This window comes from Mustela putorius, unplaced genomic scaffold, assembly GCF_011764305.1.
Source record: "Mustela putorius furo isolate JIRA1106 unplaced genomic scaffold, ASM1176430v1.1 tig00003957_pilon_pilon_pilon, whole genome shotgun sequence".
In the NCBI taxonomy this organism is placed as follows: domain Eukaryota; kingdom Metazoa; phylum Chordata; class Mammalia; order Carnivora; family Mustelidae; genus Mustela; species Mustela putorius.
The window spans coordinates 308,528-596,885 of NW_025422101.1; positions in this window are offsets into that span (position 1 = coordinate 308,528).

Sequence of the window (288,358 nt, forward strand, 5' to 3'; positions counted from 1 at the left end):
TCCAACGTTCAGTGTAGGGGAAACCAGCATTCACCCTGAGGCCACATGCATTCTTGAGTGCGACGAGGGCATAAACACGCATTGTGACCCTCAGCGTGAGTCCTGTCCTCTAGTACGTCCTCTCAGTGGATAGACCATTAGATGCCATAATGGCTTGACATGTCCCTAGGCCCCAAATTTAAACCAGATTTCTGGTTGTCCAATCGCCCCTCCCCAGGGCTCTACTCTGGAATCCCTCATTTGGTGGGACAACAGAGTTTGAAAAACAAAACAAAAAAAAAAAAAAAAGGACTTCTTCTATCCCACAGAATGACCCCAAACTCTTTGGACGGAGCCAAACCCCCAGAGAGTAAGACTCGTCCATTTCCCATGAAGTCACCCGGATATTTCATGACCATGATTGGCACGATATCCAGAGATAAAAACTTGAGCAAGAGCCTCACACTCGCCCTTTTTCATATCACAAAGAGTTCTCCTCATGGTCTGTAGATCAGTCCTGCCATACCTATGACCCGAAACATAATCCGAGTTTGTGTTTTCAGAGAAATGTCCAAACAGTTCAGGCCTACACACCCAACAGGCTCAGGCTCCTGGAGTCAACCAGAGGACTGTACTTGCCCTCTCCAAGGGAATTCTGTGTGCCCATTCCAATGGCCACAACCCTACTAATAGGATAAACCTCCAAAGTCCCTGAGGCCATCCCAATAGTGGTGGCTGTCCAGGACAAACAGGATCAATCTGAGCCCATCAGAGAACCTACCTGCACTCAGACTCGTAGACTGATATCCCCAGAGGTAAAAAGTAACGAACAGGCCCCTAGGCCCTAATCGGATCCATTGCTTTGGTTTCCATGTATCTTCCTCAGAGGCCTGGATTTCAGTACCAGCATATGGCTCTTTCTTGACTCACCCATCAGAACAAAACTCATCTACACATGGGAAACATGCACGTGGGAGGTGTGTCAAAGCCTCTTTTTAGGAGAACCGTTCAGGGCCCCAGTGCCACTGCTTCATTCCAAGATCTCCATAGACACAAAATCATATTAGGACACATGAACGGGAGAGTCCAATTCAACTCAGCATATTCGGTTGCTCCGTGAAATCCAACAGATCTAACTTGTCTTGTTGCTAGGAGACAATTGGAATGAGAGAGGGTCTACCCCGCCATCCATCCTTAGAACCCTGCTCAGAATCATTGGCCTGGAGCCAACCAACAGGTCTCAATTTTCCTGCAGAAGAATCTTTGCAGTTCGGAGCTTCTCACAACTCCCATCGTGAGAAACCCCCACGTGCACCAAGTCTGAGTGCAGGTAGGTTCTCAGATGGGCTCAGATTGCTCCTGTTTGTCCTGGGAAGCCACCACTATTGGGATGGCCTCAGGGACTTTGGAGATTTATCCTATTAGTAGCGTTGTGGCCATTGGAATGGACACACAGAATTCCCTTGGAGATGGCAAGTACAGTCCTCAGCTTGACTCCAGGGGCCTAAGCCTGTAGACTGTGTAGGCCAGGGCTGTTTGGACATTTGTCTGAAAACACAAACACGGCTTATGTTTCGGGTCATAGGTATGGCAGGACTGATCTACAGACCGTGAGGAGAACCCTCGGGATATGAAAAAAGGGCGAGTGTGAGGCTCTTGCTCAAGTATTTATCTCTGGATATCATGCCATTCATGGTCATGAAATTTCCGGGTGACTTCATGGGAAATGGACGAGTCTTTCTCCCTGGGAGTTTGGCACAATCCAAAGAGTTTGGGGTCATTCTGTGGGACAGAAGAAGTCCGTTTTTTGTTGTTGTTGTTTTGTTTTGTTTTGTTTTTCAAACTCTGTTGTCCCACCAAATGAGGGATTCCAGAGTAGAGCCCTGGGGAGGGGGATTTGACAACCAGAAATCTGGATAAAATTGGGTCCTAGGGGCAGCTAGACTTGGGTTTCAGGGCGAGGGCACGGCATGTACCCCCTGAAGATCTGAAGCAATATCTCATGCATCTGAAGTCACAGCGAGGATCAGACGTTGGCTCAGCTTGGATTTTCTGTTCATGACGGCCCCTTCATAAAGGGAGCCGAATCTCGAGGCCGTGGAGGTTTTCCTACGTTGGGAGTGGTGGGATGCCCCGTCCAAGGATTCCTTCTGCGGGATAATTGAGACCTGTTGGACAGCTCCAGGACAACTCATATGGATGAGTCCAGACAAACGTTCGAGGATGGATGCCTGGGAAGCCCGCCTCGCATTCCAATTGTCTCCTAGCGACAAGACTGTTTAGATCTGATGGCTCTGCGGGAGCAACCGGGGTGGCTGAGTTGAAATGGACTTTCCTGAGGATGGGTCTAATGTGTGTTTGTGTCCATGAGGGCCTTGGAATGGGGCGGTGGCACCGGGACCCTGAAGTATTCTCCTCAGCTTTTGACATAGCTCCCATGCACAAGTTTCCTTGTGGAGACGAGGTTTGTTCTGATGGGTGCCTCAGGAAAACCCCAATGCTGGTATTGGAAACCAGGGTTTTGAGGAGACATGCCTGTAAACCAAAGCAATGGATCCGATTTTGGCCTAGTGTCCTGTCTGGTTCAATCTTCTTCTCTGGGGACATCCTTCTATGGTATGAGTGGAGTTAGATGCTCAGCTGGTGTCAGACTGCCCTTTTTTGTCCCGGGGGACCTATACTATTGGGATGGCCTCAGGGACTTTGGAGGGTTCTCCTAATTTGTACGATTTTGGACAATGGAATGGGCAGAATTCCCATGGATTGGGTAGGCACAGTCCTAATGTGTGGCTCCAGGGTCCCCAGCCTGGAGGTTATGTGGCCCAGGACTTTGAGGACAGAAGTCTGAAAACACAAACTCAGCTTATGTTTGGGGATGTAGGTATGGCAGGCCCGATCTACAAACCATGAGAAGACATCTTCAGGATATGAAGAAAGTGCGAGTCTGAGGCGCTTGCTTAGGCTTGTCTCTGGATTTTGTATCAGCGATGGCCATGGAATGTCGAGGAGGCCTCATGGGCCATGGACGAATCTTGCTCTCTGTTGATTTGGCCCGATCCCAATTGTTTTTCGTCAATCTGTTGGATGGAGGACTCCTTTCAGGGTTGTTACATCAGGTGTCCCACCAAAAGAGGAATTCCAAAGCAGAGCCCTGGGGAAGAGTGAAGGGACAACACGAACTATGGTTTAAATTTGGGGACAAGGGGCATGGCAAGCCCAATATGCTGTCTCTTCATCCAGCCACTGAGAGGCCTTACCTGAGGACTGGGCTAAGGCTGAGGGTCACAATGTGTGTTTGCTACCTATCTGGACTGCGAGCAATGGCGGGTCCTCAAGGGACACACTGGTTTCCATACACTGAACGTTGGACAAGCCAACCACAAGTTTTCCTGCCATCGGGAAGGAGTTCTGATTTCTGCATCATTTTCAACCTGGGCAGTGATTGGAGATAAGGTCTAGGTTCTGAAGCCTGAAAACTAAAGTTGGGAAGGGATAACGACCTAAGGCCATGGGGGGTCTGAAGTTCTCAGTTTGTAGCCAGCTGTCTGGGTGGGCCCAGAAGGTCCAGGCTCAGGCTGTGTCAGAAAGGGCATTATTGCCCAGGTCATCCTATATATTTTGGGTATAGCCAAGTGTCGTGCAGGTTGATCTTCATTTGGGGTTTCTAGGTAGCCCCAGAGGGCAATGTATTTCTTCTGCAGCGAAGGTAGAGTGCTGCACTGTAGTTCTGGATTGCCAAACTGGAGGGCTTGTGAGCCAGTAGTCTGTGGACAGAAGTCTGAGGACACAAGCAAGGCTTAGGTTTCTGGGTGAGGACATGGCAGGCACAATCTACAGACCTGAACCGAGATCTCGTGCATCTGAAGTCAGGGTGAGGATCAGACGATCGCTCACTTGGATCTTATGTCCCTGATGGCCCCTTTATGAAGGGGGGGGGATCATGTGGCCATGGGGGTTCTCTAACGATGGGAGTTTTGAGAAGCTCCCAACTGCAAAGATTCTTCTGCAGGACAATTGAGACCTGTTGATTGGCTCCAGGCCAACGATTCAGAGCAGGGTTTTAAGGATGGATGGCGGGGTAGGCCACCTCACATTCCAATTGTCTCCTAGCAACAAGACAAGTTAGATCTGCTGGATCTCTCGGAGCAACCGAATATGCTCAGTTGAAATGGACTCTCCTGTGGATGGGTCCTAATGTGTTTTTGTGTCTATGGAGACCCTGTAATGGGGCAGTGGCACACAGGCCCTGAAGGCTTCTCCTAACTGGAGGTTTTGAGACATCTTCAAAGGATAATTTTCCCATGTGGAGAAGAGATTTGTTCTGATTGCTGCCTCATGAAATCCCCATATGCTAATATTGGAAAGCAGGCCTCTGAGGAGAGATACCTGTAACCGAAAGCAATGAATCTGATTCAGGCCTAGGGGCCTGTCTGATTCAATCTTCTTCTCTGGGGACATCCATCTACGCTGAGTAGAGGTAGATGCTCAGCTGGTTTCAGATGACCCTTGTTTGTCCTGGGCGGCCTACATTATTGGGATGTCCTTGGGGACTCTGGAGGTTTTTCCTAATATGTACGATTGTGGACATATTACCTCAGGTGTCCCACCAAAAGAGGAATTCCAAAGCAGAGCCCTGGGGAAGAGTGAAGGGACAACCCGAACTATGGTTAAAAATTGGGGCCTAGGGGCATGGCAAGCCCAATATGCTGTCTCTCCATCCAGCCACTGAGAGGCCTTACCTGAGGACTGGGCTCAGGCTGAGGGTCACAATGTGTGTTTGTGACAAATGTGGCCCGAAAGCATGGGCGGGGCCTCATATCCACACTGCTTTCAAGTTCACTGAACCTTGGACAACATGCCAACCACAAGGTTTCTTGCCATGGGGAAAGAGTTCTGATTTCTGCATCATTTTCAAACCTGGACCGTGATTGGAGATAAGGTCAAGGTTCTGAAGCCTGAAAACCGAGATTGAGAAGAGATGACGACCTAAGGCCATGGCGGGTCCGATGTGCTCAGTGTGCGGCCAGCTTTCTGGGTGGGGCCATTTGGTCCAGACTCAGGCTGTGTCAGAAAGGGCATTAGTGCCCAGGTCAGCCTGTATATTTGGGGTACAGCTGAATGGTGTGCAGGTTGATCCTCATTTGGGGTTTCTGGGTAGCCCCAGAGGGCAATGTTTTTCTTCTGGAGAACAGGCAGAGTGCTGCATTGTAGTTCTGGATTGCGAAACTGGAGGGCTTGTGGGCCAGTAGTCTGAGGACGGAGGTCTGAGAACCCAAGCTAGGCCTCGGTATCTGGGTGAGGATATGACAGGCACAATCTACAGACCTGATTCGAGATTTCGTGCATCTGAAGTCAGGGCGAGGATCAGACGATCGCTCAGGTTAGATATTCTGTCCCTGATGGCTCCTTCTTGAAAGGGGGGTGGATCACGAGGCCATGGGGGTTTTCCCACGATGGGAGTTGGGAGAAGCTCCCGACTGCAAAGATTCATCTGCAGGACAATTGAGACCTGTTGGAGGGCTCCAGGACAACGATTATGAGCAGGGTTCTAAGGATGGATGGCTGGGTAGCCCAGCTCGCATTCCAATTGTCTCCAAGCAACAAGACAGGTTAGATCTGCTGGATCTGGGGGAGCAACCGAGGAGGCTGAGTTGAAATGGACTCTCCCGTGGATGTGTGCTAATATGATTATGTGTCTATGGAGACCTTGGAATGAAGCGGTGGCACTGGGGCCCTGAAGGGTTCTCCTAAAGAGAGGCTTTCACACACCTCCATCGTGCAAGTTTCCCATGTGTAGATGAGATTTGTTCTGATGGGTGAGTCATGAAACAGCCATATGCTCTTATTGAAATCCAGGCCTCTGAGGAGAGATGCCTGGAAACCAAAGCAATGGATCCGATAGGTGCCTAGGGGCCTGTTCATTCCTTTTTACCTCTGGGGACATCAGTCTACGGGACTGGGTGCCGGCAGGTGCTCAGATGGGCCCAGATTGCCCCATTTGTCCTGAGAAGCCACAAATATTGGGAAGGCCTCAGGAACTTTGGAGGTTTATACTCTTAGGAGGGTTGTGGCCATTGGAATGGGCAGATACAATTCCCTTAGAGAGGGTAATTACAGTCGACCAGTTTGGCTCCAGGGGCCTGAGCTTGTAGGGTATGTAGGCCAGGGCTGTTTGGACAGATGTCTGAAAACTCAAACTCGGCTTATGTTTCGGGTCATAGTTATGGCAGGACTGATCTACAGACCATGAGGAGAACTCTTCGGGATATGAAAAAAGGGCGAGTGTGAGGCTCTTGCTCAAGTTTTTGTCTCTGGATATCGTGTCACTCATGGTCGTGAAATTTCTGGGTGACTTCATGGGAAATGGAGGAGTCTTACTCTCTGGGGGTTGGCCCCGTCCAAAGAGTTTGGGGTCGTTCTGTGGGATGGAAGTTGTCCATTTTTCTGTTGCTGTTCATTTGTTTTATTTTGTTTTTCAACCTCAGGTGTCCCACCGAATTAGGGATTCCAGAGTAGAGCCCTGGGGAGGGGCGATTGGACAACCAGAAATCTGGTTAAAATTTGGGGCCTAGGGACATGTCAAGCCCATTATGACATCTAATGGTCCAGCCACTGAGAGGACGTACTAGAGGACAGGACTCACGCTGAGGGTCACAATGCGTGTTTATGCCCTCGTCGCACTCAAGAATGGGCGGGGCCTCAGGCTGAATGCTGGTTTCTCCTACACTGAACGTTGGACAACATGCCAACCAAAAGGTTTCTTTCCATGGGTAAGGAAGAGTTCTGATTTCTGCATCACAGTCACCCCTGGGCAGTGATTGGAGATAAGGTCTAGGTTCTGAAGCCTGAAAACTGAGGTAGGGAAGAGATGATGACCTAAGGCCATGGCCGGTCTGTTGAGCTCAGTGTGCAGTCAGCTGTCTGGGTGTTGTTCACGAGGTTTGGGCTCAGGTTGTCAGACAGTGCATTAGTGCCCAGGTTAGACTATATATTTTGGGTGCTTTCGAGTGCCGTGTATGTTCTTATCTGAAGAACTCTTCAGGATATGAAGAATGAGAGAGTCTGAGGCGCGTGCTCAGGCTTTTCTCTCTGGATTTTGTATCAGTAATGGCCGTGGAATGTTGGGGATGCCTCATGGGCCATGGACGAATCTTGCTCTCTGTGACTTGGCCCAATCCCAATTGTTTTTCGTCAATCTGTGGGGTGGGAGGACTCCTTTCAGGTTTGTTACCTCAGGTGTCCCACCAAAAGAGGAATTCCAAAGCAGAGCCCTGGGGAAGATTGAAGGGACACCCCGAACTATGGTTATAAATTGGGGCCTAGGGGCATGGCAAGCCCAATATGCTGTCTATCCATCCAGCCACTGAGAGGCCTTACCTGAGGACTGGGCTCAGGCAGAGGGTCACAATGTGTGTTTGTGTCCAATGTGGTCCCCAATCATTGGCGGGGCCTCATGGGCCACACAGGTTTCAACTACACTGAATCTTGGACAACATGCCAACCACAAGTTGTCTTGCCATGGGGAAAGAGTTCTGATTTCTGCATCGTTTTCAAACCCGGGCCGTGATTGGAGATAAGGTCTAGGTTCTGAAGCCTGAAAACGGAGGTTGAGAAGAGATGACGACCTAAGGCCATGGCGGGTCCGATGTGCTCAGTGTGCAGCCAGCTGTCTGGGTGGGGCCAGGAGGTCCATGATCAGGCTGTGTCAGAAAGGGCTTTAGTGCCCAGGTCAGCCTATATATTTGGTGTACAGCCGAATTTTGTGCCCCGTTGATCCTCATTTGGGATTTCTGGGTAGCCCTAGAGGGCAATGTTTTTCTTCTGGAGGGCAGGCAGAGTGCTGCATTGTAGTTGTGGATTGTCAAACTGGAGGGCTTGTGGGCCAGTAGTCTGAGGACGGAAGTCTGAGAAACCAAGTTAGGCCTAGGTTTCTGGGTGAGGATATGGCAGGCACAATCTACAGACCTGAATCGAGATCTCGTGCATCTGAAGACAGGGCGAGGATTAGACGATCGCTCAGGTTGGAAAGTCTGTTCCTGATGGCGCCTTCTTGAAGGGGGGGTGGATCACGAGGCCATAGGCGTTTTCCCGCGATGGGAGTTGTGGGAAGCTCCCAACTGCAAAGATTCTTCTGCAGGACAATTGAGACCTGTTGGTTGGCTCCAGGACAACGATTCCAAGCAGGGTTCTAAGGATGGGTGGCTGGGTAGCCCACTCGCATTCCAATTGTCTCCAAGCAACAAGACAGGTTAGATCTGCTGGATCTGGTGGAGGAACCGAGGAGGCTGAGTTGAAATGGACTTTCACGTGGATGTGTCCTAATATGATTTTGTGTCTATGGAGACCTTGGAATGAAGCGGTGGCACTGGGGCCCTGAGGGGTTCTCCTAAAGAGAGGCTTTCACGCAGCTCCATCATGCAATTTTCCCATGTGTAGATGAGATTTGTTCTGATGGGTGAGTTAAGAAACAGCCATATGCTCTTATTGAAATCCAGGCCTCTGAGGAGAGATGCCTGGAAACCAAAGCAATGGATCCGATAGGTGCCTAGGGGCCTGTTCGTTCCTTTGTACATCTGGGGACATCAGTCTACGTGTCTGAGTGCAGGTAGGTGCTCAGCTGGGCCCAGATTGCCCAGTTTATCCTGGGAAGGCACAAATATGGGATGGCCACGGGAACTTGGAGATTTATCCTCTTAGTTGGGTTGTGGCCATTGTAATGGGCACATACAATTCCCTTGGTGAGGGCAAGCACAGTGGTCAGGTTTGGCTCTAGGGGACTGAGTCTGTAGGGTGTGTAGGCCTGGGCTGTTTGGACAGTTGTCTGAAAACACAAACTCAGCTTATGTTTTGGGTCATTGGCATGGCAGGACTGATCTACAGTCCATGAGGAGAACTCTTCTGGATATGAAAAAAAGGCGAGTGTGAGGCTCTTGCTCAAGATTTTGTCTCTGGATATCGTGTCACTCATGGTCGTGAAATTTCCGGGTGACTTCATGGGAAATGGACGAGTCTTACTCTCGGGGGTTTGGCCCCATCCAAAGAGTTTGGGGTCATTCTGTGGGATGGAAGAAGTCCATTGTTCTGTTGTTGTTGATTTGTTTTGTTTTGTTTTTCAACCTCAGGTGTCCCACCAAATAAGGGATTCCAGAGAAGAGCCCTGGGGAGGGGCGACTGGACAACCAGAAATCAGGTTAAAAATTGGGGCTAGGGACATGTCAAGCCCATTATGACATCTAATGTTCCAGCCACTGAGAGGACGTACTAGAGGACAGGACTCACGCTGAGGGTCACAATGCGTGTTTATGCCCTCTTCGCACCCAAGAATGGGCGGAGCCTCAGAGTGAATTCTGGTTTCTCCTACACTGAACGTTGGACAACATGCCAACCATAAGGTTTCTTGCCATGGGCAAGGAACAGTTCTGGTTTCTGCATCACAGTCACCCCTGGACAGTGATTGGAGATAAGGTCTAGGTTCTGAAGCCTGAAAACTTAGGTAGGGAATAGATGATGACAAAAGGCCTTGGCGGGTCTAATGTGCTCAGTGTGCGGTCAGCTGTCTGGGTGTTGGTCACGAGGTCCGGGCTCAGGTTGTCAGACAGTGCATTAGTCCCAGGTTAGACTATATATTTTGGGTGCATTCGAGTGCTGTGTAAGTTCTTATTGAAAAACTCTTCAGGATATGAAGAATGAGCGAGTCTGACGCGTGCTCAGGATTTTATCTCTGGAATTTTTCAGCGATGGCCGTGGAATGTTGGGGATGCCTCATGGGCCATGGACGAATCTTGCTCTCTGTGACTTGGCCCAATACCAATTGTTTTTCGTCAATCTGTGGGGTGGGAGGACTCCTTTCAGGTTTGTTACCTCAGGTGTCCCACCAAAAGAGGAATTCCAAAGCAGAGCCCTGGGGAAGATTGAAGGGACACCCCGAACTATGGTTATAAATTGGGGCCTAGGGGCATGGCAAGCCCAATATGCTGTCTATCCATCCAGCCACTGAGAGGCCTTACCTGAGGACTGGGCTCAGGCAGAGGGTCACAATGTGTGTTTGTGTCCAATGTGGTCCCCAATCATTGGCGGGGCCTCATGGGCCACACAGGTTTCAACTACACTGAATCTTGGACAACATGCCAACCACAAGTTGTCTTGCCATGGGGAAAGAGTTCTGATTTCTGCATCGTTTTCAAACCCGGGCCGTGATTGGAGATAAGGTCTAGGTTCTGAAGCCTGAAAACGGAGGTTGAGAAGAGATGACGACCTAAGGCCATGGCGGGTCCGATGTGCTCAGTGTGCAGCCAGCTGTCTGGGTGGGGCCAGGAGGTCCATGATCAGGCTGTGTCAGAAAGGGCTTTAGTGCCCAGGTCAGCCTATATATTTGGTGTACAGCCGAATTTTGTGCCCCGTTGATCCTCATTTGGGATTTCTGGGTAGCCCTAGAGGGCAATTTTTCTTCTGGAGGGCAGGCAGAGTGCTGCATTGTAGTTGTGGATTGTCAAACTGGAGGGCTTGTGGGCCAGTAGTCTGAGGACGGAAGTCTGAGAAACCAAGCTAGGCCTAGGTTTCTGGGTGAGGATATGGCAGGCACAATCTACAGACCTGAATCGAGATCTCGTGCATCTGAAGACAGGGCGAGGATTAGACGATCGCTCAGGTTGGAAAGTCTGTTCCTGATGGCGCCTTCTTGAAGGGGGGGTGGATCACGAGGCCATAGGCGTTTTCCCGCGATGGGAGTTGTGGGAAGCTCCCAACTGCAAAGATTCTTCTGCAGGACAATTGAGACCTGTTGGTTGGCTCCAGGACAACGATTCCAAGCAGGGTTCTAAGGATGGGTGGCTGGGTAGCCCACTCGCATTCCAATTGTCTCCAAGCAACAAGACAGGTTAGATCTGCTGGATCTGGTGGAGCAACCGAGGAGGCTGAGTTGAAATGGACTTTCACGTGGATGTGTCCTAATATGATTTTGTGTCTATGGAGACCTTGGAATGAAGCGGTGGCACTGGGGCCCTGAGGGGTTCTCCTAAAGAGAGGCTTTCACGCAGCTCCATCATGCAATTTTCCCATGTGTAGATGAGATTTGTTCTGATGGGTGAGTTAAGAAACAGCCATATGCTCTTATTGAAATCCAGGCCTCTGAGGAGAGATGCCTGGAAACCAAAGCAATGGATCCGATAGGTGCCTAGGGGCCTGTTCGTTCCTTTGTACATCTGGGGACATCGGCCTACGTGTCTGAGTGCAGGTAGGTGCTCAGCTGGGCCCAGATTGCCCAGTTTATCCTGGGAAGGCACAAATATGGGATGGCCACGGGAACTTGGAGATTTATCCTCTTAGTTGGGTTGTGGCCATTGTAATGGGCACATACAATTCCCTTGGTGAGGGCAAGCACAGTGGTCAGGTTTGGCTCTAGGGGACTGAGTCTGTAGGGTGTGTAGGCCTGGGCTGTTTGAACAGTTGTCTGAAAACACAAACTCAGCTTATGCTTTGGGTCATTGGCATGGCAGGACTGATCTACAGTCCATGAGGAGAACTCTTCTGGATATGAAAAAAAGGCGAGTGTGAGGCTCTTGCTCAAGATTTTGTCTCTGGATATCGTGTCACTCATGGTCGTGAAATTTCCGGGTGACTTCATGGGAAATGGACGAGTCTTACTCTCTGGGGGTTTGGCCCCATCCAAAGAGTTTGAGGTCATTCTGTGGGATGGAAGAAGTCCATTGTTCTGTTGTTGTTGATTTGTTTTGTTTTGTTTTTCAACCTCAGGTGTCCCACCAAATAAGGGATTCCAGAGAAGAGCCCTGGGGAGGGGCGACTGGACAACCAGAAATCAGGTTAAAAATTGGGGCTAGGGACATGTCAAGCCCATTATGACATCTAATGTTCCAGCCACTGAGAGGACGTACTAGAGGACAGGACTCACGCTGAGGGTCACAATGCGTGTTTATGCCCTCTTCGCACCCAAGAATGGGCGGAGCCTCAGAGTGAATTCTGGTTTCTCCTACACTGAACGTTGGACAACATGCCAACCATAAGGTTTCTTGCCATGGGCAAGGAACAGTTCTGGTTTCTGCATCACAGTCACCCCTGGACAGTGATTGGAGATAAGGTCTAGGTTCTGAAGCCTGAAAACTTAGGTAGGGAATAGATGATGACAAAAGGCCTTGGCGGGTCTAATGTGCTCAGTGTGCGGTCAGCTGTCTGGGTGTTGGTCACGAGGTCCGGGCTCAGGTTGTCAGACAGTGCATTAGTCCCAGGTTAGACTATATATTTTGGGTGCATTCGAGTGCTGTGTAAGTTCTTATTGAAAAACTCTTCAGGATATGAAGAATGAGCGAGTCTGACGCGTGCTCAGGATTTTATCTCTGGAATTTTTCAGCGATGGCCGTGGAATTTTGGGGAGTCCTAATGGGCCATGGACGAATCTTGCTCTCTGTGGACTTGGCCCGATCCCAATTGTTTTTCGTCAATCTGTTGGATGGGAGGACTCCTTTCAGGATTGTTACCTCAGGTGTCCCACCAAAAGTGGAATTCGAAAGCAGAGCTTTGGGGAAGAGTGAAGGGACCACCCGAACTATGGTTAAAATTGGGTCCTAGGGGCATGGCAAGCCCAATATGCTGTCTATCCATCCAGCCACTGAGAGGCCTTACCTGAGGACTGGGCTCAGGCTGAGGGTCACAATGTGTGTTTGTGACCAAAGTGGGCCGCAAGCATGGGCGGGGCCTAAAGGGTAACACTGGTTTCAACTACACTGAACCTAGGACAACATGCCAACCACAAGGTATCTTGCCATGGGGAAAGACTTCTGATTTCTGCATCATTTTCAAACCCGGGCCATGATTGGAGATAAGGTCTAGGTTCTGAAGCATGAAAACCGAGGTTGAGAAGAGATGACGACCAAAGGCCATGAGGGGTCCGATGTGCTCAGTGTGCGGCCAGCTGTCTGGGTGGGGCCAGGAGGTCCAGGATCAGGCTGTGTCAGAAAGGGCATTAGTGCAGAGGTCAGCCTATATATTTGGGGTACAGCCGAATGGCGTGCCCCGTTGCTCCTCATTTGGGGTTTCTGGGAAGCCCCAGAGGGCAATGTTTTTCTTCTGGAGGGCAGGCAGAGTGCTGCATTGTAGTTGTGGATTGCCAAACTGGAGGGCTTTTTGGCCAGTAGTCTGAGGACGGAAGTCTGAGAACCCAAGCTAGGCCTAGGTTTCTGGGTGAGGTAATGGCAGGCATAATCTACAGACCTGAATCGAGATTTTGTGCATCTGATGTCAGGGCGAGGATCAGACGATCGCTCAGGTTGGACATTCTGTCCCTGATGGCCCCTTCTTGAAGGGGGCGTGGATCACGAGGCCATGGGGGTTTTCCCACGATGGGATCTGTGAGAAGCTCCCAACTGCAAAGATTCTTCTGCAGGACAATTAAGACCTTTTGGTTGGCTCCAGGACAACGATTCCGAGCAGGGTTCTAAGGATGGATGGCTGGGTAGCCCACCTCGCATTCCAATTGTCTGCAAGCAACAAGAGAGGTTAGATCTGCTGGATCTGGGGGAGCAACCGAGGAGGCTGAGTTGAAATGGACTCTCCCGTGGAAGTGTCTTAATATGATTTTGTGTCTATGGAGACCTTGGAATGAAGCGTTGGCACTGGGGCCGTGAAGGGTTCTCCTAAAGAGAGGCTTTCACACAGCTCCATCATGCAAGTTTCCCATGTGTAGATGAGATTTGTTCTGATGGGTGAGTCAAGAAACAACCATATGCTGTTATTGAAATCCAGGCCTTTGAGGAGAGATTCCTGGAAACCAAAGCAATGGAACCGATAGGTGCCTAGGGGCCTGTTCGTTCCTTTTTACCTCTGGGGACATCAGTCTACGGGTCTGAGTGCAGGTAGGTGCTCAGATGGGCCCAGATTGCCCCTGATTGTCCTGGGAAGCCTCAAATATTGGGATGGCCTCAGGGACTTTGGAGGTTTATCCTCTTAGTAGTGTTGTGGCCATTGGATTGGGCAGATACAATTCCCTTGGAGAGGGCAAGCACAGTCCTCAGGTTTAGCTCCAGGGGCCTGAGTCTGTAGGGTGTGTAGGCCAGGGCTGTTTGGACAGTTGTCTGAAAACACAAACTCGGCTTATGTTTCGGGTCATAGGTATGGCAGGACTGATCTACAGACCATGAGGAGAAACCTTCGGGATATGAAAAAAGGGCGAGTGTGAGGCTCTTGCTCAATTTTTGTCTCCGGATATCGTGTCACACATGGTCGTGAAATTTCTGGGTGACTTCATGGGAAATGGACGAGTCTTACTCTCTGGGGTTTGGCACCGTCCAAAGAGATGGGGGTCATTCTGTGGGATGGAAGAAGTCCTTTGTTCTGTTTTTGTTGATTTGTTTGGTTTTGTTTTTAACCTCAGGTGTCTCACCAAATGAGGGATTCCAGAGTAGAGCCCTGGGGAGGGGCGATTGGACAACCAGAAATCTGGTTAAAAATGGGGCCAAGGGATATGTCAAGCCCATTATGACATCTAATTGTCCAGCCACTGAGAGGACGTACTAGAGGATAGGACTCACGGTCAGGGTCACGATGCGTGTTTATGCCCTCGTCGCACTCAAGAATCTGCGTGGCCTCAGGGTGAATGTTGTTTTCTCCTACACTGAATCTTGGACAACATGCCAACCACAAGTTTTCTTGCCATGGGGAAAGAGTTCTGATTTCTGCATCATTTTCAAAACCGGGCAGTGATTGGAGTTAAGGTCTAGGTTCTGAAGCCTGAAAACCGAGGTTGAGAAGAGATGACGACCTAAGGCCATGGCAGGTCCGATGTGCTCAGTGTGCGGCCAGCTGTCTGGGTGGGGCCAGGAGGTCCAGGATCAGGCTGTGTCAGAAAGGGCATTAGTACCTAGGTCAGCCTATATATTTGGGGTACAGCCGAATGATGTGCCCCGTTGATCCTCATTTGGGATTTCTGGGTAGCCCCAGAGGGCAATGTTTTTATTCTGGAGGGCACGCAGAGTGCTGCATTGTAGTTCTCGATTGCCAAACTGGAGGGCTTGTGGGCCAGTAGTCTGAGGACGGAAGTCTGAGAACCCAAGCTAGGCCTAGGTTTCTGGGTGAGGATATGGCAGGCACAATCTACAGACCTGAATCGAGATCTCGTGCATCTGAATTCAGGGCGAGGATTAGATGATCGCTCAGGTTGGACAGTCTGTCCCTGATGGCCGCTTCTTGAAAGGGGGGGGATCACGATGCCATTTGGGTTTTCCCACGATGGGAGTTGTGAGAAGCTCCCAACTGCAAAGATTCTTCTGCAGGACAATTGAGACCTCTTGGTTGGCTCCAGGACAACGATTCTGAGCAGGGTTCTAAGGATGGATGGCTGGGTAGCCCACCTCGCATTCCAAATTGTCTCCAAGCAACAAGACAGGTTAGATCTGCTGGATCTGGGGGAGCAACGGAGGAGGCTGAGTTGAAATGGACTGTCCCGTGGATGTGTCCTAATATGATTTTGTGTCTAGGGAGACCTTGGAATGAAGCGGTGGCACTGGGGCCCTGTATGGTTCTCCTAAAGAGAGGCTTTCACATAGCTCCATCGAGCAAGTTTCCCATGTGTAGATGAGATTTGTTCTGATGGGTGAGTCAAGGAACAGCCATATGCTGTTATTGAAATCCAGGCCTCCGAGGAGACATGACTGGAAACCAAAGCAATGGATCCGATCAGTGCTTAGGGGCCTGTTCATTCCTTTTTACCTCTGGGGACATCAGTCTACGGGTCTGAGTGCCGGTAGGTGCTCAGATGTGACCAGATTGCCCCATTTGTCCTGGGAAGCCACAAATATTGGGATGGCCTCAGGGACTTTGGAGTTTTATACTCTTAGTAGGGTTGTGGCCATTGGAATGGGCAGATACAATTCCCTTGGAGAGGGCAATCACAGTCGTCAGGTGTGGCTCCAGGGGCCTGAGCCTGTAGGGTGTGTAGGCTAGGGCTGTTTGGACAGTTGTCTGAAAACACAAACTCGGCTTATGTTTTGGGTCATAGGTATGGCAGGACTGATCTACAGACCATGAGGCGAACTCTTCGGGATATTAAAAAAGGGGGAGTGTGAGGCTCTGCTCAAGTTTTTGTCTCTGGATATCGTGTCACTCATGGTCGCGAAATTTCCGGGTGTCTTCAGGGGAAATGGACGAGTCTTACTCTCTGGGGGTTGGCCCCATCCAAAGAGTTTGGAGTCATTCAGTGAGAAGGAAGAAGTCCATTGTTCTGTTGCTGTTGATTTCTTTTGTTTTGTTTTTCAACCTCAGGTGTCCCACCAAATGAGGGATTCCAGAGTAGAGCCCTGGTGAGGGGCGACTGGACAACCAGAAATCTGGTTAAAAATTGGGGCCTAGGGACATGTCAAGCCCATTATGACATCTAATGGTCCAGCCACTGAGAGGCCTTACCTGAGGACTGGGCTCACGCTGAGGGTCACAATGCGTGTTTATGCCCTCCTCTCACTCAAGAATGGGAGGGGCCTCAGGGTGAATGCTGGTTTCTCCTACACTGAACGTTGGACAACATGCCAACCACAAGGTTTCTTGCCATGGGTACAGAAGAGTTCTGATTTCTACATCACAGTCACCCCTGAGCAGTGATTGGAGATAAGGTCTAGGTTCTGAAGCCTGAAAACTGATGTAGGAAGAGATGATGACCTAAGGCCATGGCGGGTCTGTAGTGCTCAGTGTGTGGTCAGCTGTCTGGGTGTTGTTCACGAGGTCCGGACTCACGTTGTCAGACAGTGCATTAATGTCCAGGTTAGACTATATATTTTGGGTGCATTCGAGTGCCGTGTATGTTCTTATATGAAAACTCTTCAGGATATGTAGAATGAGCGAGTCTGAGGTGCATGCTCAGGCTTTTGTCTCTGGATTTAGTATCAGCGATGGCCGTGGAATATTGGGGAGGCCTCATGGGCCATGGACGATTCTGCTCTCTGTGGAATTGGCCGGATTCCAATTGTTTTTCGTCAAACTGTCGGATGGGAGTTCTCCTTTCAGGTTTGTTACCTCAGGTGTCACACCAAAAGAGGATTTCCAAAGCAGAGGCCTGGGGAAGAGTGAAGGGAAAACCCGAACTATGTTTAAAAATTGGGACCTAGTGGCGTTAACGTTGGACAACAGGCCAACCACAAGTTTTCTTGCCATGGGTAAGGAAGAGTTCTGATTTCTGCATCACAGTCACCCCTGGGTAGTGATTGGAGATAAGGTCTAGGTTCTGAAGCCTGAAAACTGAGGTAGGGAAGAGATGATGACCTAAGGCCATGGCGGTTCTGATGTGCTCAGTGTGTGGTCAGCTGTCTGGGTGTCGGTCACGAGGTCCGGTCTCACGTTGTCAGACAGTGCATTAGTGCCCAGGTTAGACTATATATTTTGGGTGCATTCGAGTGCCCTGTAGGTTCTTATCTGAAGAACTCTTCAGGTAATGAAGAATGAGCGAGTCTGAGGCACGTGCACAGGCTTTTGTCTCTGGATTTTGTATCAACGATGGCCGTGGAATGTTGGGGAGGCCTCATGGGCCATGGATGAATCTTGCTCTCTGTGGATTTGGCCCGATTCCACTTGTTTTTCTTCAATCTGTGGGATGGGAGGACTCCTTTCAGGTTTGTTACCTCAGGTGTCCCACCAAAAGAGGAATTCCAAAGCAGAACCCTGGGGAAGAGTGAAGGGACAACCCAAATTATGCTTAAAAATTGGTGCCTAGGGGCATGGCAAGCCCAATATGCTTACTCTCCATCCAGCCACTGAGAGGCCTTACCTGAGGACTGGGCTCAGGCTGAGGGTCACAATGTGTGTTTCTGACCAATGTGGCCCGCAAGCATGGGCGGGGCCTCATGGGCCACACTGGTTTCAACTACACTGAATCTTGGACAACATGCCAACCACAATGTTTCTTGCCATAGGGAAAGAGTTCTGATTTCTGCATTATTTTCAATCCAGGGCCGTGATTGGAGATAAGGTCTAGGTTCTGAAGCCTGAAAACCGAGGTTGAGAAGAGATGACGACCTAAGGCCATGGTGTGTCCGATATGCTCAGTGTGCGGCCAGCTGTCTGGGTGGGGCCAGGAGGTCCAGGATCAGGCTGTGTCAGAAAAGGCATTAGTGCCCAGGTCAGCCTATATATTTGGAGTACAGCCGAATGATGTGCCCCGTTGATCCTCATTTGGGATTTCTGGGTAGCCCCATAGGGCAATGTTTTTCTTCTGGAGGGCACGCAGAGTGCTGCATTGTAGTTCTCGATTGCCAAACTGTTGGGCTTGTGGGCCAGTAGTCTGAGGACGGAAGTCTGAGAATCCAAGCTAGGCCTAGGTTTCTGGGTGAGGATATGGCAGGCACAATCTACAAACCTGAATCGAGATCTCGTGCATCTGAATTCAGGGCGAGGATCAGACGATCGCTAAGGTTGGACATTCTGTCCCTGATGGCCCCTTCTTGAAGGGGGGGGGATCACGATGCCATGGGGGTTTTCCCACGATGGGAGTTGTGAGAAGCTCCCAACTGCAAAGATTCTTCTGCAGGAAAATTGAGACCTGTTGGTTGGCTCCAGGACAACGATTCTGAGCAGGGTTCTAAGGATGGATGGCTGGGTAGGCCACCTCGCATTCCAATTGTCTCCAAGCAACAAGACAGGTTAGATCTGCTGGATCTGGGGGAGCAACCGAGGATGCTGAGTTGAAATGGACTGTCCCGTGGATGTGTCCTAATATGATTTTGTGTCTATGGAGACCTTGGAATGAAGCGGTGGCACTGGGGCCTTGAAGGGTTCTCCTAAAGAGAGGCTTGCACATAGCTCCATCGAGCAAGTTTCCCATGTGTAGATGAGATTTGTTCTGATGGGTGAGTCAAGAAACAGCCATATGCTGTTATTGAAATCCAGGCCTCTGAGGAGAGATGACTGGAAACCAAAGCAATGGATCCGATCAGTGCCTAGGGGCCTGTTCATTCCTTTTTACCTCTGGGGACCTCAGTCTACGGGTCTGAGTGCCGGTAGGTGCTCAGATGGGCCCAGATTGCCCCATTTGTCCTGGGAAGCCACAAATATTGGGATGGCCTCAGGGACTTTGGAGGTTTATACTCTTAGGAGGGTTGTGGCCATTGGAATGGGCAGATACAATTCCCTTGGAGAGGGCAATCACAGTCGTCAGTTTTGGCTCCAGGGGCCTGAGCCTGTAGGGTGTGTAGGCCAGGGCTGTTTGGACAGTTGTCTGAAAACACAAACTTGGCTTATGTTTCGGGTCATAGGTATGGCAGGACTGATCTACAGATCATGAGGAGAACTCTTCGGGATATGAAAAAAGGGCGATTGTGAGGCTCTGCTCAAGTTTTTGTCTCTGGATATCGTGTCACTCATGGTCGTGAAATTTCCGGGTGACTTCATGGGAAATGAACGAGTCTTACTCTCTGGGGGTGGCCCCGTCCAAAGAGTTTGGAGTCATTCTGTGAGAAGGAAGAAGTCCATTGTTCTGTTGCTGTTGATTTGTTTTGTTTTTCAACCTCAGGTGTCCCACCAAATGAGGGATTCCAGAGTAGAGCCCTGGGGAGGGGCGACTGGACAACCAGAAATCTGGTTAAAAATTGGGGCCTAGGGACATGTCAAGCCCATTATGACATCTAATGGTCCAGCCCCTGAGAGGACGTACTAGAGGACAGGACTCATGCTGAGGGTCACAATGCGTGTTTATGCCCTCGTCGCACTCAAGAATGGGCGGGGCCTCAGGGTGAATGCTGGTTTCTGCTACAGTGAATGTTGGACAGCATGCCAACCACAAGGTTTCTTGCCATGGGTATGGAAGAGTTCTGATTTCTACATCACAGTCACCCCTGGGCAGTGATTGGAGATAAGGTCTAGGTTCTGAAGCCTGAAAACTGAGGTAGGGAAGAGATGATGACCTAAGGCCATGGCGGGTCGGTTGTGCTCAGTGTATGGTCAGCTGTCTGGGTGTTGTTCACGAGGTCTGGGCTCACGTTGTCAGACAGCGCATTAGTGCCCAGCTTAGACTATATATTTTGGGTGCATTCAAGTGCCGTGTATGTTCTCATCTGAAAACTCTTCAGGATATGAAGAATGAGCGAGTCTGAGGCGCATGCTCAGGCTTTTGTCTCTGGATTTTGTATCAGCGATGGCCGTGTAATGTTGGGGAGGCCTCATGGGCCATGGACGATTGTTGCTCTCTGTGGAATTGGCCGGACCCCAATTGTTTTTCGTCAAACTGTCGTATGGGAGGACTCCTTTCAGGTTTGTTACCTCAGGTGTCCCACCAAAAGAGGAATTCCAAAGCAGAGCCCTGGGGAAGAGTGAAGGGAGAACCCGAACTATGTTTAAAAATTGGGACCTAGGGGCGTGAACGTTGGACAACAGGCCAACCACAAGTTTTCTTGCCATCGTTAAGGAAGAGTTCTGATTTCTGCATCACAGTCACCCCTGGGCAGTGAGTGGAGATAAGGTCTAGGTTCTGAAGCCTGAAAACTGAGGTAGGGAAGCGATTATGACCTAAGGCCATGGCGGTTCTGATGTGCTCAGTGTGCAGTCAGCTGTCTGGGTGTTGGTCACGAGGTCCGGGCTCAGGTTGACAGACAGTGCATTAGTGCCCAGGTTAGACTATATATTTTGGGTGCATTCGAGTTCCGTGTAGGTTCTTATCTGTGGAACTCTTCAGGTAATGAAGAATGAGCGAGTCTGAGGCTCGTGCTCAGGCTTTTGTCTCTGGATTTTGTATCAGCGATGGCCGTGGAATATTGGGGAGGCCTCATGGACCATGGACGAATCTTGCTCTCTGTGGATTTGGCCCAATCCCAATAGTTTTTCGTCAATCTGTGGGATGGGAGGACTCCTTTCAGGTTTGTTACCTCAGGTGTCCCACCTAAAGAGGAATTCCAAAGCAGAGCCCTGTGGAAGAGTGAATGGACAACCCGACTATGGTTAAAAATTGGGGCCTATGGATAAGTCAGCTGCCAATCTAATATTTTTACCATTGTATGTTACAGACTTCTTTTCCCGGGCTGCTTTCAGGATTTTCTCTTTGTCACTGAGACTTGTAAATTTTACTATTAGGTGACGGGGTGTGGGCCTATTCTTATTGATTTTGTGAGGCGTTCTCTGAACCTCCTGAATTTTGGTGGTCGTTCCCTTTGTCATATTGGGGAAATTCTCCCCAATAATTCTCTCTAGTATACCTTCTGCTCCCCTCTCTCTTTCTTCTTCTTCTGGAATCCCAATTATTCTAATGTTGTTTTGTCTTATGGTGTCACTTATCTCTCGAATTCTCCCCTCGTGGTCCAGTAGCTGTTTGTCCCTCTTTTGCTCAGCTTCTTTATTCTCTGTCATTTGGTCTTCTATATCACTAATTCTTTCTTCTGCCTCATTTATCCTAGCAATGAGAGCCTCCATTTTTGATTGCACCTCATTAATAGCTTTTTTGATTTCAACTTGGTTAGATTTTAGTTCTTTTATTTCTCCAGAAAGGGCTTTTATATCTCTCGAGAGCGTTTCTCTAATATCTTCCATGCCTTCTTCGAGCCCGGCTAGAACCTTGAGAATTGTCATTCTGAACTCTAGATCTGACATATCACCAATGTGTGTATTGATTGGGTACCTAGCCTTCGGTACTGCCTCTTTTTCCTTTTTTTTTGAGTTGAATTTTTCCGTCTTGTCATTTTGTCCTGAGAAGAGTATATGAAGGAGCAAGTAAAATACTAAAAGGGTGGCAACAACCCCAGGAAAATATGCTTTAACCAAATTAGAAGAGATCCCAAATCGTGAGGGGGGAGAAAGGGGATAAAAAGAGGTTCAAAAAGGAAGAAAGAAAAGAAAAAAAAAAGAAAAAAGAAAAAAAAAGAAAAGAATTTAAAAGAAAAGAAAATACCTAAGAAAAATATAAAAAAGAAAAGATGTATATATTAGAGAAACTAGTAAAAAATCGTTAAAAAAGAAAAAGGTAACAGTTAAAAAAAATTTACCCAAAGGCGAGAAATAAAACCAAAAAATCAAAAAGAAAAAAATTAAATTAACCGCAAGACTAAAAAAAAAATCACAGGGAAAAAGCCATGAGTTCCGTGCTTTGCTTTCTCTTCCTCTAGAATTCTGCTGCTCTCCTTGGTATTGAAACTGCACTCTTTGGTAGGTGAACTTGGTCTCGGCTGGATTTCTTGTTGATCTTCTGGGGGAAGGGCTTGTTGTAGTGATTCTCAAGTGTCTTTGTCCCAGGCGGAAATGCACCGCCCTTACCCGGGGCCGGGGTGTGTAATCCGCTTGGGTTTGCTTTCAGGAGCTTTTGTTCCCTGAGCGCTTTCCGTAGAGCTCTGGAGGACGGGAATACAAATGGCGGCCTCCTGGTCTCCGGCCCTGGAGGAGCCGAGAGCCCAAGGCCGCACTCCTCAGTGCGCGCTCAGAGAACCGCGCCCAGTTACTCCCGTCTGCCTGACCTCCGGCCGCGCTCCGAGCTCACCGAGCCTGCGACCGGTTCAAGGTCACCCTGAGCTGCGAGCTTACTGTCGGCTCTGTCTCTGTAGCCGGCTTTCCTGTTCCAATACCCGCAAGCTCTGCGACACTCAGACACCCCCGATCCTTCTGTGACCCTGCGGGATCTGATCCACAGAGACCTGGCAGTCCAGAAAGAGCTGGCATGATATTTTCAGAGCACTAAATTAGAAAAACATGCAGCCCAGAATACTATATCCAGCTAGGCTATCATTGAAAATAGAAGGAGAGATTAAAATCTTCCAGGACAAACAACAACTGAAAGAATTTGCAAACACCAAACCAGCTCTACAGGAAATCTTGAAAGGGGTCCTCTAAGCAAAGAGAGAGCCTACAAGTGGTAGATCAGAAAGGAAAAGAGACCATATACAGTAACAGTCACCTTACAGGCAAAACAATGGCACTAAATTCATATCTCTCAATAGTTACCTTGAATGTTAATGGGCTAAATGCCCCTGTCAAAAGACACAGGGTATCAGAATGGATAAAAAAACAAAATCCATCTATATGTTGCCTCCAAGAAACTCATTTTAAGCCCGAAGACACCTCCAGATTTAAAGTGAGGGGGTGGAAAAGAATTTACCATGCTAATGGACATCAGAAGAAAGCAGGAGTGGCAATCCTTATATCAGATCAATTAGATTTTAAGCCAAAGACTATAATAAGAGATGAGGAAGGACACTATATCATACTCAAAGGGTCTGTCCAACAAGAAGATTTAACAATTTTAAATATCTATGCCCCCAACGTGGGAGCAGCCAACTATATAAACCAATTAATAACAAAATCAAAGAAACACATCAACAATAATACAATAATAGTAGGGGACTTTAACACTCCCCTCACTGAAATGGACAGATCATCCAAGCAAAAGATCAGCAAGGAAATAAAGGCCTTAAACGACACAGTGGACCAGATGGACATCACAGACATATTCAGAACATTTCATCCCAAAGCAACAGAATACACATTCTTCTCTAGTGCACATGGAACATTCTCCAGAATAGATCACATCCTCGGTCCTAAATCAGGACTCAACCGGTATCAAAAGATTGGGATCATTCCTTGCATATTTTCAGACCACAATGCTCTAAAGCTAGAACTCAACCACAAAAAGAAGTTTGAAAAGAACCAAAATACATGGAGACTAAACAGCATCCTTCTAAAGAATGAATGGGTCAACCGGGAAATTAAAGAAGAATTGAAAAAAATCATGGAAACAAATGATAATGAAAATACAACGGTTCAAAATCTGTGGGACACAACAAAGGCAGTCCTGAGAGGAAAATATATAGCGGTACAAGCCTTTCTCAAGAAACAAGAAAGGTCTCAGGTACGCAACCTAACCCTACACCTAAAGGAGCTGGAGAAAGAACAAGAAAGAAACCCTAAGCCTAGCAGGAGAAGAGAAATCAAAAAGATCAGAGCAGAAATCAATGAAATAGAAACCAAAAAAACAATAGAACAAATCAACGAAACTAGGAGCTGGTTCTTTGAAAGAATTAATAAAATTGATAAACCCCTTGCCCGACTTATCAAAAAGAAAAGAGAAAGGACCCAAATAAATAAAATCATGAATGAAAGAGGAGAGATCACAACTAACACCAAAGAAATACAAAGTATTATAAGAACATACTATGAGCAACTCTACGGCAATAAATTTGACAATCTGGAAGAAATGGATGCATTCCTAGAAACATATAAACTACCACAACTGAACCACGAAGAAATAGAAAGCCTGAACAGACCCATAACCAGTAAGGAGATTGAAACAGTCATTAAAAATCTCCAAACAAACAAAAGCCCAGGGCCAGACGGCTTCCCGGGGGAATTCTACCAAACATTTAAAGAAGAACTAATTCCTATTCTCCTAAAACTGTTCCAAAAAATAGAAATGGAAGGAAAACTTCCAAACTCATTTTATGAGGCCAGCATCACCTTGATCCCAAAACCAGACAAGGATCCCACCAAAAAAGAGCGCTATAGACCAATATCCTTGATGAACACAGATGCGAAAATACTCAACAAAATACTAGCCAATAGGATTCAACAGTACATTAAAAAGATTATTCACCACGACCAAGTGGGATTTATTCCAGGGCTGCAAGGTTGGTTCAACATCCGCAAATCAGTCAATGTGATACAACACATCAATAAAAGTAAGAACAGGGACGCCTGGGTGGCTCAGTTGGTTAAGCAGCTGCCTTCGGCTCAGGTCATGATCCCAGCGTCCTGGGATCGAGTCCCATATCAGGCTCCTTGCTCAGCAGGGAGCCTGCTTCTCCCTCTGCCTCTGTCTGCCTCTCTGTCTGCCTGTGCTCGCTCTCTCCCTCTCTCTCTGATAAATAAATAAAATCTTTAAAAAAAAAATAAAAAAAATAAAAGTAAGAACAAGAACCATATGATACTCTCAATAGATGCTGAAAAAGCATTTGACAAAGTACAACATCCCTTCCTGATCAAGACTCTTCAAAGTGTAGGGATAGAGGGCACATACCTCAATATCATCAAAGCCATCTATCAAAAACCCACCGCAAATATCATTCTCAATGGAGAAAAACTGAAAGCTTTTCCGCTAAGGTCAGGAACACGGCAGGGATGTCCATTATCACCACTGCTATTCAACATAGTACTAGAAGTCCTAGCCTCAGCAATCAGACAACAAAAGGAAATTAAAGGCATCCAAATCGGCAAAGAAGAAGTCAAATTATCACTCTTCGCTGATGATATGATACTATATGTGGAAAACCCAAAAGACTCCACTCCAAAACTGCTAGAACTTATACAGGAATTCAGTAAAGTGTCAGGATATAAAATGAATGCACAGAAATCAGTTGCATTTCTCTACACCAACAGCAAGACAGAAGAAAGGGAAATTAAGGAGTCAATCCCATTTACAATTGCACCCAAAACCATAAGATACCTAGGAATAAACCTAACCAAAGAGACACAGAATCTATACTCAGAAAACTATAAAGTACTCATGAAAGAAATTGAGGAAGACACAAAGAAATGGAAAAATGTTCCATGCTCCTGGATTGGAAGAATAAATATTGTGAAAATGTCTATGCTACCTAAAGCAATCTACACATTTAATGCAATTCCTATCAAAGTACCATCCATCTTTTTCAAAGAAATGGAACAAATAATTCGAAAATTTATATGGAACCAGAAAAGACCTCGAATAGCTAAAGGGATATTGAAAAAGAAAGCCAACGTTGGTGGCATCACAATCCCGGACTTCAAGCTCTATTACAAAGCTGTCATCATCAAGACAGCATGGTACTGGCACAAAAACAGACCCATAGATCAATGGAACAGAATAGAGAGCCCAGAAATAGACTCTCAACTCTATGGTCAACTAATCTTCGACAAAGCAGGAAAGAATGTCCAATGGAAAAAAGACAGCCTCTTCAACAAATGGTGCTGGGAAAATTGGACAGCCACATGCAGAAAAATGAAATTGGACCATTTCCTTACACCACACACGAAAATAGACTCAAAATGGATGAAGGACCTCAATGTGTGAAAGGAATCCATCAAAATCCTTGAGGAGAACACAGGCAGCAACCTCTTCGACCTCAGCCGCAGCAACATCTTCCTAGGAACAACGCCAAAGGCAAGGGAAGAAAGGGCAAAAATGAACTATTGGGATCTCATCAAGATCAAAAGCTTTTGCACAGCAAAGGAAACAGTGAACAAAATCAAAAGACAACTGACAGAATGGGAGAAGATATTTGCAAACGACATATCAGATAAAGGACTAGTGTCCAGAATCTATAAAGAACTTAGCAAACTCAACACCCAAAGAACAAATAACCCAATCAAGAAATGGGCAGAGGACATGAACAGATATTTCTGCAAAGAAGACATCCAGATGGGCAACAGACACATGAAAAAGTGCTCCATATCACTCGGCATCAGGGAAATACAAATCAAAACCACAATGCGATATCACCTCACACCAGTCAGAATGGCTAAAATCAACAAGTCAGGAAATGACAGATGCTGGCGAGGAAGCGGAGAAAGAGGAACCCTCCTACACTGTTGGTGGGAATGCAAGCTGGTGCAACCTCTCTGGAAAACAGCATGGAGGTTCCTCAAAATGTTGAAAATAGAACTGCCCTATGACCCAGCAATTGCACTATTGGGTATTTACCCTAAAGATACAAACGTAGTGATCCAAAGGGGCACGTGTACTCGAATGTTTATAGCAGCAATGTCCACAATAGCCAAACTATGGAAAGAACCTAGATGTCCATCAACAGATGTATGGATCAAGAAGATGTGGTATATATACACAATGGAATACTATGCACCCATCAAAAGAAATGAAATCTTGCCATTTGCGACAACATGATGGAACTAGAGCGTATCATGCTTAGCGAAATAAGTCAGGCGGAGAAAGACAACTATCATATGATATCCCTGATATGAGGAAGTGGTGTTGCAACATGGGGGCTTAAGTGGGTACGAGAAGAATAAATGAAGGAAGATGGCATTGGGAGGGAGACAAACCATAAGTGACTCTAAATCTCACAAAACAAACTGAGGGTAGCTGGGGGGAGGGGGTTTGGGAGAAGGGGTGGTATTATGGACATTGGGGAGGGTATGTGCTTTGGTGAGTGCTGTGAAGTGTGTAAACCTGGTGATTGACAGACGTTTACCACTGGGGATAAAAATACATGTTGATAAAAAATAAAAAATTATATTAAAAAAGAAATGGGGCCTAGGGGCATGGAAAGCTCAATATGCTGTCTCTCCATACAGCCACTGAGAGGCCTTACCTGAGGACTGGGCTCAGGCTGAGGGTCACAATGTGTGTTTGTGACCAATGTGGCCCGCAAGCATGGGCGGGGCCTCACGGGCCACAGTGGTTTCAACTACACTGAACCTTGGACAACATGCCAACCACAAGGTTCCTTGCCATGGAAAAAGAGTTCTGATTCCTGCATCATTTTCAAACACGGGCAGTTTTTGGAGATAAGGTCTAGGTTCTGAAGCCTGAAAACCGAGGTTGAGAAGAGATGACCTCAGGCCATGGCGGGTCCGATGTGCTCAGTGTGCGGCCAGCTGTCAGGGTGGGGACTGGAGGTCCAGGCTCAGGCAGTGTCAGAAAGGGCATTAGTGCCCAGGTCAGCCTATATATTTGGGGTACAGCCGAATGCCGTGCAGGTTGATTCTCATTTGGGGTTTCTGGGTAGCCCCAGAGGGCAATGTTTTTCTTCTGGAGGGCAGGCACAGTGCTGCATTGTAGTTCTGGATAGCCAAACTGGAGAGCTTGTGGGCCAGTAGTCTGAGGACAGAAGTCTGAGAACCCAAGCTAGGCCTAGTTTCTGGGTGAGGATATGGCAGGCACCATCTACAGACCTGAATCTGAAGTCAGAGCGAGGATCAGACGATCGCTCAGGTTGGACATTCTGTCCCTGAGGGCCCCTTCATGAAGGGGGGTTCATCACGAGGCCATGGGGGTTTTCTCGCGATGGGAGTTGTGAGAAGTTCCCAACTGCAAATATTCTTCTGCGGGACAATTGAGACCTGATGGTTGGCTCCAGGACAACGATTCTGAGCAGGGTTCTAAGGATGGATGGCTGGGTAGCCCACCTCGCATTCAATTGTCTCCAAGCAACAAGACAGGTCAGATCTGCTGGATCTGGGGGAGCAACCGAGGAGGCTGAGTTGAAATGGACTCTCCCGTGGATGTATCCTAATATGATATTGTGTCTATGGAGACCTTGGAATGAAGCGGTGACACTGGGGCCTTGAAGGGTTCTCCTAAAGAGAGGCTTTCACATAGCTCCATCGTGCAAGATTCCCATGTTTAGATGAGATTTGTTCTGATGGGTGAGTCAAGAAACAGCCATATGCTGTTATTGAAATCCAGGCCTCTGAGGAGAGATGCCTGGAAACCAAAGCAATGAATCCGATATGTGCCTAAGGGCATGTTCGTTCCTTTTAACTTCTGGGGACAATAGTCTACGGGTCTGAGTGCCGGTAGGTGTTCAGATGGGCCCAGATTGCCCCGTTTGTCCTGGGAAGCCACAAATATTGGGATGGCCTCAGGGACTTTGGAGGTTTATCCTCTTAGTAGGGTTGTGGCCATTGAAATGGGCACATACAATTCCCTTGGAGAGGGCAAGCACAGTCGTCATGTTTGGCTCCAGGGGCCTGAGCCTGTAGGGTGTGTAGGCCAGGGCTGTTTGGACAGTTGTCTGAAAACACAAACTCGGCTTATGTTTCGGGTCATAGGTATGCAGGACTGATCTACAGACCATGAGGAGAACTCTTCGGGATATGAAAAAAGGGCGAGTGTGAGGCTCTTGCTCAAGTTTTTGTCCCTGGTTATCGCGTCACTCATGGTCGTGAAATTTCCGGGTGACTTCATGGGAAATGGACGAGTCTTACTCTCTGGGGGCTTGGCAACGTCCAAAGAGTTTGGGGTCATTCTGTGGGATGGAAGAAGTCCGTTGTTCTGTTGTTGTTGATTTGTTTTTATTTTTGTTTTTCAAACTCGGGTGTCCCACCAAATGAGGGATTCCAGAGTAGAGCCCTGGGGAAGGGCGACTGGACAACCAGAAATCTGGTTAAAAATTGGGGCCTAGGGACATGTCAAGCCCATTATGACATCTAATGTCCCAGCCACTGAGAGGACGTACTAGAGGACAGGACTCACGCTGAGGGTCACAATGCGTGTTTATGCCCTCGTGGCACTCAAGAATGGGCGGGGCCACAGGGTGAATGCTGGTTTCTCCTACACTGAACGTTGGACAACATGGCAACCACAAGGTTTCTTGCCATGGGTAAGGAAGATTTCTGTTTTCTACATCACAGTGACCCGTGGGAAGTGATTGGAGATAAGATCTAGGTTCTGAAGCCTGAAAACTCAGGTAGAGAAGAGATGATGACCTAAGACCATTGCGGATCTGATGGGCTCAGTGTGCGGTCAGCTGTCTGGGTGTTGGTCACGAGGTCCGGGCTCAGGTTGTCAGACAGTGCATTAGTGCCCAGGTTAGACTATATATTTTGGGTGCATTTGAGTGCCGTGTAGGTTCTTATCTGAAGAACTCTTCAGGATATGAAAAATGAGCGTGTCTTAGGCGCGTGCTCAGGCTTTTGTCTCTGGATTTTGTATCAGCGATGGCCGTGGAATGCTGGGGAGGCCTCATGGGCGAATCTTGCTCTCTGTGGACTTTGCCCGATCCCAATTGTTTTTCGTCAATCTGTGAGATGGGAGGACTCCTTTCAGGTTTGTTACCTCAGGTGTCCCACCAAAAGAGGAATTCCAAAGCAGAGACCTGGGGAAGAGTGAAGGGACAACCCGAAATATGGTTAAAAAATGGGGCCTAGGGGCAAGGGAAGCCCAATATGCTGTCTCTCCATCCAACCACTGAGAGGCCTTACCTGAGGACTGGGCTCAGGCTGAAGGTCACAATGTGTGTTTGTGACCACTGAGGCCCGCAAGCATGGGCGGGTCCTCATGGGCCACACTGGTTTCAAGTACACTGAACCTTGGACAACATGCCAACCACAAGTTTTCTTGCCATGGGGAAAGAGTTCTGATTTCTGCATCATTTTCAAAACCGGGCAGTGATTGGAGTTAAGGTCTAGGTTCTGAAGCCTGAATACCGAGGTCGAGAAGAGATTACAACCTAAGGCCATGGCGGGTCGGATGTGCTCAGTGTGCGGCCAGCTGTCTGGGTGGGGCCAGGAGGTCCAGGATCAGGCTGTGTCAGAAAGGGCATTAGTGCCCAGGTTAGCCTATATATTTGGGATATAGCCGAATGGCGTGCAGGTTGATCCTCATTTGGGGTTTCTGGGTAGCCCCAGAGGGCTATGTTTTTCTTCTGGAGGGCAGGCACAGTGCTGCATTGTACTTCTGGATTGCCAAACTGGAGGGCTTGTGGGCCAGTAGTCTGAGGACGGAAGTCTGAGAACCCATGCTAGGCCTAGGTTTCTGGGTGAGGATATGGCAGGCACAATCTACAGACCTGAATCGAGATCTTGGGCATCTGAAGTCTGGGCGAGGATCAGACGATCGCTCAGTTAGGACATTCTGTCCCTGATGGCCCCTTCTTGAAGGGGGGGTGGATCACGAGGCCATGGTGGTTTTCCCACGATGGGAGTTGTGAGAAGCTCCCAACTGCAAAGATTCTTCTGCAGGACAATTGGGACCTGTTGGTTGGCTCTAGGACAATGATTCTGAGCACGGTTCTAAGGATGGATGGCTGGGTAGCCCACCTCACATTCCAATTGTCTCCAAGCAACAAGACAGGTTAGTTCTGCTGGATCTGGGGTAGCGACCGAGGAGGCTGAGTTGAAATGGACTCTCCCGTGGATGTGTCCTAATATGATTTTGTGTCTATGGAGACCTTGGAATGAAGCGGTGGCACTGGGGCCCTGAAGGGTTCTCCTAAAGAGGCTTTCACATAGCTCCATCGTGCAAGTTTCCCATGTGTAGATGAGATTTGTTCTGATGGGTGAGTCAAGAAACAGCCATATGCTGTTATTGAAATCCAGGCCTCTGAGGAGAGATGCCTGGAAACCAAAGCAATGGATCCGATCAGTGCCTAGGGGCCTGTTCGTTCCTTTTTACCTCTGGGGACATTAGTCTACGGGTCTGAGTGCCGGTAGGTGCTCAGATGGGCCCAGATTGCCCCTTTTGTCCTGGGAAGCCACAAATATTGGAATGGCCTCAGGGACTTTGGAGGTTTATCCTTTTAGTAGAGTTGTGGCCATTGGAGTGGGCACATACAATTCCCTTGGAGAGGGCAAGCACAATCATCAGGTATGTCTTCAGGGGCCGGAGCCTGTAGGGTGTGTAGGCCAGGGCTGTTTGGACAGTTGTCTGAAAACACAAACTCGGTTTATGTTTCGGGTCATAGGTATGGCAGGACTGATCTACAGACCATGATGAGAACTCTTCGGGATATGAAAAAAGGGCGAGTGTGAGGCTCTTGCTCAAGTTTTTGTCTCTGGATATCGCGTCACTCATGGTCATGAACTTTCCGGGTGACTTCATGGGAAATGGACGAGTCTTACTCTCTGGGGGTTGCCCCGTCCAAAGAGTTTGGGGTCATTCTGTGGGATGGAAGAAGTCCATTGTTCTGTTGCTGTTGATTTGTTTTGTTTTGTTTTTCAACCTCAGGTGTCCCACCAAATGAGGGATTCCAGAGTAGAGCCCTGGGGATGGGCGACTGGACAACCAGAAATCTGGTTAAAAATTGGGGCCTAGGGACATGTCAAGTCCATTATGACATCTAACGGTCCAACCACTGAGAGGACGTACTAGAGGACAGGACTCACGCTGAGGGTCACAATGCGTGTTTATGCCCTCTTCGCACTCAAGAATGGGCGGGGCCTCAGTGTGAATGCTGGTTTCTCCTACACTGAACGTTGGACAACATGCCATAAACAAGGTGTCTTGCCATGGGTAATGAAGTGTTCTGATTTCTGCATCACAGTCACCCCTGGACAGTGATTGGAGATAAGGTCTAGGTTCTGAAGCCTGAAAACTGAGGTAGGGAAGAGATGAAGACCTAAGGCCATGGTGCGTCTGATGTGTCAGCTGTCGGGGTGTTGTTCACGAGGTCCGGGCTCAGGTTGTCTGACAGTGCATTAGTGCCCAGGTGAGACTATATATTTTGGGTACATTCAAATGCCGTGTAGGTTCATATCTGAAGAACTCTTCAGGATATGAAGAATGAGCGAGTCTGATGCGGGTGCTCAGGCTTTTGTCTCTGATTTTGGTATCAGCGATGGCCGTGGAATGTTTGGGAGGCCTCATGGGCCATGGACGAATCTTCCTCTCTGTGGATTTGGCCCGATCCCAATTGTTTTTCGTCAATCTGTGGGATGGGAGGACTCCTTTCAGGTTTGTTACCTCAGGTGTCCCACCAAATGAGGAATTCCAAAGCAGAGCCCTGGGGAAGAGTGAAGGGACAACCCAAACTATGGTTAAAAATTGGGGCCTAGTGGCATGGCAAGCCCAATATGCTGTCTCTCCATCCAGCCACTGAGAGGCCTTACCTGAGGACTGGGCTCAGGCTGAGGGTCACAATATGTGTGTGACCAATGTGGCCCGCAAGCATGGGCGGGGCCTCATGGGCAACACTGGTTTCAACTACACTGAACCTTGGAAAACATGCCAACCACAAGGTTTCTTGCCATGGGGAAAGAGTTCTGATTTCTGCATCATTTTCAAACCCGGGCAGTGATTGGAGATAAGGTCTAGGTTCTGAAGCCTGAAAACCGATGCTCCCAAGAATGGGGATGACCTCATTTTGGGCACGCCGGTTTCTCTCATTCCGAGGGTTGTCCAAAGTGCCGGGAGGCGAAATTTGCCCCTGCGTGGTTGGGAGATGCGTGGGTGCGGGACTCAGGGTTCCCGATATGGAGGCCATGAGGAACAGGACCCCGGAATCAGAAGGCTGGGGCAGCGAGCGAGGGTCGAGCCTGAGCTTCGTGATGGGCCCTGACACATGGTATAGCACCAGGGACGGGATCCCCGCAGGCCAGGGATCCGTGGGCGTTGTCCTCACCGCAGTCCGTCCACGGAGTGCCTCTTGGCAGGGTGCAGGAGCAGGCACTCACAATGCCCAGCCACGCCCCGGGGGGCGGCCCAGCAGACGTGCGGCGACCGAGGTGAATTCGCCAGGCGTTTTCCGGCCAATTCTCACGAGCGTCTGCCCAAACCAGGATCGGTTTGAGCAGAACTCTCGTGAGAATTGGCCGGCCTTGGGCAGCCCTGCGGACCGCTGTACTCTCCATGGCCCACTGCCCTTTCTCGCCCAGGTCATGTTGCGTTGCGGCCTGCCCGGAAATCGCACGGGAAGAGGTGGCCCACCAGGGGGCGCCGGCGCAGTGAGCGTACCTGGAGCAGAGTTGAAGGACGGATGGCGATGGTGCCTGTGTCTCCATCTTTCGGGAATGGAGCGCCCAAGGATGGGGATGACCTCATTTTGGGCACGCAGATTTCTCTCACTCCGAGGGTTGTCAGAAGAGCCGGGAGGCGCCGTTGGCGCCTGCGTGGTTGGGAGATGCGTGGCTGTGGGACTCAGGGTTCCTGATATGGAGGCCACAAGGAACAGGACCCCAGAAGCAGAAGGCTGGGGAAGCAACGAACGTTCGAGCCCGGGCTTCGTGATGGGCCCGGGTTCATTGTATAGCGCCAGGAATGGGACCCCCGCAGCCCAAGGATCCGCAGGCGTTGTCCTCGCCGCAGTCCGTCTCACGGAGTGCCTCTTGGTGGGTTGCGGGAGCAGGCACTCACAATGCCAGCCAGGCCTCGGGCGGGGGGGGCGGTGGCCCTTCAGATGTGCCGCACCCGAGGTGAATTCGCTGGGCGTTTTCCGGCCAATTCTCACGAGCTTTCAGCCCAAACCGGGATCCATTTGGGCAGAACGCTCGTGAGAATTGGCCTGTGTTGGGCATTCCTGCGGACCGCCATTCTCTCCATGGCCCAGGGCATGTTGCCTCCGCCCGGAAATCGCACGGGGTAGACGCTGCCTAACCGGGGGTGCCGGCGCAGAGGAGCGTTCCGGGAGCAGAGTTGAAGGATGGATGTCGGCCGGGCGTGCGCCTCCCTCTTTCAGGAAATGGGGCGCCCAAGGATGGGTATGAACTCATTTTGGGCACGCAGCTTTCTCTCATTCTGAGGTTCGTCAGAAGCGCCGGGAGGCGCAGTTGGCGCCTGCGTGGTTGGGAGATGCGTGGCTTCGGGACTCAGGGTTTCCGATATGGAGGCCATGAGGAACAGGACCCCGGAATCAGAAGGCTGGGGCAGCGAGCGAGGGTTCGAGCCCGAGCTTCGTGATGGGCCCTGACACATGGAATAGCACCAGGGATGGGTCCCCCGCAGGCCAAGTATCCGCAGGCGTTGTCCTCGCCGCAGTCCGTCTCACGGAGTGCCTCCTGGCAGGGTGCGGGAGCGGGTACTCACAATGCCCGGCCAGGCCCGGGGGGGGGGGGTGGTCCTGCAGACGTGCGGCGCCCGAGGAGATTCACCCGGCGTTTTCCGTCCAATTCTCACGAGCGTTCTGCCCAAAACAGGATCGGATTGGGCAGAACGCTCGTGAGATTTGGCCGGCGTTGGGCAGCCCTTCGAACCGCCCTGCTCTCCATGGCCCAGGACCCTTTCTCGCCCAGGGCATGTTGCGGCCGCCCGGAAATCGCACGCAAAAGACGTGGACCACCCGGGGGCGCCGGCGCACAGGAGCGTCCCGGGAGCAGAGTTGAAGGACGGGTGGCGGCCGGGCGTGCGCCTCCAGCTTTAGGGATCATGAGGCGCCCAAGAATGGGGATGATCTCATTTTGGGCACGCAGGTTTATCTCACTCCGAGGGTTGTCCGAAGCGCCGGTAGGCCCCGTTGGCACCTGCGTGGTTGGGAGACGCGTGGCTGCAGGACCCAGGGTTCCCGATATGGAGGCCAGGAGGGACATGACCCCGGAAGCAGAAGGCTGTTGAAGCGTGCGAGCATTCGAGCCCTGGTTTCGTGATGGGCCCGGCCCCATGGTATAGCGCCAGGGATGGGACCCCTGCAGGCCGAGCATCCGCAGGCGTTGGCTTCGCCGTGTTCCGTCTCGCGGAGTGCCTCTTGGCAGGGTTCGGGTGCGGGCACGCACAATGCCCGGCGAAGTCCCCGGGTGGGCGGCCCTGCCGACATGCGGCGCCCGAAGAGACATCGCTGGGCGTTTTCCGGCCAATTCTCACGAGCGTTCTGCCCAAACCGGGATCGGTTTGGGCAGAACGCTCGTGAGAATTGGCTGGCGTTGAGCAGCCCTGCGGACCGCCCTGCTCTCCATGGCCCAGGGCCCTTTCTCGCCCAGGGCATGTTGTGGCCACCCGGAAATTCCACGGAAAAGACGCGGCCAACCCGGGGGCGCCGGCGCAGTGGAGCGTCCGGGAGCAGAGTTGAAAAACGGTTTGGCGGCTGGGCGTGCGCATCCGTCTTTCGGGAAGGTGGGGCTCCCAAGAATGGGGATGACCTCATTTTGGGCACGCAGGTTTCTCTCACTCCGAGGTTTGTCCGAAGCGCCAGAAGGCACCGTTTGCGCCTGCGTGGTTGGGAGATGCATGGCTGCGGGACTCAGGGTTCCTGATATGGAGGCCACGAGATAAAGAACCCCGGAAGCCGAAGGCTGGGGAAGCAAGCGAGCGTTCGAGCCCGGGCTTCGTGATGGGCCCGACCCTTTGGTATAGCGCCAGGAATGGGACCACCCCTGGCCGACGATCCGCAGGCGTTGGCCTCAGGGGTGTTCGGTCTCCCGACGTGCCTCTTGGCGTGGTTCGGGTGAGGGCACTCACAATGCCCGGCCAGGCCCCAGGGTGGGCGTCCCTGCAGTTGTGTGGTGCCCGAAGAGACTTCACCGTTTTTTTTTTTCCGGCCAATTCTCACGAGCGTTCTGCCCAAATGTGGGAAATTCTCCATAGCCTCTTGACACCACCCCTCCATTTGTCGGACATAATAGACACAAACTCCAGTGTGATCAAATATCTGAAATCCCCCCTTACTCAGGAGCTGGCTATCTTTTTATTTATTTTTTTAAAGATTTTATTTATTTATTTGACAGAGCGAGATCACAAGTAGGCAGAGAGGCAGGCTCGTGAGAATTGGCCGGAAAACGCCCAGCGAAGGCTCTTCGTGTGCCGCATATCTGCAGGGCCGCCCGCCCGGGGACTGGCCGGGCTTTGTGAGTGCCCGCACCCAACCCCTCCAAGAGGCACTCCGCGAGCCGGGCTGAGGTGAGGGCAACGCCTGCATTCCTCAGCCTGCGGGGGTCCCTTCCCTGGCGATATACCATGGGGGCGTGCCTGTCACGAAGCCTAGGCTCGAATGCTCGCTTGCTTCCCCAGCCTTCTGCTTCTGGAGTCCTGTCCCTCGTGGCCTCCATAGCGGGAGCCCTGTTCCCGCAGCCACTCATCTCCCAACCAAGCAGGCGCCAACGGCACCCCCCGGTGCTTCAGACAACCCTCAGAGTGAGATAAACCTGCCTGCCCAAAATGAGATCATCCCCATCCTTGGGCACCCCATCTTCCTGAAAGACAGAGGCACACGCCCGGCCGCCACCTGTCCTTCAAATCTGCTCCCGGAACGCTCCACTGCGCTGGCGGCCCCGGTTGGGCCGCATATTTTCCGTGCAATTTCCTGGCGGCCGCAACATGCCCTGGGCGAGAAAGGGCCCTGGGCCATGGAGAGCAGGGCGGTCCGCAGGGCTGCCCAATGCCGGCCAATTCTCACGAGCGTTCTGCCCAAACCGATCCCGGTTTGGGCAGAACGCTCGTGAGAATTGGCAGGAAACCATCCAGTGAAATCGCTTTGAGCGTCCCAGGTCTGCAGGGTCGCCCCCTGTGCCTGGCACAGCAACAGGAGCAGTTGCCTCCGAACCTCGCCAGAAAGCCATCCATGGGCACGCTCCAGCAAGGCCTAAGCCTCCTGCTCCTCAGCCTCTGAAGGTCCCTGCCCTTGCGCTGTCAAGGCTGCCCCGAGGCCCGGGCACAAACCCTCGCCTGCTTCCTTAGCCTTTCGTTTCCACGGTCCTTTCCCATGGGGCCACCAACTGGGGAATATTGAGTGTACGAGACGCCTCCCCCTCCGCCATGCCCGCTTCATCACAATCGGTGCCTTTTGGCGCTTGTGCCAATTTCAGAGGGAGAGAAACCTCCTGCCCACACTGAGATCAGCCCCATCCTTGGGCATCCCTTTCCTGGATGAAAAGTCATAGGCAGACGCCCGGCCACAACCCATCCCTCAACACGTCTCCTGGAACCCTCCCCTGCGCAAGGGTCCCCGGGTGGGCTGCATCGTATTGGCACATTTTTTCGGGCGGTTGTGTCATGCCCTGAGCGAGAAAGGGCCCTCAGCCACTGGGAGTAGGGTGGTCCGCAGAGCAGCCCCATGCTGGCCAATTCTCAGGAGCATTCTGCCCAAGCTGGGATCAGTTTAGGCAGAGTGCTCCTGAGAATGGGCTGGAACATGCCGGCGAACTGGCTTCAGGTGCAGCACGTCTGCAGGGCCGCCCCCTGGTCCTGGCCTGGCATGGCAAGCTGTCCTGTCTGAAACATGCCAGAAAGCGATCCAGTAGTCAGTCTGTGGTGAAGCTATCGCCTCCTGCTCCTCATCCTCCGAGCATCCCATCCCTGATACTGTCCATTGGGGCTCGGCCTGAGCAGGCCTGGACAAGAACCCTGGCCTGCTTCCTCAGTCTTCCATTTCCAGGGACCTGTCCTTTGGTGCCTCCAACTGGGGAACCCTGAGTCTCCTGCCACGCCTCCCTATCCCACCCCGGTGCACACGGTGCCTTTCTGCTCTTCGGACAAGACTCAGAGCAAGAGAACGCTTGTGAGAACTGGCTGGAAAACACCTGGCAAAATCACTTTGGGCGCCACAAGTCGGCAGGGCAGCCCCCGGGTCTTGCCGGGCACCACGAGCAGTCATGTCAGAACCCCGCCAGAAAACCCTCCAGATGGCAGGCTCTAGTGACGCTAATGCCTCCTGCTCCTCAGCTTCTGGGGGTACCCTCCCTGGAGCTGTCGATGGGGCTAGTCCCGCCACTAGGCCCAGGCATGAAACCTCACCTGCTTTCCCTGCATTTGGTTTCCAGGGGCCTGTCCCTCCGGGCCTCCACCTGGGGAACAAGGAGTCCTGTGCCACGCCTCCGCAACCCTCAACTCTACTCCAGGAACGCTCCCATGGGCCAGTGCCCCTGGATGGGACACATCGTCTCGGCAAGTTTTCTGGGTCACTGTGACATGCCCTGAGCAAGAAAGGGCCCTCGGCCATGTGGAGTAGAGTGGTCCGCAGGGCTGCCCAATGCCAGCCAATTCTCACAATCATTCTGTCCAAACCCATCCAGGTTTGGGCAGAACGCTCGTGAGAATTGGCCCGAAAACGCCAGGCCAACTCACTTTGGGCACCGCGCATCTGCACGGCAGCTCCCTGGGCATGGCCCGGCATCATGAGCCCAGCCACCACCCGTCCCTCAACTCTGCTTCAGGAACGCTCCCCTACACCAAGGCCCCCAGGTGGGCCTTGTCTCAGCGCATTTTCCTGGTGGCCGTGACATGCCCCCCAGCGAGAAAGGGCCCTCAGCCATGGGGAGAAGGGTGGTCCAGAGGGCAATCCAACACCAGCCAATCCTCATGAGCGTTCTGCCCAACCGGGGTTGGTTTAGGCAGAACGCTCGTGAGTATTGGCTGGAAAAGGCCCGCCTAAATCGCTTTGGGCGCCGAAAGTCTGCCGGGCAGCCCTGTAGGTATCGGCCGTCATCCCCAGTCGTCACGTCAAACTCTGCTTGAACGTCTTCTGAGTCTGGCACAGGCCAAGCAGATGCCTCCTGCTGCTCAGCCTCCAGGGGTCCCCTCCCTGGACCTGGCCCATGGGTCTGGGACAGCCCTGATGCCCAAGCACAAGCCCTCGCCTGCTTGCTCAACCTTCAGTTTCCTGGGTCCTGTTCCTCGGTGCCCCAACTGGGAAAGCCTGAGTCCTGTGCCACGAGCATCCTAAGATCCTATGTCAAGGTGCCTTTTGGAGCTGCAGACAAGCCTCTGAGTGAGAGATACATTCCTGCCTCCACTGAGGCCAGACCCATCCTTGGGCTCCCAAGTCACCCAAAGAGTCGGGTGCAGACGCCCCGCCACAAACCCTCCCTCAACTTTACTCCTGGAACACCCCCCTCCGCCAGGGCCCCCGGGTGGGTCGCTGTGTCTCGGCGTGTTTTCTGGGGGGGGGGCCGCGACATGCCCTGAGCGAGAAAGGGCCCCTCAGCCATGGGGAATGGGGCAATGTGCAGGGTTGCCTATCGCCGGCCAATTCTCACGAATGTTCTGCCCAAATCGATCCCAATTAGAGCAGAATGCTCGAGAGAACTGGCCGGAAAATGCCCGGCAAACAAGCTTTGGGCACCACACGTCTGCAGGGCTGCCCCCTGGGCCTGGCCTGGGATCCCGAATGTTACGTCTGAACCCGGCCAGAAAGCCCTCCGTGAGTCCGGTTCAGTTGAGTCTGACACCTCCTGCTCCTTAACCTCTGGGGGTTCCCTCCATTGCACTGTCCAATTCGACTGGTACAGCCCCGTGGCCCAGGAATTAACCCTTGCCTTCTTTCTTGGCCTTCTGTTTCCAGGATCCTCTCCCTCGGGCCCTCCAATTGGAAAACCCTGAGTCCCATGCCACATATCCACCTGCCACCCAGGTGGAAATAGTGCCTTTTAGAACTTTGGAAATGCCTTGGGGGCAGAGAAATCTTCATGCCCCCACTGAGGCCACTCCCAAGCATCGGTGCCCCAGTGGCTGGAAAAGTCAGAGGTGGATGCCACACCCTCTTCCTCATTCTGCTCCGGGAAATTTCCCCTGCACTAGGGCCCCTGGGTGGCCCTCATCGTCTCAGTGCCTTTACTGGATGACTGCGACATGGCCCGCCTGAGGAAGGGCCCACGGTCATGGGGACAGGGAGGTCCTCAGGGCTGCCCAACCCCGGCCAATTCTGATGAGTGTTCTGCCCCAATTGATCCAGATTTGAGCAAAACGTTCTTGAGATTTGGCCGGAAAACACCCTGCGTTCTCGATTCGGGTGACACATGTCTGCAGGGCCGCCTGTTGGGCCTGGCCCAGGATCCCATGTTGTCATGACTCGGACCCTGCCAAAAAGCCCTCCATGAATCAGTTGGAGATGAGGCCAGTGCCTCCTGCTCCTTGGCAACCATGGGTTCCCTCCCTGGAGCTGGGAGATGGGGTCTGCCATGCCCCTACTCCTTGGTCCTAACCCTCACCTAGTTTTCAGTCTTACCTTCGCAGGGTCCTGTCTCTCGAACCCTCAACTGCAGGAAATCTGAAACCCACCCCATTAGTCCTCTTGCCACCAATTTGCAAACCGTGGTTTTGGAGCCTGAGTCAACCATTGTATGTGGAGACCCATGCCTGCCCTGCCCCCAACAAGGCCTTTCCACACCATCAGCAGCATAATCTCTGCATGTTTTCCTGATGGCTATGCAAGCACTGTGCAAGAAACAACTATAGTCCACCAGAGACGGGTGGTCCAAATAACCCATTAATGCCAGCCTATTCTTACCATATGGGTTTAGGTAGAATGCTCATGAGAATTGGCAGGAAATTCCCTGGAGACCTCACTTTGTGCAGCTCATGTCTGCCTGAACACGGCCTTTTCTAGAGTCCTGTCCTCAGTGAGCTTGGCAAGAACTCAGGGAAAGCCCTCCACAAGCCAGCGGATGCAAGGCCAATGACTCTCCCTACTGAGCCCTGGGTGACTGCCTCGGTCCCAGAAGATCTGACATACCATGCCCCTAGGCTCTAAATAAACTGTAGTTTCATTATTCATGCTTCCATTCTAAGGCTCCTGGCCCCAAATCCCCTCGGATAAAGGAGGTCTGAGTGACACCCCACCACTCCACCTGCCACGTGGTAGGGATTCCTGCTGATTGGAGTTGTGTCAAGCCCTCCAAGGGGGTGAAACCTGCTTGCACCCATAAAGCTTCCCTGACCATCACCCCCCCCCCCTCGGCCATAAAGCCATATACTTGTGATGGAAGAGGTGTGTCCCCAATTCATCCCTGTGGGCAGGCCCCCTCAGATTCAGTATATATGGCCTGCAATGTTCCAAGGCCCTAACTCTAACCTTTCTTTGGGTTTTCGGGCTTCCATTCCAAGGGGCCTAACCCCCAGGCCCCCTGAATTAAGGACCCCTGAGCAACACCTCAGGAATCCGCTCTCCACATGGATGGAACCCATGCCACTTGGAGCTGCGCTAAACCTTCAGAGGGGCAGAAACCTGCATGTCCCCCTAAAGCCACTCCTACCATCAGTGGCCCCCCAGAGACAAATCCTGATTCTTCAGGTGGCCAGATGAATGTCCTAAACTCTGCCTCGATGGGAGCCAATTTCAGCATTGCCAATTTGGGCCTGCCATGTCCCTAGGTTCTAACCCGAACACTAGGTGGGGTATACAAGCTTCCATACCCTGAGGCCTGGCACCCACACCCCCCAGATTGGGGATGCCTGAGACTCACTCTGGCACTCCCCTGGTTCCTAGGGTGCAGTAGTGACATTGGGAGGTGCACACATTCCTCAGAGCTATGAAACCTGCAAGACCCCGCAAGGCCACACACAGCATTGTTCAACCCCTGGACTCAAACCCGGAATCCAACCCCCTGCCTGGTGCCTGTTCTCAACTCAGCACACCAGGGACCCTACCTCAGCAAGAAAAGTTCAGACCTGCCATGACCCTATGCCCTTACCATAAACCTAATTTGGGTTTTTAGGTTTCTATCCAAAGATACCTGGCTCCCACATCCCCATGATTAAGGACAGCAGAGTAACACCATGTGACTCCACTGACCACGTGGGCAGACTTCTTGTGGTTTGGGGCTGCACCAAACCCTCAGACAGGGAGAAACCTGCAAGCCCCCCTAAAGCCTCCCTCAACATGAGAGGCCTTATGGCCATAAATCCGGATTCTGCTGTGCCTCCAGATGTATGGCCTGGACTCAGCCCTGTGGAGAGCCCGCATCAGCACCAGTACATTGGGCCTGCCATGCCCAAAGGCCCTAACACTAACCCTATGTGGGTGTACAGGCTTCCATGTCCAGAGGCCTTTTCCCTAAGCCTGATGATGGGCACCTGTGGGACTCACAGTGGCATAAAGCATGCCTCAGTGACACCCCAGGGCTGCGCCCCACACACATGAGGAAACTGTGCCCTTTGGAGCTCAGCAGAACCCTCAGACTGGGAGAGAAACTTGCATGCCACTCTGAGGATGCTCCCAGTTTCTATAGCCTCCCTAGACACAAACTTGGAATCTGATATGCCTGATGCCCAGCCTGACGTCAGCCCACTGGAAAGCCTGCCTCAGCACCAGCAGATCAAGCCTGCCTTGCCCTGAGGCCCTGCCATAACTTTAGTTTCTGTTTTCAGGCTTTCAATTCAAGAGGCCTGGCCCCCAAAAACTCCCCAGATTAAGGACCCCTCTGTGAAAACCCAAGAATCCGACTGCCATGCGGGGGGAGACTGTGCCATTTAGAGCTCTGCAGTGCCCTCAGAGAGGAAGAAACATGCACACCCTTCTAAAACACTCTCAACATCAGTAGCCCCCCTGGCCAGAAACCCCGATTCTGCCACACTGCACGATGAGCTCCCTCAACTCAACCCTGAGGGGAATCTGAATCACCGCTGGTGGATCAGAGCTGCAATTCCCCAAGGCCATTACCCCAACCCTAAGTTGTGTTTTCATGCTTCCTTCTACAGGGGTCTGTCCAGCAAGCCCTCTGGGTTGGGAACCCTAGAGTCAAACCATAGGAGTCCACCTGCCACCTAGAAGGAAACCAGTCTGTTTGGACTGGCAAGGAACTGTCAGAAAGAGAGAAACCTGTGTGTCCACATGAGTACTCCCCTATGTTCTTCAGCCCCCCCTAGCCTCGTATGCCACCTGAACCCCATTTTCAACGCAGCTCCTCAGAGATCCCGCCTCTAGACCAGCAGTTTGGATCTGTCACACCCACAGCTCAGCTCTCCTCAGTGAACCCTGTTAGCTCTAGGAAGACCTGGAACTACCCTGCCTGCTGCAAAGCTGGGATCTCCTCTCCATCTTCTCAACTTAAACAGGCCCAGGGCTTTCTTGAGAAAGTGGGAAGGATGGGGAGCCTGGGTGACTCAGTGGGTTAAAGCCTCTGACTTAAGCTCAGGTCATGATCCCAACGTCCTGGGATCGAGTCCTGCATCGGGTTCTCTGATCAGTCTAGAGTCTCTTTCCCCCCCCCCCCCCCGCCTATTTGTGATCTCTGCCAAATATATAAAAATAAAATCTTTTAAAAAAGAAAGAAACAGGGGAAGGCTACCTCCCGAATGTTCAGCCCCTCCTTTCCTCTTTTGCCCTATTTCTCTCCACTTACCATTGTACATGCAAACTGGAAGGAACATATCAATGGAACATGGACATGTTCTGAGGTCTAAACTTTCCCTGGCAGCTTTCTGAGGGCTCCTTATGCAATCAGAAACTAGTGTATCCCACCACAGTGTTATTGAAATTGATCATTGACAGAAAAGGAGAAGGAAAAAAATCACTCCATTTTTACCTCGCTCTTCATGAAGTAGAACGTGGCCTTCTTCTTTCCTTCCTTTATTTCAGTTCCAATATGTTTCCATGCAGTGTTCATTCCTTTGCTTCAGTGGTAGGATTTTGTGATTCCTCACCTGCACAGAACACCCAGAGCTCATCACAGTGTGTACCCTCCCTTATAGGGAGATACCTAGGAGGGCAACTGCTGGATTCTAGGGATGTTCAGTTCTTAGCTTTCAAAGGAACCACGATGCTCTTTTCTAGAGTGGCTGCAACAACCCACATGCCCACTGACAGTGCAGGAGGGTTTTGCTGGAAGCAGATCATTCCCTGCCAGCAATTTCCTAAGGAGGAAACAAAAAACTTGGGGATAACATGACTCACCCAGCGTCCATCAAGCAACCCCAGAAATTCAACCCAGGGTTCCTGATGCCATGCCCTGTGAGGCCATCAGAATGCCTCTATCCAGGGGAATTACCAAAGACTCTCCTGACTTCACCACCCATGAAACTGCAGAGAAAGGATGCCATGTCCAACTCTCTAAATGGTCGACCGAGTGAAACTAGACAGCCAAGCTTCTGTTTTCAATCATCCAAGGCTCCTTGGAATCCTTTTGAATTTTCCCTCTGCCCTCCTTGGAACTCTTTGGATAAAAAACATGAATCCCTTAGGATACATCATGATGGACAAAGGAGAAGCCATCATCCAAGCTTCTCTCTGACCACACACATCCACCTAACTCTAGATGCTGGCCATTCCACCCACAGCCTAGGACCCATGGAATCAACACTGTTAGATGAAGGAATGAGGTCTATGTTTCAAACACACACCAAGTTCATCTCATCTTCCCCCTTTGAATCCAGGGGATTTGATTAGAAAGAGATGTTCCAAATACCGTGTAAGCCAGAAGCCAACAGAGAAAATGAGATCCCCTGCCAGGTGCTCCCTGCAAGGAAACTCAGGAACCCTAGCACCCACTCTCCATTTCTGACAGCTGCGCTCATGTGACTTTTTGGCTCCATTGGAGAGGAGAGAAAACCCAGGATGTTTGGGGTGAAAGAGAAATTTTACCTCCCATGCTGGCATGGATGTGCCACTGTGCCCCACCGGCCTGCCCTTTTCTCTGAATGCTGATGTCCTGGGACAAGCTGCATGACGGATTCAGACGCTGATTTCCAAACTTCACGTCTCATGGAACAAGAGAGAAGAAGGGTCGTCAGGTGCGGATAAGTAGGCACCTCCCACCTAAAGCCTACACACCTGCTCCGATTCCTGGGAGAAGGAAGGAGAGACACATGCTTGATTCTTAAGTGTTCTTTCACTTCCTTCTCAAGCCGGCCAATGCCCTTGTCCTTTTTAGAGAAGCAAATAGACTCTTCTAAGTAGACACTCAAGTCTTCGGTTCCAAAGGCACCATGAAACGGGTTTGGCTCTCCCTGGCTCTCCTGGATAGTTCCAGGAGGACCCTCGGGAACTATCCTGACAGCACATTACCAGCAAACCTGGGGCAATGTTTCACAATGCTGAGTGGGGGCCCAGCTCCAGCAGTTGTTACCACCACTCTTGAGACTGGGGAAACAGAGAGTCTTCAGCTCAGCACTACGTCCTGTAAAAATAAGCTGCAGTGCCTCACGTTTCAGGGTTTCTCACCCAGCACCTCACCACTGCCCTCAGAGCCAGCAAGCTGCACAGACTCCTCTTCTGGTGTGTTTCCCACAGCAGCTCGGCACTGCCTCCAGTGCCTCCAGGGGTGGCAAGCTGCATTGCCACCTTTACTACGCTCTCTCGCACCACAGCTCACCTCTCCCTCCAGTGGCGTTAATCGGCACTGCTGAGCCTTCCACGAACTCCTAATGCAGCTCCCAAACCCTCCACAGGTCTAAAGCCACATTGGCACTGCCCCTCCAGTTTAGGACCTCTAGATCACACCCCACGAGTCTGTCTGCAATCCAGAAGAAAAGCGTGCCATTCTAAGCTATGCAGAACCCTAGGAACAACCCACATGGAGCAACCTGCATGCCTCCCTGAGGACATCCCCAACCTCAGCACCAACCCCCAATCACAAACTCACAGCCTGACGTGTTTCCTGATTCCTGGGGCTTGACTCAAACCCCAGGGTTCTCACCTCAGGGCTGGAAGATGGGGCTTGGATACTCCTAAGTCCTAACCCAACCCCCAGTTTGTGTTTTCAGGCTTCCGTGCCCAGAGACCTTGCCAACAAGCACTCCAGATTAGGAACCATGGCCACACCTAAGGACTCTGTCTGGCATCGAAGGGAAACCCTTTCATTTGGAGCCTTCCTGAACCCTCAGACTGTGAGAGACCCACATGGATTCCTGAGGCCACCCTCACCGCAGATGGCCCACACACACAAAAAAAATCCAGAGTCTGACATGCCGCTTGACCCCCATCCTCAACTCAGCCTGTCAGGGAACCTGCCTCAGCACCAGCAGATTGGATCAGCCATGCCCCATTCCCTAACCCTATGTTGACTTTTCAGAATTCTGTCCCCACGGAACTGGCCCCCAAGCCCTTCAGATTGGGGACACCCGAGCCACACCCCAGGACTCTGGCTGCTACCCAGGAGGAAACAGTTCCCATAGGAGATGTGCATAACTCTCAGAGCAGGAGAAATCTGCATGTCCCACAACCATCAGCAGTCCCCAGCCATAAAGCCGGATTCCGCCACAGGGCTGGAGAAATGGCCTCAACTCAGCCCTGAGAGGAGCCAGACTCAGTGCTGGCAGATTGGGCCTGTAATGCCGCAGGCCCTAATCCTTACCCTAGGCGTGTTGTACAGAGGGTAAGCACCAAAGTCCTGCATATTGCAGATGCCTGAGACTCATGCAGGCACTCCGCTGGCCACCTAGGGAGAAATGGTGCCATTTAGAGCTGTACAGAAACCTCAGAGCGGGAGAAACATGCATACCCCCAGAGGGCAAAACCAGCATCTAAGGCCCATGGACCCAAAACCTCAAGACTCTGATCTACCGCCTGATGCCCGCCCTCAACTCAGCCCTTCAGGGAGCCCTCCTCAGTTCTGAGAGATCAGTCATGCCATGTCTCTAGGCCCCAACCCTAACCTAGGTTGGGTTTTCAGGCTTCCATCCCAAGATGCCCGGCCTCCAAGCCCTCCAGACTGGGGACTCTGGAGCCACATCACAGCACTCAGCAATGCCTTTCATAAGTTAACCATGCCCTATGGATCTGCACAAAACTCCCAGTTTTGGAGAAACCTCCATGGTCCCCAAGGCCAACCCCACTTATGGAGGTCATCCCTGGATAGTGATTCACATTCGGACACAGAGTTTGAGCCTCGTCCTCCAGTCAGCCACCCAAGTAGCTGGTCCCAGAGCCAGAAGATTAGACCTTTCATGCCACTAGTCCTATCCTTACCCTAGCTTCTGTTTTCAGGCCTAATCCTGGTTGTCAACTCATCCCTCTGAGGAGCTCGCCTGAAAGCCAACATATCTGGCCTGCCAATGCCCTAGGCCCTAAGCCAGCAATAGGCTGGGTTTTCCGGCATCCATACCTGGAATCCTGCACTCGAATCCATCAACATGGTGTACCCCTGATCCTGAAAACACGGCTCCTCCTGTCCCCCAGAAGGAAATCTTGCTATTTGGAGCTGTGCAAACTCCCTGGAGCAGGAGAAACATCCATGGCCACATGAGGCCAGCCCCAGTATTTGGTGTCCCTCATGGACATCAACTCCCGCCTGAGTGACCACCTGACATTCTCCTTAAGTTGAAATCCGGGGAGCTCTTCTCAGCTTCTGCATTTCAGGCCTGCCATGCCCTAGTCCCTAACCCTAAACCTAGGTTGGGTATTCAGACTTTTATCCCAAGAGTTTTGCCCAAAAGCTCTCCAGATTGGGGACCCTGGAGAAACACCACAGGACTCTGCCTGCCCTGCAGAAGGATACCATGTCCTATGGAGCTGCACAGAAACTCCTGTTTAGGAGAAAGCTGCAAGGCTCTCAATTCCAACCTCGAATTTAAGCCAACCTGGGCACTAACGTGCAGTCTGGCACAGCCTGTGCTCCTCAAATTATCCTCTTGGGTATCTCACCTCAGAGCCAGCAGATCAGGTCTGCCATTCCTCTAGGCTGCAATTCTAACTCCAGGGTTTTCAGCCGTCCATAGGGTTTTTAGGCATCCATACCCAGTGCTCATCTCTCTAATACTTCCATACAGGGGACCGCTGAGACATAAAACACTACTCCTTCTTTCCTCCAGAATGAAACCGTGCTATTTGGAACTACACAAAACCCACAGAAACGGGAGAAATTTCCATGGCCCCATTTGGCCAGTTCCATATGGACATAAACTCAAGCCTGAGTGACCACCTGACATGTGACCTAATTTCAGATCCCAGGGAGCTAAACTCAGCATCTACATATCAGGCCTGCCATCCCTAAGCCTTAACCCTATCCCTCGCTTGGATTTTCAGACTTCTTCCCCAGAGTCCTGATCCATAAGCCCTCCAGACTGAGGACTCTGAGCCACACCACAAGACTTTAACTCCCCTCCAGATGGAAACCCTGCCATATGAAGATGCACTGCCCCCAGTTTAGGAGAAACATGCACTACCTCCTCCAATTCCACCCCACATTTGTAGGCCACCATTGTCACTAATACAGTCTGGCACAGCCTGGGATGCGCCCATCAAATCAACCCTTTCTGTAGCTCACCCTAGAACCAGTAGATCAAGGCTGCCATGACCATAGGCCTTACTTAACCCTAAGTTAGGAATTCAGTTATCCATACCCTGAGCCCTGTTCTCAGCATATCCACATGGGGGATAATTGAGCCAGAATTCAGGACATATCCTGTCTCCCAGAATGAAACTTTGCTATTTGGAGCTACAAACAAAAAAAAAAAAAAAAGCAAAACAAAACAAAAAAAAAAAAACCCAGAGTGGAAGAAATCTCCAAGACCCCATTAACACAACCCCACATTTAGTGCCTTTCATGAACACAAACTATAGCCTGAGCAAACACCTGACATTCTCCCTAACTTCACATCCCAGGGGGCTCACCTCAGCATCTGAAGATCACGCCTGCCATGCCCAATGCCCAAACCCTAACCCTAGCAAGTGTTTTCGGGCATCTGTCCCTAGAGGCCTAGTCTCAAATCCCTCCATATGGGAATGCCTGAGCCACAAAACAGAGCTCGCCCTGCCCCCCCCCCCCCCAGAAGGAAACCTTACCATTTAGAGCTGTGTAAAACCCTCAGCGTAGGAGAAACCAACATGTCCCCTGAGGGCACCCCCACATTCAGAGGCTGCCCTGGGCACAAATCCACATTGTGACTCTCAACCTAAGCCCAGTATTCAACTCATTCCCATGGGTAGCTCACCCCAGAGCAAGCAGATCAGGCCTGCCATGCCTCTAGGCCCTAAATCTAAACCTCGGTTGGGTTTTCAGGCATCCATACCTAGCGCCATGCTCTCAAATCCCTGAATTGTGGGACCCCTGAGCTATAAAACAGGACTCCTCTGTCCCCCAGGAGGAAACCTTGCTATTTGGAGCTGCACAGAACCCCCAGAGTGGGAGAAACATCCATGGCTTCATGAGGCCACCCTCACTTTCGGCGTCCCTCCCTCATGGACCAAAACAGCAGCCTAAGTGACTGCCGTCCATGCATCCTAACTGCACATCCTGTGCAGTTTGCCTCAGCTTCTGCAGACCGAGCCTTCCATGCCCTAGTACCTGACCTTCACCCTGGCTTTGGTTTTCAGACTTCTGTCCCCAGAGTCCTGGCCCACATGGCCTCCAGACCGGGGAGTCTGGATCCACAAAACAGGACTCTGCCTGCCATCCAGAAGGAAACCATGCCCTATGGAGCTGCACAAACCCCCCATATTAAAAGAAAACCGCACGGCTCCCGAGGCCGCCCCCATTTACAGAGACCATCTCTGGACAGTGATACGCATTCTGACACTCAGCTTGAGCACTGACCTCCACTCAGTGTCCCTGGTAGCTGGCCCCATAACCAGCCAATCAGATCTGCCATGCTCCTAAGCCCTAAAGCTATTGGGTTTTCAAGCATTCATATTCAGAGGGCTGGTCTTGAATCCATCAATATGGAGGACCACTGAGTCACAAAACAAAACTCCTCCTGCCATCCAGAAAGAAACCTTGCTATTTGGAGCTGTGTAAAACCCTCAGAGGAAAAGAAACCTGCATGGCTCCTGAGGGCACCCCCACTTTTGGAGACCATCCTGGACACAAAACCACACTGTGACCCTCATCTGAGCTGCTTTCCTTGGTAGCTCTCACCAGAGCCAGCAGATTGGGCCTTACATGTCCCTAGACCCTAAAGCTAACCCTCAGTTGGATTTTCAGGCTGTTCTCGAATCCCTCCAAATGGTATATCCCTTGAGCCATAAAACAGGACTGCTCCTGTCCCCCAGAAGGAAACCTCGGTATTTGGAGCTGCACAAAATGCCCAGAGGGGGAGAAACCTTCATGGGTCCATGAGGCCAGCCCCACATTCGGTGGCCCTCATGTTCACAAACGCTACCCTGAGCAACCACCTGACACTTGCCCCAACTCCAGGTCCTGGGGAGCTCATGTCAGCATGTACAGATCAGGCCCTGCCATGCCCTAGGCCGTAACTCTCACCCTACCTTGGGTTTTCAGTCTTCCATCACCAGAGTACTGGCTGACAAACCCTCGACATTGGGGATTGTGTAGCAACACCACAGAACTTCTGCCTTCCCTCTTGAGGGAAACAAAGCCCTAAGGAGCTGCAAAAGCCCACAGATTTAAAAAAAAAAACTGCACAAACTCTGAGAACACCCTCATCTATGGAGGCCATCCCTGGATAGTAATGCACATTCCTACACTCAGCTTGAGACCTGACCTCTAGTCAGCCACCCAGGTAGCTGGCCCCAGAGCCAGCAGATCCTACCTGCCATGCCCCTTCGGCCTAATCCTAACCCTACCTTTGGTTATCAGGCATCTATCCATAGAGGCCTGGTCTCAATTCCCTCCATACAGGCGGCCCATGGGCCACAAAACAGAACTCCTCCTGCCCCCACAGAAGGAAACCTTGCTATTAAAGCCATGTAAATCCCTCAGAATAGAGGAATCCTGCATGACCCTGAGGCGACCTTCACATTCAGAGGCCGTACTGGACACATACCCGCATTGTGACCCTCAGCCTGAGCCCCATTCTCAACTCAGGGCCCCAAACCCTGGTTAGCTTGCTACAGAACCAACAGATCAGGCCTGCCATGTCCCTATGCCTTAATCCTAACCCTAGGTTGGATTTTCCAGCATCTATATCCAGAGCCCTGCTCTCAAATCCCTCCATAGGGGGAACCCCTGAGCCATAAAAGAGGACTTTGCCTGTACCCCAGAAGGAGTGCTTCCTCTTTGCAGCTGCACAAAACCCTCTAGAGTAGGAGAAACCTCAATGGCCCTATGAGACCACCCTCACATTTTTCAGCTCTCATAGAAATAAATTTCAGCCTGAGCAACTGCTTGACACTTGCCCTATTTGAAATTCTGGGACCTCGCCTCAGCTTTTGCAGATTCGGCCTGCAATGTCCTAGGCCCTAATTATAAACTTAGCTTGGGTTTCAAACTTCCGTCCCCAGAGTCCTGAACCACAATCACTCTAGTTTGGGATCTCTGGAGCCACACCACAGGACTCTGCCTGCCCTCCAGAAGGAAACCATGCCATATGGAACTGCACAGAATCCCAGTTTAGGAGAAACCTGAATGCTCCTGATTCTAACCCCATTTAAGGAGGCCATCCCTCGACAGTAAAACACATTCTGACATTTACCTTGAGCCCTGACCTCCAGTCAGTCACCCAGGTAGCTGGTCCCAGAGCCAGCAGATAGGACCTGCAATGCCCCTAGACCTTAATCCTAAACCTAGATTGGGGATTCAGGCATCCATACCCAGAGCCCTCCTCATATCCCTCCATATGGCACACACCTGAACCATAAAACAGGACTCCTGTACACCAGAAGGAACCTTGCTTTTTGCAAGTGAACATAAAACCCAGAGCAGGAGAAAACTCTATGGCCCCATGAGGCCACCCCCAACATTCAGCAGACCTCATAGACACAAACGCCAACCTCACACTTGCCCCTACATCAGATCCCCGGGAGTTTGCCTCAGAATCTGCAGATCAGAGAGTCATGCCCTAGGCTGTAACTCAAACCCTAGTTTGGGTTTTCAGACTTCTGTCTCAAAACTCTTGGCCCACAAGGCCTTAAGAATGGGGACTCTGGAGCCGCACCACAAGATTCTGTCTGCCATCCAAAAGGAAACTATGTCCTATGGAGCTGCAAAAAAAGCCCAGATTAGGAGAAACATGCATGGCCCCTGAGGTTGTCCCCTAGTTCAGAGGCCACATTGGACACAAATCCATATTGTGACCCTGAGCCTGGGCACCATTTTCAATTCAGCCCCCTGGGTAGCTTGCAACAGAGCCAGCAGATTGGACCTGGCATGCCGCTAGGCCCTAATCGTAGGTCTAAATTGGCTTTCAGGCATCCATACTCATAGGCCTAGTCTCCAATCCTTCCATACGGAGAACCCCTGAGCCATAAAATGGGACTCCTACTGTTCTCTAGAAGGATACCTTGCTCTTTGTCCCAGCTTAAAAAACCGCCAGAGCGGGAGAAACATCTATGGCTCCATGAGGCAAGCCCCACATTTTGAAACCCTCATGGATACAAATTCCAGCCTGATCGACCGCCTGACTAGTCCTCTATATTCAGATCCCAAGGAGCTCGCCTCAGAGTTTGAAGATCAGGTCTGCCATGCCTTAGGCCCCAACCCAAACCCTAGCTTGCATTTTCCAACTTCCATCCCCAGAGTCATGCCCCACAAGCCCTCCAGAATTGGGGACTCCAGAGCCAAACCAAGGGACTCTGCCTGCCCTCCAGAGAAAACTGTGTTCTATAGAGCTGCACAAGTGCACAGATTAGGAGAAACCTGCATGGCTGCCGAGGCCACCCCCATTTGTGGAAGCCAGCATTGGACCTAATACATTCTGGTACAGCCCCAACCAATAGTCATCCACACAGGTAGCTGGCCCCAGAGCCAGCAGTTTGGATTTGGCATGTGCCTCGGCCCTAATCCTAATCCTAGCTTGGGTTTTCAGACATCTGTCCCCGGAGACCTGGTCTAGAATCCCTCCATGTGGAGGACCTCTGAGCCACAAAACACAACTCGTCCTGACCCATGCCCCCCAGGAGGAAATCTTGTAATTTGGAGCTGTGTAAAACCCTCAGAGTAGGAGAAACCTTTATGGTCCCTGAGGCCACACACACTTCGGAGTCTGACCTGGACATAAACCCATATTGTGACCCTCAGCCTGAGCCCCCTTTTCAATTCAGTCCCCTGGGGAGCTCACTGCAGAGCTTGCAGATCAGGTTTGCATGTACCTAGGCCCTAATCTTAACCCAAGATTTGGTTTTCAGGCATCCATACCCAGACCCCTGCTCTTGAATGCCTCCATATGGAGGGGGCCCATGAGCCATAAACTAGGAGTCCTCCTGACTCCCAGAATGAAACCTTGGTATTTTGACATGTGCAAAAACCCTACAGTGGAAAAAAAAAAAAAAACCATGGACCCATGAGGCTACCCCCACATTCAGCGGCCCCCGTGGATATAAACTACAGCTTGAGTGACCACATGAAACTCCCCCCTAACTTCAGGTACTTCAAGCTCTATAGGTTGGTCATGCCATGCCCTAGCCCTAACCCTAACCCTAACCCTAGCTTGGGTTTTCAGACTTTCATCCCCAGTATCCTTTCCCACAAGTATCCTCTCTGGTAGCTACAGCGTACAAAGAGAATACAATACAGAAGCATACTTTTTGTCTCCCAGAATGGCCATGCCATGTGGTTCCATAATGATCCTGGAAGGAAGCCACCTTCACAGAACAAACTTCATCTGGGAGGACTCCCAAATCCCTTGTCCTGGACACTAGATCCCTCTGAGCTAGGGGTCACACAGAGGGACAGAGTTTCCCCCTGCCCGTCCGGATTTAAGGGACACCTGCTGTTCCAGGACAAAAGATTCTGAAATAATTAATGGGCCTGCCATCCAGCCAGGCACCTGGGAGAGAAATCTACTACTCCAAGCATGAAGGACAGACCGAGAGACAAAAACCGAAAGCCTTGTGTGACATGTACCATGACATGGGACACTCAGGAGGACTGTGGGTGTGCTGGGTTGGCCACAATGGAGGTCAGGAGGACCGGGAGTTCTCCGGGAGGGTGTGGCAGCTGTGCCCTTGGGCTGCTACATGTGGCAGTGTGACTGGGCATTTGCCATACCAGAAAAAACAGTGCAGGCGAGGGGCAGTGTCCCTAATCTCTCCCTAAACTGCAAGGCAAAAGTTCGGGAATCATCTTTCAGTACGATTTCATGTCACATGTGTTTGGGAGACCCTAAAGCTGATTGTGTAGAACATGAAGTATGTAGTTGACTGTGGCTTTCAAGCCTGAGGGGTGGGGGTCAGAGCACACTGGATATTTCATTCTCTACTTTCAGAGTATGATGACTTTTCCCGCCTTCATCTCCAACACAAGCACAGGAAACAAAGGAAACTCAGATCTACACTTCTACATGTCAACAGAAATCTGAAAACCCAAGTTCTCCCAGGAGCTAAATCTTCATGACCAACATGATGGACAGGGGAGGCAGACACCAAGGAAACAAAAGAATACACATCTTGAGCATGTGAACTGGCCCACTTCTCTACCTGTCGGAAGCAAGCCATGCCTGCCTGGAGGGAATCCCACCTGCATCTGGTCCATCTGTCTGCTGCCCTTGAGCAGAGCAGAGGATGGGCTGAGCTTTTGTGGGTGTCATGGGGTGATGGCCAGTGGGCAACAGATGCCACCTCCTGAGGACCTATATAGCACCAGCTCCTGGTCCTCAGCTAAGATGAAACAATATTTATGTTTAGTGAACTATTTCTGGGGACAGGGAATGTGCTCAGTGCTTTGGTGACTATATTTTATTAAAAGCCCCTTAGTCATCTAAGGACAATCAACAGCCTCCAGAAGCAGAGAAAGAGCCACACCCAGGAACCAAGAAGACAGACCAGAAAGGCTCTGCACAGGCCAGTTTGCATTTCTGTAGTTCTTCTGGAGCTAGACTGCCCCCAGTGCCCCTGGGGATCGTGGGTCAGGCCCGCGCGCACACCCTGAGGCTGCACTGTTGGAACCCATGACAAGCCTCCTGGTCCCTTCCTCTGCGAGACACCCCCTATCCCTGGACGACCCCAGCCTGCTTCTTGGAACTCCCATGCCCCTTTTTGACTCCATCGTTCACTTTTCCCATCACGGCCATAATACAGAGTACAGTTGAACTACTTTCTGTTCTGTCATTTAAATCTAATTTTATCATAGTTGCTCTAAAACTAAACCTTGCATCATTTATCCTGATGTAGAATCACTTGTTGCTTTGCATGACTGAACTGTGGATTCTGAGTGCCCTCACAGTGTCATGGGGCTAGTGTCCAGGGCTAGGTCCTCACTAAGCCAACCCAGATGGCACAGTGAAGGCCTGACGCAGGCACTGCTGTTTTTGTGCAAGTAAGGCAGCACAGCCAAAACCTGGGTTTTGGATCACAATGGCTCATGGCCTCTCAACCACTTCGGATGGTATGGGGACACACCCTGAAGACACTTGCTAGTCCAGTGTCACCCTGGGAAATTTACAAGGAGTAGCCATTGTGTCAAAAGGGGGAAATTAATAGGAGTGGGGACGATGGGAGTCAGAACTCCTGAGAGAGAATCCACCTTGAGGACTGCCCAGAACTTCCTAGGAGTTCATCCAATTGTCTTGCATGAATCAATTCATCTAAATTCATTTCCTCATTTTAGAAATGATGAGTCTAGGGATGCCTAGGTGGTTCAGTTGTTTAAGTCGCTGCCTTCCCAGCATCAGGGATCGAGTCCCACATTGGGCTACTTGTTCGACAAGGAGCCTGATTCTCCCTCTGCCTCTGCCTGCCATTCTATCTGCCTGTGATCACTCTGTTTCAATCTCTAACTAATTAGTAAAAAAATCTAAAAAAAAAAAAAAAGAAATGATGATCCTCAAACTCCGATAAAATGACTCTCCTAGGTCATAAGGGAAATCAGTGAAAGAGCCAGACTGAGCCTGGAGATGGCCTCCAGCAGGTTCCCCCAGAGCGGTTTCAGCTAGAGATGCAATCACCTATATATCTTTGCTGGACTCATCACCCCATGACACCCACACCATGATTCTCTTGGGACTCTTCATGGGACCTATTCTGGGAACAAGGGTCATGTCAGTGCCACAGAAACCTCTGACACAGGTTCTAATGAGACTCTGTGATGTCATTGGAGTCCCAAGCCATAGACCATCTCAGAGTTTGTCTGCAAAGATACAGTTGGTGGGAAAGCAACATGCTGACAGAAGGTGGAGGAAAATGTAAAAGCTGGGGAAAGAAAGTTTGCTCATGTCCCATCTGGCCCTTCATGATATGTGGTGTTCAGCAGTGTAAGCCCTCCAAACACCTCCCAGTGGTTTCACTGAAATCACCCCTAAGGTTTGAAGTTGAGCTTCATACATGCGTCATGAGCATTCTGGTCAGCTCATGGAAGCATGACACAGAACATAATGAAGCCACAGCCTTGACCGATGTATAGTCATGGAGCAATAGCTTTCTCCAAATATATTCTGAAATGGTTAAAAAAATCATTGATAAAACATGGATATTTTTGATTAAAAAGAAAACCATACTTGTTGAATTAGTAAGTATGTATGCAGTATCTACTTAGTGCAAATGTATAGCTCTAGTCCCACCTGGGAGCTTCCAATGAGTGTAGGATATAATCAATAAACCAACAATAGGAAGGAATGCAGGCTAAGAGCTAAGAGAACCATTCCATTCAGAGACGCCCATTAAGGAAGCCCAATGAGAAGATGCTTTTGGCCAAGACCGGAAAGACAGCGCCAGCAAATTCATCTGTGAGAAGAGTCACAGAGCAATTCAATTTTAATTATTTTGATGATAAAACATAAATGTCAGGAAATATTGTCTTAAGTGTTGCTTTGGAACATTCCGTTCTTCTCCATAACTATTTGGGTTACATGCTAAATTTACTCAATGTAAAATACTCTCAGAAATGTCTTATTTAAGCATGGGCATCTTGTGTTAAAGTCAAACATATTAACCCTAAAAACCCCTGAACCCTAACCCTAACCCATGACCCTAAATCCTGAACCCAACCCTGACCCTCGGGTGGTCTACCAGGGGTATTTCCTCAGAGACCTGGCTGGCGCCACAGTCCCAGGGACTGGGGAAAACTGAAAAATTTCAGAGGAATCCGCCTGCCTCCCAGAAGGAAACCATGGCAATTGGAACCCCGAAAATGATTCAGAGCAGGAGAAATCTTCATGGCCACCTGAGGCCACCCCCACATTCCATGGCCTGTTGGACACAAACCACACCCTCAACTCAGCCCTCTGGGAGTCTTGTCACACAGCTGGAAGGTTAAACCTGCCATGATCCTAGGCCCCAATCCTAACCCTAGGTTTGGTTCCTAAAGGACCATACCCAGAGGCCTGACTCCAAATCCCAGGGAATGGGGACACCTGAGCGAAGCACAGTCTCATCCTACAACAAAGTCAGAAATCATGCCCTTTGGAACTGCAGAAAGGACTTAGAGCAGGAGAAATCTGAATGACATATTGAACCACTCCCTGCTTATTTATATTTTCATACCAGACTGAACACAGAGCCTGGGCCTGATACTCTCCTTAACTCTGGCCTTCAATTCAGATGTCTCTGAAGGTCTCCATACCTAAGCAGATCAAACCTTCCATGATCCTGGGACTACCCCTAATCTAGCTGAAGACATAGGAAAAAAACACAAACATACCTTTTTACTAAGAGGCCATACAAGTGACCAAGAGACACACACAAAAAAAAGTGTTCTACAGCAATAGCCATCAGGAAAATACAAATCAAAACCACAGTGAGATACCACCTCACATCAGCTGGCATGTCTAAAATGATCAAGGCATGGAAAACAAATGCTAGCGAGGACATGGTTAGAGGGGAACACTCTTACACTGCTGGTGGCAATGCACCCTCGTACAACCACTCTGCCACATGTTATCGAGTTTCTTCCCAAACTTAAAAATAGACAACACAGCAATTGCACTGCTTGGTATTTAACCCAAAGATACAGATTTTGGGGCATCTGGGTGGCTCAGTGGGTCAAGCCTCCAGGATCTCAGGGTCCTGGGATCAAGATCCACATCAGGCTGTCTGCTCAGAAGGGAGCCTGCTTCCCCCCTCCCTCTGCCTGCCTCTCTGCCTGCTTGTGATCTCTCTCTATCTCCGTCAAGTCAATAAATAAAATCGAAAGAAAATACAGATTGAGTGAAAAATAGTGGCATCCCCCCCCCCAGTGTTCATTATAGCATTATCCACTCTAGCCAAACTATGGACAGAGCGCTGATGTCCATGGACAGATGAATGGATAAAGAAGATGTGGTTCATATCTACAACAGAATACTATTCATCCATCATAGAGGATGAAGACTAACCATCGCATCCACCTGGAAGGAACTGGTGGGTATTACGCTGAGTGAAATAAGGCTATCAGAGAAAAGCAAGCGTCACATGGGTTCACCTATGTAAAATAGAAGAAACAACACAGAGCATCAGAGGGGAAGGGGGGAACTGAATGTGAAGTCGTCAGAGAGGGAGAAAAACCATGAGAGACACTTCATTACAGAAACGAACTCAGGATTCCTGGAGGGCAGTGGCGTGGGGGATGGGGCAACTGGGTGGTAGGCCTTAAAGAGGACCCATGATGCAATGATCACTGGGAAGTATACACATTTGATCTATTATTGAACACTACAGGTGTCCTATAAGTTGGTGTCCTATAAGTTGTCCTATAAGTGTTATAGTGTCCTATAACACTAATGGTGTCCTATAAGTTGGCTCATTGAATTAAGTTAAACAAAAAGAAGTCAAGCAAACACTCCTAAAAATTTGTATGGAACCACCAAAGATACTGAACAGACAATGCAATGTTGAGAAGAAAAACAATGCTGGAGGAATCACAATTCCAGATTTCAAGTCATACTACATAGCTGTGGTCATCCAAACTATGGCACTGGCACAAAAATACACACAGTGACCTAGGGAACAGGATAGAAGCTCAGATATAAACCCGCAACTCTGTGGCCTATTAGTCTTCCACAGAGCAGGCAAGAATATAGAAAGGAAAAGAACAGTCTCTATAGTGTTGGGAAAACTGGACAGCTATGCACAGAAGAATGCAATTACTCTGCTTCCTTATGCCAAACAGACATAGAAGTTCAAAACAGTTTCAAGGCCTCAGTGGGAGACTGGAAACCATAAAAATCAAAGAGGGCACAGACCGTAACTTCCTGACATGGACCAAAGCAAACATTTTCTAGACTGTCTCCTGAGGCAAGGAAATAAAGGCAAAAATAAACAACTGGGACTGTAACACAATAAAGTTTTCCACACAGCAGAAGAGCAAGGAAGAAGTAATAAGGGTGTGGGAGGTTGGGGTACCAGGTGGTAGGTACTGTAGAGGGCACGGACTGCATGGAGCACTGGTGTGGTAAAAAAAAAAAAATAATGAATACTGTTATGCTGAAAAATAAATATATTTAATTAAAAAAAAAAGACAACATACTGAAAGGGAGAAAATATTTATTAAAAAAAAAAAAAAACCCTACGCAGTATGGGGATAGTGTCCAAAATATGTGGAATGGCTACAATTTAACACCCCGAAATACAAATAATCCAGTTAAAAAATGGTTTGAAAAATTATCTTCTCCCATTCCATCGTTTACCATTGTTTTCATGAATGTTTTTCCTTTGCTGTGCAGAAGCTTTTGATTTTGATGAATTTCCAAAGTTCATTTTCGCTTTGTTTCCTTTGCCTTTGGAGACATATCTTTTTTTTTTAATTAAATTAATTTATTTTCTCAGAAAAAAAGTATTCCATTATTTTTTCACCACGCCCAGTGCTTCATGCAATCCATGCCCTCTATAATACTATGATACTATCAGACTATGGACTCTGAAAAAGAATATGAGAGCTTTGAAAGAGCGGGGAGTGAGAGGTTGGCAGAAGCTATTGGTATGTATAAGAGAGAGGGCAGGGATTACATAGATCACTAACCGTGGTGGAAAAAACAAAGAATAATTTTACACTTAAAAGAAAATTAAAAAAAAAAAAAAAAAAAAAACCAGTTGTATGCTAATATGCTAAGCAACCTAGGTGAAATGGCTGCATTCCTAGGAAAGTATAAAATTCCAAAATTGAACCAGTAAGCAATGTAGAACCTGAATAGACCATTATCCAGTAACGAGATTGAAGTAGTGATCAAAAACCTCCCAAAAAACAAGAGCTCAGGAACAGACAGCTTCCCTGGGGGCATCTCTACCAAACTTTCAGAGTAGAAATAACACCTATTCACCTGAAGATCTTTCCAAAAATGGAAGCAGAAGAAAACTTCCAGACTCTTCTTATGTAGCCAGCATTACCCTGATCCCCAAACCAGGAAAAGACCTCACCAAAAAGGAGAATTTCAGACAAATATCACTGATGAATATGGATACTAAGATTCTCAACAATATGCAAGCTCATAGGATCCAACAGTATATTCAAAAGATGATCCACCATGACCAGGTGGGATCTATCCCTGGGTTGCAAGGATGGTTCAACATTCCCAAATCAATCAATGTCATAAACAAATTAATAAGCGAAGACAGAAAAACCACATGGTCATCTCAATTGGTGAAAAGAACACATTTGAGAAAATCCGGCTTTTGTTCCTGAATAAAACACTTCAAAGTAGGGATAGAGGGAACCTTCATCAGCTTCCTTAAGGGTATCTATGAAAACACCACAGTGAATACCATCCTCAATGGGTAAAAGCTGACAGCCTTCCCTTAGAGATCAGAATCATGACAGGGATGCCCACTCTCTCCACTCTTATTCAACATAGTATTTGAAGTCCTAGCAACAGCAATCAGACAACAAGGAGAAATAAAATGTATCCAAATTGGCAATGAAGAAGTCAAACTCTCTCTTCATAGATGACATACTTTATATGGAAAACCCAAAAGACTCCACCCCAAAACTACTAGAACTCATACAGCACTTCAATAATGCGGGAGGATACAAAATCTTTGTACAAAAATCAGTGGTTTTCTTATCCTTTAACAATAAAAATACAGAAAGGGAGAATCAATTCCATTTACTACAGCTCCAAAACCATAAGATACCTGGGAATAAACCAAACCAAAGGGATAAGCAATCTATATTCAGGGAACTACAGAACACTCATGAAATAAATGGAAGAAAACCATAAAGATGGAAGACCATTCCATGCTCATGGATCAGAAGAATAAACAGTCTTAAAAAGTCTATACAGCCTAGAGAAATCTATCCTTTTAATGCCATTCTGATCAAAATTCCTCCGGTATTTTTCAAAGAGCTGGAGCAAACACAAGCCTAAAATTGGTGTGGAATCAGAGGAGATCCCGTATTGCTAAGAAAAAAATGCCAAAAAGAAAAGAACAAAACTGGGTGCACCCTGTTGCCTGGTTTCAAGGGTTACTACAAAGCTGTGATCACCAAGACAGCAGGGGACTGGCATAAAAAACAGGCCATTAGACCAGTGTAACAGAGTAGAGAGCTCAGATATGGACCATCAATCTATAGTCAAATAATTTTCAAGAAAGCAGGAAAAAATATACAAGGAAAAAAAAAAAGTCTTTTCAATAAATGCCGCTGAGAAAATTGGGACAGCTTTGTGTAGATGAATGAAACTCGACCATTCTCTGACACCATACACAAAGAGAAACTCGGAATGGATAAAAGACCTCAACCTGAGGCAGGAATCCATCAGAATCTTGGAGGAGAACATAGGCAGAAACCTCTTCAACATTGGCCATAGCAACTTCTTTCAAAATATGTCTCCAAAGGCAAAGGAAAAAAAAAAAGTGAAGATGAACGTTTGGGACTTCATAAAGATCAAAAGCTTCTACACAGCAAAGGAAACAGTCAACAAAACAATGAGGTATGGAGTGCATGGAACACTGGGTGTTGTGCTAAAAAACATAGAATACGGTTACACTGAAAATAATTAAAAAAATTAAACAGTTGTATGCCAATATGCTAAGCAACCTTTGTGAAATGGATGCATTTTTAGAAAAGTATAATCCCAAAATTGAACCGGGAAGGAATTCACAACATGAATAGACTTTTTACCCAGTAACCAGATTGAAGCAGTGATCAAAAACCTCCCAATAAACAAGAGCCCAGGACTTGATGGATTCACAGGAGAAATCTACCAGACTTTCATAGAAGAAATAACATGTCTTCTCCTGAAGCTCGTTCCAAAAATTAAGCAGAAAGAAAACTTCCAGACCCTTTTTATGAAGGAAGCATTACCCTGCTCCACAAACCAGGCAAAGACCTCACCAAAAGGGAGAATTTCAGACCAATATCACTGATGAATATGGATACTAAGATTCTCAACAAGATCCTAGCTCACAGGATCCAACAGTACATTCAAAAGATGATCCACCATGACCAGGTGGGATCTATCCCTGGGTTGCAAGGATGGTTCAGCATTCACAAATCAATCAATGTCATAGAACAAATTATGAAGTGTAGAGAGGAGAACCACATGGTCCTCTCCATTGATGAAGAAAAAGCATTAGACAAAATCCAGCATCCGGTCCTGAATAAAATGTTTCAAAGTATAGGGATAGAGGGAACATTAGTCAACTTCATAAAATGTTTCTATGAAAAACCCACAGTGAATATCATCCTCGATGGGTAAAAGCTGACAGGCTTCCCTTTGAGATCAGGAACATGACAAGGATGCCCACTCTCACCACTCTTGTTCTACAAACTATTTGAAATCCTAGCAACAGCAATCAGACAACAAAGAGAAATAAAAGGTATCCAAATTGGTAATGAAGAAGTCAAACACTCTCTCCTCACAGATGACATACTTTATATGGAAAACCCAAAACACCCCACCTCCAAACTACCAGAACTCATACAGCAACTAAATAATGTGGCAGGATACAAAATCATTTTACAGGGGTGCCTGGGTGGCTCAGTGGGTTAAAGCCTCTTCCTTCGGCTCAGGTCATGATCCCAGGGTCCTGGGATCGAGTCCTGCATCGGGCTGTCCGCTCCGCGGAGAGCCTGCTTCCTCCTCTCTCTCTTTATACCTGCCTCTCTGCCTACTTGTGATCTCTGTCTGTCAAATAAATAAAGTTTAAAAAAAAATCATTGTACAGAAATCAGTGGCTTTCTTCTACATTATCAATGAAAATACAGAAAGGGACATTAGAGAATCAATTCCATTTACTACAGCACTGAAACCATAAGATACCTGGGAATAAACCATCCCAAAGAAGTAAAGGATTTTTCTCGAGGAACTACAGAACACTCATGAAAAAAATTGAAGAAAAAAAAAAAGACAGAAGACCATTCCATGCTCATGGATCAGAAGAATAAACATTGTTAAAATGGATAAAAGACCTCAACGTAAGACAGGAATCCATCAGAACCCTAGAGGAGAACATAGGCAGTAATCTCTTCTATATCAGCCACAGCAACTTCTTTCAAGATATGTCTCCAAAGGCAAAGGAAACAAAAGCCAAAATAAACTTTTGGGACTTCATCAAAATCAAAAGCTTCTGCACAGCAAAGGAAAGAGTCAAAAAAACAAAGATGCAACCCACGGAATGTGATAAGATATTTGCAAATGACAGTACAGACAAAAGGTTGACATCCAGGATCTATAATGAACTCCTCAAACTCAACACATAGGAAATAGGCAAGCATATCAAAAAAATGGGCAGAAGATATGAACAGACAATTCTCCAATGAAGACATACAAATGGCAATCAGACACATGAAAAAATGTACATCATCACTAGCCCTCAGGGTGATTCAAATTAAAACCACATTGAGATATCACCTTACACCAGTTAGAATGGCCAAAATTAACAAAACAAGAAACAACATGTCTTGGAGAGGATGTGGAGAAAGGGGAACCATTTTACACTGTTGGTGGGAATGCAAGTTGGTGCAGCCTCTTTGGAGAACAGTGTGGAGATTCCTCAAGAAATTAAAAATAGAACTTCCCTATGACCCTGCAATTGCACTCCTGGGTATTTACCCCAAAGATACAGATGTCGTGAAAAGAAGGGCCATCTGTACCCTAATGTTTATAGCAGCAAAGGCCACGGTCGCCAAACTATGAAAGAACGAATTTGTCCTTCAACGGACGAATGGATAAGGAAGATGTGGTCCATATACACTATGGAGTATTATGCCTCCATTAGAAAGGATGAATACCCAACTTTTGTAGCAGCATGGACGGGACTGGAAGAGATTATGCTGAATGAAGAAAGGCAGAGAGAGTCAATTATCATATGGTTTCACTTATTTGTGCAGCATAACAAATATCATGGAGGACAAGGGGTCTTAGAGAGGAGAAGGGAGTTGGGGGGAATTGGAAGGGGAGGTGAATCATGAGACTATGGACTCTAAAAAACAACTGAGCGGTTTGAAGTGGAGGGGGGGTGGGAGCTTGGGGTACCAGGTGGTGGGTATTATAGAGGGCACAGATTGCATGGAGCACTGGGTTGGTGAAAAAAATAATGAATACTGTTTTTCTGAAAATAAAGAAATTAATTTATTAAAAAAAAAAAAACATTGTTAAAATGTTTATACTGGAGACAAGATGGCGGAGAAGTAGGAGGCGGCTCCCTTTCAACCTGGACCCTAAAGTGAGCTGATTACTTCTGTTGAACTCCACTCACCGACAAAATCAGCCTGAGACCCGAATTATACACGTCTGGATCTCTACCGGAGCAGAAGACGCCAGTGGGCAGGTAAAGCGGAGTGGGAAAGTCGGACTGATATTGGAAGATAAACAAAAGGGGGAGGGTGCTACCAGAGGTGACCCACTGGAAAGTAATATCCCAATAAGAGAGTGCCCTGCGTCTGGGGACCAGCATTATCTCAGAAGTATGGTAGAAAGCACTCAAGAAGAGCAAAGGATCACTGGGGAGAAATTGCAGGAATCAGGGTGTTAGGGTCAGGGCCTTAAGTCCCCAGACCCAGGACAGCCACCCCTGGTGCAGAGCCAGAAAGAGTGCGGCAGAGAAACCAGGTCTTGGTCCCTGAACCACCAGCAAGCTCGCCTGAGAGTGTGTGGTGCCCAGCTCCCATGAGGGGCTGGGAGCCTCGCCAGCCAACAGAAGCACAGCCTTTTTGCAGTCCCCATGCAAGTGCCCTGCCATGCCATCAGAGTCCGAGTCATGCCCTGTGCCCTCCCCAGACAGAGATGGCACAGGCACCAGCCTGGTGCTCTTGGACCTGGAAAGACCAGGCACTCCCAGCTTGTGCCAGTGGGAAAATCTCAGTGTGCGATTGCTGCTTGGAACTTCTCTGGCAGTCTGGAGCTGCCCAGACAGCCGCCACTGCTGTGGTTTTGGGTACAAGCAAAAAATCTTGAGTCCCCAGGGACCGCGACTGGGAACCTGCTCTGCCAGTGTTGAAGGGGGGATTTATTTGGGCTCTGCAGCCAGATTGAGGCTTCTCTCTGAGACGGAGGTCAGGGTACAGTTTGCTTTCCTCTAAACCTACAAAAACCATCAAAATCCCTCAAGAAAAGAGAGAAAAACAAAAGTGAACAAATATAAAAACCTCCAGAGAACAAAAGCCTGAAAAAACAGTTTCCTAAGAGCCCACCCCCTTGAGGGGAGTGGGAGGACTTAACTCAGAACATCATTGACTGAAAACCCACGTGGCAGGCCCCTCCCCCAGGAAACCAACTGGGAAAGGAAAAAAAAAAGACAACAAGAGAACAACCACCACTACTTCATAGGACAATTTTTATTATTAATTTGTTCCCACTATCCTGGCTCATTTTTTTAAAGATAATTTTTTATTATTATATAGAAAATTTTTTAACCTATTTACCATCACAGTGAGATGTCCAGTACATCAAATTCCATAATAACCTTCTAACCTGAACTTTTTGATACATACACCTGTGTTTTCCTTTTGCATTTCTGTTTTTTAAATTTATTTTTTTTAATTTTAGTTTAGTTTAGTCTAGTTTATTCCTTTTTTTAATTTTAATTTTCTAATATTCATATAGAATTAAACTTCAAGGCAATCCCCTTTCCCCAATCAATGCCACCCCTATAGGTAAAACAATTCCTAATCCCCCTTTATCTTAGGAAAGTGGAGTCTTTAACAAATCTATCAAGATACATCCGGAAAAAAACAACACCAAAAAAAAAAAATAATAAATAAAACCTTCCTCACCCACACTGAAAATTTACAGCACTCTACAATCTTTTTCTTCCACCAGTATTTCGTGTTTTTTTTTTATTTATATATTTGACAGAGAGATATCACAAGTAGGCAGAGAGGCAGCAGAGAGAGAGAGAGAGGAGGAAGCAGGCTCCCTGCTGAGCAGAGAGCCCTATGCGGGACTCGATCCCAGGACCCTGAGATCATGACCTGAGCCGAAGGCAGCGGCTTAACTCACTGAGCCACCCAGGCGCCCCTACTTCTGTGTTTTTGTGTTTCTCCTGATAGTATATAAATCTTACACTCGGGGTTCATTCTGATGAGGTTATTCCTTTATTTGCATATATATATGCAAATATATATATATATATTTTTTTTTTCTCTTCTCATATACTTTTATCAGTCTTTTTGTTTGTCTGTTTTTGTTTGTAAACTTCATAAATCTTACCTTGGAACCCATTTGGGCTGAACCTTCTCTTTTATCTCACCTTTCATTCTTGTCTCTCTCCCTCTCTCTTTTTTTCTTTTCCTTTTCTTTTTCCTCTCATTTGGGTGGGTAACTCTGATTGATCAGAAGCATTCCAGGGTGCACCTTGACTGCACCACTGTCGATACATCCAGCTACACCCATTCAGCCATCTCTCACCAAAATGACTAGGAGGAGGAATGCCCAACTGAAGAAAAATACAAAAAATGGACCTTCTGCAACAGAGCTAATGGCTATAAACATAGACAATGTGTCAGAAAGAGAATTCAGGCTAACAATTATCCAAGCAATAGCTAGGTTGGAGAAAGCCATGAGTGACCAAAAGGAATTGATTAGAGCCGAAGTTTAAAACGACCAGGGATCACGTTTTCGATATTAGGGAAGAGCTGAAAACTACCAGGGATGAGCTTCACAATGCTCTCAATGAGTTCCACTCTAATCTAAATTCTCTCAAAGCTAGAGTAACTGAGACAGAGGATAGAATTAGTGATCTGGAGAATGAACAGATAGAGAAAAAGTATCAGGAGGAAGCCTTAAACAAACAGCTTAGAGCCATGAAAAAACAGAATCACGGAAATAAATGATGCCATGAAATGTTCCAACGTCAGAATTATTAGAATCCCTGAAGGAGAGGAGAAAAGAAAGAACTTTAGAAGATATAGTGGACAAGTTTTCATGAAAATTTTCCAAATCTCGTGAATGGAACCAGCATTCCTGTACTAGAGGCCGAACGGTTTCCCCCCAAGATTACAGATTCTCAAAAGTCCTAGAGACACCTAGTAGTAAGAATGAAGAAATATAATTGTAGGCAGAACCTCTTGAAAGTAGCTAGGACAAAGAAGATCCTTACGTACAGAGGAAAGCCCATCAGAATAATGTCAGACCTCTAAACAGACACCTGGCAAGCCAGAGAGGGCTGGCAAGATATATTCAGGGCATTGAATGAGAAGAACATGCAGCCAAGAATACTTTACCCAGCAAGACTGACATTCAAAATGGATGGAGAGATAAAGAGTTTCCAAGATCCGCAAGACTTAAAAGACTATGCAACCACCAAGCCGACACTGCAGGAAATATTAAGGGGGTTCTATAAAAGAGGAGGAAAAAACCCCAGAGTAGTATGAACAGAAATATAGAGACCATCTACAGAAAGAAAGACTTCGAATGTAACACGATGTCAATAAAAACGTATCTATCAATAATCATCCTAAATGTGAATGGCCTAAATGTGCACATAAAATGGCACAGGGTTGCAGACTGGATTAAATGACAGGACCCATCCATATGTTGTCTACAAGAGACCCATTTTGAACCTAAAGATACACCCAGACTGAAAGTGAAGGGACGGAGAAGCATCTTTCATGCCAATGGGCCTCAAAAGAAGGCGGAAGGGGGGGGGTAGCGATTCTCATATCAGATAAGTTAGATTTTAAACTAAAGGCTGTAGTCAGAGATACAGAAGGACACTACATAATCCTTAAAGGGACTATCCATCAAGATGATCAAACAATTGTAAATATCTATGCTCCCAATATGGGAGCAGCCAATTACATAAGAAAACTGTTAATCAAGATAAAGAGTCATATTGATATGAATACACTAATCATAGGAGATCTTAACATGCCTCTCTCAGAAATAGACAGATCATTGAAGCAGAAAATCAATAAAGAAACAAGAGCATTGAATGACACATTGGACCAGATGGACCTTATATATAGATATATACAGAACATTTCCACCCTAAAACAACAAAATACTCATTCTTCTCAAGTCCACATGGAGCTTTCTCAAGAATAGACCACATACTGAGTCACAAAACGGGACTCAACCGATACCAAAAGACTGAGATTATTCCCTGCACATCCTCAGATCATAATGCTTTGAAACTGGAGCTCAATCACAAGGAAAAGTTCAGAAGGAACTCAAACACCTGGAAGCTAAAGACCACCTTGCTTAAGAATGCTTGGATCAACCAGGAGATCAAAGAAGAACTAAAACAAATGGAAACCAATGAGAATGAAGACACTTCGATCCAAAACCTGTGGAATACAGCAAAGGCGGTCCTAAGGGGGTAATACATAGCCATCCAAGCATCCCTCAAACAAACAAACAAACAAAAAACAAAACTGAAAAATCCAGAACACAGCAGCTGTCTTTACACCTTAAAGAACTGGAGAATCAACAACAAAACAAACCAACTCCACACACAAGAAGGGAAATAATCAAGATTAGAGCTGAGATCAATGAGGTAGAAACCAGAGATACAGTAGAACATATCAGTGAAACTAGAAGCTGGTTTTTTGAAAGAATCAATAAGATCGATAAACCACTGGCCACACTAATCCAAAACAAAAGAGAGAAAGCTCAAATTCATAAAATTATGAATGAAAAGGGAGAGATCACAATGAACACCAAGGAAATAGAAACAACTATCAGAAGTTATCAATAGTTATATGCCAATAAGCTAAGCAACCTAGATGAAATGGATGCATTCCTGGAAAACTATAAACTCCCAAAATTGAACCAGGAAGAAACTGACAATCTGAAGACCAATATCTACTAATGAGGTTGAAGCGGTGATCAAAAACCTCCCAAAAAACAAGAACCCAGGCCCTGATGGATTCATTTGGGAATTCTATGAAACATTCAAAGAAGAAATAACACCTATTCTCCTGAAACTGTTTCAAAAAATTGAAGCAGAGAGAGGTCGACAAGATGGTGGGGAAGTAGGAGGAGATGGCTTTTCAACCTGTACCCCAAAGTGAGCTGATTACCTACCAAAGAACTCCAATCACCCATGAAATTGCCTGATCATCAGTATTATACACGTCTGGATCTCTACAGGGGCAGAAGACACCAGTGGGCAGGTAACGCGGAGTGGGAATGGGGGACTGATATCAGAAGATAAACAAAAGGGGGAGGGAGCCACCAGAGGCGACCAGTTGGAAAGTAATACCCCAATAGGAGCGAGATTGCCCTGCATCTGGGGACCAGCATTAACTTGGAGACTGGTGGAAAGCACTCCAAAAGAGCTAAGAATCTCCGGGGGGGGGGGGGGAATTGTGGGAATCGGGATGGCTAGCGACAGGGGCTTAAGTCCCTGGTCCCAGGACAGCCTCCCCTGGTGCTGAGCCAGAGAGAGTGCAGCCAAGAAACCAGGTGTTGGTCCCTAAGCCACCAGCGCACCTGAGAATGCATGGGTTCTGGCTCCCTTGAGGGGATGGGAGCCACGCTGGATGGCAGAATGTGTGAGCCCTGCTATAGAGCCTGACATACTCCCCTGAGAGAGGTATAAAGGCCCAGCCAGTGCCCTTTCATATGCGCCATTGTTTCAGAGCCTGCACCAAACTCTCCCCTGAGAGAGGTGCTTGAAGGCCCAAACTGGTGCTCTTGGATCTGCACCTTGTTCTCAGAGCCTGAGACCTGCGCGTGAACCTCAGCCTCCCCTGAAATTGGTGCATGCAAGCCCGGTGCTCTTAGACCCAGAAAGACCAGGCACTCCCAGCCCGGGCCAGCAGGAATATCTCAGTGTGTGATTGCTGCTTGGAACCTCTCTGGCGGTCTGGAGCTGCCCAGACAGCCGCCACTTCCTTGGCTTTGGGTACCCTAGGGACAGCGACTTGAAACCTGCTCTGCCAGTGGCCCATGGGGGAACTTATTTAGACTCTGCAGCCAGACTGAGGCTTCTCTCTGAGAGGGAGATCAGGGTGTGGTTTATTTTCCTCTAAAACTACAAAAAAAAACCATCAAAAGCAGTCAAAGTGAGAAAAAAAAGTGAATAAACATAAAAAACCTCCAGAGAACAAAAGTCTGAAAAAAAAAAAAAAAAAAACTGTTTCCTCAGAGACCACCACCTTGAGGGGGGCGGGAGAACTTAACTCAGGGAACATCACTGACTGTCAACCCACGTGGCAGGCCCCTCCCCCAGAAAAACAAACCAAGAAAGAAAAAAAAAAAAAAAGAGAGAAAAAAAAAATAAAAAAGGACTACAAGAGTACAACCACTACTTCATAGGAAAAGTTTTTTTTTTTCATTCATTCATTCCCACTACTATATATATATATATATATATATATATATATATATATATATATATGTAATTTTATTAACCTATTTACCATCACAGCGAGCTGTTCAGTACATCAAATTACATAATAACTTTCTAACCTGAACTTTTTGATACATACACCTATGTTTTCATTTTGCATTTCTATTTTTTATTCCTACTTTTTTTTATATTTTAGTTTAGTTTAGTTTTTTCCTTTATTTTTATCTTCTATTTTTCATATAGAGTTAAACTTCAAAGTAGTCCCCTTTCCCCAATCAATACTACCCCTATAGGTAATTAATTTTTAATACCCCTTTATCTTAGGAAAGTTGAGTCCTTTAACAAAGATATCAAGATACATCCAGGAAGAATTAAAACAACCTTCCTCGCACTCACTGAGAATTTATAACCACTCTCCAATCTTTATCTTCCACCAGTGTTTCTGTGTTTTTGTGTTTGTCCTGATAGTATATAAATCTTACACGTGGGGTTCTTTTTGACTAGGTTCTTTTTTTTTTTTTATATATATATATATATATATATATATATATATATATATATATTCTTTTCTCTTGTCATATACTTTTATCAGACTTTTTTGTTTGTCTACTTCATAAATCTTACCTTGGGGCCCATTTGGGCTGAACTTTCTCTTTCATCTTCCCTCTCTTTCCTGTCTCTCTCTCTATCTCTTTTTTTGTTTTTCTTTTCCTTTTTCTTTTCTTTTGTCTCTCATTTGGGTGGGGAATCCTGATTGTTCAGACGTGTTCCAGGGTGCACCTTGACTGCACCATGGTTGATACATCCAGCTACATCTGTTCAGTCATCTCTCACCAAAATGACTAGGAGGAGGAATGCCCAACAGAAGAAAAATACAGGGGATGGACCTTCTGCACTAGAGCTAATGGCTATCAACATAGACAATATGTTGGAAAGAGAATTCAGGTTAACAATTATCCAGGCAATAGCTAGTTTGGAGAAAGGCATGGATGACCAAACATAATTGATTAGGGCCAAGCTGAAAGCGATGAGACATGATGTTCACAATGTTAGGGCGGAGCTTAAAGCTACCAGGGAGGAGGTCCACAATGCTCTCAATGAGTTCCAATCTAATCTAAACTCTCTCAAAGCCAGGGTAACTGCGACAGAAGATAGAATTAGTGATCTGGAGGACAAACAGATAGAGAGAAAGGATCAGGAGGAAGCCTGGAACAAACAGCTTAGAAATCACGAAAACAGAATCAGGGAAAATAAATGATGCCATGAAACGTTCCAACCTCAGAATTACTGGAATCCCTGAAGGGGAGAAGAAAGAAAGATCTAGAAGATATAGTGGAACAAGTCCTTCAAGAAAATTTCCCCAATCTCGCGAATGGAACCAGAATTCATGTACTAGAGGCTAAATGGTCTCCACCCAAGATTATACATTCCAAAAAAAAAAAAAAAAAAACACGACACCTGATAGTCAAATTGAGGAATTATAATTGTAGGTATAATCTCCTGAAAGCTGCTAGGGCAAAGAGGCTCCTTACTTACATAGGAAAGCCCATCAATATAACATCAGACCTGTCCACAGAAGCCTGGCAAGCCAGAGAGGGCTGGCAAGATATATTCAGGGCACTAAATGAGAAGAACATGCAGCCAAGAATACTTTATCCATCAAGACTGACATTCAGAATGGATGGAGATATAAAGAGTTTACAAGACCGGCAAGACTTAAAAGACTATGCTACCTCCAAGCCGACACTGCAGTAAATAATAAGGGGGGTTCTATAAAAGAGTAAAAATCCTAAGAATAGCATGGAAGAGAAATATAGAGACAATCTACAGAAAGAAAGACTTCAAAGGTAACTCGAAGTCAATAAAAACGTATCTATCAATAATCAATCTCAATGCGAATGGCCTAAATGCACCCATAAAACAGCACAGGGTTGCAGATTGGATAAAACGACAGAACCCATCCATATGTTCTCTACAAGAGACCCATTTTGAACCTAAAGATACACCCAGACTGAAAGTGAAGGGACGGGAGAAGCATCTTTCATGCCAATGGGCCTCAAAAAGAAGGGGGGGGGGGGGGGGTAGCGATTCTCATATCAGATAAATTAGATTTTAAACTAAAGGCTCTAGTCAGAGATACAGAAGGACACTACAGAATTCTTAAAGGGACAATCCACCAAGATGATCTAACAATTGTAAATATCTATGCCTCCAATATGGGAGCATCCGATTACAGAGAGAAAACTGTTAATCAAGATAAAGAGTCATATTGATATGAATACACTAATCATAGGAGATCTTAACATGCCTCTCTCAGAAATAGACAGATCATTGAAGCAGAAAATCAATAAAGAAACAAGAGCATTGAATGACACATTGGAACAGATGGATCTCATAGATATATTCAGAACATTCCACCCTAAAACAAAAGAATACTCATTCTTCTCAAGAGCACAGGAAACCTTCTCAAGAATAGACCACATGCTGGGTCATAAATCAGGACTAAACTGATATCAAAAGACTGAGATTTTCCCCTGCATATTCTCAGATCATAATGCTTTGAAACTGGAGCTTAATCACAAGGAAAAGTACAGAAGAAACTCAAACACCTGGAAGCTAAAGACCATCTTGCTTAAGAATGCTTGGATCAACCAGGAGATCAAAGAAGAACTGAAACAAATGGAAACCAATGAGAATAAAGACACTTCGATCCAAACCCTATGGGATACAGCAAAGGCGGTTCTAAGAGGGAAATACATAGACATCCAAGCCTCCCTCAAAATTCTGAAAAATCCAGAATACACCAGATGTCTCTCTACACCTTAAAGAACTGGAGAATCAACAAAAAAATCAAACTAACTCCACACATAAGAAGAGAAATCATCAAGATTAGAGCTGAGATCAATGAGGTAGAAACCAAAGATACAGTAGAATGTATCAATGAAACTAGAAGTTGGTTTTTTTGAAAGAATAAATAAGATCAATAAGGCACTGGCCACACTAATCCAAAAGAAAAGAGAGAAAGCCCAAATTCACAAAATTATAAATGAAAACGGAGAGATCACAACTAACAATGAGGAAGTAGAAACAATCATCAGAAGTTATTATCAATAGTTATATGCCAATAAGCTTAGCAACCTTGATGAAATGGATGCATTCTTGGAAAACTATAAACTTCCAAAATTGAACCAGGAAGAGATCGACAACCTGAATCGACTGATATCTAGTAACGAGATATAAGCAGTGATCAAAAACCTCCCAAGAAACAAGAGCCCAAGACCTGATGGATTGCTTGGGGAATTCTACCAAACTTTCAAAGAAGAAATAACATCTATTCTCCTGAAGCTGTTTTCAAAAAATTGAAGCAGAAGGAAAACTTCCACACTCTTTCTATGAAGCCAGAATTACCCTGTTCCCCAAACCAGGCAAAGACCCTACCAAAATGGATAATTTCAGACCAATATCACTGATGAATATGGATGCTAAGATTCTCAACAAGATCCTTGCAAACAGGGTCAAACAGCACATTAAAAAGATTATCTACCATGACCAGGTGGGATTCATCCCTGGGCTACAAGGATGGTTCAACATTCATAAATCAATCAATGTCATTGAAAAAATTAATATGAGAAGAGGGAAGAACCACATGGTCCTCTCAATTGATGCAGAAAAATCATTTGAAAAAATCCAGCATCCATTCGTGATTAAAACGCTGCAAAGTATAGGGATAGAGGGAACATTCCTGAACTTCATCATATCTATCTATGAAATACCCACAGCAAATATCATCCTCGATGGGAAAAAGCTTGCAGCCTTCCCGTTGAGATCAGGATCACGACAAGGATGCCCACTCTCACCAGTCTTGTTCAACATAGTATTAGAAGTCCTAGCAACAGCAATCAGACAACAAAGAAAAATAAAAGGTATCCAAATTGGCACTGAAGAAGTCAAACTCTCTCTCTTTGCAGATGACGTGATTCTTTATATGGAAAACCCAAAAGACTCCACCCCCAAACTACTAGAACTCATACAGCAATTCAGCAACGTGGCAGGATACAAAGTCAATGTATCCTGTATCCACAGAAATCAGTGGCTTTTTTATGCACTAATAATGAAAATACAGAAAGGGAAATCAGAGAATCATTCCATTTACTATAGCACTAAGAACCATAAGATACCTGGGAATAATCCTAAACAAAGAGATAAATGTTCTGTACTCAAGGAACTACAGAATTCTCATGAAAGAAATTGAAGAAGACCCTAAAAGATGATAGACCATTCCATGCTCTTGGATCGGAAGAATAAACATTGCTACAATGTCGATAATGCCTGGAGCAATCTCTACTTTTAATGCTATTCCAATCAAAATTCTACCAGTATTTTTCAAAGAGCTGGAGCAAATAATCCAAAAATTTGTATGGAATCAGAAGAGATCCCGAATCACTAAGGAAATTTTGAAAAAAAACAAAAATAAAATGGGGGTATGACAATACCTGATTTCAAGTTTACTACAAAGCTGTGATCACCAAGACAGCATGGAACTCGCATGAAAACAGACACAGACCAGTGGAACAGAGTAGAGAGCCCAGATATGGACCCTCAACTATATGGTCAAATAATCTTCGAAAAAACAGGAAAAAAAATAGACAGTGGGAAAAAGTCAGTCTCTTCAATAAATGGTGCTGGGAACAATAGGCAGCTATATGTAGAAAAATGAAACTCGACCATTCTCTTACACCGTACACAAAGATAAACTCAAAATGGATAAAAGACCTCAATGTGAGGCAGGAATCCATCAGAATCCTAGAGAAGAACATAGGCAGAAATCTCTTTGATATCAGCCACAGCAACTTCTTTCAAGATATGTCCCCAAAGGCAAGGGAAACAAAAGTGAAAATGAACTTTTGGGGCTTCATCAAAATCAAAAGCTTCTGCACAGCAAAGGAAACAGTCAAGAAAACAAAGAGGTAACCCACGGAATGGGAGAAGATATTTGCACATGACAGTACAGACAAAAGGTTGATATCCAGGATCTATAAAGAACTCCTCAAACTCAACACACACAAAACAGACAATCATATTAAAAAATGGGCAGAAGATATGACAAGACACTTCTCCATTGAAGACGTACAAATGGCTATCAGACACATGAAAAATGTTCATCATCACTAGCAAATTAATACCACATTGAGATATCATCTTACACCAGTTAGAATAGCCAAAATTAGCAAGACAGGAAACAATATGTGTTGGAGGGGATGTGGGGGAATGTGAACCCTCTTCCACTGTTGGTTGGAATGCAAGTTGGTGCAGCCTCTTTGGAGAACAGTGTGGAGATTTCTCAAGAAATAAAAAAATAGAACTTCTCTATGACCCTGCAATTGCACTCCTGGGTATTTACCCCAAAGATACAGATGTCATGAAAAGAAGGGCCATCTGTACCCCAATGATTATAGCAGCAATGGCCACGGTCACCAAACTGTGGATAGAACCAAGATGCCCTTCAATGGACGAATGGATAAGGAAGATGTGGTCCATATACACTATGGAGTATTATGCTTCCATCAGAAAAGACGAATACCCAACTTTGGTAGCAACATGGATGGGACTGGAAGAGATAATGCTGAGTGAAATAAGTGAAGCAGAGAGAGTCATTTATCATATGGTTTCACTTAGTTGTGGAGCATTACAAATAGCATGGAGGACATGGGGAGATAGAAAAAGGGAGTTGAGGGAAATTGGAAGGGGAGGTGAACCATGAGAGACTATGGACTCTGAAAAAAAATCTGAGGGGTTTGAAGTGGCAGGGGGTGGGACGTTGGAGTACCAGGTGGTGGGTATTATAGAGGGCACGGATTGCATGGAGCACTGGGTGTGGTGCAAAAAGTAATAAATACTGTTATGCTGAAAATAAATAAATTAATTAAAAAACTGAGGGTTTTGAAGGGGCGGGGGTTGGGAGGTTGGGGTACCAGGTGGAGGGTATAATAAAGGGCATGGATTGCATGGAGTGCTGGGTGTGGTACAAAAACAATGAATACTGTTATGCTGAAAATAAATTAATAAATTAAAAAAAAAACATCTTGTGGGAAAAAAAATATCTATACTGCCTAGTGCAATTGATCCTTTTAATGCCATTTGGATGAAAATTCCACCGGTATCATTCAAAGACCTGGAGCAAAACACATGCCTAAAATTTGTGTGGAATCAGAAAAGACCCCGTATTGCTAAGAAATGCCGAAAGAAAAATAAAACTGGGAGCATAATGTTGCCTGATTTCAAGGGTTACTATGATGATGTGATCACCAAGGCAGCATGGGACTGGCATAAAAAACAATCACATAGACCACTAGAACGGTGTAGAGAGTTCAGATAGGGATCATCAGCACTATGGTCAAATAGTCTTCAAATAATCAGGAAAAAAAAAATATACAGTGGAAAAATGAGAGTCTCTTCAATAAATGGTGGTTGGAAAACTGGGCAGCTATAGGTAAAAGAATGAAAATCGACCATCCTTTTACACCATACACAAAGGTAAACTCATAATGGATAAAAGACTTCAATGTGAGACAGGAATCCATCAGAATCCTAGAGGAGAACATAGACATTAACCTCTTCAACACTGGCCATAACAACTTCTTTCAGGTATGTCTCACAGACAAAGAATGAAGCGGTGGCACTGGGGCCCTGAAGGGTTCTCCTAAAGAGAAGCTTTGACCAAGCTCCAATGTGCAAGTTTCCCATGTGTAGAGGAGATTTGTTCTGATGGGTGAGTCAAGAAACAGCCATATTCGGGAATTGAAATCCAGGCCTCTGAGGAGAGATGCCTGGAAACCAAAGCAATGGATCCGATAGTGCCTAGGGGTCTGTCCGTTCCTTTTCCCTCTGGGGACATCAGTCTACGGGTCTTAGTGCAGGTAGGTGCTCAGATGGGCTCAGATTGCCCCTGTTTCTCCTGGGAAGCCACCACTATTGAGATGGCCTCAGGGACTTTGCAGGTTGATCCTATTAGTAGGGTTGTGGCCATTGCAATGGGCACACAGAAATCCCTTGGAGAGGGCAAGTACAGTCCTCAGGTTTGGCTCCAGGGGCCTGAGCCTGTAGGGTGTGTAAGCCAGGGCTGTTTAGACCGTTGTCTGAAAACAAACTCGGCTTCTGTTTCAGGTCATAGGTATGGCAGGACTGATCTACAGACCATGAGGAGAACTCTTCGGGATATAAAAAAAGGGCGAGTGTGAGGCTCTTGCTCAAGTTTTTGTCTCTGGATATCGTGTCACCCATGTTCATGAAATTTCCGGGTGACTTCATGGGAAATGGACGAGTCTTACTCTCTGGAGGTGTGGCCCCGTCCAAAGAGTTTGGGGTCATTCTGTGGGATGGAATAAGTCCGTTTTTTTGTTGTTTTTGTTTTGTTTTGTTTTGTTTTGTTTTTTAACCTCAGGTGTCCCACCAAATGAGGGATTCCAGAGTAGAGCCCTGGGGAGGGGCGACTGGACAACCAGAAATCTGGTTAAATATTGGGGCCTAGGGACATGTCAAGCCCATTATGACATCTAATGGTCCAGTCACTAAGAGGACATACTAGAGGGCAGGACTCACGCTGAGGGTCACAATGCATGTTTATGCCCTCATCACACTCAAGAATGGGCGGGACCTCAGGGTGAATGCTGGTTTCTCCTACACTGAACGTTGGACAACATGTCAACCAAAAGGTTTCTTGCCATGGGTAAGGAGGAGCTCTGATTTCTGGGCAGGGATTGGAGATAAGGTTTAGGTTCTGAAGCCTGAAAACTGAGGTACGGAAGAGATGATGACCTAAGGCCATGGCAGGTCTGATGTGCTCAGTGTGCGGTCAGCTGTCTGGGTGTTGGTCAGTAGGTCCGGGCTCAGGTTGTGTCAGAAAGTGCATTAGTGCCCAGGTTAGACTATATAATTTGGGTACATTCGAGTGCCGTGTAGGTTGCAGCTCATTAGGCAATATTTTTTTTTTTCTAGAGGGCAGGCAGAGTGCTGCATTGTGGGTCCGGAATTGCCAAACTTGAGTACTTCGAGGCCAGGAGTGTGAGGACGGAGGGCTGAGAACACAAGCTAGACTTGGGTTTCAGGGCGAGGGCACGGCAGGTACCCCCTACACATCGGAACCAAGATCTCATGCATCTGAAGTCAGAGCGAGGATCAGACGTTGGCTCAGGTTGGAGTTTCTGTGCATGACGGTCCCTTCATGAAGGGAGCGGAATCTCGAGGCCATGGAGGTTTTCCCACGTTGGGAGTTGTGGCATGCCCCCTTCAAGGATTCCTTCTGCGGGACAATTGAGACCTGTTGGACAGCTCCAGGACATCCCATATGGAATGACTCCAGGGCACCATTCGAGGATGGATGCCTGGGACAAGCGCCTCGCATTGCAATTGTCTCCTAGCAACAAGGCAGTTTAGATCTGATGGCTCTGCGGGAGCAACCTGGGTGGCTGAGTTGAAATGGACTTTCCTGAGGATGGGTCCTAAAGTGTGTTTTTATCCATGAGGGCCTTGGAATGAGGCTGTGGCACCGGGACCCTGAAGTATTCTCCTAAGCTTTTGACATAGCTCCCATGCACAAGTTTCCTTGTGGAGACGAGATTTGTTCTGATGGGTGCCTCAGGAAAACCCCTATGCTAGTATTGGAATCCAGGCTTTTGAGGAGACATGCCTGTAAACCAAAGCAATGGATCTGATTATGGCCTAGGGTCCTGTCTGGTTCAATCTTCTTCTCTGGGGACATCCATCTATGGAATGAGTGGAGATAGATGCTCAGCTGATGTCAGACAGCCCTTGTTTGTGCAGGGCGACCTACACTATTGGGATGGCCTCATGGACTTTGGAGGGTTCTCCTAATTTGTATGGTTTGGGACAATGGAATGGGCAGAATTCCCATGGATTGGGTAGGCGCAGTCCTAATGTGTGATTCCAGGGGCCCAGTCTGGAGTGTGTGTTGCCCAGGACATTGAGGACAGAAGTCTAAAAACACAAACTCAGCTAAGGTGTGCGGATGTAGGTATGGCGGACCTGATCCACAAACCATGAGAAGAACTCTTCAGGATATGAAGAAACAGCGAGACTGAGGTGCTTGCTCATTCTTTTTTCTCTGGATTTTGTATCAGCGTTGGCCGTGGAATGTTGCGGAGGCCGCATGGGCCATGGACGAATCTTCCTCTCTGTGGATTTGGCCCGATCCCAATTGTTTTTCGTCATTCTGTGGGATGGGAGGACTCCTTTCAGGTTTGTTACCTCAGGTGTCCCAACAAAAGAGGAATTCCAAAGCAGAGCCCTAGGGAAGAGTGAAGGGACAAAGCGAAATATTGTTAAATATTGGGGCCAGGGGCATGGCAGGCCCCATATGCGGGCTCAGGGTCCAAACTGAGAGGCCTTACTTGAGGACTGGGCTCAGGCTGAGGGTCACAATGTGTGTTTGTGACCAATGTGGCCCGCGAGCATGGGCGGGGCCTCATGGGCCACACTGGTTTCAACAAAACTGAACGTTGGACAGCATGGCAACCACAAGGTTTAATGCCATGGGGATGGAGTTCTGATTTCTGCATTATTTGCCACAGTGGGCAGTGTTTTGAGATAAGTTATAGTTTCTGAAGCCTGAAAATCGAGGTTGAGAAGAGATGACAACATAAGGCCTTGGCGGGTCCGATGTGCTCAGAGTGCGGCCAGCTGTCTGGGTGTGGCCTGGAGGTCCAGGCTCAGGTTGTGTCTGAAAGGGCATCAGTGCACAGGTCAGCCTATATATTTGGGGTACAGCCAAGTGGCGTGCAGGTTGATCCTCATTTGGGGTTTCTGGGTAGGCCCAGAGGGCAATGTTTTTCTTCTGGACAGCAGGCAGAGTGTTGCATTGTAGTTTTGGATTGCCAAACTGGAGGGCTTGTGGGCCCGAGGTCTGAGGACAGAAGTCTGAGAACACAAGCTAGGCTTAGGTTTCTGGGTGAGGACATGGAAGGCACAATCTACCGACCTGACTCGAGATCTCATGGATCTGAAGTCAGGGAGAGGATCAGAGGATCGCTCAGGTTGGAGGTTCTGTCCCTGATGGACCCTTCATGAAGGGGGGGTGGATCACGAGGCAATGGGGGTTTCCCAAGATGGGAGTTGTGAGAAGCTCCAAACTGCAAAGATTCTTCTGCAGGACAATTGAGACCTGTTGGTTGGCTCCAGGACAACGATTCCGAGCAGGGTACAAAGGATGGATGGATGGGTAGCCCACCTCGCATTCCAATTGTCTCCTAGCAACAAGACATGTTGGATCTGCTGGATCTGGGGGAGCAACCGAGGAGGCTGAGTTGAAATGGACTCTCCTGTGGATGGGTCCTAATGTGTTTTTGTGTCTATGGATACCTTGGAATGACGCGGTGGCACTGGGGCCATGAATGGTTCTCCTAAACAGAGGCTTTGACATCACTCCCACGTGCAAGTTTCCCATGTGTAGATGAGATTTGTTCTGATGGGTGAGACAAGAAACAGCCATATGCTGTTATTGAAATCCAGGCCTCTGAGGAGAGATTCCTCGAAACCAAAGCAATGGATCCGATTAGTGCCTAGGGGTCTGTTCGTTCCTTTTTCCCTCTGGGGACATCAGTCTACGGGTCTGAGTGCAGGTAGGTGCTCAGATGGGCTCAGATTGCCCCTGTTTGTCCTGGGAAGCCACCACTATTGAGATGGCCTCAGGGACTTTGGAGGTTGATCCTATTAGTAGGGTTGTGGCCATTGCAATGGGCACACAGACATCCCTTGGAGAGGCCAAGTACAGTCCTCAGGTATGGATCCAGTGGCCTGAGCCTGTAGGGTGTGTAAGCCAGGGCTGTTTAGACCGTTGTCTGAAAACACAAACTCGGCTTCTGTTTCTGGTCATAGGTATGGCTGGACTGATCTACAGACCATGAGGAGAACTCTTCGGGATATGAAAAAAAGGGCGAGTGTGAGGCTCTTGCTCAAGTTTTTGTTTCTGGATATCGTGTCACCCATGTTCATGAAATTTCCGGGTGACTTCATGAGAAATGGACGAGTCTTACTCTCGGAGGTGTGGCCCCGTCCAAAGACTTTGGGGTCATTCTGTGGGATGGAATAAGTCCGTTTTTTGTTGTTGTTGTTTTGTTTTGTTTTGTTTTGTTTTTTAACCTCAGGTGTCCCACCAAATGAGGGATTCCAGAGTAGAGCCCTGGGGAGGGGCGACTGGACAACCAGAAATCGGGTTAAATATTGGGGCCTAGGGACATGTCAAGCCCATTATGACATCTAATGGTCCAGTCACTAAGAGGACATACTAGAGGGCAGGACTCACGCTGAGGGTCACAATGCATTTTTATGCCCTCGTCACACTCAAGAATGGGCGGGACCTCAGGGAGAATGCTGGTTTCCCCTACACTGATCGTTGGACAACATGCCAACCACAAGATTTCTTTCCTGGGTAAGGAAGAGTTCTGATTTCTGCATCACACTCACCCTGGGCAGGGATTGGAGGTAAAGTCTAGGTTCTGAAGCCTGAAAACTGAGGTAGGGATGAGATGATGACCTAAGGCCATGGCGGGTCTGATTTACTCAGTGTGCGGTCAGCTGTCTGGGTGTTGGTCTGGAGGTCCGGGCTCAGGTTGTGTCAGAAAGTGCATTAGTGCCCAGGTTAGACTCTATAATTTGGGTACATTCGAGTGCCGTGTAGGTTGACCCTCATTTAAGCTGCCTGGGCAGCTCATTAGGCAATATTTTTTTTTTTCTAGAAGGCAGGCAGAGTGCTGCATTGTGGGTCCGGAATTGCCAAACTTGAGTGCTTCGGGCCAGGAGTGTGAGGACGGAATTCTGAGAACACAAGCTAGACTTGGGTTTCACGGAGAGGGGACGGCAGGTACCCCCTACACATCGGAACCAAGATCTCATGCATCTGAAGTCAGGGCGAGGATCAGACGTTGGCTCAGGTTGGAGTTTCTGTGCATGACGGCCCCTTCATGAAGGGAGCGGAATCTCGAGGCCATGGAGGTTTTCCCACGTTGGGAGTTGTGGCATGCCCCCTTCAAGGATTCCTTCTGCGGGACAACTGAGACCTGTTGGACAGGTCCAGGACATCCCATATGGAAGGACTCCAGGGCACCGTTCGAGGATGGATGCCGGGGACGAGCGCCTCGCATTGTAATTTTCTCCTAGCAACAAGGCTGTTTAGATCTGATGGCTCTGCGGGAGCAACCTGGGTGGCTGAGTTGAAATGGACTTTCCTGAGGATGGGTCCTAAAGTGTGTTTGTATCCATGATGGCCTTGGAATGAGGCTGTGGCACCGGGACCCTGAAGTATTCTCCTAAGCTTTTGACATAGCTCCCATGCACAAGTTTCCTTGTAGAGACGAGATTTGTTCTGATGGGTGCCTCAGGAAAACCCCTATGCTAGTATTGGAATCCAGGCTTTTGAGGAGACATGCCTGTAAACCAAAGCAATGGATCCGATTATGGCCTAGGGTCCTGTCTGGTTCCATCTTCTTCTCTGGGGACATCCATCTATGGAATGAGTGGAGATAGATGCTCAGCTGGTGTCAGACCGCCCTTGTTTGTGGCGGGTGACCTACACTATTGGGATGGCCTCAGGGACTTTGGAGGGTTCTCCTCATTTGTACGGTATGGGACAATGGAATGGGCAGAATTCCCATGGATTGGGTAGGCGCCGTCCTAATGTGTGACTCCAGGGGCCCCAGCGAAGAGGGTGTGTGGCCTAGGAGTTTGAAGAGAGAAGTCTGAAAACACAAACTCAGCTTAGGTTTGGGGACGTAGGTATGGAACGCCCGATCTACAAACCATGAGAAAAACTCTTCAGGATATGAAGAAACAGCGAGTCTGAGGCGCTTGCTCATTCTTTTGTCTCTAGATTTTGTATCAGCGTTGGCCGTGGAATGTCGGGGAGGCCTCATGTGCCATGGACGAATCTTCCTCTATGTGGATTTGGCCTGAACCCAATTGTTTTTCGACAATCTGTGGGATGGGAGGACTCCTTTCAGGTTTGTTACCTCAGGTGTCCCAACAAAAGAGGAATTCCAAAGCAGAGCCCTAGGGAAGAGTGAAGGGACAAAGCGAACTATGGTTAAAAATTGGGGCCAGGTGCATGGCAGGCCCCATATGCGGGCTCAGGGTCCAGCCACTGAGAGGCCTTACTTGTGGACTGGGCTCAGGCTGAGGGTCACAATGTGTGTTTGTCACCAATGTGGCCCGCGAGCATGGGCGGGGCCTCATGGGCCACACTGGTTTCAACAATACTGAACGTTGGACAGCAGGCAACCACAAGGTTTCTTGCCATGGGGATGGAGTTCTGATTTCTACATCATATTCAACCGTGGCCAGTGTTTTGAGATAAGTTATAGTTTCTGAAGCCTGAAAATCGAGGTTGAGAAGAGATGACGACCTAAGGCCATGGCGGGTCCGATATGCTCAGAGTGCAGCCAGCTGTCTGGGTGGAGCCAGGAGGTCCAGGCTCAGGTTGTGTCTGAAAGGGCATCAGTGCCCAGGTCAGCCTATATATTTGGGGTACAGCCAAGTGGCATACAGGTTGATCCTCATTTGGGGTTTCTGGGTAGCCTCAGAGGGCAATGTTTTTCTTCTGGAGGGCAGGCAGAGTGTTGCATTGTAGTTCTGGATTGCCAAACTGGAGGGCTTTTGGGCCGGTAGTCTGATAACGGAAGTCTGAGAACACAAGCTAGGCTTAGGTTTCAGGGTGAGGACATGGCAGGCACAATCTACAGACCTGACTCGAGATCCTGTGAATCTGAAGTCAGGGCGAGGATCAGACGATCTCTCAGGTTGGAGGTTCTGTCCCTGATGGACCCTTCATGAAGGGGGGGTAGATCACGAGGCCAAGGGTGTTTCCCAAGATGGGAGTTGTGAGAAGCTCCAAACTGCAAATATTCTTCTGCAGGACAATTGAGACCTGTCTGTTGGCTCCAGGCCAACGATTCCGAGCAGGGTACTAAGGATGGATGGATGGGTAGCCCATCTCGCATTCCAATTGTCTCCTAGCAACAAGACATGTTAGATCTGCTGGATCTGGGGGAGCAACCAAGGAGGCTGAGTTGAAATGGACTCTCTCCTGGATGTGTCCTAATATGATTTTGTGTCTATGGAGACCTTGGAATGAAGCGGTGGCACTGGGGCCCTGAAGGGTTCTCCTAAAGAGAAGCTTTGACCAAGCTCCAAGGTGCAAGTTTCCCATGTGTAGAGGAGATTTGTTCTGATGGTGAGTCAAGAAACAGCCATATGCTGTTATTGAAATCCAGGATCTGAGGAGAGATGCCTAGAAACCAAAGCAATGGATCCGATTAGTGCCTAGGGGTCTGTTCGTTTCTTTTTCCCTCTGGGGACATCAGTCTAGGGGTCTGAGTGCAGGTAGGTGCTCAGATGGGCTCAGATTGCCCCTGTTTGTCCTGGGAAGCCACCACTATTGAGATGGCCTCAGGGACTTTGCAGGTTGATCCTATTAGTAGGGTTGTGGCCATTGCAACGGGGACACAGAAATCCCTTGGAGAGGGCAAGTACAGTCCTCAGGTTTGGCTCCAGGGGCCTGAGCCTGTAGGGTGTGTAGGCCAGGGCTGTTTAGACTGTTGTCTGAAAACACAAACTCGCCTTTGTTTCGGGTCATAGGTATGGCAGGACTGATCTACAGACCATGAGGAGAACTCTTCGGGATATGAAAAAAGGGCGAGTGTGAGGCTCTTGCTCAAGTTTTTGTCTCTGGATATCGTGTCACCCATGTTCATGAAATTTCCGGGTGACTTCATGGGAAATGGACGAGTCTTACTCTCTGGAGGGGCGGCCCCATCCAAAGAGATTGGGATCATTCTGTGGGATGGAATAAGTCCGTTATTTTTTTTGTGTTGTTTTTGTTCTTGTTTTGTTTTGTGTTGTTTTTTAACCTCAGATGTCCCACCAAATGAGGGATTCCAGACTAGAGCCCTGGGGAGGGGCGCCTGGACAACCAGAAATCTGGTTAAAAATTGGGGCCTAGGGACATGTCAAGCCCATTATGACATCTAATGGTCCAGTCACTAAGAGGACATACTAGAGGGCAGGACTCACGCTGAGGGTCACAATGCATTTTTATGCCCTCGTCACACTCTAGAATGGGCGGGACCTCAGAGTGAATGCTGGTTTCTCCTACACTGAACGTTACACAACATGCCAACCACAAGGTTTCTTGCCCTGGGTAAGGAGAAGTTATGATTTCTACATCACACTCACCCCTGGGCAGGGATTGGAGATAAGGTCTAGGTTCTGAAGCCTGAAAACTGAGGTAGGGAAGAGATGATGACCTAAGGCCATGGCGGTTCTGATGTGCTCAGTGTGCGGTCAGCTGTCTGGGTGTTGGTCAGGAGGTCCGGGCTCAGGTTGTGTCAGAAAGTGCATTAGTGCCCAGGTTAGACTATATAATTTGGGGACATTCGAATGCCTTGTAGGTTGATCCTCATTTAAGCTGCCTGGGCAGCTCATTAGGCAATATTTTTTTTTTTTTTTCTAGAAGGAAGACAGAGTGCTGCATTGTGGGTCCGGAATTGCCAAACTTGAGTGCTTCGGGGCCAGGAGTGTGAGGGGGGAAGTCTGAGAACACAAGCTAGACTTGGTTTTCAGGGCGAGGGCACGGCAGGTACCCCCTACACATCGGAACCAAGATCTCATGCATCTGAAGTCAGGGCGAGGTTCAGACGTTGGCTCAGGCTGGAGTATCTGTGCATTACGGCTCCTTCATGAAGGGAGCGGAATCTCGAGGCCATGGAGGTTTTCCCACGTTGGGAGTTGTGGCATGCCCCCTTCAAGGATTCCTTCTGCGGGACAATTGAGACCTGTTGGACAGGTCCAGGACAACCCATATGGAATGACTCCAGGGCACCGTTCGAGGATGGATGCCGGGGACGAGCACCACGCATTGCAATTGTCTCCTAGCAACAAGGCAGTTTAGATCTGATGGCTCTGGGGGAGCAACCTAGGTGGCTGAGTTGAAATGGACTTTCCTGAGGATGGGTCCTAAAGTGTGTTTGTATCCATGAGGGCCTTGGAATGAGGCTGTGGCACCGGGACCCTGAAGTATTCTCCTAAGCTTTTGACATAGATCCCATGCACAAGTTTCCTTGTGGAGACGAGATTTGTTCTGATGGGTGCCTCAGGAAAACCCCTATGCTAGTATTGGAATCCAGGCTTTTGAGGAGACATGCCTGTAAACCAAAGCAATGGATCCGATTATGGCCTAGGGTCCTGTCTGGTTCCATCTTCTTCTCTGGGGACATCCATCTATGGAATAAGTGGAGATAGATGCACAGCTGGTGTCAGACCGCCCTTGTTTGTGGCGGGTGACCTACACTATTGGGATGGCCTCAGAGACATTGGAGGGTTCTCCTAATTTGTACGGTTTGGGACAATGGAATGGGCAGAATTCCCATGGATTGGGTAGGCGCAGTCCTAATGTGTGATTCCAGGGGCCCAGTCTGGAGTGTGTGTTGCCCAGGACATTGAGGACAGAAGTCTAAAAGCACAAACTCTGCTAAGGTTTGCGCATGTAAGTATGGCGGACCCGATCGACAAACCATGAGAAGAACTCTTCAGGATATGAAGAAACAGCGAGTCTGAGGCGCTTGCTCATTCTTTTGTCTCTAGATTTTGTATCAGCGTTGGCCGTGGAAAGTCGGGGAGGCCTCATGTGCCATGGACGAATCTTCCTCTCTGTGGATTTGGCCCGATCCCAATTGTTTTCCGTCAATCTGTGGGATGGGAGGACTCCTTTCAGGTTTGTTACTTCAGGTGTCCCACCAAAAGAGGAAGTCCAAAGCAGAGCCCTAGGGAATAGTGAAGGGACAAAGCGAACTATGGTTAAAAATTGGTGTCAGGGGCATGGCAGGCCCCATATGCGGGCTCAGGGTCCAGCCACTGAGAGGCCTTACTTGAGGACTGTGCTCAGGCTGAGGGTCACAATGTGTGTTTGTGACCAATGTGGCCCGGGAGCTTGGGCGGGGACTCATGGGCCACACTGGTTTCAACTACACTAACGTTGGACAATATGGCAACCACAAGGTTTCTTGCCATGGGGATGGAGTTCTGATTTCTGCATCATTATCAACCGTGGGCAGTGTTTTGAGATAAGTTATAGTTTCTGAAGCCTGAAAATCGAGGTTGAGTAGAGATGACGACTTAGGCCTTGGCGGGACCGTTGTGCTCAGAGTGCGGGCAGCTATCTGGGTGGGGCCAGGAGTTCCAGGCTCAGGTTGTGTCTGAAAGGGCATAAGTGCCCAGGTCAGCCTATATATTTGGGGTACAACCAAGTGGCGTGCACGTTGATCCTCATTTGGGGTTTCTGGGTAGCCCCAGATGGCAATGTTTTTCCTCTGGAGGGCTGGCAGAGAGTTGCATTGTAGTTCTGGATTGCCAAACTGTAGGGCTTGTGGGCCCGAGGTCTGAGGACGGAAGTCTGAGAACACAAGCTAGGCTTAGGTTTCTGGGTGAGGACATGGCATGCACAATCACCAGACCTGACTCGAGATCTCCTGGATCTGAAGTCAGGGTGAGGATCAGAGGATCGCTCAGGTTGGAGGTTTTGTCCCTGATGGACCCTTCATGAAGGGCTTTGGATCACGAGGCCATGGGATTTTCCCAAGATGGGTGTTGTGAGAAGCTCCAAACTGCAAAGATTCTTCTGCAGGACAATTGAGACCTGTTGGTTGGCACCAGGCCAACGATTTCGAGCAGGGTACTAAAGATGGATGGATGGGTAGCCCACCTCGCATTCCAAATGTCTCCAAGCAACAAGACATGTTAGATCTGCTGGATCTGGGGGAGCAACCGAGGAAGCTGAGTTGAAATGGACGCTCCTGTGGATGGGTCCTAATGTGTTTTTGTGTCTATGAAGACCTTGGAATTAACTGGTGGCACTGGGGCCCTGAAGGGTTCTCCTAAAGAGAAGCTTTGACCAAGCTCCAATGTGCAAGTTTCCCATGTGTAGAGGAGATTTGTTCTGATGGGTGAGTCAAGAAACAGCCATATTCGGGTATTGAAATCCAGGCCTCTGAGGAGAGATGCCTGGAAACCAAAGCAATGGATCCGATTAGTGCCTAGGGGTCCGTTCGTTCCTTTTTCCCTCTGGGGACATCAGTCTAGGGGTCTCAGTGCAGGTTGGTGCTCAGATGGGCTCAGATTGCCCCTGTTTGTCCTGGGAAGCCACCACTATTGAGATGGCCTCAGGGACTTTGAAGGTTGATCCTATTAGTAGGGTTGTGGTCATTGCAATGGGCACCCAGAAATCCCTTGGAGAGGGCGAGTACAGTCCTCAGGTTTGGCTCCAGGGGCCTGAGCCTGTAGGGTGTGTAGGCCAGGGCTGTTTAGACCGTTGTCTGAAAACACTAACTCGGCTTCTGTTTCGGGTCATAGGTATGGCAGGACTGATCTACAGACCATGAGGAGAACTCTTCGGGATATAAAAAAAGGGCGAGTGTGAGGCTCTTGCTCAAGTTTTTGTCTCTGGATATCGTGTCACCCATGTTCATGAAATTTCCGGGTGACTTCATGGGAAATGGACGAGTCTTACTCTCTGGAGGTGTGGCCCCGTCCAAAGAGTTTGGGATGGAAGAAGTCCGTTTTATTTGTTGTTGTTGTTTTGTTTTGTTTTGTTTTTCAACCTCAGGTGTCCCACCAAATGAGGGATTCCAGTGTAGAGCCCTGGAGAGGGGCGACTGGACAACCAGAAATCTGGTTAAAAATTGGGGCCTAGGGACATGTCAAGCCCATTATGACATCTAATGGTCCAGTCACTAAGAGGACATACTAGAGGGCAGGACTCAGGCTGAGGGTCACAATGCATGTTTGTGCCCTCATCACAGTCACGAATGGGCGGGACCTCAGGGTGAATGCTGGCTTCTCCAACACTGAACGTTGGACAACATGCCAACCACAAGGTTTCTTGCCATGGGTAAGGAGGAGTTCTGATTTCTGCATCACACTCACCCCTGGGCAGGGATTGGAGATAAGGTCTAGGTTCTGAAGCCTGAAAACTGATGTAGGGAAGAGATGATGTCCTAAGGCCATGGCGGGTCTGATGGGTTCAGTGTGCAGTCAGCTGTCTGGGTGTTGGTCAGGAGGTCCGGGCTCAGGTTGTGTCAGAAAGAGCATTAGTGCCCAGGTTAGACTATATAATTTGGGTACATGCGAGTGCCGTGTAGGTTGATCCTAATTTAAGCTGCCTGGGCAGCTCATTAGGCAATATTTTTTTTTTCTAGAGGGCAGGCAGAGTGCTGATTTGTGGGTCCAGAATTGCCAAACTTTAGGGCTTCGGGGCCAGGAGTGTGAGGACGGAAGTCTGAGAACACAAGCTATACTTGGGTTTTAGGGCGAGGGCACGGCAGGTACCCCCTACACATCGGAACCAAGATCGCATGCATCTGAAGTCAGGGCGAGGATCAGACGTTGGCTCAGGTTGGAGTTTCTGTGCATGACGGCTCCTTCATGAAGGGAGCGGAATCTCGAGGCCATGGAGGTTTTCCCACGTTGGGAGTTGTGGCATGCCCCCTTCAAGGATTCCTTCTGCGGGACAACTGAGACCTGTTGGACAGGTCCAGGACATCCCATAAGGAATGACTCCAGGGCACCGTTCGAGGATGGATGCCTGGGACGAGCGCCTCGCATTGCAATTGTCTCCTAGCAACAAGGCAGTTTAGATCTGATGGCTCTGCGGGAGCCACCTGGGTGGCTGAGTTGAAATGGACTTTCCTGAGGATGGGTCCTAATGTGTGTTTGTGTCCATGAGGGCCTTGGAATGAGGCTGTGGCACCGGGACCCTGAAGTATTCTCCTAAGCTTTTGACATAGCTCCCATGCACAAGTTTCCTGGTGGAGACGAGATTTGTTCTGATGGGTGCCTCAGGAAAACCCCTATGCTAGTATTGGAATCCAGGCTTTTGAGGAGACATGCCTGTAAACCAAAGCAATGGATCCGATTATCGCCTGGGTCCTGTCAGGTTCAATCTTCTTCTCCGGGGACATCCATCTATGGAATGAGTGGAGATTGATGCCCAGCTGGTGTCAGACCGCCCTTGTTTGTGGCGGGCGACCTACACTATTGGGATGGCCTCAGGGACTTTGGAGGGTTCTCCTCATTTGTACAGTTTGGGACAATGGAATGGGCAGAATTCCCATGGATTGGGTAGGTGCAGTCCTAATGTGTGTCTCCAGGGGCCCCAGCTTGGAGGGTGTGGGGCCCAGGAGTTTGAAGACAGAAGTCTGAAAACACAAACTCAGCTTAGGTTTGGGGACATAGGTATGGCACGCCCAATCTACAAACCATGAGAAGAACTCTTCAGGATATGAAGAATGAGCGAGTCTGAGGGGCTTGCTCAGGTTTTGTCTCTTGAATTTGTATCAGCGTTGGCCGTGGAATGTCAGGGAGGCCTCATGGGCCATGGACGAATCTTCCTCTCTGTGGATTGGCCCGATCCCAATTGTTTTTCGTCAATGTGTGGGATGGGAGGACTCCTTTCAGGTGTGTTACCTCAGGTGTCCCACCAAAAGAGGAATTCCAAAGCAGAGCCCTAGGGCAGAGTGAAGGGACAAAGCGAACTATGGTTAAAAATTGGTGTCAGGGGCATGGCAGGCCCCATATGCGGGCTCAGGGTCCAGCCACTGAGAGGCCTTACTTGAGGACCGGGCTCAGGCTGAGGGTCACAATGTGTGTTTGTGACAAATGTGGCCCGCGAGCATGGGCGGGGCCTCAGGGGCCACACTGGTTTCAACTACACTGAACGTTGGACAACATGGCAACCACAAGGTTTCTTGCCATGGGGATGGAGTTCTGATTTCTGCATCATTTTCAACCGTGGGCAGTGTTTTGAGATAAGTTATAGATTCTGAAGCCTGAAAATCGAGGTTGAGAAGAGATGACGACCTTAGGCCATGGCGGGTCCGATGAGCTCAGAGTGCAGCCAGCTGTCAGCGTGGTGCCAGGAGGTCCAGGCTCAGGCTGTGTCAGAAAGGGCATTAGTGCCCAGGTCAGCCTATATATTTGGGGTACAGCCGAATGGCGTGTAGGTTGATCCTCATTTGGGGTTTCTCGATAGCCCCAGAGCGCAATGTTTTTCCTCTAGAGGGCAGGCAGAGAGCTGCATTGTAGTTCTGGATTGCCAAACTGGAGGGCTTTTGGGCCAGTAGTCTGAGGACGGAAGTCTGAGAACACAAGCTAGGCCTAGGTTTCTGGGTGACGATATGGCAGGCACAATCTACAGACCTGAATTGAGATCTCATGCATCTGAAGTCAGAGCGAGGATCAGACGATCGCTCAGGTTTGACGTTCTGTCCCTGATGGCCCCTTCTTGAAGGGGTGAGTGGATCACGAGGCCATGGGGGTTTTCCCATGATGGGAGTTGTGAGAAGCTCCCAACTGCATGATTCTTCTGCAGGACAATTGAGACCTGTTGGTTTGCTCCAGGCCAACGATTCTGAGCAGGGTTCTAAGGATGGATGGCTGGGTAGCCGACCTCGCATTCCAATTGTCTCCAAGCAACAAGACAGGTTAGATGCTGGATCTGGGGGAGCAACCGAGGAGGCTGAGTTGAAATGGACTCTCCCGTGGATGAGTCCTAATATGTCTTTGTGTGTATGGAGACCTTGGAAAGAAGCGGTGGCACTGGAGCCCTGAATGGTTCTCCTAAACAGAGGCTTTGACACAGCTCCAACGTGCAAGTTTCCCATGAGTACATGAGACTTGTTCTGATGGGTGAGTCAAGAAACAGCCATATGCTGGTATTGAAATCCAGGCCTCTGAGGAGAAATGCCTGGAAAACAAATCAAAGAATATGATTAGTGCTAGGGGCCTGTTCGTTCCTTTTTACTTCGGGGGAAATCAGTCTACAGGTCTGAGTGCAGGTAGGTGCTCAGATGGGCTCAGATTGCCCCTGTTTGTCCTGCTAAGCCACAATTATTGGGATGGCCTCAGGGACTTTGTAGGTTTATCCTATTAGTAGGGTTGTGGCCATTTGAATGGGCACATACAATTCCCTTGGAGAGGGCAAGCACAGTCCTCAGGTTTGGCTCCCAGGGCTTGAGACTGTAGGGTGTGTAGGCCAGAGTTGTTTGGACAGTTGTCTGAAAACACAAACTCGGCTTATGTTTCGGGTCATAGGTATGGCCCGACAGATATAAGGAAAATGAGGAGAACTCTTTGGGATATGAAAAAATGGCGAGTGTGAGGCTCTTGCTCAAGTTTTTGTCTCTGGATATCGTTTCACCCATGGTCGTGAAATTTCCGGGTGACTTCATAGGAATTGGACGAGTCTTACTCTCTGGGGGTTTGGCCCCGTCCAAAGAGTTTGGGGTCATTCTGTGGGATGGAAGAAGTCCATTTTGTTGTTGTTGTTGATTGGTTTTGTTTTGTTTTTCAACCTCAGGTGTCCCACCAAATGAGGGATTCCAGAGTAGAGCCCTGGGGAGGGGCGACTGGACAACCAGAAATCTTGTCAAAATTGGGGCCTAGGGACATGTCAGGCCCATGATGACATCTAAATGTCCAGCCACTGATAGGACTTACTAGAGGACAGGACTCACGCTGAGGGTCACAATGCGTGTTTATGCCCCCGTCGCACTCAAGAATGGGCGGGACCTCAGGGTGAATGCTGGTTTCTCCTACACTGAACGTTGGACAACATGCCAACCACAGGGATTCTTGGCATGGGTAAGGAAGAGTTCTGATTTCTGCATCACAGTCACCCCTGGGCTGTGATTGGAGATAAGGTCTAGGTTCTGAAGCCTGAAAACTGAGGTAGGGAAGATATGATGACCTAAGGCCATGGCGGGTCTGATGTGCTCAGTGTGCGGTCAGCTGTCTGGGTGTTGGTCAGGAGGTCCGGGCTCAGGTAGTGTCAGACAGTGCATTAGTGCCCAGGTTAGACTATATAATTTGGGTACATTCGAGTGCCTTGTAGGTTTTTCCTCCTTTAAGCTGCCTGGGCAGCTCATTAGGCAATATATTTTTTCTAGAGGGCAGGCAGAGTGCTTCATTATCGGTCCAGAATTGTCAAACTTGAGGGCTTCGGGGCCAAGAGTGTGAGGACGGAAGTCTGAGAACACAAGCTAGACTTTGGTTTCAGGGTGAGGCACGGCAGGTACCCCCTGCAGATCTGAAACAATATCTCATGCATCTGATGTCAGGGCTAGGATCAGACGTTGGCTCAGGTTGGAGTTTCTGTGCCTGACGGCCCCTTCATGAAGGGAGCAGAATCTCGAGGCCCTGGAGGTTTTCCCACGTTGGGAGTTGTGGGAAGCCCCCTTCAAGGATTCCTTCTGTGGGAAAATTGAGACCTGTTGGACAGCTCCAGGACATCCCATATGGAATGACTCCAGAGCACCGTTCGAGGATGGATGACTGGGAAGCCCGCAACGCATTCCTATTGTCTCCTAGCAACAAGACAGTTTAGATCTGATGGATCTGCGGGAGCAACCGGGGTGGCTGAGTTGAAATGGACTTTCCTGAGGATGGGTCCTAATGTGTGATTGTGTCCATGAGGGCCTTGGAATGGGGCAGTGGCACCGGGACCCTGAAGTATTCTCCTAAGCGTTTGGCATAGCTCCCATGCACACGTTTCCTTGTGGAGACGAGATTTGTTTTATGGTGCCTCAAGAAAACCCCTATGCTGGTATTGGAATCCAGGTTTTGAGGAGACATGCCTGTAAACCAAAGCAAAGGATCCGATAATGGCCTAGTGTCATGTCTGGTTCAATCTTCTTCTCTGGGAAATCCATCGATGGTATGAGTGGAGGTAGATGCTCAGCTGGTGTCAGACCGCCCTTTTTTTCCCGGGTGACCTACACCATTGGGATGGCCTCCTGAGCTTTGGAGGGTTCTCCTAATTTGTACGATTTTGGACAATGGAATGGGCAGAATTCCCATGGATTGGGTAGGCGCAGTCCTAATGTGTGGCTCCAGGTGCCCAGCCTGGAGGGTGTGTGGCCCAGGAGTTTGAGGACAGAAGTCTGAAAACACAAACTCAGCTTAGGTTTGGGGACGTAGGTATGGCACGCCCGATCTACAAACCATGGGAACAACTCTTCAGGATATGAAGAATGAGCGAGGCTGAGGCGCTTGCTCAGTCTTTTGTCTCTAGATATTGTATCAGCGATGGCCCTGGAATGTTGGGTAGGCCTCAAGGGCCATGGACGAATCTTCCTCTCGGTGGATTTGTCCCGATCCCAATTGTTTTTCGTCAATTTGTGGGATGGGAGGACTCCTTTCAGGTTTGTAGGCTTAGGTTTCACGGTGAGGATATGGCAGGCACAATACACAGACCTGAATTGAGATCTCATGCTTCTGAAGTCAGGGCGAGAATCAGACGATCGCTCAGGTTGGGCATTCTGTCCCTGATGGCCCGTTCTTGAAAGGGGGGGTGGATCGCGAGGCCATGGGGATTTTCCCACGATGGGAGTTGTGAGAAGCTCCCAACTGAAAAGATTCTTCTGAAGGACAATTGGGACCTGTTGGTTGGCTCCGGGACAACGATTCCTAGCAGGGTTCTAAGGATGGATGGCTGGGTAGCCCACCTCGCATTCCAATTGTCTCCAAGCAACAAGACATGTTAGATCTGCTGGATCTGGGGGAGCAACCGAGGAGGCTGAGTTGAAATGGACTCTCCCGTGGATGTATCCTAATACGATTTTGTGTCTATGGAGACCTTGGAATGAAGCGGTGGCACTGGGGCCCTGAAGGGTTCTCCTAAAGAGAGGCTTTCACACAGCTCCATCGGTCAAGTTTCCCATGTGTAGATGAGATATGTTCTGATGGTGAGTCAAGAAACAGCCATATGCTGTTATTGAAATCCAGGCCTCTGAGGAGAGATGCCTCGAAACCAAAGCAATGGATCCGATAGGTGCCTAGTGGCCTGTTCGTTCCTTATTACCTCTGGGGATATCAGTCTACGGGTCTGAGTGCAGGTAGGTGCTCAGATGGGCTCAGATTGCCCCTGTTTGTCCTGGGAAGCCACAACTATTGGGATGGCCTCAGGAATTTTGGAGGTTTATCCTCTTAGTAGGGTTGTGGCCATTGGAATGGGCACATACAATTCCCTTGGAGAGGGCAAGCACAGTCGTCAGGTTTGGCTCCAGGGGCCTGAGCCTGTAGGGTGTGTAGGCCAGGGCTGTTTGGACAGTTGTCTGAAAACACAAATTCAGCTTATGTTTCGGGTCATAGGTATGGCAGGACTGACCTACAGAACATGAGGAGAACTTCTGGATATGAAAAAAGGGCGAGTGTGAGGCTCTTGCTCAAGTTTTTGTCTCTTGATACCGTGTCACTCATGGTCGTATTATTTCCGGGTGATTTCTTGGGAAATGGACGAGTCTTAATCTGGGGGTTTGGCCCCGTCCAAAGAGTTTGTGGTCACTCTGTGGGATGGAAGAAGTCCGTTGTTCTGTTGTTGTTGGTTTGTTTTGTTCTGTTTTTCAACCTCAGGTGTCCCACAAAATGAGGGATTCCAGAGTAGAGCCCTGGGGAGGGGCGACTGGAAAACCAGAAATCTGGTTAAAAATTGGGGCCTAGGGACATGTCAAGCCCATTATGACATCTAATGGTCCAGCAACAAAGAGGACGTACTAGAGGACAGGACTCACGCTGAGGGTCGAAATGCGTGTTTATACCCTCGTCGCACTCAAGAATGGGCGGGGCATCAGGGTGAATGCTGGTTTCTCCTACATTGAGCGTTGGACAACATGCCAACCACAAGGTTTCTTGCCATGGGTAAGGAAGAGTTCTGATTTCTGCATCACAGTCACCCCTGGACATGATTGGAGATAAGGTCTAGGTTCTGAAGCCTGAAAACTGAGGTAGGGAAGAGATGATGACCTAAGGCCATGGCAGGTCTGATGTGCTCAGTGTGCGGTCAGCTGTCCGGGTGTTGGTCACGAGGTCCGGGCTCAGGTTGTCAGACAGTGCATTAGTGCCCAGGTTAGACTATATATTTTGGGTGCATTCGAGTGCCGTGTAGGTTCTTATCTGAGGAACTCTTCAGGATATGAAGAATGAGTGAGTCTGAGGCGCGTGCTCAGGCTTTTGTCTCTGGATTTTGTATCAGCGATGGCCGTCGAATATTCGGGAGGCCTCATGGGCCATGGAAGAATCTTGCTATCTGTGGACTTGGCCTGATCCCAATTGTTCTCGTCAATCTGTGGGATGGGAGGACTCCTTTCAGGTTTGTTACCTCAGGTGTCCCACCAAAAGAGGAATTCCAAAGCAGAGCCCTGGGGAAGAGTGAAGGGACAACCCGAACTATGGTGAAAAATTGGGGCCTAGGGGCATGGCAAGCCCAATATGCTGTCTATCCATCCAGCCACTGAGAGGCCGTACCTGAGGACTGGGCTCAGGCTGAGGGTCACAATGTGTGTTTGTGACCAATGTGGCCCACAAGCATGGGCGGGCCTAATGGGCCACACTGGTTTCACCTACACTGAACCTGGACAACATGCCAACAACAAGGTTTCTTGCCATGGAAAAAGAGTTCTGATTTCTGCATCATTTTCAAACCCGGGCGGTGATTGGAGATAAGGTCTAGGTTCTGAAGCCTGAAAACCGAGGTTGAGAAGAGATGACGACCTAAGGCCATGGCGGGTCCGATGTCTCAGAGTGCGGCCAGCTGTCTGGGTGGGGCCAGGAGGTCCAGGCTCAGGCTGTGTCAGAAAGGGCATTAGTGCCCAGGTCAGCCTGTATATTTGGGGTACAGCCGAATGCCGTGCAGGTTGATCCTCTTTGGGGGTTTCTGGGTAGCCCCAGAGGGCAAGGTTTTTCTTCTGGAGGGCAGGCAGAGTGCTGCATTGCAGTTTTGGATCGCCTAACTGGAGGGCTTGTGGGCCAGTAGTCTGAGGACGGAAGTCTGAGAACCCAAGCTAGGCCTAGGTTTCTGGGTGAGACCTGCATCGAGATCTCATGCATCTGAAGTCAGTGCGAGGATCAGAGGATTGCTCAGGTTGAACATTCTTTCCCTGATGGCCCCTTCTTGAAGGGGCGGTGGATCACGAGGCCATGGGGGTTTTCCCAAGATGGGAGTTGTGAGAAGCTCCCAACTGCAAAGATTCTTCTGCAGGACAATTGAGACCTGTTGGTTGGCTCCAGGACAACGAATCCGAGCAGGGTTCTAAAGATGGATGGCTGGGTAGCCCACCTCGCATTCCAATTGTCTCCAAGCAACAAGACAGGTCAGATCTGCTGGATCTGGGGGAGCAACCGAGGAGGCTGAGTTGAAATGGACTCTCCCGTGGATGTGTCCTAATATGATTTTGTGTCTATGGAGACCTTGGAATGAAGCGGTGGCACTGGGGCCCTGAAGGGTTCTCCTAAAGAGAGGCTTTCACACAGCTCCATCGGTCAAGTTTCCCATGTGTAGATGAGATTTTTTCTGATGGGTGAGTCAAGAAACAGCCATATGCTGTTATTGAAATCCAGGCCTCTGAGGAGAGATGCCTCGAAACCAAAGCAATGGATCCGATAGGTGCCTAGTGGCCTGTTCGTTCCTTATTACCTCTGGGGATATCAGTCTACGGGTCTGAGTGCAGGTAGGTGCTCAGATGGGCTCAGATTGCCCCTGTTTGTCCTGGGAAGCCACAACTATTGGGATGGCCTCAGGAATTTTGGAGGTTTATCCTCTTAGTAGGGTTGTGGCCATTGGAATGGGCACATACAATTCCCTTGGAGAGGGCAAGCACTGTCATCAGGTTTGGCTCCAGGGGCCTGAGCCTGTAGGGTGTGTAGGCCAGGGCTGTTTGGACAGTTGTCTGAAAACACAAATTCGGCTTATGTTTCGGGTCATAGGTATGGCAGGACTGACCTACAGAACATGAGGAGAACTTCTGGATATGAAAAAAGGGCGAGTGTGAGGCTCTTGCTCAAGTTTTTGTCTCTTGATACCGTGTCACTCATGGTCGTGATATTCCGGGTGATTTCTTGGGAAATGGACGAGTCTTAATCTGGGGGTTTGGCCCTGTCCAAAGAGTTTGTGGTCACTCTGTGGGATGGAAGAAGTCCGTTGTTCTTTTGTTGTTGGTTTGTTTTGTTCTTTTTTTCAACTTCAGGTGTCCCACCAAATGAGGGATTTCAGAGTAGAGCCCTGGGGAGGGGCGACTGGACAACCAGAAATCTGCTTAAAAATTGGGGCCTAGGGACATGTCAAGCCCATTATGACATCTAATGGTCCAGCCACTGAGAGGACGTACTAGAGGACAGGACTCACGCTGAGGGCCGAAATGCGTGTTTATACCCTCGTCGCACTCCAGAATGGGCGGGGCCTCAGGGTGAATGCCGGTTTCTCCTACACTGAACGTTGGACAACATGCCAACCACAAGGTTTCTTGCCATGGGTAAGGAAGAGTTCTGATTTCTGCATCACAGTCACCCCTGGACATGATTGGAGATAAAGTCTAGGTTCTGAAGCCTGAAAACTGAGGTAGGGAAGAGATGATGACCTAAGGCCATGGCGGGTCTGATGTGCTCAGTGTGCGGTCAGCGGTCCGGGTGTTGGTCACGAGGTCAGGGCTCAAGTTGTCAGACAGTGCATTAGTGCCCAGGTTAGACTATATATTTTGGGTGCATTCGAGTGCCGTGAGGTTCTTATCTGAAGAACTCTTCAGGATATGAAGAGTGAGCGAGTCTGAGGCGCGTGCTCAGGCTTTTGTCCCTGGATTGTGTATCAGGGATGGCCGTGGAATGTTGGGGAGGCCTCATGGGCCATGGACGAATCTTGCTCTCTGTGGATTTGGCCCGACCCCAATTGTTTTTCGTCAATGTGTGGGATGGGAGGACTCCTTTCAGGTTTGTTACCTCAGGTGTCGCACGAAAAGAGGAATTCCAAAGCAGAGCCCTGGGGAAGAGTGAAGGGACAACACGAACTATGGTGAAAAATTGGGGCCTAGGGGCATGGCAAGCCCAATATGCTCTCTCTCCATTCAGCCACTGAGAGGCCGTACCTGAGGACTGGGCTCAGGCTGAGGGTCACAATGTGTGTTTGTGACCCATGTGGCCCGCAAGCATGGGCGGGGTCTCATGGGCCACACTGGTTTCAACTAAACTGAACCTTGGACAACATGCCAACCACAAGGTTTCTTGCCATGGGGAAAGAGTTCTGATTCCTGCATCATTTTCAAACCCGGGCGGTGATTGGAGATAAGGTCTAGGTTCGGAAGCCTGAAACCGAGGTTGAGAAGAGATGACGACCTAAGGCCACGACGGGTCCGATATGCTCAGTGTGCATCCAGCTGTCTGGGTGGGGCCAGGATGTCCAGGCTCAGACTGTGTCAGAAAGGGCATTAGTGCCCAGGTCAGCCTATATATTTGGGGTACAGCCGAATGGCGTGCAGGTTGTTCCTCATTTGGGGTTTCTGGGTAGCCCCGGAGGGCAATGTTTTTCTTCTGGTGGGCAGGCAGATTGCTGCATTATAGTTCTGGATTGCCAAACTGGAGGGCTTGTGGGCCAGTAGTCTGTGAACGGAAGTCTGAGAACCCAAGCTAGGCCTAGGTTTCTGGGTGAGGATATGGCAGGCACAATACACAGACCTGAATCGAGATCTCGTGCTTCTGAAGTCAGGGCGAGAATCAGACGATCGCTCAAGTTGGAAATTCTGTCCCTGATGGCCCCTTCTTGAAGGGGGGTGTGGATCGTGAAGCCATGGGGATTTTCCCACGATGGGAGTTGTGAGAAGCTCCCAACTGAAAAGATTCTTCTGTAGGAAAATTGAGACCTGTTGGTTGGCTCCAGGACAACGATTCCGAGCAGGGTTCTAAGAATGGATGGCGGGGTAGAGCACCTCGCATTGCAATTGTCTCCAAGCAACAAGACAGGTCAGATCTGCTGGATCTGGGGGAGCAACCGAGGAGGCTGAGTTGAAATGGACTCTCCCGTGGATGTGTCCTAATATGATTTTGTGTCTATGGAGACCTTGGAATGAAGCGGTGGCACTGGGGCCCTGAAGGGTTCTCCTAAAGAGAGGCTTTCACACAGCTCCATCGTGCAAGTTTCCCATGTGTAGATGAGAATTGTTCTGATGGGTGAGTCAAGAAACAGCCATATACTGTTACTGATCTCCAGGCCTCTGAGGAGAGATGCCTGGAAACCAAAGCAATGGATCCGATAGGTGCCTAGGGGCCTGTTCGTTTTTTTTACCTCTGGGGACATCAGTCTACGGGTCTGAGTGCAGGTAGGTGCTCAGATGTGCCCAGATTGCCCCTGTTGTCATGGGAAGCCACAAATATTGGGATGGCCTCAGGGACTTTGGAGGTTTATCCTCTTAGTAGGGATGTGGCCATTGGAATGGGCACATAAAATTCCCTTGGAGAGGGCAAGCACAGTCGTCAGGTTTGGCTCCAGGGGCCTGAGCCTGTAGGGTGTGTAGGCTAGGGCTGTTTGGACAGTTGTCTGAAAAGACAAACTCGTCTTATGTTTCGGGTCATAGGTATGGCAGGACTGATCTACAGACCATGAGGAGAACTCTTCGGGATATGAAAAAACGGCGAGTGTGAGGCTCTTGCTCAAGTTTTTGTCTCTGTATATCGTGTCTCTCATTGTCTTGAAATTTCCGTGTGACTTCATGGGAAATGGACGAGTCTTACTCTCTGGGGGTTTGGCCCCGTCCAAAGAGTTTGGGGTCATTCTGTGGGATGGAATAAGTCCGTTGTTCTGTTGTCGTTGATTTGTTTTGTTTTGTTTTTCAACCTCAGGTGTCCTACCAAATGAGGGATTCCAGAGTAGAGCCCTGGGGAGGGGCATCTGGACAACCAGAAATCTGGTTAAAAATTGGGGCCTAGGGACATGTCAAGCCCATTATGACATCTAATGGTCCAGCCACTGAGAGGACGTACTAGAGGACAGGACTCACGCTGAGGGTCACAATGCCTGTTTATTCCCTCGTCGCACTCAAGAATGGGCGGGGCCTCAGGGTGAATGCTGGTTTCTCCTACACTGAGCATTGGACAACATGCCAACCATAAGTTTTCTTGCCATGGGTAAGGAAGAGTTCTGATTTCTGCATCACAGTCACCCATGGGCAGTGATTGGAGATAAGGTCTAGGTTCTGAAGCCTTAAAACTGAGGTAGGGAAGAGATGATGACCTAGGCCATGGCGGGTCTGATGTGCTCAGTGTGCGGTCAGCTGTCTGGGTGTTGGTCACGAGGTCCGGGCTCATGTTGTCAGACAGTGCATTAGTGCCTTAGACTATATATTTTGGTAGCATTCGAGTGCCGTGTAGGTTCTTATCTGAGGAACTCTTCAGGATATGAAGAATGAGCGAGTCTGAGGCGCATGCTCAGGCTTTTGTCTCTGGATTTTGTATCAGCGATGGCCGTGGAATGTTGGGGAGGCCTCATGGGCCATGGACGAATCTTGCTATCTGTGCACTTGGCCTGATCCCAATTGTTTTTCGTCAATCTGTGGGATGGGAGTACTCCTTTCAGGTTTGTTACCTCAGGTGTCCCACCAAAAGAGGAATTCCAAAGCAGAGCCCTGGGGAAGAGTGAAGGGACAACCCGAACTATGGTGAAAAATTGGGGCCTAGGGTCATAGCAAGCCCAATATGCTGTCTCTCCATCCAGCCACTGAGAGGCCTTACCTGAGGACTGGGCTCAGGCTGAGGGTCACAATGTGTGTTTGTGACCAATGTGGCCCGCAAGCATATGCGGGGCCTAATGGGCCACACTGGTTTCAACTACACTGAAACTTGGACAACATGCCAACCACAAGGTTTCTTGCTATGGGGAAAGAGTTCTGATTTCTGCATCATTTTCAAACCCGGGCCGTGATTGGAGATAAGGTCTAGGTTCTGAAGCCTGAAAACCGAGGTTGAGAAGAGATGACGACCTAAGGCCATGGCGGGTCCGATGTGCTCAGAGTGCCGCCAGCAGTGTGGGTGGGGCCAGAAGGTCCAGGCTCAGTCTGTGTCAGAAAGGGCATTAGTGCCCAGGTCAGCCTGTATATTTGGGGTACAGCCGAATGGCGTGCAGGTTGATCCTCCTTGGTGGTTTCTGGGTAGCCCCAGAGGGCAATGTTTTTCTTCTGGAGGGAAGGCAGAGTGCTGCATTGTAGTTCTGGATCGCCTAACTGGAGGGCTTGTGGGCCAGTAGTCTGAGGATGGAAGTCTGAGAACCCAAGCTAGGCCTAGGTTTCTGGGTTAGACCTGAATCGAGATCTCGTGCATCTGAAGTCAGTGCGAGATTCAGACGATCGCTCAGGTTGGACATTCTGTCCCTGATGGCCCCTTCTTGAAGGGGCGGTGGATCACGAGGCCATGGGGGTTTTCCCAAGATGGGAGTTGTGAGAAGCTCCCAACTGCAAAGATTCTTCTGCAGGACAATTGAGACCTGTTGGTTGGCTCCAGGACAACGATTCCGAGCAAAGTTCAAAGGATGGATGGCTGTGTAGCCCACCTCGCATTCCAATTGTCTCCAAGCAACAAGACAGGTTAGATCTGCTGGATCTGGGGGAGCATCCGAGGAGACTGAGTTGAAATGGACTCTCCCGTGGATGTGTCCTAATATGATTTTGTGTCTATTGAGACCTGGAATGAAGCGGTGGCACTGGGGCCCTGAAGGGTTCTCCTAAAGAGAGTCTTGCACACAGCTCCATCGTGGAAGTTTCCCATGTTTAGATGAGATTTGTTCTGATGGCTGAGTCAAGAAACAGGCATATGCTGTTATTGAAATGCAGGCCTCTGAGGAGAGATGACTGGAAGCCAAACCAATGGTTCCGATTGGTGCCTTGGGACTGTTCGTTCCTTATTACCTCTGGGGACATCAGTCTCTGGGTCTGAGTGCCGGTAGTTGCTCAGATGGGCCCAGATTGCCCCTGTTTGTCCTGGGAAGCCACAAATATTGGGATGGTTCAGGGACTTTTAGGTTTGTCCTATTAGTAGGGTTGTGGCCATTGGAGTGGGCACATACAATTCCCTTGGAGACGGCAAGCACAGTCGTCAGGTTTGGCTCCCGGGGCCTGAGCCTGTAGGGTGTGTAGGCCAGGGCTGTTTGGACAGCTGTCTGAAAACACAAACTCGGCTTATGTTTCGAGTCATAGGTATGGCAGGACTGATCTACAGACCATTTGGAGAACTCTTCAGCATATGAAAAAAGGGCGAATGTGAGGCTCTTGTTCAAGTTTTTGACTCTGGATATCGTGTCACTCATGGTCGTGAAATTTCCGTGTGACTTCATGGGAAATGGATGAGTCTTACTCTCTGGGGTTTTGGCCCCATCCAAAAAGTTTGGGGTCATTCTGTGGGATGGAAGAAGTCCGTTGTTCTGTTGTTGATGATGTGTTTTGTTTTGTTTTTCAACCTCAGGTGTCCCACCAAATGAGGGATTCCAGAGTAGAGCCCTGGGGAGGGGCGACTGGACAACCAGAAATCTGGTTAAAAATTGGTGCCTAGGGACATGTCAAGCCCATTATGACATCTAATGGTCCAGCCTCTGAGAGGACGTACTAGAGGACAGCACTCACGCTGAGGGTCACAATGCGTGTTTATTCCCTCGTCGCACTCAAGAATGGGCGGGGCCTCAGGGTGAATGCTGGTTTCTCCTACACTGAGCGTTGGACAACATGCCAACCACAAGGTTTCTTGCCATGGGTAAGGAAGAGTTCTGATTTCTGCATCACAGTCACCCCTGGGCAGTGATTGGAGATAAGGTCTAGGTTCTGAAGCCTGAAAACTGAGGTAGGGAAGAGATGATGACCTAAGGCCATGGCGGGTCTGATGTGCTCAGTGTGCGGTCAGCTGTCTGGGTGTTGGTCACGAGGTCCGGGCTCAGGTTGTCAGACAGTGCATTAGTGCCCAGGTTAGACTATATATTTTGGGTGCATTCGAGTGCTGTGTAGGTTCTTATCTGAGGAACTCTTCAGGATATGAAGAATGAGCGAGTCTGAGGCGGGTACTCAGGCTTTTGTCTCTGGATTTTGTATCAGCGATGGCCGTGGAATGTTGGGGAGGCCTCATGGGCCATGGACGAATCTTGCTATCTGTGCACTTGGCCTGATCCCAATTGTTTTTCGTCAATCTGTGGGATGTGAGTACTCCTTTCAGGTTTGTTACCTCAGGTGTCCCACCAAAAGAGGAATTCCAAAGCAGAGCCCTGGGGAAGAGTGAAGGGACAACCCGAACTATGGTGAAAAATTGGTGCCTAGGGGCATGGCAAGCCCAATATGCTGTCTCTCCATCCAGCCACTGAGAGGCCTTACCTGAGGACTGGGCTCAGGCTGAGGGTCACAATGTGTGTTTGTGACCAATGTGGCCCGCAAGCATATGCGGGGCCTAATGGGCCACACTGGTTTCAACTACACTGAACCTTGGACAACATGCCAACCGCAAGGTTTCTTGCCATGGGGAAAGAGTTCTGATTTCTGCATCATTTTCAAACCCGGGCCGTGATTCGAGATAAGGTCTAGGTTCTGAAGCCTGAAAATCGAGGTTGAGAAGAGATGACGACCTCAGGCCATGGCGGATCCGATGTGCTCAGTGTGCGGCCAGCTGTCTGGGTGGGCCCGGTGGTCGAGGCTCAGGCTGTGTCAGAAAGGGCATTAGTGCCCAGGTCAGCCTATATATTTGGGGTACAGCCAAATGGCATGCAGGTTGAGACTCATTTGGGGTTTCTGGTTAGTCCAGAGGTCAATGTTTTTCTTCTGGAGGGCAGGCAGAGTGCTGCATTGTAGTTCTGGATCGCCTAACTTGAGGGCTTGTGGGCCAGTAGTCTGAGGATGGAAGTCTGAGAACCCAAGCTAGGCCTAGGTTTATGGGTGAGACCTGAATCGAGATCTCGTGCATCTGAAGTCAGTGCGAGATTCAGACGATCGCTCAGGTTGGACATTCTGTCCCTGATGGCCCCTTCTTGAAGGGGCGGTGGATCACGAGGCCATGGGGGTTTTCCCAAGATGGGAGTTGTGAGAAGCTCCCAACTGCAAAGATTCTTCTGCAGGACAATTGAGACCTGTTGGTTGGCTCCAGGTTAACGATTCCGAGCAAGGTTCAAAGGATGGATGGCTGTGTAGGCCACCTCGCATTCCAATTGTCTCCAAGCAACAAGACAGGTTAGATCTGCTGGATCTGGGGGAGCATCCGAGTAGACTGAGTTGAAATGGACTCTCCCGTGGATGTGTCCTAATATGATTTTGTGTCTATGGAGACCTGGAATGAAGCGGTGGCACTGGGGCCCTGAAGGGTTCTCCTAAAGAGAGTCTTGCACACAGCTCCATCGTGGAAGTTTCCCATGTTTAGATGAGATTTGTTCTGATGGCTGAGTCAAGAAACAGGCATATGCTGTTATTGAAATGCAGGCCTCTGAGGAGAGATGACTGGAAGCCAAACCAATGGTTCCGATTGGTGCCTAGGGGCCTGTTCGTTCCTTTTTACCTCTGGGGACATCAGTTTCTGGGTCTGAGTGCCGGTAGTTACTCAGATGTGCCCAGATTGCCCCCGTTTGTCCTGGGAAGCCACAAATATTGGGATGGCCTCAGGGACTTTTAGGTTTATCCTATTAGTAGGGTTGTGGGCATTGGAGTGGGCACATACAATTCCCTTGGAGAGGGCAAGCACAGTCATCAGGTTTGGCTCCCGGGGCCTGAGCCTGTAGGGTGTGTAGGCCAGGTCTGTTTGGACAGCTGTCTGAAAACACAAACTCGGCTTATGTTTCGAATCATAGGTATGGCAGGACTGATCTACAGACCATGAGGAGAACTCTTCAGGAAATGAAAAAAGGGCGAATGTGAGGCTCTTGCTCAAGTTTTGTCTCTGAATATCGTGTCACTCATGGTCGTGAAATTTCTGGGTGACTTCATGGGAAATGGACGAGTCTTACTCTCTGGTGTTTTGGCCCCATCCAAAGAGTTTGGTGTCATTCTGTGGGATGGAAGAAGTCCGTTGTTCTGTTGTTGATGATGTGTTTCGTTTTGTTTTTCAACCTCAGGTGTCCCACCAAATGAGGGATTCCAGATAAGAGCCCTGGGGAGGGGCGACTGGACAACCAGAAATCTGGTTAAAAATTGGGGCCTAGGTACATGTCAAGCCCATTATGACATCTAATGGTCCAGCCTCTGAGAGGACGTACTAGAGGACAGCACTCACGCTGAGGGTCACAATGCGTGTTTATTCCCTCGTCGCACTCAAGAATGGGCGGGGCCTCAGGGTGAATGCTGGTTTCTCCTACACTGAGCGTTGGACAACATGCCAACCACAAGGTTTCTTGCCATGGGTAAGGAAGAGTTCTGATTTCTGCATCACAGTCACCCCTGGACATGATTGGAGATAAGGTCTAGGTTCTGAAGCCTGAAAACTGAGGTAGGGAAGAGATGATGACCTAAGGCCATGGCGGGTCTGATGTGCTCAGTGTGCGGTCAGCTGTCTGGGTGTTGGTCACGAGGTCCGGGCTCAGGTTGTCAGACAGTGCATTAGTGCCCAGGTTAGACTATATATTTTGGGTGCATTCGAGTGCCGTGTAGGTTCTTATCTGAGGAACTCTTCAGGATATGAAGAATGAGCGAGTCTGAGGCGGGTACTCAGGCTTTTGTCTCTGGATTTTGTATCAGCGATGGCCGTGGAATGTTGGGGAGGCCTCATGGGCCATGGACGAATCTTGCTATCTGTGCACTTGGCCTGATCCCAATTGTTTTTCGTCAATCTGTGGGATGGGAGTACTCCTTTCAGGTTTGTTACCTCAGGTGTCCCACCAAAAGAGGAATTCCAAAGCAGAGCCCTGGGGAAGAGTGAAGGGACAACCCGAACTATGGTGAAAAATTGGTGCCTAGGGGCATGGCAAGCCCAATATGCTGTCTCTCCATCCAGCCACTGAGAGGCCTTACCTGAGGACTGGGCTCAGGCTGAGGGTCACAATGTGTGTTTGTGACCAATGTGGCCCGCAAGCATGGGCGGGGCCTAATGGGCCACACTGGTTACAACTACATTGAACCTTGGACAACATGCCAACCGCAAGGTTGTTTGCCATGGGGAAAGAGTTCTGATTTCTGCATCATTTTCAAACCCGGGCCGTGATTGGAGATAAGGTCTAGGTTCTGAAGCCTGAAAACCGAGGTTGAGAAGAGATGACGACGTCAGGCCATGGCGGATCCGATGTGCTCAGTGAGCGGCCAGCTGTCTGGGTGGGGCCCGGTGGTCCAGGCTCAGGCTGTGTCAGAAAGGGCATTAGTGCCCAGGTCAGCCTATATATTTGGGGTACAGCCAAATGGCGTGCAGGTTGAGACTCATTTGGGGTTTCTGGGTAACCCCAGAGGTCAATGTTTTTCTTCTGGAGGGCAGGCAGAGTGCTGCATTGTAGTTCTGGATTCCCAAACTGGAGAGCTTGTGGGCCAGTAGTTTGAGGACGGAAGTCTGAGAACCCAAGCTAGGCCTCGGTTTCTGGGTGAGGATATGGCAGGCACAATCTACAGACGTGAATCGAGCTCTCGTGCATCTGATTTCAGGGCAAGGATCGGACGATCGCTCAGGTTGGACATTCTGTCCCGGATGGCCCCTTCTTCATGAGGGATGGATCACGAGGCCATGGGGGTTTTCCCACGATGGGAGTTGTGAGAAGCTCCCAACTGCAAGGATTCTTCTGCAGGACAATTAAGACCTGTTGTTTGGCTCGAGGACAAGTTTCCGAGCAGGGTTCTAAGGATGGATGGCAGTGTAGCCCACCTCGCATTCCAATTGTCTCCAAGCAACAAGACAGTTTAGATCTGCTGGATCTGGGGGAGCATCCGAGGAGACTGAGTTGAAATCGACTCTCCCGTGGATGTGTCCTAATATATTTTGTGTCTATGGAGACCTGGAATCAAGTGGTGGCACTGGGGCCCTGAAGGGTTCTCCTAAAGAGAGGCTTTCACACAGCTCCATCGTGCAAGTTTCCCATGTGTAGATGAGATTTGTACTGATGGTTGAGTCAAGAAACAGCCATATGGTGTTATTGAAATCCAGGCCTCTGAAGAGAGATGCCCGGAAGCCAAACCAATGGTTCTGATAGGGGCCTAGGGGCCTGTTGGGTCCTTTTTACCTCTAGGGACATCAGTCTACGGGTCTGAGAGCCGGTAGGTGCTCAGATGGGCCCAGATTGCCCCTGTTTGTGCTGGGAAGCCACAAATATTGGGATGGCCTCAGGGACTTTTAAGTTTATCCTATTAGTAGGGTTGTGGCCATTGGAGTGGGCACATACAATTCCCTTGGAGAGGGCAAGCACAGTCGTCAGGTATGGCTCCAGGGGCTTGAGCCTGTAGGGTGTGTAGGCCAGGGCTGTTTGGACAGCTGTCTGAAAACACAAACTCGGCTTATGTTTCGAGTCATAGGTATGGCAGGACTGATCTACAGACCATGAGGAGAACTGTTCAGGATATGAAAAAAGGGCAAATGTGAGGCTTTTGCTCAAGTTTTTGTCTCTGGATATCGTGTCACTCATGGTCGTGAAATTTCCGTGGTGACTTCATGGGAAATGGACGAGTATTACTCTCTGGGGCTTTGGCCCCTTCCAAAGAGTTTGGGGTCATTCTGTGGGATGGAAGAAGTCCGTTGTTCTGTTGTTGTTGATGTGTTTTGTTTTGTTTTTTAACCTCAGGTGTCCCACCAAATGAGGGATTCCAGAGTAGAGCACTGGGGAGGGGCGACTGGACAACCAGAAATCTGGTTAAAAATTGGGGCCTAGGGACATGAAAAGCCCATTATGACATCTAATGGTCCAGCCACTGAGAGGACGTACTAGAGGACAGGACTCACGCTGAGGGTCACAATGCGTGTTTATTCCCTCGTCGCACTCAAGAATGGGCGGGGCCTCAGGGTGAATGCTGGTTTCTCCTACACTGAACGATGGACAACATGCCAACCACAAGGTTTCTTGCCATGGGTAAGGAAGAGTTCTGATTTCTGCATCACAGTCACCCCTGGTCAGTGATTGGAGATAAGGTCTAGGTTCTTAAGCCTGAAAACTGAGGTAGGGAAGAGATGATGACCTAAGGCCATGGCGTGTCTGATGTGCTCAGTTTGCGGTCAGCTGTCTGGGTGTTGGTCACGAGGTCCGGGCACAGGTTGTCAGACAGTGCATTAGTGCCCAGGTTAGACAATATATTTTGGGTGCATTCGAGTGCCGTGTAGGTTCTTATCTGAAGAACTCTACAGGATATAAAGAATGAGCGAGTCTGAGGCACATGCTCAGGCTTTTGTCTCTGGATTTTGTATCAGCGATGGCCGTGGAATGTTGGGGAGGCCTCATGGGCCATGGACGAATCTTGCTCTCTGTGGACAGGGCCCGATCCCAATTGTTTTTCTTCAATCTTTGGGATGGGAAGACTCCTTTCAGGTTTGTTACCTCAGTTGTCCCACCAAAAGAGGAATTCCAAAGCAGAGGCCTGGGGAAGAGTGAAGGGACAACCCGAACTATGGTGAAAAATTGGGGCCTAGGGGCATGGCAAGCCCAATATGCTGTCTCTCCATCCAGCCACTGAGAGGCCTTACCTGAGGACTGGGCTCAGGCTGAGGGTCACAATGTGTGTTTGTGACCAATGTGTCCCGCAAGCATGGGCGGGGACTCATGGGCCACACTGGTTTCAACTACACTGAACCTTGGACAACATGCCAACCACAAGTTTTCTTGCCACGGGGAAAGAGTTCTGATTTCTGCATCATTTTCAAACCCGGGCCGTGATTCGAGATAAGGTCTAGGTTCTGAAGCCTGAAAACCGAGGTTGAGAAGAGATGACGACCTAAGGCCATGGCGGGTCCGATGTGCTCAGTGTGCGGCCAGCTGTCTGGGTGGGGCCCAGAGGTCCAGGCTCAGGTTGCGTCAGCAAGGGCATTTGGCCCAGGTCAGCCTATATATTTGGGGTACAGCCGAATGGCGTGTAGGTTTTTCCTCATTTGGGGTTTCTGGGTACCCCCGACGGCAATGTTTTTCTTCTGCACGGCAGGTAGAGTGCTGCATTGTAGTTCTGGATTGCCAAACTGGAGGTCTTGTGAGCCTGTAGTCTGTGGACAGAAGTCTGAGAACACAAGTTAGGCTTAGGTTTCTGGGTGAGGACATGGCAGGCACAATCTACAGACCTGAACCGAGATCTCGTGCATCTGAAGTCAGGGTGAGGATCAGACGATTACTCAGGTTGGACATTCTGTTCCTGATGGCCCATTTATGAAGGGGGGGGGATCATGTGGCCATGGGGTTTCTCTCACGATGGGAGTTCTGAGAAGCTCCCAACTTCAAAGATTCTTCTGCAGGACATTTGAGACCTGTTGGTTGGCTCCAGGCCAACGATTCCCAGCAGCTTTTTAAGGATGGATGGTGGGGTGGGCCACCTAACATTCCAATCGTCTCCTAGCAACAAGACAAGTGAGATCTGCTGGATCTCGCGGAGCAACCAAATACGCTCAGTTGAAATGGACTCTCCTGTGGATGGGTCCTAATGTGTTTTTGTGTCTATGGAGACCTTGTAATGGGGCAGTGGCACACAGGCCCTGAAGGATTCTCCTAACTGGAGTTTTTGAGATATCTTCAAAGGATTATTTTCCCATGTGGAGAAGAGTTTTGTTCTGATTGCTGCCTCATGAAATCCCCATATGCTAATATTGGAAACCAGGCCTCTGAGGAGAGATACCTGTAACCGAAAGCAATGAATCTGATTCAGGCCTAGGGGCCTGTCTGAATCAATCTTCTTCTCTGGGGACATCCATCTACGCTGAGTAGAGGTAAATGATCAGCTGGTTTCAGATGACCCTTGTTTGTCCTGGGCGGCCTACATTATTGGGATGTCCTTGGGGACTCTGGAGGTTTTTCCTAATTTGTACAATTGTGGACAATGGAATGGGCAGAATACCCGTGGAATGGACAGGCACAGTCCTGATGTGTGGCTCCAGGGGCCCCAGCCTGAAGGGTCTGTGGGCCAGGAATGTGGGGACAGAAGTCTGAAAACACAAACTCGGCTTAGGTTTGGGAAGTAGGTATGGCAGGCCCGATCTACAGACCGTGAGGAGAATGCTTCGGGATACGACAAAAGAGCGAGTGTGAGGCGCTTGCTCAGACTTTTGTCTCTGGATTTGTTGTCAACGATGGCTGTGGAATCTCGGGGAGGGCTCATGGTCCATGGACGAGACTTCCTCTCTGTGAATTTGGTCCAATCCCAATTGTTTTGGGTCAATCTGAAGGATGGGAGGAGTCCTTTTAGTTTTGTTACCTCAGGTGTCCCATAAAAAAGGGATTCCGAAGCAGAGCTCTGGGGAGGGATGAATGGACATCCCGAACAATCCAATTGGGGTGAGGTCGAGAACCGAGCAGGTTGATCCTCATTTGGGGTTTATGGAGATCCCCATAGAGCAACGTTTTTCTTCTGGAGGGCCAGCATAGGGCTGCATTTTGGTTCCAGATTTCCAAGTCTTGAGGACACGTTTGCCAGGAGTGTGAGGAAGGAAGTCTGAAAACACAAGGGAGCACGAGGTTTGGGCCCACTGTGCAGAGGCTGAATCGAGATCTCCTGCATCTGAGGTCAGGGCGAGTATCAGATGTTGCCTCAAGCTGAAGTTTGTGTCCATGACGGCCCCTCCCTGAAGGGGGTGGGGGCATCATGAGGCCAGGGAGGTTTCCCTACGCTGGGAGTTGTGAGCTGCTCCAAACTTCAAAGTTTCCTTCTTCAGGACAGTCGAGTACTATTGGATGGTTCCAGGATGCCCCATACAGAAAGACTCGAGAGCAGGGGCCTAAGCATGGATGCCGAGAAACGCCAACTCACCTTCCCATTGCCTGGTCGAGACAAGGCACGCTCAATCTGCGGGCTCTTGGGTGAGCTACCCAGAAGGCAGAGTTTAAATGGACTTTCCTGAGGATGAGTCATAATGTGGGTTGGTGGCCATGGAGACCTTGGTATGTGGCAGTAGTAAGGGCCTCTGCAGGATTCTCCAACCCGAGGGGTTTGACACAACTCCAACAAGGAAGCTTTCCATGCGGAGATGAGAGGTGTTCTGTCTGGTGCCTCAGGATAGCCCCATATGCTGGTCTTTGAACCCAGGCCTCTGAGGAGTGATACCTGGGCACCAAAGCCAGAGTTCATAATAGGGCCTAGGGGCCTGTCTGGTTCAATCTTCTGTCTCTGCGGATATCAGTCTGTGTGTCTGCATGGAGGTAGTAGTTGCTCAGCTAGTGTCATAATGCCCCTGTTTGTCCAGTGTGGCTTGCGGTAGTGGGATGTCCTTGGGGACCTTGAGGTTTCTACTATTTTGTAGAGTTGTGGCCAATGGAACGGGCAGTTTCAGTTTCTTAAGAGAGAGCAGGCACAGTTCTGTGGTGTGGCTCCAGAGACCCCAGCCTGAAGGCGGTGTGGGCCATGGCTGTGCAGCCAGACATCCAAAAACCCAAACTCAGCTCAGGTTTGGGGCCGAGGTTATGGCAGGCCTGATCTACACTCCGTGAGGGGAGCTCCTCTGGATATGAAAGAAGGGTGAGAGGGAGGCAGTCGCTCACTCTTTTGTCTCTGGATATTTTGTCCACAATGGCCGTTTAATGTAGGAGTTGCCTCATGGGTCGTAGAAGTCTCCCTCTCTGGTAGTTTGTCCAGCCCCCAAGAGTTTGGGGTCATTCTGTGGGAAGGGAAGAGTCCTGTTTTCTGCTTCATGTGTCCCCCCAGTAGAGGGATTCTGGAGCATAGCAGTGGGTACTGACAACTGGAATACTCACTCTCTGGTTAAGCCTGGGGGCCTATGGATATGACAAGCCCCATATGCAGGATCTTGGTCCAGCCACTGAGAGGCGTTACTTTAATACGGGACTCACGCTACAGGTCACAATGCATGTCTGTGCCCTAGGCGGCCCTCAAGCACTGGCGTGGCCTTTCCGACAATGCAGGTTTTCCCACATTGAACGTTGGACAACATGCCAACCACAAGGTTTCTGGCCATGGGGAAGGAGGAATTCTAATTTCTGCATCACGTTCACCCCTGGGCAGTGATTGGAGATAAGGTCTAGGTTCTGAAGCCTGAAAACCGAGGTTGGGAAGAGATGACGAACTACAGCCATAGCGGGTCCCTTGTGTCCAGGTTGGAGCCAGCTGTCTAGGTGTCGTTTGGGATGTCTTGTCTCAGGCTGTGCCAGACAGGGCATTAGTATTCAGGGTAGGCTGTATAATTGCTTTACAGTCGAGTGGCATGCATTAGATAATCATTTGGGGTTTCTTATTAGCAGCATAGGGCAAAGTTTTTCTTCTGGAGGGCAGGCAGAGTGCTGCATTGTGGCTCCGGAATTCCCAAACTGGAGGGCTTGTGGGCCAGGAGAGTGAGGACGGAAGTCTGAGAACACAAGCTAGGCTTTTGTTTCGGGGAATGGACATGGCAGGCACACTCTGCAGAGCTGAATTGAGATCTCATGAGTCTGAAGTCAGGTCGAGGATCAGACTTTGGCTCAGGTTGGAGTTTCTGTCCATGTTGGCCCCTTCATGAAGGGGGGGGGGCATTATGAGGCCATGGGGGTTTTCCCACTATTAGAGTTGTGAGATGCTCCAAACCGCAAGTATTCCTTCTGTGGGACAATTAAGATTTGTTGGATGGCACCAGGACGTCTCATAAGGTATTTTTCCAGAACAGGGTTCTAAGTATGGATGCCTGGGCAGGCAGCCTCAATTCCGATTGTCTCCTAGCAACAAGAAACGTTTGATCTGCTGGCTTGGGGTAGCATCAGAGGGGGCTGAGTTGGAATGGACTTTCCTGAGGATGGTCTTAAATGAGTTGAAATGGACTTCCTGAGGATGGTCTTAATGTTGGTTTGAGTCCATTGAGACCTTGGTATGGGGCAGTGGCACCAGGGCCCTGAAGGATTCTCCTAACCAGAGGTTATAACAAAGCTCCAATGAGCAAGTTTTCCATGGGGAGACGAGATTTGTTCTTATTGGTGCCTCAGGAAACCACCATATGCTGGTATTGGAAATGAGGCCTCTGAGGAGAGATGCCTGGAAACCAAAGCAATGGATCTGATTAGGGCCTAGGGGCCTGTCCGGTTCAATATTCTTCTCTGGGTACATCTTTTGTCTGAGTGGAGGTAGTTGCTCAGCTGGTTTGAGATCACACTTGTTTGTCCTGGGCGGCCTACACTATTGGGATGGCCTCGGTAACTTTGGAGGTTTTTCCTAATTTGCAAGGTTGTGGCCAATGGAATGGGAAGAATTCTCTTGAAAGGGAAGCACAGTCCTGAGGTGTGGCTCCAGGGACCCAAGTGTGGAGCGTGTGTGGTCCAGGGATATTTGGACAAAAGTCTGAAAACACAAATCCACTTAAGTTTGGGTCTGTAGGTATGGCCGCCCCGATATATAGACCGTGAGGAGAACTCTTCGGGATATGAACAAAGGGCGAAAGTGAGGTGCTTGCTCATGCTTATTTTTTTCTGGATATGTGTCACCGATTGCCATGGAATGTCTGGGTGTCCTCATGGGCCATCGATGAGGCTCCCTTTCTGGGGATTTGACCCAATCCCAAGAGTTTGGGGTCATTCTGTGGGAAGGGAGGAGGCCTTTCTGTTTTTTTTTTTTTTTTTTTTTTTTTTTTTACCTCAGGTGGACCACCAAAAGAGGGATTCCACAGCAGAGTCCTGGGGAGGGGCGACTGGACAACCAGAACTCTGGTTAACATTGGGACCTAAGAACATGGCAAGCCGCATATGTGGGCTCTTGGTCCAGACACTGAGAGGCCTTCCTTGCGCATAGGGCTCACATTGAGTTTCACAATGTGTTTTTGTGCCCAAGGAGCCCCTCAAGTCAGGGCTTGGCCTAATGTACCATGCTGGTTTCTCCTACACTAAACGTTGCACAATATGGCAACCACAAGTTTTCTGGCCATGGGGAAGAAGGAGTTCTAATTTCTGCAACACTTTCACTCCTGGACTGTGATTGGATTTAAGGTCTAGGTTCTGAAGCCTGAAAACTGAGGTTGGGAAGAGATGAAGACCTAAGGCCATGGTGTGTCTGATGTGCTCAGTGTTCGGCCAGCTGTTGAGTGTGGGTTGGGAGGTGCAGGCTCAGGCTATGGCAGATAGGGAAATAGTGCCCAGGCTAGAATGTATCATTGGGGTGCAGTCGAGTTTCATGCAGGTTGGTACTCATTTGTGGTTACTGGGTAGCCCCAGAGGGCAATGTTTTTCTTCTGGAAGGAAGACACAGTGCCACATAGTGGCTCCAGAATTCCCAAACTGGAAGGCTTGTGGGCCAGGAGTGTGAGGAAAAAATTCTGAGAACACAAGCCAGACTTAGATTTCGGGGTGAGGGGACGGCAGGAACCCTCTGCAGAGATGATTCGAGATCCCGTGTACCTGAAGACAGAGCTAGGATCAGACGTTCGCTCAGGTTGAAGTTTCTGTCCATGACGGCCCCTTTATGAAGGGGAGGGTGTCACGAGGCCATGGAGGTTTTCCCACGATGGGAATTGTGAGATGCTCCAAACCGCAATGATTCCTTCCGTGGGACAGTCGAGACCTGCTGGATGGCTCCAGGACATCCCACAAGGAAGTTATCCAGAGCAGGGTTCTAAGGATGGATGCCTGGGCAGCCTGCCTCCCATTCCAGGTTTCTCATAGCGCCAAGGCAAGTTCGATCTGCTGGATCTAGGGGAGTAACCGAAGCGGGTGTGTTGAAATGGGTGAGTTGAGGATGGATCATAATGTGCATTTGTGTCCATGGAGACCTTGGAATGGGGTGCTTGATCCGGGGCCTTGAGGGATGTTCAAAATCGGAGGTTTTGATGGAGCTCTAAAGAGTACGTTTCCTATGTAGAGAAGAGAATTGTTTTGATGAGTGCCTAAGGAATCTCCCATATGCTGGTATTGGATACCAGGCCTCTGAGGAGAGATGCCTGGAAACAAAAGCAATGGATATGATTAGGGCCTAGGTGCCTGTCCGGTTCAATCTCTTTCCTGGGGATACGTGTCTATGGATCTGAGGGGAGGTAGTTGCTCGGCTTGTGTCAGATCACCCCTGTTTGTCCTGGGCAGCCTATAATATTGGGAATGGCCTCAGGACTTTGGAGTTTCTCCTAATCTATAGGGTTATGGCCAATGGAATGGGCAGAAAAACCCCTGGAGAGGGCAGGCACAGTTCTGAGTTTGGCTCTTGGGGCCCAGCCTTGAGGGTTCTGTGGGCCAGGCCTGTGGGGACAGAAGTCTGAAAACACAAATTCCGCTTAGGATTGGGGACATAGGTATGGCACGCCCAATCTACAGACCGTGATTAACACTTCGGGATATGAAAAAGGGTGAGTTTGAGGTGCTTGCTCAGGTTTTTGTCTCTGGATTTGTGTCAAAAATGTGGGTCGAATGCTGGCGTGGCCTCATGGGTTGTGGACGGCTTTCCTTCTCTGAGGATTCGACCCAATCCCAAGAGTTTGGGTACATTATTTGGGATGGGAGGAGTCCTTTCTGTTTTTTATTTTATTTTATGTACCTCATGTGTGCCAATAAAAGAGGGATTCCAGAGCAGAGTCCTTGGTAGGGACAACTGGATAACCCCACCTCTGTTTAAGTTTGGGGGCCTAGGGGTCATGGCAAGTCCAATATGTGGGCTCTTGATTCAGACACTGAGAGGTCTTCCTTGAGGACAGGGCTCATGCTGAGGGTCACAATGCCTATTTGTGCCCAAAAAGGCCCTCAAGCATGGGAAGGGCCTCATGGGCCACGCTGGATTCTCCTACACTCTACGTTGGAGAATGTGCCAACCACAAGGTTTCCGGCCATGGCAAAGGAAGAGTTGTGATTTCTGCATCACGTTCACCCCTGGACAGTGATTGCAGTTTACGTCTAGGTTCTGAAACCCGAAAAACGAGGTTGGGAAGAGATGAAAACCTAAGGACCTAATGGGTACAATGAGCTCAGTGTGTGGCTAGCTGTTGAACGTAGGTCTGGAGGTGTGGGCTCATGCTGTGTCAGACAGGGCATTAGACAGGGTAGACTGTATATTTGGGGTGCAGTCGAGTGGTGTTCAGTTGATCCTCATTCGGGTTTCTACGTAGCTCCATAAGGCAACGTTTTTCTTCTGGAGGGCAGGCAGAGTGCTGCATTGTGGCCCCAGTATTGCCAAACTGTAGGGCTTTTGGGCCAGGGGTGTGAGGACGGTAGTCTGAGAACACAAGCTAGGCTTAGTATTTGGGGTGAAGGCACAGAAGGCACACTCTGCAGACATGAATCAAGATCTCATGCACCTGAAGCCAGGGCGAATATCAGACGTTTGCTCAGGTTGGAGTTTCTGTCCATGATGGCCCCTTTATAAAGTGGAGCGTCTCAAGATGCCATGAAGATTTTCCCACAGTGGGAGTTGTGAATGCACCAGACTGCAAAGATTCCTTCTGTGGGACACTTGAGACCTGTTGGATGCCTCTAGGATGTCCCATATGGAACGACTCCAGAGTAGGGTTCTAAGGATGGATGCCTGGGCAGCCCGCCTCCCATTCTAGTTGTCTCCTAGCAACAAGGCAGGTTTGATATGCAGGCCCTGGGGGAGACACCAAGGGTGATGAGTTGACATGGACTCTACCGTGGATAGATCATAATGTGGGTTTAAGTCCATGGAGACCTTGGAATGGGGCGCTTGATCCGGGGCCCTGAAAGATTCTCCTAAACAGAGGTTTTTATAGAGCTCCAAAGAGTACATTTCCTATGTGGAGACGAGATTTTTCTATGAGTGCCTCAGTAATCCCCCATATGCTGGTATTGGTAACCAGGCCTCTGAGGAGAGATGCCTGGAACAAAAGCAATGGATCTGATTAGGGCCTAAGTGCCTGTCCAGTTCAATCTTATTCTATGGAGATATCTGTCTCTGGGTCTGAGTGGAGGTAGTTTCCTAACTTGTGAAAGATCATCCCTGTTTGTCCTGGGCAGCCCACACTATTGGGATGGCCTCGGGGAGTTTGGAGGTTTCTCCTAAGCTATAGGGTTGTGGCCAATGGAAATGGCAGAATTCCACTGGAGATGGAAGCCACAGTCCTCAGGTGTGGCTCCAGGGACCCCAGCTTGGATGGTGTGTGGGCCAGGACTGTGGGGACAGAAGTCTGAAAACACAAACTCAGCTTAGGTTTGGGGATGTATGTATGAAGGCTCGATCTACAGACCGTGAGAATTTTCCGGGCTATAAACAAATGGTGAGTATGTGGTGTTTGCTCAGGCTTTTGTCTCTGGATTTTGTGCCTACGGTGGCCGTGGAATGTCGGGGTGTCCTCAAGGGCCATGGACAAGTCTTTCTCTGGTGATTTGGCCTGATCCCAAGTGGTTGGGATCATTCTGTGGATGGGAAGAGTCCTTTGAGCGAGTCTGAGGCGCGTTCTCAGGCTTTTGTCTCTGGATTGTGTACCAGGGATGGCCGTGGAATGTTGGGGAGGCCTCATGGGCCATGGACGAATTCTCATTTGGGGAGAAATTCTGGGCTGGCATTCTACACTGCCATCCATCCTTAGAAACCTGCTCGGAAACTTGTCCTCGAGCCAACCAACAGGTCATAATTGTCCTGCAGAAGAATCCTTGCAGTTGGGAGCTTCTCACAACTCCCATCGTGGGAAAACCCCCATGGCCTCGTGATCCATCCCCCATGAAGAAGGGGCCATCAGGGACAGAATGTCCAACCTGAGCGATCGTCCGATCCTCGCCCTGAATTCAGATGCACGAGTTCTCGATTCAGGTCTGTAGATTGTGCCTGCCATATCCTCACCCAAAAACCGAGGCCTAGCTTGGGTTCTCAGACTTCCGTCCTCAGACTACTGGCCCACAAGCTCTCCAGTTTGGCAATCCAGAACTACAATGCAGCACTCTGCCTGCCCTCCAGAAGAAAAACATTGCCCTCTGGGGCTACCCAGAAAACCCCCAATGAGGATCAACCTCCACGGCATTTGGATCTACCCCAAATATATAGGCTGACCTGGGAACTAATGCCCTTTCTGACACAGCCTGAGCTTGGACCACCTGGCCCCACCCAGACAGCTGGCCGCACACTGAGCACATCGGACCCGCCATGGCCTTAGGTCGTCATCTCTTCACAACCTCGGGTTTCAGGCTTCAGAACCTAGACCTTATCTCCAATCACGGCCCGGGTTTGAAAATGATGGAGAAATCAGAACTCTTTCCCCATGGCAAGAAACCTTGTGGTTTGGCATGTTGTCCAAGGTTCAGTGTCGTTGTAACCAGTGTGGCCCATGAGGACCCAGGGCAACATTCAGACACTGAGAGGTCTTCCTTGAGGACAGGGCTCACGCTGAGGGTCGCAATGCCTATTTGTGCCCAACAAGGCCCATAGGAGATTCCCTAGGACTGCCCCTATCTGCCCCTACCTAGAAAGCCCAAATGAAGATCAACCTGCACGACACTTGGCTATACCCAAAATATATAGGATAACCTGGGCAATAATGCCCTTTCTGACACAGCCTTAGCCTGAACCTCCTAGGCCCACCCAGACAGCTGGCTACAAACTGAGAACTTCAGACCCCCCATGGCCGTAGATCGTTATCCCTTCCCAACCTCAGTTTTCAGGCTTCAGAACCTAGACCTTATCTCCAATCACTGCCCAGGTTTGAAAATGATGCAGAAATCAGAACTCCTTCCCGATGGTAGGAAAACTTGTGGTTGGCTTGTTGTCCAACGTTAAGTGTAGTGGAAACCAGTGTGTCCCTTGAGGCCCCGCCATTGGTCGCGGTCCAGATAGGTAGCAAACACCTATTGTGATCCTCAGCCTTAGCCCAGTCGTAAAATAAGGCCTCTCAGTGTCTAGATGAAGAGACAGCATATTGGGCTTGCCATGCCCATAGGCCCCAATTTTTAACCATAGTTCGTGTTGTACCTTCACTCTTCCCCAGGGCTCTGCTTTGGAATTCCTCTTTTGGTGGGACACCTGATGTAACAACCCTGAAAGGAGTTCTCCATCCAACAGATTGACGAAAAACAATTGGGATCGGGCCAAATCCACAGAGATTCGTCCATGGCCCATGAGGCCTCCTCGACATTCCACGGCCATCGCTGAAACAAAATCCAGAGACAAAAGTCTGAGCAAGCGCCTCAGACTCGCACTTTCTTCATATCCTGAAGATGTCTTCTCATGGTTTGTAGATCGGGCCTGCCATACCTACGTCCCCAAACATAAGCTGAGTTTGTGTTTTCAGACTTCTGTCCTCAAAGTCCTGGGCCACACACCATCCAGGCTGGGGACCCTGGAGCCACACATCAGGACTGTGCCTACCCAATCCATGGGAATTCTGCCCATTACTTTATCCAAAATCGTACAAATTAGGAGAACCCTCAAAGTCCCTGAGGCCATCCCAATAGTATAAGTCGCCCGGGACAAAAAAGGTCAGTCTGTCACCAGCTGAGCATCTACCTCCACTCATACCCTAGATGGATGTCCCCAGAGAAGAAGATTGAACCAGACAGGACCCTAGGCCAAAATCGGATCCATTGCTTTGGTTTACAGGCATGTCTCCTCAAAACCCTGGATTCCAATACCAGCATTGGGGTTTCCCTGAGGCACCCATCAGAACAAACCTGGTCTCCACAAGGAAACTTGTGCATGGGAGCTATGTCAAAAGCTTAGGAGAATACTTCAGGGTCCCGGTGCCACCGCCCCATTCCAAGGCCCTCATGGACACTAACACACATTCGACCCATCCTCTTGAAAGTTCATTTCAACTCAGCCACCCCCGTTGCTCCCGCAGAGCCATCAGATCTAAACTGTCTTGTCGCTAGGAGACAATTGGAATGCGAGGCGGGCATCCCAGGCATCCATCCTCGAACGTTGGTCTGGACTCATCCATATGGGATGTCCTGGAGCTGTCCAACAGGTCTCAAATGTCCCGCAGAAGGAATCCTTGGAGGGGGCATCCCACCACTCCCAACGTGGGAAAAGCTCCACGGCCTCGAGATTCGGCTCCCTTTATGAAGGGGCCATCATGAACAGAAAATCCAAGCTGAGCCAACGTCTGATCCTTGCTCTGACTTCAGATGCATGAGATATTGCTTCAGATCTTCAGGGGGTACATTCCGTGCCCTCGCCCTGAAACCCAAGTTTAGCTGTCCCTCGGACACAATTTTAACCAGATTTCTGGTTGTCCAATCGCCCCTCCCCAGGGCTCTATTCTGGAATCCCTCATTTGGAGGGACCCCTGAGTTTGAAAAACAAAACAAAACAAAACAACAACAACAAAAAACGGACTTCTTCCGTCCCACAGAATGACCCCAAACTCTTTGGATTGGGCCAAACCCCCAGGGAGTAAGACTCGTCCATTTCCCATGAAGTAACCCGGAAATTTCATGACCATGAATGGCATGATATCCAGAGATAAATACTTGAGCAAGAGCCTCACTCTCGCCCTTTTTTCATATCTCGAAGAGTTCTCCTCATGGTATATAGATCAGTCCTGCCATACCTATGACCCGAAACATAAGCCGAGTTTGTGTTTTCAGACAACTGTCCAAACAGCCCTGGCCTACACAGCCTACAGGCTTAGGCCCCTGGAGCCAAGCTGAGGACTGTATATGCCCTCTCCAAGGGAATTCTGTGTGCCCATTCCAATGGCCACAACGCTACTAATAGGATAAACCTCCAAAGTCCCTGAGGCCATCCCAATAGTGGTGGCTTCCCAGGACAAACAGGAGCAATCTGAGCCCATCTGAGAATCTACCTGCAGTCATACTTGTAGACTGATATCCCCAGAGGTAAAAAGGTACGAACAGGCCCCTAGGCCCTGATCAGATCCATTGCTTTGGTTTCCAGGCATCTCTCCTCAGAGGCCTGGATTTCAATACCAGCATATGGCTGTTTCTTGACTCACCCATCAGAACAAATCTCATCTACACATGGGAAACTTGCATGTGGGAGTGATGTCAAAGCCTCTGTTTAGGAGAACACTTCATGGCCCCAGTGCCACCGTGTCATTCCAAGGTATCCATAGACACAAAAACACCTTAATACCCATCCACAGGAGAGTCCAATTCAACTCAGCGTATTCGGTTGCTCCGCGAGATCCAGCACATCTAACTTGTCTTGTTGCTAGGAGAAAATTGGAATGCGAGGTGTGCTACCCAGCCATCCATCCTTTGAACCCTGCTCGGAATCGTTAGCCTGGAGCCAACCAACAGGTCTCAACTGTCCTGCAGAAGAATCTTTGCAGTTGGGAGCTTCTCACAACTCCCATCGTGAGAAAACACCCATGGCCTCGTGATCCCCCCCCCTTCATGAAGTGGCCCTCAGGGACATAAGGTCCAACCTGAGCGATCGTCTGATCCTCACCCTGACTTCAGAAGCACGAGATCTCGGTTGAGATCTGTAGATTGTGCCTGCAATGTCCTCACTCAGAAACCTAAGCCTAGCTTGTGTCCTCAGACTTCCAACCTCAGACAAATGGCCCACAAGCCCTCCAGTTTGGCAATCCAGAATTACAATGCAGCACTCTGATTGCCCTCCAGAAGAAAAACATTGCCCTCTGGGGCTACCCAGAAACCCCAAATGAAAATCAATCTGCACGCCACTTGGCTATACCCAAAATATATAGGCTGACCTGGGCAATAATGCCCTTTCTGACAGAGCCTGAGCCTGGACCTCCTGGCCCCACCCATACAGCTTGCCGCTCACTGAGCACATAGGACCAGCCATTGCCTTAGGTCGTTATCTCTTCCCAACCTCGGGTTTCAGGATTCAGATCCTAGACCTTATCTCCAATCACTACCCTGGTTTGAAAATGATGCAGAAATCAGAACTCCTTCCCAATGGCAATAACCTTGTGTTAGGCTTGTTGTCCAACGTTCAAGGTAGTGGAAACCTGTTTGTCCGATGAGGCCCCGCCATTGCTCGTGGGCCACATAGGTGGCAAACTCACATTGTGACCCACAGCCTTAGCCCAGTCCTCAGGTAAGGCCTCTCAGTGGCTGGATGAAGAGACAGCATATTGGGCTTGCCATGCCCCTAGGCCCCAATTTTTAACCATAGTTCGGGTTGTCCCTTCACTCTTCCCCAGGGCTCTGCTTTGAAATTCCTCTTTTGGTGGGACACCTGATGTAACAACCCTGAAAGGAGTCCTCCATTCAACAGATTGAAGAAAAACAATTGGGATCGGACCAAATCCACAGAGAGCAAGATTCGTTCATGGCCCATGAGGCCTCCTCGACATTCCACGGCCATCGCTGAAACAAAATCCAGAGACAAAAGTCTGAGCAAGCGCCTCAGACACGCACTTTCTTCATACCCTGAAGATGCCTTCTCATGGTTTGTAGATCGGGCCTGCCATACCTACGTCCCCAAACATAAGCTGAGTTTGTGTTTTCAGACTTCTGTCCTCAAAGTCCTGGGCCACACACCATCCAGGCTGGGGACCCTAGAGCCACACATTAGGACTGAGCCAACCCAATCTATGGGAATTCTGCCCATTCCATTGTCCAAAATCGTACAAATTAGGAGAACCCTCCAAAGTCCCTGAGGCCATTCCAATAGTATAGATAGCCCGGGACAAAAAAGGTCAGTCTGACACCAGCTGAGCATCTACCTCCACTCATACCCTAGATGGATGTCCCCAGGGAAGAAGATTGAACCAGACAGGACCCTAGGCCATATTCGGATCCATTGTTTTGGTTTACAGGCATGTCTCCTCAAAACCCTGGTTTCCAATACCAGCATTGGGGTTTTCCTGAGGCACCCATCAAAATAAAACTCGTCTCCACAAGGAAACTTGTGCATGGGAGCTATGTCAAAAGCTGAGGAGAATACTTCAGGGTCCCGGTGCCACCGCCCCATTCCAAGGCCCTCATGGACACAAACACACATTAGACCCATCCTCAGGAAAGTCCATTTCAACTCAGCCACCCCGGTTGCTCCCGCAGAGCCATCAGATCTAAACTGTCTTGTCGCTAGGAGACAATTGGAATGCGAGGCGGGCTTCCCAGGCATCCATCCTTGAACGTTGGTCTGGACTCATACATATGGGATTTCGTGGAGCTGTCCAACAGATCTCAATTGTCCCAAAGAAGGAATCCTTGGAGGGGGCATCCCACCACTCCCAACGTGGGAAAACCTCCACACTGTCGAGAATCCGCTCCCTTCATGAAGGGGCGGTCATGAACAGAAAATCCAAGCTGATCCATCGTCTCATCCTCGCTCTGACTTCAGAAGCATGAGATATTGCTTCAGATCTTCAGGAGGTACATGCCGTGCCCTCGCCCTGAATCCCAAGTCTAGCTTGTGTTCTCAGACTTCCATCCTCACACTCCTGGCCCCAAAGCCCACAAGTTTGGCAATTCCGGACCATCATTGCAGCACTCTGCCTGCCCTGTAGAAAAAATATATTGCCTAATGAGCTGTCCGGGCACATTAAATGAGAATAATCCTACACGGCACTCGAATGTACCCAAATAATATAGTCTAACCTGGGCAGTAATGCACTGTTTGACACAACCTGAGCCGGGGCCTCCTGAGCAACACCCAGACAGCTGACCGCACACTGAGCACATCACACACGCCATGGCCTTAGGTCATCATCTCTTCCCTACCTCAGTTTTCAGGCTTCAGAACCTAGACATTATCTCCAATCACTGCCCAGGTGTGACTGTGATGCAGAAATCAGAACTCCTGCTTACACATGGCAAGAAACCTTGTGGTTGCCATGTTGTCCTACGTTCAGTGTAGGAGAAACCAGCATTCACCCTGAGGTCACGCCCATTCTTGAGTGCGACGAGGGCATAAACACTCATTGTGACCCTCAGCGAGATTCCTGACCTCTAGTAAATCCTCAGTGGCTGGACCATTGGATGTCATAATGCTTTGGTTTCGAGGCATCTCTCCTCAGAGGCCTGGATTTCAATAACAGCATATGGCTGTTTCTTGACTCACCCATCAGAACAAATCTCATCTACACATGGGAAACTTGCACGATGGAGCTGTGAGAAAGCCTCTCTTTAGGAGAACCCTTCAGGGCCCCAGTGCCACCGCTTCATTTCAAGGTCTCTAGAGACACAAAATCATATTAGGTCACATCCACGGGAGAGTCCATTTCAACTCAGCCTCCTCGGGTGCTCCCCTAGATCCTACAGATCTGACCTGTCTTGTTGCTTGGAAACAATTGGAATGCGAGGTGGGCTACCCAGCCATCCATCCTTAGAACCCTGCTCGGAATCGTTGTTCTGGAGCCAACCAAAAGGTCTCAATTGTCCTGCAGAAGAATCTTTGCAGTTGGGAGCTTCTCACAACTCCCATCGTGGAAAAACCCCCATGGCCTCGTGATACCCCCCACCCTTCAAGAAGGGGCCCTCACGGACAAAATGTCCAACCTGAGAGATCGTCTGATCCTCGCCCTGACTTCAGATGCACGAGATCTCGATTCAATTCTGGATATTGTGCCTGGCATATCCTCACCCAGAAACCTAGGCCTAGGTTGGGTTCTCAGACTTCCGTCCTCAGACTACTGGCCCACAAGCCCTCCAGTTTGGCAATCCAGAACTACAATGCAGCACTCTGCCTGCCCTCCAGAAGAAAATCATTGCCCTCTGGGGCTACCCAGAAACCCCAAATGAGGATCAACCTGCACGCATTTCGGCTGTACCCCAAATATATAGGCTGACCTGGGCACTCATGCCCTTTTTGACACAGCCTGAGCCTGGACCTCCTGGCCCCACCCAGACAGCTGGCCGCACACTGAGCACATCGGACCCGCCATGGCCTTAGTTCATCATCTCTTCTCAACCTCGGTTTACAGGCTTCAGAACCTAGGCCTTATCTCCAATCACGGCCCGGGTTTGAAAATGATGCAGAAATCAGAACTCTTTCCCCATGCCAAGAAACCTTGTGGTTGGCATGTTGTCCAAGGTTCAGTGTAGTTGAAACCAGTGTGGCCCATGAGGCCCCGCCCATGCTTGCGGGCCACATTGGTCACAAACACACATTGTGATCCACAGCCTGAGCCCAGTCCTCAGGTAAGGCCTCTCAGTGGCTGGATGGAGAGACAGAATATTGGGCTTGCTATGCCCCAGTCCCCAATTTTTAACCGTAGTTCGGGTTGTCCCTTCACTCTTCCCCAGGGCTCTACTTTGGAATTTCTCTTTTGGTGGCACCCCTGAGGTAACAAACCTGAAAGGAGTCCTCCCATCCCACAGATTGACGAAAAACAATTGGGATCGGGCCAAATCCACAGAGAGCAAGATTCGTCCATGGCCCATGAGGCCTCCGCAGCATTCCAGGACCATTGCTGATACAAAATCCAGAGACAAAAGCCTGAGCACGCACCTCAGACTCGCTCATTTTTCATATCCGGAAGAGTTATTCAGATAAGAACCTACACGGCACTCGAATGCACCCAAAATATATAGTCTAACCTGGGCACTAATGCCCTGTCTGACAACCTGAGCCCGGACTTCGTGAACAACACCCAGACAGATGACTGCACACTGAGCCCATCAGACCCGCCATGGCCTTAGGTCATCATCTCTTCCCTACCTCAGTTTTAGGCTTCAGAACCGAGACCTTATCTCCAATCCCTGCCCAGGGGTGACTGTGATGCAGAAATCAGAACTCTTCCTTACCCATGGCAAGAAACCTTGTGGTTGGCATGTTGTCCAAAGTTCAGTGTAGGAGAAACCAGCATTCACCCTAGGCCCCGCCCATTCTTGAGTGCGACGAGGGCATAAACACGCATTGTGAACCTCAGCATGAGTCCTGTCCTCTAGTACGTCCTCTAAGTGGCTGGACCATGAGATGTCATAATGGGCTTGACATGTCCCTAGGCCCCAATTTTTAACCAGATTTCTGGTTGTCCATTCGCCAGTCCTCAGGGCTCTACTCTGGAATTTCTCATTTGTTGGGACACCTGAGGTTGAAAAACAAAACAAAACAAAACAAATCAACAACAACAGAACAACGGACTTCTTTCATCCCACAGAATGACCCCGAACTCTTTGGACGGAGCCAAACCCCCAGAGACTAAGACTGGTCCATTTCCCATGAAGTCACCCGGAAATTTCACGACCATGATTGACACGATATCCAGAGACAAAAACTTGAGCAAGATCCTCACACTCGCCCTTTTTTCATATTCCGAAGAGTTCTCCTCATGGTCTGTAGATCAGTCCTGCCATACCTATGACCCGAAACATAAGCCGAGTTTGTGTTTTCAGACAACTGTCCTAACAGCCCTGGCCTACATATCCTACAGGCTCAGGCCCCTGGAGCCAAACCTGACTACTGTGCTTGCCCTCTCCAAGGGAATTGTATGTGCCCATTCCAATGGCCACACCCCTACTAAGAGGATAAACCTCCAATGTCCCTGAGGCCATCCCAATATTTGTGGCTTCCCAGGACAAATATGGGTAATCTGGGCCCATTTGAGCACCTACCCTCAGTCAGACCCGTAAACTGATGTCCCCAGAGGTAAAAAGGAACAAACAGGCCCCTAGGCACCTAACGGATCTATTGCTTTGGTTTCCAGGCATCTCTCCTCAGAGGCCTGGATTTCAATATCAGCATATGGCTGTTTCTTGACCCACCCATTAGAACAAATCTCATCTACACATGGGAAACTTTCACGATGGAGCTGTGTGGAAGCCTCTCTTTAGGAGAACCCTTCAGGGCCCCAGTGCCACCGCTTCATTCCAAGGTCTCCATAGACACAAAATCATATTAGGACACATCCACGGAAGAGTCCATTTCAACTCAGCCTCCTCGGTTGATCCCCCCAGATCCAGCAGATCTAACCTGTCTTGTTGCTTGCAGACAATTGGAATGCGAGGTGGGCTACCCAGCCATCCAGCTTAGAATCATTGGCCTGGAGCCAACCAACAGGTCTCAATTGTCCTGCAGAAGAAACTTTGCAGTTGCGAGCTTCTCACTACTCCCATCGTGGGGAAACCCCCATGGCCTCGTGATCCACCCCACCTTCAAGAAGGGGCCATCAGGGACAGAAAGTCCAACCTGAGCAATCGTCTGATCCTCGCCCTGACTTCAGATGCACGAGATCTCGATTCAGGTCTGTAGATTGTGCCTGCAATATCCTCACCCAGAAACCTAGGCCTAGCTTGGGGTCTTAGACTTCCTTCCTCAGACTACTGTCCCACAAGCCCTCCAGTTTTGCAATCAGAACTACAATGCAGCACTCTGCCTGCCCTCCAGAAGAAAAACATTGCCCTCTGGGGCTCCCCAGAAACCCCAAATGAGGATCAACCTACACGCCATTCGGCTGTACCCCAAATATATAGGCTGACCTGGGCACTAATGCCCTTTCTGACAGAGCCTGAGCCTGGACCTCCTGGCCCCACCCAGACAGCTTTCCATACACTGAGCACATCGGACCCGCCATGGCCTTAGGTGTCATCTCTTCCCAACCTTGGTTTTCAGGCTTTAGAACCTAGACCTTATCTCCAATCACTGCCCAGGTTTGAAAATAATTGGGCTTGCTATGCCCCTACGCCCCAATTTTTAACCATATTTCGGGTTGTCCCTTCACTCTTCCCCAGGGTCTGCTTTGGAATTCCTCTTTTGGTGGGACACTTGAGGTAACAAACCTGATAGGAGTCCTCCCATCCCACAGATTGACGAAAAACAATTTGTATCGGACCAAATCTACAGAGAGGAGGATTCCTCCATGGCCTAATAGGCCCTCCCGACATTCCACGGCCTTTGCTGCTACAAAATCCAGAAACAAAAGCCTGAGCAAATAATCTAATGGCACTGGTGGAGAAACAATATGGCATGTCTCAGAGCTGTCCAATAGGTCTCAATTGTCCCGCAGAAGGAATCCTTGAAGGGGGCATCTCACAACTCCCAACGTGAGAATACCTACATGGACTCGAGACTCCGCTCCCTTTATAAAGGGGCCGTCATGCACAGAAACTCCAACCTAATCCAACGTCTGATCCTCGCCCTGACGTCAGATGCATGAGATACTGGTTCAGATCTGCAGGGGGTAACTGCCATCCTCTCGCTCAGAAGCCCAAGTCTAGCTTGTGTTCTCAGACTTCCGTCCTCACTCTCCTGGCCCCGAAGCCCTCATGTTTGGCAATTCGGACCCCCAATGCAGCACTCTGTCTGCCCTCTAGAAAAAATATATTGCCTAATGAGCTGCCCAGACAGGTTAAATGAGGATAAACCTACACGGCACTCAACTGTACCCTAATTATATAGTCTAACCTGGGCACTAATGCACTCTCTGACATAACCTGAGCCCGGACCTCCTGACCAACACCCAGAGAGCTGAGCGCACACAGAGCACATCAGACCCATCATGGCCATAGGTCATTATCAATTCCCGACCTCAGTTTTCAGGCTTCAGAACCTAGACCTTATCTCCAATCACTGCCCAGGTGTGACTGTGATGCATAAATCAGAACTCCTCCTTACCCATGGCAAGAAACCTTCTGTTTGGCATGTTGTACAATGTTCAGTTTAGGAGAAACAAGCATTTACCCTGAGGCCCCGCCCATTCTTGAGTGCGACGTGGGCATAAACACGCATTGTGACCCTTAGCGTGAGTCCTGTCCTCTAGTAAGTCCTCTCAGTGGCTGGACCATTAGATGTCATAATGTGCTTGACATGTCTATATTCCCTAATATAACCAGATTTCTGGTTGTCCAGTCGCTCCACTCTGGAATCACTCATTTGGTAGGACACCTGAGGTTAAAAAACAAATCAACAACAACAAAAAAACGGACTTCTTCCATCCCACAGAATGACCCCAAACTCCTTGGACGGGGCCAAACCCCCAGAGAGTAGGACTCGTCCATTTCCCATGATGTCACCCGGAAATTTCACGACCATGAGTGACACGATATCCAGAGACAAAAATATGAGTAAGAGCCTCACACTCGCCCTTTTTTCATATCCCGAAGGGTTCTCCTCATGGTCTGTAGATCATTCCTGCCATTCCTATGATCCGAAACATAAGCCGACTTTGTGTATTCAGACATCTGTCCAAACAGTTCTGGCCTACACACCCTACATGCTCAGGCCCCTGGTGCCAAACCTGAGGCCTGTACTTGCCCTCTCCAAGGGAATTGTGTGTGCCCATTCCAATAGCTACAAACCTACTAATAGGATAAACCTCCAAAGTCCCTGAGGCCATCCCAATATTGGTGGCTTCCCATGACAAATAGGGGCAATCTGAGCTCATCTGAGCACCTACCTGCACTCAGACCCGTAGACTGATGTCCCCAGAGGTAAAAAGGAATGAACAGACCCCTAGGCACCTATCGGATCCATTGCTTTGCTTTCCAGGCATCTCTCCTCAGCGTCCTGGATTTCAACACCAGCATATGGCTGTTTCTTCATTCACCCATGAAAACAAATCTCATCTACACATGGGAAACTTGCACGTTGGAGCTGTGTCAAAGCCTCTTTAGGAAATCCATTCAGGCCCCCAGTGCCACCGCTTCATTCCAAGGTCTCCTTAGACACAAAAACACATTAGGACCCATCCACAGGAGAGTCCATTTCAACTCAGCCTCCTCGGTTGCTCCCCCAGATCCAACAGATCTAACCTGTCTTGTTGCTAGGAATCAATCGGAATGCGAGGTGGGCTACCCAGCCATCCATCCTTAGAACTCTGCTCGGAATCGTTGGCCTGGCTCCAACCAACAGGTCTCAATTGTCCTGCAGAAGAATCTTTGCAGTTTGGAGCTTCTCACAACTCCCATCTTGGGAAATCCCCCAATGGCCTCGTGACCCCCCCCCCCTTTATGAAGAGGGCATCAGGGACAGAAAGTCCAACCTGAACGTTCGTCTGATCTTCGCCCTGACTTCAGATGCACGAGATCTCGATTCAGTTCTGTCCATTGTGCCTGCCATGTCCTCACCCAGAATCCTAAGCCTAGCTTGTGTTCTCAGACTTCCGTTCTTAGGTTCAATGGGCACAAGGGTCTGACTGACACAGACTGAGCCACGACCTCCAGTCAACCACCCAGAGATGGGCCCCATTTCCTGAAGGTGTGACTTCCTGTGTCCTGAAACCAACATCTCTACTCAACCTGTATATTCAGTCCTCTGTCCCACACCGTAGCTCAAACCCATGCCTATGGGGGAACCTCACACACAAGAGTACTCCTCATTCCCAACTCTCTGTGTGGCAACCAGCTGCATGGCCCATGAGACCACGGTCACACATGGAAGACTCCCTGGATACAAACAGGCAGCGTGAGCTTGCTTTCAAACAAAACCCCGCAGTAGCTGGATCAGGAGCCCACAGAGTGGGACTTCCAGGACCCTAAGGGAAAATCCTCACCCTTGTTAATGTTTTCAAGTCACCCATACCCAGAACCTGTCTCTGGAATCCCTAATTGGGTGTCCTCTGAGACGTGAAACAACAGTCTTCCCTTCCCACAGAGACACCAAACTCTTGGGAGCTGAGCAGAATCCCCAGAGATGAAGAATTTCTCATGGACTCATGAAGCCACCCCTACCTTTCGCGACCATCCCGGGCACACACCCGACAGAAGAACCTGCGCTATGACACCTTAATTTCAGTACACTATGAGCTGCCCTCTGGGCCTGAACATCGGACCTGTGATCACCTCGGCCCTCACTCTAACCCTAGTTTGCTTTTGCAGATATCTCTCCCCAAAGCGCTGGCCCACATGCCCCCCCAGGATGGGGCCTATGGTGCCACACCAGATGACTGTCCTTACACTCCCAAAGGAAACTCTGACCTTCACGGTTGCCCAAACACTGAAGATTAGGAGCAAAGTAAAACCCCCTGAGCCCACCTCAATTTCTAAGAAGGCTCTGGACTCAAATGCACATTCTGACACACAATATGCCACTGCCTCCAGGCAGACATCCAAATCCAAGGGCCTGAGTCAGAAGTTTGAACCTGCCATGACTATAGGACTTCACTGATACCCAAGTTTAGATTTTTAGGCACTGTTTCCAGAGGCCTGTTCTCCAATACTGACTTATATTCCAACATGTAGTCCCTGAGCCACACAACAGAACAACTCTTGTCCCCAGAAGGAAACCGTGCTCTTGGACATGTGTCAAACTCTCAGGGTAGAAGAATCCTGCAAGTACCCTTTGCCAACAGTGCATTGTAAGATCTCCCTGGTAACAAACCAGCATTGTGACCCATGTGCAAGATATTCCATGTCAACTCAAGGCCTTGGTACTTCGCCCCAGTGTCATCAGAACGAAACTGCCATATTCCTCAGCTCCAATGGTCAATGGAGGTGTGCTTTCCAGGCATCCATGCCAAAGAGCTCTGCTACCCAAACATGGGGTACTGTGGAGCAAACAAACCAGACTCCACCTGTCCAGTAGAAGGAAACCTTGCTGTTTGGAGCATCTCACAAGTCTCAGCGTGGGAAATCATCCATGGGCTCTTGATGCCACCCCTCCATTTATTGGTCATTGTAGACACAAACTCTAGTGTGAGCATACATCTGACATCCGTCCTTACTCAGGTGCTGGATATATCAAAAAAGACGCTTCACACTGGAACTGCATTCCGCTTGGCACTGAATTGTACAGTAGCTTGTGTCTACAATTCCATCCTCACCCTACTGCTCCCCAAGGCCTCTTGATATTGAATTCTGGAGCCGCAATGCAGCATTCTGTCTCCCTCATAGGAAGAAGTGCCTGGTTAGTCTGCCCAGAATCCCCACATTAGGATCAGTCTGCTTGGCCCTGGAGGGAACCCCGATTTATAGACTTCCCTGGCCACTAGTGTTGTGTCTTACAGAGCCTGTGTCCCGACCTAGAGTCAGTCACAGGGAGTGCAGGTCCCATATCTAGCATGTGGGACTGGCCATGGCCCAAGTCTGTCATCTCTACCCATACTTGGTATTCTCGCACCTTTCCCCAGATTTTGCTGAAATCCTTCCAAAGGGGGAACCTGAAACACTATAGAGTTCTACTCCTTTTCCATGGAAGGACACCTGGGTGTTGAAATGGGTATCCAGCTCTCAAAGTGGGAGCAAGGTACATGGCCAATGTGACCAGGCCAACTCCTGATGGCTCCCCAGGGCACAAACAGGCATTGTGACCCTCACCCAAGTATGCTTTCAAACAAACACTCTCAGTTCCACCACAAGGTTCCTGCATTGCAGGTGCCCCAAATTCTAACACTTGGTGGGATTTTCCAGGCCAACTCCTGATGGCTCCCCAGGGCACAAACAGGCATTATGACCCTCGCCCAAGTATGCTTTCAAACAAACTCTCTCAGTTCCACCACAAGGTTTCTGCATTGCAGGTGCCCCAAATTCTAACCCTTGGTGGGATTTTCCAGGCGCCCAGACTTAGAACCCATATCTAAAATCCCTGTTTTGGGGCACCTCTAAGATGGAAAACAGCACTCTTATTTTCCCCGAAAAAGCCACCAAGCTAAGGGGAGCCGCCAGGATCCTTAGAGACAAAAAGTCTCCCATGGATGCATGAGACATCACCTACATTCTGAGGTCATTCTGGACACACAATCCAGATGGAAAAGTCTGTGCTACTGTCTTCTAGTCATCCTAATTACAGTTGCTGATGAGCTGACCCCCAGGTCTATGCATTTGGCCTGTGATCACCTCGCGACTAATCCGAACCTGAATTTGAGTTTGCAGACTTCTTTCCCAAAACCATGGCTCACATGCCCTCCTGGATGGGGTCACTCGAGGTGCACCAAAAGACTGTGGCTGACTTCCCCAAGGAAACTGTGCCTATCACAGTTGCCCAAACCTTCCAGATTAAGAGAAACCTGCAAGGCCCCTGAGCCCACTCCAATTTTGGCGGCTGTCTGGATGCAAATGCATAGTATGAAACACCCTGATTAGCTACATTCAGATGGACAGCCAAGTCAATGGTCCTGAGTCAGAAGATTGAACCTCACAAGCCATTGGACCTCATTGGAACACCTGATTAGGTTTTCAGGCATCTGTCCTCAGGGTTCTGTTCTGGAATACCATCTTATGATACGACCTGTCCCTGAGCCCAGAAAACGCCCAGCAAACTCTCTTCGGGCGCCACACGTCTGAAGGGCAGCCCCACCGCGCATGGCCGGCATCGCGAGCGCTCGAGCATGCACCTCATCGGGAAGCCCTCCTTGAGGCAGGCTACAGTGAGGCCGACACCTCCTGCTAATCCTCGGCCTGCGGGGGTTCCCTCCCTGGTGCTGTCCCATGAGGCCGGGCCCACCAGGAAGACCGGGCTCCAAATATCATCTGCTTCCCAGCCTTCTGCTTCCGGGGTCCTGTCCCTTGGTGCCTCCATCTGGGGAACCCTCGGTCCCACAGCCACGCCTCCCCCTCCCACCCCAGCGCCAACGGTGCCTTTGGGTGCTTCAGACAAGACTCGGAGCGAGAGAAACCTGTCCAAACAGCTCTGGCCTACACACCCTAGAGGTTCAGGCCCCTGGAGCCAAACCTAACGACTGTGTTTGCCCTCTCCAAGGGAATTGTATGTGCCCATTCAAATGGCCAAAACCCAACTAATAGGATAAACCTCCAAAGTCCCTGAGGCCATCCCAATAGTTGTGGCTTCCCAGGACAAACAGGGGCAATCTGAGACCATCTGAGCACCTACCAGCACTCAGACCCGTAGACTGATGTCCCCAGAAGTAAAAAGGAACGAACAGGCCCCTAGGCACTAATCGGATCCATTGCTTTGTTTTCCAGGCATTTCTCCTCAGAGGCCTGGATTTCAATACCAGCATATGGGTGTTTCTTGACTCACCCATCAGAACAAATCTCATGTACACATGGGAAACTTGCACGTTGGAGCTGTGTCAAAGCCTGTTTAGGAGAACCCTACAGGGCCCCAGTGACACCGCTTCTTTCCAAGGACTCCATAGACACAAAGACATATTAGGACACATCCACGGGAGAGTCCATTTCAGCTCAGCCACCTCGGTTGCTCCCGCAGATCCAGCAGATCTAAACTGTCTTGTTGCTTGGAGACAATTGGAATGCGAGGTGGGCTACCCAGCCATCCATCCTTAGAACCCTGCTTGGAATCGTTGGCCTGGAGCCAACCAACAGGTCTCAATTGTCCTGCAGAAGAATCTTTGCAGTTGGGAGCTTCTCACAACTCCCATCGTGGCAAAACCCCCATGGGCTCGTGATCCACCCCCCCTTCAAGAACTGGCCATCAGGGACAGAAAGTCGAACCTGAGTGATCGTCTGATCCTCGCCCTGACTTCAGAGCACGAGATCTCGATTCAGGTCTGTAGATTGTGCCTGCCATATCGTCACCCAGAAACCTAGTTCTAGCTTGGGGTCTCAGACTTCCGTCCTCAGACTACTGGCCCACAAGCCCTCCAGTTTGACAATCCGGACTACAATGCAGCACTCTGCCTGCCCTCCAGAAGAAAAATATTGCCCTCTGGGGCTACCCAGAAACCCCCAATGAGTATCAACCTGCACGCCATTTGGCTGTACCCCAAATATATAGGCTGACCTGGGCACTAATGCCCTTTCTGACACAGCCTGAGCCTGGACTTCCTGGCCCCACTCAGACAGCTGGCCGCACACTGATCACATCGGACCCGCCATGGCCTTAGGACGTCATCTCTTCTCAACCTCGGTTTTCAGGCTTCAGAACCAAGACCTTATCTCCAATCACGGCCCGGGTTTGAAAATGATGCAGAAATCAGAACTCTTTCCCCATGGCAAGAAACCTTGTGGTTGGCATGTTGTCCAAGGTTCAGTGTAGTTGAAAACAGTGTGGCCCATGAGGCCCCGCCCATGCTTGCGGGCCACATTGGTCACAAACACACATTGTGACCCTCAGCCTGAGCCCAGTCCTCAGGTAAGGCCTCTCAGTGGCTGGATGGAGAGACAGCATATTGGGCTTGCCATGCCCCTAGGCCCCAATTTTTAACCGTAGTTCGTGTTGTCCCTTCAGTCTTCCCCAGGGCTCTGCTTTGGAATTCCTCTTTTGGTGGGACACCTGAGGTAACAAACCTGAAAGGAGACCTCCCATCCCACAGATTGACGAAAAACAATTGGGATCGTGCCAAATCCACAGAGAGCAAGATTCGTCCATGGCCCATGAGGCCTCCCCAACATTCCACGGCCATCGCTGATACAAAATCCAGAGACAAAAGCCTGAGCATGCACCTCAGACTCGCTCATTCTTCATATCCTGAAGAGTTCTTCAGATAAGAACCTACACGGCACTCGAATGCACCCAAAATATATAGTCTAACCTGGGCACTAATGCACTGTCTGACAACCTGAGCCCGGACCTCGTGACCAACACCCAGACAGCTGACCGCACACTGAGCACATCAGACCCACCATGGCCTTAGGTATCATCTCTTCCCTACCTCAGTTTTCAGACTTCAGAACCTAGACCTTACCCTAAGTTTTCAGGCTTCAGAACCATGAACCTAACCATAACCCTGACCCCTACCCTAAGCCTTACGCTAACCCTGACCTCAACGATGTCTAACCCTAAGCCTGACCCTAACTCTTTCTTGACCCTAACCCTAACACTAACCTTGTCTAAACCCAGCTCTGTTCCCTCCAGCAGGGACCACCCCTGCACCCAGGCCTCCCAGGTTCTGGGAGGAGGCTATATGGGGGTCACTGGATGGGCACTGCATTGAGTGGAGTGTGAGCCTTGAGCAGCATGGGGACTGGCAGCTCAGGGAGCTCTGGTGCAGCAGGAAGTTCGGTAAGGAGCCCCCAGGCCATCGTGACCTCACTTCCCTGACGACAGAGCCCAAAGGAATTGGAACCCACGTATCCAGGCACCTCTTTACAGAGAAAGCCCCCTGCCCAGCTCATTTCTAGGCACATCCTAAAGGAAGCGACATGTTCTTCTGCTGTACTGAAGCCGAGAGGATTCAGGGAGAAGAGAGCTCGCCGGCCAGACAAGTCCCCTCCCTGGCAGGTCATATCAGGTTTCCCCAACGCCTCAGGCCTTTGGCTAATTAAATCAAAAGGAGACATGAGGGGGCTCAGAGTCAGAGAGTCCCACACCTTCTATTCGACCGGTGTAGCCCTAGGTCTCCTCCCCGTCTCTGTGTGTTTGTGTGTGTGTGTGTGTGTGTGTGCCACTGGGTTTCTGTGTCTCTGTGTAAAGAGGACCTGGCCATGCCATCGTGGATGGAGATGCCCCAAGCAGGATGAGGCTGATATGGGGTTAGATGTCTGGTGGGTAAGTCATGTTCACCCCCCAGTTTAAGGCTGCTTAAGTGGGATCAGTTTTAGGGTCTACACCCTTCTGCCCAGGGTTTATCCTGAGACCCTGAATGGATGGGTCCATGACTCAGGAGCAGGGCTAACCCTAACAGTAACCACTAACCCTGACCCTGACACTGACTGTGAGCCCTCCCCCATCCCTAACCCAAGCCCTGACCCTGACTCTGACCCTGACCCTGACTGTGATCCTTACCTGAACGCAAAACAAAACCTAAGCCTGGCAAGGACCCTGATGTGGACCCTGAACCTAAACCTAACTCTGACATTACCGTAAATATGACTAATACCTAACCATGACCCAGACCCTGACGCTAATCCTAACCCTGATGCTGATCTAAACCTGACCCTAACACTAACCCTAACACTGAATGTGAGCCTGAACCTAACTCTAACCCTAAACGTAACCCTGACCCTGACACTAACACGGGCCCTGACCCGAAACCTAACGCTGAGCCTAACCCTAAAACTAACCCCTAACATTATCCCTGACACTGACCCTAACCCGGTCTAACCCCAACCCTCAAACTACCTCTAATCCTAACTCTAACCCCACTTTAACAATAATCCTGACCCTCTCCCTGACCCTGATCATAACCCTAACTCTGAACTTTGCCTATGTCAGACCTTAACCTTAAACCTGACCCTGTCCTTGACCTTAACACTGACCCTAACCCTGACTGTAAACCTAACTCTGACCCAATCCGTGATCCTGAACAGAATCGTAACCCTAAAGCTAACACTGATCATGAACGTACTCATAAAACAGAACATAAACATAAAGCTGACCTTACCATAACCGTAAACCTAATCCTGACCCTGACCCTAACCCTGACACTAAACCTGTCCCAAACCTAACCCTGACCCTGACATGAACCTTGCCCCCACACCAAAACTTGAACCTGACCCTAAATCTGACCATGACCCTGAACCTGACCCTAAACCTAACCTTCATCCTAACACTGATCCTGTCCCTGACTGTGACCGTAACACTAATCGTGACCCTACTGTGAGCCTGACCCTAAACCTAACCATGAACCTAACCCTAACCCTGACCCCTACACTAAGCCTTACGCTAACCCTGACCTCAACGACGTCTAACCCTAACCCTGACCCTAAGTCTTTCTTAACCCTAACCCTAACACTAACCTAGTCTAAGCCCAGCCTTACTCCCTCCAGCGGGGACAACAGCTGCACCCAGGCTTCCCAGGGGCTAGGGGGAGGCTGTATGGGGGTCACTGGATGGGCACTGCATTGAGTGGAGTGTGAGCCTTGAGCAGCTTGGGGACCGGTAGCTCAGGGAGCTCTGGTCGAGCAGGAAGTTCGGTAAGGGGCCCCCAGGCAGTGGTGACCTCACTTCCCTGACGACAGAGCCCAACGGAATTGGAACCCACGTATCCAGGCACCCCATTACAGAGAAAACACCCTTGCCCAGCTCATTTCTAGGCACATCCTAAAGGAAGCGACACGTTCTTCTTCTGTACTGAAGATGAGAGGATGCAGGGAGAAGAGAGCTCGCCCACCAGACATGTCCCCTCCCTGTCAGGTCATATCAGGTTTCCCCAACGCCTCAGGCCCTTTGGCTAATAAAATCAAAACGTGACACCAGGGGGCTCAGAGTCAGAGAGTCCCACACCTTCTATTCGACTGGTGTAGCCCTAGGTCTCCTCCCTGTCTCTCTCTCTGTGTGCGTGTGTGAGTGTTTTGCCACTGGGTTTCTGTTTCTGTATGTAAAGAGGACCTGGCCATGCCATCGTGGATGGAGATGCCACAAGCAGGATCAGGCTGATGATGGGTTAGATGCCTGGTGGGCAAGTCATGAGTCCATGACCCAGGAGCGGGGCGAACCCTAACAGTAACCACTAACCGTGACCCTGACACTGACTCTGAGCCTGCCCCAAACCCTAACCCGAACCCTGACCCTGACCCTGACGCTAAAACTGACCGTGATCCCGACCTAAACCCTTAATCTGAACCTGAGCCTGAAACTGACCTTGTCCGGATCCTGGACCTAAAACTAACTCTGGAATAACCTAGCTATGACTCATCCCTAACCGTGACCCTGACCCTGACCCTAAACCTAATACTGACCTTGAACTAACCCTGACCCTAACTGAACCCTGTCCGTGACTGTGTGCCTGACCCTAAAACTAACCCTAAGGTAACCCTAACCCTGGCCCTTATACGGACCCTGAACCTAAACCGAACACTGACCCTGACCCTAACACTAACCCCTACCATAAAGCAAACCCTCACCCTACCTTACGCAGTCTAACCCTAGCCCTCACGTTAACACTACTTCTAACTCTAACCCTAACCCCATCCCAAATTTTCCCATAAACCTAACTCTGAACCTGAACCGAACATAAAACAAAGCCTGAACCTAAATCTGACCCTGGCCCTGACCTTCACCTGACCCTTCCCTGACCCTAATCCTAACCATGACCTTAACACTGACCACTACATAACCCTGTCCCTGACCCAAATGCGGACTTTAACCAATACCTGATCCTGACGCTAAACCTGACACTGGCCCAAACTTCACCCTGACCCTGACCCAGGCCATGACCATCAACCTAACCCTGACCCTAACAGTGACCCTGATCCAAACGTAACACTAACCCTGAGACTGCATGTGAGCCTGACCCTAACTCTACCCCTAAACGTAACCCTAACCCTGACAGTACCACGGGTCCTCTGCCGATCATATCGCTGAAACTAACCCTAACACTATACTCTAACCCTACCGCGGATCCTGACCCTAACCAATCTAACCCTAACCCTCAAACTAACTCTAACCCTAACACTAAACCTAAACTTTAACAATAACCCTTACCTTATACCTGACTATGATCATAACCCTAACCCTGAACTTTGCCTCTACCAGACCCTTACCCTAAACCTGACCCTGGCCCTGACCCTAAACCTAACCATGACACTAACACTGACCACTACATAACCTTGTCCCTAACCCAAATGTGGACTTTGAACCAATACCTGATCCTGACCCTAAACCTGACACTGGCTCTAAACTTCACCCTGACCCTGACCCAGGCCATGATCATAAACCTAACCCTGAGCCTAATAGTGATCCCGACCCTGACCTGAACACTAAACCTGAGCCTGGCTGTTAGCCTACCCTACTCTAACCGTAAATGTAACCCTGACCCTGACACTAACGCGGGCCCTACCCCGAATCCTATTGCTGAAACTAACCCTAACACTAACCCCTAACCTACCACGGACCCTGACCCTAACAAGTTCTAACCCTAACCATCAACCTAACGCTAACCCTAACACTAACGCTGAACTTTAACAATAACCCTGACCCTATAGCTGACTATGATCATAACCCTAACCCTGAACTTTGCCTATACCAGACACTGACCCTAAACCTAACCCTGAAAATTGCTATTAGGGACCCTGATCCTAAACCTGACCCTGGCCCTGACCCTAAACCTAACCATGACCCTAACAATGACCACTACATAACCCTGTCCCTGACCCGAATGTGGACTTAAAACCAATACCTGATCCTGACCGTAAACCTGACACTGACCCTGACCCTGACTCTGACAGTAATGGTAACCCTGACCCTATTGTGAGCCTGACCCTAAACCTAACCATGAACCTAACCCTAACCCTGACCCCTACCCTAACCCTAACACTAACCCTGACCCCAACGATGTCTCACCCTAACCCTAAGCCTAAGTCTCTCGCTAACACTAACCCTAACCCTAACCCTAACCCTAACCCTAACCCTAACCCTAACCTTAACTCGGTCTGAACCCATCTCTGTTCCCAGAAGCGGGGACAATAGTTGCATCCAGGACTCCCAGGGGCTGGGATTGGCTGTGTGGGGGTCACTGGATGAACAGGGCATGGAGTGGTGGGTGAGCCTTGAGCAGCTAGGGGATGGGCACGCTCAGGGTGCTCTGGTGGGAGCAGAAAGTTTGGTAAGGAGCCCCCATTCAATGGTGACCTCACTTCCCTGACGACAGAGCCCAACGGAATTAGAATCCACGTATCCAGGCACCCCATTACAGAGAAAACCCCCCCTGCCCAGCTCATTTTCTAGGCACATCCTAAAGGAAGCGACATGTTCTTCTGCTGTACTGAAGCCCTGAGGATGCAGGGAGAAGAGAGCTCACCCACCATACACGTCCCCCTCACTGGCAGGTCATATCAGGCTTCCCCAACGCCTCAGGCCCTTTGGCAAATAAAATCAAAAGGTGATACCAGGGGGCTCAGAGTCAGAGAGTCCCACACCTTTTAATTGAGCGGTATAGCTCTAAGTCTCCTCCCCGTGTGTGTGTGTGTGTGTGTGTGTGTGTGTGTGTGTGTGCCTCTGGGTGTCTGTGGCTCTGTGTGTAAAGAGGACCTGGCCATGCCATCGTGGGTGAAGATGTCCCAAGCAGGAGCAGGCTGATGAGGGGTTAGATGCCTGGTGGGCAGGTCATGATTACATCCCAGTGTAATGCTGGCTAAGTGGGATCGGGTGTGGGGTCTACAGCCTTCTGCCCAGGGTTTTTCCTGAGAACCTAAAGGGAGGGGACAATGAACCAGGAGCGGGGAGAACCCTAACAGTAACCATTGACCGTGACCCTGACACTGTGAGCCTGCCCCAAACCCTAACCCGAGCCCTGACCCTGACCCTGACCCTAACCCTGACTGTGATCCTGACCTGAACCCTAAACCTAAACCTAAGCCTGATGCTGACCCTGATCCGGACCCTGAACCTAAACCTAAGTCTGAGATAACCTAACTATGACTCATCCCTAAACATGACCCTGACCTGACCCTAATCCTAATCCTGACGCTGACCTAACCCTGACCCTAACCCTAAACCTGACCCTGACTGTGTGCCTGACCCTAAACCTAAACCTAAAGGTAACCCTAACACTGACCCTAATATGGACCCTGAACCCAAACCGAACACTGACCCTGACCCTAACACTAACCCCTACCCTAAACCAAACCCTCACCCTGACCTTACCCTGTCTAACGCTAACCCACACGAGAACACTACTTCTAACTCTAACCCTAACCCCATCCCAAACTTTTCCCCAAAACCTAACTGTGAACCTGAACCGAACATAAAGCAAAGACTGAACCTAAACCTGACCCTGGCCCTGACCTTCACCTGACCCTAATCCTAACCATGACCTTAACACTGACCACTACATAACCCTGTCCCTGACCCAAATGCGGACTTTAACCAATACCTGATCCTGACGCTAAACCTGACACTGGCCCAAACTTCACCCAGACCCTGACCCAGGCCATGACCATAACCTAACCCTGACCCTAACACTGACCCTAACCCTGACCCTAACACTAACCCTGACACTGAATGTGAGCCTGACCCTAACTCTACCCCTAAACGTAACCCTGACCCTGACACTAACACGTGCCCTCCGTGAATCCTATCGCTGAAACTAACCCTAACACTAAACCCTAACCCTACCACGGACCCTGACCCTAACGAGGGCTAACCCTAACCCTCAACCTAACTCTAACCCTAAACCTAACCCTAAACATAAACAATAACCGGGACCCTATGCCTGATTATGATCATTACCCTTACCCGGAACATTGCACAAAGCAGTCCCTGACCCTAAATCTGACCCTGGCCCAGACTCTAAACAGAACCATGACCCGAACAATGACCACTAAATAATCCAGACCCTGACCCGAATGTGGACTTTAAACCAATACCTGAACCTGACCGTAAACCTGACACTGGCCCTAGACTTCACCATGACCCTGACCCAGGCAAAGACTATAAACCTAACCCTGACTCTAACAGTGATGCTGACCCTGACCCTAACACTAACCCTGACATTGAATGGGAGCCTGACCCTAACTCTAACCCTAAACGTAACCCTGACCCTGACACTAACACGGGCCCTGACCCGAAACCTAACGCTGAACCTAACCCTAAACCTAACCCCTAACATTATCTCTGACACTGACCCTAACCCGGTCTAACCCTAACACGCAACCTACCTCTAACCCTAAACCTAACCACACTTTAACAATAATCCTGACCCTCTCCCTGAACCTGATCATAACCCTAACTCTGTACTTTGCCTATGTCAGACCTTAACCTTAAACCAGACCCTGGCCTTGACCTTAATACTGACCCTAAACCTGACTGTAAACCTAACTCTGACTCAATCCGTGATCCTGAACAGATTAGTAACCCTAAAGCTAACCCTGATCCTCAACCTACTCATGAAACAGAACCTAAACATAAAGCTGACCTTACCAAAACCATGAATCTAAACCTGACCGTGACCCTAACCCTGACACTAAACCTGTCCCAAACCTAACCCTGACCTGACATGACCTTGCCCCCAAACCAAAACTTGAACCTGACCCTAAAACTGACCATGACCCTGAACCTGACCCTAAACCCAACTGTGAGCCTAACACTGACCCTGAGCCTGACTGCCTGTAAGGCTAACCCTGAACCTACTGTGATCCTGACCCTAAACCTGACCATGAACCTAACCCTAAACCTGACCACTACCCTAAGCCTTACGCTAACCCTGACCCCAAAGACGTCTAACCCTAACCCTGACCCTAAGTCATTCTTAACCCTAACCCTAACACTAACCTGGTCTAAAACCAGCTGTGTTCCCTCCAGCGGGGAAAACAGCTGCACGCAGGCCTCCCAGCGGCTGTGGGGAGGCTGTATGAGGGTCACAGGATGGGCACTGCATTGAGTGGAGTGTGAGCCTTGAGCAGCTTGGGGACCGGCAGCTCAGGGAGCTCTGGTGGAGCAAGAAGTTCGGTAAGGAGTCCCGAGGCAGTGGTGACCTCACTTCCTTGATAACCGAGCCCAAGGGAAATTGGAATCCACATATCCAGGCACCCCATTACAGAGAAAACCGCCATGCCCAGCTCATTTCTAGGCACAAACTAAAGGAAGCGACATGTTCTCTGTTGTACTAAAGCCGAGAGGATGCAGGGAGAAGAGAGCTGGCCCGTCTGGCACGTCCCCTACCTGGCAGGTCATATCAGGTTTCCCCATCACCTCAGGCCCTTTGGCTAATAAATTTAAAAGATGACACCAGGGGACTCAGAGTCAGAGAGTCCCACACCTCTTATCCACTTTTGTAGCCCTAGGTCTCCTCCCTGTCTCTCTGTGTGTGTGTGTGTGTGTGTGTGTGTGTGTGTGTGTGTGCCTCTGGGTGTCTGTGTGTCTGTGTGTAAAGAGGACCTGGCCATGCCATCCTGGGTGGAGATGCCCCAAGCAGGATGAGGCTGATGAGGGAGGTAGATGACTTGTGGGCAAGTCATGTTCACACCCCAGTTTAAGGCAGGTTAAGTGGGATCAGGTGTAGGGTCTATACCATTCTGCCCAGGGTTTATCCTGAGACCCTGAAGGGACGGGTCCATGACACAGGAGCGGGGCTAACCCTAACAGTAACCACTAACCCTGACCCTGACACTGATATGAGCCTGCCCCAAACCCTAACCCAAGCCCTGAACCTGACCCTGACCCTGACCCTGACTGTGATCCTGACCTGAACCCTAAAACTAACCTAAGCCTGACACTGACCCTGATGTGGACCCTGAACCTAAACCTAACTCTGACATTACCATAACCATGATTGAAACCTAACCAGGACCCTGACCCTGACCCTAATCCTAACCCTGATGCTGACCTAACCCGGACCCTAACCCTACCCCTGAACGTGACAGTGTGCTTGACCCTAACCCTAAACCTAATGGTAACTCTAACCGTGACCCTAAAAAGGACCCTGAACCTACACATCATGCTGACCCTGACCTTAACACTAACCCCTAACCTAAACCAAACCATAACCCTGACCTTCCGCTGTCTATCCCTAACCCTAACCATAACCTTACTTCTAACCCTAACCCTAACCCCAATCCCAAACCCTACTGCCAAAACCTAACTGTGACACTGATCCAAACATTGACCCTATACCAAAGCCTGACCCTCAACCTGACCCTGGCCCTGACCTTTACCTGACCCTGACTCTGACCCTAATCCTAACCTTGACACTAACTCTGACCACTACATAACCCTGTCCCTGACCCGAATGTGGACTTTAAACCAATACCTGAACCTGATCCTAAGCAGGACACTGGTGCTAAACTTTACCCTGACCCTGACCCAGACCATGACGATAACCTAACCTTGACCCTTACAGTGACCCCGACAATCAACTGAACACTAAACCTGACCCTGACTGTGAGACTGAACCCTAGTCAAACCCTAAATGTAACCCTGACCCTGACACTAACATGGGCCCTCCCTCGAATCCTATATCTGAACCTAACCCTAACACTAACCTATAACCCTACCACGGACCCTGACCCTAACAAGATCTAACCCTAACCGTCAACCTAACGCTAAACATAAAACTAACCCTAAACTTTAACAATAACCCTGACCCTATACCTGACTAAGATCATAACCCTAACCCTGAACTTTGCCTATACCAGACCCTGACCCTAAACCGGACACTGGCCCTGACCCTTAACCTAACCATGAACCTAACAATGACCACTACCTAACCCTGTCCCTGACCCGAATGTGTACTTTAAACCAATACCTGATCCTGACCGTAAACCTGACACTGGTCCTAGACTTCACCCTGTCCCCGACCCAGGCAAAGACCAGAAACCTAAGTCTGACCCTAACAGTGACACTGACCCTCACCCTAACACTAAACCTGACACTGAATGTGAGCCTGAACCTATCTCTAACCTTAAACGTAACCGTGACCCTGACACTAACACGGGCCCTGACCCGAAACCTAACGCTGAACCTAACCCTAAAAAAACCCCTAACATTATCCCTGACACTGACCCTAACAAAGTCTAACCTAACCCTCAACCTATCTCTAAGCCTTACTCTAACCCCACTTTAACAATTATCCTGACCCTCTCCCTGAACCTGATCATAACCCTAACTCTGAACATTGCCTATGTCAGAACTTAACCTTAAAACTGACCCTGGCCTTGACCTTAACACTGACCCTAAACCTGACTGTAAACCTAACTCTGACCCAATCCGTGAGCCTGAACAGATTAGTAACCCTAAAGCTAACCCTGATCCTCAACCTACTCATGAAACAGAACCTAAACATAAAGCTGACCTTACCATAACCATGAACCTAACCCTGACCCTGACCCTAACCCTGACACTAAACCTGTCCCAAACCTAACCCTGACCTGACATGACCTTGCCCCCAAACCAAAACTTGAACCTGACCCTAAAACTGACCATGACCCTGAATCTTACCCTAAACGTAACCGTGAGCCTAACACTGACCCTGAGCCTGACTCTGACCGTAACGCTAATCCTGAACCTACTGTGAGCCAGACCTTAAACCTAACCATGAACCTAACCCTAACCCTGACCCCTACCCTAAGCCTTATGCTAACCCTGACCCCAAAGACGTCTAACCCTAACCCTGACCCTAAGTCATTCTTAACCCTAACCCTAACACTAACCTGGTCTAAAACCAACTCTTTTCCATCCAGTGGGGAAAACAGCTGCACGCAGGCCTCCCAGGGGCTGTGGGGAGGCTGTATGGGGGTCACAGGATGGGCACTGCATTGAGTGGAGTGTGAGCCTTGAGCAGCGTGGGGACCGGCGGTTCAGGGAGCTCTGGTGGAGCAGGAAGTTTGGTAAGGAACCCCCAGGCAGTGGTGACCTCACTTCCTTGACGAAGGGCCCAACGGAATTGGAAACCCACGTATCCAGGCATCCATTACAGAGAAAAACGCCCTCCCCAGCTCTATCTAGGCACATCCTAAAGGAAGCGACATGTTCTTCTGCTGTACTGAAGCCGAGAGGATGCAGGGAGAAGAGAGCTGGCCCGTCTGACACGTCCCCTCCCTGGCAGGTCATATCAGGTTTCCCCAATGCCTCAGGCCCTTTGGCTAAAAAATCAAAAAGTGACACCAGGGGGCTCAGATCAGAGAGTCCCACACCTTCTGATCCACTCTTATAGGCTTAGGTCTCCTCCCCTCTGTGTGTGGGTGTGTGTGTGTGGGGGGGTGCCTCTGTGTGTCTGTGTGTCTGTGTGTAAAGAGGTCCTGGCTATGCCATCGAGGGTGGAGATTCCCCAAGCAGGATCAGGCTGATGAGGGCTTAGATATCTGGTGGTCAAGTCATGTTCACACCCCAGTTTAAGGCTGGTTAAGAGGGATCGGGTGTAGGGTCTACACCCTTCTGCCCAGGGTTTATCCTGAGACCCTGAAGGGACGGGTCCATGACCCAGGAGCGGGGCTAACCCTAACAGTAACCACTAACCCTGACCCTGACCCTGACTGACTGTGAGACTGCCCCAAAACCTAACCCAAGCCCTGACCCTGACCCTGACCCTGACTGTGATCCTGACCTGAACCCTAAGCATAAACCTAAGCCTGACACTGACCCCTATGTGGACCCTCAATCTTAGCCTAACTCTGACATTACCGTGACCATGACTCAAACCTAACCAGGACCCTGACCCTGACTCTAATCCTAACCCTGACGCTGACCTAAACCGGACCCTAAACCTAATCCTGACCGTGACTTGTGCTTGACCTTAACCCTAAACCTAATGGTAACTCTAACCATGACCCTAACAAGGACCCTGAACCTAAACATCATGCTGACCCTGACCTTAACACTAACCCCTAACCTAAACAAAACCCTAACCCTGACATTACGATATCTATCCCTAATCCTAAACATAACCCTACTTCTAACTCTAACCCTAACCCCAATCCCAAACCCTACCGCCAAATCCTAACTGTTCAGTCAACCGAACATTGACCCTATACGAAAGCCTGACCCTCAACCTGACCCTGGCCCTGACATTTACCGGACCCTGACTCTGACCCTAATCCTAACCTTGACACTAACTCTGACAACTACATAAACCTATCCTAGACCCGAATGTGGACTTTAAACCAATACCTGAACCTGACCCTAAACAGGACACTGGTGCTAATCTTCACCCTGACCCTGACCCAGACCATGATGATAACCTAACCCTGACCCTTACAGTGACCGCGAAATCAACAGAACACTAAACCTGACACTGACTGTGAGACTGAAACTAACTCTGACCCTAAATGTAACCCTGACCCTGACACTAACATGGGCCCTCCCCCGAAACGTATCTCTGAACCTAACCCTAAGACAAACCCCTAACCCTACCACGGACCCTGACCCCAACAAGTTCTAACCCTAACCGTCAACCTAACGCTAAATGTAGAACTAACCCTAAACATTAACAATAACCCTGACCCTATACCTGACTCTGATCATAACCGTAACCCTGAACTTTGCCTATACCAGACCCTGACCCTAAACCGGACACTGGACCTGACCCTTAACCTAACCATGAACCTAACAATGACCACTACATAACCCTGTCCCTGACACGAATGTGGACTTTAAACCAATACCTGATCCTGACCGTAAACCTGACACTGGCCCTAGAGTTCACCCTGATCCCGACCCAGGCAAAGACAAGAAACCTAAGCCTGACCCTAACAGTGACCCTGACCCTCACCCTAACAATAAACCTGACACTGAATGTAAGCCTGAACCTATCTCTAACCCTAAACGTAACCCTGACCCTGACACTAACACGGGCCCTGACCCGAAACCTAACGCTGAACCTAACCCTAAACCTAAGCCAAACATTATCCCTGACACTGACCCTAACCCGGTCTAACCCTAACACGCAACCTACCTCTAACCCTAAACCTAACCACACTTTAACAATAATCCTGACCCTCTCCCTGAACCTGATCATAACCCTAACTCTGTACTTTGCCTACGTCAGACCTTAACCTTAAACCAGACCCTGGCCTTGACCTTAATACTGACCCTAAACCTGACTGTAAACCTAACTCTGACTCAATCCGTGATCCTGAACAGATTAGTAACCCTAAAGCTAACCCTGATCCTCAACGTACTCATGAAACAGAACCTAACATAAAGCTGACCTTACCAAAACCATGAACCTAATCCTGACCCTGACCCTAACCCTGACACTAAACCTGTCCCAAACCTAACCCTGACCTGACATGACCTTGCCCCCAAACCAAAACTTGGACCGGACCGTAAATCTGATCATGATCCTGCCTGGACATAAAACTAACACTCAAACTAACACTGACCCTGACCCTGACTCTGACCGTAACGCTAACCCTCAACCTACTTTGATCATGACACTAAACCTAACCAGGAACCGAAGCCTAAACCTGACCCCTACACTAAGCCTTACACTAACCCTGACTCCAAAGACATTTAACCCTAACTCTGACCCTACGTCATCCCTTCCCAATTCGGTTTTCAGGCTTCAGAACCTAGACGTTTTCTCCAATCACTGCCCAGGGTTGAACATGAGGCAGAAATCTGAAATCCTTCCCCATGGCAAGAAATCTTGTGGTTGGCGTGTTGCCCAACGTTCAGTGTAGTTGATAGCAGTGTGGCCCTTTGACCCCGCCATGCTTGAGGGCCGCGTTGGTCACAAATACGCATTGTGACCCTCAGCGTGAGCCCAGTCTCCAAGTAAGGTCTCTCAGTGGCTGGACCAAGAGACGGCATATTGGGCTTGCCATGCCCCTAGGCCCCAATTTTTAACCATAGTTCGTGTTGTCCATTCGCCCCTCCCCAGTGCTCTGCTTTAGAATGAGGTAACCAAACTGAAAGGACTCCTCCCATCCCACAGATTGACCCCCAAATTGGGATCGGGCCAAATCCACAGGGAGGAAGACTCATCCATGGCCCATGAGGCCTCCCCGACATTCCACGCCCATCGTTGACACAAAATCCAGAGACAAAAGCCTGAATAAGCGCCTCACACTCGCTCTTTCTTCCTATCCCAAAGAGTTCCCCTCACGGTCTGTAGATCGGAACTGCCATACATACGTCACCAAAACAAGCCGAGTGTGTGTTTTCAGACTTCTATCCCCACATTCCTGGCTTCCACTCCCTCCAGCCTGGTGACCCTGGAGCCACACATCAGGTCTGTGCCTCTCAACTCCACAGGAATTCTGCCCCTTCCATTGACCACAATCATACAAACTCGGAGAAACCTCCAAAGTCCCCAAGGCCATCCCCATAGTATAGAAAGCCCAGGACAAACAAGGGCTGCCTGGAACCAGCTGAGCATCCATCTCCACTCATACTGTAGATGGATGTCCCCAGAGAAGGAGATTGAACGGGACAGGGCCCTAGGCCCTAATGGGGTCCATTGTTTTGGTTTCCTGCTATCTCTCATCAGAGGCCTGGTTTCCAATATCAGCATGTGGGGCTTTCCTGAGGCACCAATAAGATCAAATCTAGTCTCCACATGGGAAACTTGTCTTTTGGAGATGATGCAAAACCTCTGGTTAGGAGAAGCATTCCGGATCCGTGTGCCAACGCCCCGTGCCAAGGTCTCCATGAACACAAACCCACAATAGGACCCATCCGCAGGAGAGTCCATTTCAACTCAGGCCCCTCCGTTGCTCCCCTAGTGCTAGCATATCAAAAATGTCTATTAACTAGGAGACAGTTAGAATCGAGGCAGTCTGCCCAGGGTTCCATCCTTCGATCCCTGCTTTGCTGTCGTTCCTTATGAAACATCCTGGTGCGATCCAACAGATCTCAATTGTTGATCAGAGAAAATTCTTGTGGCTTGGAGCATATCCCAACTCCACTCCTGGGTAAACCTCCATGGCCTCGAGATGCTGCCCCCTTGAAGAAAGGACTATAATGGACAGAAACTCCAACCTGAGCCTAGGTCTGAACCCTCCCTGACTTCAGATGCACGAAGTCCCGATTCAGATGTGTAGATAGTGCCTGCCGTGCCCTCACCCCGAAACCTATGCCTAACTTGTGTTCTTATTCTTCCGTCCTCACACTCCTTGCCCAAAGGGCATCCAGTTTGGGAATTCCGGAGCCACAAAGCAGCACTCTACCTGCCCTCCAGAAGAAAAACGTTGCCCTTGGGGCTACCCAGAAACGCTAAATGAGGATCAAGCTGCACGGCACTCGACTCTCCCCCAATTATACAATATACCCTGAAAACTAATGCCTGGTCTGACGCAGCCTAGGCCTGAACCTCCCGACCAACACTCAGCGACCTGACTCCACACTCAGCACGGTGAACCTGTCATGGACTTAAGTCGTCATCTCTTCCCAAGCTCGGTTTTCAGACTACACAACCTAGACCTTAACTCCAATCACGACCCAGCGGTGAAAGAGATGAAAAAAATCAGAACTACTACTTCCCCATGGCAAGAATAGATGTGGTTGGCATGGACCCCCAACTGTTCAGTGTAGGAGCAACAGTGTGGACCATGATTCCCGCCATGCTTGAGCGCCTAGAAAGCATAAACCCATATTGTGACCCTCAGCGTGAGTTCTGTCCTCAAGGAAGGTCTCTCAGTGGCTGGAACTAACCATAGTTCGGTTTGTCCATTCGCCCCTCCCCAGGGCTCTGCTTTGAAATCCCTCTTTTGGTGGGACGCCTGAGGTAACCAAACTGATAGGACTCCTCCCATCCCCATGATGGACCCAAAACAATTGGGTACGTGCCAAATCCACAGAGAGGAAGACTTGTCCGTGGCCCATGAGGCCTCCTCGACATTCCACGGCCATTGTTGACACAAAATCCAGAGACAAAAGCCTGAATAAATGCCTCACACTCACTCTTTCTTCATATCCCGAAGAGTTCTCCTCAGGGCCTGTAGATCGGGCCTGCCATACTTATGTCCCCAAACGTAAGCCGCGTTAGTGTTTTCAGTCTTCTATCCCCACGCTCCTGGCCCACACACCCTCCAGGCTGGGGCCCCTGGAGCCACACATCAGGTCTGTGCCTGCCCACTCCACTGGAATTCTGCCCATTCACTTGACCACACGCCTCCAAATTAGGAGAAACCTCCACAGTCCCTGAGGCCATCCCAATTGTGTAGGCCGCCCGGGACAAACAAGGGCGTCTGACAACAGCTGAGCATCTACCTCCACTCATACCGTAGTTGGATGTCACCAGGGTAGTAGATTGAACCTCACAGGTCCCTAGGCCGTAATCGGATCCATTGCTTTGGTTTTCCAGGCATCTCTCCTCAGAGGCATGTTTTCAAATACCAGTATGCGGGGGTTTCCGGAGGCAAATCTTGTCTCGACATGGGAAAATAGCAGGCTGGAACTGTGTCAAAACTTCCGGTTAGGAGAAGCCTTCAGGGACCGGTGCCACCACCCCTTTCCAAGGTCTCCATGGACACAAACCCACATTAGGATTCATCCGCAGGAGAGTCCATTTCAACTCTGGCTTCTCGGTTGCTCCGCCAGAGCCAGCAGATAGAACCTGTCTTGTCGCTAGGAGACGATTGAGATGCGAGGCGGCTTGCCCAGGGCTCCGCCCTTAGAACCCTGCTCTGGCGTCGTTCCATATGGAACGTCCTGGACCCATCCAAAAGGTCTCAAATGTCCTGCAGAAGGAATCCTTGCGTTTTGGAGCATCTCACAACTCCCAACGTGGGAAAACCGTGATGGCTTTCTGAAGCCCCCACGCCCTTTCTGAAGGGGAAATCATGGACAGGAACTCCAACCTGAGCCAACGTCTGATCCTCGCCCTGAATTCAGATGCACGACATCTCGATGCAGCTCTGCAGAGAGTGTGCCGGCCTTGCCCTCGCCCTTAAACCTATGTGAAACTTCTGTTCTCCAATGTCCGTCCTCACACTCCTGGCCCCCAAGACCTCACGTTTGGCAATTCTGGACCCACAAGGCAGCACTCTGCCTGCCCTCCAGATAAAAAGCAAAATGTTGCCCTATGGAGCTTCCCAGACACCCGAAATGAGGATAGACCTACACGGCACCCTTCTGTACACAAATTATATCGACAAATCTGGGCACTAATACACTGTCTGACACAGCCTGAGCCCGGACTTCCTGACCAACACCCAGACAGCTGACCGCACACGGAGCACAACAGACCCGCCATGGCCGTAGCTCGTCATCTATTGCCAACCTAGCTTCTCAGGCTTCAGGACATAGACCTTAACTCCACACCCCGCCAAGGGGTGAATGTGATGCAGAAATCAGAACTCCTCCTTCCCTATGGCAAGAAACCTTGTGGTTGGCATGTTGTCCCACGTTCAGTGTAGGAGAAACCAGCGTTCACCATGAGGCCCCGCCCATGCTTGAGTATGAAGAGGGCACAAACACGCATTGTGACCCTCAGCGTGAGTCCTGTCCTCTAGTAAGTCCTCTCAGTGGCTGGACCAAGAGACGGCATATTGGGCTTGCCATGCCCCTAGGCCCCAATTTTTAACCATAGTTCGTGTTGTCCATTCGCCCCTCCCCAGTGCTCTGCTTTAGAATGAGGTAACCAAACTGAAAGGACTCCTCCCATCCCACAGATTGACCCCCAAATTGGGATCGGGCCAAATCCACAGGGAGGAAGACTCATCCATGGCCCATGAGGCCTCCCCGACATTCCACGCCCATCGTTGACACAAAATCCAGAGACAAAAGCCTGAATAAGCGCCTCACACTCGCTCTTTCTTCCTATCCCAAAGAGTTCCCCTCACGGTCTGTAGATCGGGACTGCCATACCTACGTCCCCAAAACAAGCCGAGTGTGTGTTTTCAGACTTCTATCCCCACATTCCTGGCTTCCACACCCTCCAGCCTGGGGACCCTGGAGCCACACATCCGGTCTGTGCCTCTCAACTCCACGGGAATTCTGCCCCTTCCATTGACCACAATCATACAAACTCGGAGAAACCTCCAAAGTCCCCAAGGCCATCCCCATAGTATAGAACGCCCAGGACAAACAAGGGCTGCCTGGAACCAGCTGAGCATCCATCCATATCCACTCATACTGTAGATGGATGTCCCCAGAGAAGGAGATTGAACGGGACAGGGCCCTAGGCCCTAATGGGGTCCATTGTTTTGGTTTCCTGCTATCTCTCATCAGAGGCCTGGTTTCCAATATCAGCATGTGGGGCTTTCCTGAGGCACCAATCAGATCAAATCTAGTCTCCACATGGGAAACTTGTCTTTTGGAGATGATGCAAAACCTCTGGTTAGGAGAAGAATTCAGGGTCCGTGTGCCACTGCCCTGTGCCAGGGTCTCCATGCACACAAACCCACAATAGGACCCATCCGCGGGAGAGTCCATTTCAACTCAGGCCCCTCCGTTGCTCCCCTAGAGCTAGCATATCAAAACTGTCTGTTAACTAGGAGACAGTTAGAATCGAGGCAGTCTGCCCAGGGTTCCATCCTTCGATCCCTGCTTTGCTGTCGTTCCTTATGAAACAACCAGGAGTGATCCAACAGATCTCAATTGTTGATCAGAAAAAATCCTTGTGGCTTGGAGCATATCCCAACTCCCCTCCTCGTAAACCTCCATGGCTTCGAGATGCTTCCCCCTTCAAGAAAGGGCCATAATGGACAGAAACTCCAACCTGAGCCTAGGTCTGAACCTCTCCCTGACTTCAGATGTACGAAGTCCCGATTCAGATGTGCAGAGAGTGCCTGCCGTGCCCTCGTCCCGAAAACTATGACTAACTTGTGTTCTCATTCTTCCGTCCTCACACTCCTTGCCCAAAGGGCATCCATTTTGGGAATTCCGGAGCCACAAAGCAGCACTCTGCCTGCCCTCCAGAAGAAAAACGTTGCCCTTGGGGCTACCCAGAAACGCTAAATGAGGATCAAGCTGCACGGCACTCGACTCTCCCCCAATTATACAATATACCCTGAAAACTAATGCCTGGTCTGACGCAGCCTAGGCCCGAACCTCCCGACCAACACTCAGCGACCTGGCTCCACACTCAGCACGGTGAACCTGTCATGGACTTAAGTCGTCATCTCTCCCAAGCTCGGTTTTCAGACTACACAACCTAGACCTTAACTCCAATCACGACCCAGCGGTGAAAGAGATGAAAAAAAAAATCAGAACTACTACTTCCCCATGGCAAGAATAGATGTGGTTGGCATGGACCCCAACTGTTCAGTGTAGGAGCAACAGTGTGGACCATGATTCCCGCCCATGCTTGAGCGCCTAGAAAGCAAAAACCCATATTGTGACCCTCAGCGTGAGTTCTGTCCTCAAGGAAGGCCTCTCAGTGGCTGGAACTAACCATAGTTCGGTTTGTCCATTCGCCCCTCCCCAGGGCTCTGCTTTGAAATCCCTCTTTTGGTGGGACGCCTGAGGTAACCAAACTGATAGGACTCCTCCCATCCCCATGATGGACCCAAAACAATTGGGTACGTGCCAAATCCACAGAGAGGAAGACTTGTCCGTGGCCCATGAGGCCTCCTCGACATTCCACGGCCATTGTTGACACAAAATCCAGAGACAAAAGCCTGAATAAATGCCTCACACTCACTCTTTCTTCATATCCCGAAGAGTTCTCCTCAGGGCCTGTAGATCGGGCCTGCCATACTTATGTCCCCAAACGTAAGCCGCGTTAGTGTTTTTCAGTCTTCTATCCCCACGCTCCTGGCCCACACACCCTCCAGGCTGGGGCCCCTGGAGCCACACATCAGGTCTGTGCCTGCCCACTCCACTGGAATTCTGCCCATTCACTTGACCACACGCCTCCAAATTAGGAGAAACCTCCACAGTCCCTGAGGCCATCCCAATTGTGTAGGCCGCCCGGGACAAACAAGGGCGTCTGACAACAGCTGAGCATCTACCTCCACTCATACCGTAGTTGGATGTCACCAGGGTAGTAGATTGAACCTCACAGGTCCCTAGGCCGTAATCGGATCCATTGCTTTGGTTTCCAGGCATCTCTCCTCAGAGGCATGTTTTCAAATACCAGCATGCGGGGGTTTCCGGAGGCAAATCTTGTCTCGACATGGGAAAATAGCAGGCTGGAACTGTGTCAAAACTTCCGGTTAGGAGAAAGCCTTCAGGGACCGGGTGCCACCACCCCTTTCCAAGGTCTCCATGGACACAAAAACCCACATTAGGATTCATCCGCAGGAGAGTCCATTTCAACTCTGGCTTCTCGGTTGCTCCGCCAGAGCCAGCAGATAGAACCTGTCTTGTCGCTAGGAGACGATTGAGATGCGAGGCGGCTTGCCCAGGGCTCCGCCCTTAGAACCCTGCTCTGGCGTCGTTCCATATGGAACGTCCTGGACCCATCCAAAAGGTCTCAAATGTCCTGCAGAAGGAATCCTTGCGTTTTGGAGCATCTCACAACTCCCAACGTGGGAAAACCGTGATGGCTTTCTGAAGCCCCCACCCCCTTTCTGAAGGGGAAATCATGGACAGGAACTCCAACCTGAGCCAACGTCTGATCCTCGCCCTGAATTCAGATGCACGACATCTCGATGCAGCTCTGCAGAGTGTGCCGGCCTTGCCCTCGCCCTTAAACCTATGTGAAACTTCTGTTCTCCAATGTCCGTCCTCACACTCCTGGCCCCCAAGACCTCACGTTTGGCAATTCTGGACCCACAAGGCAGCACTCTGCCTGCCCTCCAGATAAAAAGCAAAATGTTGCCCTATGGAGGCTCCCAGACACCCGAAATGAGGATAGACCTACACGGCACCCTTCTGTACACAAATTATATCGACAAATCTGGGCACAAATACACTGTCTGACACAGCCTGAGCCCGGACTTCCTGACCAACACCCAGACAGCTGACCGCACACGGAGCACAACAGACCCGCCATGGCCGTAGCTCGTCATCTATTCCCAACCTAGCTTCTCAGGCTTCAGGACATAGACCTTAACTCCACACCCCGCCAAGGGGTGAATGTGATGCAGAAATCAGAACTCCTCCTTCCCTATGGCAAGAAACCTTGTGGTTGGCATGTTGTCCCACGTTCAGTGTAGGAGAAACCAGCGTTCACCATGAGGCCCCGCCCATGCTTGAGTACGAAGAGGGCACAAACACGCATTGTGACCCTCAGCATGAGTCCTGTCCTCTAGTAAGTCCTCTCAGTGGCTGGACCATTAGACGTCATAATGGGCTTGCCATGCCCCTAGGCCCCAAGTTTTAACCAGCTTTCTGGTTGTCCAGTCGCCCCTCCCCAGGGCTCCGCTCTGGAAACTCTCTTTTGGTGGGGACACCTGAGGTGAAAACAAAAAACAAAACGGACTCCTCCCATCTCAAAGAATAACCCCGAACTCTTGGGATCGGGCCAAATGCCCAGAGAGGAAGACTCGTCCATGGCCCATGAGGCCACCCGGACATTCCACGGCCATCAGTGACACAATATCCAGAGACAACATCTTGAGCAAGCGTCTCACACTCGCCCCCTTGTTCATATCCTGAAGAGTTCTCCTCACGGTCTGTAGATCAGTCCTGCAATACCTACGACCTGAAACGTAAGCCGGGTTTGTGTTTTCAGACAAGTGTCCCCACGGCCATGGCCCACAAAACTTACAGGCACAGGTTCTTGGAGCCAAACCTGAGGACTGTACCTGGGATTTCTGCCCATTCCATTGTCCACAAACCTAGAAACAGGATGATAAACCTCCAAAGAGCCCGGGGCCATCCCAATAGTGTTGACTGCCCAGGAAAAACAAGGGCGGTCTGACACCAGCTGAGCATCTACCTGCACTTAGACCCGTGGACAGATGTCCCCAGAGGTAAATTGGAATGAGCAGGCCCCTAGATCCTAATCGGATCCATTGCTTTGTTGTCCAGGCATCTCTCCTCAGAGGCCTGGATTCCAATAGCAGCATATGGCTGTTTCTTGAGGCACCCATCAGAACAAATCTCGTCTCCACGTGGGAATCATGCACGTTGGAGCTGTGTCAAAGCCTCTGGTTAGGAGAACCCTTCAGGGACCCTGTGCCACTGCCTCATTCCAAGTTCTCCATGGACACAAACCCACATTAGGACCCATCCACCAAGAGAGTCCATTTCAACTCAACCCTCTCAGTTTCTCCCCCAGATCCAGCAGATCTAACCTGTCTTGTCACTAGGACACAAGAGGAATGAGAGTCGGGCTTCCCAGCCATCCATCCTTAGAACCCTACTCGGAATCGATCCGTATGGGAAGTCCTGGAGCCAACCAACAGGTCTCAATCGCCCTGCAGAAGAATCTTTAAGGTTTGGAGCATCTCACAACTCCCATCGTGGGAAAAATTCCATGGCCTCGTGATCCACCACCTCTTCATGAAGAGGGCCATAAGGGACAGAAACTCCAACCTGAGCGTTCGTCAGATCCTCACCTGATTTCAGATGCACGAGATCTCGTTTCAGCTCTGCAGAGCGTACCTGCCATGCCCTCGCCCAGAAACCTAAGGTTGCTTGTGTTCTCAGACTTCTGTCCTCAACTCTTGGCCCACAAGCCCTCCAGTTTGGCAATTCCAGAACTACAATGCAGCCCTCTGCCTGCCGTCCAGAAGAAAAAACATTACCCTCTGGGGCTAACCAGAAGCCCCAAAGGAGGATCAACCTTTTCTCCACGTGACTGTACCCCAATTCTACAGGATGCCCTGGGCACTCTTGCCCTTTCTGTCACAGCCTGAGCCTGGACCTCCCGACCCACACCCAGCCAGCTGGACTCACACTGAACACATCGGACCTGCCAAAGCCTTAGGTCGTCATCTCTTCCCAACTTCGGTTTTCAGGCTTCAGAACCTAGACGTTTTCTCCAATCACTGCCCAGGGTTGAACATGAGGCAGAAATCAGAAATCCTTCCCCATGGCAAGAAATCTTGTGGTTGGCGTGTTGCCCAACGTTCAGTGTAGTTGATAGCAGTGTGGCCCTTTGACCCCGCCATGCTTGAGGGCCGCGTTGGTCACAAATACGCATTGTGACCCTCAGCGTGAGCCCAGTCCCCAAGTAAGGTCTCTCAGTGGCTGGACCAAGAGACGGCATATTGGGCTTGCCATGCCCCTAGGCCCCAATTTTTAACCATAGTTCGTGTTGTCCATTCGCCCCTCCCCAGTGCTCTGCTCTAGAATGAGGTAACCAAACTGAAAGGACTCCTCCCATCCCACAGATTGACCCCCAAATTGGGATCGGGCCAAATCCACAGAGAGGAAGACTCATCCATGGCCCATGAGGCCTCCCCGACATTCCACGCCCATCGTTGACACAAAATCCAGAGACAAAAGCCTGAATAAGCGCCTCACACTCGCTCTTTCTTCCTATCCCAAAGAGTTCCCCTCACGGTCTGTAGATCGGGACTGCCATACCTACGTCCCCAAAACAAGCCGAGTGTGTGTTTTCAGACTTCTATCCCCACATTCCTGGCTTCCACACCCTCCAGCCTGGGGACCCTGGAGCCACACATCCGGTCTGTGCCTCTCAACTCCACGGGAATTCTGCCCCTTCCATTGACCACAATCATACAAACTCGGAGAAACCTCCAAAGTCCCCAAGGCCATCCCCATAGTATAGAACGCCCAGGACAAACAAGGGCTGCCTGGAACCAGCTGAGCATCCATATCCACTCATACTGTAGATGGATGTCCCCAGAGAAGGAGGTTGAACGGGACAGGGCCCTAGGCCCTAATGGGGTCCATTGTTTTGGTTTCCTGCTATCTCTCATCAGAGGCCTGGTTTCCAATATCAGCATGTGGGGCTTTCCTGAGGCACCAATCAGATCAAATCTAGTCTCCACATGGGAAACTTGTCTTTTGGAGATGATGCAAAACCTCTGGTTAGGAGAAGAATTCAGGGTCCGTGTGCCACTGCCCCTGTGCCAAGGTCTCCATGCACACAAACCCACAATAGGACCCATCCGCGGGAGAGTCCATTTCAACTCAGGCCCCTCCGTTGCTCCCCTAGAGCTAGCATATCAAAACTGTCTGTTAACTAGGAGACAGTTAGAATCGAGGCAGTCTGCCCAGGGTTCCATCCTTCGATCCCTGCTTTGCTGTCGTTCCTTATGAAACAACCAGGAGTGATCCAAAAGATCTCAATTGTTGATCAGAAAAAATCCTTGTGGCTTGGAGCATATCCCAACTCCCCTCCTCGTAAACCTCCATGGCTTCGAGATGCTTCCCCCTTCAAGAAAGGGCCATAATGGACAGAAACTCCAACCTGAGCCTAGGTCTGAACCTCTCCCTGACTTCAGATGTACGAAGTCCCGATTCAGATGTGCAGAGAGTGCCTGCCGTGCCCTCATCCCGAAAACTATGACTAACTTGTGTTCTCATTCTTCCGTCCTCACACTCCTTGCCCAAAGGGCATCCATTTTGGGAATTCCGGAGCCACAAAGCAGCACTCTGCCTGCCCTCCAGAAGAAAAACGTTGCCCTTGGGGCTACCCAGAAACGCTAAATGAGGATCAAGCTGCACGGCACTCGACTCTCCCCCAATTATACAATATACCCTGAAAACTAATGCCTGGTCTGACGCAGCCTAGGCCTGAACCTCCCGACCAACACTCAGCGACCTGGCTCCACACTCAGCACGGTGAACCTGTCATGGACTTAAGTCGTCATCTCTTCCCAAGCTCGGTTTTCAGACTACACAACCTAGACCTTAACTCCAATCACGACCCAGCGGTGAAAGAGATGAAAAAAAAATCAGAACTACTACTTCCCCATGGCAAGAATAGATGTGGTTGGCATGGACCCCCAACTGTTCAGTGTAGGAGCAACAGTGTGGACCATGATTCCCCGCCCATGCTTGAGCGCCTAGAAAGCATAAACCCACATTGTGACCCTCAGCGTGAGTTCTGTCCTCAAGGAAGGCCTCTCAGTGGCTGGAACTAACCATAGTTCGGTTTGTCCATTCGCCCCTCCCCAGGGCTCTGCTTTGAAATCCCTCTTTTGGTGGGACGCCTGAGGTAAACCAAACTGATAGGACTCCTCCCATCCCCATGATGGACCCAAAACAATTGGGTACGTGCCAAATCCACAGAGAGGAAGACTTGTCCGTGGCCCATGAGGCCTCCTCGACATTCCACGGCCATTGTTGACACAAAATCCAGAGACAAAAGCCTGAATAAATGCCTCACACTCACTCTTTCTTCATATCCCGAAGAGTTCTCCTCAGGGCCTGTAGATCGGGCCTGCCATACTTATGTCCCCAAACGTAAGCCGCGTTAGTGTTTTCAGTCTTCTATCCCCACGCTCCTGGCCCACACACCCTCCAGGCTGGGGGCCCCTGGAGCCACACATCAGGTCTGTGCCTGCCCACTCCACTGGAATTCTGCCCATTCACTTGACCACACGCCTCCAAATTAGGAGAAACCTCCACAGTCCCTGAGGCCATCCCAATTGTGTAGGCCGCCCGGGACAAACAAGGGCGTCTGACAACAGCTGAGCATCTACCTCCACTCATACCGTAGTTGGATGTCACCAGGGTAGTAGATTGAACCTCACAGGTCCCTAGGCCGTAATCGGATCCATTGCTTTGGTTTCCAGGCATCTCTCCTCAGAGGCATGTTTTCAAATACCAGCATGCGGGGGTTTCCGGAGGCAAATCTTGTCTCGACATGGGAAAATAGCAGGCTGGAACTGTGTCAAAACTTCCGGTTAGGAGAAGCCTTCAGGGACCGGTGCCACCACCCCTTTCCAAGGTCTCCATGGACACAAACCCACATTAGGATTCATCCGCAGGAGAGTCCATTTCAACTCTGGCTTCTCGGTTTGCTCCGCCAGAGCCAGCAGATAGAACCTGTCTTGTCGCTAGGAGACGATTGAGATGCGAGGAGGCTTGCCCAGGGCTCCGCCCTTAGAACCCTGCTCTGGCGTCGTTCCATATGGAACGTCCTGGACCCATCCAAAAGGTCTCAAATGTCCTGCAGAAGGAATCCTTGCGTTTTGGAGCATCTCACAACTCCCAACGTGGGAAAACCGTGATGGCTTTCTGAAGCCCCCACGCCCTTTCTGAAGGGGAAATCATGGACAGGAACTCCAACCTGAGCCAACGTCTGATCCTCGCCCTGAATTCAGATGCACGACATCTCGATGCAGCTCTGCAGAGTGTGCCGGCCTTGCCCTCGCCCTTAAACCTATGTGAAACTTCTGTTCTCCAATGTCCGTCCTCACACTCCTGGCCCCCAAGACCTCACGTTTGGCAATTCTGGACCCACAAGGCAGCACTCTGCCTGCCCTCCAGATAAAAAGCAAAATGTTGCCCTATGGAGCTTCCCAGACACCCGAAATGAGGATAGACCTACACGGCACCCTTCTGTACACAAATTATATCGACAAATCTGGGCACTAATACACTGTCTGACACAGCCTGAGCCCGGACTTCCTGACCAACACCCAGACAGCTGACCGCACACGGAGCACAACAGACCCGCCATGGCCTTAGCTCGTCATCTATTGCCAACCTAGCTTCTCAGGCTTCAGGACATAGACCTTAACTCCACACCCCGCCAAGGGGTGAATGTGATGCAGAAATCAGAACTCCTCCTTCCCTATGGCAAGAAACCTTGTGGTTGGCATGTTGTCCCACGTTCAGTGTAGGAGAAACCAGCGTTCACCATGAGGCCCCGCCCATGCTTGAGTACGAAGAGGGCACAAACACGCATTGTGACCCTCAGCGTGAGTCCTGTCCTCTAGTAAGTCCTCTCAGTGGCTGGACCATTAGACGTCATAATGGGCTTGCCATGCCCCTAGGCCCCAAGTTTTAACCAGCTTTCTGGTTGTCCAGTCGCCCCTCCCCAGGGCTCCGCTCTGGAAACTCTCTTTTGGTGGGACACCTGAGGTGAAAACAAAACAAAACGGACTCCTCCCATCTCAAAGAATAACCCCGAACTCTTGGGATCGGGCCAAATGCCCAGAGAGGAAGACTCGTCCATGGCCCATGAGGCCACCCGGACATTCCACGGCCATCAGTGACACAATATCCAGAGACAAAATCTTGAGCAAGCGTCTCACACTCGCCCCCTTGTTCATATCCTGAAGAGTTCTCCTCACGGTCTGTAGATCAGGCCTGCAATACCTACGACCTGAAACGTAAGCCGGGTTTTGTGTTTTCAGACAAGTGTCCCCCACCGCCATGGCCCACAAAACTTACAGGCACAGGTTCTTGGAGCCAAACCTGAGGACTGTACCTGGGATTTCTGCCCATTCCATTGGCCACAAACCTAGAAACAGGATGATAAACCTCCAAAGAGCCCGGGGCCATCCCAATAGTGTTGACTGCCCAGGAAAAACAAGGGCGGTCTGACACCAGCTGAGCATCTACCTGCACTTAGACCCGTGGACAGATGTCCCCAGAGGTAAATTGGAATGAGCAGGCCCCTAGATCCTAATCGGATCCATTGCTTTCTTGTCCAGGCATCTCTCCTCAGAGGCCTGGATTCCAATAGCAGCATATGGCTGTTTCTTGAGGCACCCATCAGAACAAATCTCGTCTCCACGTGGGAATCATGCACGTTGGAGCTGTGTCAAAGCCTCTGGTTAGGAGAACCCTTCAGGGACCCTGTGCCGCTGCCTCATTCCAAGTTCTCCATGGACACAAACCCACATTAGGACCCATCCACAAGAGAGTCCATTTCAACTCAACCCTCTCAGTTTCTCCCCCAGATCCAGCAGATCTAACCTGTCTTGTCACTAGGACACAAGAGGAATGAGAGTCGGGCTTCCCAGCCATCCATCCTTAGAACCCTACTCGGAATCGATCCGTATGGGAAGTCCTGGAGCCAACCAACAGGTCTCAATCGCCCTGCAGAAGAATCTTTAAGGTTTGGAGCATCTCACAACTCCCATCGTGGGAAAAATTCCATGGCCTCGTGATCCACCACCTCTTCATGAAGAGGGCCATAAGGGACAGAAACTCCAACCTGAGCTTTCGTCAGATCCTCACCTGATTTCAGATGCACGAGATCTCGTTTCAGCTCTGCAGAGCGTACCTGCCATGCCCTCGCCCAGAAACCTAAGGTTGCTTGTGTTCTCAGACTTCTGTCCTCAACTCTTGGCCCACAAGCCCTCCAGTTTGGCAATTCCAGAACTACAATGCAGCCCTCTGCCTGCCGTCCAGAAGAAAAAAACATTACCCTCTGGGGCTAACCAGAAGCCCCAAAGGAGGATCAACCTTTTCTCCACGTGACTGTACCCCAATTCTACAGGATGCCCTGGGCACTCATGCCCTTTCTGTCACAGCCTGAGCCTGGACCTCCCGACCCACCCACACCCAGCCAGCTGGACTCACACTGAACACATCGGACCTGCCAAAGCCTTAGGTCGTCATCTCTTCCCAACTTCGGTTTTCAGGCTTCAGAACCTAGACGTTTTCTCCAATCACTGCCCAGGGTTGAACATGAGGCAGAAATCAGAAATCCTTCCCCATGGCAAGAAATCTTGTGGTTGGCGTGTTGCCCAACGTTCAGTGTAGTTGATAGCAGTGTGGCCCTTTGACCCCGCCATGCTTGAGGGCCGCGTTGGTCACAAATACACATTGTGACCCTCAGCGTGAGCCCAGTCCCCCAGTAAGGTCTCTCAGTGGCTGGACCAAGAGACGGCATATTGGGCTTGCCATGCCCCTAGGCCCCAATTTTTAACCATAGTTCGTGTTGTCCATTCGCCCCTCCCCAGTGCTCTGCTTTAGAATGAGGTAACCAAACTGAAAGGACTCCTCCCATCCCACAGATTGACCCCCAAATTGGGATCGGGCCAAATCCACAGAGAGGAAGACTCATCCATGGCCCATGAGGCCTCCCCGACATTCCACGCCCATCGTTGACACAAAATCCAGAGACAAAAGCCTGAATAAGCGCCTCACACTCGCTCTTTCTTCCTATCCCAAAGAGTTCCCCTCACGGTCTGTAGATCGGGACTGCCATACCTACGTCCCCAAAACAAGCCGAGTGTGTGTTTTCAGACTTCTATCCCCACATTCCTGGCTTCCACACCCTCCAGCCTGGGGACCCTGGAGCCACACATCAGGTCTGTGCCTCTCAACTCCACGGGAATTCTGCCCCTTCCATTGACCACAATCATACAAACTCGGAGAAACCTCCAAAGTCCCCAAGGCCATCCCCATAGTATAGAACGCCCAGGACAAACAAGGGCTGCCTGGAACCAGCTGAGCATCCATATCCACTCATACTGTAGATGGATGTCCCCAGAGAAGGAGATTGAACGGGACAGGGCCCTAGGCCCTAATGGGGTCCATTGTTTTGGTTTCCTGCTATCTCTCATCAGAGGCCTGGTTTCCAATATCAGCATGTGGGGCTTTCCTGAGGCACCAATCAGATCAAATCTAGTCTCCACATGGGAAACTTGTCTTTTGGAGATGATGCAAAAACCTCTGGTTAGGAGAAGAATTCAGGGTCCGTGTGCCACTGCCCTGTGCCAAGGTCTCCATGCACACAAACCCACAATAGGACCCATCCGCGGGAGAGTCCATTTCAACTCAGGCCCCTCCGTTGCTCCCCTAGAGCTAGCATATCAAAACTGTCTGTTAACTAGGAGACAGTTAGAATCGAGGCAGTCTGCCCAGGGTTCCATCCTTCGATCCCTGCTTTGCTGTCGTTCCTTATGAAAACAACCCTGGAGTGATCCAACAGATCTCAATTGTTGATCAGAAAAAATCCTTGTGGCTTGGAGCATATCCCAACTCCCCTCCTGGGTAAACCTCCATGGCTTCGAGATGCTTCCCCCTTCAAGAAAGGGCCATAATGGACAGAAACTCCAACCTGAGCCTAGGTCTGAACCTCTCCCTGACTTCAGATGTACGAAGTCCCGATTCAGATGTGCAGAGAGTGCCTGCCGTGCCCTCGTCCCGAAACCTATGACTAACTTGTGTTCTCATTCTTCCGTCCTCACACTCCTTGCCCAAAGGGCATCCATTTTGGGAATTCCGGAGCCACAAAGCAGCACTCTGCCTGCCCTCCAGAAGAAAAAACGTTGCCCTTGGGGCTACCCAGAAACGCTAAATGAGGATCAAGCTGCACGGCACTCGACTCTCTCCCCCAATTATACAATATACCCTGAAAACTAATGCCTGGTCTGACGCAGCCTAGGCCTGAACCTCCCGACCAACACTCAGCGACCTGGCTCCACACTCAGCACGTCGGACCTGTCATGGACTTAAGTCGTCATCTCTTTCCCAAGCTCGGTTTTCAGACTACACAACCTAGACCTTAACTCCAATCACGACCCAGCGGTGATGAAGAGAGAAAAAAAATCAGAACTACTACTTCCCCATGGCAAGAATAGATGTGGTTGGCATGGACCCCAACGTTCAGTGTAGGAGCAACAGTGTGGACCATGATTCCCGCCCATGCTTGAGCGCCTAGAAAGGCATAAAACCCATATTGTGACCCTCAGCGTGAGTTCTGTCCTCAAGGAAGGCCTCTCAGTGGCTGGAACTAACCATAGTTCGGTTTGTCCATTCGCCCCCTCCCCAGGGGCTCTGCTTTGAAATCCCTCTTTTGGTGGGACACCTGAGGTAACCAAACTGAAAGGACTCCTCCCATCCCCATGATGGACCCAAAAACAATTGGGTACGTGCCAAATCCACAGAGAGGAAGACTTGTCCATGGCCCATGAGGCCTCCTCGACATTCCACGGCCATTGTTGACACAAAATCCAGAGACAAAAGCCTGAATAAATGCCTCACACTCACTCTTTCTTCATATCCCGAAGAGTTCTCCTCAGGGCCTGTAGATCGGGCCTGCCATACTTATGTCCCCAAACGTAAGCCGCGTTAGTGTTTTCAGACTTCTATCCCCACGCTCCTGGCCCACACACCCTCCAGGCTGGGGCCCCTGGAGCCACACATCAGGTCTGTGCCTGCCCCACTCCACTGGAATTCTGCCCATTCACTTGACCACACGCCTCCAAATTAGGAGAAACCTCCACAGTCCCTGAGGCCATCCCAATTGTGTAGGCCGCCCGGGACAAACAAGGGCGTCTGACAACAGCTGAGCATCTACCTCCACTCATACCGTAGTTGGATGTCACCAGGGTAGTAGATTGAACCTCACAGGTCCCTAGGCCGTAATCGGATCCATTGCTTTGGTTTCCAGGCATCTCTCCTCAGAGGCATGTTTTCAAATACCAGCATGCGGGGGTTTCCGGAGGCAAATCTTGTCTCGACATGGGAAAATAGCAGGCTGGAACTGTGTCAAAACTTCCGGTTAGGAGAATCCTTCAGGGCCCGGTGCCACCACCCCCTTTCCAAGGTCTCCATGGACACAAACCCACATTAGGATCCATCCGCAGGAGAGTCCATTTCAACTCTGGCTTCTCGGTTGCTCCGCCAGAGCCAGCAGATAGAACCTGTCTTGTCGCTAGGAGACGATTGAGATGCGAGGCGGCTTGCCCAGGGCTCCGCCCTTAGAACCCTGCTCTGGCGTCGTTCCATATGGAACGTCCTGGACCCATCCAAAAGGTCTCAAATGTCCTGCAGAAGGAATCCTTGCGTTTTGGAGCATCTCACAACTCCCAACGTGGGAAAACCGTGATGGCTTTCTGAAGCCCCCCCACCCCCTTTCTGAAGGGGAAATCATGGACAGGAACTCCAACCTGAGCCAACGTCTGATCCTCGCCCTGAATTCAGATGCACGACATCTCGATGCAGCTCTGCAGAGTGTGCCGGCCTTGCCCTCGCCCTTAAACCTATGTGAAACTTCTGTTCTCCAATGTCCGTCCTCACACTCCTGGCCCCCAAGACCTCACGTTTGGCAATTCTGGACCCACAAGGCAGCACTCTGCCTGCCCTCCAGATAAAAAGCAAAATGTTGCCCTATGGAGCTTCCCAGACACCCGAAATGAGGATAGACCTACACGGCACCCTTCTGTACACAAATTATATCGACAAATCTGGGCACTAATACACTGTCTGACACAGCCTGAGCCCGGACTTCCTGACCAACACCCAGACAGCTGACCGCACACTGAGCACAACAGACCCGCCATGGCCTTAGCTCGTCATCTATTCCCAACCTAGCTTCTCAGGCTTCAGGACATAGACCTTAACTCCACACCCCGCCAAGGGGTGAATGTGATGCAGAAATCAGAACTCCTCCTTCCCTATGGCAAGAAACCTTGTGGTTGGCATGTTGTCCCACGTTCAGTGTAGGAGAAACCAGCGTTCACCATGAGGCCCCGCCCATGCTTGAGTACGAAGAGGGCACAAACACGCATTGTGACCCTCAGCGTGAGTCCTGTCCTCTAGTAAGTCCTCTCAGTGGCTGGACCATTAGACGTCATAATGGGCTTGCCATGCCCCTAGGCCCCAAGTTTTTTTAACCAGCTTTCTGGTTGTCCAGTCGCCCCTCCCCAGGGCTCTGCTCTGGAAACTCTCTTTTGGTGGGACAACTGAGGTAAAAAACAAAACAAAAACGGACTCCTCCCATCTCAAAGAATAACCCCAAACTCTTGGGATCGGGGCCAAATGCCCAGAGAGGAAGACTCGTCCATGGCCCATGAGGCCACCCCGACATTCCACGGCCATCAGTGACACAATATCCAGAGACAAAATCTTGAGCAAGCGTCTCACACTCGCCCCCTTGTTCATATCCTGAAGAGTTCTCCTCACGGTCTGTAGATCAGTCCTGCAATACCTACGACCCGAAACCTAAGCCGAGTTTGTGTTTTCAGACAAACTGTCCCCACAGCCCTGGCCCACAAAACCTACAGGCACAGGTTCTTGGAGCCAAACCTGAGGACTGTACCTGGGAATTTCTGCCCATTCCATTGGCCACAAACCTAGAAATAGGATGATAAACCTCCAAAGTGCCCGGGGCCATCCCAATAGTGTTGACTGCCCAGGAAAAAACAAGGGCGGTCTGACACCAGCTGAGCATCTACCTGCACTTAGACCCGTGGACAGATGTCCCCAGAGGTAAATTGGAATGAGCAGGCCCCTAGATCCTAATCGGATCCATTGCTTTGTTGTCCAGGCATCTCTCCTCAGAGGCCTGGATTCCAATAGCAGCATATGGCTGTTTCTTGAGGCACCCATCAGAACAAATCTCGTCTCCACGTGGGAATCATGCACGTTGGAGCTGTGTCAAAGCCTCTGGTTAGGAGAACCCTTCAGGGACCCTGTGCCACTGCCTCATTCCAAGTTCTCCATGGACACAAACCCACATTAGGACCCATCCACAAGAGAGTCCATTTCAACTCAACCCTCTCAGTTTCTCCCCCCAGATCCCAGCAGATCTAACCTGTCTTGTCACTAGGACACAAGAGGAATGAGAGTCGGGCTTCCCAGCCATCCATCCTTAGAACCCTACTCGGAATCGATCCGTATGGGAAGTCCTGGAGCCAACCAACAGGTCTCAATCGCCCTGCAGAAGAATCTTTACGGTTTGGAGCATCTCACAACTCCCATCGTGGGAAAAATTCCATGGCCTCGTGATCCACCACCTCTTCATGAAGAGGGCCATAAGGGACAGAAACTCCAACCTGAGCGTTCGTCAGATCCTCACCTGATTTCAGATGCACGAGATCTCGTTTCAGCTCTGCAGAGCGTACCTGCCATGCCCTCGCCCAGAAACCTAAGGTTGCTTGTGTTCTCAGACTTCTGTCCTCAACTCCTGGCCCACAAGCCCTCCAGTTTGGCAATTCCAGAACAACAATGCAGCCCTCTGCCTGCCCGTCCAGAAGAAAAAACATTACCCTCTGGGGCTAACCAGAAGCCCCAAAGGAGGATCAACCTTTTGCCACTTGACTGTACCCCAATTCTACAGGATGCCCCTGGGCACTCATGCCCTTTCTGTCACAGCCTGAGCCTGGACCTCCCGACCCACACCCAGCCAGCTGGACTCACACTGAACACATCGGACCTGCCAAAGCCTTAGGTCGTCATCTCTTCCCAACTTCGGTTTTCAGGCTTCAGAACCTAGACGTTTTCTCCAATCACTGCCCAGGGTTGAACATGAGGCAGAAATCAGAAATCCTTCCCCATGGCAAGAAATCTTGTGGTTGGCGTGTTGCCCAACGTTCAGTGTAGTTGATAGCAGTGTGGCCCTTTGACCCCGCCATGCTTGAGGGCCGCGTTGGTCACAAATACGCATTGTGACCCTCAGCGTGAGCCCAGTCCCCAAGTAAGGTCTCACTCAGTGCTGGACCAGGAGACGGCATATTGGGCTTGCCATGCCCCTAGGCCCCAATTTTTAACCATAGTTCCTGTTGTCCATTCGCCCCTCCCCAGTGCTCTGCTTTAGAATGAGGTAACCAAACTGAAAGGACTCCTCCCATCCCACAGATTGACCCCCAAATTGGGATCGGGCCAAATCCACAGAGAGGAGGAAGACTCATCCGTGGCCCATTAGGCCTCCCCGACATTCCAAGCCCATCGTTGACACAAAATCCAGAGACAAAAGCCTGAATAAGCGCCTCACACTCGCTCTTTCTTCCTATCCTAAATCCCAAGTTCCCCTCACGGTCTGTAGATCGGGACTGCCATACCTACGTCCCCAAAACAAGCCGAGTGTGTGTTTTCAGACTTCTATCCCCACATTCCTGGCTTCCATACCCTCCAGCCTGGGGACCCTGGAGCCACACATCAGGTCTGTGCCTCTCAACTCCACGGGAATTCTGCCCCTTCCATTGACCACAATCATACAAACTAGGAGAAACCTCCAAAGTCCCCAAGGCCATCCCAATAGCATAGAGCGCCCAGGACAAACAAGGGCTGCCTGGAACCAGCTGAGCTTCCATCTCCACTCATACTGTAGATGGATGTCCCCAGAGAAGGAGATTGAACGGGACAGGGCCCTAGGCCCTAATGGGGTCCATTGTTTTGGTTTCCTGCTATCTCTCATCAGAGGCCTGGTTTCCAATATCAGCATGTGGGGCTTTCCTGAGGCACCAATCAGATCAAATCTAGTCTCCACATGGGAAACTTGTCTTTTGGAGATGACGCAAAACCTCTGGTTAGGAGAAGCATTCAGGGTCCGTGTGCCACCGCCCCGTGCCAAGGTCTCCATGCACACAAACCCACATTAGGACCTATGCGCAGGAGAGTCCGTTTCAACTCAGCCCCCTCCATTGCTCCCCTAGAGCTAGCATATCAAAACTGTCTATTAACTAGGAGACAGTTAGAATCGAGGCAGTCTGCCCAGGGTTCCATCCTTCGATCCCTGCTTTGCTGTCGTTCCGTATGAAACATCCTGGAGTGATCCAACAGATCTCAATTGTTGATCAGAAAAAATCCTTGTGGCTTGGAGCATATCCCAACTCCCCTCCTGGGTAAACCTCCATGGCCTCGAGATGCTGCCCCCTTCAAGAAAGGGCCATAATGGACAGAAACTCCAACCTGAGCCTAGGTCTGAACCTCTCCCTGACTTCAGATGCACGAAGTCCCGATTCAGATCTGCAGAGAGTGCCTGCCGTGCCCTCGTCCCGAAACCTACGCCTAACTTGTGTTCTTATTCTTCCGTCCTCACACTCCTTGCCCAAAGGGCATCCAGTTTGGGAATTCCGGAGCCACAAAGCAGCACTCTGCCTGCCCTCCAGAAGAAAAACGTTGCCCTTGGGGCTACCCAGAAACGCTAAATGCGGATCAAGCTGCACGGCACTCGACTCTCCCCCAATTATACAATATACCCTGAAATCTAATGCCTGGTCTCACGCAGCCTAGGCCTGAACCTCCCGACCAACACTCAGCGAGCTGGCTCCACACTGAGCACGTCGGACCTGACATGGACTTAAGTCGTCATCTCTTCCCAAGCTCGGTTTTTCAGACTGCACAACCTAGACCTTAACTCCAATCACGGCCCAGCGTGATGTGAAACAGATGAAAAAATCAGAACTACTACTTCCCCATGGCAAGAATACATGTGGTTGGCATGGAGCCCAACGTTCAGTGTAGGAGCAAACAGTGTGGACCATGATTCCCGCCCATGCTTGAGTGCCTAGAAGGCATAAACACACATTGTGACCCTCAGCGTGAGTTCTGTCCTCAAGGAAGGCCTCTCAGTGGCTGGAAACTAACCATAGTTCGGTTTGTCCATTCGCCCCCCCCCCAGGGCTCTGCTTTGAAATCCCTCTTTTGTTGGGACACCTGAGGTAACCAAACTGAAAGGACTCCTCCCATCCCCAAGATGGACCCAAAACAATTGGGTTCGTGCCAAATCCACAGAGAGGAAGACTTGACCATGGCCCATGAGGCCTCCTTGACATTCCACGGCCATTGTTGACACAAAATCCAGAGACAAAAGCCTGAATAAATGCCTCACACTCACTCTTTCTTCATATCCCGAAGAGTTCTCCTCACGGGCCTGTAGATCGGGCCTGCCATACTTATGTCCCCAAACGTAAGCCGAGTTAGTGTTTTCAGACTTCTATCCCCACGCTCCTGGCCCACACACCCTCCAGGCTGGGGCCCCTGGAGCCACACATCAGGTCTGTGCCTGCCCACTCCACTGGAATTCTGCCCATTCACTTGACCACACGCCTCCAAATTAGGAGAAACCTCCACAGTCCCTGAAGCCATCCCAATTGTGTAGGCCGCCCGGGACAAACAAGGGCGTCTGACAACAGCTGAGCATCTACCTCCACTCATACCGTAGTTGGAGGTCACCAGGGTAGTAGATTGAACCTCACAGGTCCCTAGGCCGTAATCGGATCCATTGCTTTGGTTTCCAGGCATCTCTCCTCAGAGGGCATGTTTTCAAATACCAGCATGCGGGGGTTTCCGGAGGCAAATCTTGTCTCGACATGGGAAAATAGCAGGCTGGAACTGTGTCAAAACTTCCGGTTAGGAGAATCCTTCAGGGCCCGGTGCCACCACCCCTTTCCAAGGTCTCCATGGACACAAACCCACATTAGGATCCATCCGCAGGAGAGTCCATTTCAAACTCTGGCTTCTCGGTTGCTCCGCCAGAGCCAGCAGATAGAACCTGTCTTGTCGCTAGGAGACGATTGAGATGCGAGGCGGCTTGCCCAGGGCTCCGCCCTTAGAACCCTGCTCTGGCGTCCTTCCATATGGAACGTCCTGGACCCATCCAAAAGGTCTCAAATGTCCTGCAGAAGGAATCCTTGCGTTTTGGAGCATCTCACAACTCCCAACGTGGGAAAACCGTGATGGCTTTCTGAAGCCCCCACCCCCTTTCTGAAGGGGAAATCATGGACAGGAACTCCAACCTGAGCCAACGTCTGATCCTCGCCCTGAATTCAGATGCACGACATCTCGATTCAGCTCTGCAGAGTGTGCCGGCCTTGCCCTCGCCCTTAAACCTATGTGAAACTTCTGTTCTCCAATGTCCGTCCTCACACTCCTGGCCCCCAAGACCTCACGTTTGGCAATTCTGGACCCACAAGGCAGCACTCTGCCTGCCCTCCAGATAAAAAGAACAAAATGTTGCCCTATGGAGCTTCCCAGACACCCGAAATGAGGATAGACCTACACGGCACCCTTGTGTACACAAATTATATCGACAAATCTGGGCACTAATACACTGTCTGACACAGCCTGAGCCCGGACTTCCTGACCAACACCCAGACAGCTGACCGCACACTGAGCACAACAGACCCGCCATGGCCTTAGCTCGTCATCTATTCCCAACCTAGCTTCTCAGGCTTCAGGACATAGACCTTAACTCCACACCCCGCCAAGGGGTGAATGTGATGCAGAAATCAGAACTCCTCCTTCCCTATGGCAAGAAACCTTGTGGTTGGCATGTTGTCCCACGTTCAGTGTAGGAGGAGAAAACCAGCGTTCACCATGAGGCCCCGCCCATGCTTGAGTACGAAGAGGGCACAAAACACGCATTGTGACCCTCAGCGTGAGTCCTGTCCTCTAGTAAGTCCTCTCAGTGGCTGGGACCATTAGACGTCATAATGGGCTTGCCATGCCCCTAGGCCCCAAGTTTTAACCAGCTTTCTGGTTGTCCAGTCGCCCCTCCCCAGGGCTCTGCTCTGGAAACTCTCTTTTGGTGGGACACCTGAGGGTAAAAACAAAAACAAAACCGACTCCTCCCATCTCAAAGAATAACCCCAAACTCTTGGGATCGGGCCAAATGCCCAGAGAGGAAGACTCGTCCATGGCCCAGGAGGCCACCCGGACATTCCACGGCCATCAGTGACACAATATCCAGAGACAAAATCTTGAGCAAGCGTCTCACACTCGCCCCCTTGTTCATATCCTGAAGAGTTCTCCTCACGGTCTGTAGATCAGTCCTGCAATACCTACGACCCGAAACCTAAGCCGAGTTTGTGTTTTCAGACAACTGTCCCCACAGCCCTGGCCCACAAAACCTACAGGCACAGGTTCTTGGAGCCAAACCTGAGGACTGTACCTGGGATTTCTGCCCATTCCATTTGCCCACAAACCTAGAAACAGGATGATAAACCTCCAAAGTGCCCGGGGCCATCCCAATAGTGTTGACTGCCCAGGAAAAACAAGGGCGGTCTGACACCAGCTGAGCCATCTACCTGCACTTAGACCCGTGGACAGATGTCCCCAGAGGTAAATTGGAATGAGCAGGCCCCTAGATCCTAATCGGATCCATTGCTTTGTTGTCCAGGCATCTCTCCTCAGAGGCCTGGATTCCAATAGCAGCATATGGCTGTTTCTTGAGGCACCCATCAGAAACAAATCTCGTCTCCACGTGGGAATCTTGCACGTTGGAGCTGTGTCAAAGCCTCTGGTTAGGAGAACCCATCAGGGACCCTGTGCCACTGCCTCATTCCAAGTTCTCCATGGACACAAACCCACATTAGGACCCATCCACAAGAGAGTCCATTTCAACTCAACCCTCTCAGTTTCTCCCCCAGATCCAGCAGATCTAACCTGTCTTGTCACTAGGACACAAGAGGAATGAGAGTCGGGCTTCCCAGCCATCCATCCTTAGAACCCTACTCGGAATCGATCCGTTATGGGAAGTCCTGGAGCCAACCAACAGGTCTCAATCGCCCTGCAGAAGAATCTTTACGGTTTGGAGCATCTCACAACTCCCATCGTGGGAAAAAATTCCATGGCCTCGTGATCCACCACCTCTTCATGAAGAGGGCCATAAGGGACAGAAACTCCAACCTGAGCGTTCGTCAGATCCTCACCTGATTTCAGATGCACGAGTTCTCGTTTCAGCTCTGCAGAGCGTACCTGCCATGCCCTCGCCCAGAAACCTAAGGTTGCTTGTGTTCTCCGTCTTCTGTCCTCAACTCCTGGCCCACAAGCCCTCCAGTTTGGCAATTCCAGAAACAAACAATGCAGCCCTCTGCCTGCCCTCCAGAAGAAAAAAACATTACCCTCTGGGGGCTAACAGAAACCCCAAAGTGAGGATCAACCTTTTTGCCACTTGACTGTACCCCAATTCTACAGGATGCCCTGGGCACTCATGCCCTTTCTGTCACAGCCTGAGCCTGGACCTCCCGACCCACACCCAGCCAGCTGGACTCACACTGAACACATCGGACCTGCCAAAGCCTTAGGTCGTCATCTCTTCCCAACTTCGGTTTTCAGGCTTCAGAACCTAGACGTTTTCTCCAATCACTGCCCAGGGTTGAACATGAGGCAGAAATCAGAAATCCTTCCCCATGGCAAGAAATCTTGTCGGTTGGCGTGTTTGGCGTTCAGTGTAGTTGATAGCAGTGTGGCCCTTTGACCCGCCATGCTTGAGGGCCGCGTTGGTCACAAATACGCATTGTGACCCTCAGCGTGAGCCCAGTCCCCAAGTAAGGTCTCACAGTGCTGGACCAGGAGACGGCATATTGGGCTTGCCATGCCCTAGGCCCCAATTTTTAACCATAGTTCCTGTTGTCCATTCGCCCCTCCCCAGTGCTCTGCTTTAGAATGAGGTAACCAAACTGAAAGGACTCCTCCCATCCCACAGATTGACCCCCCCAATTGGGATCGGGCCAAATCCACAGAGAGGAAGACTCATCCGTGGCCCATTAGGCCTCCCCGACATTCCAAGCCCATCGTTGACACAAAATCCAGAGACAAAAGCCTGAATAAGCGCCTCACACTCGCTCTTTCTTCATATCCCAAAGAGTTCCCCTCACGGTCTGTAGATCGGGACTGCCATACCTACGTCCCCCAAAAACAAGCCGAGTGTGTGTTTTCAGACTTCTATCCCCACATTCCTGGCTTCCATACCCTCCAGCCTGGGGACCCTGGAGCCACACATCAGGTCTGTGCCTCTCAACTCCACGGGAATTCTGCCCCTTCCATTGACCACAATCATACAAACTCGGAGAAACCTCCAAAGTCCCCAAGGCCATCCCCATAGTATAGAGCGCCCAGGACAAACAAGGGCTGCCTGGAACCAGCTGAGCATCCATCTCCACTCATACTGTAGATGGATGTCCCCAGAGAAGGAGATTGAACGGGACAGGGCCCTAGGCCCTAATGGGGTCCATTGTTTTTTGGTTTCCTGCTATCTCTCATCAGAGGCCTGGTTTTCCAATATCAGCATGTGGGGCTTTCCTGAGGCACCAATCAGATCAAATCTAGTCTCCACATGGGAAACTTGTCTTTTGGAGATGACGCAAAACCTCTGGTTAGGAGAAGCATTCAGGGTCCGTGTGCCACTGCCCCGTGCCCTGTGCCAAGGTCTCCATGCACACAAACCCACAATAGGACCCATCCGCAGGAGAGTCCATTTCAACTCAGGCCCCCTCCATTGCTCCCCTAGAGCTAGCATATCAAAACTGTCTATTAACTAGGAGACAGTTAGAATCGAGGCAGTCTGCCCAGGGTTCCATCCTTCGATCCCTGCTTTGCTGTCGTTCCGTATGAAACATCCAGGAGTGATCCAACAGATCTCAATTGTTGATCAGAAAAAATCCTTGTGGCTTGGAGCATATCCCAACTCCCCTCCTGGGTAAACCTCCATGGCTTCGAGATGCTGCCCCCTTCAAGAAAGGGCCATAATGGACAGAAACTCCAACCTGAGCCTAGGTCTGAACCTCTCCCTGACTTCAGATGTACGAAGTCCCGATTCAGATGTGCAGAGAGTGCCTGCCGTGCCCTCGTCCCGAAAACTATGCCTAACTTGTGTTCTCATTCTTCCGTCCTCACACTCCTTGCCCAAAGGGCATCCATTTTGGGAATTCCGGAGCCACAAAGCAGCACTCTGCCTGCCCTCCAGAAGAAAAACGTTGCCTTGGGGCTACCCAGAAACGCTAAATGAGGATCAAGCTGCACGGCACTCGACTCTCCCCCAATTATACAATATACCCTGAAAACTAATGCCTGGTCTGACGCAGCCTAGGCCTGAACCTCCCGACCAACACTCAGCGACCTGGCTCCACACTCAGCATCGGTCGGACCTGTCATGGACTTAAGTCGTCATCTCTCTTCCCAAGCTCGGTTTTCAGACTACACAACCTAGACCTTAACTCCAATCACGGACCCAGCGGTGTGAAAGAGATGAAAAAAATCAGAACTACTCAGAACTACTTCCCCATGGCAAGAATAGATGTGGTTGGCATGGACCCCCAACGTTCAGTGTAGGAGCAACAGTGTGGACCATGATTCCCGCCCATGCTTGAGCGCCTAGAAAGCATAAACACATATTGTGACCCTCAGCGTGAGTTCTGTCCTCAAGGAAGGCCTCTCAGTGGCTGGAACTAACCATAGTTCGGTTTGTCCATTCGCCCCTCCCCAGGGCTCTGCTTTGAAATCCCTCTTTTGGTGGGACACCTGAGGTAACCAAACTGAAAGGACTCCTCCCATCCCCATGATGGACCCAAAACAATTGGGTACGTGCCAAATCCACAGAGAGGAAGACTTGTCCGTGGCCCATGAGGCCTCCTCGACATTCCACGGCCATTGTTGACACAAAATCCAGAGACAAAAGCCTGAATAAATGCCTCACACTCACTCTTTCTTCATATCCCGAAGAGTTCTCCTCAGGGCCTGTAGATCGGGCCTGCCATACTTATGTCCCCAAACGTAAGCCGCGTTAGTGTTTTCAGTCTTCTATCCCCACGCTCCTGGCCCACACACCCTCCAGGCTGGGGCCCCTGGAGCCACACATCAGGTCTGTGCCTGCCCACTCCACTGGAATTCTGCCCATTCACTTGACCACACGCCTCCAAATTAGGAGAAAACCTCCACAGTCCCTGAGGCCATCCCAATTGTGTAGGCCGCCCGGGACAAACAAGGGCGTCTGACAACAGCTGAGCATCTCTACCTCCACTCATACCGTAGTTGGATGTCACCAGGGTAGTAGATGAACCTCACAGGTCCCTAGGCCGTAATCGGATCCATTGCTTTGGTTTCCAGGCATCTCTCCTCAGAGGCATGTTTTCAAATACCAGCATGCGGGGGTTTCCGGAGGCAAATCTTGTCTCGACATGGGAAAATAGCAGGCTGGAACTGTGTCAAAACTTCCGGTTAGGAGAATCCTTCAGGGACCGGTGCCACCACCCCTTTCCAAAGTCTCCATGGACACAAACCCACATTAGGATTCATCCGCAGGAGAGTCCATTTCAACTCTGGCTTCTCGGTTGCTCCGCCAGAGCCAGCAGATAGAACCTGTCTTGTCGCTAGGAGACGATTGAGATGCGAGGCGGCTTGCCCAGGGCTCCGCCCTTAGAACCCTGCTCTGGCGTCGTTCCATATGGAACGTCCTGGACCCATCCAAAAGGTCTCAAATGTCCTGCAGAAGGAATCCTTGCGTTTTGGAGCATCTCACAACTCCCAACGTGGGAAAACCGTGATGGCTTCCTGAAGCCCCCACCCCCTTTCTGAAGGGGAAATCATGGACAGGAACTCCAACCTGAGCCAACGTCTGATCCTCGCCCTGAATTCAGATGCACGACATCTCGATGCAGCTCTGCAGAGTGTGCCGGCCTTGCCCTCGCCCTTAAACCTATGTGAAACTTCTGTTCCCCAATGTCCGTCCTCACACTCCTGGTCCCCAAGACCTCACGTTTGGCAATTCTGGACCCGCAAGGCAGCACTCTGCCTGCCCTCCAGATAAAAGCAAATGTTGCCCTATGGAGCTTCCCAGACACCCGAAATGAGGATAGACCTACACGGCACCCTTCTGTACACAAATTATATCGACAAATCTGGGCACTAATACACTGTCTGACACAGCCTGAGCCCGGACTTCCTGACCAACACCCAGACAGCTGACCGCACACTGAGCACAACAGACCCGCCATGGCCTTAGCTCGTCATCTATTCCCAACCTAGCTTCTCAGGCTTCAGGACATAGACCTTAACTCCACACCCCGCCAAGGGGTGAATGTGATGCAGAAATCAGAACTCCTCCTTCCCTATGGCAAGAAACCTTGTGGTTGGCATGTTGTCCCACGTTCAGTGTAGGAGAAACCAGCGTTCACCATGAGGCCCCGCCCATGCTTGAGTACGAAGAGGGCACAAACACGCATTGTGACCCTCAGCGTGAGTCCTGTCCTCTAGTAAGTCCTCTCAGTGGCTGGACCATTAGACGTCATAATGGGCTTGCCATGCCCCTAGGCCCCAAGTTTTAACCAGCTTTCTGGTTGTCCAGTCGCCCCTCCCCAGGGCTCCGCTCTGGAAACTCTCTTTTGGTGGGACACCTGAGGTGAAAAAAACAAAACAAAAACGGACTCCTCCCATCTCAAAGAATAACCCCGAACTCTTGGGATCGGGCCAAATGCCCAGAGAGGAAGACTCGTCCATGGCCCATGAGGCCACCCGGACATTCCACGGCCATCAGTGACACAATATCCAGAGACAAAATCTTGAGCAAGCGTCTCACACTCGCCCCCTTGTTCATATCCTGAAGAGTTCTCCTCACGGTCTGTAGATCAGTCCTGCAATACCTACGACCTGAAACGTAAGCCGGGTTTGTGTTTTCAGACAAGTGTCCCCACCGCCATGGCCCACAAAACTTACAGGCACAGGTTCTTGGAGCCAAACCTGAGGACTGTACCTGGGATTTCTGCCCATTCCATTGGCCACAAACCTAGAAAACAGGATGATAAACCTCCAAAGAGCCCGGGGCCATCCCAATAGTGTTGACTGCCCAGGGAAAAACAAGGGCGGTCTGACACACCAGCTGAGCATCTACCTGCACTTAGACCCGTGGACAGATGTCCCCAGAGGTAAATTGGAATGAGCAGGCCCCTAGATCCTAATCGGATCCATTGCTTTGTTGTCCAGGCATCTCTCCTCAGAGGCCTGGATTCCAATAGCAGCATATGGCTGTTTCTTGAGGCACCCATCAGAACAAATCTCGTCTCCACGTGGGAATCATGCACGTTGGAGCTGTGTCAAAGCCTCTGGTTAGGAGAACCCTTCAGGGACCCTGTGCCACTGCCTCATTCCAAGTTCTCCATGGACACAAACCCACATTAGGACCCATCCACAAGAGAGTCCATTTCAACTCAACCCTCTCTCTCAGTTTCTCCCCCAGATCCAGCAGATCTAACCTGTCTTGTCACTAGGACACAAGAGGAATGAGAGTCGGGCTTCCCAGCCATCCATCCTTAGAACCCTACTCGGAATCGATCCGTATGGGAAGTCCTGGAGCCAACCAACAGGTCTCAATCGCCCTGCAGAAGAATCTTTAAGGTTTGGAGCATCTCACAACTCCCATCGTCGTGGGAAAAATTCCATGGCCTCGTGATCCACCACCTCTTCATGAAGAGGGCCATAAGGGACAGAAACTCCAACCTGAGCGTTCGTCAGATCCTCACCTGATTTCAGATGCACGAGATCTCGTTTCAGCTCTGCAGAGCGTACCTGCCATGCCCTCGCCCAGACACCTAAGGTTGCTTGTGTTCTCAGACTTCTGTCCTCAACTCTTGGCCCACAAGCCCTCCAGTTTGGCAATTCCAGAACTACAATGCAGCCCTCTGCCTGCCGTCCAGAAGAAAAAACATTACCCTCTGGGGCTAACCAGAAGCCCCAAAGGAGGATCAACCTTTTCTCCACGTGACTGTACCCCAATTCTACAGGATGCCCTGGGCACTCATGCCCTTTCTGTCACAGCCTGAGCCTGGACCTCCCGACCCTCACCCAGCCAGCTGGACTCACACTGAACACATCGGACCTGCCAAAGCCTTAGGTCGTCATCTCTTCCCAACTTCGGTTTTCAGGCTTCAGAACCTAGACTTTTTCTCCAATCACTGCCCAGGGTTGAACATGAGGCAGAAATCAGAAATCCTTCCCCATGGCAAGAAATCTTGTGGTTGGCGTGTTGCCCAACGTTCAGTGTAGTTGATAGCAGTGTGGCCCTTTGACCCCGTCATGCTTGAGGGCCGCGTTGGTCACAAATACGCATTGTGACCCTCAGCGTGAGCCCAGTCCCCAAGTAAGGTCTCTCAGTGGCTGGACCAAGAGACGGCATATTGGGCTTGCCATGCCCCTAGGCCCCAATTTTTAACCATAGTTCGTGTTGTCCATTCGCCCCTCCCCAGTGCTCTGCTTTAGAATGGGGTAACCAAACTGAAAGGACTCCTCCCATCCCACAGATTGACCCCCAAATTGGGATCGGGCCAAATCCACAGAGAGGAAGACTCATCCATGGCCCATGAGGCCTCCCCGACATTCCACGCCCATCGTTGACACAAAATCCAGAGACAAAAGCCTGAATAAGCGCCTCACACTCGCTCTTTCTTCCTATCCCAAAGAGTTCCCCTCACGGTCTGTAGATCGGGACTGCCATACCTACGTCCCCAAAACAAGCCGAGTGTGTGTTTTCAGACTTCTATCCCCACATTCCTGGCTTCCACACCCTCCAGCCTGGGGACCCTGGAGCCACACATCAGGTCTGTGCCTCTCAACTCCACGGGAATTCTGCCCCTTCCATTGACCACAATCATACAAACTCGGAGAAACCTCCAAAGTCCCCAAGGCCATCCCCATAGTATAGAACGCCCAGGACAAACAAGGGCTGCCTGGAACCAGCTGAGCATCCATATCCACTCATACTGTAGATGGATGTCCCCAGAGAAGGAGATTGAACGGGACAGGGCCCTAGGCCCTAATGGGGTCCATTGTTTTGGTTTCCTGCTATCTCTCATCAGAGGCCTGGTTTCCAATATCAGCATGTGGGGCTTTCCTGAGGCACCAATAAGATCAAATCTAGTCTCCACATGGGAAACTTGTCTTTTGGAGATGATGCAAAACCTCTGGTTGGGAGAAGAATTCAGGGTCCGTGTGCCACTGCCCTGTGCCAAGGTCTCCATGCACACAAACCCACAATAGGACCCATCCGCGGGAGAGTCCATTTCAACTCAGGCCCCTCCGTTGCTCCCCTAGAGCTAGCATATCAAAACTGTCTGTTAACTAGGAGACAGTTAGAATCGAGGCAGTCTGCCCAGGGTTCCATCCTTCGATCCCTGCTTTGCTGTCGTTCCTTATGAAACAACCAGGAGTGATCCAACAGATCTCAATTGTTGATCAGAAAAAATCCTTGTGGCTTGGAGCATATCCCAACTCCCCTCCTCGTAAACCTCCATGGCTTCGAGATGCTTCCCCCTTCAAGAAAGGGCCATAATGGACAGAAACTCCAACCTGAGCCTAGGTCTGAACCTCTCCCTGACTTCAGATGTACGAAGTCCCGATTCAGATGTGCAGAGAGTGCCTGCCGTGCCCTCGTCCCGAAAACTATGACTAACTTGTGTTCTCATTCTTCCGTCCTCACACTCCTTGCCCAAAGGGCATCCATTTTGGGAATTCCGGAGCCACAAAGCAGCACTCTGCCTGCCCTCCAGAAGAAAAACGTTGCCCTTGGGGCTACCCAGAAACGCTAAATGAGGATCAAGCTGCACGGCACTCGACTCTCCCCCAATTATACAATATACCCTGAAAACTAATGCCTGGTCTGACGCAGCCTAGGCCTGAACCTCCCGACCAACACTCAGCGACCTGGCTCCACACTCAGCACGGTGAACCTGTCATGGACTTAAGTCGTCATCTCTTCCCAAGCTCGGTTTTCAGACTACACAACCTAGACCTTAACTCCAATCACGACCCAGCGGTGAAAGAGATGAAAAAAATCAGAACTACTACTTCCCCATGGCAAGAATAGATGTGGTTGGCATGGACCCCAACGTTCAGTGTAGGAGCAACAGTGTGGACCATGATTCCCGCCCATGCTTGAGCGCCTAGAAAGCATAAACCCATATTATTGTGACCCTCAGCGTGAGTTCTGTCCTCAAGGAAGGCCTCTCAGTGGCTGGAACTAACCATAGTTCGGTTTGTCCATTCGCCCCTCCCCAGGGCTCTGCTTTGAAATCCCTCTTTTGGTGGGACGCCTGAGGTAACCAAACTGATAGGACTCCTCCCATCCCCATGATGGACCCAAAACAATTGGGTACGTGCCAAATCCACAGAGAGGAAGACTTGTCCGTGGCCCATGAGGCCTCCTCGACATTCCACGGCCATTGTTGACACAAAATCCAGAGACAAAAGCCTGAATAAATGCCTCACACTCACTCTTTCTTCATATCCCGAAGAGTTCTCCTCAGGGCCTGTAGATCGGGCCTGCCATACTTATGTCCCCAAACGTAAGCCGCGTTAGTGTTTTCAGTCTTCTATCCCCACGCTCCTGGCCCACACACCCTCCAGGCTGGGGCCCCTGGAGCCACACATCAGGTCTGTGCCTGCCCACTCCACTGGAATTCTGCCCATTCACTTGACCACACGCCTCCAAATTAGGAGAAACCTCCACAGTCCCTGAGGCCATCCCAATTGTGTAGGCCGCCCGGGACAAACAAGGGCGTCTGACAACAGCTGAGCATCTACCTCCACTCATACCGTAGTTGGATGTCACCAGGGTAGTAGATTGAACCTCACAGGTCCCTAGGCCGTAATCGGATCCATTGCTTTGGTTTCCAGGCATCTCTCCTCAGAGGCATGTTTTCAAATACCAGCATGCGGGGGTTTCCGGAGGCAAATCTTGTCTCGACATGGGAAAATAGCAGGCTGGAACTGTGTCAAAACTTCCGGTTAGGAGAAGCCTTCAGGGACCGGTGCCACCACCCCTTTCCAAAGTCTCCATGGACACAAACCCACATTAGGATTCATCCGCAGGAGAGTCCATTTCAACTCTGGCTTCTCGGTTGCTCCGCCAGAGCCAGCACATAGAACCTGTCTTGTCGCTAGGAGACGATTGAGATGCGAGGCGGCTTGCCCAGGGCTCCGCCCTTAGAACCCTGCTCTGGCGTCGTTCCATATGGAACGTCCTGGACCCATCCAAAAGGTCTCAAATGTCCTGCAGGAGGAATCCTTGCGTTTTGGAGCATCTCACAACTCCCAACGTGGGAAAACCGTGATGGCTTTCTGAAGCCCCCACCCCCTTTCTGAAGGGGAAATCATGGACAGGAACTCCAACCTGAGCCAACGTCTGATCCTCGCCCTGAATTCAGATGCACGACATCTCGATGCAGCTCTGCAGAGTGTGCCGGCCTTGCCCTCGCCCTTAAACCTATGTGAAACTTCTGTTCTCCAATGTCCGTCCTCACACTCCTGGCCCCCAAGACCTCACGTTTGGCAATTCTGGACCCACAAGGCAGCACTCTGCCTGCCCTCCAGATAAAAAGCAAAATGTTGCCCTATGGAGCTTCCCAGACACCCGAAATGAGGATAGACCTACACGGCACCCTTCTGTACACAAATTATATCGACAAATCTGGGCACTAATACACTGTCTGACACAGCCTGAGCCCGGACTTCCTGACCAACACCCAGACAGCTGACCGCACACTGAGCACAACAGACCCGCCATGGCCTTAGCTCGTCATCTATTCCCAACCTAGCTTCTCAGGCTTCAGGACATAGACCTTAACTCCACACCCCGCCAAGGGGTGAATGTGATGCAGAAATCAGAACTCCTCCTTCCCTATGGCAAGAAACCTTGTGGTTGGCATGTTGTCCCACGTTCAGTGTAGGAGAAACCAGCGTTCACCATGAGGCCCCCCGCCCATGCTTGAGTACGAAGAGGGCACAAACACGCATTGTGACCCTCAGCGTGAGTCCTGTCCTCTAGTAAGTCCTCTCAGTGGCTGGACCATTAGACGTCATAATGGGCTTGCCATGCCCCTAGGCCCCAAGTTTTAACCAGCTTTCTGGTTGTCCAGTCGCCCCTCCCCAGGGCTCCGCTCTGGAAACTCTCTTTTGGTGGGACACCTGAGGTGAAAACAAAACAAAACGGACTCCTCCCATCTCAAAGAATAACCCCGAACTCTTGGGATCGGGCCAAATGCCCAGAGAGGAAGACTCGTCCATGGCCCATGAGGCCACCCGGACATTCCACGGCCATCAGTGACACAATATCCAGAGACAAAATCTTGAGCAAGCGTCTCACACTCGCCCCCTTGTTCATATCCTGAAGAGTTCTCCTCACGGTCTGTAGATCAGTCCTGCAATACCTACGACCTGAAACGTAAGCCGGGTTTGTGTTTTCAGACAAGTGTCCCCACCGCCATGGCCCACAAAACTTACAGGCACAGGTTCTTGGAGCCAAACCTGAGGACTGTACCCTGGGATTTCTGCCCATTCCATTGGCCACAAACCTAGAAACAGGATGATAAACCTCCAAAGAGCCCGGGGCCATCCCAATAGTGTTGACTGCCCAGGAAAAACAAGGGCGGTCTGACACCAGCTGAGCATCTACCTGCACTTAGACCCGTGGACAGATGTCCCCAGAGGTAAATTGGAATGAGCAGGCCCCTAGATCCTAATCGGATCCATTGCTTTGTTGTCCAGGCATCTCTCCTCAGAGGCCTGGATTCCAATAGCAGCATATGGCTGTTTCTTGAGGCACCCATCAGAACAAATCTCGTCTCCACGTGGGAATCATGCACGTTGGAGCTGTGTCAAAGCCTCTGGTTAGGAGAACCCTTCAGGGACCCTGTGCCACTGCCTCATTCCAAGTTCTCCATGGACACAAACCCACATTAGGACCCATCCACAAGAGAGTCCATTTCAACTCAACCCTCTCAGTTTCTCCCCCAGATCCAGCAGATCTAACCTGTCTTGTCACTAGGACACAAGAGGAATGAGAGTCGGGCTTCCCAGCCATCCATCCTTAGAACCCTACTCGGAATCGATCCGTATGGGAAGTCCTGGAGCCAACCAACAGGTCTCAATCGCCCTGCAGAAGAATCTTCAAGGTTTGGAGCATCTCACAACTCCCATCGTGGGAAAAATTCCATGGCCTCGTGATCCACCACCTCTTCATGAAGAGGGCCATAAGGGACAGAAACTCCAACCTGAGCGTTCGTCAGATCCTCACCTGATTTCAGATGCACGAGATCTCGTTTCAGCTCTGCAGAGCGTACCTGCCATGCCCTCGCCCAGACACCTAAGGTTGCTTGTGTTCTCAGACTTCTGTCCTCAACTCTTGGCCCACAAGACCTCCAGTTTGGCAATTCCAGAACTACAATGCAGCCCTCTGCCTGCCGTCCAGAAGAAAAAACATTACCCTCTGGGGCTAACCAGAAGCCCCAAAGGAGGATCAACCTTTTCTCCACGTGACTGTACCCCAATTCTACAGGATGCCCTGGGCACTCATGCCCTTTCTGTCACAGCCTGAGCCTGGACCTCCCGACCCACACCCAGCCAGCTGGACTCACACTGAACACATCGGACCTGCCAAAGCCTTAGGTCGTCATCTCTTCCCAACTTCGGTTTTCAGGCTTCAGAACCTAGACGTTTTCTCCAATCACTGCCCAGGGTTGAACATGAGGCAGAAATCAGAAATCCTTCCCCATGGCAAGAAATCTTGTGGTTGCGCGTGTTGCCCAACGTTCAGTGTAGTTGATAGCAGTGTGGCCCTTTGACCCCGCCATGCTTGAGGGCCGCGTTGGTCACAAATACGCATTGTGACCCTCAGCGTGAGCCCAGTCCCCAAGTAAGGTCTCTCAGTGGCTGGACCAAGAGACGGCATATTGGGCTTGCCATGCCCCTAGGCCCCAATTTTTAACCATAGTTCGTGTTGTCCATTCGCCCCCTCCCCAGTGCTCTGCTTTAGAATGAGGTAACCAAACTGAAAGGACTCCTCCCATCCCACAGATTGACCCCCAAATTGGGATCGGGCCAAATCCACAGAGAGGAAGACTCATCCATGGCCCATGAGGCCTCCCCGACATTCCACGCCCATCGTTGACACAAAATCCAGAGACAAAAGCCTGAATAAGCGCCTCACACTCGCTCTTTCTTCCTATCCCAAAGAGTTCCCCTCACGGTCTGTAGATCGGGACTGCCATACCTACGTCCCCAAAACAAGCCGAGTGTGTGTTTTCAGACTTCTATCCCCACATTCCTGGCTTCCACACCCTCCAGCCTGGGGACCCTGGAGCCACACATCAGGTCTGTGCCTCTCAACTCCACGGGAATTCTGCCCCTTCCATTGACCACAATCATACAAACTCGGAGAAACCTCCAAAGTCCCCAAGGCCATCCCCATAGTATAGAACGCCCAGGACAAACAAGGGCTGCCTGGAACCAGCTGAGCATCCATATCCACTCATACTGTAGATGGATGTCCCCAGAGAAGGAGATTGAACGGGACAGGGCCCTAGGCCCTAATGGGGTCCATTGTTTTGGTTTCCTGCTATCTCTCATCAGAGGCCTGGTTTCCAATATCAGCATGTGGGGCTTTCCTGAGGCACCAATCAGATCAAATCTAGTCTCCACATGGGAAACTTGTCTTTTGGAGATGATGCAAAACCTCTGGTTAGGAGAAGAATTCAGGGTCCGTGTGCCACTGCCCTGTGCCAAGGTCTCCATGCACACAAACCCACAATAGGACCCATCCGCGGGAGAGTCCATTTCAACTCAGGCCCCTCCGTTGCTCCCCTAGAGCTAGCATATCAAAACTGTCTGTTAACTAGGAGACAGTTAGAATCGAGGCAGTCTGCCCAGGGTTCCATCCTTCGATCCCTGCTTTGCTGTCGTTCCTTATGAAACAACCAGGAGTGATCCAACAGATCTCAATTGTTGATCAGAAAAAATCCTTGTGGCTTGGAGCATATCCCAACTCCCCTCCTCGTAAACCTCCATGGCTTCGAGATGCTTCCCCCTTCAAGAAAGGGCCATAATGGACAGAAACTCCAACCTGAGCCTAGGTCTGAACCTCTCCCTGACTTCAGATGTACGAAGTCCCGATTCAGATGTGCAGAGAGTGCCTGCCGTGCCCTCGTCCCGAAAACTATGACTAACTTGTGTTCTCATTCTTCCGTCCCTCACACTCCTTGCCCAAAGGGCATCCATTTTGGGAATTCCGGAGCCACAAAGCAGCACTCTGCCTGCCCCTCCAGAAGAAAAACGTTGCCCTTGGGGCTACCCAGAAACGCTAAATGAGGATCAAGCTGCACGGCACTCGACTCTCCCCCAATTATACAATATACCCTGAAAACTAATGCCTGGTCTGACGCAGCCTAGGCCTGAACCTCCCGACCAACACTCAGCGACCTGGCTCCACACTCAGCACGGTGAACCTGTCATGGACTTAAGTCGTCATCTCTTCCCAAGCTCGGTTTTCAGACTACACAACCTAGACCTTAACTCCAATCACGACCCCAGCGGTGAAAGAGATGAAAAAAAATCAGAACTACTACTTCCCCATGGCAAGAATAGATGTGGTTGGCATGGACCCCAACTGTTCAGTGTAGGAGCAACAGTGTGGACCATGATTCCCGCCCATGCTTGAGCGCCTAGAAAGCATAAACCCACATTGTGACCCTCAGCGTGAGTTCTGTCCTCAAGGAAGGCCTCTCAGTGGCTGGAACTAACCATAGTTCGGTTTGTCCATTCGCCCCTCCCCAGGGCTCTGCTTTGAAATCCCTCTTTTGGTGGGACGCCTGAGGTAACCAAACTGATAGGACTCCTCCCATCCCCATGATGGACCCAAAACAATTGGGTACGTGCCAAATCCACAGAGAGGAAGACTTGTCCGTGGCCCATGAGGCCTCCTCGACATTCCACGGCCATTGTTGACACAAAATCCAGAGACAAAAGCCTGAATAAATGCCTCACACTCACTCTTTCTTCTTCATATCCCGAAGAGTTCTCCTCAGGGCCTGTAGATCGGGCCTGCCATACTTATGTCCCCAAACGTAAGCCGCGTTAGTGTTTTCAGTCTTCTATCCCCACGCTCCTGGCCCACACACCCTCCAGGCTGGGGCCCCTGGAGCCACACATCAGGTCTGTGCCTGCCCACTCCACTGGAATTCTGCCCATTCACTTGACCACACGCCTCCAAATTAGGAGAAACCTCCACAGTCCCTGAGGCCATCCCAATTGTGTAGGCCGCCCGGGACAAACAAGGGCGTCTGACAACAGCTGAGCATCTACCTCCACTCATACCGTAGTTGGATGTCACCAGGGTAGTAGATTGAACCTCACAGGTCCCTAGGCCGTAATCGGATCCATTGCTTTGGTTTCCAGGCATCTCTCCTCAGAGGCATGTTTTCAAATACCAGCATGCATGCGGGGGGTTTCCGGAGGCAAATCTTGTCTCGACATGGGAAAATAGCAGGCTGGAACTGTGTCAAAACTTCCGGTTAGGAGAAGCCTTCAGGGGACCGGTGCCACCACCCCTTTCCAAAGGTCTCCATGGACACAAACCCACATTAGGATTCATCCGCAGGAGAGTCCATTTCAACTCTGGCTTCTCGGTTGCTCCGCCAGAGCCAGCAGATAGAACCTGTCTTGTCGCTAGGAGACGATTGAGATGCGAGGCGGCTTGCCCAGGGCTCCGCCCTTAGAACCCTGCTCTGGCGTCGTTCCATATGGAACGTCCTGGACCCATCCAAAAGGTCTCAAATGTCCTGCAGAAGGAATCCTTGCGTTTTGGAGCATCTCACAACTCCCAACGTGGGAAAACCGTGATGGCTTTCTGAAGCCCCCCCACCCCCTTTCTGAAGGGGAAATCATGGACAGGAACTCCAACCTGAGCCAACGTCTGATCCTCGCCCTGAATTCAGATGCACGACATCTCGATGCAGCTCTGCAGAGTGTGCCGGCCTTGCCCTCGCCCTTAAACCTATGTGAAACTTCTGTTCTCCAATGTCCGTCCTCACACTCCTGGCCCCCAAGACCTCACGTTTGGCAATTCTGGACCCACAAGGCAGCACTCTGCCTGCCCTCCAGATAAAAAGCAAAATGTTGCCCTATGGAGCTTCCCAGACACCCGAAATGAGGATAGACCTACACGGCACCCTTCTGTACACAAATTATATCGACAAATCTGGGCACTAATACACTGTCTGACACAGCCTGAGCCCGGACTTCCTGACCAACACCCAGACAGCTGACCGCACACGGAGCACAACAGACCCGCCATGGCTTAGCTCGTCATCTATTCCCAACCTAGCTTCTCAGGCTTCAGGACATAGACCTTAACTCCACACCCCGCCAAGGGGTGAATGTGATGCAGAAATCAGAACTCCTCCTTCCCTATGGCAAGAAACCTTGTGGTTGGCATGTTGTCCCACGTTCAGTGTAGGAGAAACCAGCGTTCACCATGAGGCCCCGCCCATGCTTGAGTACGAAGAGGGCACAAACACGCATTGTGACCCTCAGCGTGAGTCCTGTCCTCTAGTAAGTCCTCTCAGTGGCTGGACCATTAGACGTCATAATGGGCTTGCCATGCCCCTAGGCCCCAAGTTTTAACCAGCTTTCTGGTTGTCCAGTCGCCCCTCCCCAGGGCTCCGCTCTGGAAACTCTCTTTTGGTGGGACACCTGAGGTAAAAACAAAACAAAACGGACTCCTCCCATCTCAAAGAATAACCCCGAACTCTTGGGATCGGGCCAAATGCCCAGAGAGGAAGACTCGTCCATGGCCCATGAGGCCACCCGGACATTCCACGGCCATCAGTGACACAATATCCAGAGACAAAATCTTGAGCAAGCGTCTCACACTCGCCCCCTTGTTCATATCCTGAAGAGTTCTCCTCACGGTCTGTAGATCAGTCCTGCAATACCTACGACCTGAAACGTAAGCCGGGATTTTGTGTTTTCAGACAAGTGTCCCCACCGCCATGGCCCACAAAACTTACAGGCACAGGTTCTTGGAGCCAAACTGAGGACTGTACCTGGGATTTCTGCCCATTCCATTGGCCACAAACCTAGAAACAGGATGATAAACCTCCAAAGAGCCCGGGGCCATCCCAATAGTGTTGACTGCCCAGGAAAAACAAGGGCGGTCTGACACCAGCTGAGCATCTACCTGCACTTAGACCCGTGGACAGATGTCCCCAGAGGTAAATTGGAATGAGCAGGCCCCTAGATCCTAATCGGATCCATTGCTTTGTTGTCCAGGCATCTCTCCTCAGAGGCCTGGATTCCAATAGCAGCATATGGCTGTTTCTTGAGGCACCCATCAGAACAAATCTCGTCTCCACGTGGGAATCATGCACGTTGGAGCTGTGTCAAAGCCTCTGGTTAGGAGAACCCTTCAGGGACCCTGTGCCACTGCCTCATTCCAAGTTCTCCATGGACACAAACCCACATTAGGACCCATCCACAAGAGAGTCCATTTCAACTCAACCCTCTCAGTTTCTCCCCCAGATCCAGCAGATCTAACCTGTCTTGTCACTAGGACACAAGAGGAATGAGAGTCGGGCTTCCCAGCCATCCATCCTTAGAACCCTACTCGGAATCGATCCGTATGGGAAGTCCTGGAGCCAACCAACAGGTCTCAATCGCCCTGCAGAAGAATCTTTAAGGTTTGGAGCATCTCACAACTCCCATCGTGGGAAAAATTCCATGGCCTCGTGATCCACCACCTCTTCATGAAGAGGGCCATAAGGGACAGAAACTCCAACCTGAGCGTTCGTCAGATCCTCACCTGATTTCAGATGCACGAGATCTCGTTTCAGCTCTGCAGAGCGTACCTGCCATGCCCTCGCCCAGAAACCTAAGGTTGCTTGTGTTCTCAGACTTCTGTCCTCAACTCTTGGCCCACAAGCCCTCCAGTTTGGCAATTCCAGAACTACAATGCAGCCCTCTGCCTGCCGTCCAGAAGAAAAAACATTACCCTCTGGGGCTAACCAGAAGCCCCAAAGGAGGATCAACCTTTCTCCACGTGACTGTACCCCAATTCTACAGGATGCCCTGGGCACTCATGCCCTTTCTGTCACAGCCTGAGCCTGGACCTCCCGACCCACACCCAGCCAGCTGGACTCACACTGAACACATCGGACCTGCCAAAGCCTTAGGTCGTCATCTCTTCCCAACTTCGGTTTTCAGGCTTCAGAACCTAGACGTTTTCTCCAATCACTGCCCAGGGTTGAACATGAGGCAGAAATCAGAAATCCTTCCCCATGGCAAGAAATCTTGTGGTTGGCGTGTTGCCCAACGTTCAGTGTAGTTGATAGCAGTGTGGCCCTTTGACCCCGCCATGCTTGAGGGCCGCGTTGGTCACAAATACGCATTGTGACCCTCAGCGTGAGCCCAGTCCCCAAGTAAGGTCTCTCAGTGGCTGGACCAAGAGACGGCATATTGGGCTTGCCATGCCCCTAGGCCCCAATTTTTAACCATAGTTCGTGTTGTCCATTCGCCCCTCCCCAGTGCTCTGCTTTAGAATGAGGTAACCAAACTGAAAGGACTCCTCCCATCCCACAGATTGACCCCCAAATTGGGATCGGGCCAAATCCACAGGGAGGAAGACTCATCCATGGCCCATGAGGCCTCCCCGACATTCCACGCCCATCGTTGACACAAAATCCAGAGACAAAAGCCTGAATAAGCGCCTCACACTCGCTCTTTCTTCCTATCCCAAAGAGTTCCCCTCACGGTCTGTAGATCGGGACTGCCATACCTACGTCCCCAAAACAAGCCGAGTGTGTGTTTTCAGACTTCTATCCCCACATTCCTGGCTTCCACACCCTCCAGCCTGGGGACCCTGGAGCCACACATCCGGTCTGTGCCTCTCAACTCCACGGGAATTCTGCCCCTTCCATTGACCACAATCATACAAACTCGGAGAAACCTCCAAAGTCCCCAAGGCCATCCCCATAGTATAGAACGCCCAGGACAAACAAGGGCTGCCTGGAACCAGCTGAGCATCCATATCCACTCATACTGTAGATGGATGTCCCCAGAGAAGGAGGTTGAACGGGACAGGGCCCTAGGCCCTAATGGGGTCCATTGTTTTGGTTTCCTGCTATCTCTCATCAGAGGCCTGGTTTCCAATATCAGCATGTGGGGCTTTCCTGAGGCACCAATCAGATCAAATCTAGTCTCCACATGGGAAACTTGTCTTTTGGAGATGATGCAAAACCTCTGGTTAGGAGAAGAATTCAGGGTCCGTGTGCCACTGCCCTGTGCCAAGGTCTCCATGCACACAAACCCACAATAGGACCCATCCGCGGGAGAGTCCATTTCAACTCAGGCCCCTCCGTTGCTCCCCTAGAGCTAGCATATCAAAACTGTCTGTTAACTAGGAGACAGTTAGAATCGAGGCAGTCTGCCCAGGGTTCCATCCTTCGATCCCTGCTTTGCTGTCGTTCCTTATGAAACAACCAGGAGTGATCCAACAGATCTCAATTGTTGATCAGAAAAAATCCTTGTGGCTTGGAGCATATCCCAACTCCCCTCCTCGTAAACCTCCATGGCTTCGAGATGCTTCCCCCTTCAAGAAAGGGCCATAATGGACAGAAACTCCAACCTGAGCCTAGGTCTGAACCTCTCCCTGACTTCAGATGTACGAAGTCCCGATTCAGATGTGCAGAGAGTGCCTGCCGTGCCCTCGTCCCGAAAACTATGACTAACTTGTGTTCTCATTCTTCCGTCCTCACACTCCTTGCCCAAAGGGCATCCATTTTGGGAATTCCGGAGCCACAAAGCAGCACTCTGCCTGCCCTCCAGAAGAAAAACGTTGCCCTTGGGGCTACCCAGAAACGCTAAATGAGGATCAAGCTGCACGGCACTCGACTCTCCCCCAATTATACAATATACCCTGAAAACTAATGCCTGGTCTGACGCAGCCTAGGCCTGAACCTCCCGACCAACACTCAGCGACCTGGCTCCACACTCAGCACGGTGAACCTGTCATGGACTTAAGTCGTCATCTAACTTCCCAAGCTCGGTTTTCAGACTACACAACCTAGACCTTAACTCCAATCACGACCCAGCGGTGAAAGAGATGAAAAAAATCAGAACTACTACTTCCCCATGGCAAGAATAGATGTGGTTGGCATGGACCCCAACTGTTCAGTGTAGGAGCAACAGTGTGGACCATGATTCCCGCCCATGCTTGAGCGCCTAGAAAGCATAAACCCATATTGTGACCCTCAGCGTGAGTTCTGTCCTCAAGGAAGGCCTCTCAGTGGCTGGAACTAACCATAGTTCGGTTTGTCCATTCGCCCCTCCCCAGGGCTCTGCTTTGAAATCCCTCTTTTGGTGGGACGCCTGAGGTAACCAAACTGATAGGACTCCTCCCATCCCCAAGATGGACCCAAAACAATTGGGTACGTGCCAAATCCACAGAGAGGAAGACTTGTCCGTGGCCCATGAGGCCTCCTCGACATTCCACGGCCATTGTTGACACAAAATCCAGAGACAAAAGCCTGAATAAATGCCTCACACTCACTCTTTCTTCATATCCCGAAGAGTTCTCCTCAGGGCCTGTAGATCGGGCCTGCCATACTTATGTCCCCAAACGTAAGCCGCGTTAGTGTTTTCAGTCTTCTATCCCCACGCTCCTGGCCCACACACCCTCCAGGCTGGGGCCCCTGGAGCCACACATCAGGTCTGTGCCTGCCCACTCCACTGGAATTCTGCCCATTCACTTGACCACACGCCTCCAAATTAGGAGAAACCTCCACAGTCCCTGAGGCCATCCCAATTGTGTAGGCCGCCCGGGACAAACAAGGGCGTCTGACAACAGCTGAGCATCTACCTCCACTCATACCGTAGTTGGATGTCACCAGGGTAGTAGATTGAACCTCACAGGTCCCTAGGCCGTAATCGGATCCATTGCTTTGGTTTCCAGGCATCTCTCCTCAGAGGCATGTTTTCAAATACCAGCATGCGGGGGTTTCCGGAGGCAAATCTTGTCTCGACATGGGAAAATAGCAGGCTGGAACTGTGTCAAAACTTCCGGTTAGGAGAAGCCTTCAGGGACCGGTGCCACCACCCCTTTCCAAGGTCTCCATGGACACAAACCCACATTAGGATTCATCCGCAGGAGAGTCCATTTCAACTCTGGCTTCTCGGTTGCTCCGCCAGAGCCAGCAGATAGAACCTGTCTTGTCGCTAGGAGACGATTGAGATGCGAGGCGGCTTGCCCAGGGCTCCGCCCTTAGAACCCTGCTCTGGCGTCGTTCCATATGGAACGTCCTGGACCCATCCAAAAGGTCTCAAATGTCCTGCAGAAGGAATCCTTGCGTTTTGGAGCATCTCACAACTCCCAACGTGGGAAAACCGTGATGGCTTTCTGAAGCCCCCACGCCCTTTCTGAAGGGGAAATCATGGACAGGAACTCCAACCTGAGCCAACGTCTGATCCTCGCCCTGAATTCAGATGCACGACATCTCGATGCAGCTCTGCAGAGTGTGCCGGCCTTGCCCTCGCCCTTAAACCTATGTGAAACTTCTGTTCTCCAATGTCCGTCCTCACACTCCTGGCCCCCAAGACCTCACGTTTGGCAATTCTGGACCCACAAGGCAGCACTCTGCCTGCCCTCCAGATAAAAAGCAAAATGTTGCCCTATGGAGCTTCCCAGACACCCGAAATGAGGATAGACCTACACGGCACCCTTCTGTACACAAATTATATCGACAAATCTGGGCACTAATACACTGTCTGACACAGCCTGAGCCCGGACTTCCTGACCAACACCCAGACAGCTGACCGCACACGGAGCACAACAGACCCGCCATGGCCGTAGCTCGTCATCTATTCCCAACCTAGCTTCTCAGGCTTCAGGACATAGACCTTAACTCACACACCCCGCCAAGGGGTGAATGTGATGCAGAAATCAGAACTCCTCCTTCCCTATGGCAAGAAACCTTGTGGTTGGCATGTTGTCCCACGTTCAGTGTAGGAGAAACCAGCGTTCACCATGAGGCCCCGCCCATGCTTGAGTACGAAGAGGGCACAAACACGCATTGTGACCCTCAGCGTGAGTCCTGTCCTCTAGTAAGTCCTCTCAGTGGCTGGACCATTAGACGTCATAATGGGCTTGCCATGCCCCTAGGCCCCAAGTTTTAACCAGCTTTCTGGTTGTGGAGTCGCCCCTCCCCAGGGCTCTGCCCTGGAAACTCTCTTTTGGTGGGACACCTGAGGTAAAAACAAAACAAAATGGACTCCTCCCAACTCAAAGAATAACCCTGAACTCTTGGGATCGGGCCAAATGCCCAGAGTGGAAGACTCGTCCATGGCCCATGAGGCCACCCGGACATTCCACGGCCATCAGTGACACAATATCCAGAGACAAAATCTTGAGCAAGCGTCTCACACTCGCCCCCTTGTTCATATCCTGAAGAGTTCTCCTCACGGTCTGTAGATCAGTCCTGCAATACCTACGACCTGAAACGTAAGGCGGATTTTGTGTTTTCAGACAAGTGTCCCCACCGCCATGGCTCACAAAACTTACAGGCACAGGTTCTTGGAGCCAAACCTGAGGACTGTACCTGGGATTCTGCCCATTCCATTGGCCACAAACCTAGAAACAGGATGATAAACCTCCAAAGAGCCTGGGGCCATCCCAATAGTGTTGACTGCCCAGGAAAAACAAGGGCGGTCTGACACCAGCTGAGCATCTACCTGCACTTAGACCCGTGGACAGATGTCCCCAGAGGTAAATTGGAATGAGCAGGCCCCTAGATCCTAATCGGATCCATTGCTTTGTTGTCCAGGCATCTCTCCTCAGAGGCCTGGATTCCAATAGCAGCATATGGCTGTTTCTTGAGGCACCCATCAGAACAAATCTCGTCTCCACGTGGGAATCATGCACGTTGGAGCTGTGTCAAAGCCTCTGGTTAGGAGAACCCTTCAGGGACCCTGTGCCACTGCCTCATTCCAAGTTCTCCATGGACACAAACCCACATTAGGACCCATCCACAAGAGAGTCCATTTCAACTCAACCCTCTCAGTTTCTCCCCCAGATCCAGCAGATCTAACCTGTCTTGTCACTAGGACACAAGAGGAATGAGAGTCGGGCTTCCCAGCCATCCATCCTTAGAACCCTACTCGGAATCGATCCGTATGGGAAGTCCTGGAGCCAACCAACAGGTCTCAATCGCCCTGCAGAAGAATCTTTAAGGTTTGGAGCATCTCACAACTCCCATCGTGGGAAAAATTCCATGGCCTCGTGATCCACCACCTCTTCATGAAGAGGGCCATAAGGGACAGAAACTCCAACCTGAGCGTTCGTCAGATCCTCACCTGATTTCAGATGCACGAGATCTCGTTTCAGCTCTGCAGAGCGTACCTGCCATGCCCTCGCCCAGAAACCTAAGGTTGCTTGTGTTCTCAGACTTCTGTCCTCAACTCTTGGCCCACAAGCCCTCCAGTTTGGCAATTCCAGAACTACAATGCAGCCCTCTGCCTGCCGTCCAGAAGAAAAAACATTACCCTCTGGGGCTAACCAGAAGCCCCAAAGGAGGATCAACCTTTTCTCCACGTGACTGTACCCCAATTCTACAGGATGCCCTGGGCACTCATGCCCTTTCTGTCACAGCCTGAGCCTGGACCTCCCGACCCACACCCAGCCAGCTGGACTCACACTGAACACATCGGACCTGCCAAAGCCTTAGGTCGTCATCTCTTCCCAACTTCGGTTTTCAGGCTTCAGAACCTAGACGTTTTCTCCAATCACTGCCCAGGGTTGAACATGAGGCAGAAATCAGAAATCCTTCCCCATGGCAAGAAATCTTGTGGTTGGCGTGTTGCCCAACGTTCAGTGTAGTTGATAGCAGTGTGGCCCTTTGACCCCGCCATGCTTGAGGGCCGCGTTGGTCACAAATACGCATTGTGACCCTCAGCGTGAGCCCAGTCCCCAAGTAAGGTCTCTCAGTGGCTGGACCAAGAGACGGCATATTGGGCTTGCCATGCCCCTAGGCCCCAATTTTTAACCATAGTTCGTGTTGTCCATTCGCCCCTCCCCAGTGCTCTGCTTTAGAATGAGGTAACCAAACTGAAAGGACTCCTCCCATCCCACAGATTGACCCCCAAATTGGGATCGGGCCAAATCCACAGGGAGGAAGACTCATCCATGGCCCATGAGGCCTCCCCGACATTCCACGCCCATCGTTGACACAAAATCCAGAGACAAAAGCCTGAATAAGCGCCTCACACTCGCTCTTTCTTCCTATCCCAAAGAGTTCCCCTCACGGTCTGTAGATCGGGACTGCCATACCTACGTCCCCAAAACAAGCCGAGTGTGTGTTTTCAGACTTCTATCCCCACATTCCTGGCTTCCACACCCTCCAGCCTGGGGACCCTGGAGCCACACATCCGGTCTGTGCCTCTCAACTCCACGGGAATTCTGCCCCTTCCATTGACCACAATCATACAAACTCGGAGAAACCTCCAAAGTCCCCAAGGCCATCCCCATAGTATAGAACGCCCAGGACAAACAAGGGCTGCCTGGAACCAGCTGAGCATCCATATCCACTCATACTGTAGATGGATGTCCCCAGAGAAGGAGGTTGAACGGGACAGGGCCCTAGGCCCTAATGGGGTCCATTGTTTTGGTTTCCTGCTATCTCTCATCAGAGGCCTGGTTTCCAATATCAGCATGTGGGGCTTTCCTGAGGCACCAATCAGATCAAATCTAGTCTCCACATGGGAAACTTGTCTTTTGGAGATGATGCAAAACCTCTGGTTAGGAGAAGAATTCAGGGTCCGTGTGCCACTGCCCTGTGCCAAGGTCTCCATGCACACAAACCCACAATAGGACCCATCCGCGGGAGAGTCCATTTCAACTCAGGCCCCTCCGTTGCTCCCCTAGAGCTAGCATATCAAAACTGTCTGTTAACTAGGAGACAGTTAGAATCGAGGCAGTCTGCCCAGGGTTCCATCCTTCGATCCCTGCTTTGCTGTCGTTCCTTATGAAACAACCAGGAGTGATCCAACAGATCTCAATTGTTGATCAGAAAAAATCCTTGTGGCTTGGAGCATATCCCAACTCCCCTCCTCGTAAACCTCCATGGCTTCGAGATGCTTCCCCCTTCAAGAAAGGGCCATAATGGACAGAAACTCCAACCTGAGCCTAGGTCTGAACCTCTCCCTGACTTCAGATGTACGAAGTCCCGATTCAGATGTGCAGAGAGTGCCTGCCGTGCCCTCGTCCCGAAAACTATGACTAACTTGTGTTCTCATTCTTCCGTCCTCACACTCCTTGCCCAAAGGGCATCCATTTTGGGAATTCCGGAGCCACAAAGCAGCACTCTGCCTGCCCTCCAGAAGAAAAACGTTGCCCTTGGGGCTACCCAGAAACGCTAAATGAGGATCAAGCTGCACGGCACTCGACTCTCCCCCAATTATACAATATACCCTGAAAACTAATGCCTGGTCTGACGCAGCCTAGGCCTGAACCTCCCGACCAACACTCAGCGACCTGGCTCCACACTCAGCACGGTGAACCTGTCATGGACTTAAGTCGTCATCTCTTCCCAAGCTCGGTTTTCAGACTACACAACCTAGACCTTAACTCCAATCACGACCCAGCGGTGAAAGAGATGAAAAAAAAATCAGAACTACTACTTCCCCATGGCAAGAATAGATGTGGTTGGCATGGACCCCAACTGTTCAGTGTAGGAGCAACAGTGTGGACCATGATTCCCGCCCATGCTTGAGCGCCTAGAAAGCATAAACCCATATTGTGACCCTCAGCGTGAGTTCTGTCCTCAAGGAAGGCCTCTCAGTGGCTGGAACTAACCATAGTTCGGTTTGTCCATTCGCCCCTCCCCAGGGCTCTGCTTTGAAATCCCTCTTTTGGTGGGACGCCTGAGGTAACCAAACTGATAGGACTCCTCCCATCCCCATGATGGACCCAAAACAATTGGGTACGTGCCAAATCCACAGAGAGGAAGACTTGTCCGTGGCCCATGAGGCCTCCTCGACATTCCACGGCCATTGTTGACACAAAATCCAGAGACAAAAAAGCCTGAATAAATGCCTCACACTCACTCTTTCTTCATATCCCGAAGAGTTCTCCTCAGGGCCTGTAGATCGGGCCTGCCATACTTATGTCCCCAAACGTAAGCCGCGTTAGTGTTTTCAGTCTTCTATCCCCACGCTCCTGGCCCACACACCCTCCAGGCTGGGGCCCCTGGAGCCACACATCAGGTCTGTGCCTGCCCACTCCACTGGAATTCTGCCCATTCACTTGACCACACGCCTCCAAATTAGGAGAAACCTCCACAGTCCCTGAGGCCATCCCAATTGTGTAGGCCGCCCGGGACAAACAAGGGCGTCTGACAACAGCTGAGCATCTACCTCCACTCATACCGTAGTTGGATGTCACCAGGGTAGTAGATTGAACCTCACAGGTCCCTAGGCCGTAATCGGATCCATTGCTTTGGTTTCCAGGCATCTCTCCTCAGAGGCATGTTTTCAAATACCAGCATGCGGGGGTTTCCGGAGGCAAATCTTGTCTCGACATGGGAAAATAGCAGGCTGGAACTGTGTCAAAACTTCCGGTTAGGAGAAGCCTTCAGGGACCGGTGCCACCACCCCTTTCCAAAGTCTCCATGGACACAAACCCACATTAGGATTCATCCGCAGGAGAGTCCATTTCAACTCTGGCTTCTCGGTTGCTCCGCCAGAGCCAGCAGATAGAACCTGTCTTGTCGCTAGGAGACGATTGAGATGCGAGGCGGCTTGCCCAGGGCTCCGCCCTTAGAACCCTGCTCTGGCGTCGTTCCATATGGAACGTCCTGGACCCATCCAAAAGGTCTCAAATGTCCTGCAGAAGGAATCCTTGCGTTTTGGAGCATCTCACAACTCCCAACGTGGGAAAACCGTGATGGCTTTCTGAAGCCCCCACGCCCTTTCTGAAGGGGAAATCATGGACAGGAACTCCAACCTGAGCCAACGTCTGATCCTCGCCCTGAATTCAGATGCACGACATCTCGATGCAGCTCTGCAGAGTGTGCCGGCCTTGCCCTCGCCCTTAAACCTATGTGAAACTTCTGTTCTCCAATGTCCGTCCTCACACTCCTGGCCCCCAAGACCTCACGTTTGGCAATTCTGGACCCACAAGGCAGCACTCTGCCTGCCCTCCAGATAAAAAGCAAAATGTTGCCCTATGGAGCTTCCCAGACACCCGAAATGAGGATAGACCTACACGGCACCCTTCTGTACACAAATTATATCGACAAATCTGGGCACTAATACACTGTCTGACACAGCCTGAGCCCGGACTTCCTGACCAACACCCAGACAGCTGACCGCACACGGAGCACAACAGACCCGCCATGGCCGTAGCTCGTCATCTATTCCCAACCTAGCTTCTCAGGCTTCAGGACATAGACCTTAACTCCACACCCCGCCAAGGGGTGAATGTGATGCAGAAATCAGAACTCCTCCTTCCCTATGGCAGAAACCTTGTGGTTGGCATGTTGTCCCACGTTCAGTGTAGGAGAAACCAGCGTTCACCATGAGGCCCCGCCCATGCTTGAGTACGAAGAGGGCACAAACACGCATTGTGACCCTCAGCGTGAGTCCTGTCCTCTAGTAAGTCCTCTCAGTGGCTGGACCATTAGACGTCATAATGGGCTTGCCATGCCCCTAGGCCCCAAGTTTTAACCAGCTTTCTGGTTGTCCAGTCGCCCCTCCCCAGGGCTCCGCTCTGGAAACTCTCTTTTGGTGGGACACCTGAGGTAAAAACAAAACAAAACGGACTCCTCCCATCTCAAAGAATAACCCCGAACTCTTGGGATCGGGCCAAATGCCCAGAGAGGAAGACTCGTCCATGGCCCATGAGGCCACCCGGACATTCCACGGCCATCAGTGACACAATATCCAGAGACAAAATCTTGAGCAAGCGTCTCACACTCGCCCCCTTGTTCATATCCTGAAGAGTTCTCCTCACGGTCTGTAGATCAGTCCTGCAATGCCTACACCTGAAACGTAAGCCGGGATTTGTGTTTTCAGACAAGTGTCCCCACCGCCATGGCCCACAAAACTTACAGGCACAGGTTCTTGGAGCCAAACCTGAGGACTGTACCTGGGATTTCTGCCCATTCCATTGGCCACAAACCTAGAAACAGGATGATAAACCTCCAAAGAGCCCCGGGGCCATCCCAATAGTGTTGACTGCCCAGGAAAAACAAGGGCGGTCTGACACCAGCTGAGCATCTACCTGCACTTAGACCCGTGGACAGATGTCCCCAGAGGTAAATTGGAATGAGCAGGCCCCTAGATCCTAATCGGATCCATTGCTTTCTTGTCCAGGCATCTCTCCTCAGAGGCCTGGATTCCAATAGCAGCATATGGCTGTTTCTTGAGGCACCCATCAGAACAAATCTCGTCTCCACGTGGGAATCATGCACGTTGGAGCTGTGTCAAAGCCTCTGGTTAGGAGAACCCTTCAGGGACCCTGTGCCACTGCCTCATTCCAAGTTCTCCATGGACACAAACCCACATTAGGACCCATCCACAAGAGAGTCCATTTCAACTCAACCCTCTCAGTTTCTCCCCCAGATCCAGCAGATCTAACCTGTCTTGTCACTAGGACACAAGAGGAATGAGAGTCGGGCTTCCCAGCCATCCATCCTTAGAACCCTACTCGGAATCGATCCGTATGGGAAGTCCTGGAGCCAACCAACAGGTCTCAATCGCCCTGCAGAAGAATCTTTAAGGTTTGGAGCATCTCACAACTCCCATCGTGGGAAAAATTCCATGGCCTCGTGATCCACCACCTCTTCATGAAGAGGGCCATAAGGGACAGAAACTCCAACCTGAGCGTTCGTCAGATCCTCACCTGATTTCAGATGCACGAGATCTCGTTTCAGCTCTGCAGAGCGTACCTGCCATGCCCTCGCCCAGAAACCTAAGGTTGCTTGTGTTCTCAGACTTCTGTCCTCAACTCTTGGCCCACAAGCCCTCCAGTTTGGCAATTCCAGAACTACAATGCAGCCCTCTGCCTGCCGTCCAGAAGAAAAAAAAACATTACCCTCTGGGGCTAACCAGAAGCCCCAAAGGAGGATCAACCTTTTCTCCACGTGACTGTACCCCAATTCTACAGGATGCCCTGGGCACTCATGCCCTTTCTGTCACAGCCTGAGCCTGGACCTCCCGACCCACACCCAGCCAGCTGGACTCACACTGAACACATCGGACCTGCCAAAGCCTTAGGTCGTCATCTCTTCCCAACTTCGGTTTTTCAGGCTTCAGAACCTAGACGTTTTCTCCAATCACTGCCCAGGGTTGAACATGAGGCAGAAATCAGAAATCCTTCCCCATGGCAAGAAATCTTGTGGTTGGCGTGTTGCCCAACGTTCAGTGTAGTTGATAGCAGTGTGGCCCTTTGACCCCGCCATGCTTGAGGGCCGCGTTGGTCACAAATACGCATTGTGACCCTCAGCGTGAGCCCAGTCCCCAAGTAAGGTCTCTCAGTGGCTGGACCAAGAGACGGCATATTGGGCTTGCCATGCCCCTAGGCCCCAATTTTTAACCATAGTTCGTGTTGTCCATTTCGCCCCTCCCCAGTGCTCTGCTTTAGAATGAGGTAACCAAACTGAAAGGACTCCTCCCATCCCACAGATTGACCCCCAAATTGGGATCGGGCCAAATCCACAGGGAGGAAGACTCATCCATGGCCCATGAGGCCTCCCCGACATTCCACGCCCATCGTTGACACAAAATCCAGAGACAAAAGCCTGAATAAAGCGCCTCACACTCGCTCTTTCTTCCTATCCCAAAGAGTTCCCCTCACGGTCTGTAGATCGGGACTGCCATACCTACGTCCCCAAAACAAGCCGAGTGTGTGTTTTCAGACTTCTATCCCCACATTCCTGGCTTCCACACCCTCCAGCCTGGGGACCCTGGAGCCACACATCCGGTCTGTGCCTCTCAACTCCACGGGAATTCTGCCCCTTCCATTGACCACAATCATACAAACTCGGAGAAACCTCCAAAGTCCCCAAGGCCATCCCCATAGTATAGAACGCCCAGGACAAACAAGGGCTGCCTGGAACCAGCTGAGCATCCATATCCACTCATACTGTAGATGGATGTCCCCAGAGAAGGAGGTTGAACGGGACAGGGCCCTAGGCCCTAATGGGGTCCATTGTTTTGGTTTCCTGCTATCTCTCATCAGAGGCCTGGTTTCCAATATCAGCATGTGGGGCTTTCCTGAGGCACCAATCAGATCAAATCTAGTCTCCACATGGGAAACTTGTCTTTTGGAGATGATGCAAAACCTCTGGTTAGGAGAAGAATTCAGGGTCCGTGTGCCACTGCCCTGTGCCAAGGTCTCCATGCACACAAACCCACAATAGGACCCATCCGCGGGAGAGTCCATTTCAACTCAGGCCCCTCCGTTGCTCCCCTAGAGCTAGCATATCAAAACTGTCTGTTAACTAGGAGACAGTTAGAATCGAGGCAGTCTGCCCAGGGTTCCATCCTTCGATCCCTGCTTTGCTGTCGTTCCTTATGAAACAACCAGGAGTGATCCAACAGATCTCAATTGTTGATCAGAAAAAATCCTTGTGGCTTGGAGCATATCCCAACTCCCCTCCTCGTAAACCTCCATGGCTTCGAGATGCTTCCCCCTTCAAGAAAGGGCCATAATGGACAGAAACTCCAACCTGAGCCTAGGTCTGAACCTCTCCCTGACTTCAGATGTACGAAGTCCCGATTCAGATGTGCAGAGAGTGCCTGCCGTGCCCTCGTCCCGAAAACTATGACTAACTTGTGTTCTCATTCTTCCGTCCTCACACTCCTTGCCCAAAGGGCATCCATTTTGGGAATTCCGGAGCCACAAAGCAGCACTCTGCCTGCCCTCCAGAAGAAAAACGTTGCCCTTGGGGCTACCCAGAAACGCTAAATGAGGATCAAGCTGCACGGCACTCGACTCTCCCCCCAATTATACAATATACCCTGAAAACTAATGCCTGGTCTGACGCAGCCTAGGCCTGAACCTCCCGACCAACACTCAGCGACCTGGCTCCACACTCAGCACGGTGAACCTGTCATGGACTTAAGTCGTCATCTCTTCCCAAGCTCGGTTTTCAGACTACACAACCTAGACCTTAACTCCAATCACGACCCAGCGGTGAAAGAGATGAAAAAAAAATCAGAACTACTACTTCCCCATGGCAAGAATAGATGTGGTTGGCATGGACCCCAACTGTTCAGTGTAGGAGCAACAGTGTGGACCATGATTCCCGCCCATGCTTGAGCGCCTAGAAAGCATAAACCCATATTGTGACCCTCAGCGTGAGTTCTGTCCTCAAGGAAGGCCTCTCAGTGGCTGGAACTAACCATAGTTCGGTTTGTCCATTCGCCCCTCCCCAGGGCTCTGCTTTGAAATCCCTCTTTTGGTGGGACGCCTGAGGTAACCAAACTGATAGGACTCCTCCCATCCCCATGATGGACCCAAAACAATTGGGTACGTGCCAAATCCACAGAGAGGAAGACTTGTCCGTGGCCCATGAGGCCTCCTCGACATTCCACGGCCATTGTTGACACAAAATCCAGAGACAAAAGCCTGAATAAATGCCTCACACTCACTCTTTCTTCATATCCCGAAGAGTTCTCCTCAGGGCCTGTAGATCGGGCCTGCCATACTTATGTCCCCAAACGTAAGCCGCGTTAGTGTTTTCAGTCTTTCTATCCCCACGCTCCTGGCCCACACACCCTCCAGGCTGGGGGCCCCTGGAGCCACACATCAGGTCTGTGCCTGCCCACTCCACTGGAATTCTGCCCATTCACTTGACCACACGCCTCCAAATTAGGAGAAACCTCCACAGTCCCTGAGGCCATCCCAATTGTGTAGGCCGCCCGGGACAAACAAGGGCGTCTGACAACAGCTGAGCATCTACCTCCACTCATACCGTAGTTGGATGTCACCAGGGTAGTAGATTGAACCTCACAGGTCCCTAGGCCGTAATCGGATCCATTGCTTTGGTTTCCAGGCATCTCTCCTCAGAGGCATGTTTTCAAATACCAGCATGCGGGGGTTTCCGGAGGCAAATCTTGTCTCGACATGGGAAAATAGCAGGCTGGAACTGTGTCAAAACTTCCGGTTAGGAGAAGCCTTCAGGGACCGGTGCCACCACCCCTTTCCAAGGTCTCCATGGACACAAACCCACATTAGGATTCATCCGCAGGAGAGTCCATTTCAACTCTGGCTTCTCGGTTGCTCCGCCAGAGCCAGCAGATAGAACCTGTCTTGTCGCTAGGAGACGATTGAGATGCGAGGCGGCTTGCCCAGGGCTCCGCCCTTAGAACCCTGCTCTGGCGTCGTTCCATATGGAACGTCCTGGACCCATCCAAAAGGTCTCAAATGTCCTGCAGAAGGAATCCTTGCGTTTTGGAGCATCTCACAACTCCCAACGTGGGAAAACCGTGATGGCTTTCTGAAGCCCCCCCACGCCCTTTCTGAAGGGGAAATCATGGACAGGAACTCCAACCTGAGCCAACGTCTGATCCTCGCCCTGAATTCAGATGCACGACATCTCGATGCAGCTCTGCAGAGTGTGCCGGCCTTGCCCTCGCCCTTAAACCTATGTGAAACTTCTGTTCTCCAATGTCCGTCCTCACACTCCTGGCCCCCAAGACCTCACGTTTGGCAATTCTGGACCCACAAGGCAGCACTCTGCCTGCCCTCCAGATAAAAAGCAAAATGTTGCCCTATGGAGCTTCCCAGACACCCGAAATGAGGATAGACCTACACGGCACCCTTCTGTACACAAATTATATCGACAAATCTGGGCACTAATACACTGTCTGACACAGCCTGAGCCCGGACTTCCTGACCAACACCCAGACAGCTGACCGCACACGGAGCACAACAGACCCGCCATGGCCGTAGCTCGTCATCTATTCCCAACCTAGCTTCTCAGGCTTCAGGACATAGACCTTAACTCCACACCCCGCCAAGGGGTGAATGTGATGCAGAAATCAGAACTCCTCCTTCCCTATGGCAAGAAACCTTGTGGTTGGCATGTTGTCCCACGTTCAGTGTAGGAGAAACCAGCGTTCACCATGAGGCCCCGCCCATGCTTGAGTACGAAGAGGGCACAAACACGCATTGTGACCCTCAGCGTGAGTCCTGTCCTCTAGTAAGTCCTCTCAGTGGCTGGACCATTAGACGTCATAATGGGCTTGCCATGCCCCTAGGCCCCAAGTTTTAACCAGCTTTCTGGTTGTGGAGTCGCCCCTCCCCAGGGCTCTGCCCTGGAAACTCTCTTTTGGTGGGACAACTGAGGTAAAAACAAAACAAAATGGACTCCTCCCAACTCAAAGAATAACCCTGAACTCTTGGGATCGGGCCAAATGCCCAGAGTGGAAGACTCGTCCATGGCCCATGAGGCCACCCGGACATTCCACGGCCATCAGTGACACAATATCCAGAGACAAAATCTTGAGCAAGCGTCTCACACTCGCCCCCTTGTTCATAACCTGAAGAGTTCTCCTCACGGTCTGTAGATCAGTCCTGCAATACCTACGACATGAAACCTAAGGCGGATTTGTGTTTTCAGACAAGTGTCCTCACAGCCCTGGCTCACAAAACCTACAGGCACAGGTTCTTGGAGCCAAACCTGAGGACTGTACCCGGGAATTATGCCATTCCATTGGCCACAAACCTAGAAATAGGATGATAAACCTCCAAAGAGCCTGGGGCCATCCCAATATTGTTGACTGCCCAGGAAAAACAAGGGCGGTCTGACACCAATGAGCATCTACCTGCACTTAGACCCGTGGACAGATGTCCCCAGAGGTAAATTGGAATGAGCAGGCCCCTAGATCCTAATCGGATCCATTGCTTTCTTGTCCAGGCATCTCTCCTCAGAGGCCTGGATTCCAATAGCAGCATATGGCTGTTTCTTGAGGCACCCATCAGAACAAATCTCGTCTCCACGTGGGAATCATGCACGTTGGAGCTGTGTCAAAGCCTCTGGTTAGGAGAACCCTTCAGGGACCCTGTGCCGCTGCCTCATTTCAAGTTCTCCATGGACACAAACCCACATTAGGACCCATCCACAAGAGAGCCCATTTCTACTCAACCCTCTCAGTTTCGCCCCCAGATCCAGCAGATCTAACCTGTCTTGTCACTAGGACACAAGAGGAATGAGAGTCGGGCTTCCCAGCCATCCATCCTTAGAACCCTACTCGGAATCGATCCGTATGGGAAGTCCTGGAGCCAACCAACAGGTCTCAATCGCCCTGCAGAAGAATCTTTAAGGTTTGGAGCATCTCACAACTCCCATCGTGGGAAAAATTCCATGGCCTCGTGATCCACCACCTCTTCATGAAGAGGGCCATAAGGGACAGAAACTCCAACCTGAGCGTTCGTCAGATCCTCACCTGATTTCAGATGCACGAGATCTCGTTTCAGCTCTGCAGAGCGTACCTGCCATGCCCTCGCCCAGAAACCTAAGGTTGCTTGTGTTCTCAGACTTCTGTCCTCAACTCTTGGCCCACAAGCCCTCCAGTTTTGGCAATTCCAGAACTACAATGCAGCCCTCTGCCTGCCGTCCAGAAGAAAAAACATTACCCTCTGGGGCTAACCAGAAGCCCCAAAGGAGGATCAACCTTTTCTCCACGTGACTGTACCCCAATTCTACAGGATGCCCTGGGCACTCATGCCCTTTCTGTCACAGCCTGAGCCTGGACCTCCCGACCCACACCCAGCCAGCTGGACTCACACTGAACACATCGGACCTGCCAAAGCCTTAGGTCGTCATCTCTTCCCAACTTCGGTTTTCAGGCTTCAGAACCTAGACGTTTTCTCCAATCACTGCCCAGGGTTGAACATGAGGCAGAAATCAGAAATCCTTCCCCATGGCAAGAAATCTTGTGGTTGGCGTGTTGCCCAACGTTCAGTGTAGTTGATAGCAGTGTGGCCCTTTGACCCCGCCATGCTTGAGGGCCGCGTTGGTCACAAAAATACGCATTGTGACCCTCAGCGTGAGCCCAGTCCCCAAGTAAGGTCTCTCAGTGGCTGGACCAAGAGACGGCATATTGGGCTTGCCATGCCCCTAGGCCCCAATTTTTAACCATAGTTCGTGTTGTCCATTCGCCCCTCCCCAGTGCTCTGCTTTAGAATGAGGTAACCAAACTGAAAGGACTCCTCCCATCCCACAGATTGACCCCCAAATTGGGATCGGGCCAAATCCACAGGGAGGAAGACTCATCCATGGCCCATGAGGCCTCCCCGACATTCCACGCCCATCGTTGACACAAAATCCAGAGACAAAAGCCTGAATAAGCGCCTCACACTCGCTCTTTCTTCCTATCCCAAAGAGTTCCCCTCACGGTCTGTAGATCGGGACTGCCATACCTACGTCCCCAAAACAAGCCGAGTGTGTGTTTTCAGACTTCTATCCCCACATTCCTGGCTTCCACACCCTCCAGCCTGGGGACCCTGGAGCCACACATCCGGTCTGTGCCTCTCTACTCCACGGGAATTCTGCCCCTTCCATTGACCACAATCATACAAATTCGGAGAAACCTCCAAAGTCCCCAAGGCCATCCCCATAGTATAGAACGCCCAGGACATACAAGGGCTGCCTGGAACCAGCTGAGCATCCATATCCACTCATACTGTAGATGGATGTCCCCAGAGAAGGAGTTTGAACGGGACAGGGCCCTAGGCCCTAATGGGGTCCATTGTTTTGGTTTCCTGCTATCTCTCATCAGAGGCCTGGTTTCCAATATCAGCATGTGGGGCTTTCCTGAGGCACCAATCAGATCAAATCTAGTCTCCACATGGGAAACTTGTCTTTTGGAGATGATGCAAAACCTCTGGTTAGGAGAAGAATTCAGGGTCCGTGTGCCACCGCACCGTGCCAAGGTCTCCATGCACACAAACCCACAATAGGTCCCATCCGCAGTAGAGTCCATTTCAAATCAGCCCCCTCCGTTGCTCCCCTAGAGCTAGCATATCAAAACTGTCTGTTAACTAGGAGACAGTTAGAATCGAGGCAGTCTGCCCAGGGTTCCAACCTTCGATCCCTGCTTTGCTGTCGTTCCTTATGAAACATCCTGGAGCGATCCAACAGATCTAAATTGTTGATCAGAAAAAATCCTTGTGGCTTGGAGCATATCCCAACTCCCCTCCTGCGTAAACCTCCATGGCTTCGAGATGCTTCCCCCTTCAAGAAAGGGCCATAATGGACAGAAACTCCAACCTGAGCCTAGGTCTGAACCTCTCCCTGACTTCAGATGTACGAAGTCTCGATTCAGATGTGCAGAGAGTGCCTGCCGTGCCCTCGTCCCGAAAACTATGACTAACTTGTGTTCTCATTCTTCCGTCCTCACACTCCTTGCCCAAAGGGCATCCATTTTGGGAATTCCGGAGCCACAAAGCAGCACTCTGCCTGCCCTCCAGAAGAAAAACGTTGCCCTTGGGGCTACCCAGAAACGCTAAATGAGGATCAAGCTGCACGGCACTCGACTCTCCCCCAATTATACAATATACCCTGAAAACTAATGCCTGGTCTGACGCAGCCTAGGCCTGAACCTCCCGACCAACACTCAGCGACCTGGCTCCACACTCAGCACGGTGAACCTGTCATGGACTTAAGTCGTCATCTCTTCCCAAGCTCGGTTTTCAGACTACACAACCTAGACCTTAACTCCAATCACGACCCAGCGGTGAAAGAGATGAAAAAAAAAATCAGAACTACTACTTCCCCATGGCAAGAATAGATGTGGTTGGCATGGACCCCAACTGTTCAGTGTAGGAGCAACAGTGTGGACCATGATTCCCGCCCATGCTTGAGCGCCTAGAAAGCATAAACCCATATTGTGACCCTCAGCGTGAGTTCTGTCCTCAAGGAAGGCCTCTCAGTGGCTGGAACTAACCATAGTTCGGTTTGTCCATTCGCCCCTCCCCAGGGCTCTGCTTTGAAATCCCTCTTTTGGTGGGACGCCTGAGGTAACCAAACTGATAGGACTCCTCCCATCCCCATGATGGACCCAAAACAATTGGGTACGTGCCAAATCCACAGAGAGGAAGACTTGTCCGTGGCCCATGAGGCCTCCTCGACATTCCACGGCCATTGTTGACACAAAATCCAGAGACAAAAGCCTGAATAAATGCCTCACACTCACTCTTTCTTCATATCCCGAAGAGTTCTCCTCAGGGCCTGTAGATCGGGCCTGCCATACTTATGTCCCCAAACGTAAGCCGCGTTAGTGTTTTCAGTCTTCTATCCCCACGCTCCTGGCCCACACACCCTCCAGGCTGGGGCCCCTGGAGCCACACATCAGGTCTGTGCCTGCCCACTCCACTGGAATTCTGCCCATTCACTTGACCACACGCCTCCAAATTAGGAGAAACCTCCACAGTCCCTGAGGCCATCCCAATTGTGTAGGCCGCCCGGGACAAACAAGGGCGTCTGACAACAGCTGAGCATCTACCTCCACTCATACCGTAGTTGGATGTCACCAGGGTAGTAGATTGAACCTCACAGGTCCCTAGGCCGTAATCGGATCCATTGCTTTGGTTTCCAGGCATCTCTCCTCAGAGGCATGTTTTCAAATACCAGCATGCGGGGGTTTCCGGAGGCAAATCTTGTCTCGACATGGGAAAATAGCAGGCTGGAACTGTGTCAAAACTTCCGGTTAGGAGAAGCCTTCAGGGACCGGTGCCACCACCCCTTTCCAAGGTCTCCATGGACACAAACCCACATTAGGATTCATCCGCAGGAGAGTCCATTTCAACTCTGGCTTCTCGGTTGCTCCGCCAGAGCCAGCAGATAGAACCTGTCTTGTCGCTAGGAGACGATTGAGATGCGAGGCGGCTTGCCCAGGGCTCCGCCCTTAGAACCCTGCTCTGGCGTCGTTCCATATGGAACGTCCTGGACCCATCCAAAAGGTCTCAAATGTCCTGCAGAAGGAATCCTTGCGTTTTGGAGCATCTCACAACTCCCAACGTGGGAAAACCGTGATGGCTTTCTGAAGCCCCCCACGCCCTTTCTGAAGGGGAAATCATGGACAGGAACTCCAACCTGAGCCAACGTCTGATCCTCGCCCTGAATTCAGATGCACGACATCTCGATGCAGCTCTGCAGAGTGTGCCGGCCTTGCCCTCGCCCTTAAACCTATGTGAAACTTCTGTTCTCCAATGTCCGTCCTCACACTCCTGGCCCCCAAGACCTCACGTTTGGCAATTCTGGACCCACAAGGCAGCACTCTGCCTGCCCTCCAGATAAAAAGCAAAATGTTGCCCTATGGAGCTTCCCAGACACCCGAAATGAGGATAGACCTACACGGCACCCTTCTGTACACAAATTATATCGACAAATCTGGGCACTAATACACTGTCTGACACAGCCTGAGCCCGGACTTCCTGACCAACACCCAGACAGCTGACCGCACACGGAGCACAACAGACCCGCCATGGCCGTAGCTCGTCATCTATTCCCAACCTAGCTTCTCAGGCTTCAGGACATAGACCTTAACTCCACACCCCGCCAAGGGGTGAATGTGATGCAGAAATCAGAACTCCTCCTTCCCTATGGCAAGAAACCTTGTGGTTGGCATGTTGTCCCACGTTCAGTGTAGGAGAAACCAGCGTTCACCATGAGGCCCCGCCCATGCTTGAGTACGAAGAGGGCACACAAACACGCATTGTGACCCTCAGCGTGAGTCCTGTCCTCTAGTAAGTCCTCTCAGTGGCTGGACCATTAGACGTCATAATGGGCTTGCCATGCCCCTAGGCCCCAGTTTTTAACCAGCTTTCTGGTTGTCCAGTCGCCCCTCCCCAGGGCTCCGCTCTGGAAACTCTCTTTTGGTGGGACACCTGAGGTGAAAACAAAACAAAACGGACTCCTCCCATCTCAAAGAATAACCCCGAACTCTTGGGATCGGGCCAAATGCCCAGAGAGGAAGACTCGTCCATGGCCCATGAGGCCACCCGGACATTCCACGGCCATCAGTGACACAATATCCAGAGACAAAATCTTGAGCAAGCGTCTCACACTCGCCCCCTTGTTCATATCCTGAAGAGTTCTCCTCACGGTCTGTAGATCAGTCCTGCAATACCTACGACCTGAAACGTAAGGCGGCTTTTGTGTTTTCAGACAAGTGTCCCACACCGCCATGGCCCACAAAACTTACAGGCACAGGTTCTTGGAGCCAAACCTGAGGACTGTACCTGGGGATTTCTGCCCATTCCATTGGCCACAAACCTAGAAACAGGATGATAAACCTCCAAAGAGCCCGGGGCCATCCCAATAGTGTTGACTGCCCAGGAAAAACAAGGGCGGTCTGACACCAGCTGAGCATCTACCTGCACTTAGACCCGTGGACAGATGTCCCCAGAGGTAAATTGGAATGAGCAGGCCCCTAGATCCTAATCGGATCCATTGCTTTCTTGTCCAGGCATCTCTCCTCAGAGGCCTGGATTCCAATAGCAGCATATGGCTGTTTCTTGAGGCACCCATCAGAACAAAATCTCGTCTCCACGTGGGAATCATGCACGTTGGAGCTGTGTCAAAGCCTCTGGTTAGGAGAACCCTTCAGGGACCCTGTGCCACTGCCTCATTCCAAGTTCTCCATGGACACAAACCCACATTAGGACCCATCCACAAGAGAGTCCATTTCTACTCAACCCTCTCAGTTTCTCCCCCAGATCCAGCAGATCTAACCTGTCTTGTCACTAGGACACAAGAGGAATGAGAGTCGGGCTTCCCAGCCATCCATCCTTAGAACCCTACTCGGAATCGATCCGTATGGGAAGTCCTGGAGCCAACCAACAGGTCTCAATCGCCCTGCAGAAGAATCTTTAAGGTTTGGAGCATCTCACAACTCCCATCGTGGGAAAAATTCCATGGCCTCGTGATCCACCACCTCTTCATGAAGAGGGCCATAAGGGACAGAAACTCCAACCTGAGCGTTCGTCAGATCCTCACCTGATTTCAGATGCACGAGATCTCGTTTCAGCTCTGCAGAGCGTACCTGCCATGCCCTCGCCCAGAAACCTAAGGTTGCTTGTGTTCTCAGACTTCTGTCCTCAACTCTTGGCCCACAAGCCCTCCAGTTTGGCAATTCCAGAACTACAATGCAGCCCTCTGCCTGCCGTCCAGAAGAAAAAACATTACCCTCTGGGGCTAACCAGAAGCCCCAAAGGAGGATCAACCTTTTCTCCACGTGACTGTACCCCAATTCTACAGGATGCCCTGGGCACTCATGCCCTTTCTGTCACAGCCTGAGCCTGGACCTCCCGACCCACACCCAGCCAGCTGGACTCACACTGAACACATCGGACCTGCCAAAGCCTTAGGTCGTCATCTCTTCCCAACTTCGGTTTTCAGGCTTCAGAACCTAGACGTTTTCTCCAATCACTGCCCAGGGTTGAACATGAGGCAGAAATCAGAAATCCTTCCCCATGGCAAGAAATCTTGTGGTTGGCGTGTTGCCCAACGTTCAGTGTAGTTGATAGCAGTGTGGCCCTTTGACCCCGCCATGCTTGAGGGCCGCGTTGGTCACAAATACGCATTGTGACCCTCAGCGTGAGCCCAGTCCCCAAGTAAGGTCTCTCAGTGGCTGGACCAAGAGACGGCATATTGGGCTTGCCATGCCCCTAGGCCCCAATTTTTAACCATAGTTCGTGTTGTCCATTCGCCCCTCCCCAGTGCTCTGCTTTAGAATGAGGTAACCAAACTGAAAGGACTCCTCCCATCCCACAGATTGACCCCCAAATTGGGATCGGGCCAAATCCACAGGGAGGAAGACTCATCCATGGCCCATGAGAGGCCTCCCCGACATTCCACGCCCATCGTTGACACAAAATCCAGAGACAAAAGCCTGAATAAGCGCCTCACACTCGCTCTTTCTTCCTATCCCAAAGAGTTCCCCTCACGGTCTGTAGATCGGGACTGCCATACCTACGTCCCCAAAACAAGCCGAGTGTGTGTTTTCAGACTTCTATCCCCACATTCCTGGCTTCCACACCCTCCAGCCTGGGGACCCTGGAGCCACACATCCGGTCTGTGCCTCTCAACTCCACGGGAATTCTGCCCCTTCCATTGACCACAATCATACAAACTCGGAGAAACCTCCAAAGTCCCCAAGGCCATCCCCATAGTATAGAACGCCCAGGACAAACAAGGGCTGCCTGGAACCAGCTGAGCATCCATATCCACTCATACTGTAGATGGATGTCCCCAGAGAAGGAGATTGAACGGGACAGGGCCCTAGGCCCTAATGGGGTCCATTGTTTTGGTTTCCTGCTATCTCTCATCAGAGGCCTGGTTTCCAATATCAGCATGTGGGGCTTTCCTGAGGCACCAATCAGATCAAATCTAGTCTCCACATGGGAAACTTGTCTTTTGGAGATGATGCAAAACCTCTGGTTAGGAGAAGAATTCAGGGTCCGTGTGCCACTGCCCTGTGCCAAGGTCTCCATGCACACAAACCCACAATAGGACCCATCCGCGGGAGAGTCCATTTCAACTCAGGCCCCTCCGTTGCTCCCCTAGAGCTAGCATATCAAAACTGTCTGTTAACTAGGAGACAGTTAGAATCGAGGCAGTCTGCCCAGGGTTCCATCCTTCGATCCCTGCTTTGCTGTCGTTCCTTATGAAACAACCAGGAGTGATCCAACAGATCTCAATTGTTGATCAGAAAAAATCCTTGTGGCTTGGAGCATATCCCAACTCCCCTCCTCGTAAACCTCCATGGCTTCGAGATGCTTCCCCCTTCAAGAAAGGGCCATAATGGACAGAAACTCCAACCTGAGCCTAGGTCTGAACCTCTCCCTGACTTCAGATGTACGAAGTCCCGATTCAGATGTGCAGAGAGTGCCTGCCGTGCCCTCGTCCCGAAAACTATGACTAACTTGTGTTCTCATTCTTCCGTCCTCACACTCCTTGCCCAAAGGGCATCCATTTTGGGAATTCCGGAGCCACAAAGCAGCACTCTGCCTGCCCTCCAGAAGAAAAACGTTGCCCTTGGGGCTACCCAGAAACGCTAAATGAGGATCAAGCTGCACGGCACTCGACTCTCCCCCAATTATACAATATACCCTGAAAACTAATGCCTGGTCTGACGCAGCCTAGGCCTGAACCTCCCGACCAACACTCAGCGACCTGGCTCCACACTCAGCACGGTGAACCTGTCATGGACTTAAGTCGTCATCTCTTCCCAAGCTCGGTTTTCAGACTACACAACCTAGACCTTAACTCCAATCACGACCCAGCGGTGAAAGAGATGAAAAAAAAAATCAGAACTACTACTTCCCCATGGCAAGAATAGATGTGGTTGGCATGGACCCCAACTGTTCAGTGTAGGAGCAACAGTGTGGACCATGATTCCCGCCCATGCTTGAGCGCCTAGAAAGCATAAACCCATATTGTGACCCTCAGCGTGAGTTCTGTCCTCAAGGAAGGCCTCTCAGTGGCTGGAACTAACCATAGTTCGGTTTGTCCATTCGCCCCTCCCCAGGGCTCTGCTTTTGAAATCCCTCTTTTGGTGGGACGCCTGAGGTAACCAAACTGATAGGACTCCTCCCATCCCCATGATGGACCCAAAACAATTGGGTACGTGCCAAATCCACAGAGAGGAAGACTTGTCCGTGGCCCATGAGGCCTCCTCGACATTCCACGGCCATTGTTGACACAAAATCCAGAGACAAAAGCCTGAATAAATGCCTCACACTCACTCTTTCTTCATATCCCGAAGAGTTCTCCTCAGGGCCTGTAGATCGGGCCTGCCATACTTATGTCCCCAAACGTAAGCCGCGTTAGTGTTTTTCAGTCTTCTATCCCCACGCTCCTGGCCCACACACCCTCCAGGCTGGGGCCCCTGGAGCCACACATCAGGTCTGTGCCTGCCCACTCCACTGGAATTCTGCCCATTCACTTGACCACACGCCTCCAAATTAGGAGAAACCTCCACAGTCCCTGAGGCCATCCCAATTGTGTAGGCCGCCCGGGACAAACAAGGGCGTCTGACAACAGCTGAGCATCTACCTCCACTCATACCGTAGTTGGATGTCACCAGGGTAGTAGATTGAACCTCACAGGTCCCTAGGCCGTAATCGGATCCATTGCTTTGGTTTCCAGGCATCTCTCCTCAGAGGCATGTTTTCAAATACCAGCATGCGGGGGTTTCCGGAGGCAAATCTTGTCTCGACATGGGAAAATAGCAGGCTGGAACTGTGTCAAAACTTCCGGTTAGGAGAAGCCTTCAGGGACCGGTGCCACCACCCCTTTCCAAGGTCTCCATGGACACAAACCCACATTAGGATTCATCCGCAGGAGAGTCCATTTCAACTCTGGCTTCTCGGTTGCTCCGCCAGAGCCAGCAGATAGAACCTGTCTTGTCGCTAGGAGACGATTGAGATGCGAGGCGGCTTGCCCAGGGCTCCGCCCTTAGAACCCTGCTCTGGCGTCGTTCCATATGGAACGTCCTGGACCCATCCAAAAGGTCTCAAATGTCCTGCAGAAGGAATCCTTGCGTTTTGGAGCATCTCACAACTCCCAACGTGGGAAAACCGTGATGGCTTTCTGAAGCCCCCACGCCCTTTCTGAAGGGGAAATCATGGACAGGAACTCCAACCTGAGCCAACGTCTGATCCTCGCCCTGAATTCAGATGCACGACATCTCGATGCAGCTCTGCAGAGTGTGCCGGCCTTGCCCTCGCCCTTAAACCTATGTGAAACTTCTGTTCTCCAATGTCCGTCCTCACACTCCTGGCCCCCAAGACCTCACGTTTGGCAATTCTGGACCCACAAGGCAGCACTCTGCCTGCCCTCCAGATAAAAAGCAAAATGTTGCCCTATGGAGCTTCCCAGACACCCGAAATGAGGATAGACCTACACGGCACCCTTCTGTACACAAATTATATCGACAAATCTGGGCACTAATACACTGTCTGACACAGCCTGAGCCCGGACTTCCTGACCAACACCCAGACAGCTGACCGCACACGGAGCACAACAGACCCGCCATGGCCTTAGCTCGTCATCTATTCCCAACCTAGCTTCTCAGGCTTCAGGACATAGACCTTAACTCCACACCCCGCCAAGGGGTGAATGTGATGCAGAAATCAGAACTCCTCCTTCCCTATGGCAAGAAACCTTGTGGTTGGCATGTTGTCCCACGTTCAGTGTAGGAGAAACCAGCGTTCACCATGAGGCCCCGCCCATGCTTGAGTACGAAGAGGGCACAAACACGCATTGTGACCCTCAGCGTGAGTCCTGTCCTCTAGTAAGTCCTCTCAGTGGCTGGACCATTAGACGTCATAATGGGCTTGCCATGCCCCTAGGCCCCAAGTTTTAACCAGCTTTCTGGTTGTCCAGTCGCCCCTCCCCAGGGCTCCGCTCTGGAAACTCTCTTTTGGTGGGACACCTGAGGTAAAAAACAAAACAAAAACGGACTCCTCCCATCTCAAAGAATAACCCCGAACTCTTGGGATCGGGCCAAATGCCCAGAGAGGAAGACTCGTCCATGGCCCATGAGGCCACCCGGACATTCCACGGCCATCAGTGACACAATATCCAGAGACAAAATCTTGAGCAAGCGTCTCACACTCGCCCCCTTGTTCATATCCTGAAGAGTTCTCCTCACGGTCTGTAGATCAGTCCTGCAATACCTACGACCTGAAACGTAAGGCGGGATTTGTGTTTTCAGACAAGTGTCCCCACCGCCATGGCCCACAAAAACTTACAGGCACAGGTTCTTGGAGCCAAACCTGAGGACTGTACCTGGGATTTCTGCCCATTCCATTGGCCACAAACCTAGAAACAGGATGATAAACCTCCAAAGAGCCCGGGGCCATCCCAATAGTGTTGACTGCCCAGGAAAAACAAGGGCGGTCTGACACCAGCTGAGCATCTACCTGCACTTAGACCCGTGGACAGATGTCCCCAGAGGTAAATTGGAATGAGCAGGCCCCTAGATCCTAATCGGATCCATTGCTTTGTTGTCCAGGCATCTCTCCTCAGAGGGCCTGGATTCCAATAGCAGCATATGGCTGTTTCTTGAGGCACCCATCAGAACAAATCTCGTCTCCACGTGGGAATCATGCACGTTGGAGCTGTGTCAAAGCCTCTGGTTAGGAGAACCCTTCAGGGACCCTGTGCCGCTGCCTCATTCCAAGTTCTCCATGGACACAAACCCACATTAGGACCCATCCACAAGAGAGTCCATTTCAACTCAACCCTCTCAGTTTCTCCCCCAGATCCAGCAGATCTAACCTGTCTTGTCACTAGGACACAAGAGGAATGAGAGTCGGGCTTCCCAGCCATCCATCCTTAGAACCCTACTCGGAATCGATCCGTATGGGAAGTCCTGGAGCCAACCAACAGGTCTCAATCGCCCTGCAGAAGAATCTTTAAGGTTTGGAGCATCTCACAACTCCCATCGTGGGAAAAATTCCATGGCCTCGTGATCCACCACCTCTTCATGAAGAGGGCCATAAGGGACAGAAACTCCAACCTGAGCGTTCGTCAGATCCTCACCTGATTTCAGATGCACGAGATCTCGTTTCAGCTCTGCAGAGCGTACCTGCCATGCCCTCGCCCAGAAACCTAAGGTTGCTTGTGTTCTCAGACTTCTGTCCTCAACTCTTGGCCCACAAGCCCTCCAGTTTGGCAATTCCAGAACTACAATGCAGCCCTCTGCCTGCCGTCCAGAAGAAAAAACATTACCCTCTGGGGCTAACCAGAAGCCCCAAAGGAGGATCAACCTTTTCTCCACGTGACTGTACCCCAATTCTACAGGATGCCCTGGGCACTCATGCCCTTTCTGTCACAGCCTGAGCCTGGACCTCCCGACCCACACCCAGCCAGCTGGACTCACACTGAACACATCGGACCTGCCAAAGCCTTAGGTCGTCATCTCTTCCCAACTTCGGTTTTCAGGCTTCAGAACCTAGACGTTTTCTCCAATCACTGCCCAGGGTTGAACATGAGGCAGAAATCAGAAATCCTTCCCCATGGCAAGAAATCTCTTGTGGTTGGCGTGTTGCCCAACGTTCAGTGTAGTTGATAGCAGTGTGGCCCTTTGACCCCGCCATGCTTGAGGGCCGCGTTGGTCACAAATACGCATTGTGACCCTCAGCGTGAGCCCAGTCCCCAAGTAAGGTCTCTCAGTGGCTGGACCAAGAGACGGCATATTGGGCTTGCCATGCCCCTAGGCCCCAATTTTTAACCATAGTTCGTGTTGTCCATTCGCCCCTCCCCAGTGCTCTGCTTTAGAATGAGGTAACCAAACTGAAAGGACTCCTCCCATCCCACAGATTGACCCCCAAATTGGGATCGGGCCAAATCCACAGGGAGGAAGACTCATCCATGGCCCATGAGGCCTCCCCGACATTCCACGCCCATCGTTGACACAAAATCCAGAGACAAAAGCCTGAATAAGCGCCTCACACTCGCTCTTTCTTCCTATCCCAAAGAGTTCCCCTCACGGTCTGTAGATCGGGACTGCCATACCTACGTCCCCAAAACAAGCCGAGTGTGTGTTTTCAGACTTCTATCCCCACATTCCTGGCTTCCACACCCTCCAGCCTGGGGACCCTGGAGCCACACATCCGGTCTGTGCCTCTCAACTCCACGGGAATTCTGCCCCTTCCATTGACCACAATCATACAAACTCGGAGAAACCTCCAAAGTCCCCAAGGCCATCCCCATAGTATAGAACGCCCAGGACAAACAAGGGCTGCCTGGAACCAGCTGAGCATCCATATCCACTCATACTGTAGATGGATGTCCCCAGAGAAGGAGGTTGAACGGGACAGGGCCCTAGGCCCTAATGGGGTCCATTGTTTTGGTTTCCTGCTATCTCTCATCAGAGGCCTGGTTTCCAATATCAGCATGTGGGGCTTTCCTGAGGCACCAATCAGATCAAATCTAGTCTCCACATGGGAAACTTGTCTTTTGGAGATGATGCAAAACCTCTGGTTAGGAGAAGAATTCAGGGTCCGTGTGCCACTGCCCTGTGCCAAGGTCTCCATGCACACAAACCCACAATAGGACCCATCCGCGGGAGAGTCCATTTCAACTCAGGCCCCTCCGTTGCTCCCCTAGAGCTAGCATATCAAAACTGTCTGTTAACTAGGAGACAGTTAGAATCGAGGCAGTCTGCCCAGGGTTCCATCCTTCGATCCCTGCTTTGCTGTCGTTCCTTATGAAACAACCAGGAGTGATCCAACAGATCTCAATTGTTGATCAGAAAAAATCCTTGTGGCTTGGAGCATATCCCAACTCCCCTCCTCGTAAACCTCCATGGCTTCGAGATGCTTCCCCCTTCAAGAAAGGGCCATAATGGACAGAAACTCCAACCTGAGCCTAGGTCTGAACCTCTCCCTGACTTCAGATGTACGAAGTCCCGATTCAGATGTGCAGAGAGTGCCTGCCGTGCCCTCGTCCCGAAAACTATGACTAACTTGTGTTCTCATTCTTCCGTCCTCACACTCCTTGCCCAAAGGGCATCCATTTTGGGAATTCCGGAGCCACAAAGCAGCACTCTGCCTGCCCTCCAGAAGAAAAACGTTGCCCTTGGGGCTACCCAGAAACGCTAAATGAGGATCAAGCTGCACGGCACTCGACTCTCCCCCAATTATACAATATACCCTGAAAACTAATGCCTGGTCTGACGCAGCCTAGGCCTGAACCTCCCGACCAACACTCAGCGACCTGGCTCCACACTCAGCACGGTGAACCTGTCATGGACTTAAGTCGTCATCTCTTCCCAAGCTCGGTTTTCAGACTACACAACCTAGACCTTAACTCCAATCACGACCCAGCGGTGAAAGAGATGAAAAAAAATCAGAACTACTACTTCCCCATGGCAAGAATAGATGTGGTTGGCATGGACCCCAACGTTCAGTGTAGGAGCAACAGTGTGGACCATGATTCCCGCCCATGCTTGAGCGCCTAGAAAGCATAAACCCATATTGTGACCCTCAGCGTGAGTTCTGTCCTCAAGGAAGGCCTCTCAGTGGGGCTGGAACTAACCATAGTTCGGTTTGTCCATTCGCCCCTCCCCAGGGCTCTGCTTTGAAAATCCCTCTTTTGGTGGGGACGCCTGAGGTAACCAAACTGATAGGACTCCTCCCATCCCCAAGATGGACCCAAAACAATTGGGTACGTGCCAAATCCACAGAGAGGAAGACTTGTCCGTGGCCCATGAGGCCTCCTCGACATTCCACGGCCATTGTTGACACAAAATCCAGAGACAAAAGCCTGAATAAATGCCTCACACTCACTCTTTCTTCATATCCCGAAGAGTTCTCCTCAGGGCCTGTAGATCGGGCCTGCCATACTTATGTCCCCAAACGTAAGCCGCGTTAGTGTTTTCAGTCTTCTATCCCCACGCTCCTGGCCCACACACCCTCCAGGCTGGGGCCCCTGGAGCCACACATCAGGTCTGTGCCTGCCCACTCCACTGGAATTCTGCCCATTCACTTGACCCACACGCCTCCAAATTAGGAGAAACCTCCACAGTCCCTGAGGCCATCCCAATTGTGTAGGCCGCCCGGGACAAACAAGGGCGTCTGACAACAGCTGAGCATCTACCTCCACTCATACCGTAGTTGGATGTCACCAGGGTAGTAGATTGAACCTCACAGGTCCCTAGGCCGTAATCGGATCCATTGCTTTGGTTTCCAGGCATCTCTCCTCAGAGGCATGTTTTCAAATACCAGCATGCGGGGGGGTTTCCGGAGGCAAATCTTGTCTCGACATGGGAAAATAGCAGGCTGGAACTGTGTCAAAACTTCCGGTTAGGAGAAGCCTTCAGGGACCGGTGCCACCACCCCTTTCCAAGGTCTCCATGGACACAAACCCACATTAGGATTCATCCGCAGGAGAGTCCATTTCAACTCTGGCTTCTCGGTTGCTCCGCCAGAGCCAGCAGATAGAACCTGTCTTGTCGCTAGGAGACGATTGAGATGCGAGGCGGCTTGCCCAGGGCTCCACCCTTAGAACCCTGCTCTGGCGTCGTTCCATATGGAACGTCCTGGACCCATCCAAAAGGTCTCAAATGTCCTGCAGAAGGAATCCTTGCGTTTTGGAGCATCTCACAACTCCCAACGTGGGAAAACCGTGATGGCTTTCTGAAGCCCCCCACGCCCTTTCTGAAGGGGAAATCATGGACAGGAACTCCAACCTGAGCCAACGTCTGATCCTCGCCCTGAATTCAGATGCACGACATCTCGATGCAGCTCTGCAGAGTGTGCCGGCCTTGCCCTCGCCCTTAAACCTATGTGAAACTTCTGTTCTCCAATGTCCGTCCTCACACTCCTGGCCCCCAAGACCTCACGTTTGGCAATTCTGGACCCACAAGGCAGCACTCTGCCTGCCCTCCAGATAAAAAGCAAAATGTTGCCCTATGGAGCTTCCCAGACACCCGAAATGAGGATAGACCTACACGGCACCCTTCTGTACACAAATTATATCGACAAATCTGGGCACTAATACACTGTCTGACACAGCCTGAGCCCGGACTTCCTGACCAACACCCAGACAGCTGACCGCACACGGAGCACAACAGACCCGCCATGGCCGTAGCTCGTCATCTATTCCCAACCTAGCTTCTCAGGCTTCAGGACATAGACCTTAACTCCACACCCCGCCAAGGGGTGAATGTGATGCAGAAATCAGAACTCCTCCTTCCCTATGGCAAGAAACCTTGTGGTTGGCATGTTGTCCCACGTTCAGTGTAGGAGAAACCAGCGTTCACCATGAGGCCCCGCCCATGCTTGAGTACGAAGAGGGCACAAACACGCATTGTGACCCTCAGCGTGAGTCCTGTCCTCTAGTAAGTCCTCTCAGTGGCTGGACCATTAGACGTCATAATGGGCTTGCCATGCCCCTAGGCCCCAAGTTTTAACCAGCTTTCTGGTTGTGGAGTCGCCCCTCCCCAGGGCTCTGCCCTGGAAACTCTCTTTTGGTGGGACAACTGAGGTAAAAACAAAACAAAATGGACTCCTCCCATCTCAAAGAATAACCCTGAACTCTTGGGATCGGGCCAAATGCCCAGAGAGGAAGACTCGTCCATGGCCCATGAGGCCACCCGGACATTCCACGGCCATCAGTGACACAATATCCAGAGACAAAATCTTGAGCAAGCGTCTCACACTCGCCCCCTTGTTCATAACCTGAAGAGTTCTCCTCACGGTCTGTAGATCAGTCCTGCAATACCTACGACCTGAAACCTAAGCCGGATTTGTGTTTTCAGACAAGTGTCCCCCACAGCCATGGCCCACAAAACTTACAGGCACAGGTTCTTGGAGCCAAACCTGAGGACTGTACCTGGGAATTATGCCCATTCCATTGGCCACAAACCTAGAAATAGGATGATAAACCTCCAAAGTGCCTGGGGCCATCCCAATAGTGTTGACTGCCCAGGAAAAACAAGGGCGGTCTGACACCAGCTGAGCATCTACCTGCACTTAGACCCGTGGACAGATGTCCCCAGAGGTAAATTGGAATGAGCAGGCCCCTAGATCCTAATCGGATCCATTGCTTTGTTGTCCAGGCATCTCTCCTCAGAGGCCTGGATTCCAATAGCAGCATATGGCTGTTTCTTGAGGCACCCATCAGAACAAATCTCGTCTCCACGTGGGAATCATGCACGTTGGAGCTGTGTCAAAGCCTCTGGTTAGGAGAACCCTTCAGGGACCCTGTGCCGCTGCCTCATTCCAAGTTCTCCATGGACACAAACCCACATTAGGACCCATCCACAAGAGAGTCCATTTTCAACTCAACCCTCTCAGTTTCTCCCCCAGATCCAGCAGATCTAACCTGTCTTGTCACTAGGACACAAGAGGAATGAGAGTCGGGCTTCCCAGCCATCCATCCTTAGAACCCTACTCGGAATCGATCCGTATGGGAAGTCCTGGAGCCAACCAACAGGTCTCAATCGCCCTGCAGAAGAATCTTTAAGGTTTGGAGCATCTCACAACTCCCATCGTGGGAAAAATTCCATGGCCTCGTGATCCACCACCTCTTCATGAAGAGGGCCATAAGGGACAGAAACTCCAACCTGAGCGTTCGTCAGATCCTCACCTGATTTCAGATGCACGAGATCTCGTTTCAGCTCTGCAGAGCGTACCTGCCATGCCCTCGCCCAGAAACCTAAGGTTGCTTGTGTTCTCAGACTTCTGTCCTCAACTCTTGGCCCACAAGCCCTCCAGTTTGGCAATTCCAGAACTACAATGCAGCCCTCTGCCTGCCGTCCAGAAGAAAAAACATTACCCTCTGGGGCTAACCAGAAGCCCCAAAGGAGGATCAACCTTTTCTCCACGTGACTGTACCCCAATTCTACAGGATGCCCTGGGCACTCATGCCCTTTCTGTCACAGCCTGAGCCTGGACCTCCCGACCCACACCCAGCCAGCTGGACTCACACTGAACACATCGGACCTGCCAAAGCCTTAGGTCGTCATCTCTTCCCAACTTCGGTTTTCAGGCTTCAGAACCTAGACGTTTTCTCCAATCACTGCCCAGGGTTGAACATGAGGCAGAAATCAGAAATCCTTCCCCATGGCAAGAAATCTTGTGGTTGGCGTGTTGCCCAACGTTCAGTGTAGTTGATAGCAGTGTGGCCCTTTGACCCCGCCATGCTTGAGGGCCGCGTTGGTCACAAATACGCATTGTGACCCTCAGCGTGAGCCCAGTCCCCAAGTAAGGTCTCTCAGTGGCTGGACCAAGAGACGGCATATTGGGCTTGCCATGCCCCTAGGCCCCAATTTTTAACCATAGTTCGTGTTGTCCATTCGCCCCCTCCCCAGTGCTCTGCTTTAGAATGAGGTAACCAAACTGAAAGGACTCCTCCCATCCCACAGATTGACCCCCAAATTGGGATCGGGCCAAATCCACAGAGAGGAAGACTCATCCATGGCCCATGAGGCCTCCCCGACATTCCACGCCCATCGTTGACACAAAATCCAGAGACAAAAGCCTGAATAAGCGCCTCACACTCGCTCTTTCTTCCTATCCCAAAGAGTTCCCCTCACGGTCTGTAGATCGGGACTGCCATACCTACGTCCCCAAAAACAAGCCGAGTGTGTGTTTTCAGACTTCTATCCCCACATTCCTGGCTTCCACACCCTCCAGCCTGGGGACCCTGGAGCCACACATCAGGTCTGTGCCTCTCAACTCCACGGGAATTCTGCCCCTTCCATTGACCACAATCATACAAACTCGGAGAAACCTCCAAAGTCCCCAAGGCCATCCCCATAGTATAGAACGCCCAGGACAAACAAGGGCTGCCTGGAACCAGCTGAGCATCCATATCCACTCATACTGTAGATGGATGTCCCCAGAGAAGGAGATTGAACGGGACAGGGCCCTAGGCCCTAATGGGGTCCATTGTTTTGGTTTCCTGCTATCTCTCATCAGAGGGCCTGGTTTCCAATATCAGCATGTGGGGCTTTCCTGAGGCACCAATCAGATCAAATCTAGTCTCCACATGGGAAACTTGTCTTTTGGAGATGATGCAAAACCTCTGGTTAGGAGAAGCATTCAGGGTCCGTGTGCCACAGCCCTGTGCCAAGGTCTCCATGCACACAAACCCACAATAGGACCCATCCGCGGGAGAGTCCATTTCAACTCAGGCCCCTCCGTTGCTCCCCTAGAGCTAGCATATCAAAACTGTCTGTTAACTGGGAGACAGTTAGAATCGAGGCAGTCTGCCCAGGGTTCCATCCTTCGATCCCTGCTTTGCTGTCGTTCCTTATGAAACATCCAGGAGTGATCCAACAGATCTCAATTGTTGATCAGAAAAAATCCTTGTGGCTTGGAGCATATCCCAACTCCCCTCCTCGTAAACCTCCATGGCTTCGAGATGCTTCCCCCTTCAAGAAAGGGCCATAATGGACAGAAACTCCAACCTGAGCCTAGGTCTGAACCTCTCCCTGACTTCAGATGTACGAAGTCCCGATTCAGATGTGCAGAGAGTGCCTGCCGTGCCCTCGTCCCGAAAACCTACGACTAACTTGTGTTCTCATTCTTCCGTCCTCACACTCCTTGCCCAAAGGGCATCCATTTTGGAATTCCGGAGCCACAAAGCAGCACTCTGCCTGCCCTCCAGAAGAAAAAACGTTGCCCTTGGGGCTACCCAGAAACGCTAAATGAGGATCAAGCTGCACGGCACTCGACTCTCCCCCAATTATACAATATACCCTGAAAACTAATGCCTGGTCTGACGCAGCCTAGGCCTGAACCTCCCGACCAACACTCAGCGACCTGGCTCCACACTCAGCACGGTGAACCTGTCATGGACTTAAGTCGTCATCTCTTCCCAAGCTCGGTTTTCAGACTACACAACCTAGACCTTAACTCCAATCACGACCCAGCGGTGAAAGAGATGAAAAAAATCAGAACTACTACTTCCCCATGGCAAGAATAGATGTGGTTGGCATGGAGCCCAACTGTTCAGTGTAGGAGCAACAGTGTGGACCATGATTCCCGCCCATGCTTGAGCGCCTAGAAAGCATAAACCCATATTGTGACCCTCAGCGTGAGTTCTGTCCTCAAGGAAGGCCTCTCAGTGGCTGGAACTAACCATAGTTCGGTTTGCCCATTCGCCCCTCCCCAGGGCTCTGCTTTGAAATCCCTCTTTTGGTGGGACGCCTGAGGTAACCAAACTGATAGGACTCCTCCCATCCCCAAGATGGACCCAAAACAATTGGGTACGTGCCAAATCCACAGAGAGGAAGACTTGTCCGTGGCCCATGAGGCCTCCTCGACATTCCACGGCCATTGTTGACACAAAATCCAGAGACAAAAGCCTGAATAAATGCCCTCACACTCACTCTTTCTTCATATCCCGAAGAGTTCTCCTCAGGGCCTGTAGATCGGGCCTGCCATACTTATGTCCCCAAACGTAAGCCGCGTTAGTGTTTTCAGACTTCTATCCCCACGCTCCTGGCCCACACACCCTCCAGGCTGGGGCCCCTGGAGCCACACATCAGGTCTGTGCCTGCCCACTCCACTGGAATTCTGCCCATTCACTTGACCACACGCCTCCAAATTAGGAGAAACCTCCACAGTCCCTGAGGCCATCCCAATTGTGTAGGCCGCCCGGGACAAACAAGGGCGTCTGACAACAGCTGAGCATCTACCTCCACTCATACCGTAGTTGGATGTCACCAGGGTAGTAGATTGAACCTCACAGGTCCCTAGGCCGTAATCGGATCCATTGCTTTGGTTTCCAGGCATCTCTCCTCAGAGGCATGTTTTCAAATACCAGCATGCGGGGGTTTCCGGAGGCAAATCTTGTCTCGACATGGGGAAAATAGCAGGCTGGCTGGAACTGTGTCAAAACTTCCGGTTAGGAGAAGCCTTCAGGGACCGGTGCCACCACCCCTTTCCAAGGTCTCCATGGACACAAACCCACATTAGGATTCATCCGCAGGAGAGTCCATTTCAACTCTGGCTTCTCGGTTGCTCCGCCAGAGCCAGCAGATAGAACCTGTCTTGTCGCTAGGAGACGATTGAGATGCGAGGCGGCTTGCCCAGGGCTCCGCCCTTAGAACCCTGCTCTGGCGTCGTTCCATATGGAACGTCCTGGACCCATCCAAAAGGTCTCAAATGTCCTGCATGGAGGAATCCTTGCGTTTTGGAGCATCTCACAACTCCCAACGTGGGAAAAACCGTGATGGCTTTCTGAAGCCCCCACCCCCTTTCTGAAGGGGAAATCATGGACAGGAACTCCAACCTGAGCCAACGTCTGATCCTCTCGCCCCTGAATTCAGATGCACGACATCTCGATGCAGCTCTGCAGAGTGTGTGCCGGCCTTGCCCTCGCCCTTAAACCTATGTGAAACTTCTGTTCTCCAATGTCCGTCCTCACACTCCTGGCCCCCAAGACCTCACGTTTGGCAATTCTGGACCCACAAGGCAGCACTCTGCCTGCCCTCCAGATAAAAAGCAAAATGTTGCCCTATGGAGCTTCCCAGACACCCGAAATGAGGATAGACCTACACGGCACCCTTCTGTACACAAATTATATCGACAAATCTGGGCACTAATACACTGTCTGACACAGCCTGAGCCCGGACTTCCTGACCAACACACCAGACAGCTGACCCGCACACTGAGCACAACAGACCCGCCATGGCCTTAGCTCGTCATCTATTCCCAACCTAGCTTCTCAGGCTTCAGGACATAGACCTTAACTCCACACCCCGCCAAGGGGTGAATGTGATGCAGAAATCAGAACTCCTCCTTCCCTATGGCAAGAAACCTTGTGGTGGCATGTTGTTGTCCCACGTTCAGTGTAGGAGAAACCAGCGTTCACCATGAGGCCCCCGCCCATGCTTGAGTACGAAGAGGGCACAAACACGCATTGTGACCCTCAGCGTGAGTCCTGTCCTCTAGTAAGTCCTCTCAGTGGCTGGACCATTAGACGTCATAATGGGCTTGCCATGCCCCTAGGCCCCAAGTTTTTAACCAGCTTTCTGGTTGTCCAGTCGCCCCTCCCCAGGGCTCCGCTCTGGAAACTCTCTTTTGGTGGGACACCTGAGGTGAAAACAAAACAAAACGGACTCCTCCCATCTCAAAGAATAACCCCGAACTCTTGGGATCGGGCCAAATGCCCAGAGAGGAAGACTCGTCCATGGCCCATGAGGCCACCCGGACATTCCACGGCCATCAGTGACACAATATCCAGAGACAAAATCTTGAGCAAGCGTCTCACACTCGCCCCCTTGTTCATATCCTGAAGAGTTCTCCTCACGGTCTGTAGATCAGTCCTGCAATACCTACGACCTGAAACGTAAGCCGGGTTTGTGTTTTCAGACAAGTGTCCCCACCGCCATGGCCCACAAAACTTACAGGCACAGGTTCTTGGAGCCAAACCTGAGGACTGTACCTGGGATTTCTGCCCATTCCATTGGCCACAAACCTAGAAACAGGATGATAAACCTCCAAAGAGCCCGGGGCCATCCCAATAGTGTTGACTGCCCAGGAAAAACAAGGGCGGTCTGACACCAGCTGAGCATCTCTACCTGCACTTAGACCCGTGGACAGATGTCCCCCAGAGGTAAATTGGAATGAGCAGGCCCCTAGATCCTAATCGGATCCATTGCTTTGTTGTCCAGGCATCTCTCCTCAGAGGCCTGGATTCCAATAGCAGCATATGGCTGTTTCTTGAGGCACCCATCAGAACAAATCTCGTCTCCACGTGGGAATCATGCACGTTGGAGCTGTGTCAAAGCCTCTGGTTAGGAGAACCCTTCAGGGACCCTGTGCCACTGCCTCATTCCAAGTTCTCCATGGACACAAACCCACATTAGGACCCATCCACAAGAGAGTCCATTTCAACTCAACCCTCTCAGTTTCTCCCCCAGATCCAGCAGATCTAACCTGTCTTGTCACTAGGACACAAGAGGAATGAGAGTCGGGCTTCCCAGCCATCCATCCTTAGAACCCTACTCGGAATCGATCCGTATGGGAAGTCCTGGAGCCAACCAACAGGTCTCAATCGCCCTGCAGAAGAATCTTTAAGGTTTGGAGCATCTCACAACTCCCATCGTGGGAAAAATTCCATGGCCTCGTGATCCACCACCCTCTTCATGAAGAGGGCCATAAGGGACAGAAACTCCAACCTGAGCGTTCGTCAGATCCTCACCTGATTTCAGATGCACGAGATCTCGTTTCAGCTCTGCAGAGCGTACCTGCCATGCCCTCGCCCAGAAACCTAAGGTTGCTTGTGTTCTCAGACTTCTGTCCTCAACTCTTGGCCCACAAGCCCTCCAGTTTGGCAATTCCAGAACTACAATGCAGCCCTCTGCCTGCCGTCCAGAAGAAAAAACATTACCCTCTGGGGCTAACCAGAAGCCCCAAAGGAGGATCAACCTTTTCGCCACGTGACTGTACCCCAATTCTACAGGATGCCCTGGGCACTCATGCCCTTTCTGTCACAGCCTGAGCCTGGACCTCCCGACCCACACCCAGCCAGCTGGACTCACACTGAACACATCGGACCTGCCAAAGCCTTAGGTCGTCATCTCTTCCCAACTTCGGTTTTCAGGCTTCAGAACCTAGACGTTTTCTCCAATCACTGCCCAGGGGTTGAACATGAGGCAGAAATCAGAAATCCTTCCCCATGGCAAGAAATCTTGTGGTTGGCGTGTTGCCCAACGTTCAGTGTAGTTGATAGCAGTGTGGCCCTTTGACCCCCGCCATGCTTTGAGGGCCGCGTTTGGTCACAAATACGCATTGTGACCCTCAGCGTGAGCCCAGTCCCCAAGTAAGGTCTCTCAGTGGCTGGACCAAGAGACGGCATATTGGGCTTGCCATGCCCCTAGGCCCCAATTTTTAACCATAGTTCGTGTTGTCCATTCGCCCCTCCCCCAGTGCTCTGCTTTAGAATGAGGTAACCAAACTGAAAGGACTCCTCCCATCCCACAGATTGACCCCCAAATTGGGATCGGGCCAAATCCACAGAGAGGAAGACTCATCCATGGCCCATGAGGCCTCCCCGACATTCCACGCCCATCGTTGACACAAAATCCAGAGACAAAAGCCTGAATAAGCGCCTCACACTCGCTCTTTCTTCCTATCCCAAAGAGTTCCCCTCAACGGTCTGTAGATCGGGACTGCCATACCTACGTCCCCAAAACAAGCCGAGTGTGTGTTTTCAGACTTCTATCCCCACATTTCCTGGCTTCCACACCCTCCAGCCTGGGGACCCTGGAGCCACACATCAGGTCTGTGCCTCTCAACTCCACGGGAATTCTGCCCCTTCCATTGACCACAATCATACAAAACTCGGAGAAACCTCCAAAGTCCCCAAGGCCATCCCCATAGTATAGAACGCCCAGGACAAACAAGGGCTGCCTGGAACCAGCTGAGCATCCATCTCCACTCATACTGTAGATGGATGTCCCCAGAGAAGGAGCATTGAACGGGACAGGGCCCTAGGCCCTAATGGGGTCCATTTGTTTTGGTTTCCTGCTATCTCTCATCAGAGGCCTGGTTTCCAATATCAGCATGTGGGGCTTTTCCTGAGGCACCAATCAGATCAAATCTAGTCTCCACATGGGAAACTTGTCTTTTGGAGATGACGCAAAACCTCTGGTTAGGAGAAGCATTCACGGGTCCGTGTGCCACCGCCCCGTGCCAAGGTCTCCATGCACACAAACCCACAATAGGACCCATCCGCAGGAGAGTCCATTTCAAACTCAGCCCCCTCCGTTGCTCCCCTAGAGCTAGCATATCAAAACTGTCTATTAACTAGGAGACAGTTAGAATCGAGGCAGTCTGCCCAGGGTTCCATCCTTCGATCCCTGCTTTGCTGTCGTTCCGTATGAAACATCCTGGAGCGATCCAACAGATCTCAATTGTTGATCAGAAAAAAATCCTTGTGGCTTGGAGCATATCCCAACTCCCCTCCTGGGTAAAAACCTCCATGGCCTCGAGATGCTGCCCCCCTTCAAGAAAGGACCATAATGGACAGAAACTCCAACCTGAGCCTAGGTCTGAACCCTCCCTGACTTCAGATGCACGAAGTCCCGATTCAGATGTGCAGATAGTGCCTGCCGTGCCCCTCGCCCCGAAACCTACGCCTAACTTGTGTTCTCATTCTTCCGTCCTCACACTCCTTGCCCAAAGGGCATCCAGTTTTGGGAATTCCGGAGCCACAAAGCAGCACTCTGCCTGCCCTCCAGAAGAAAAACGTTGCCCTTGGGGCTACCCAGAAACGCTAAATGAGGATCAAGCTGCACGGCACTCGACTCTCCCCCAATTATACAATATACCCTGAAAACTAATGCCTGGTCTGACGCAGCCTAGGCCTGAACTTCCCGACCAACACTCAGCGACCTGGCTCCACACTGAGCACGTCGGACCTGTCATGGACTTAAGTCGTCATCTCTTCCCAAGCTCGGTTTTCAGACTACACAACCTAGACCTTAACTCCAATCACGGCCCAGCGGTGAAAGAGATAAAAAAAATCAGAACTACTACTTCCCCATGGCAAGAATACATGTGGTTGGCATGGAGCCCAACGTTCAGTGTAGGAGCAACAGTGTGGACCATGATTCCCGCCCATGCTTGAGCGCCTAGAAGGCATAAACACACATTGTGACCCTCAGCGTGAGTTCTGTCCTCAAGGAAGGCCTCTCAGTGGCTGGAACTAACCATAGTTCGGTTTTTGTCCATTCGCCCCTCCCCAGGGCTCTGCTTTGAAATCCCTCTTTTGGTGGGACACCTGAGGGTAACCAAACTGAAAGGACTCCTCCCATCCCCCAAGATGGACCCAAAACAATTGGGTTCGTGCCAAATCCACAGAGAGGAAGACTTGTCCATGGCCCATGAGGCCTCCTCGACATTCCACGGCCATTGTTGACACAAAATCCAGAGACAAAAGCCTGAATAAATGCCTCACACTCACTCTTTCTTCATATCCCGAAGAGTTCTCCTCAGGGCCTGTAGATCGGGCCTGCCATACTTATGTCCCCAAACGTAAGCCGCGTTAGTGTTTTCAGACTTCTATCCCCACGCTCCTGGCCCCACACACCCTCCAGGCTGGGGCCCCTGGAGCCACACATCAGGTCTGTGCCTGCCCACTCCACTGGAATTCTGCCCATTCACTTGACCACACACGCCTCCCCATTAGGAGAAACCTCCACAGTCCCTGAAGCCATCCCAATTGTGTAGGGCCGCCCGGGACAAACAAGGGCGTCTGACAACAGCTGAGCATCTACCTCCACTCATACCGTAGTTGGATGTCACCAGGGTAGTAGATTGAACCTCACAGGTCCCTAGGCCGTAATCGGATCCATTGCTTTGGTTTCCAGGCATCTCTCCTCAGAGGCATGTTTTCAAATACCAGCATGCGGGGGTTTTCCGGAGGCAAATCTCTTGTCTCGACATGGGAAAATAGCAGGCTGGAACTGTGTCAAAACTTCCGGTTAGGAGAATCCTTCAGGGCCCGGGTGCCACCCCCACCCCTTTCCAAGGTCTCCATGGACACAAACCCACATTAGGATCCATCCGCAGGAGAGTCCATTTCAACTCTGGCTTCTCGGTTGCTCCGCCAGAGCCAGCAGATAGAACCTGTCTTGTCGCTAGGAGACGATTGAGATGCGAGGGGCGGCTTGCCCAGGGCTCCGCCCTTAGAACCCTGGGCTCTGGCGTCGTTCCATATGGAACGTCCTGGACCCATCCAAAAGGTCTCAAATGTCCTGCAGAAGGAATCCTTGCGTTTTGGAGCATCTCACAACTCCCAACGTGGGAAAACCGTGATGGCTTTCTGAAGCCCCCACCCCCTTTTCTGAAGGGGAAATCATGGACAGGAACTCCAACCTGAGCCAACGTCTGATCCTCGCCCTGAATTCAGATGCACGACATCTCGATGCAGCTCTGCAGAGTGTGCCGGCCTTGCCCTCGCCCTTAAAACCTATGTGAAACTTCTGTTCTCCAATGTCCCGTCCTCACACTCCTGGCCCCCAAGACCTCACGTTTGGCAATTCTGGACCCAACACCAGGCAGCACTCTGCCTGCCCCTCCAGATAAAAAGCAAAATGTTGCCCTATGGAGCTTCCCCAGACACCCGAAATGAGGATAGACCTACACGGCACCCTTCTGTACACAAATTATATCGACAAATCTGGGCACTAATACACTGTCTGACACAGCCTGAGCCCGGACTTTCCTGACCAACACCCAGACAGCTGACCGCACACTGAGCACAACAGACCCGCCATGGCCTTAGCTCGTCATCTATTCCCAACCTAGCTTCTCAGGCTTCAGGACATAGACCTTAACTCCACACCCCGCCAAGGGGTGAATGTGATGCAGAAAATCAGAACTCCTCCTTCCCCCTATGGCAAGAAACCTTGTGGTTGGCATGTTTGTCCCACGTTCAGTGTAGGAGAAACCAGCGTTCACACCATGAGGCCCCGCCCATGCTTGAGTACGAAGAGGGCACACAAACACGCATTGTGACCCTCAGCGTGAGTCCTGTCCTCTAGTAAGTCCTCTCAGTGGCTGGACCATTAGACGTCATAATGGGGCTTGCCATGCCCCTAGGCCCCAAGTTTTAACCAGCTTTCTGGTTGTCCAGTCGCCCCTCCCCAGGGCTCTGCTCTGGAAACTCTCTTTTGGTGGGACACCTGAGGTGAAAACAAAACAAAACGGACTCCTCCCATCTCAAAGAATAACCCCAAACTCTTGGGATCGGGCCCAAATGCCCAGAGAGGAAGACTCGTCCATGGGCCCATGAGGCCACCCCGGACATTCCACGGCCATCAGTGACACAATATCCAGAGACAAAATCTTGAGCAAGCGTCTCACACTCGCCCCCTTGTTCATATCCTGAAGAGTTTCTCCTCACGGTCTGTAGATCAGTCCTGCAATACCTACGACCTGAAACCTAAGCCGGGTTTGTGTGTTTTCAGACAAGTGTCCCCACCAGCCCTGGCCCACAAAAACCTACAGGCACAGGTTTCTTGGAGCCAAACCTGAGGACTGTACCTGGGATTTTCTGCCCATTCCATTGGCCCACAAACCTAGAAATAGGATGATAAACCTCCAAAGTGCCCGGGGCCATCCCAATAGTGTTGACTGCCCAGGAAAAACAAGGGGCGGTCTGACACCAGCTGAGCATCTACCTGCACTTAGACCCGTGGACAGATGTCCCCAGAGGTAAATTGGAATGAGCAGGCCCCTAGATCCTAATCGGATCCATTGCTTTGTTGTCCAGGCATCTCTCCTCAGAGGCCTGGATTCCAATAGCAGCATATGGCTGTTTCTTGAGGCACCCATCAGAACAAATCTCGTCTCCACGTGGGAATCATGCACGTTGGAGCTGTGTCAAAGCCTCTGGTTAGGAGAACCCTTCAGGGACCCTGTGCCACTGCCTCATTCCAAGTTCTCCATGGACACAAACCCACATTAGGACCCATCCACAAGAGAGTCCATTTCAAACTCAACCCTCTCAGTTTCTCCCCCAGATCCAGCAGATCTAACCTGTCTTGTCACTAGGACACAAGAGGAATGAGAGTCGGGCTTCCCAGCCATCCATCCTTAGAACCCTACTCGGAATCGATCCGTATGGGAAGTCCTGGAGCCAACCAACAGGTCTCAATCGCCCTGCAGAAGAATCTTTAAGGTTTGGAGCATCTCACAACTCCCATCGTGGGAAAAATTCCATGGCCTCGTGATCCACCACCACCTCTTCATGAAGAGGGCCATAAGGGACAGAAACTCCAACCTGAGCGTTTCGTCAGATCCTCACCTGATTTCAGATGCACGAGATCTCGTTTCAGCTCTGCAGAGCGTACCTGCCATGCCCTCGCCCAGAAACCTAAGGTTGCTTGTGTTCTCAGACTTCTGTCCTCAACTCCTGGCCCACAAGCCCTCCAGTTTGGCAATTCCAGAACTACAATGCAGCCCTCTGCCTGCCGTCCAGAAGAAAAAAAACATTACCCTCTGGGGCTAACCAGAAGCCCCAAAGGAGGATCAACCTTTTTCGCCACGTGACTGTACCCCAATTCTACAGGATGCCCTGGGCACTCATGCCCTTTCTGTCTGTCACAGCCTGAGCCTGGACCTCCCCGACCCACACCCAGCCAGCTGGACTCACACTGAACACATCGGACCTGCCAAAGCCTTAGGTCGTCATCTCTTCCCAACTTCGGTTTTTCAGGCTTCAGAACCTAGACGTTTTCTCCAATCACTGCCCAGGGTTGAACATGAGGCAGAAATCAGAAATCCTTCCCCATGGCAAGAAATCTTGTGGTTGGCGTGTTGCCCAACGTTCAGTGTAGTTGATAGCAGTGTGGCCCTTTGACCCCGCCATGCTTGAGGGCCGCGTTGGTCACAAATACGCATTGTGACCCTCAGCGTGAGCCCAGTCCCCAAGTAAGGTCTCTCAGTGGCTGGACCAAGAGACGGCATATTGGGCTTGCCATGCCCCTAGGCCCCAATTTTTTTAACCATAGTTCGTGTTGTCCCATTCGCCCCTCCCCAGTGCTCTGCTTTAGAATGAGGTAACCAAACTGAAAGGACTCCTCCCATCCCACAGATTGACCCCCAAATTGGGATCGGGCCAAATCCACAGAGAGGAAGACTCATCCATGGCCCATGAGGCCTCCCCGACATTCCACGCCCATCGTTGACACAAAATCCAGAGACAAAAGCCTGAATAAGCGCCTCACACTCGCTCTTTTCTTCTTCCTATCCCAAAGAGTTCCCCTCACGGTCTGTAGATCGGGACTGCCATACCTACGTCCCCAAAACAAGCCGAGTGTGTGTTTTCAGACTTCTATCCCCACATTCCTGGCTTCCACACCCTCCAGCCTGGGGACCCTGGAGCCACACATCAGGTCTGTGCCTCTCAAACTCCACGGGAATTCTGCCCCCTTCCATTGACCACAATCATACAAACTAGGAGAAACCTCCAAAGTCCCCAAGGCCATCCCCATAGTATAGAACGCCAGGACAAACAAGGGCTGCCTGGAACCAGCTGAGCATCCATCTCCACTCATACTGTAGATGGATGTCCCCAGAGAAGGAGATTGAACGGGACAGGGCCCTAGGCCCTAATGGGGTCCATTGTTTTGGTTTCCTCCTGCTATCTCTCATCAGAGGCCTGGTTTCCAATATCAGCATGTGGGGCTTTCCTGAGGCACCAATCAGATCAAATCTAGTCTCCACATGGGAAACTTGTCTTTTGGAGATGACGCAAAACCTCTGTTAGGAGAAGCATTCAGGGTCCGTGTGTCCCAGCCCCGTGCCAAGGGTCTCCATGCACACAAACCCACAATAGGACCCATCCGCAGGAGAGTCCATTTCAACTCAGCCCCCTCCGTTGCTCCCCTAGAGCTAGCATATCAAAACTGTCTATTAACTAGGAGACAGTTAGAATCGAGGCAGTCTGCCCAGGGTTCCATCCTTCGATCCCTGCTTTTGCTGTCGTTCCGTATGAAACAATCCTGGAGCGATCCAACAGATCTCAATTGTTGATCAGAAAAAATCCTTGTGGCTTGGAGCATATCCCAACTCCCCTCCTGGGTAAACCTCCATGGCCTCGAGATGCTGCCCCCTTCAAGAAAGGACCATAATGGACAGAAACTCCAACCTGAGCCTAGGTCTGAACCCTCCCTGACTTCAGATGCACGAAGTCCCGATTCAGATGTGCAGATAGTGCCTGCCGTGCCCTCGCATCCCCGAAAACCTACGCCTAACTTGTGTTCTCATTCTTCCGTCCTCACACCTCCTTGCCCAAAGGGCATCCAGTATCCACGTTTGGGAATTCCGGAGCCACAAAGCAGCACTCTGCCTGCCCTCCAGAAGAAAAAAACGTTGCCCTTGGGGCTACCCCAGAAACGCTAAATGAGGATCAAGCTGCACGGCACTCGACTCTCCCCCCATTTATACAATATACCCTGAAAACTAATGCCTGGGTCTGACGCAGCCTAGGCCTGAAATGCCCGCCCTCCCGACCAACACTCAGCGACCTGGCTCCACACTGAGCACGTCGGACCTGTCATGGACTTAAGTCGTCATCTCTTCCCAAGCTCGGTTTTCAGACTACACAACCTAGACCTTAACTCTCCAATCACGGCCCCCCAGCAAAGGTGAAAGAGATGAAAAAAAATCAGAACTACTACTTCCCCATGGCAAGAATACATGTGGTTGGCATGGAGCCCAACGTTCAGTGTAGGAGCCAACAGTGTGGACCATGAGTGACCCAAATAAGCCCCGCCCATGCTTGAGCGCCTTAGCCAAGAAAGCATAAACACAAGACCACATTGTTGACCCTCAGCGTGAGTTCTGTCCTCAAGGAAGGCCTCTCAGTGGCTGGAAACTAACCATAGTTCGGGTTTGTCCATTCGCCCCTCCCCAGGGCTCTGCTTTGAAATCCCTCCTCTTTTGGTGGGGACACCTGAGGTAACCAAACTGAAAGGACTCCTCCCATCCCCAAGATGGACCCAAAACACAATTACGTGGGTTCGTGCCAAATCCACAGAGAGGAAGACTTGTCCATGGCCCATGAGGCCTCCTCGTCCATTCCACGGCCATTGTTGACACAAAATCCAGAGACAAAAAGCCTGAATAAATGCCTCACACACTCACTCTTTCTTCATATCCCGAAAGAGTTCTCCTCACAGCCTGTAGATCGGGCCTGCCATACTTATGTCCCCAAACGTAAGCCGCGTTAGTGTTTTCAGACTTCTATCCCCAGCTCCTGGCCCACACACCCTCCAGGCTGGGGCCCCTGGAGCCACACATCAGGTCTGTGCCTGCCCACTCCACTGGAATTCTGCCCATTCACTTGACCACACGCCTCCAAATAGGAGAAACCTCCACAGTCCCTGAAGCCATCCCAATTGTGTAGGCCGCCCGGGACAAACAAGGGCGTCTGACAACAGCTGAGCATCTACCTCCACTCATACCGTAGTTGGATGTCACCAGGGTAGTAGATTGAACCTCACAGGTCCCTAGGGCCGTAATCGGATCCATTGCTTTGGTTTCCAGGCATCTCTCCTCAGAGGCATGTTTTCAAATACCAGCATGCGGGGGTTTCCGGAGGCAAATCTTGTCTCGACATGGGAAAATAGCAGGCTGGAACTGTGTCAAAACTTCCGGTTAGGAGAATCCTTCAGGGGCCCGGTGCCACCACCCCTTTCCAAGGTCTCCATGGACACAAACCCACATTAGGATCCATCCGCAGGAGAGTCCATTTCAACTCTGGCTTCTCGGGTTTGCTCCGCCAGAGGCCAGCAGATAGAACCTGTCTTGTCGCTAGGAGACGATTGAGATGCGAGGCGGCTTGCCCAGGGCTCCGCCCTTAGAACCCTGCTCTGGCGTCGTTCCATATGGAACGTCCTGGACCCATCCAAAAGGTCTCAAATGTCCTGCAGAAGGAATCCTTGCGTTTTGGAGCATCTCACAACTCCCAACGTGGGGAAAACCGTGATGGCTTTCTGAAGCCCCCCACCCCCTTTCTGAAGGGGAAATCATGGACAGGAACTCCAACCTGAGCCAACGTCTGATCCTCGCCCTGAATTCAGATGCACGACATCTCGATGCAGCTCTGCAGAGTGTGCCGGCCTTGCCCTCGCCCTTAAACCTATGTGAAACTCTGTTCCAATGTGTTCTCCAATGTCCGTCCTCACACTCCTGGCCCCCAAGACCTCACGTTTGGCAATTCTGGACCCACAAGGCAGCACTCTGCCTGCCCTCCAGATAAAAAGCAAAAATGTTGCCCTATGGAGCTTCCCAGACACCCGAAATGAGGATAGACTACACGGCACCCTTCTGTACACAAATTATATCGACAAATCTGGGCACTAATACACTGTCTGACACAGCCTGAGCCCGGACTTTCCTGACCAACACCCAGACAGCTGACCGCACAACTGAGCACAACAGACCCGCCATGGCCTTAGCTCGTCATCTATTCCCAACCTAGCTTCTCAGGCTTCAGGACATAGACCTTAACTCCACACCCCGCCAAGGGGTGAATGTGATGCAGAAATCAGAACTCCTCCTTCCCTATGGCAAGAAACCTTGTGGTTGGCATGTTGTCCCACGTTCAGTGTAGGAGAAACCAGCGTTCACCATGAGCCCCCGCCATGCATGCTTGAGTACGAAGAGGGCACACAAACACGCATTGTGACCCTCAGCGTGAGTCCTGTCCTCTAGTAAGTCCTCTCAGTGGCTGGACCATTAGACGTCATAATGGGCTTGCCATGCCCCTAGGCCCCAAAGTTTTAACCAGCTTTTCTGGTTGTCCAGTCGCCCCTCCCCAGGGCTCTGCCCTGGAAACTCTCTTTTGGTGGGACACCTGAGGTGAAAAAACAAAACAAAACGGACTCCTCCCATCTCAAAGAATAACCCAAACTCTTGGGATCGGGCCAAATGCCCAGAGAGGAAGACCGTCCATGGCCCATGAGGCCACCCCGGACATTCCACGGCCATCAGTGACACAATATCCAGAGACAAAATCTTGAGCAAGCGTCTCACACTCGCCCCCTTGTTCATATCCTGAAGAGTTCTCCTCACGGTCTGTAGATCAGTCCTGCAATACCTACGACCCGAAACCTAAGCCGGGTTTGTGTTTTCAGACAAGTGTCCCCACAGCCCTGGCCCACAAAACTTACAGGCACAGGTTCTTGGAGCCAAACCTGAGGACTGTACCTGGGATTTCTGCCCATTCCATTGGCCACAAACCTAGAAATAGGATGATAAACCTCCAAAGTGCCCGGGGCCATCCCAATAGTGTTGACTGCCCAGGAAAAACAAGGGCGGTCTGACACCAGCTGAGCATCTACCTGCACTTTAGACCCGTGGACAGATGTCCCCAGAGGTAAATTGGAATGAGCAGGCCCCTAGATCCTAATCGGATCCATTGCTTTGTTGTCCAGGCATCTCTCCTCAGAGGCCTGGATTCCAATAGCAGCATATGGCTGTTTCTTGAGGCACCCCATCAGAACAAATCTCGTCTCCACGTGGGAATCATGCACGTTGGAGCTGTGTCAAAGCCTCTGGTTAGGAGAACCCTTCAGGGACCCCTGTGCCACTGCCTCATTCCAAGTTCTCCATGGACACAAACCCACATTAGGACCCATCCACAAGAGAGTCCATTTCAACTCAACCCTCTCAGTTTCTCCCCCAGATCCAGCAGATCTAACCTGTCTTGTCACTAGGACACAAGAGGAATGAGAGTCGGGCTTCCCAGCCATCCATCCTTAGAACCCTACTCGGAATCGATCCGTATGGGAAGTCCTGGAGCCAACCAACAGGTCTCAATCGCCCTGCAGAAGAATCTTTTACGGTTTGGAGCATCTCACAACTCCCATCGTGGAAAAATTCCATGGCCTCGTGATCCACCACCTCTTCATGAAGAGGGCCATAAGGGACAGAAACTCCAACCTGAGCGTTCGTCAGATCCTCACCTGATTTCAGATGCACGAGATCTCGTTTTCAGCTCTGCAGAGCGTACCTGCCATGCCCTCGCCCAGAAACCTAAGGTTGCTTGTGTTCTCAGACTTCTGTCCTCAACTCCTGGCCCACAAGCCCTCCAGTTTTTGGCAATTCCAGTACTACAATGCAGCCCTCTGCCTGCCGTCCAGAAGAAAAAAACATTACCCTCTGGGGCTAACCAGAAGCCCCAAAGGAGGATCAACCTTTCGCCACGTGACTGTACCCCCAATTCTACAGGATGCCCTGGGCACTCATGCCCTTTCTGTCACAGCCTGAGCCTGGATCCTCCCGACCCACACCCAGCCAGCTGGACTCACACTGAACACATCGGACCTGCCAAAGCCTTAGGTCGTCATCTCTTCCCAACTTCGGTTTTCAGGCTTCAGAACCTAGACGTTTTCTCCAATCACTGCCCAGGGTTGAACATGAGGCAGAAATCAGAAATCCTTCCCCATGGCAAGAAATCTTGTGGTTGGCGTGTTGCCCAACGTTCAGTGTAGTTGATAGCAGTGTGGCCCTTTGACCCCGCCATGCTTGAGGGCCGCGTTGGTCACAAATACGCATTGTGACCCTCAGCGTGAGCCCAGTCCCCAAGTAAGGTCTCTCAGTGGCTGGACCAAGAGACGGCATATTGGGCTTGCCATGCCCCTAGGCCCCATTTTTTTAACCATAGTTCGTGTTGTCCATTCGCCCCTCCCCAGTGCTCTGCTTTAGAATGAGGTAACCAAACTGAAAGGACTCCTCCCATCCCACCGATTGACCCCCAAATTGGGATCGGGCCAAATCCACAGAGAGGAAGACTCATCCATGGCCCATGAGGCCTCCCCGACATTCCACGCCCATCGTTGACACAAAATCCAGAGACAAAAGCCTGAATAAGCGCCTCACACTCGCTCTTTCTTCCTATCCCAAAGAGATTCCCCTCACGATCTGTAGATCGGGACTGCCATACATATGTCCCAAAAAACAAGCCGAGTGTGTGTTTTTCAGACTTCTATCCCCACATTCCTGGCTTCCACACCCACCAGCCTGGGGACCCTGGAGCCACACATCAGATCTGTGCCTCTCAACTCCACGGGAATTCTGCCCCTTCCATTGACCACAATCATACAAACTCAGAGAAACCTCCCAAGTCCCCAAGGCCATCCCCATAGTATAGAACGCCCAGGACAAACAAGGGCTGCCTGGAACCAGCTGAGCATCCATCTCCACTCATACTGTAGATGGATGTCCCCAGAGAAGGAGATTGAACGGGACAGGGCCCTAGGCCCTAATGGGGTCCATTGTTTTGGTTTCCTGCTATCTCTCATCAGAGGCCTGGTTTCCAATATCAGCATGTGGGGCTTTCCTGAGGCACCAATCAGATCAAATCTAGTCTCCACATGGGAAACTTGTCTTTTGGAGATGATGCAAAACCTCTGCTTAGGAGAAGCATTCAGGGTCCGTGTGCCACCGCCCCGTGCCAAGGTCTCCATGCACACAAACCCACAATAGGACCCATCCGCAGGAGAGTCCATTTCAAATCAGCCCCCTCCGTTGCTCCCCTAGAGCTAGCATATCAAAACTGTCTATTAACTAGGAGACAGTTAGAATCGAGGCAGTCTGCCCAGGGTTCCATCCTTCGATCCCTGCTTTGCTGTCGTTCCGTATGAAACATCCTTGAGCGATCCAAAAGATCTCAATTGTTGATCAGAAAAAATCCTTGTGGCTTGGAGCATATCCCTACTCCCCTCCTAGGTAAACCTCCATGGCCTCGAGATGCTGCCCCCTTCAAGAAAGGACCATAATGGACAGAAACTCCAACCTGAGCCTAGGTCTGAACCCTCCCTGACTTCAGATGCACGAAGTCCCGATTCAGATGTGCAGATAGTGCCTGCCGTGCCCTCGCCCCGAAACCTAAGCCTAACTTGTGTTCTCATTCTTCTGTCCTCACACTCCTTGCCCAAAGGGCATTCAGTTTGGGAATTCCGGAGCCACAAAGCAGCACTCGGCCTGCCCTCCAGAAGAAAAACGTTGACCTTGGGGCTACCCAGAAACGCTAAATGAGGATCAAGCTGCACGGCACTCGACTCTCCCCATTTATACAATATACCCTGAAAACTAATGCCTGGTCTGACGCAGCCTAGGCCTGAACCTTCCGACCAACACTCAGCGACCTGGCTCCACACTGAGCACGTCGGACCTGTCATGGACTTAAGTCGTCATCTCTTCCCAAGCTCGGTTTACAGACTACATAACCTAGACCTTAACTCCAATCACGGCCCAGCGGTGAAAGAGATGAAAAAAATCAGAACTACTACTTCCCCATGGCAAGAATACATGTGGTTGGCATGGAACCCAACGTTCAGTGTAGGAGCAACAGTGTGGACCGTGATTCCCGCCCATGCTTGAGCGCCTAGAAAGCATAAAAACACACATTGTGACCCTCAGCGTGAGTTCTGTCCGCAAGGAAGGCCTCTCAGTGGCTGGAACTAACCATAGTTCGGTTTGTCCATTCGCCCCTCCCCAGGGCTCTGCTTTGAAATCCCTCTTTTGGTGGGACACCTGAGGTAACCAAACTGAAAGGACTCCTCCCATCCCCAAGATGGACCCAAAACAATTGGGTTCGTGCCAAATCCACAGAGAGGAAGACTTGTCCATGGCCCATGAGGCCTCCTCGTCATTCCATGGCCATTGTTGACACAAAATCCAGAGACAAAAGCCTGAATAAATGCCTCACACTCACTCTTTCTTCATATCCCGAAGATTTCTCCTCAAGACTGTAGATCGGGCCTGCCATACTTTTGTCCCCAAATGTAAGCCACGTTAGTGATTTCAGACTTCTATCCCCACGCACCTGGCCCACACACCCTCCAGGCTGGGGCCCCTGGAGCCACACATCAGGTCTGTGCCTGCCCACTCCACTGGAATTCTGCCCATTCACTTGACCACACGCCTCCAAATTAGGAGAAACCTCCACAGTCCCTGAAGCCATCCCAATTGTGCAGGCCGCCCGGGACAAACAAGGGCGTCTGACAACAGCTGAGCATCTACCTCCACTCATACCGTAGTTGGATGTCACCAGGGTAGTAGATTGAACCTCACAGGTCCCTAGGCCGTAATCGGACCCATTGCTTTGGTTTCCAGGCATCTCTCCTCAGAGGCATGTTTTCAAATACCAGCATGCGGGGGTTTCTGGAGGCAAATCTTGTCTCGACATGGGAAAATAGCAGGCTGGAACTGTGTCAAAACTTCCGGTTAGGAGAATCCTTCAGGGCCCAGTGCCACCACCCCCCCTTTCCAAGGTCTCCATGGACACAAACCCACATTAGGTTCCATCCGCCGGAGAGTCCATTTCAATCTGGCTTCTCGGTTGCTCCCCCAGAGCCAGCAGATAGAACCTGTCTTGTCGCTAGGAGACGATTGAGATGCGAGGCGGCTTGCCCAGGGCTCCGCCCTTAGAACCCTGCTCTGGCGTCGTTCCATATGGAACGTCCTGGACCCATCCAAAAGGTCTCAAATGTCCTGCAAAAGGAATCCTTGCGTTTTGGAGCATCTCACAACTCCCAACCTGGGAAAACCGTGATGGCTTTCTGAAGCCCCCCACCCCCTTTCTGAAGGGGAAATCATGGACAGGAACTCCAACCTGAGCCAACGTCTGATCCTCGCCCTGAATTCAGATGCACGACATCTCGATGCAGCTCTGCAGAGTGTGCCGGCCTTGCCCTCGCCCTTAAACCTATGTGAAACTTCTGTTCTCCAATGTCCGTCCTCACACTCCTGGGCCCCAAGACCTCACGTTTGGCAATTCTGGACCCACCAGGCAGCACTCTGCCTGCCCTCCAGATAAAAAGCAAAATGTTGCCCTATGGAGCTTCCCAGACACCCGAAATGAGGATAGACCTACACGGCACCCTTCTGTACACAAATTATATCGACAAATCTGGGCACTAATACACTGTCTGACACAGCCTGAGCCCGGACTTCCTGACAAACACCCAGACAGCTGACCGCACAGTGAGCACAACAGACCCGCCATGGTCTTAGCTCGTCATCTCTTCCCAACCTAGCTTCTCAGGCTTCAGGACATAGACCTTAACTCCACACACCCCGCCAAGGGGTGAATGTGATGCAGAAATCAGAACTCCTCCTTCCCTATGGCAAGAAACCTTGTGGTTGGCATGTTGTCCCACGTTCAGTGTAGGAGAAACCAGCGTTCACCATGACGCCCGGCCCATGCTTGAGTACGAAGAGGGCACAAACACGCATTGTGACCCTCAGCGTGAGTCCTGTCCTCTAGTAAGTCCTCTCAGTGGCTGGACCATTAGACGTCATAATGGGCTTGCCATGCCCCTAAGCCCCAAGTTTTAACCAGCTTTATGGTTGTCCAGTCGCCCCTCCCCAGGGCTCTGCCCTGGAAACTCTCTTTTGGTGGGACACGTGAGGTGAAAACAAAACAAAACGGACTCCTCCCATCTCAAAGAATAACCCCAAACTCTTGGGATCGGGCCAAATGCCCAGAGAGGAAGACTTGTCCATGGCCCATGAGGCCACCCGGACATTCCACGGCCATCAGTGACACAATATCCAGAGACAAAATCTTGAGCAAGCGTCTCACACTCGCCCCCTTGTTCATATCCTGAAGAGTTCTCCTCACGGTCTGTAGATCTGTCCTGCAATACCTACGACCCGAAACCTAAGCCGGGTTTGTGTTTTCAGACAACTGTCCCCACAGCCCTGGCCAACAAAACCTACAGGCACAGGTTCTTGGAGCCAAACCTGAGGACTGTACCTGGGATTTCTGCCCATTCCATTGGCCACAAACCTAGAAATAGGATGATAAACCTCCAAAGTGCCCGGGGCCATCCCAATAGTGTTGACTGCCCAGGAAAAACAAGGGCAGTCGGACACCAGCTGAGCATCTACCTGCACTTAGACCCGTGGACAGATGTCCACAGAGGTAAATTGGAATGAGCAGGCCCCTAGATCCTAATCGGAACCATTGCTTTGTTGTCCAGGCATCTCTCCTCAGAGGCCTGGATTCCAATAGCAGCATATGGCTGTTTTTGAGGCACCCATCAGAACAAATCTTGTCTCCACGTGGGAATCATGCACGTTGCAGCTGTGTCAAAGCCTCTGGTTAGGAGAACCCTTCAGGGACCCTGTGCCACTGCCTCATTCCAAGTTCTCCATGGACACAAACCCACATTAGGACCCATCCACAAGAGAGTCCATTTCAACTCAACCCTCTCAGTTTCTCCCCCAGATCCAGCAGATCTAACCAGTCTTGTCACTAGGACACAAGAGGAATAAGAGTCGGGCTTCCCAGCCATCCATCCTTAGAACCCTACTCGGAATCGATCCGTATGGGAAGTCCTGGAGCCAACCAACAGGTCTCAATCGCCCTGCAGAAGAATCTTTACGGTTTGGAGCATCTCACAACTCCCATCGTGGGAAAAATTCCATGGCCTCGTGATCCACCACCTCTTCATGAAGAGGGCCATAAGGGACAGAAACTCCAACCTGAGCGTTCGTCAGATCCTCACCTGATTTCAGATGCACGAGATCTCGTTTCAGCTCTGCAGAGCGTACCTGCCATGCCCTCGCCCAGAAACCTAAGTTTGCTTGTGTTCTCAGACTTCTGTCCTCAACTCCTGGCCCACAAGCCCTCCAGTTTGGCAATTCCAGTACTACAATGCAGCCCTCTGCCTGCCGTCCAGAAGAAAAAACATTACCCTCTGGGGCTAACTAGAAGCCCCAAAGGAGGATCAACCTTTTCGCCACGTGACTGTACCCCAATTCTACAGGATGCCCTGGGCACTCATGCCCTTTCTGTCACAGCCTGAGCCTGGACCTCCCGACCCACACCCAGCCAGCTGGACTCACACTGAACACATCGGACCTGCCAAAGCCTTAGGTCATCATCTCTTCCCAACTTCGGTTTTCAGGCTTCAGAACCTAGACGTTTTCTCCAATCACTGCCCAGGGTTGAACATGAGGCAGAAATCAGAAATCCTTCCCCATGGCAAGAAATCTTGTGGTTGGCGTGTTGCCCAACGTTCAGTGTAGTTGATAGCAGTGTGGCCCTTTGACCCCGCCATGCTTGACGGCCGCGTTGGTCACAAATACACATTGTGACACTCAGCGTGAGCCCAGTCCCCAAGTAAGGTCTCTCAGTGGCTGGACCAAGAGACGGCATATTGGGCTTGCCATGCCCCTAGGCCCCAATTTTTAACCATAGTTCGTGTTGTCCATTCGCCCCTCCCCAGTGCTCTGCTTTAGAATGAGGTAACCAAACTGAAAGGACTCCTCCCATCCCACAGATTGACCCCCAAATTGGGATCGGGCCAAATCCACAGAGAGGAAGACTCATCCATGGCCCATGAGGCCTCCCCGACATTCCACGCCCATCGTTGACACAAAATCCAGAGACAAAAGCCTGAATAAGCGCCTCACACTCGCTCTTTCTTCCTATCCCAAAGAGTTCCCCTCACGGTCTGTAGATCGGGACTGCCATACCTACGTCCCCAAAACAAGCCGAGTGTGTGTTTTCAGACTTCTATCCCCACATTCCTGGCTTCCACACCCACCAGCCTGGGGACCCTGGAGCCACACATCAGGTCTGTGCCTCTCAACTCCACGGGAATTCTGCCCCTTCCATTGACCACAATCATACAAACTAGGAGAAACCTCCCAAGTCCCCAAGGCCATCCCCATAGTATAGAACGCCCAGGACAAACAAGGGCTGCCTGGAACCAGCTGAGCATCCATCTCCACTCATACTGTAGATGGATGTCCCCAGAGAAGGAGATTGAACGGGACAGGGCCCTAGGCCCTAATGGGGTCCATTTTTTTGGTTTCCTGCTATCTCTCATCAGAGGCCTGGTTTCCAATATCAGCATGTGGGGCTTTCCTGAGGCACCAATCAGATCAAATCTAGTCTCCACATGGGAAACTTGTCTTTTGGAGATGACGCAAAACCTCTGCTTAGGAGAAGCATTCAGGGTCCGTGTGCCACCGCCCCGTGCCAAGGTCTCCATGCACACAAACCCACAATAGGACCCATCCGCAGGAGAGTCCATTTCAAATCAGCCCCCTCCGTTGCTCCCCTAGAGCTAGCATATCAAAAGTGTCTGTTAACTAGGAGACAGTTAGAATCGAGGCAGTCTGCCCAGGGTTCCATCCTTCGATCCCTGCTTTGCTGTCGTTCCGTATGAAACATCCTGGAGCGATCCAACTGATCTCAATTGTTGATCAGAAAAAATCCTTGTGGCTTGGAGCATATCCCAACTCCCCTCCTGGGTAAACCTCCATGGCCTCGAGATGCTGCCCCCTTCAAAAAAGGACCATAATGGACAGTAACTCCAACCTGAGCCTAGGTCTGAACCCTCCCTGACTTCAGATGCACTAAGCATTCGGAAGATAGTCCCGATGCCCTCGCCCGGCCTAACTTGTGTTCTCATTCTTCCGTCCTCAGATAGTGCATCCAGTTTGCCGTGCAGCCGGCCTGCCCCCGAAACCTACCCGAAACCTAAACTTGTGTTCTCATTTACAATATACCCTGAAAACTAATGCCTGGTCTGACGCAGCCTAGGCCTGAACCTTCCCGACCAACACTCAGCGACCTGGCTCCACACTGAGCACGTCGGACCTGTCATGGACTTAAGTCGTCATCTCTTCTCAAGCTCGGTTTTCAGACTACACAACCTAGACCTTAACTCCAATCATGGCCCAGCGGTGAAAGAGATGAAAAAAATCAGAACTACTACTTCCCCATGGCAAGAATACATGTGGTTGGCATGGAACCCAACGTTCAGTGTAGGAGCAACTGTGTGGACCATGATTCCCGCCCATGCTTGAGCGCCTAGAAAGCATAAACACACATTGTGACCCTCAGCGTGAGTTCTGTCCTCAAGGAAGGCCTCTCAGTGGCTGGAACTAACCATAGTTCGGTTTGTCCATTCGCCCCTCCCCAGGGCTCTGCTTTGAAATCCCTCTTTTGGTGGGACACCTGAGGTAACCAAACTGAAAGGACTCCTCCCATCCCCAAGATGGACCCAAAACAATTGGGTTCGTGCCAAATCCACAGAGAGGAAGACTTGTCCATGGCCCATGAGGCCTCCTCGTCATTCCATGGCCATTGTTGACACAAAATCCAGAGACAAAAGCCTGAATAAATGCCTCACACTCACTATTTCTTCATATCCCGAAGATTTCTCCCCACAGACTGTAGATTGGGCCTGCCATACTTATGTCTCCAAATGTAAGCCACGTTAGTGATTTCAGACTTCTATCCCCACGCTCCTGGCCCACACACCCTCCAGGCTGGGGCCCCTGGAGCCACACATCAGGTCTGTGCCTGCCCACTCCACTGGAATTCTGCCCATTCACTTGACCACACGCCTCCAAATTAGGAGAAACCTCCACGGTCCCTGAAGCCATCCCAATTGTGTAGGCCGCCCGGGACAAACAAGGGCGTCTGACAACAGCTGAGCATCTACCTCCACTCATACCGTAGTTGGATGTCACCAGGGTAGTAGATTGAACCTCACAGGTCCCTAGGCCGTAATTGGACCCATTGCTTTGGTTTCCAGGCATCTCTCCTCAGAGGCATGTTTTCAAATACCAGCATGCGGGGGTTTCTGGAGGCAAATCTTGTCTCGACATGGGAAAATAGCAGGCTGGAACTGTGTCAAAACTTCCGGTTAGGAGAATCCTTCAGGGCCCAGTGCCACCACCCCTTTCCAAGGTCTCCATGGACACAAACCCACATTAGGTTCCATCCGCCGGAGAGTCCATTTCAATCTGGCTTCTCGGTTGCTCCCCCAGAGCCAGCAGATAGAACCTGTCTTGTCGCTAGGAGACGATTGAGATGCGAGGCGGCTTGCCCAGGGCTCCGCCCTTAGAACCCTGCTCTGGCGTCGTTCCATATGGAACGTCCTGGACCCATCCAAAAGGTCTCAAATGTCCTGCAGAAGGAATCCTTGCGTTTTGGAGCATCTCACAACTCCCAACGTGGGAAAACCGTGGTGGCTTTCTGAAGCCCCCACCCCCTTTCTGAAGGGGAAATCATGGACAGGAACTCCAACCTGAGCCAACGTCTGATCCTCGCCCTGAATTCAGATGCACGACATCTCGATGCAGCTCTGCAGAGTGTGCCGGCCTTGCCCTCGCCCTTAAACCTATGTGAAACTTCTGTTCTCCAATGTCCGTCCTCACACTCCTGGGCCCCAAGACCTCACGTTTGGCAATTCTGGACGCACCAGGCAGCACTCTGCCTGCCCTCCAGATAAAAAGCAAAATGTTGCCCTATGGAGCTTCCCAGACACCCGAAATGAGGATAGACCTACACGGCACCCTTCTGTACACAAATTATATCGATAAATCTGGGCACTAATACACTGTCTCACACAGCCTGAGCCCGGACTTCCTGACAAACACCCAGACAGCTGACCGCACAGTGAGCACAACAGACCCGCCATGGCCTTAGCTCGTCATCTCTTCCCAACCTAGCTTCTCAGGCTTCAGGACATAGACCTTAACTCCACACCCCGCCAAGGGGTGAATGTGATGCAGAAATCAGAACTCCTCCTTCCCTATGGCAAGAAACCTTGTGGTTGGCATGTTGTCCCATGTTCAGTGTAGGAGAAACCAGCGTTCACCATGACGCCCGGCCCATGCTTGAGTACGAAGAGGGCACAAACACGCATTGTGACCCTCAGCGTGAGTCCTGTCCTCTAGTAAGTCCTCTCAGTGGCTGGACCATTAGACGTCATAATGGGCTTGCCATGCCCCTAAGCCCCAAGTTTTTAACCAGCTTTATGGTTGTCCAGTCGCCCCTCCCCAGGGCTCTGCCCTGGAAACTCTCTTTTGGTGGGACACGTGAGGTGAAAACAAAACAAAACGGACTCCTCCCATCTCAAAGAATAACCCCAAACTCTTGGGATCGGGCCAAATGCCCAGAGAGGAAGACTTGTCCATGGCCCATGAGGCCACCCGGACATTCCACGGCCATCAGTGACACAATATCCAGAGACAAAATCTTGAGCAAGCGTCTCACACTCGCCCCCTTGTTCATATCCTGAAGAGTTCTCCTCACGGTCTGTAGATCTGTCCTGCAATACCTACGACCCGAAACCTAAGCCGGGTTTGTGTTTTCAGACAACTGTCCCCACAGCCCTGGCCCACAAAACCTACAGGCACAGGTTCTTGGAGCCAAACCTGAGGACTGTACCTGGGATTTCTGCCCATTCCATTGGCCACAAACCTAGAAATAGGATGATAAACCTCCAAAGTGCCCGGGGCCATCCCAATAGTGTTGACTGCCCAGGAAAAACAAGGGCAGTCGGACACCAGCTGAGCATCTACCTGCACTTAGACCCGTGGACAGATGTCCCCAGAGGTAAATTGGAATGAGCAGGCCCCTAGATCCTAATCGGAACCATTGCTTTGTTGTCCAGGCATCTCTCCTCAGAGGCCTGGATTCCAATAGCAGCATATGGCTGTTTCTTGAGGCACCCATCAGAACAAATCTCGTCTCCACGTGGGAATCATGCACGTTGGAGCTGTGTCAAAGCCTCTGGTTAGGAGAACCCTTCAGGGACCCTGTGCCACTGCCTCATTCCAAGTTCTCCATGGACACAAACCCACATTAGGACCCATCCACAAGAGTCCATTTCAACTCAACCCTCTCAGTTTCTCCCCCAGATCCAGCAGATCTAACCAGTCTTGTCACTAGGACACAAGAGGAATAAGAGTCGGGCTTCCCAGCCATCCATCCTTAGAACCCTACTCGTAATCGATCCGTATGGGAAGTCCTGGAGCCAACCAACAGGTCTCAATCGCCCTGCAGAAGAATCTTTACGGTTTGGAGCATCTCACAACTCCCATCGTGGGAAAAATTCCATGGCCTCGTGATCCACCACCTCTTCATGAAGAGGGCCATAAGGGACAGAAACTCCAACCTGAGCGTTCGTCAGATCCTCACCTGATTTCAGATGCACGAGATCTCGTTTCAGCTCTGCAGAGCGTACCTGCCATGCCCTCGCCCAGAAACCTAAGTTTGCTTGTGTTCTCAGACTTCTGTCCTCAACTCCTGGCTGGCCCACAAGCCCTCCAGTTTGGCAATTCCAGTACTACAATGCAGCCCTCTGCCTGCCGTCCAGAAGAAAAAACATTACCCTCTGGGGCTAACCAGAAGCCCCAAAGGAGGATCAACCTTTTCGCCACGTGACTGTACCCCAATTCTACAGGATGCCCTGGGCACTCATGCCCTTTCTGTCACAGCCTGAGCCTGGACCTCCCGACCCACACCCAGCCAGCTGGACTCACACTGAACACATCGGACCTGCCAAAGCCTTAGGTCATCATCTCTTCCCAACTTCGGTTTTCAGGCTTCAGAACCTAGACGTTTTCTCCAATCACTGCCCAGGGTTGAACATGAGGCAGAAATCAGAAATCCTTCCCCATGGCAAGAAATCTTGTGGTTGGCGTGTTGCCCAACGTTCAGTGTAGTTGATAGCAGTGTGGCCCTTTGACCCCGCCATGCTTGAGGGCCGCGTTGGTCACAAATACGCATTGTGACACTCAGCGTGAGGCCCAGTCCCCAAGTAAGGTCTCTCAGTGGCTGGACCAAGAGACGGCATATTATTGGGCTTGCCATGCCCCTAGGCCCCAATTTTTAACCATAGTTCGTGTTGTCCATTCGCCCCTCCCCAGTGCTCTGCTTTAGAATGAGGTAACCAAACTGAAAGGACTCCTCCCATCCCACAGATTGACCCCCAAATTGGGATCGGGCCAAATCCACAGAGAGGAAGACTCATCCATGGCCCATGAGGCCTCCCCGACATTCCACGCCCATCGTTGACACAAAATCCAGAGACAAAAGCCTGAATAAGCGCCTCACACTCGCTCTTTCTTCCTATCCCAAAGAGTTCCCCTCACGGTCTGTAGATCGGGACTGCCATACCTACGTCCCCAAAACAAGCCGAGTGTGTGTTTTCAGACTTCTATCCCCACATTCCTGGCTTCCACACCCACCAGCCTGGGGACCCTGGAGCCACACATCAGGTCTGTGCCTCTCAACTCCACGGGAATTCTGCCCCTTCCATTGACCACAATCATACAAACTAGGAGAAACCTCCAAAGTCCCCAAGGCCATCCCCATAGTATAGAACGCCCAGGACAAACAAGGGCTGCCTGGAACCAGCTGAGCATCCATCTCCACTAATACTGTAGATGGATGTCCCCAGAGAAGGAGATTGAACGGGACAGGGCCCTAGGCCCTAATGGGGTCCATTTTTTTGGTTTCCTGCTATCTCTCATCAGAGGCCTGGTTTCCAATATCAGCATGTGGGGCTTTCCTGAGGCACCAATCAGATCAAATCTAGTCTCCACATGGGAAACTTGTCTTTTGGAGATGACGCAAAACCTCTGCTTAGGAGAAGCATTCAGGGTCCGTGTGCCACCGCCCCGTGCCAAGGTCTCCATGCACACAAACCCACAATAGGACCCATCCGCAGGAGAGTCCATTTCAAATCAGCCCCCTCCGTTGCTCCCCTAGAGCTAGCATATCAAAAGTGTCTGTTAACTAGGAGACAGTTAGAATCGAGGCAGTCTGCCCAGGGTTCAATCCTTCGATCCCTGCTTTGCTGTCGTTCCGTATGAAACATCCTGGAGCGATCCAACTGATCTCAATTGTTGATCAGAAAAAATCCTTGTGGCTTGGAGCATATCCCAACTCCCCTCCTGGGTAAACCTCCATGGCCTCGAGATGCTGCCCCCTTCAAGAAAGGACCATAATGGACAGAAACTCCAACCTGAGCCTAGGTCTGAACCCTCCCTGACTTCAGATGCATGAAGTCCCGATTCGGATGTGCAGATAGTGCCTGCCGTGCCCTCGCCCCGAAACCTACGCCTAACTTGTGTTCTCATACAATATACCCTGAAAACTAATGCCTGGTCTTACGCAGACAAGGCCTGAACCTTCCGACCAACACTCAGCGACCTGGCTCCACACTGAGCACGTCGGACCTGTCATGGACTTAAGTCGTCATCTCTTCTCAAGCTCGGTTTTCAGACTACACAACCTAGACCTTAACTCCAATCATGGCCCAGCGGTGAAAGAGATGAAAAAAATCAGAACTACTACTTCCCCATGGCAAGAATACATGTGGTTGGCATGGAACCCAACGTTCAGTGTAGGAGCAACTGTGTGGGCCATGATTCCCGCCCATGCTTGAGCGCCTAGAAAGCATAAAGACACATTGTGACCCTCAGTGTGAGTTCTGTCCTCAAGGAAGGCCTCTCAGTGGCTGGAAGTAACCATAGTTCGGTTTGTCCATTCGCCCCTCCCCAGGGCTCTGCTTTGAAATCCCTCTTTTGGTGGGACACCTGAGGTAACCAAACTGTAAGGACTCTTCCCATCCCCAAGATGGACCCAAAACAATTGGGTTCGTGCCAAATCCACAGAGAGGAAGACTTGTCCATGGCCCATGAGGCCTCCTCGTCATTCCATGGCCTTTGTTGACACAAAATCCAGAGACAAAAGCCTGAATAAATGCCTCACACTCACTCTTTCTTCATATCCCGAAGATTTCTCCTCACAGACTGTAGATTGGGCCTGCCATACTTTGTGTCCCCAAATGTAAGCCACGTTAGTGATTTCAGACTTCTATCCCCACGCACCTGGCCCACACACCCTCCAGGCTGGGGCCCCTGGAGCCACACATCAGGTCTGTGCCTGCCCACTCCACTGGAATTCTGCCCATTCACTTGACCACACGCCTCCAAATTAGGAGAAACCTCCACAGTCCCTGAAGCCATCCCAATTGTGTAGGCCGCCCGGGACAAACAAGGGCGTCTGACAACAGCTGAGCATCTACCTCCACTCATACCGTAGTTGGATGTCACCAGGGTAGTAGATTGAACCTCACAGGTCCCTAGGCCATAATCAGACCCATTGCTTTGGTTTCCAGGCATCTCTCCTCAGAGGCACGTTTTCAAATACCAGCATGCGGGGGTTTCTGGAGGCAAATCTTGTCTCGGCATGGGAAAATAGCAGGCTGGAACTCTGTCAAAACTTCCGGTTAGGAGAATCCTTCAGGGCCCGGTGCCACCACCCCTTTCCAAGGTCTCTATGGACACAAACCTACATTAGGTTCCATCCGCAGGAGAGTCAATTTCAACTCTGGCTTCTCGGTTGCTCCCACAGAGCCAGCAGATAGAACCTCTCTTGTCGCTAGGAGACGATTGAGATGGGAGGCGGCTTGCCCAGGGCTCCGCCCTTAGAACCCTGCTCTGGCGTCGTTCCATATGGAACATCCTGGACCCATCCAAAAGGTCTCAAATGTCCTGCAGAAGGAATCCTTGCGTTTTGGAGCATCTCACAACTCCCAACGTGGGAAAACCGTGGTGGCTTTCTGAAGCCCCCACCCCCTTTCTGAAGGGGAAATCATGGACAGGAACTCCAACCTGAGCCAACGTCTGATCCTCGCCCTGAATTCAGATGCACGACATCTCGATGCAGCTCTGCAGAGTGTGCCGGCCTTGCCCTCGCCCTTAAACCTATGTGAAACTTCTGTTCTCCAATGTCCGTCCACACACTCCTGGGCCCCAAGACCTCACGTTTGGCAATTCTGGACGCACCAGGCAGCACTCTGCCTGCCCTCCAGATAAAAAGCAAAATGTTGCCCTATGGAGCTTCCCAGACACCCGAAATGATGAGGATAGACCTACACGGCACCCTTCTGTACACAAATTATATCGATAAATCTGGGCACTAATACACTGTCTGACACAGCCTGAGCCCGGACTTCCTGACAAACACCCAGACAGCTGACCGCACAGTGAGCACAACAGACCCGCCATGGCCTTAGCTCGTCATCTCTTCCCAACCTAGCTTCTCAGGCTTCAGGACATAGACCTTAACTCCCACCCCGCCAAGGGGTGAATGTGATGCAGAAATCAGAACTCCTCCTTCCCTATGGCAAGAAACCTTGTGGTTGGCATGTTGTCCCATGTTCAGTGTAGGAGAAACCAGCGTTCACCATGACGCCCGGCCCATGCTTGAGTACGAAGAGGGCACAAACACGCATTGTGACCCTCAGCGTGAGTCCTGTCCTCTAGTAAGTCCTCTCAGTGGCTGGACCATTAGACGTCATAATGGGCTTGCCATGCCCCTAAGCCCCAAGTTTTAACCAGCTTTATGGTTGTCCAGTCGCCCCTCCCCAGGGCTCTGCCCTGGAAACTCTCTTTTGGTGGGACACGTGAGGTGAAAACAAAACAAAACGGACTCCTCCCATCTCAAAGAATAACCCCAAACTCTTGGGATCGGGCCAAATGCCCAGAGAGGAAGACTTGTCCATGGCCCATGAGGCCACCCGGACATTCCACGGCCATCAGTGACACAATATCCAGAGACAAAATCTTGAGCAAGCGTCTCACACTCGCCCCCTTGTTCATATCCTGAAGAGTTCTCCTCACGGTCTGTAGATCTGTCCTGCAATACCTACGACCCGAAACCTAAGCCGGGTTTGTGTTTTCAGACAACTGTCCCCACAGCCCTGGCCCACAAAACCTACAGGCACAGGTTCTTGGAGCCAAACCTGAGGACTGTACCTGGGATTTTTGCCCATTCCATTGGCCACAAACCTAGAAATAGGATGATAAACCTCCAAAGTGCCCGGGGCCATCCCAATAGTGTTGACTGCCCAGGAAAAACAAGGGCGGTCTGACACCAGCTGAGCATCTACCTGCACTTAGACCCGTGGACAGATGTCCCCAGAGGTAAATTGGAATGAGCAGGCCCCTAGATCCTAATCGGATCCATTGCTTTGTTGTCCAGGCATCTCTCCTCAGAGGCCTGGATTCCAATAGCAGCATATGGCTGTTTCTTGAGGCACCCATCAGAACAAATCTCGTCTCCACATGGGAATCATGCACGTTGGAACTGTGTCAAAGCCTCTGGTTAGGAGAACCCTTCAGGGACGCTGTGCCACTGCCTCATTCCAAGTTCTCCATGGACACAAACCCACATTAGGACCCATCCACAAGAGAGTCCATTTCAACTCAACCCTCTCAGTTTCTCCCCCAGATCCAGCAGATCTAACATGTCTTGCCACTAGGACACAAGAGGAATGAGAGTCGGGCTTTCCAGCCATCCATCCTTAGAACCCTACTCGGAATCGATCCATATGGGAAGTCCTGGAGCCAACCAACAGGTCTCAATCGCCCTGCAGAAGAATCTTTATGGTTTGGAGCATCTCACAACTCCCATCGTGGGAAAAATTCCATGGCCTCGTGATCCACCACCTCTTCATGAAGAGGGCCATAAGGGACAGAAACTCCAACCTGAGCGTTCGTCAGATCCTCACCTGATTTCAGATGCACGAGATCTCGTTTCAGCTCTGCAGAGCGTACCTGCCATGCCCTCGCCCAGAAACCTAAGGTTGCTTGTGTTCTCAGACTTCTGTCCTCAACTCCTGGCCCACAAGCCCTCCAGTTTGGCAATTCCAGAACTACAATGCAGCCCTCTGCCTGCCGTCCAGAAAGAAAAAACATTGCCCTCTGGGGCTAACCAGAATCCCCTGAAATATATATGGGGAAAAAATCCCTAGAAATACAGCAATAATCACTGGCTGCTCTTTATTGATCCAGATCCTGCAGTAGGCAAAGAAGATCTGGTTTTAGCCAGAGGATGATCTCCGTTTCTCTTCATGATCTGGCATTTCCTGCAAGCCAGGCATGGGGCTCTGCACTAGAGCTGAAAATGCTGGGTGGCCCTCACTGTCCCTTTTCTCTTCTCAGGGGGACATGGTGATAAACCTCCAAAGTGCATGTCCATGGTGCAGTGTGACAGGCTTTACCACAGGGAGATAAAAGACTGCCAAGGGTAGGTTGGAGCTGGGAAAAGCCACTTAGGAACAGATTTTCAGGGGAGGTGATAGACAAGGGCAAAGCGAAGAATGAGGATGAGTGTGTCAAGTTTCAAAGTGCCAGGAGGCAGCACAGTGCATTCGGGAAACTACAGCAAGTTCATGACAACCGACAGCTGATCTGGCAGCATCACCTGGGGATGGAGGCTGAGCCCCGGGGTTAACACTAGGGGTGAGATGGTTTTGTATACTATGCCGAGGAGGTGAGGTTCTACACTGTGGGGGCACAGGGAGCTACCGGAGGATTTCAAATATCAGAATCGTAACCATAATAGAGTATTTAATTGCATCCTAGCTTTCATCAAGGGTAAGATGCACTATAGTTTATGTTTGACTAAGAAAGAGAAATGCTGACAGTTAAACTAGGATATGTCATCAAGTGCAACGTGAGTGCCACCTTAAGAGATATTAATGGGGGGGGGGGGGGTGGAAAAATCTTAGAACTATAAATTGTGGTACTAGAATAATTAAGAAAAAAATAATACAAGAACACTTGGATCAACAAAAAAATTGATTATTGCTTACCATGTGCCCCAAACTATATTAAGTCTCCAAACGTTTTATATCATTTGCAAGATCAGATATATATAAAATTACATTTAAAGTTTTTAAAATATCAGCAAATATTTTCATTTAAATGCAAATTTCAAAGAAAATGTACTTTTCCAATCACGACATTTTATCCTACTGTTTTTTAATTTTGTCAAAAACAGATAAAATGTTTAGTGAGACTATAAATGTTTGATCGAAAAAAATGATTAATAGATGTAGGTTCAAATTATTATGCTCCAGTAAAAATGATTTAGTCTTTGATGAACATCTGTTTGGTAATATGTTGTATCCAGATATAGTAAATTAATGACATATATAAAATTATAGGGAAATGACACTTTCCGTTCCATTATGAGTAGAGCTTTTAAAATGCTATTTGTCACAACCTGTCATCTTGTCATTATGTAGCATTATGTAACATTTAAAAAATGTATACTCTTCACTTTGAAGATTTAGAAATCTAAAATATGACTTTCTATCGTTTGTGTTTCCATATTCTTTAATGCCAGTTTGAACAAATCCACATGCTTTGATTCGAAGGTAATAAATTCCTCTTATTTAGAAAAATGATATTTTTTTTGTTCTCTCACCCTTAGCAGGTGGATTCATTTTAGCACACTTCAGAGTTATAATTTCAGGCTTATTAAAAACATTTTTATGATCTACATAGATGAATGAAACGTTTATTTTATTAAATTATTTGCCAAAAAATCTGTTATTTTTAAAAATGTATTTCCTTTAAGGGTTATTTTAGAGCATTCAGAGAGGATCGAGGAGTGTGGTATTATGCAATTTTTAAGTAGGTATGAAATGGTTATTTATATGATTGTTGCCCTGGGGAAGACTGAAAGGACAACCCGATCTATGGTTAAAAATTGGGGCCTGGGGGCATGGCAAGCCCAATATGCTGTCTCTCCATCCAGCCACTGAGAGGCCTTACCTGAGGACTGGGCTCAGGCTGAGGGTCACAATGTGTGTTTGTGACCAATGTGGCCCGCAAGCATGGGCGGGGCCTCATGGGCCACACAGGTTTCAACGACACTGAACCTTGGACAACATGCCAACCACAAGGTTTCTTGCCATGGGGAAAGAGTTCTGATGTCTGCATCATTTTCAAACCCGGGCCGTGATTGGAGATAAGGTCTAGGTTCTGAAGCCTGAAAACCGAGGTTGAGAAGAGATGACGACCTAAGGCCATGACGGGTCCGATGTGCTCAGTGTGCGGCCAGCTGTCTAGGTGGGGCCAGGAAGTCCAGGCTCAGGCTGTGTCAGAAAGGGCATTAGTGCCCAGGTCAGCCTATATATTTGGGGTACAGCCGAATGGCGTGCCGCGTTTTTCCTCATTTGGGGATTCTGGGTAGCCCAGAGGGCAATGTTTTTTTCTTCTGGAGGGCAGGCAGAGTGCTGCATTGTAGTTCTGGATTGCCAAACTGGAGGGCTTGTGGGCCAGTAGTCTGAGGACGGAAGTCTGAGAAGCCAAGCTAGGCCTAGGTTTCTGGGTGAGGATATGGCAGGCACAATCTCCAGACCTGAATCGAGATCTCGTGCATCTGAAGTCAGGGCGAGGATCAGACGATTGCTCAGGTTAGACAATCTGTCCCTGATGGCCCCTTCTTGAAAGGGGGGTGGATCACGAGGCCATGGGGGGGTTTTTTCCCATGATGGGAGTTGTGAGAATCTCTCAAAAGCAAAGATTCTTCTGCAGGACAATTGAGACCTGTTAGTTGGCTCCTGGACAACGATTCCGAGCAGGGTTCTAAGGATGGATGGCTGGGTAGCCCACCTCGCATGCCAATTGTCTCCAAGCAACAAGACAGGTTAGATCTGCTGGATCTGTGGGAGCAACCGAGGAGGCTGAATTGAAATGGACTCTCCCGTGGATGTGTCCTAATATGATTTTTTGTCTATGGAGACCTTGGAATGAAGCGGTGTCACTGGGGCCCTGAAGGGTTCTCCTAAAGAGAGGCTTTCACACAGCTCCATCGTGCAAGTTTCCCATGTGTAGATGAGATTTGTTCGGATGGGTGACTCAAGAAACAGCCATATGCTGTTATTGAAATCCAGGCCTCTGAGGAGAGATGCCTGGAAACCAAATCAATGGATCCGATAGGTGCCTAGGGTCCTGTTCGTTCATTTTTACCTCTGGAGACATCATTCTACGGGTCTGAGTGACGGTAGGTGCTCAGATGGGCCCAGATTGCCCCTGTTTGTCCTGGGAAGCCACAAATATTGGGATGGCCTCAGGGAATTTGGAGGTTTATCCTCTTAGTTGGGTTGTGGCCATTGGAATAGGCACATACAATTCCCTTGGAGAGGAAAAGCACAGTCGTCAGGTTTAGATCCAGGGGCCTGAGCCTGTAGGGTGTGTAGGCCAGGGGGCTGTTTGGACAGTTGTCTGAAAACACACAAACTCGGCTTATGTTTCGGGTCATAGGTATGGCTGGACTGATCTACAGACCATGAGGAGAACTCTTCGGGATATGAAAAAAGGGCGAGTGTGAGGCTCTTGCTCAAGTTTTTTGTCTCTGGATATCGTGTCACTCATGGTCGTGATATTTCCGGGTGAATTCATGGAAAATGGACGATCCTTACTCTCTGGGGGTTTGGCCCTGTCCAAAGAGTTTGGGGTCATTCTGTGGGATGGAAGAAGTCCGTTGTTCTGTTGATGTTGGTTTGTTTTTTTTTTTTGTTTTTCAACCTCAGGTGTCCCACCAAATGAGGGATTCCAGAGTAGAGCCCTGGGGAGGGGCGACTAACAACCAGAAATCTGGTTAAAAATTGGGGCCTAGGGACATGTCAAGCCCATTATGACATCTAATGGTCCAGCCACTGAGAGCACGTACTAGAGGACAGGACTCACGCTGAGGGTCACAATGCGTGTTTATGCCCTCGTCGCACTCAAGAATGGGCAGGGCCTCAGGGTGAGTGCTGGTCTCTCCTACACTGAACATTGGACAACATGCCAACCACAAGGTTTATTGCCATGGGTAAGGAAGAGTTCTGATTTCTGCATCACAGTCACCCCTGGGCAGTGATTAGAGGTAAGGTCTAGGTACTGAAGCCCTGAAAACTGAGGTAGGGAAGAGATGATGACCTAAGGCCATGGCGGGTCTGACGTGCTCAGTGTGCGGTCAGCTGTCTGGGTGTTGGTCACGAGGTCCGGGCTCAGGTTGTCAGACAGTGCATTAGTGCCCAGGTTCGACTATATATTTTGGGTGCATTCGAGTGCCGTGTAGGTTCTTATCTGAAGAACTCTTCAGGATATGAGGAATGAATGAGACTGAGGCGCGTGCTAGGCTTTTTTTTTCTCTGGATTTTGTGTCAGAGATGGCCGTGGAATGTTGGGGAGGCCTCATGGGCCATGGATGAATCTTGCTCTCTGTGGACTTGGCCCGATCCCAATTGTTTTCCGTCAATCTGTTGGATGGGAGGACTACTTTCAGGTTTGTTACCTCAGGTGTGCCACCAAAAGAGGAATTCCAAATCAGAGCCCTGGGGAAGATTGAAGGGACAACCCGAACTATGGTTAAAAATTGGGGCCTAGGGACATGTCAAGCCCATTATGACATCTAATTGTCCAGCCACTGGGAGGACGTACTAGAGGACAGGACTCTTGCTGAGGGTCAAAATGTGTGTGTTTATGTCCTCGTCGCACTCAAAATGGGGGCGGGGCCTCAGGGTGAGTGCTGGTTTCTCCTACACTGAACATTGGAAAACATGGCAACCACAAGTTTTCTTGCCATGGGTCAGGAAGAGTTCTGATTTCTGCATCACAGTCACCCCTGGGCAGTGATTGGAGGTAAGGTCTAGGTTCTGAAGCCTGAAAACTGAGGTAGGGAAGAGATGATGACCTAAGGCCGTGTCGGGTCTGATGTGCTCAGTGTTCTCAGCTGTCTGGGTGTTGGTCACGAGTCCTGGCTCAGATTGTCAGACAGTGCATTAGTGCCCAGGTTCGACTATATATTTTGGGTGCATTCGAGTGCCGTGTAGGTTCTTATCTGAAGAACTCTTCAGGATGTGAGGAATGAATGAGACTGAGGCGCGTGCTAGGCTTTTTTCTCTGGATTTTGTGTCAGAGATGGCCGTGGAATGTTGGGGAGGCCTCATGGGCCATGGATGAATCTTGCTCTCTGTGGACTTGGCCCGATCCCAATTGTTTTCCGTCAATCTGTTGGATGGGAGGACTACTTTCAGGTTTGTTACCTCAGGTGTGCCACCAAAAGAGGAATTCCAAATCAGAGCCCTGGGGAAGATTGAAGGGACAACCCGAACTATGGTTAAAAATTGGGGCCTAGGGACATGTCAAGCCCATTATGACATCTAATTGTCCAGCCACTGGGAGGACGTACTAGAGGACAGGACTCTTGCTGAGGGTCAAAATGTGTGTTTATGTCCTCGTCGCACTCAAAAATGGGCGGGGCCTCAGGGTGAGTGCTGGTTTCTCCTACACTGAACATGGGAAAACATGGCAACCACAAGTTTTCTTGCCATGGGTAAGGAAGAGTTCTGATTTCTGCATCACAGTCACCCCTGGGCAGTGATTGGAGGTAAGGTCTAGGTTCTGAAGCCTGAAAACTGAGGTAGGGAAGAGATGATGACCTAAGGCCGTGTCGGGTCTGATGTGCTCAGTGTGCTCAGCTGTCTGGGTGTTGGTCACGAGGTCCTGGCTCAAATTGTCAGACAGTGCATTAGTGCCAAGGTTAGACTATATATTTTGGGTGCATTCGAGTGCCGTGTAGGTTCTTATCTGAAGAACTCTTCAGGATATGAAGAATGAGCGAGTCTGAGGCGCGTGCTCAGGCTTTTGTCTCTGGATTTTGTATCAGCAATGGCCGTGGAATGTTGGGGAGGTCTCATGGGCCATGGACTAATGTTGCTCTCTGTGGACTTGGCCCGATACCAATTGTTTTCCGTCAATTTGTTGGATGAGAGGACTCCATTCAGGTTTGTTACCTCAGGTGTCCCACCAAAAGAGGAATTCCAAAGCAGAGCCCTGGGGAAGAGTGAAGGGACAACCCGAACTACGGTTAAAAATTGGGGCCTAGGGGCATGGCAAGCCCAATATGCTGTCTCACCATCCGGCCACTGAGAGGCCTTACCTGAGGACTGGCCTCTGGCTGAGGGTCACAATATGTGTTTGTGACCAATGTGGCACGCAAGCCTGGGCGGGGCCTCATGGGCCACACTGGTTTGAACTACACCTAACCTTGGACAACATGCCAACCACAAGGTTTCCTCCATGGGGAAAGAGTTCTGATTTCTGCATCATTTTCAAACCCAGGCCTTGAATGGAGATGAGGTCTAGGTTCTGAAGCCTGAAAACCTGGGTTGAGAAGTGATGACGACCTAAGGCCATAGCGGGTCCAATGTGCTCAGTGTGCGGCCAGCTGTCTGGGTGGGGCCAGGAGGTCCAGGCTCAGGCTGTGTCAGAAAGGGCATTAGTGCTCAGGTCAGCCTATATATTTGGGATACAGCCGAATGGTGTGCAGGTTGATCCTCATTTGTGGTTTTGGGTAGCCCCAGATGGCAATGTTTTCCTTCTGGAGGGCAGGCAGAGGGCTGCATTGTAGTTCTGGATTGCCAAACTGGAGGGCTTGTGGGCCAGTACTCTGAGGACGGAAGTCTGAGAAGCCAAGCTAGGCCTAGGTTTCTGGGTGAGGATATGGAGGCACAATCTAGAGACCTGAATCAAGATCTCGTGCATCTGATGTCAGAGCGAGGATCAGACGATCACTCAGGTTGGACATTCTGTCCCTGATGGTCCCTTCTTGAAAGGGGGATGGATCACGAGGCCATGGGGTTTTTCCCACGATGGGAGTTCTGAGAAGCTCCCAACTGCCTACAGGCTCAGGCCCCTGGAGCCAAACCTGACGACTGTGCTTGCTCTCTCCAAGGGAATTGTATGGGCCCATTCCAATGTCCACAACCCTACTAATAGGATAAACCTCCAAAGTCCCTGTGGCCATCCCAATATTTGTGGCTTCCCAGGACAAACAGGGGCAATCTGTGCCCATCTGAGCACCTACCGGCACTCAGACCTGTAGACTGATGTCCCCAGAGGTAAAAAGGAACGTACAGGCCCCTAGGCACCTATCGGATCCATTGGTTTGGCTTCCAGGCATCTCTCCTCAGAGGCCAGGATTTCAATAACAGCATATGGCTGTTTCTTGACTCACCCATCAGAACAAAACTCATCTACACATGGGAAACTTGCACGATGGAGCTGTGTGAAAGCCTCTCTTTAGGAGAACCCTTCAGGGCCCCAGGGCCACCGCTTCATTCCAAGGTCTCCATAGACACAAAATCATATTAGGACACATCCACGGGAGAGTCCATTTCAACTCAGCCTCCTCGGTTGCTCCCCCGATCCAGCAGATCTGACCTGTCTTGTTGCTTGGAGACAATTGGAATGCGAGCTGGGCTACCCAGCCATCCATCCTTAGAACCCTGCTCGGAATCGTTTTCCTGGAGCCAACCAACAGGTCTCCATTGTCCTGCAGAAGAATCTTTGCAGTTGGGAGCTTCTCACAATTCCCATCGTGGGAAAACCCCCATGGCCTCGTGATCCAGCCCCCTTTCAAGAAGGGGCCATCAGGGACAGAATGTCCAACCTGAGCGATCGTCTGATCCTCGCCCTGACTTCAGATGCACGAGATCTTGATTCAGGTCTGGAGATTGTGCCTGCCATATCCTCACCAAAATCCTAGGCCTAGCTTGGGTTCTCAGACTTCCGTCCTCAGACTATTGACCCAAAAGCCCTCCAGATTGGCAATCCATACTACAATGCAGCACTCTGCCTGCCCTCCAGAAGAAAAACATTGCCCTCTGGGGCTACCCAGAAACCCCAAATGAGGATCAACCTGCACGCAATTCGGCTGTACGCCAAATATATAGGCTGACCTGGGCACTTGCGCTTTCTGACACAGCCTGAGCCTGGACCTCCTGGCCCCACACAGACAGCTGGCCGCACACTGAGCACATCGGACAAGCCATGGCCTTAGGTCTTCATCTCTTCTCAACCTCGGTTTTCAGGCTTCAGTATCTAGACCTTATCTCCAATCACGGCTCGGGTTTGAAAATGATGCAGAAATCAGAACTCTTTCCCCATGGCAAGAAACCTTGTGGTTGGCATGTTGTCGAAGGTTCAGTGTAGTTGAAACCAGAGTGGCCAATGTGGCCCCACCCATGGTTGCTGGCCACATTGGTTACAAACAGACATTGTGACCCTCAGCCTGAGCCCAGTCCGCAGGTAAGGCCTCTCAGTGGCTGGATGGAGAGACAGTATTTTGGGCTTGCCATGCCCCTAGGCCCCGATTTTTAACCGTAGTTCAGGTTGTAACTTCACTCTTCCCCAGGGTTCTGCTTTGGAATTCCTCTTTTGGTGGGACACCTGAGGTAACAAACCTGAAAGGAGTCCTACCATCCAACAGATTGAGGAAAAACTGTTGGGATCGGGCCAAATCCACAGAGAGCTAGATTCGTCCATGGCCCATTAGGCTTCCCCAACATTCCACGGCCATCGCTGATATAAAATCCAGAGACAAAATCCTGTGCACGCGCCTCAGACTTGCTCCTTCTTCATATCGTGAAGAGTTCTTCATATAAGAACTTACACGGCACTCGAATGCACCCAAAATATATAGTCTAACCTGGGCACTAATGCACTGTCTGACAACCTGAGCCCAGACCTCGTGACCAACACCCAGACAGCTGACCGCACACTGAGCACATGGACCCGCCATGGCCTTAGGTCATCATCTCTTCCCTACCTCAGTTTTCAGGCTTCAGAACCTAGACCTTATCTCCAATCACTGCCCATGGGTGACGGTGATGCAAAATCAGAACTCTTCCTTACCCATGGCAAGAAACCTTGTGGTTGGCATGTTGTCCAACGTTCATGTAGGAGAAACCAGCATTCACCCAGAGGCTCCGCCCATTCTTGAGTGCGACGAGGGCATAAACACGCATTGTGACCCTCAGCGTGATTCCTGTCCTCTAGTACGTCCTCTCAGTGGCTGGACCAATAGATATCATAATGGGCTTGATAGGTCCCTTGGCCCCAATTTTTAACCAGATTTCTGGTTGTCCAGTCGCCCCTCCCCTGGGCTCTACTCCGGAATCCCTCATTTGGTGGGACACCTGAGGTTGAAAAACAAAACAAACAAATCAACAACAACAGAACAATGGACTTCTTCCATCTCACAGAATGAACCCAAACTCTTTGGACGGGGCCAAACCCCCAGAGAAAGACTCGTCCATTTCCCATGAAGTCACCCTGATATTTCACGACCATGAGTGACACGATATCCAGAGACAAAAACTTGAGCATGAGCCTCACACTCGCCCTTTTTTCATATCCCGAAGAGTTCTCCTCATGGTCTGTAGATTAGTCCTGCCATACCTATGACCCGAAACATAAGCTGTGTTTGTGTTTTCAGACAACGGTCCAAACAGCCCTGACCTACACACCCTACAGGCTCAGGCCCCTGGAGCCACACCTGACGACTGTGCTTGCCCTCTCCAAGGGATTTGTATGTGCCCATTCCAGTGGCCACAACCCAACTAAGAGGATAAACCTCCAAAGTCCCTGAGGTCATCCCAATATTTGTGGTTTCCCAGGACAAACAGGGGCAATCTGGGCCCATCTGAGCACCTACTGGTACACAGTTCCGTAGACTGATGTCCCCAGAGGTAAAAAGGAACGAACAGGCCCCTAGGCACCTATCGGATCCATTGCTTTGGCTTCCAGGCATCTCTCCTCAGAGGCCTGGATTTCAATAACAGCATATGGCTGTTTCTTGACTCACCCATCAGAACAAATCTCATCTACACGTGGGAAACTTCCACGATGGAGCCGTGTGAAAGCCGCTCTTTAGGAGAACCCTTCAGGGCCCCAGTGCCACCGCTTCATTCCAAGGTATCCATAGACACAAAATCGTATTAGGACAATCCACGAGAGAGCCCATTTCAACACAGCCTCCTCGGTTGCTCCCCCAGATCCAGCAGATCTCACCTGTCTTGTTGCTTGGAAACAACTGTAATGCGAGGTGAGCTACCCAGACATTCATCCTTAGAACCCTGCTCGGAATCGTTGTCCGGGAGCAAACCAACAGGTCTCAATTGTCCTGCAGAAGAATCTTTGCAGTTGGGAGCTTCTCACAACTCCCATCGTTGGAAAACGCCCATGGCCTCGTGATCCACCCCCCCTTCAAGAAGGGGCCATCAGGGACAGAATGTCCAACCTGAGCGATCGTCTGATCCTCGCCCTGACTTCAAAAGCACGAGACCTCGATTCAGGTCTGTAGATTGTGCCTGCCATAGCCTCACGCAGAAACCTAAGCCTATCTTGGGTTCTCAGACTTCCGTCCTCAGACTACTGGCCCACAAGCCCTCCAATTTGGCAATCCAAACTATAATGCAGCACTCTGCCTGCCCTCCAGAAGAAAAACTTTGCCCTCTGGGGCTACCCAGAAACCCCAATTGAGGATTAACCGGGCAGGCAATCTGGCTGTACCCCAAATATATAGTCCGACCTCAGCACTGATGCCCTTTCTGACACAGCCTGAGCCTGGACCTGCTGGCCCCACACAGACAGCTGGCCGCACACTGACCACATCGGACCCGCCATGGCCTTAGTTCGTCATCTCTTCTCAACCTCGGTTTTCAGGCTTCAGAACCTACACCTTATCACCAAACACGGCCCGGGTTTGAAATGAGAACTCTTTCCATATTGCAAGAAACCTTGTGGTTGGCATGTTGTCCAAGCTTCAGTGTACTTGAAAAAAATGTAGCCCATGTGGCCCCGCCCATGCTTGTGGGCCACATTGGTCACAAACACACATTGTGACCCTGAGCCTGACACATGCACGGGATAGTCCATTAAACCTCAGACTCCTCTGTTGCTCTCTCAGATCCAGCAGATCTAACCTTTCTTGTTGCTTGTAGACAATTGGAATGCGAGGTGGGCTACCCAGCCATCCATCCTTTGAACCCTGCTCGGAATCGTTGTCCTTGAGCCTACCAACAGGTCTCCATTGTCCTGCAGAAGAATCTATGCAGTTGGGAGCTTCTCACAACTCCCATCGTGGGAAAACACCCAAGGCCTCGTGATCCACCCCCCCTTCAAGAAGGGGCCATCAGGGACAGAATGTCCAACCTGAGCGATCGTCTGATCCTCGCCCTGACTTCAGATGCTCCTGATCTCAATTCAGGTCTGTAGATTGTGCCTGCCATATACTCACCCAGAAACGTAGGCCTAGCTTGGGTTCTCAGACTTCCATCGTCAGACTACTGGCCCACAAGCCCTCCAGTTTGGCAATCCAGAACTACAATGCAGCACTCTGCCTGCCCTCCAGAAGGAAAACATTGCCTTCTGGGGCTACCCAAAACCCCAAATGAGGATCAACCTGCATGGCATGCGGCTGTACCCAAAATATATAGGCTGACCTGGGCACTAATGCCCTATCTGACACAGCCTGAGCCTGGACATCCTGGCCTCACACAGACAGCTGGCCGCACACTGAGCACACCGGACAAGCGATGGCCTTAGGTCTTCATCTCTTCTCAACCTCGGTTTTCAGGCTTCAGAACCTAGACCTTATCTCCAACCACGGCCCGGGTTTGAAAATGATGCAGAAATCAGAACTCTTTCCCCATGGCAAGAAACCTTGTGGTTGGCATGTTGTCCAAGGTTCAGTATAGTTGAAACCAGGGTTGCCCATGAGGCCAGGCCATGCTTGTGGGCCACATTGGTCACAAACACACATTGTGACCCTCAGCCTGAGCCCAGTCCTCAGGTAAGGCCTCTCAGTGGCAGGATGGAGAGACAGCATACTGGGCTTGCCATGCCCGTAGTCCCCCATTTTTTAACCTAGTTCGCGTTCTGTCTTCACACTTCCCCAGGGCTCTGCTTTAGAATTCCTCTTTTGGTGGGACACCAGAGGTAACAAACCTGAAAGGAGTCCTCCCATCCCACAGATTGACGAAAAACAATTGGGATTGGGACAAATCCACAGAGAGCAATATTCATCCATGGCCCATTAGGCCTCCCCAACATTCCACGGCCATCGCTGATATAAAATCCAGAGACAAAAGCCTGAGCACGCGCCTCAGAATTGCTCATTCTTCATATCGTGAAGAGTTCTTCAGATAAGAACTTACACGGCACTCGAATGCACCCAAAATATATTGTCTAACCTGGGCACTAATGCACTTTCTGACAACCTGAGCCCGGACCTCGTGACCAACACCCAGACAGCTGACCGCACACTGAGCACATGGACCCGCCATGGCCTTAGGTCATCATCTCTTCCCTACCTCAGTTTTCAGGCTTCAGAACCTAGATCTTATCTCCAATCACTGCGCAGGGGTGACAGTGATGCAAAATCAGAACTCTTCCTTACCCATGGCAAGAAACCTTGTGGTTGGCATGTTGTCCAACGTTCATGTAGGAGAAACTAGCATTCACCCAGAGGCTCCGCCCATTCTTGAGTGCGACGAGGGCATAAACACGCATTGTGACCCTCAGCCTGATTCCTGTCCTCTAGTACGTCCTCTCAGTGGCTGGACCATTAGATGTCATAATGGGCTTGACAGGTCCCTTGGCCCCAATTTTTAACCAGATTTCTGGTTGTCCAGTCGCCCCTCCCCTGGGCTCTACTCTGGAATCCCTCATTTGGTGGGACACCTGAGGTTGAAAAACAAAACAAACAAATCAACAACAACAGAACAATGGACTTCTTCCATCTCACAGAATGAACTCAAACTCTTTGGACGGGGCCAAACCCCCAGAGAGTAAGACTCGTCCATTTCCCATGAAGTCACCCTGATATTTCACGACCATGAGTGACACGATATCCAGAGACAAAAACTTGAGCATGAGCCTCACACTCGCCCTTTTTTCATATCCCGAAGAGTTCTCCTCATGATCTGTAGATCAGTCCTGCCATACCTATGACCCGAAACATAGGCTGTGTTTGTGTTTTCAGACAACTGTCCAAACAGCCCTGACCTACACACCCTACAGGCTCAGGCCCCTGGAGCCAAACTTGACGACTGTGCTTGCCGTCTCCAAGGGAATTGTATGTGCCCATTCCAGTGGCCACAACCCTACTAAGAGGATAAACCTCCAAAGTCCCTGAGGTCATTCCAATATTTGTGGTTTCCCAGGACAAACAGGGGCAATCTGGGCCCTACTGAGCACCTACTGGTACTCAGATCCGTAGACTGATGTCCCCAGAGGTAAAAAGGAACGAACAGGCCCCTAGGCACCTATCGGATCCATTGCTTTGGCTTCCAGGCATCTCTCCTCAGAGGCCTGGATTTCAATAAGAGCATATGGCTGTTTCTTGACTCACGCATCAGAACAAATCTCATCTGCACGTGGGAAACTTCCATGATGGAGCTGTGTGAAAGCCTCTCTTTAGGAGAACCCTTCAGGGCCCCAGTGCCACCGCTTCATTCCAAGGTATCCATAGACACAAAATCGTATTAGGACAATCCACGAGAGAGCCCATTTCAACTCAGCCTCCTCGGTTGCTCCCCCAGATCCAGCAGATCTCACCTGTCTTTTTGCTTGAAAACAACAGTAATGTGAGGTGAGCTACCCAGACGTCCATCCTTAGAACCCTTCTCAGAATCGTTGTCGTGGAGCAAACCAACAGGTCTCAATTGTCCTGCAGAAGAATCTTTGCAGTTGGGAGCTTCTCACAACTCCCATCGTTGGAAAACGCCCATGGCCTCGTGATCCACCCCCCCTTCAAGAAGGGGCCATCAGGGACATAATGTCCAACCTGAGCGATCATCTGATCCTCGCCCTGACTTCAGAAGCACGAGATCTCGATTCAGGTCTGTAGATTGTGCCTGCCATATCCTCACGCAGAAACCTAAGCCTTTCTTGGGTTCTCAGACTTCCGTCCTCAGACTACTGGCCCACAAGCCCTCCAATTTGGCAATCCTAACTATAATGCAGCACTCTGCCTGCCCTCCAGAAGAAAAATTTTGCCCTCTGGGGCTACCCAGAAACCCCAATTGAGGATCAACCCGGCACGCAATTTGGCTGTACCCCAAATATATAGGCTGACCTCAGCACTGATGCCCTTTCTGACAAAGCCTGAGCCTGGACTTCCTGGCCCCACACAGACAGCTGGCCGCACACGGACCACATCGGACCCGCCATGGCCTTAGGTCGTCATCTCTTCTCAACCATGGTTTTCAGGCATCAGAACCTAGACCTTATCTCCAATCACGGCCCGGGTTTGAAAATGATGCAGAAATCAGGATTCTTTCCCCATGGCAAGAAACCTTGAGTTTGGCATATTGTCCAAGGTTCAGTGTAGTTGAAACCAGTGTGGCCCATGAGGCCAGGCCATGCTTGCGGGCCACATTGGTCACAAACACACATTGTGACCCTCAACCTGAGCCCAGTCCTCAGGTAAGGCCTCTCAGTGGCTGAATGGAGAGACAGCATACCTGGCTTGCCGTGCCCATAGGCCCCCATTTTTAAACCTAGTTCGGGTTGTGTCTTCACCCTTCCCAAGGGCTCTGCTTTGGAATTCCTCTTTTGGTGGGACACCTGAGGTAACAAACCTGAAAGGAGTCCTCTCATCCCACAGATTGACGATAAACAATTGGGATTGAGCCAAATTCACAGAAAGCAAGATTCGTCCATGGCCCATGAGGCCTCCCCAACATTCCATGGCCATCGTTGATACAAAATCCAGAGACAAAAGCCTGAGAACGCGCCTCAGACTAGCTCATTCTTCATATCCTGAAGAATTCTTCAGATAAGAACCTACACGGCACTCAAATGCACCCAAAATATATAGTCTAACCTGGGCACTAATGCAATGTCTGACAACCTGAGCCCGGACCTCGTGACCAACACCCAGACAGCTGACCGCACACTGAGCACATCAGACCCGCCATGGCCTTAGGTCATCATAACTTCCCTACCTCAGATTTCAGGCTTCAGAACCTAGACCTTATCTCCAATCACTGCCCAGGGGTGACTGTGATGCAGAAATCAGAACTCTTCCTTACCCATGGCAAGAAACCTTGTGTTGGGCCTGTTGTCCAACGTTTAGTGTAGGAGAAACCAGCATCCTACCTGAGGCCCCGCCCATTCATGTGTGCGACTATGGCATAAACACGCATTGTGACCCTCAGCCTGAGTCCTGTCCTCTAGTACGTCCTCTCAGTGGCTGGACCATTAGATGTCATAATGGGCTTGACATGTCCCTAGGCCCCAATTTTTTACCAGATTTCTGGTTGTACAGTCGCCCTTCCCCAAGGCTCTACTCCAGTATCCCTCATTTGGTGGGACACCTGAGTTGAAAAACAAAACAAAACAAATCAACAACAACAACAGAACAACGGACTTCTTCCATCCCACAGAATGACCCCAAACTCTTTGACTGGGCCAAACCCCCAGAGAGTAAGACTCGTCCATTTCCCATGAAGTCACCCGGAAATTTAACGACCATGTGTGACACGATATCCAGAGACAAAAACTTGAGCAAGAGCCTCACACTCACCCGTTTTTTCATATCCCGAAGGGTTCTTCTCATGGTCTGTAGATCAGTCCTACCATACCTATGACCCGAAACATAAGCCGTTTTTGTGTTTTCAGACAACTGTCCAAACAGACCTGGCCTACACACCCCACAGGCTCAGGCCCCTGGAGCTAAACCTGACTACAGTGCGTGGCCTCTCCAAGGGAATTGTATGTGCCCATTCCAATGGCCACAACCCTACTAAGAGGATAAACTTAAAAATAGCCTGAGGCCCTCCCAGTATTGTGGTTTCCCCGGACAAACAGGGGCAATCTGGGCCCATCTGAGCACCTACCTGCACTCAGACACGTAGACTGATGTCCACAGAGGTAAAAAGGAACGAAAAAGCCCCTAGGCACCTATCGGAACCATTGCATTGGTTTCCAGGCTTCTCTCCTCAGAGGCCTGGATATCAATAACAGCATATGGCTGTTACTTGACTCACCCATCAGAAAAATCTCATCTACACATGGGAAACTTGCACAATGGAGCTCTGTGAAAGCCTCTCTTTAGGAGAACCCTTCAGGGCCCCAGTGCAACTGCTTTTTTCCAAGGTCTCCATAGACACAAATTCATATTAGGACACATGCACGGTACAGTCTATTTCAACTCAGCCTCCTCGTTCGCTCCCCCAAATCCAACAGATCTAACCTGTCTTGTTGCTTTGAGACATTTGGAATGCGAGGTGGGCTACCCAGCCATCCATCATTAGAACCCTGCTCGGAATAGTTGTCCTGGAGCCAACCAACAGGTCTCCATTGTCCTGCAGAAGAATCTTTGCAGGTTGGAGCTTCTCACAACTCCCATCGTGGGAAAACCGCCATGGCCTCGTGATCCACCCCCCCTTCAAGAAGGGGCCATCAGGGACAGAGTGTCCAACCTGAGCGATCATCTGATCCTCGCCCTGACTTCAGATGCACCTGATCTCGATTCAGGTCTGTAGATTGTGCCTGCCATATCCTCAACCAGAAACCGAGGACTAGCTTTGGTTCTCAGACTTCCGTCCTCAGACTACTGGCCCACAAGCCCTCCAGTGTGGCAATCCAGAACTACAATGCAGCACTCTGACTGCCCTCCAGAAGAAAAACATTGCCCTCTGGGGCTACCCAGAAACCCCCAATGTGGATCAACCTGCACGGCATTTGGGTGTACCCCAAATATATAGGCTGACCTGGGCACTAATGCCCTTTCTGACACAGCCTGAGCCTGGACCTCCGGGCCCCACCTAGACAACTGGCCGCACAATGAGCACATCGGACCCGCCATGGCCTTAGGTCATCATCTCTTCTCAACCTCGGTTTTCAGGCTTCAGAACCTAGACCTTATCTCCAATCACGGCCCGGGTTTGAAAATGATGCAGAAATCAGAACTCTTTCCCCATGGCAAGAAACCTTGTGGTTGGCATGTTGTCCAAGTTTCAGTGTAGTTGAAACCAGTGTGGCCCTTGAGGCCCCGCCCATGCTTGAGGGCCACATTGGTCACAAACACACAGTGTGACCCTCAGCCTGAGCCCAGTCCTCAGGAAAGGCCTCTCAGTGGCTGGATGGAGAGACAGCATACTGGGCTTGTCATGCCCCTAGGCCCCAATTTTTAACCGTAGTTCGGGTTGTCCCTTCACTCTTCCCCAGGGCTCTGCTTTGGAAATCCTCTTTTGGTGGGACACCTGAAGTATCAAATCTGAAAAGAGGCCTCCCATCCCACAGATTGACGAAAAACAATTCGGATCAGGCCAATCCACAGAGAGCAAGATTCGTCCATGGCCCATGAGGCCTCCCCAATATTCCACGGCCATCGCTGATACAAAATCCAGAGACAAAAGCCTGAGCACGCGCCTCAGACTCGCTCATTCTTCATATCCTGAAGAGTTCTTCAGATAAGAACCTACACGGCACTCGAATGCACCCAAAATATATAGTGTAACCTGGGCACTAATGCACTGTATGACAACCTGAGCCCAGACCTCGTAAACAACACCCTGACAGCTGACCGCACACTGAGCATATCAGACCCGCCATGGCTTTTGGTCATCATCTCTTCCCTAGCTCAGTTTTCAGGCTTCAGAACCTAGACCTTATCTCCAATCACTGCCCAAGGGTGACTGTGATGCAGAAATCAGAACTCTTCCTTACCCATGGCAAGAAATCTTGTGGTTGGCATTTTCTCCAACGTTTAGTGTAGAAGAAACCAGCATTCACCCTGAGACCCCGCCCCTTCTTGAGTGCACCGAGGGCATAAACACGCATTGTGACCCTCAGCGTGATTCCTGTCCTCTAGTACATCCTCTCAGTGAATGGACCATTAGATGTCATAATGGGCTTGACAAGTCCCTAGGCCCCAATTTTTAACCAGATTTCTGGTTGTCCACTCGTCCCTCCCCAGAGCTCTACTCTGGAATCCCTCATTTTGTGGGACACCTGAGGTTGAAAAACCAAACAAAACAAATCAACAACAACAGAACAACGGACTTCTTCCATCCCACAGAATGACCCCAAACTCTTTGGACGGGGCCAAACCCCCAGAGAGTAAGACACGTCCATTTCCCATGAAGTCACCCAGAAATTTCACGACCATGAGTGACACGATATCTAGAGACAAAAACTTGAGAAAGTGCTTCACACTCCCCCTTTATTCATATCCCGAAGTGTTCTCCTCATTGTCTGTAGATCAGTCCTGCCATACCTATGAACCGAAACATAAGCCGAGTCTGTGTATTCAGACAACTATCCCAAGAGCCCAGGCATACACACCGTACAGGCTCAGGCCCCTGGAGCCAAACCTGACTACTGTTTTTGCCCTCTCCCAGGGAATTGTATGTGCCCATTCCAATGGCCACAACCCTACTAATAGAATAAACCTCCAAAGTCCCTGAGCCCATCCCAATATTTGTGGCTTACCAGGTCAAACAGGGGCAATCTGGGCCCATATGAGCACTAAACTGCACTCAGACCAGTAGACTGATGTCCCCAGAGGTAAAAAGGAACGAACAGGTCCCTAGGCACCTATCGGATCCATTGCTTTGTTTTCCAGGCATCTCTCCTCAGAGGCCGTGGATTTCAATAACAGCATATGGCTGTTTCTGGACTCACCCATCAGAACAAATCTCATCTACACATGGGAAACTTGCACGATGGAGCTGTGTGAAAGCCTCTCTTTAGGAGAATCCTTCAGGGCCCCAGGGCCACCGCTTCATTCCAAGGTCTCCGTAGACATAAATCATATAAGGACACATCCACGGGAGGGTCCATTTCAACTCAGCCTCCTCGGTTGCTCCCCCAGATCAAGCAGATCTAAACTGTCTTGTTGCTTGGAGATAATTGGAATGCGAGGTGGGCTAGCCAGCACTCCATCCTTAGAACCCTGCTCGGAATCGTTGTCCTGGAGTCAACCAACAGGTCTCAATTGTCCTGCAGAAGAATCCTTGCAGTTGGGAGCTTCTCACTACTCCCATCGTGGGAAAACCCCCATGGCCTCGTGATCCACCCCCCTTTTCAAGAAGGGGACATCAGGGACAGAATGTCCAACCTGAGCGATCGTCTGATCCTCGCCCTGACTTCAGACACACGAGATCTCGATTCAGGTCTGTAGATTTTGCCTGCCACATCCTCACTCAGAAACCTAGGCCTAGCTTGGTTTCTCAGACTTCCGTCCTCAGACTACTGGCCCACTAGCCCTCCAGTTTGGCAATCCAGAACTACAATGCAGCACTCTGCCTGCCCTCCAGAAGAAAAACATTGCCCTCTGGGGCTACCCAGAAACCCCCAATGAGGATCAACCTGCACGCCATTCGGCTGTACCCCAAATATATAGGCTGACCTGGGCACTAATGCCCTTTCTGACACAGCCTGAGCCTGGACCACCTGGCCCCCCACCTAGACAGCTGGCTGCACACTGAGCACATCGGGCCCGCCATGGCCTTAGGTCCTCATCTCTTCTCAACCTCGGTTTTCAGGCTTCAGAACCTAGACCTTATCTCCAATCACTGCACTGGTTTGAAAATGATGCAGAAATCAGAACTCTTTCCCCATGACAAGAAACCTTGTGGTTGGCATGTTGCCCAAGGTTCAGTGTAGTTGAAACCAGTGTGGACCATGAGGCCCCGCCCATGCTTGCGGGACACATTGGTTCACAAACACACATTGTGAACTTCAGCCTGAGCCCAGTCCTCAGGAAAGGCCTTTCAGTGGCTGGATGGAAATACAGCATATCGGGCTTGCCATGCCCCTAGGCTCCAATTTTTAACCATAGTTCGGGTTGTCCCTTCACTCTTCCCCAGGGGTCTGCTTTGGAATTCCTCTTTTGGTGGGACACCTGAGGTATCAAAACTGAAAGAGGCATCCCATCCCACAGATTGACGAGAAACAATTGGGATCGGGCCAAATCCACAGAGAGCAAGATTCGTCCATGGCCCATGAGGCCTCCCCAACATTCCACGGCCATCGCTGATACAAAATCCAGAGACAAAAGCCTGAGCACGCGCCTCAGACTCGCTCATTCTTCATATCCTGAAGAGTTCTTCAGATAAGGACCTACACGGCACTCGAATGAATGCACCCAAAATATATAGTCTAACCTGGGCACTAATGCACTGCCTGACAACCTGAGCCCGGACCTCGTGACCAACACCCGGACAGCTGACCGCACACTGAGCACATCAGACCCGCCATGGCCTTAGGTCATCATCTCTTCCCTACCTCAGTTTTCAGACATCAGAACCTAGACCTTATCTCCAATCACTACCCATGGGTGACTGTGATGCAGAAATCAGAACTCTTCCTTACCCATGGCAAGAAACCTTGTGGTTGGCATGTTGTCCAACGTTCAGTGTAGGAGAAACCAGCATTCACCCTGAGGCTCCGCCCATTTGAGTGAAACGAGGGCAGATGCACGCATTGTGACCCTCAGCGTGAGTCCTGTCCTCTAGTACGTCCTCTCAGTGGCTGGAACCTTAGATGTCATAAAGGGCTTGACATGTCCCTAGGCCCCAATTTTTAACCAGATTTCTGGTTGTCCAGTCGCCCCTTCCCAGGGCTCTACTCTGGAATCCCTCATTTGGTGGGACACCTGAGGTTGAAAAACAAAACAAAACAAATCAACAACAACAGAACAACGGACTTCTTCCATCCCACAGAATGACCCCAAACTCTTTGGACGGGGCCAAATCCCCAGAGCGTAAGACTCGTCCATTTCCAATGAAGTCACCCGGAAATTTCACGACCATGAGTGACACGATATCCATAGACAAAAACTTGAGCAAGAGCCTCACACTCTCCCTTTTTTCATATCCAGAAGAGTTCTCTTCATGGTCTGTAGATCAGTCCTGCCATACATATGACCCGAAACATAAGGCGAGTTTGTGTTTTCAGACAACTAGCCAAACAGCCCTGGCATACACACCCTACAGGCTCAGGTCCCTGGAGCCAAACATGGCGACTGTGCTTGCCCTCTTCAAGGGAATTTATGTGCCCATTCCAATGCCCACAACCCTACTAAGGGATAAACCTCCAAAGTCCCTGAGGCCATCCCAATGTTTGTGGCTTCCCAGGACAATCAGGGGCAATCTGGGCCCATCTGAGCACCTACCGGCACTCAGACCCGTAGACTGATGTCCCCAGAGGTCAAAAGGAATGAACAGGCCCCTTGGCACCTATCGGATCCATTTCTTTGGTTTCCAGGCATCTCTCCTCAGAGGCCTGGATTTCAATAACAGCATATGAATGTTTCTGGACTCACCCATCAGAACAAATCTCATCTACACATGGGAAACTTGCACGATGGAGCTGTGTGAAATCCTCTCTTTAGGAGAACCCTTCAGGGCCCCAGTGCCACCGCTTCATTCCAAGTTCTCCATAGTCACAATATCATATTAGGACACATCCACGGGAGAGTCCATTTCAACTCAGCCTCCTCGGTTGCTCTCCCAGATTCCAGCAGATCTATCCTGTCTTGTTGTTTGGAGACAATTGGAATGCGAGGTGGGCTACCCAGGCATCCATCCTTAGAACCCTGCTCGGAATCGTTTTCCTGGAGCCAACCAAGAGGTCTCAATTGTCCTGCAGAAGAATCTTTGGAGTTGGGAGCTTCTCACATCTCCCCTCGTGGGAAAACCCCCGTGGCCTCTTGATCCACCCCTCCTTCAAGAAGGGGCCATCAGGGACAGAATGTCCAACCTGAGCGATCGTCTGATCCTCGCCCTGACTTCAGATGCACGAGATCTTGATTCAGGTTGGTCTGTGGATTGTGCCTGCCATATCCTCACCCAGAAATTTAGGCCTAGCTTGGATTCTCAGACTTCCGTCCTCAGACTACTGGCCCACAAGCCCTCCAGTTTGGCAATCCAGAACTACAATGCAGCACTCTGCCTGCCCTCCAGAAGAAAAACATTGCCCTCTGGGGCTACCCAGAAATCCCCAATGAGGATCAACCTGCCCGGCATTCGGCTGTACCCCAAATATATAGGCTGACCTGGGCACTAATGCCCTTTCTGACAGAGCTTGAGCCTGGAACTTCTGGCCCCACCCAGACAGCTGGACGCACACTGAGCACATCGGACCCGCCATGGCCTTAGGTCGTCATCTCTTCTCAACCTCGGTTTTCAGGCTTCAGAACCTAGACCTTATCTCTAATCACGGCCCGTGTTTGAAAATGATGCAGAAATCAGAACTCTTTCCCCATGGCAAGAAACCTTGTGGTTGGCATGTTGTCCAAGGTTCAGTGTAGTTGAAACCAGGGGGGCCCATGAGGCCCCGCCCATGCTTGCGGGCCACATTGGTCACAAACACACATTGTGACATTCAATCTGAGCCCAGTCCTCAGGTAAGGCCTCTCAGTGGCTGTATATAGAGACAGCATATTGTGCTTGCCTGGCCCTAGGCCCCAATTTTTCACCATAATTCGGGTTGTCCCTTCACTCTTCCCCAGGGCTTTGCTTTGGAATTCCTCTTTTGGTGGGACACCTGAAGTAATAAACCTGAAAGGAGTCCTCCCATCCCACAGATTGACGAAAAACAATTGGGATTGGGCCAAATCCACAGAGAGCAAGATTCGTCCATGGCCATGAGGCCTCCGCAACATTCCACGGCCATCGCTGATACAAAATACAGAGACAAAAGCATGAGCACGTGCCTCAGACTCGCTCATTCTTCATATCCTGAAGAGTTCCTCAGATAAGAACCTACACTTACCTGCACTCAGACTCATAGACTGATATCCCCAGAGGTAATAAGGAACGAACAGTCCCCTAGGCCCTAATCGGATCCATTGCTTTGGTTTCCAGGCATCTTCTTCAGAGGCCTGGATTTCAGTACCAGCATATGGCTGTTTCTTGACTCACCCATCAGAACAAAACTCATCTACACATGGGAAACTTGCACGTGGGAGGTGTGTCAAAGCCTCTTTTTAGGAGAACCCTTCAGGGCCCCAGTGCCACTGCTTCATTCCAAGGTCTCCATAGACACAAAATAATATTAGGACCCATGCACGGGAGAGTCCAATTCAACTCAGCATATTCGGATGCTCCGCGATATCCAGCAGATCTAACATGTCTTGTTGCTAGGAGACAATTGGAATGCGTGGTGGCCTACCCCGTCATCCATCCTTAGAACCCTGCTCGGAATCATTGGCCTGGAGCCAACCTACAGGTCTCAATTGTCCTGCAGAAGAATCTTTGCATTTGTGAGCTTCTCACAACTCCCATGGTGAGAAATCCCCATGGCCTCGTGATCCCCCCCCCCCTTCATGAAGGGGCCATCAGGGACATAAGGTCTAACGGAGAAATAGTCTGATCCTCACCCTGACTTCAGATGCACGAAATCTCGATTCAAGTCTGTATATTGTGCCTGCCATGTCCTCACCCAGAAACCTAAGCCTAGCTTGTGTCCTCAGACTTCCCTCCTTAGACTAATGGCCCACAAGCCCTCCAGGTTGGCTATCCAGAATTACAATGCAGCACTTAGCTTGCCCTCCAGAAGAAAAACATTGCCCTCGGGCGCTACCCAGAAACCCCAAATGAAGATCAACCTGCACGCCACTTGGCTGTATTCAAAATATATAGGCTTACCTGGGCAATAATGCCCTTTCTGACAGAGCCTGAGCCTGGAACTCCTGGCCCCACCCAGACAGCTTGCCGCTCACTGAGCACATCGGACCAGCCAATGCCTTAGGTCGTTATATCTTCCCAACCACGGTTTTCAGGATTCTGAACCTAGACCTTATCTCCAATCACTGCCCAGGTTTGAAAATGATGCAGAAATCCGAACTCCTTCCCAATGGCAAGAACCTTGTGGTTGCCTTGTTGTCCAACGTTCAGTGTAGTGGAAACCTGTTTGTCCGATGAGGCCCCGCCATTGTTCGCGGACCACATAGGTGGCAAACTCACATTGTGACCCTCAGCCTTAGCCCAGTCCTCAGGTAAGGCCTCTCAGTGGCTGGATGGAGAGACAGCATATTGGGCTTGCCATGCCCATAGGCCCCAATTTTTAACCATAGTTCGGGTTGTCCCTTCACTCTCCCAGGGCTCTGCTTTTGGAATTCCTCTTTTTCCCCAGGGACTTTGGAATTCCTCTTTTGGTGGGACACCTGATGTAACAACCCTGAAAGGTGTCCTCCATCCAACAGATTGACTAAAAACAATTGGGATTGGGCCAAATCCTCAGAGAGGAAGATTCGTCCATGGCCCATGAGGCCTCCTCCACATTCCACTGACATCGCTGAAACAAAATCCAGAGACAAAAGCCTGAGCAAGCCCCTCAGACTCGCACTATCTTCATATCCTGAAGATGTCTTCTCATGGTTTGTAGATCGGGCCTGCCATACCTATGTCCCCAAACATAAGCTGCGTTTGTGTTTTCAGACTTCTGTCCTCAAAGTCCTGGGCCACACACCCTCCAGGCTGGGGACCCTGGAGCCACACATTAGGACTGTGCCTACCCAATCCATGGGAATTCTGCCCATTCCATTGTCCAAAATCGTACAAATTAGGAGAACCCTCCAAAGTCCCTGAGGCCATCCCAATAGTATAGTTCGCCTGGGACAAAAAAGGGCAGTCTGACACCAGCTGAGCATCTAACTCCACTCATACCCTAGAAGGATGTCCCCAGAGAAGAAGATTGAACCAGACAGGACCCTAGGCCAAAATCGGATCCATTGCTTTGGTTTACAGGCATGTCTCCTCAAAACCCTGGATTCCAATACCAGTATTGATGTTTTCCTGAGGCACCCATCAGAACAAACCTTGTCTCCATAAGGAAACTTGTGCATGGGAGCTATGTCAAAAGCTTAGTAGAATACTTCAGGGTCCCAGTGCCACCGCCCAATTTAAAGGCACTCATGCCCAACACACATTACACCCATCCTCAGGAAAGTCCATTTCAACTCAGCCACCCCGGTTGCTCCTGCAGAGTCATCAGATCTAAACTCTCTTGTCGCTAGGAGACCATTGGAATGCGAGGCGGGCTTCCCAGGCATCCATCCTCGAACGTTGGTCTGGACTCATCCATATGGGATGTCCTGGAGCTGTCCAACAGGACTCAATTGTCCCGCAGAAGGAATCCTAGGAGGGGGCATCCCACCACTCCCAACGTGGGAAAACCTCCACGCTCTCGAGAATCCGCTCCCTTCACGAAGGGGCCATCATGAACAGAAAATCCAAGCTGAGCCAATGTCTGATCCTCGCTCTGACTTCAGATGCAGGAGATATTGCTTCAGATCTTCAGGGGGTACATGCCGTGCCCTCGCCCTGAAACCCAAGTCTAGCTTGTGTTCTCAGACTTCCATCCTCACACACCTGGCCCCAAAGCCAACAAGTTTGGCAATTCCGGACCATCATGCAGCACTCTGCCTGTCCTCTAGAAAAAATATATTGCCTAATGAGCTGCCCGGGCACATTAAATGACAATAAACCTACACGGCACTCGAATGTAGCCAAATTATATAGTCTAACCTGGGCAGTAGTACACTCTCTGACACAACCTGAGCCGGGACCTCCTGAGCAACACAGAGACAGCAGCCCGCACACTGAGCACATCAGACCCGCCACGGCCTTAGGTCATCATCTCTTCCCTACCTCAGTTTCCAGGCTTCAGAACCTTAACCTTATCTCCAATCACTGCCCAGGGGTGACTGTGATGCAGAAATCAGAACTCCTGCTTACCCATGGTAAGAAACCTTATTGTTGCCATGTTGTCCTACGTTCAGTGTAGGACCCTGAGGTCCCGCCCATTCTTGAGTGCGACGAGGGCATAAACACGCATTGTGACCCTCAGCGTGATTCCTGTCCTCTAGTAAGTCCTCTCAGTGGCTGGACCATTAGATGTCATAATGGGCTTGACATGTCCCTAGGCCCCAATTTTTAACCAATTTTTCTGGTTGTCCAGTCGCCCCTCCCCAGGGCTCTACTCTGGAGTCCCTCATTTGGTGGGACACCTGAGGTTGAAAAACAAAAAAAAAAAAACAAATCAACAACAACAGAACAACGGACTTCTTCCATCCCACAGAATGACCCCGAACCCTTTGGACGGGGCCAAACCCCCAGAGAGTAAGACTCGTCCATTTCCCATGAAGTCACCCGGAAAATTAAAGACCATGAGTGACACGATATCCAGAGACAAAAACTTGAGCAAGAGCCTCACACTCGCCCTTTTTTCATATCCCGAAGAGTTCTCCTAATGTCTTTAGATCAGTCCTGCCATACCTATGACCCGAAACATAAGCCAAGTTTGTGTTTTCAGACAACTGTCCAAATAGCCCTGGCCTACACACCCTACAGGCTCAGGCCCCTGGAGCCAAACATGAGGACTGTGCTTGCACTCTCCAAGGGAATTGTATGTGCCCATTCCAATAGCCACAAACCTACTAATAGGATAAACCTCCAAAGACCCAGAGGCCATCCCTATATTTGTGGCTTCCAAGGACAAACAGGGGCACTCTGGGCCCATCGGAGCCCCTACCTGCACTAAACCCTTAGACGGTTGTCCCCAGAGGTAAAAAGGAATGAACAGGACTCTAGGCAACTATCGGATCCATTGGTTTGGCTTCCAGGCATCTCTCCTCAGAGGTCTGGATTTCAATAACAACATATGGCTGTTTCTTGACTCACCCACAGAACAAATCTCATCTACACATGGGAAACTTGCACGATGGAGCTGTGTGAAAGCCTCTCTTTAGGAGTACCCTTCAGGGCCCCAGTGCCACCGCTTCATTCCAAGGTCTCCATAGACACAAAATCATATTACGACACATCCACGGGAGAGTCCATTTCAACAGTTCTCAAAGGTCCTGAATATGAATCTTTGCAGTTGGGAGCTTCTCACAACTCCCATCGTGGGAAACCCCCATGGCCTCGTGATCCACCCCCCCTTCAAGAAGGGGCCATCAGGAATAGACTGTCCAACCAGAGCGATCGTCTGATCCTCGCCCTGACTTCAGACGCATGAGATCTCGATTCAGGTCTGTAGATTGTGCCTGCCATATCCGCACCCAGTAACCTAGGCCTAGCTTGGGTTCTCAGACCTCCGTCCTCAGACTACTGACCCACAAGCCCGCCAATTTTGCAATCCAAAATTACAATGCAGCACTCTGCCTGCCCTCCAGAAGAAAAGCATTGCCCTCTGGGGCTGTCCAGAAACCCCCAATGAGGATCAACCTGCACGCCATTCGGCTGTACCCCAAATATATAGCCTGACCTGGGCACTAATGCCCTTTATGACACAGCCAGAGCCTGGATCTCCTGGCCCCACCCAGACAGCTGGCCGCACACTGAGCACATCGGACCCGCCATGACCTTAGGTCGTCATCTCTTCTCAACCTCGGTTTTCAGGCTTCAGTACCTAGACCTTATCTCCAATCACGGCCCGGGTTTGAAAATGATGCATAAATAAGAACTCTTTCCCCATGGCAAGAAACCTTGTGGTTGGCATGTTGTCCATGGTTCAGTGTAGTTGAAACCATTGTGGCCCATGAGGCCCCGCCCATGCTTGCGGGCCACATTGGTCACAAACACACATTGTGATTCTCAGCCTGAGCTCAGTCCTCAGGTAAGGCCTCTCAGTGGCTGGATGGAGAGACAGCATACTGGGCTTGCCATCCCCTAGGCCCACATTTTTAACCTTAGTTCGCGTTGTGTCTTCACACTTCCCCAGGGCTCTGCTTTGGAATTCCTCTTTTGTTGGGACACCTGAGGTAACAATCCTGAAAGGAGTCCTCCCATTCCACTGATTGACGAAAAACAAGTGGGATCGGGCCAAATCCACAGAGAGCAAGATTCGTCCATGGCCATGAGGCCTCCCCAACATTCCACGGCCATCGCTGATACAAAATCCAGAGACAAAAGCCTGAGAACGCGCCTCAGACTGCTCATTCTTCATATCCTGAAGAGTTCTTCAGATAAGAACCTACACGGCACTCGAATGCACCCAAAATATGTAGTCTAACCTGGGCACAAATGCACTGTCTGACAACCTGAGCCCGGAACTCGTACACAATTCCCGTGGAGAGGGCAAGCACAGTCGTCAGGTTCGGCTCCAGGGGCCTGAGCCTGTAGGGTGTGTAGGCCAGAGCTGTTGGGACAGTTGTCTGAAAACACAAACTCGGCTTATGTTTAGGGTCATAGGTATGGCAGGACTGATCTACAGACCATGAGGAGAACTCTTCGGGATATGAAAAAGGGCGAGTGTGAGGCTCTTGCTCAAGTTTTTGTCTCTGGATATCGTGACACTCATGGTCGTGAAATTTCCGGGTGACTTCATGGTAAATGGACAAGTCTTACTCTCTGGGGGTTTGGCCCCGTCCAAGGAATTCGGGGTCATTCTGTGGGATGGAAGAAGTCCGTTGTTCTGTTGCTGTTGATTTGTTTTGTTTTGTTTTTCAACCTCAGGTGTCCCACCAAATGAGGGATTCCAGAGTAGAGCCCTGGGGAGGGGCGACTGGACAACAAGAAATCTGGTTAAAAACTGGGGCCTAGGGACATATCAAGCCCATTATGACATCTAAAGGTCCAGCCACTGAGAGGACGTACTAGAGGACAGGACACACGCTGAGGGTCACAATGCGTGTTTATGTCCTCGTCGCACTCAAGAATGGGCGGGGCCTCAGGGTGAATACTGTTTTCTCCTACACTGAATTTTGGACAACATGCCAACCACAAGGTTTCTTCCCATGGGTAAGGAAGAGTTCTGATTTCTGCATCACAGTCACCCCTGGGCAGTGATTGGAGATAAGGTCTAGGTTCTGAAGCCTGAAAACTGAGGTAGGGAAGAGATGATGACCTAAGGCCATGGCGGGTCTGATGTGCTCAGTGTGCGGTCAGCTGTCTGGGTGTTGGGCACGTGGTCCGGGCTCAGGTTGTTGACAGTGCATTAGTTCCCAGGTTAGACTATATATTTTGGGTGCCTTCGAGTGCCGTGTAGGTTCTTATCTGAAGAACTCTTCACGATATGATGAATGAGCGAGTCTGAGCCGCATGCTCAGCCTTTTGTCTCTGGATTTTGTATCAGCGATGGCCGTGGAATGTTTGGGAGGCTTCATGGGCCATGGACGAATCTTGCTCTCTGTGGACTTGGCCCGATCCCAAATGTTTTTCGTCAATCTGTGGGATGGGAGGACTCCTTTCAGGTTTGTTACCTCAGGTGTCCAACGAAAAGAGGAATTCCAAAGCAGAGCCCTGGGGAAGAGTGAAGGGACAACCTGAACTATGTTTAAAAATTGGGGCCTAGGGTCATGGCAGCCCAATATGCTGTCTCTCCATCCAGCCACTGAGAGGCCTTACCTGAGGACTGGGCTCCTGCTGAGGGTCACAATCTGTGTTTGTGACCAATGTGGCCCACAAGCATGGGATGGGCCACATGGGCTACACTGGTTTCAACTACACTGAACCTTGGAAAACATGCCAACCACAAGGCTTCTTGATATGGGAAAAGACTTCTGATTTCTGCATCATTTTCAAGCCCGGGCCGTGATTGGAGATAAGGTCTAGGTTCTGAAGCCTGAAACCCGAGGTTGAGAAGAGATGACGACCTAAGGCCATGAGGGGTCCGATGTGCTCAGTGTGCTGCCAGCTGTCTGGGTGCGGCAAGGAGGTCCAGGATCA